Source organism: Pongo abelii, chromosome 18, assembly GCF_028885655.2.
Source record: "Pongo abelii isolate AG06213 chromosome 18, NHGRI_mPonAbe1-v2.0_pri, whole genome shotgun sequence".
In the NCBI taxonomy this organism is placed as follows: Eukaryota; Metazoa; Chordata; class Mammalia; order Primates; family Hominidae; genus Pongo; species Pongo abelii.
In genome coordinates this window covers 73,698,989-73,981,362 of record NC_072003.2, presented here as the reverse complement: position 1 = coordinate 73,981,362, position 282,374 = coordinate 73,698,989, and the positions used below count along the sequence as shown (strand labels likewise).

Here is a 282,374-nt window from a genome sequence, read left to right as displayed (position 1 = left end):
GTGGTAATTTATTTGTAAATGTTTGGTAGAAAACACTGCATGTTCTCACTCATAAGTGGGAGTTGAACAATGAGAACACATTGACGCAGGGAAGTGAACATCACACACCAGGGCCTGTTGGGTGGCGGGGGGTTAGGGAAGGGATAGCAGTAGGAGAAATACCTAATGTAGGTGGCGGTTTGATGGGTGCAGCAAACCACCATGGCACATGTATACCTATGTAACAAAACTGCACATTCTACACTGTACCCCAGGACTTAAAATATAATAAAAAATAAATAAATAAAATAAATAAAAGTCTCCAAGAAAGAAAAAAAAAATGTTTGGTAGAATTTGCTGTAAAACTATTAGGCCTGGACTTTTCTTGTTTGGAGGAGTTTTGATTATTACTTCAATTTCTTTACTTGTTGTAGTTATGTTCAGATTTTCTATCTCTCATTGAGTGAATTAGGTAAATTTTGTGTGCCTGGGAATTTGTCCATATCCTCTAGGTTACCTAATTGGTTGGCAAACAATTGTTCATAGTTTTCTCTCATAGTCCTTTTTATTTCTATAAGGTAGATAGTAAGGTCCCCACTTTCGTTTCTGATTTAAGTTATTTTCATCTTCTCTCTTTTTGTTTTAATTTAGCTAAAGATTCGTCAATTTTATTAATCTTTTCAAAGAACTAACTTTTAGTTTCATTGATTTTCTCTTTTCTGATCTTGGTAGTTTCCTCCCTTCTGCTAGTTTTGGGTTTGATTTTTTCTTCTTTTACTAGTTCCTTAAAGTGTAGAGTTGGGACAATGATTTGAGATCTTCTCTCTCTCTCTCTCTGTCTTTTTTTTTTTTTTTTTTTTTTTTTGAGATGGAGTCTCGCTATGTCACCCAGGCTGGAGTGCAGTGGCATGATCTTGGCTCACTGCAACCTCTGCCTCCTGGGTTCAAGCGATTCTCCTGCCTCAGCCTCCTGAGTAGCTGAGATTACAGGTGCCCGCCATCACGTCAGGCTGATTTTTTTTCTTTTTTTTTTTTTGTATTTTTAGTAGAGACAGGGTTTTACCACGTTGGCCAGGCTGGTCTTGAACTCCTAACCTCGTGATCCACCCGCCTCGGCCTCCCAAAGTATTGGGATTACAGGCATGAGCCACTGCACTGGGCCTCTCTCTTTTTTTCCTTTTGTAGCCATGTATAGCTATAAATTATCCTTTGAGAACTGCTTTGCTGCATCCCGTAAGTTTTGGTATGTTGTATCTTTTATTTGTCTCTAAGTATTTTCTAATTTCCCTTGTGATTTCTTCTTTGTCCCACTAGTTGTTTAAATGTATGTTGTTTAATTTCTGCATATTTGTGAATATTCCAGTTCTCTTTCTGTTATTTATTTCTAGTTTTATTCTATGTGGTCAAAGAAGATACTTTGTATGATTTTGATCTCTTTAAATTTATTGAGCAAAATATATCTTCATTTCTCTTGAGAAAATTTCCTCTTTGACTCATGAATTATTTAGAAGCATATTATTTGATATGTGATTTGCAAATATTTTCTCCCAATCTGTAATTTGTCTTTTCACCCCCTTAAAAGGGTCTTTGCAGAGCAAGTTTCAAATTTTGATCAAGTCTGATTTATCATTTTTTAATTTTAAGAATAATGGCTTTGGGGCCGGGTGCAGTGGCTCACGCCTGTAATCCCAACACTTTTGGAGGCCAAGGCAGGTAGATTACTTGAGATCAGGAGTTTGAGACCAGCCTGGCCAACATGCTAAAACCCCGTCTCTACTAAAAATACAAAAAAAAACTAGCCAAGCGTGGTGGCACATGCCTGTAGTCCCAGCTTGTTGGAAGGCTCAGGCAGGAGAATTGTTTGAGCCCTGGAGGTGGAGGTTGCAGTAAGCTGAGATCACACCACTGCACTACAGCCTGGCAACAGAGAGTGACTCCATCTCAAAAAAAAAAGAAAAGAAAAAGAAAAGAAGAAATAATAATAATGGCTTTGATGTCATGCCTAAGAATTCTTCACCTAGCCTTAGGTTCTGAAGATTTTCTTCTACATGTTCTTCTATAAGTTTTTTTTTTTTTTAATTTTTGTGATTTTTTTTTTTTTCAGATGGCAACTCCAAGATAAAGCCAAAGAAACTGGGAATTATTTTTAATATTGTACAATTTTTAGTATGAGTAGCCATTCTTATTAAATAGACTCATTTGGCCAGGCAAGGTGGCTCAAGCTTGTAATCCCAACACTTTGGGGGGGCCAAGGCCATGAGGATTGCTTGTGTTCAGAAGTTCAAGATCAGCCTGGGCAACACAGGGAGACCCCTGTCTCTGCTAAAAATAAAAACATTTTAAAGGGCTCATTTAAACTTTTTTCAAACATTTACATTTTCTCAACAGGAAATGTCCTTTCATTCTGCACAGTTCTCTCTGCTTTCTTCTAAAAGGTTCCCTGTTTTACATGTTACATTTAAATCTCTGATCCATTCAGGCAATTTTTGCATAGAATATGAGGTTTAGGTGAAGTTCATTTTTTTGTCCAGTTACTCCACCAGCATTTGAACACCACATATCTGGCAAAGGACTAATATCTAGAATATTTAAACTCTCAAAACTCAAGTTTTTAAAAAAGAATTCAACTAAAAATGGGCAAAAGACATGGACAGACATTTCACCAATGAGGCTATATAGATGGCAAACAAGCACATGAAAACATGTCCATCATCACCAGGCACTAAAGAAATGCCAATTAAAACCATGATGAGGCCGGGCGCGGTGGCTCATGCCTATAATCCCAGCACTTTGGGAGGCCAAGGTGGGTGGATCACCTGAGGTCAGGAGTTCGAGACCAGTCTGGCCAATATGGCAAAATGCTGTCTCTGCTAAAAATACAAAAAATAGACAGGTGTGGTGGTGCACACCTGTAGTCCCAGCTACTTGGGAGGCTGAGGCTGGAGAATCGCTTTAACCCAGGAGGTGGAGTTTGCAGTAAGCTGAGATGGCACCACTGCACTCCAGCCTGGGCAACAGAGTAAGACTCCATCTCAAAACAAAACAAAAAACCATGATGATATATCACTATTCATCTGTTAGAATCGCTAAAAATTCAGACAGGGACAAAACAAAATGCTGCTGAGGATGCAGAGAAACTGAATGTCTTATACGTTGATGGTGGGACAGTAAAAAAAAAAAAGAAAAAGAAAAAGAAAAAAACTTCCAAAAGGTTATACGTTGTATGATTTTGTTTATAGCAGACCAGTATACCCATCCTGTGGCTGCTATGAGTGTTGACAGCTGAAGACTCACACAGCTTCCCCCTCATCCAGAAGAACTGCCCTGGGCAGAAAGGAGGCTGCCTCTTGTTCCAGAGCTTCATGTTCCAGACCTCCCCATAGAGCCTCCACTGACTACATCCTTGTTACACTTTTTCCTCCCCTGCCCTGTCCTTCCCACCGCTCTCCTGAGAGTCTTCCTTCAATCAATCACAGGCACCTGTGTTACTTGTTGAAGGTGTCCAGGTTCTTGGCATCTTGAACAAAGAATTGGGCAAAATGCACAAACAAAGCAAGGAAAGAATGAGGCAACAAAAGCAGAGACGTATTGAAAACAAAGGTACACTCCACAGGGTGGGAGCCAGCCTGAGCATAGGGGCTCAAGAACTCCGTTACAGAATTTTCTGGGGTTTAAATACCGTCTAGAGGCTCCCATTGGTTACTTGGTGTACACCCTATGTAAATGAAGAAGATGAAGTAAAGTTGCTCAGTCACTTACTCAGTGAATGCCATATGTAAATGAAGAAAATATTTCCTGTCATAGCTGAAATGTTTCCATTTTATTTAGTTCCCTGCCTGCAGACCCTATTCTTCTGCCTCACCTGAATCTCTTCACCTAAGACAGGAAGAAAACTGATGGTGCAGGAGAGGAAGAACAATAGCAAGGCGAAGAAATGAATCAGCAAGGCCGGGTTCAAGTGACTCTCCCCTCTTAGGCTCCCGAGTAGCTGGGATTACAGGCATGCACCACCACGCCTGGCTAATTTTTGTATTTTTAGTAGAGACAGGGTTTCCCCATGTTGGCCAGCATGGTCTTGAACTCCTGACCTCAGGTGAGCCGGCCACCTCCGCCTCCCAAAGTGCTGGGATTACAGGCATGAGCCATCGCGCCCAGCCCCCAGTTCTGTTCTTTCAGAGGCAAATAGTCTGTTGAGTAAATGCATAACACTACTTAGACTTTCTAGCTGAAGATGTAGTTAATCTTAAGGAAACCTGACTCACACTATAACAGGATGTTCTGCAATGACCTTAGAAGAGGAAGTAACTTTTTTCCCACTTTGGTGTCTCTTCCCTCGTACCCTCCCCACCCCGCCAATATTATCCAGCACAGAGAAGCGAACACCAGAAGCTCCTCTCCAACTTTCAGTTTTTCTCTAAACTTCCAGTCCTTCTCATACTGTGTCCTGGTTATAATAGTTGCTGGGACCTTATTCTATTCCGAATCTCCAGCCCCTAAAGAAGGCTTGGCACTGACGTGTACAGCGTAGTTACCGAGTGGCTTTGGGGAAGGCAGGGAGAGTGTGGAAAGGACAGGAGGAGCATAGCAGGAGGAAGGAAGGGAGGGGCCCTGGCTCCGAGCTGCCTAGAAAGCAGCTCCAGGGAGCCAGGGCACCGTGAGCCTGGTGGTTGGCAGCTGGAGCCACGTCGGAGGGGGAAGTGGCATCACAGACTTGAGGCAGTGGCCTCCGGAGGGCACAGGACAGAAACAGCTGTCCAAGTGGCTGAGTGGAGGGACCCTGCTCAAGTGCAGCTGCAGTGGCCGGGGTTTCCCTCAGGTAGGGATCGGGGTGCCTTGTCGCCGCCAGCCACGTGTGGCGTCCGGTACGGCCAGCGGAGTGCAGGGCGCGGGCACCAGGGAAGGGGGCGCAGGGGAACTCCCGCGGGCCTCGCCTTTGCAGACTTCTCCCCTGGGCAGGAGGTGGTCGTGGGAAAGAAGGCGGAAGAGCGAGCTTTTTGGAACTGTGCACGGGACAGATTGGACGCACACCCCTCGGGAGGCGCGAAGGTGAGCATGGGGTCTTCCCAGGAGGTGGCGGGGCCGAGGGGCTGCAGCCGGATTCCTGGGCGGTGATGGGAAGAACCAGGGGTGAGGGTGGCCCGGTCCGAGTTCCTGGAACTCAAGACCGAGTTGGTTTCATTTCCTCGTCTCTGGTGGTGGAGCTGCCTGCTCGGATCTCGCACTACCTTCTGCCAAAGCGAGACGCCCGGTAGCAGTGGGGGCCGTGGAGGGCAGGGGCACGGGAACAAGTAACCTGATGTCTTCTCAGGTTTGCAGGCTGAAGGCGAGAGAGAGAGACAGAGTGAGAGAGAGAGAAGAGGGAAATGCCTGATAACCTTTACTTATTTTATTTTTTATTTTTTGGAGGGAAGAGGTGAATTTGCATTGTTACTACCATTTAAAGATTTTTCACTTTTAAAATTAGTAACCTGTTTTCTCATCATAACATATGAACATAATCCCCTTTTTCTTTTTATTTATTTATTTTTAGAGATGGAGTCTTCCTCTGTTGCCCAGGCTGGAGTGCAGTGGCACAATCATAGCTCACTGCAGCCTCTGAACTCCTGGGTCAAGTGATCCTCCCGCCAGATCCTCCCAAGTAGCTAGGACTACAAGGTACACATCACCACACCCGATTAAATTTTTTTTGTATTTTTTGGTAGAGCCAGGGTCTCGCTTTGTCACCCAGGCTGGTCTCAAACTCCTGGGCTCAGGTGATCCTCCTACCTCGCCCTCCCAAAGTGCTGGGATTACAGGTGTGAGCCACTGCAGCTGGCCTGAACATATTCTTAGTTGTTTGTTTTACATATTATAAATAGCACTGCAGTGAACATCTTAGTAGCCATCTACCTACACACACAAGCTTTTCTACATCATAAGTTCCTAGAAATTCAAATTGCCCAGTCTAAGTGTGTTTATATTTATATTCCCTTTCTTCCCTTATAAATCATATACTTAATAAGCCCTTAAACAATTTAAGTTATTGTAGCGTGCTTTTTTCCCAGTGTTTTGCAGTTTTTAATATATTTTAATATTATACAGGCAAGTCCCCTTTTATTTTTTAAAATCCTGATTATCCCTACTAATTTCCCATTTCAAATGAGCTTTAGGATCATTTTGATTTAATGCCAAAATATGTCAGTAGATGTTTTATTGGAACTGCATTAAATTGGATTTAAATTTGGGAAGGATTGCTGGGTTGGTCTATTTTAGTCTTCCCAGCCAGAAATACAACACTTCTTCTCTTTCCTCCTTTCTTCAAGCTTTGTTTTGTGCAATTTTCTTTCTTTTTTTTTTTTATTTGTTTTGTTTTTGAGACGGAGTTTTGCTCTGTTGCCCAGGTTGGAGCGCAGTGGCGTGATCTCGGCTCAGTGCAACCTCCACCTCCCGGGTTCAAGCAATTCTCCTGCCTCAGCCTTCCGAGTAGCTGGGATTACAGGCGCCTGCTACCATGCTTGGCTAATTGTAGTATTTTTAGTAGAGATGGAATTTTACCATGTTGGCCGGGCTAATCTCAAACTCCCGACCTCAGGTGATCCACCTGCCTCGGCCTTCCAAAGCACTGAGATTACAGGCGTGAGCTATTGCGACCGCTGCAATTTTTTTCATACCATGCCACCACTGTATAATTTATTATTTTAAATTGTTTGTCAGTTCTATGGGTGGGATATTTTCCCCATTTTCCTTTCTGATTAGTTAGTGCTGAGATATGGCTTTCTGATGAGGCTGGTAGTAAGATAACTGGAGCTTAGAGCTAGGAAGCTACAATTTGCAAGATTCCTTGAACAACATTGTCACATTTGCTTCTGTTTCTGGTGCAACAGAGAAAGTGTAAAACCTTTTGCCCTCACAATTCCCAAGAAATGGCCTTGAAGATATCTGCTTAGCATGTGGGAATAGCTGGGTAGTCTGAGATCCACTAGTGTTTTTAGGAGTGCCCTAAGAACTGTTACCTACCTTGCCCAATCACTGTAACTCTCAGGCAACAAAAACACAACTATATCGATTGCTCATTTATTTAGTTTCACTTCTGCCAGTGCCTTACTCATGTTTTAAAGCCATATTTGGGCTCCAGGCCAATTATTTTCTCCAAGCTGTTATTTAATCCATAAACTGGTGATAATACTTAACATACCTATTTCACTGAGCTGTTAAAAAAAAACAAAAAACTAACTTTGTTTTTTGTTTTCGTTGTTATTGGTGGTGGTGGTGGTGGTGGTGTTTTTGAGACACGGTCTCATTCTGTTGCCCAGGCTGGAATGGAGTCAGTGGCACAATCATGGCTCACTGCAGCCTCGACCTCCCAGCCTCAATCAATTCTCCCTCCTCAGGCTCCGGAGTAGCTGGGACTACAGGCAAGCACCACCACACCCAGCAAATTTTTGTATTTTTTTGTAGAGACAGGGTTTCACCCTGTTGCCCAGGCTGGTCTCGAACTCAGGCTCATGCGATCCCCTGGCCTCGGCCTCACAAAGTGCTGGGATTACAGGTTTGACTCATCACACCCTACCCTAACTTTATTTTAAATACTTTGAAAACTGGTTCCGTGGCCTTGTGATTATTTGAATGCAACCTCCCTGAACCGCAGCATCTTCACTTTTCACCTGTTTGTTTTTTCGAGACAGCTTCTGTCTCTGTTTCCCTGGCTGGAGTGCAGTGGTGTCATCATAGCTCACTGCAGCCTCAACCTCCCAGGCTCAAGTGATTCTCCTACCTAAGCCTCCTGAGTAGCTGGGACTACACGTCCCAGCTAATTTTTGTATTTTTAGTAGAGATGGGTCTTGCTGTGTTGCCCAGAATGGTCTGGAACTCCTGGCCTCAAGCAATCCTCCCACCTCTGCCTCCCAAAATGTTGGGATTACAGGCATGAACTACTGTGCCCAGATGGGCAGTAGTATTTTCATTCTGTTAAGTGAAAATAACCATGGAGAGCTGGGGGTTCCAAAACACTTAGGATGTAGTAGGTGAATTGAGAGATCTAGTGTCATAATTATTATCATCATTCATTGCTGAACGCAGTTGGCTTTAGTTGCAAATAAAGCAAACATGATTCAAATTGCCTTAAACAATCAGGGAGGTTATTGGTTAATGAAACCTGCAGTTAGGGGATGGGGTACACTTCAGTGTCAGTTCAAACCAGTGGCTCAATGTTGTCATCAAAGACTCAGATTCTTTCTCCCTTTCCATTCTACCATGCTCAGGTTAGTCTCATTCCAAGCTTTAGGATCAGGGCTCTGTGCTTCCTCACTCATGTTCGGAGAAGAGAGAGAGGTTAAGAGTAGGAAGCTGGCACTGCAGCCTCAACCTCCTGGAATCAAGGAATCTTCCTATCTCAACTTCCCAGGTAGCTGAGACTACAGGTGTGTGCCAACACACCAGGCTAACTTATATATATAATATATATGTAATATTATATATATGTATTACTATATATGTAATATATTACATTTTTTTGAGATGGTGCAACCTCTGCCCCCTGGGTTCAAGCAATTCTCCTGGCTCAGCCCTCCGAGTAGCTGGGATTACAGTCGTGCACCACCACACCTGGCTAATTTTTGTATTTTTAGTAGAGACGGGGTTTCACCATGTTGGCCAGGCTGGTTTCCAACTCCTGACCTCAAGTGATCTGCCCACCTCAGCCTTCCAAAGTGCTGGGATTACTGGCATGAGTCACCGCGCCCAGCCAATTTTATATTTTATTTATTTCATTTTATTTCTTTTTTTTATTTTTGTAGAGAAAAGGTCTCACTTTGCTGTCCAGACTGGTCTAGAACTCCTGGCCTCAAGCAATCCTCCTGCCTCTTCCTCTCAAAGTGCTGGGATTATCGGTGGGAGCCACCTTGCCCAGCTGCATTTTTCTTAAAGGACTGTAGGAAGAAACTGAACAATTTTTTGTAGGAAAAATGAAAGATAGTCCACATGTTTTAAGAAAAACAGAAAGAAACATATTTATCTGTGGCAGTAAAGACTAGCCCACCTCACTTCACTCATTTGAATTACCTGCCTGGCCCCTGAAACCTCTATGCTTTAGCAGGATATATTTGTAATAGACGAAACTGATGTAAACACATCAACCTGAAAATATAATGGTTTACATGCAATACAAGTTTATTCCTTGATCACTTAACAGTCCATGACAGACGTTCCAGGTCTGTGGGCAGCTCTCCTCCAAGTGATGATCCAGGGACTCAGGACCCTTCTTGGGGCTCCACCACCCCTAGGGCCGCTTCACCCCGCGCATCCAGCCAGCCAAGGGAGAGGGTGTGGAGGCGGCAAAGCTGCCCCAGTCCCAAGTAGAGCAGGTCACATGCGTTTACACCCCATTGGTGAGAACTAGTCACATGGCCACATCACGCTGCAAGGAAGGCTGGGAGATGTAGTCCCGGCTGGACCAGCTGTTCCCAGCTGCAACTCTATTATTGTGCAAGGGCAGAACAGATTTTGGTGGGCAGCAAACCATCTCTATCTTGCATGAAAATGCTGGGGAGACCTCCTCAGGCATTTAAATCACAGAACCCTTTGATTCTTTCTTAGCCAAGTAGTGAATATGCAGAAGATTTGGGGATTTCACCAAATTCCATTCGTTTCTTCCAGGCATGGAAAATTTGAAGCATATTATCACCCTTGGCCAGGTCATCCACAAACGGTGTGAAGAGATGAAATACTGCAAGAAACAGTGCCAGCGCCTGGGCCACCGCGTCCTCGGCCTGGTCGAGTCTCTGGAGATGCTCCAGGACCAAGGAAAGAGGAGCGTGCCCTCTGAGAAGTTAACCACAGCCACGAACCGCTTCAAGGCTGCCCTGGAGGAGGCTAATGGGGAGATAGAAAAGTTCAGCAATAGATCCAATATCTGCAGGTTTCTAACAGCAAGCCAGGACAAAATACTCTTCAAGGGCGTGAACAAGAAGCTGAATGATGTCTGGAAGGAGCTCTCGCTGTTACTTCAGGTTGAGCAACGCATGCCTGTTTCACGCATAAGCCAAGGAGCGTCCTGGGCACACGAAGATCAGCAGGATGCAGACGAAGACAGGCGAGCCTTCCAGATGCTAAGAAGAGGCAAGATGGGTTTTTGGTGGGGAGTGGGAGTGCAGTTGAATGCATTTTAGTCTCACTTTACCAAAGGAGCAGCAATGATGAAGTTTGAGCAGTTGTAACATACTTGTAGCTCAAAACTCCTAGCTGGGCGCGGTGGCTCTTGCCTGTAATCTCAGCACTTTGGGAGGCCGAGGCGGGCGGATCACTAGGTCAGGAGATTGAGACCATCCTGGCTAACACGGTGAAACCCCGTCTCTACTAAAAATACAAAAAATTAGCTGGGCGTGGTGGCGGGCGTCTGTAGTCCCAGCTACTCGGGAGGCTGAGGCAGGAGAATGGCGTGAACCCGGGAGGCGGAGCTTGCAGTGAGCCGAGATGGCGCCACTGCACTCCAGCCTGGGCGACAGAGGGAGACTCTGTATCAAAAACAAACAAACAAACAAACAAACAAACAAACAAACAAAACTCCTAACATCCTTTGGCCCAGATATATGGTGGGGGCTGGTGAAATTTGGGCAAGCCAGCGTTGAAGAGGAGTTTTGTTTCATTTTGTTTCATTTTTTGAGACAGGGTCTCTGTTGCATGGGCTAGAGGACAGTGGCACTATCATAGCTCACTGCAGCCTCAGGCTCAAGTGATCCTCCCACCTCAGCCTCCCGAGTGGCTGGGACTATAGGTGTGCATGCCACCATGCCCTGCTAATTTTTATTTTACTTTTTGTAGATAGAGAGTCTCACTATGTTGCCCAGGCTGGTGTAGAACTTCTGGCCTCAAGTGATCCTCTTGCCTCAGCCTCCCAAAGTGCTGAGATTACAGGCACCTAAGAGGTCGAAGCTGCAGTGAACCACGATTTCTCCACTGCACTGCAGCCTGGGCGACAGAGCGAGATTCTGCCTCCAAAAACAAAGGATGGAGGTGCGCCAGCATGAGAAGTAAATCTCCCTCCTTGACCTCAGGGGCCCCTGTTTCCCTTTCTGAGGACATGAGACCTTCAGTACTAAAACTGGGGAAGTCTGATGGAAACCATCAGACAAAATGATAATCTCATCCATTGTTGGTAGGATATTTGTGCAACCTTTATCAAAATCTGAGATACAATCACACAATCTACCAGTTTCTTGAATACCCTTCTGGAGATTTAAGTATATATATTTTATTGTTGTTGTCACACAGTCAGCATCATACCAAACACATTGTTCTATTTCTTCTTTTCTCATTAAATAATCTTAAATATCCTCACATGTAAATATCCATTGAATTATATAGCTTGTTTTCCTACTTGGCATCTACCCTACTGTTTCATTTTGTTTTATGATCATACTAGCAGCACACAAATTCAAAAACAACCCAATACATACACCCATCATTTTTTCCCATTTTTTTGTGATAAAATATACATAACATAAAATTTACCATTTCAACCATTTTTAGATGCCAATTCAGTGGCATCAAGTATATTCACATGGTTCTGAAACCATCACCACCATCTATCACCAGAACTTTTTTTTTCTTTTCTTTCTTTCTTTTTTTTTTTTTTTTTTTTGGAGACAGAGTCTTGCTGGAGTGCAGTGGCACAATCTTGGCTTACTACAACCTCTGCCTCCTGGGTTCAAGCGATTCTTGTGCCTCAGTCACCCTAGTAGTTGGGATTACAGGCATATGCCACCACACCCTGCTAATTTTTGTATTTTTAGTAGAGACAGGGTTTCACTATCTCTACTGACCAGTTTGGCCAGGCTGGTGTCAAACTCCTGACCTCAAGTGATCTGCCTGACTCGGCCTCCCAAAGTGCTAGGATTACAGGCATGAGCCACCATGCCCAGCCTATTTCAAGTTATCTTTATGAGAAATTCCCGGAAGCGGAATTGCTAGGTAAAATCACTCGGTCAAAGACTGTAGGCATTTCAAATTTTGATAGAAGTTGCACAGATATTATTTCTACCAACTATGCATGAGTTATCTGCTTCTCTATACTTTTCCCATAAGAGACTTTCCCACTTTTAGTAGTCAGGGTTTCATGCTCCCAGAACTCCTCAGTCCTGGGCAGACAGGGATGGCTGACCACTGTAAATAGTGTGTTATAAATTTTCAAACATGTTTCTGAGCATATAAATCAGGATCGATCTGATTATGCTGTGGTTTAAAAAACAACAACAACTCAGTGTTCTAAAGAAACAGTTTATTTCTCATTCAGGCAAAGTCCAGAGGACTCTCCAAGGTGAATGTCCTCCTTCCAGGATACTTTCAATAGTATAGCACTTCCATGTTGACACAAACTTTCCTCACTTCCAAAGCAGCCAGGTTGGAACCTTATGCAGAGTCAGTTAAATGCTCCCTCTGGGAAGTGACAGACATCTCTTTTCTTCATTTCTTAGCCAAAGCAAGTTACCCAGCCATGCTTTAATGCCTTTCCTATGTGCTCAGAAGTAGAAATCTGAATATTGGTGATCAGTAGTAATCCCTACCATAATGAATATGATAGGTAAAAAATGATATCTCAACAGTTTTAATTAGCATTTTAGTTTTGATTGGCATGTGAGTTTAATTTCTATTTTGAGCATTCACTGCCCTTTTTTCCTGCAGATAATGAAAAAATAGAAGCTTCATTGAGACGATTAGAAATCAGCATGAAAGAAATCAAGGAAACTTTGAAGCAGTGTAAGTTATCATGTGCCCTGCTGTTTCTGATGGCCCCCAAACTAGAAGTCATCAGTTTACTGGGAGCCCAGCCTCCCCCTACCCCTGCATTTGTCCATTTTCTGTGCTGGATGGCTGGAAGCAGCCCACAGGTTTGGGGATCCATTCATGGCTAGCCCAGGCTTCTGTCCATGGAATAACATGTGGAGAGAGCTTCTTGACCAGTAAGATATCTTCTAACAGCTGTCAAAGTACTTAAAAACCTCTATGAATAGCATCAAAGCTTCAGTTCAGTTGCTGAATTTCCAAGAAGAAATTCAAATCAAATTTAAAATGCCCACTCATTCATTCATTCAACAAAACTGTATCTGGTTTATGCCAGAGGCCATGCAAAGAGGTAACTAAGATGCAGAGAAGGACACTGCCTTCCAGGAGCTCACGGGGTGGAGGAGGAAAGAGGAAAGACAGACAGTGAACACACAACAGCAAGGTTACTGAGCTTGAACTATGTCCCTAACTACTAGATCTGAAATGACTAGGCCAGATACCAGATGCTCAAGTGCCAAGCTCTGGATAACAGGAATAGAGATCCTTCCAGGATGAGAGAGATGAGTCTGGATGAGGGTTAAGGCTGGAGGGACAGGCGGGATTTGAAGAGGAGGGAAAGGAAGTGGATGACACATTCTGTTAACTGTCCAGCTGTGTCTCTACTGGCCACTCAGAGGCACAGGAGCCACTCCCTTGGGCTGAGTCCATCAGAAGCCCCAGCCACCACCAGCTCTGGTTCATGTTGTAGAGCTTCCCACTCACACATCACAAATATGCCACCTCCCTTAGGACCCCTTCCCCTGCTCATTGACTCTTTTGTCTTCTTTCCTCTTGGGGATGAGGTCAGATTTACCACCAAAATGCATGCAGGAGATCCCGCAAGAGCAAATCGAGGAAATCAAGAAGGAGCAGCTTTCAGAATCCCCGTGGATTCTGCTAACGGAAAATAAAGTCAGCACACTTTATAAAGGAGAATACCACAGAGCTCCAGTGGCCATAAAAGTATTCAACAAAGTTCAGGCTGGCAGCATTGAGTAAGTTGTTTTGTGTGGTTCTCTTGTGTGTACCAATACTTACTCTAACTCTCCAAGGAGAGAGGGATATTGTCTCCATTTTTAGATGAGGAAGCCTGGGCCCTAAAGGGTTAAATGATGCGCTCTCCACTGTTAAGGAGCAGAGTCTTGATTTAAATACATCTTTCCACCTCAGTTCTAGGTCTTCTCTCCTTTATTCACATTTATATTTAAAAAAAAAAACAACTCCCTTCCAACCCTGTTTCCCAGTTGCTCATCCCCTCCCCAGACAGTAATTCTAGTGTGTTTTGTTTGTTTGTGTTCTTGTAAAATGTATGCATACATTTTTCATGTTCACAACTGGTAGAGTTACGTGTCTGTTGCCTCCTTTCCTCACTTTTCTCACTCAGCATCATGAAACATGTTCCATATCTGGACTCCTTAATTTCTGTCTGCCATCCATGGTGAAGATCCACATTTTGCCAATTTTTTTTTTTTTTTTTTTTTTGAGACAAGGTCTCACTCTGTTGTCCAGGCTGGAGTGCAGTCGTGAGACCATAGCTCATTGCAGCCTTAACCTCCTGGGCTCCAGCAATCCTCACACCTCAGCCTCCCAAGTAGCTGGGACTGCAGATGTGCACCACCATTCTTGTCTAATTTTTAAATTTTTTGTAGAGACAGGGTCCCACTGTGCTGCCCAGGCTTGTCTGGAACTCCTGGACTCAAGCGCCTCCTGCCTCAGCCTTCCAAAGTGTTGGGATAACAGGCGTGAGCCATATATTTTGTCTATTTTTTTTTCCAGTGATGGAACCTAGTCAACTTCCAACTTTTCCCTACCAAAAAGATGCCATACTTAGTATCCCTTTAGGGACCTGTATGAGAATTCTTTGGGATATAGCACCAGGAGAGAAAATGATGGGGCCATAGGATATGTGTATATTAAGTGACTAAGTACCACCAGGCAACTCTTCAGAATAGAGTGTCTATGCCTACACTCCCACAAGCAACCTTACCAACCCTTAGTGTTATCCAGCTTTCTGATTACTTTCATCCTTATAGTTATAAAGTGATCAATATCTTGTAGTTATTTGAACTTGCATTTCTGTTTTTGCTAATGAATTCAAGCCCTTATTTACATGTTTTAGCTATTTGGGTTTTCTCTTCCATAAATTGCCTGTTCATATCCTCTGCCCTTTTCTCCATCACAGTTGCTGCTTTTGTCTTGTCTGTTTGTAGATCTTTGTATATTGTGGAAATCAAGCACTTGACAGCTTTAGATATTGCAAGCTTTTTATTTGTGCTCTGGAGGTGTCCTGCCCCACCTCTAGATCTTAAAGTCATGCTATATTTTCTTCTCTTAACTTTACAGTTTTATTTTTTATATTTAGGTTTTAATCCTACTAGAATCCACCTTTGTATGTGATATAATGTAGGGTCAACTTTTATTTTTAGCCACATAGTAAGTCAGTTCTCTCTATACCATCTATTAAGTGGTCTGTCTTTTCCCTGTTGATTTGTGGTACCATATTTATTGTATATTAAGTTTTTATATAGACATAGATCTGACTCTGATCTCTCTAATCTTTCCCACTGATCAATTTGTCTGTTTTTGTGCCAATGACACACTGTTAACTGTTTTTTTCATATGACTTTGCAGTAAGTTTCGATATCTGGTAAAGAACTTCATCCTCTTGATTCTTCTTTTTCAGGTTGACTTAGCTGAATAAATATCAAAGAAAGTTTTATCACACTCCTCAAAATACACATCAAGATTTTGATAGAGACTGTATTTTTAACAGTTTTATTGAGATATATTTTACATACCATAAGATTTACCTATTTAAAATGTACAATTTAATGGCTTTAAATATATTTACAGGCCAGGTGCAGTGGCTCACGCCTGTAATCCCAGCACTTTGGGAGGCTAAGGCAGGCAGATCACCTGAGGTCAGGAGTTCAAGACCAGCCTGGCCAACATAGTGAAACCCTGTCTCTACTAAAAAATATAAAAATTAGCTGAGCATGGTGGCATGAGCCTATAATCCCAGCTACTTGGGAGGCTGAGGCAGGAGAATCACTTGAACCTTGGAGGCCAAGGTTGCAGTGAGCTGAGATTGTGCCACTGCACTCCAGCCTGGGTGACAGAGCAAGACTCCAACAAAAAAAGAAAAAGAAAAAAGGAAGGAAGGAAGGAAGGAAGGAGACAGAAACCCTATACCCACTAGCAGTCATTCCTCATTCACCCCCATCACCATCATCCTGAGCCCCAGGCAACACTTCTACCTTCTGTCTCTATAGATTTGCCTTTTCTGAATCTTTTATGTAAATGGAGTAATACAATATGTGGCCTGTTGAGTCTGGCTTCTTTCACTTAGCATGATATTTTCAAGGTTCATCTATATTATAGCAAGTACCATTTCTTCATTCCTTTTTATGGCTGAATGATAGTCTGTTGTATGGACATCTTATTTATCCGTTAATCAGTTGAAGGACCCTGTGTTTTTTCCACTTTTTGATTATTATGAATAATGTTTCTGTGTACATTGATGTACAGGTTTTGGGGGGTTTTTTGTTTTGTTCTGTTTGAGATGGAGTCTTGCTCTGTCACCCAGGCTGGAGTGTAATGGTGTGATATCAGCTCACTGCAACCTCCACCTCCTAGGTTCAAGCAATTCTCATGCCTCAGCCACCCGAGTAGCTGGAACTACAGGCATGCACCACCAGGCCCAGCTAATTTTTGTATTTTTAGTGGTGACAGGGTTTCACCATGTTGGCCAGGCTGGTCTGAAACTCCTACCTCAAGCGATCCACCCACCTTGGCCTCCCAAAATGCTGGGATGACAGGCTTGAGCCACTGCACCTGGCCCTCCTGTGTTTTCTTCTAAGAGTTTATAGTTTTTGGCTCTTATATTTAGGTTTCGGATGTTAGAGTTAATTTCGGTGTATTGTATAAGGTAGTCATTCAACTTCATTTTTCTGCATGTTGATATCCAGATGTCCCAGAACCATTTGTTTAAAAGACTGTGCTGGCCTGGCACTGCAGCTCACATCTGTAATCCTAGCACTTTGGGAGACCGAGGCAGGCGGATCACTTGAGGTCAGGAGTTTGAGACCAGCCCAGCCAACATGGCGAAACCCCATCTCCACTAAAAATACAAAAATTAGCCGGGCATTGGCTGGGTGCAGTGGCTCACGCCTGTAATCCTAGCACTTTCGGAGGCCAGGGCGGGCAGATCACCAGGTCAGGAGATCAAGACCATCCTGGCTAACATGATGAGACCCGTCTCTACTAAAAATACAAAAAATTAGCCAGGCGTGGTGGCGGGCACCTGTAGTCCCAGCTACTCGGGAGGCTGAGGCAGGAGAATGGCGTGAACCTGAGAGGCAGAGCTTGCAGTGACCTGAGATCGCGCCACTGCACTCCAGCCTGGGTGACAGAGCAAGACTCCATCTCAAAAAAATAAAAATAAAAAATAGCCAGGTGTGGTGGCAGGCACCTGTAGTCCCAGCTACTTGGGAGGCTGAGGCAGTAGAATCGCTTGAACCCAGAAGGCAGGTGTTGCAGAGAGCAGAAATTGCACCACTGCACTCCAGCCTGGGTGACAGAGCAAGTTCCAAAAAAAAAAAAAAAACTGTGAAAAATCAACTGGCTTTATATGTATGAGTTTATTTCCGGACTCCCAATTCTATTCCATTGATCTGTTTGTCTAGTCTTATAGCACTATAGTGTCTTCATTACTGTAGCCTTGTGATAAGTTTTGAAATTGAGAAGTATGAGTCTTCCAGCTTTGTTCTTCTTTTGCAAGACTGTCTTGGCTATCCTGAATTCCTTTCATTTCCACAAAAATTTTAGGAATATCTTGTCAATTTCAGTTTTTGTTTTTGCTTTTTTTTTTTTTTAAGCCAACTACAAATCAGGTAAGGATTGCATTGAAACTGTAGGTCAATTTGGAAAATGTTACCATCTTAACGATTACCATCTTAATGATATAAAGTCTTTCTATTCAAGAACATGGGACATCTTTCCATTTACTTAGACCTTTTAAAATTTCTTGCCGGGTGCAGTGACTCATGCCTATAATCCCAGCACTTTGGGAGGCTGAGGCAGGAGGATCACCTCAGGTCAGTAGTTCGAGACTAGTCTGGCCAACATGGTGAAACCCCCATCTCTACTATAAATACAAAAATTAGCCAGGCATGGTAGCAGGTGCCTGTAATCCCAGCTAATCGGGAGGCTGAGGCAGGAGAATCGCTTGAACCCAGGAGGTGGAGGTTGCAGTGAGCCGAGATCACGCCATTGCACTCAGCCTGGGTGACAAGAGTGAGACTCCATCTCAAAAAACAAACAAACAAACGAAACAAAACAAAATTATTTCAACAATTTAGGTACGAAATTTTCAGGGTAAGACTTGCACTTCTTTTGTAAATTTATTCCTAAGTATTTTATTCTCTTTATGCTATTGGAAATGAACATTTTTAATTTAATCTTTTGATTGTTAATTGCTAGCAGATAGAAATACAATTGATTTTTGTAGGCTCTGAACCTGCCCTGATTCTCTGACAGACCTTGGACAAGCCTCCTTTACCCTTTGAGTCTAAGACTCAGAGTGAATGAACGGATTGGATTGAGTTGGTGGTTCCAGTGATCCTCTTTAATAATTTACCTGCCCACATTTTTTAAGGCCCACGTTTTGGAAGGAATTTTGGTTATGAGATTTCACTTAATAAATATCTTTTTTTTTTTTTTTTTTTTTTTTTTTGTGGAGACGGAGTCTCCTTCTGTCACCCAGGCTGGAGTGCAATGGCACGATCTCGGCTCACTGCAAGTTCCGCCTCCCGGGTTCACGCCATTCTCCTGCCTCAGCCTCCTGAGTAGCTGGGACTACAGGCGCCCGCCACCATGCCCGGCTAATTTTTTTGTATTTTTAGTAGAGACAGGATTTCACCATGTTCGGCAGGATGGTCTCAAACTCCTGACCTTGTGATCCACCTGCCTCGGCCTCTCAAAGTGCTGGGATTACAGGCGTGAGCCACCGTGCCCGGCCTAATATCATTATTTTTATTCATCAGAGACACACACCACGGGCTGGGCACAGTGACTCACACATGAAATCCCAGCACTTTGGGAGGCGTAGGCGGACAGATCACCTGAGGCCAGGAGTTTGACACCAGCCTGGCCAACATGGTGAAATCATGTCTCTACAAAAAAAATACAAAAATTAGCCGAGCATGGTGGCACGCACCTGTAGTTCCAGCTACTCAGGTGGCTGAGGCATGAGAATCGCTTCAACCTAGGAGGTGGAGGCTGTAATGAGCCAAGATCGCATCACTGCACTCCAGCCTGGGCGACAAAGCAAGACCGTGTCTCCAAAAAAAAAAAAAAAGAGACACGCACCACAATCTGTCAGAGTATATGCTAAACAACAGGTTACAGCCTAAAAACAGTAACAAATACTTGACTTTTTAGTTTGCCTAGTAAAGCCCTGTAGGTCATAAAAATACAATTCTATCAGACTATTTGAACTACTGAAAAGATATTAGCAAGTCCCATTAATATTTCACAGACCCTGAGGGACTAATTGTGCTGCCACAGGCACCCGAGGGGTTCCACATGTTGTCATCAGTAGCTGAGCTCATCCTGGCACCAGTTCTCACCCCAGATGCTGATACCCCCACCCCCACATACACAGAGGGTCACCACACTGAATGTTCTCTAAGGAACCTTCCAGTTCTGAAATCCTGATTTCTCTCTTTAATCCTTATAGAATAGTGAGGCAGACTTTCAATAATGAGATCAAAACCATGAAGAAATTTGAATCTCCCAACATCCTGCGTATATTTGGGATTTGCATTGATGAAACAGGTAAGGAATGCTTCTGGGATTGGTCAAGCTTTGGATGGCCTAGAACGTACCTCCTGTGTTTTAATGTGTTGCATTTTTTTAAAGAACACCACAAAGGGTGGAATCTACAAAGTGTGATTATTATCAATGTTAATTTTTTTTTTTTCATCCCAAGATGCATGTTCTCATCTTCTTTCAGGAGAGCAGGGCTGAAGGCTGAGGGTTGGTTTGCACTAACATGGCCACATCTTCTCCTTTCAGCCCACTGGGAAATAAGGGGGTGCATGTTTAGATGCCAGCCTGGAAGAGAGGTGCATCTTGTTGCTCTAAAACATTATAAAGCTGCCAGGTGCAGTGGCTCACACCTGTAATCCCAGCACTTTGGTAGGCCAAGACGGGCAGGTCACTTGAGGTCAGGAGTTCAAGACCAGCCTAGCCAACATGGTGAAACCCCATCTCTACTAAAAATACAAAAATTAGCTGGGTCTGGTGGCAGGCGTCTGTAGTCCCAGCTACTCGGGAGGCTGAGGTGGGAGAATTTCGTGAACCCGGGAGGCAGAGGTTGCAGTGAGCCAATATCATGCCACTGCACTCCAGCCTGGGTGACAGAGCTAGACTCTGTCTCAAAAAAATTAAAAAATAAAAAATAAAGGCAAACGTTCAGCAACGTTTATTCTCCTTGGGGACCGCTGAGGTGCCTGGCTCAGTCACATGTCAGTTTTGCAACTCAGGCCCATGAATGGGGATGTCGACTTCTTGTCTGAGTCCTCACCCGCCCCTGCCATGTGTGCCCTACTCATTCCTCCCACACAGAAGTACGAAGCTCCTTGTGAGCACCCGTGTGAACAAGACAGACACATTTCCTGCCTTCTTGGGCTTCCAGTTGAGTGAGGAAGACATTCCCCAAATAATTGCTCAAGAAAATTTAGAATTATACCAAGAAAGGGAGATAGAAGTAAAAAAAGAAAAAGAAAAAGAAAATTTTTTTTTTTTTGAGACAGAGTCTCGCTCTGTCGCTCAGGCTGGAGTGCGGTGGTACGATCTGCTTACTGCAACCTCCACCTCCGAGGTTCAAGCAATTCTCCTGCCTCAGCCTCACTAGTAGCTGGGACTACAGGCATGTCCCACCACACCTGGCTAATTTTTGCATTTTTCGCAGAGATGAGGTTTCATCATGTTGGCCAGGCTGGTCTCGAAATCCTGGCCTCAAGTGATCCACCCGCCTCAGCCTCCCAAAGAGCCAGGATTACAGGCGTGAGTCACCACACCTGGAAGAACTTTTTTTTTTTTTTTTGAGACCTAGTCTCGCTCTGTTGCCCAGGCTGGAGTGCAGTGGTGCAATCTCTGCCACGCAGCTTCAAGCAATTCTCCTGCCTCAGCCTCCCAAGTAGATGGGATTACAGGCACCTGCCACCACACCCAGCTAATTTTTGTATTTTTAGTAGAGACAGGGTTTCACCGTGTAGGCCAGGCTGATCTCAAACTCCTGACCTCGTGATCCACCCGCCTTGGTCTCCCAAAGTGCTGGGATTACAGGCGTGAGCCAACGCACCCAGCCAATTTTTTTTTTAAGGTATAATTACAACAAGCCAAGTATTATGGAGAAGAGGATGGGAATTCTGGGCATATTCGGTCCGTTCAAGGAGGCTGGGGACCAAAACTGTGGGCTGAAAATTGGGGGAGAAATGGGACTCAGCAGAGCCAAGTCTGTATCTGTACCGAGGCTGGGAGAGGTGGGCTGCAGACAGGGGAAGCTTCGAGTAGGGCAGGTCCTCATAGTGTCTGGCTCCTTTCCACCAGTGACTCCGCCTCAATTCTCCATCGTCATGGAGTACTGTGAACTCGGGACCCTGAGGGAGCTGTTGGATAGGGAAAAAGACCTCACACTTGGCAAGCGCGTGGTCCTAGTCCTGGGGGCAGCCCGAGGCCTGTACCGGTAAGACGGGGTGAAAAGGTGCCACTAAGGGTTGGATGGGTCTGCCCACACTCCTGATACTCCCAGAGATGGTGAGAGAACAGGCCAGAAGCCCCAGACAGTCTCCCTCCCATATACTGTTTTACTATTTACTCTGATTACAGATAGGAGGGAAGAAAGAGGCTTAACCCAGGGAACACCAGCTCCCAGAACTGACGGTTGAATTTGATGTCCACACTTCACTTATAGAGTTGGATGAGCACTAATTTTGGAGTGGATAGATTTAGCATAAAAATAAACATATCCAGTTAAATTTGAATGTTAGGAAAGTAATGAATCATTTTTTAGTATAAGTGTATCCTAAATATTGCATGGTATATACTTATACTAAATATCAAAAATATCAAATTTTATTTTATTTTATGTTTTGAGACAGAGTCTCACTCTCTTGCCCAGACTGGAGTGCACTGATACGATCACAGATCACTTAACCTCCCGAGCTCAAGGGATTCTCCCACCTTAGCCTCCTGAGTAGCTGGGACTATAGGCGCACACCACTACACTCAGCCAATTTTTTTTTTTTATAGTTTTTGTAGAGACAAGGTTTTGCCATGCTGCCTAGGCTGGTCTCGAACTACTGGGCTCAAGCAATCCTCCTGCCTCAGCTTTCCAAAGTGCTGGGATTACAGGTGTGAGTCACTGCACCCAGTCTCAAATTTTGGATAAACATTTATTTTTAGTACAACTATGTCATATACAATTTGTGAGCATGCTTGTACATATATATATATGTACATGAATCTATATATTCATTGCTTATCAGAAACTCAAATTCAATGGAGTGTCTTGTGTTTTTTTCTTTTCTTTTTTTTTTTTTCTTGAGATGGAGTCTCCCTCTGTCGCCCAGGCTGGAGTGCAATGGCACAATCTCGGCTCACTGCAACCTCCGCCTCCCAGGTTCACGCCATTCTCCTGCCTCAGCCTCCTGAGTAACTGGGACTACAGGCGCCCGCCACTATGCCCAGCTAATTTTTTTGTATTTTTAGTAGAGACAGTGTTTCACCGTGTTAGCCAGGATGGTATCGATCTCCTGACCTCGTGATCCACCCGTCTCGGCCTCCCAAAGTGCTGGGATTACAGGTGTGAGCCACTGCGCCCGGCCATGTCTTGTGTTTTATTTGGCAACTCTACCTATTCTCACCTGCAGAATCTATGGATTCTTAGGCCCAAGGGTCCCCAAAGGTTAGTCACTCACAAACCATCTGCAGGGTTTTAACTATACTACTACCAGTGTTATTTACTTAACATTTTTCATTACATTGACTCACTTTTTAAAAATCTGAATAAAGGCCGGGTCCGGTGGCTCACGCCCATAATCCCAGCACTTTGAGAGGCCAAGGCAGGTGGATCACTTGAGGTCAGGAGTTCGAGACTAACCTGGCCAACATGGCGAAACCCTGTTTTTACTAAAAATACAGAAATTAGCCCAGCATGGTGCCACAGGCCTGTAATCCCAGCTACTCAGGAGGCTTGAGGCACAAGAATCACTTGAACCCAGGAGGCGGAGGTTTCAGTGAACTGATATCATACCACTGCACTCCAGGCTGGGTGACAAAGCAAGACTCTGTCTCAAAAAAAATAATAATAATTGAAATAAAGCTTTTAAAAAGGACACTTTCTTTTACTACCATAAATTGAAAACCAGTGTCACTTGCCCACAAATGAAACCAAAACAATGTAATTAAATTCTGGCTGGATGAGGCTGCCTGCCAGAAGCTCTGTGATCCAACCCACTTTCTCTTTGTACAAAGGAGATATTGGACATATTGGCAGAGTTAAGGATACCCAACACCAAGGCTTGGCGCAGTAGCTCACACCTGTAATCCCAGCACTTTGGGAGGCTGAGGCAGGCAGATCACGAGGTCAAGAGATCAAGACCATCTTGCCCAACACGGTGAAACCTCGTCTCTCCTAAAAATACAAAAATTAGCTGGCTGTGGTGGCACGCACCTGTAGTCCCAGCTACTCGTAAGGCTGAGGCAGGAGAATCGCTTGAACCTGGGAGGCAGAGGTTGCAGTGAGCCGAGATCGTGCCACTGCACTCCAGCCTGGGCGACAGAGCAAGACTCCGTCTCAAAAAAAAAAAAAAAAAAAACACCAAACCCAGACTTTCTCCTTGATGTAATCAGAAAGACTGGAGCAAATTGAAAGGAGAGTAATTTTCCCTTTATATAATCTTGCATACCACCTCATCCCATACTTTTGGAAACACTGTCTTAGCTATTAATTTGAAATTAAGTTTGTTTCTTCTCAACTCCCTAAACTAGTGAGTTTAAGAAGAAGTATTTTTGGATGTTGTACGGGACACTGTTAATATCCCCTCCAAATGACCTCTGATCCTTTTTACCAGCTCTATTTACCCATCCCCCTCTCGGCATGCTTTGCTGCTATAAGTTCACAGCTGCAATCTTCAGAGGATTGCCTGTGGGCACTGGAGCCCTTTCACCCTTATAGACAGCTGAAAGTGCCCACGAGTTTTATATCCCTCTGTCCCTGCCCTCCCCAACACAGTCCATAACCACTGACTGGCGTGAGTATAAAAGTCCAATTCCTTTGCCTCCTGTGGGACACACTCTGAGGTGTAATTGTGCCCACAGGTCTCTGCAAGACCACCTGAGCCTGGGATTTCACCTGAAATCAACCTCTTGCTTGATTTCTTCTCCTTCCCCATGCTGCTTCCTGTACTCCCTCAACCATTTCTCCTGGGAGCACCTTCTTTTTGTTTGTTTGGGGGACTTTTGGAGTTTTTTTTTTTTGAGATGGTGTCTCACTTTGCCGCCCAGGCTGCAGTGTAGTGGCATGATCTCGGTTCACTGCAACCTCCACCTCCTGGGTGCAAGCGATTCTCATGCTTCAGCATCCTGAATAGCTGGGATTACAGGTGCATGCCACCACGCCCAGCTATTTTTTTGTATTTTTATTAATAGTAGAGACGGTGTTTCACCATGTTGCCCAGGCTGGTCTCAAACTCCTGACCTCAAGTGATCCACCCACCTTAGTCTCCCAAAGTGTGGGGATTATAAGTGTGAGCCACCGTGCCTGGTCAAGGGAGCACCTTCTTGATACAAATCCCTCATACCCAAATCATGGCTCATGATCTGCTTCTGGGAGAATCTGAGCTCAGGCAGACACCATGACCACAACCCAACCTGGGACGCAGGGGCTTTGTGAAACCAAAGCCCTTGTCTGGAAGTCAGCGGGACCCCAGCTTCACATTCTGCTTTGACCTGAAGGGTCCCGGCAAGGTCCAGCCACCCAGCCATGCCTCTGAGCTCTCGGATCTGCCCAGCACTTCCCAGGCAAAGCAACACAGAGGCACCGTTGTCCTTTTCTACCTAAAGGCACCCCTGATGCCAGATTGCATGCACTTCACAAGGGCTGTCATGCCCCCTTGTGCTATGAATCTCATCTCTGCTCTATACTCACGGCTTGCGATTCTCAAACCTTGCCTCTGCATCCCAGTTTTTCTGTGTATCTGTGGACAGGCACCCATGGTACTGTCCAGCCTCATCAGCCCAGTCATGATTGTCAGTCCCCCAAAGAAAGTTTGGGCAAAGATCACTAATGCTCCCTGCCTTTGGCTGTGTCAGGCTACACCATTCAGAAGCACCTGAACTCTCTCTGCTCTATACTCACGGCTTGCGATTCTCAAACCTTGCCTCTGCATCCCAGTTTTTCTGTGTATCTGTGGACAGGCACCCATGGTACTGTCCAGCCTCATCAGCCCAGTCATGATTGTCAGTCCCCCAAAGAAAGTTTGGGCAAAGATCACTAATGCTCCCTGCCTTTGGCTGTGTCAGGCTACACCATTCAGAAGCACCTGAACTCCACAGAAAAATCAGAAGCTCAAACTTCCTGGTAACTCAAGGCTACCAAGTGAAGGTGAGTGTGACTTCCAGGGGGCGCTTTGGGTCAAACCTGCATGACTGGTGCTAGGAGAGGGACACGAGTGCTTGATTCTTGTCTTAGTTTATTTATTTATTTATTTATTTAGAGACAGAGTCTCTTTCTGTCACCCAGGCTGGAGTGCAGTGAGCGAGATCGTCCCGCTGCAACCTCTGCTTCCCAGGTTCAAGCGATTCTCCTGCCTCAGCCTCCCAAGTAGCTGGGATTACAGCCATGCACCACCACTCCCAACTAATTTTTGCATTTTTAGTAGAGACAGGGTTTCACCATGTTGGCCAGGCTGGTTTTGAACTCCTAGCCTCAAGTGATCCGCCCGCCTTGGCCTCCCAAAGTGCTGGGATTACAGGCATGAGCCACCATGTCCGGCCTTGCCTTGGTTTTAGAACTGAGTTCAATTTTAGTTTTTTAGTTTCGGAACTAAGTTCAACTTTCTGTGTGTCCACTATACAACAGTTTCCATCTATACCTCCTGTTCTGATGACTGCCTTCCCTCACTACCCATTTAGCAGGGATGGGCTAAAAGTCATTTCCCCTTAGATACCTGGACACCACTTCTATGTCCCTACAACATACAATGGAGGATCTTGTTAGGTCTAAGGACTCAGACTCACAGGACAGGTCTAGGCCACACTTGTCATTCAGTTACTTAGAAGGATGTCAGCAGCGCCAAACCTTTCCCTCCAGGGTGAGTCCTCGCAGCCATCCAGGAGATACTCTCTTTGTCAGAGCCACAGGTGCTGGAGAAAGAGGCTCCCATTAGGTGGGTGTGGGTCCTCCAGGCTTAGAAGCCCATGACCTGCAGGAGTCAGCATCTCTGGTAACAACTCTGCAGGCATGCCTTCCAGTGTTTCTGCAAGTGACATGTCAGTTGCTGTTTTAAGAGCTGCCACATCTGGGTATGGTGGCTCACGCCTGTAATCCTAACACTTAGGGAGGCTAAGGCGGGTGGATCACCTCAGGTCAGGAGTTCAAGACTAGCCTGGCCAACATAGTGAAACACCGTCTCTACTAAAAATACAAAAAAATTAGCCGGGTGTGGTGGCGCATGCCTCTAGTCCCAGCTCCTAAGGAGGCTGAGGCAGGAGAATCTCTTGAACCCGGGAGGCGGAGGTTTGCAGTGAGCCGAGATCGCGCGGTTATACTCCAGCCTGGGCAACAAGAGCAAAACTCCATCTCCAAAAAAAGAAAAAAGAAAAGAAAAGAGCTGCCACATGGCCGGGCATGGTGGCTTATGCCTGTAATCCTCGCACTTTGGAAGGGAAGGCAGCAGGATCACTTGAGCCCAGGAGTTCAAGACCAGCCTGGGCAACACAGTGAGACCTCCCCCTCTTCAAAAAATTTAAAAATCAGCCAGTCATAGTGGTGCACATCTGTAATTCCAGCTACTCAGGAGAGTGAGGCAAGAGGAGGATGGCTAGAGCCCAGGAAGTCAAGGCTACAGGGAGCTATGTTTACGCCACTGTACCCTAGCCTGGGCAACAGAATGAGACCCTGTCTCAAAAAATAAAAAAGAGGCCGGGCACGGTGGCTCACACCTGTAATCCCAGCACTTTGGGAGACCGAGGCAGGCGGATCACAAGGTCAGGAGATCGAGACCATCCTGGCTAACACAGTGAAACCCCGTCTCTACTAAAAAATACAAAAAATTAGCCAGGCGTGGTGGCGGGCCAAGCCTCCAGCTACTTGGGAGGCTGAGGCAGAAGAATGGCGTGAACCCGGGAGGCGGAGTTGCAGTGAGCCGAGACTGCACCACTGCACTCCAACCTGGGCAACAGAGTGAGACTCCATCTCAAAAAAATAAATAAAAAAAGAAAAAAAAAAGAAAAAATTGCTACAAAGCATTCCCATCAGCTGTTTACTGTTTAGTCCACTTATCCCCTTGATCCTGCCCAGAAGCAATCTAACAATCAGCAGTCATTTTTATTTTTATCGTCAGCAATGTTACTAAAGGCCATAGGTGACAGTCTACCTGTATCAGATTTCCAGGGGAACAGAGCTAAGAAGTTCACTGGAAGTCAGATTTTCATACAGAAGAGGAAAAGATTTTGTGAACTCAGTGTCTGCAATTCCCAAATGCTAAAAGAATTTTAGCAGTTTTCTTTGTCATCCATAGGTGGTTTTCTTTCTTCCAGTCCTATGAGTGTCAGAGACAGCCCTCAAATAATAGCAGACAGGCCTTTTTTGCCTTTCAGATGCCTTTCCACCTTTGCGATGGTGATATAAGTACTCCCAAAACACTGTTTCTACTACTCTCACGCTCTTCATCCAGCCTGACTATAAGATACGCTATTCTGCCTTTCATCCCTGGTATCCCATATGGCGCTAGATGTAAGAGAATGTCAGTGCTCAGGAAACATGTGAGCAAATGAATGAAAGAATGAATGAAAGGGGGATGAGCCATCTAAGTGCCTTATCCCTTTTCTCACATTGCGCCTAGATTTGGGTACCTAGCTGAGTTTGGGGCTGGCAGCCTTCAGCACACCAATGGTGTCAATGGCAGGTGTGCATGGGACAAGAACATATGCTGTCATGATTGTGCTATGGTTTATTTAAGAACACCACGTGACCATGCAGGGCCGGGGGGATGACTCACACTCATCACACCAAAGCCAAAGGATCAGGCTGACCCCCCATAAAGTCAGATAGCACAGAGGGGATGTCCCCATGCCATTTTTCCATCTGCTTCTCTGGGAAAAGGTGAGCCAGGCAGTGGCTCTCTGACCCCTCTCCACTCTCACTGAGTGGAGTTCAGTCCTCAACTGAGAAACCCCTACATTTTAACATAGTCATACTGGCAACAACTACAACTTAGCAGGTCTTACTGGTGCTTTATAACCATTATCTCAAGTAATCCCCCCTGTCATCACCCCATTTTATAGAGAAGAAATCTCTTTGTGTTTCTCTTGGTCACTGCACTGTGATAAGTTGAACCCATAATGTTAACCAACAGAGTAGCCACACAGACAGAAGTCACTACAGGAAATAAATCCCTAAAGTAAAAGACAATTCCCTGGTAATTGTGTGTAGCAACAATCCCTGCCCTTTACTCCTCTACCCAAGATCTTGCTTGTTTCTTTCTAAGTTGCCTCTCTATCTAGCTTGCAGGATTTGAGTTGAGGAAAACACAGACTTCCATCAGTTTGGAAACTACAAGAGAAAAGACAGACAGAGTCAAATCTACAGCATATATCTCACCTCAGAAACTGGAAAATATATATTATCCATATGATGTAAAGTCTGAAATATACAGGTACACTCATGTTCTGGTACAGATTCTAACTCAGATGTGCATAATAGGAAAACCCAAATCAAAGTCCTCCAAGGACCACCTAAACGCAACTCTGTTGAACGAAATTGGGTAATAATCAAAAAATTCACTGAGTTTTCTGGCAGTGGCTAGAGGGACAGGGGAAAGGGGAGACTAGTTACGGTTGTTCAGTTTCTTGCTTTTCTTTTAGCTTTGGAATCGTCCTCTGGGAAATCGCCACTGGAAAGATCCCGTTTGAAGGTGAAGAATGTGAAGACTGGCTCAGCCAGTGGTAGGGTTGGGTCCCCTTCCAATAGACCAGAAATTCCCCATCAGTGCTGCCCCTGGCAATTTGTTGTTTAACGTGGGAACTGCCTGGGCTGGTCGGTGGAATCGTTGGAAGCTCTTGTTGTTTCCATACTCAGAGTCCCTAGTTCTGATGCCAGCCATCAGCATCCAGAGAGATGTACGAGTACTGGGGCAATTTTTTGAGGCTCTCATGCTATCATTTCCAGGCTGTAATTCTGATGAGATCTACAAGCTGGTGGCTGTGAAGCAGCAGCAGGAGCCGCTGGGTGAAGACTGCCCTTCAGAGCTGCGGGAGATCATTGATGAGTGCCGGGCCCACGATCCCTCTGTGCGGCCCTCTGTGGATGGTAGGGTTCTTGCTGGTGTAAAGAGCGTGAGCCCCATCATTATTTCACACTTGTGAAAGATTTCCTTTTCACCAGCTCCAAGGCAGTAGTTTAAAACGAGGGGTGGTTTTATCCAGGGAACATTTAGCGATGTCTGAAAGCATTTTTGTTTGTCATAAGGCCAGGGAGGTAGGATGGGGTATGCTACTATCATCTAGTGAATAAAGGCCAAGGATGATGGCTGGGCGCAGTTGCTCATGCCTGTAATTCCAGCCCTTTGGGAGGCTGAGGTGGGCAGATCACTTGAGGTCAGGAGTTCAACACCAGCCTGGCCAACATGGTGAAACCCTATCTCTACTAAAAATACAAAAAATAGCTGGGCATAGTGGCACACATCTGTAATCCCAACTGCTCAGGAAGCTGAGGCAGGAGAATTGCTTGAACCCCAGAGGCAGAGGTTGCAGTGAGCCAAGATCGCGCCACTGTACTCTGGCCTGGGTGACAGAGCAAGACTCTGTCTCGAAAAAGAAAGAAAGAAAGAAAAGAAAAAGGAACTAAAGAGCCATGAGTCCAGACTTTTGAGGCAGCTTCCAAGGATGTTCTGTCTACTTACAGAAGTCTTGAGCATGAGGACTGTTCTTCAAGGCCTTCTCACAGATGGTCTGTTGGGAAAACCTCTCACACTACCTGAGAGGGCCTCATCTGTCATCTCTCCTCTCCCTTCATCCACATACCTACCTTTCAGAATGAAAAATCAAAGTCACGGCATAGTTTCTATCTGAAACTTTCCCTTCACCACCACAGAGCAGAAGTGCAGACTTAATGATGCGTCCTGAAAAATTGGTCTTTGGGGTGGATGAGAAGCCAACAGTGATTTATACAATGCTGTCCTCCGCTTCACTCTCTCCTCTGTCTTCTTTCTTCTTCTACCAAGCTCCCTTACAACCTAGGGTCCTCCTAGTATTAAGGAATCTAACACCAGAGAGTAATTCACACTAAGATGTGAGTTTACCGCCTCCTATGAGGTGTTTGTGTTTTAAAAGTTGATCAAGTAAGAGAACTTTATATCCCAAATGCGTGAGTGCTGATGGTGGTTTACGCACCAGCCAGACTGGGGGAATGCAGTTTCTAAATGACTGTGCAATGCAGAAATGTCTTTGTGTTTCTAATTTGGCTCTCAGCTGCCTACTTTGGTCTAATTTTCTGTTCACTTATCCACAGAAATCTTGAAGAAACTCTCCACCTTTTCTAAGTAATGTATCAAAATCTAAACTAAGGAGTCTCTGGACAAGAAGCTGGGAGAGGCACAAACTGGACATCTCTCTCTCTCATATCCTTTGGCATTGGGTTATTTATGGGTGCAAGGAGTGGGCACACTTCTCTGTTACAAATAGAAAACAATTCCAGTCATACAGGACACATTCCACTCCAAATGATATTTCCAAAAACATACCTCTGACAGTAACTTTGATAGATGGTTTGTCAAATGTATCTTTCTGGGTATCCACACCTCTTGGCAATGTAATTTGCAGCTCCTCCCATCCATAAATGAAGTCTCTTTCCCCACCATTTGAATCTGGGCTGGCACTGTGACTTGATTTGATCAATAGAATGTGGAAGAAGTGACTGTGTGCCAGTTCCAAGCCTAGGTTTCAAGAGGCCTTATAAATGTCTGTTGGAACCTTATCCAGCCATGAACATGTTGAGTGAGCATGCTGGAGAATGAGAGAGCACATGAAGCAGAAACATGCTTTCCTAGCTGAAGTCATACTAGACCAACCAACATGGCAGCTAACACATGAATGAGGACAATCAAGACCAGAAGAACCACTCAAGCAGAGCCCAGCCCAAATTGCCCATTCACACAATCAGGAGCTAAATAAATTACTGTTGTCTTAACACTAAGTTTTGTGGTGGTTTGTTACACAACAGAAGTAACTAGGCAGAAACTGTTTAATTCTTCCTCTTGCCCAAGGAATCAAGTACAAACTTCCTATTTGGATATCCATAGCCTTATGGATATCCCCCATACCATACTTTCCAACTGGACTTTCCAATCAGATCCCAGAATTCTCCTACCAGAGACTGCAAACTCTAACACCCATAGGGCCTAGGAAGGAAACTAAATGAATGATTTGAGCCTGGAGGGGGCTTCAGTGAACAGATGACAAAGAACAGCGTCTCCTCAACTCCAGTCTATACTTTGTCACATAGAATGGGATCCCAACATTTCCAGAGCTTTCCATTTTGTCAAAAGAGCTAGAAAGTTGGATTTTTCTGTGATGTCCTTATTTTTAAAGGTTAGTATCTCATTAAAAATTATTTTAGGCTGGGCACGTTGACTCACGCCTGAAATCCCAGCACTTTGGGAGGCCCAGGTGGGAGGATCATCTGAGGTCAGGAGTTCGAGACCAGCCTTGCCAACATGGTGAAGCCCTGTTTCTACTAAAAATACAAAAATTAGCTGGGTGTGGTGGCCACATGCCTGTAATCCCAGCTACTCGGGAGGCTGAGGCATGAGAATCGTTTGAACCTGGGAGGCGGAGGTTGCAGTGAAGCATGATTGCACCACTGCACTCCAGCCTGAGCGACAGAGTGAGACCCTGTCTCAAAAAAAAAAAATTATTTTAATGCTGATAGGACAAACAAAATATGTCCACATAGGAGCTGCCAGATTTTAATCCCTGCCAGACTCAAACCCATGTTTGTGGTGCTTTCATTCTAGATTTTTTTTTTTAAGACAGAATCTTGCTCTGTCACGCCCAGGCTGGAGTGCAGTGGCACAATCTTGGCTCACTGGAACCTCTGCCTCCTGGGTTCAAGTGATTCTCCTGCCTCAGCCTCCTAAGTAGCTGGGATTACAGGTGCTCACCATCACACCCAGCTAACTTTTTGTATTTTTTAGTAGAGATGGGGTTTCACCATGTTGGTCACGCTGGTCTCCAACTCCTGACCTCAGGTGATCCGCCCGCCTCGGCCTCCTAAAGTGCTGGGATTACAGGTGTGAGCCACTGCGCCCAGCCTAGAGTTTCACTCTTGTTGCCCAGGCTGGATTGCAATGGCACAATCTCGGCTCACTGCAACCTCTGCCTTGCAGGTTCAAGTGATTCTCCTGTCTCAGCCTCCCAAGTGTCTGGGATTACAGGTGTGTGCCACCACACCTGGCTAATTTTTGTATTTTTAGTAGAGACGGTGTTTCACCATGTTGGTCAGGCTGGTCTCGAACTCCTGACCTCAAGTGATCTGCCCACCTCGGCCTCCCAAAGTGCTGGGGTTACAGACATGAGCCACCACGCCTGGTCTCATTTTAGATCTTATACCTTTGTTCATGGTGTGTGCTTTGCCTAGGATACACTAATCCCTGCCTTTAAAGTTACATTTTTTTCAGAACTCATTCTAAATCATTCAACAGCAAATGTGCTAGCCATTGTTTCAATCACTGAGAAGACAGCAATAAAAATACATTTGGGTCTTGTATTCTAGTAATTATCTCTGGTGAAGAAAATTATGGCTGATTTCTATTACTATTATTATTATTATTATGAGACAGGGTTTCACTGTGTTGCCTAGGCTAATCTTGAACTTCTGGGCTCAAGTGATCCTCCCACCTTGGCCTCCCAAAGTGCTGGGATTACAGGCATAAGCCACCATACTCGGCCTTATGTTTTTATCTTTTACTTATCCTTGATTTTTTTAAAACCTAGAACATGGTTTTTTTCTATAAATAAAAAATGCAGAAGAATATACACTTAATATGATTATTTTGTAGAACTTACTTTCAGGTATTACTATTTTACTATTTTCCTTCCTTCCTTTTTTCTTTTTTTTTCAGAGGCAGGGTCTGCTGGTTTGGAACTCCTGACTTCGAGGGATCCTCCTACCTTGTCCTCCCAAAGTGCTGGGATTACAGGCATGAGCCACCATGCCCAGCCACTGTTTTCATCTTTAAAATCATTTGTTCTATTTACTGTAGGAGTTACAGTGAAAATTCTCCCTGGTAGATGAATTATTCATACTCTGGCAGACCCACAATTATTATAGGTGAATTTACTATAAGCCTGATAAAGCTTAATCTTCAGGGCCTTTTACTTGCACAGGATGCCTTCCAAGGCCCTGTACCTGATTTTTCCCAACACTTATGTATGAAAATTTCCAGATACACAGAAAAGTCAGTACAATTGTACTCTGAACAATCATATACCTACCACCTAAACTCTACAACTAACAATTTATTATATTTGTTTTGTCACATACCTATTTACCTACTTGTGCCTCTTTCTATCCATTAATTCATCCTGATTTTTTATGCACTTCATTCCTAAACACTTCAGCATTTATGCCATTAACTGGAGTTTATCTCTCTATGGGCTTTTTTTTTGGCGGGGGGGTGGGAAGGTAAGTTTTTGCTGTGAAAAATTTGTGTGAAATGTACAAATCTTAAAGATAGCATTTGATGAGTTTTGACAAACGGATGCATATGAGTAATCCAAACTCTATCAAGATCATGAACATTATGGCCGGGCGCGGTGGCTCACGCCTGTAATCCCAGCACTTTGGGAGGCCGAGGTGGGTGGATCACCTGAGGTCAGGAGTTCAAGACCAGCCTGGCCAACATAGTGAAACCCCACCTCTACTAAAAATACAAAAATTAGCTGGGCGTAGTGGCAAGTGCCTGTAGTCCCAGCTACTCAGGAGGCTGAGGCAGGAGAATCACTTGAACCCAGGAGGTGGAGGTTGCAGTGAGACGAGATCGTGCCATTGCACTCCAGCCTGGGCAACAGAGCGAGACCCTGTCTAAAAAAAGAAAGTTCCAGAGCTAAAAAAGATTATTCATATGGCACAAAGTGATCTCCTACTAGTCCAAAGTTCAAAAACATTTTAATAAAGTCCATTTATATATCTCTTGTTTGCTTTCCAATGGAATACTACATTTATTGAGGCAAAATCACATTATTTTTAGTTCTTGGAGTCAAAAAGCGTACACAAATGTTCTTCAACACAGTTATTAAAAATACAAGACCAAGTTGAATGTGCCAAAGAGATACCATTCAGTTGGGTTTTCTAGAGTCATCAGGAAGAATATCAGAGAAGGGATTTATGTGGTTGGTTTTCCATAGCTTGATAGACCAAACACACACACAAAAAAACTGCCACAACAACAAACAGCAAAATTTTTATCCATACAGGAATGGAGCGTCCCTTTTTTTTGTATTTTCTCACTTGACATCTGCCAAGGGAACATACTTAGGAACATATGCAGATGAAAACGACTCCTCCATCCTCAAATCACTGAGTTCTAATGGCCCGCCTGCAGCTCCTTTGATTTTTCTGTGGCAACTAGCACTAATTCTTGTTGGTGTAGCTGCTTCATAGGGGAACATTTCCTTAAGAATATCCCTTTCTACTCTTCTTTCCTGTGTTTTTTCTCCCACTTCAGCTCTTGTCAATGGTTTCTTTGGTGTTCTTCTGGGTATGTCTGAGAATTCAGTGACCGGCAGAATAGGAAATGCATGCTTGAAGTTTCTAGTCACCCTATTGACAACTAAGGATTCGCTGTTTGAAGCCATTATAGTTTCAGCTATGGGAGTCCTCGCTGAAATTACTGCTCCATCTATAGGAAAATATTCTGAAGTGTGCACCCTTTTCCTTGGAGTTCTTCTTGACCCTCTTGTAGATTCCCTAGTTAATAATGCCTGCAGAGGTCCACATTTGAAGATCCACTTGTCCATTCAGTCCCAGTTATTCCAGCTTGAGAATAGCTCTCGTGCTCAACTCTTCTTTGCTCGAGGGTTACTGGAGTCTTTACTCCGCTCTTTAGCGGTTCTCTCTTCTCAAACTTGAGCTCTATTTTAGAGTCTTCTTCATTGTCACTATATCTGTCAGAATCATTACTTCCATTCTGCCTTGTATTTTCTGCTGAAGAAAAAATTGTTGCTGAAGGAGAAGATCTTGATTCTGTTCCTTGCTCCCTCAGTTTCAAAAGCTTTTTCTCATACAGCTTCCTGGTTGTTCCCACAATAGGACCAGGATTCACTCCGTATTTCACAAGCTGATCCAAAGGATCTTCATTAGTGAGTTCTGTTACATCTAGATCGTCTTTATCATCTTGTCTGGGTTTATCAGTTTTCTTTGTGGCTTTCCTGCCGGCGGCGGGCTCGGAGCCGAGACGGCTGTGGGCTCGCGCTCCTCGTACGTAGCTGGAGAATTCCGGGGGCCCCTTGCTGTTGGCGCTGGCGGCGAGGGGCGGCCCTAACAAGTGATTTGAGACTGTTTAGTAGCTCAGATCCCTTGCAGCGGTTTGAGATTGAAGAGATTGTGTAGGCAAAGTCTTTTGCGTGAGCTCTTCAACCCCATGAGAGGATACATATGAAGTGGACTGTTCTACGCCTCTTTACAGGCTCCGAAATTCAAAATATTGAAATATTTTGAAATTATTCGATTAGCTACTATCCTTTGGATACAGATAACTCCTTCACTAAAGCGTTAGGGATAAGCAGCAGGAGTCAGTTTTAATATTTTCATCTCCATTCCAAAATGGACCGAGAAATCATATAACTTTCTCCCGCCAGAAAGTTCAAATAAAACGCGCTAAAAAAACCAAAAAAAACAAAAAAAAACAAAAAAACTCCCATTTTTTCCGGGGCGGGCGCAAGGTGACGGACGTAGATTCCTGCCAATTGTAGGAGGCTTCCTCGAGCGCGGTCCCGCCTCGTCAGTTTATGAACGACCAGCCAATGAGAGCACCGCTGCTTCAGCTAGCGGGGGACCCATTGAAGAAGAAGAGTGGGTATTGGCCACAGCCTGGGGCTTCTGTCCAATAGGAGCATGCCTGCCGGCGGCTCTGGCGGGAGCTTGAGCGGCTTCGGAAGTGGCAGTTGGCGTAGGAGCGTTCGGAGTTCGGCCTAGGTAACTACCGAGTCTTGGGCGGGCTCGCGAGCCCGGCCGCGGCCTACTGGTTTCAGGTAAGGAGGGGTCTTGCTTCTCCTCAGGTCTTGGGCCTCTAGCTTCGGGATAAACTTCCCCGAGCCTGATTCCTGGATTGGGATTCAGGAGACGCCCCACGAGGTGGGCTGCACGCGGGCTCGGAACCCGGCGGCCTGAGGGGATTCGGACCCTCGGGGCGGCGCCAATGGTCGGGGCTAAGGAGCCCGAACCCCCGCGCGTATCTGCGTTGCTGGGCGTAGGGGCTGGGCAAGCGGGAGCTCGGGGCGATCACGGAAGGAGCCGAGTTCGCCGCTGCGGGGCCTGCCCTGGCCGGGGTGGGAGGTCGCCCGGCCCTTCCCCCAAGAGCCTAGCCTCGGGCTCGTCAGCGGCGTTGCCTGCGCCCGCTCTGAGCGCCGGTTACTTCATCACTTTAAAGTTGACGGAAGAACTTCATTTTTAATTTCATCACGGAAACGGTGGCGTAAAGACTTGTATTATCCCTGTTTTACAGGAGAACAAGTTGAGCCGAGAGTTTAGGAAATCCGCCCAAAGTTTCCCCGTGTAGTAAAAGAACAGGGATTTAATATCTATCTACCTATCTATCTATCTATCTATCTATCTATCTATCTATCTAATCTATTCTATCTATATCTATCATCATCTATCTATCTAATCTTTCTTTCCCCATGTAGTAAAAGAACAGGAATTTAATTTCTTTCTTTCTTTTCTTCCTTTTTTCTCTCTCTCTTTCTCTCTCTCCCTCCCTTCCTTCTTTTTTCCTGTTAAAGAGATGAAGTCGGGCCGGGCGCGGTGGCTCACGCCTGTAATCCCAGCACTTTGGGAGGCCGAGGCAGTCGGATCACCTGAGGCCGGGAGTTCGAGTCCAGCCTGACCAACATGGAGAAACCCCATCTCCCAGCTACTCGGGAGGCTGAGGCAGGAGAATCGCTTGAACCTGGGAGGCCGAGGTTGCAGTGAGCTGTGATCACGCCATTGCACTCCAGCCTGGGCAACAAGAGTGAAACTCCATCTCAAAAAAAAAAAAAAAAAAAAAAGAAAGAAAGAAAGAAAAGAAGTCTCCCTGTTGCACCCAGGCTGGAAGAGCTCACAGCCGTCTCGAACTCCCGGGCCCCAGGGATCCTCCCACCTCAGCTTCCCGCAATAGCTGGGACCACAGGTGCGCGCCACCACGCCCGGCTCATTGTTTTTCTTTTTTCTTTCTTTTTTTGAGATAGAGTCTCGCTTTGTTGCCCCTGCTGGAGTGCAGTGGCGCGATCTCGGCTCACTGCAACCTCTGCCTCAGCCTCCCAAGTAGCTGGGATTACAGGCACGCGCCACCACACCCGGGTAATTTTTGTATTTTTAGTGGAGACGGGGTTTCACCATATTGGCCAGACCGTCTGGGACTCCGACTTCAAGTGGTCCACCCTCGGCTTCCCAAAATGCTGGGATTACAGGTGTGAGCCACCGCGCCTGACCTGTTCTATTTTTCTTTTTTGGTAGAGATGGAAATTTCACTGTGTTGCCCAAGGTGGTCTCGAACACCGGAGCGTAAGCGATCCATCCGCATGGGCATTTCAGTGTCCAGGGATCACAGGCGTGACCCTCTGCACCGGTCAGAGCAAAGATTTGAACACTTCCCCCGCCCACCTCCTCTCAACCTTTAATTGAGGGGCTTTCATCCTGCCCGTTGTGGCCACTGATTGAAACCTGAGTAACAAAGATGACAAGTCTGAGGTTAACATTTTAAGCCCCGCTCACAGCACACATAAAAAACAGCGTTTGTGTGACATGCTCAAGGTTTGGGGCTCCCAGCCCATGGTCTCTTGCTCTAGGCACCTCCGACTGGCCTAGAGTGGTTAGGAAGCTTCAGCTCCAGAACTGCACCGTTCCACAGAACTTTGTGCAACAAGAAAAATGTTTTGTATTTCTGCTGTCCAGTATGGGAGTCACCCGCCCTATGTGGGTTTCTAGCACTTGAAATGTGACCTGCGCGACAAAGGAACTTATTTTATTTCTTTCTTTTTTTTTTCTTTTTTTAGACGGAGTCTTTCTCTCTCTCCCGGGCTGGAGTGCAGTGGCGTGATCTCGGCTCACTGTAACCTCCATCCTCCGTGTTCAAGGGATTCTCCTGCCTCAGCCTCCCGAGTAGCTAGGACCACAGGTGCACACCATCACGCCCGGCTAATTTTTTGTATTTTTTGTAGAGACGGGGTTTTGCCGTGTTGCCCAGGCTGGTCTCCAACTCCTGGTCTCAAGCTACCTGCCTCAGTCTCCCAAAGTGCTGGGATTATAGGCGTGGGCCACAGCTCCTGGCTGAACTTGATTTTTATCTAATTTAAATAACTATATGGGAGTAGACAGTGCGGCCTCCTAGATTCTGCTCTTTTTGGTCCATTTCTACCCTTTGTCTTCCTGAAGGCTGAGTTGCTTAATGTCTCTTGAGTACATCTAGAAGTAGCTTGGGCCTTATGTTCTGACACACAATTCTTGGGAGACTCGTTGTGCCCTAGAAACATTAAAAGCTTTTAGTTAGCCAGCTGCAGTAGCTCACTCCTGTAATCCCAGTGCTTTAGGAGGCTGAGGCAGAAGGGTTGCTTGAGCCGAGGAGTTCAAGACCAGCCTGGGCAACGTGGGAAACCCCATCTATACAAAAAATGTTTAAAACTTGAAGTATCTCACATTGTTCAGTTTGCAGACTTTCTTTCCCACTTATTTTCACTACTGTGCCACTCTCCATCCTGAGTGTAAGCCTGTGTGGTTCAAACCTCCAGTTTTCTCCTGGATAGGGGGAGGAGGGCTTTGTTTTGTGTTTTGTTTTGGCTGGCTGGTGTTTGTTTGAGTAGGAGTCAAGCTAACTGCTTTACTGGCTTCTAACCAGCCCTTCCCTTTTAGCGCCATCTTTCAATATTGCCTTTTGTGGTACCTGGTTTTTACATTCCCTTTAATGGGAATCAGCTTGCTTCTCAATAACACACCTCACCCCAACCACTGTGCCCTTTGCAGGCATTTGAGTTTTATCTTTTGGCTCGGCTAAGTAGCCATCAATCATCAGTTTCTCCTTTATGGCCTTAAAAACTGGTTTGCATATCATAACCTGTTTGCATTTGTGTCATCCTGGTTAATTTATCCTTTCTTTAAAAAAAAGTCTCAGGTTGGGGGGAACATGTGAACATGTTCGTGGGTTTTAGGAATGACTGGAGTGGAGAGAGAAAGAAACATACATGTGCTTCGTCCACTATGTTTATTAGAATTCCTTCCATTTATTCAGCCTACTCCAATCTGGCCTCTGACCCCACCACTTCAGGGAAACTGCTTTTTTAGGTCACCTGTCATCCTCACATTGCCAAATCTAGTGGCCATTCTTCCCCCCCAGTAGCACTTGACACTCAGTTGTTCCTTCCTTGAAACATTGTTTTTCCAAGACACCACATTCCCATGTTTCCTCCTACTTAATCTTCCTTAACTGGCTTCTTTTACTCTGTTGTCCTTTTAACAGTAGTGTCTCTGACTTTAGTCTTCGGCCCTCTTCTGTCATTCTGTTCCTCAGATGGTTTAATCTGCTCTGATGATTTTAAGAAACATGACTATTGGCCGGGTGCGGTGGCTCATGCCTATAATCCCAGTACTTTGGGAGGCTGAAGCTGGCAGATCACCAGGTCAGGGGATCGAGACCATCCTGGCTAACACAGTGAAACCCCGGCTCTACTAAAAATACAAAAAATTAGCCGGGCGTGGTGGCAGGCGCCTGTAATCCCAGCTACTCGGAAGGCTGAGGCAGGAGAATGGCGTGAACCCGGGAGGTGGAGCTTGCAGTGAGCCAAGATCACGCCACTGCACTCCAGCCTGGGCAACAGAGCGAGACTCCATCTCAAAAAAAAAAAAAAAAGAAGCATGACTATTCTGAAGATTCTTAAAGCTGTCTGTTTCTTTTCATCTTCACTGCTACCACTCTTGCCTAGGTCTCTCTGACCTCTGGTCTGGACTCCCACAATAGCCTCTACACTGGTCACCTAGCTTATGCTCTTGCACCCCTACAGTGCATTCCTAACATAGAAGAAACTCCTTACCAAGGCCCATGGGCCCTTTAATGATGGTGTCCTGTTCATCAATCAAACCCATGCTCATCAGGGACCTATGCACTGATTTCCTTCTGAAACTCTTCCTTGGCTCTTTGCATAGCCAGCTGCTTTTAATCCCTCACGCCTCAGCCCAGTTTTCACTCTTTAAAAGAGTACTTCCCTCACAATTGTGTCTTAGTTGGTCCTCTTTGTCTCCTCAACACCAAACATCATAATCTATAATTTTTTCATGGATTCGTTTATTGACATCTTACTTGCTAGAATCTAAACTCTGATACATGGGGTCTTATCTGTTTTTGCCTCTAGGGTGTCTTGTCTGCATAACAGGTGCTTAATAACTATTAGTTGAACCCCCATTTCCTCATAAGTCAGAGATGAAAATAAAAGCACGTGCCTTACTTCACAAAGTAATTGAGGGGATAAGTTATACTGATGTACTTTAAAATACTAGGTGGTAGGGAGGCACAGTGGCTCAGTCCTGTTGTCCTGGTGCATGAGGAGGTAAGGCCAGGCATTCAAGACCAGTTTGGGCGACATAGGAAGCCTTCATCTATATAACAAAAAAAAAAAATTTTTTTTAAATTTAAAAACTAGGTGGTAGTTTTCAAACTGATATAATGGAATTAAAGATAGGAAACATGAAAAGAACATAGGTGCTTAATAAATATTTGTTGAATAGGCTAACATGATGGAATTAGAGATGGAAAACAAAAATAATGAAAGGGATAGGATAAAGTTTGCTCAGCCTTTTTGGAAAAATTAGGTAAGTTTCCATTTTGAGTTAGTAACACAGTTAATTTTGCAAGTGTAAAAAATGTCCTTTCTCTGTTTATCCCTTGTAACTGTTGATGCTGTGAAAGATTAATATTGCCTGCTAAAATTAGATACCGCATTATATGCATTTGATTTTGGTGAATGTCCACATTCAGCTTGAGACAGAACTGCAAAGTGTCTGAGAGATTACTTTTAGACCCAGTAGTTTAATCTCCTTGGTTTATAGATCTTTCTATTTTGGAAGATACTACTGTGATCACAGGACTTCATGTTTTCTAAGGGCAAACTGGAAAACTGGTTATAAATGCTTGTTATAGAGAAGAAAGTCCATTACCAAACACTTCTGACTTAAAATAAGTAGTTAAAATCTTCTCTTGAAGCTTCTCAGTCTTGCTAAGAATGATATTAAACATAAAATCAGAAAGATTAAATATGAATCTGTCACCTACATAGCATGTTTTATCTATTTTATTAATACTTTTTACAAATACTGTTTCTCTAGTGATGGCTCATGAAGCAATGGAATATGATCTTCAGGTGCAGTTAAATCATGCTGAAGAACAGCCAACTCCTGCTGGCATGGCCAGCAGCCAAGGGGGACCAGCCCTCCTCCAGCCTGTTCCTGCTGATGTGGTCAGCAGCCAGGGGGTACCATCCATCCTCCAGCCAGCTCCTGCTGAGGTGATCGGGAGCCAAGCGACACCACCCCTGATCCAGCCTGCTCCACAACTGTCTATTGACCTGACAGAAGTGGAGGTCTTGGGAGAAGACAATGTGGAGAACATCAATCCAAGAACTTCAGAACAACATAGGCAGGGATCTGATGCTAATCACACCATCCCAGCATCTTCGTTGCATTCAATGACCAACTTCATCAGTGGACTGCAGAGACTTCATGGCATGCTGGAATTCCTGAGACCTTCATCTTCAAACCACAGTGTAGGGCCAGTGAGAACAAGAAGGAGGGTATCTGCTTCACGGAGGGCAAGAGCCGGAGGGTCTCAGAGGACAGACAGTGCCAGGTAAATAAATATATGGATAAGTCTGTGATCATTGCTGTACTAGAAAGTATGAAACTGAGGCTCTGCCATTCAAGGGCTGACAGTGTGACTTCTGGCAAGTCAGATAACTTCTGACCCCCAGTTCCTCATAGGTGGAAATAAAAGCACTTGCCTTACTTCACAAAGTAATGAAGGGATAAGTTAAACTGTTGTGCCTTTAAAACTAGGTGGTAGTTTGTTGGCAGTCTCTGTAGAGATTGGCTGTTCTTCAGGTAGTGTCTTGTACACCAAAAATTCTTTCTTCCCTTGCAAGTCTCTACTCACCCAAATTCATTATTCACTGGCATTCCACCTAGAGGCACAATTAATTAATTTTCTTTCATAGTCTTGGTCTGAACTTGCCTCTTGAAGGGCTTAGCTGTCAAGTCTTGACAGGGTTATTATGAAGAATAACAATTGCCTATACCCTGTCTGTTTTTTGGTTTTTTGTTTTTGTTTTTGTTTTTGAGACAGCGTGTCACTCTGTCGCCCAGGCTGGAGTCCAGTGGCACAATCTCGGCTCACTGCAACCTCCATCTCCCAGATTCAAGCGATTCTCCTGCCTCAGCCTCCCGAGTAGCTGGCATTACAGGCGCGTGCCACCACACCCAACTAATTAAACCTGTCTGTTTTTTTGTTTTGTTTTGTTTTGAGATGGAGTCTCGCTCTGTCGCCCAGGCTGGAGCGCAGTGCTGCGATCTCAGCTCAGAGAGGGCTTTGTTTAGGGTCTCATAACTATAGAATAGAGGAGTTAGCACTGGTATTGGAACTTGGATCTGCCCTGTTTTCTACATAGGCAGGTGGAGGAAGCTTCGATCAAATCCCTTTGTTTTCTCTTTCTTCTTCTTTTTATTATTGTTATTTTTGAGACAGGGTCTCACTGTGCGCCCCAGGCTGGAGTGCAGTGGTGCAATCACAGCTCACTGCAGCCTCGACCTCCCCAGGCTCAGGCGATCTTCCTACCTCAGCCTCTTGGTGATTAGCTGGGACTACAGGCATATGGCACCATGCCGATGTTTTCTAACACTGTGAAAATATTGAGATGATACTAAAAAGTGGTAGCTAGGTCATCCATTACCCATGTTTTACAAATGAGGAAGCTGATGGGATAATTTGTGATTTAGTTGTGATAAGGCTGGAATTGGAATTGTGCCTTCTGAATCTGGATTCAGCATTCTTTTTCATGGATCCTGCTGATTTTAATGTTGGGGCTTGCCATGACTGTGGCTCCGGTGTCTGTAGTGCCCATCAAGGATGACAGATGCCTAGTTCTGTGTTGACAGGAGTTGCAAATGCATATTACTCTGGGTTTTTTTTTGTTTTTAAGACAAGAGTCTTGCTCTGTCACTCAGGCTGGAGTGCAATGGCGCAGTATCAGCTCACCACGACCTCTGCTCCCAGGTTCAAGCGATTCTTGTGCCTCAGCCTCCTAAGTAGCTGGGATTGCAGGCATGCACCAGCAGGCCTGGCTATAGTCTGTTATTTTAAGATGTCATTACTCACATTATAAAGGCAGGATAAGATTTCATACATTTGTGTTATAGGTGAAGGCACCTTATGGTGTAATTTGGGGACCCTGCCAAAGTAAATGGGCTAACTTTCCATGGCTGAGAGTTGTGAGTGGTGTTTCCAGGAACTGGCTGACTGTCAGGAGGCCTCTTGCAAGTCCTCAGTCTTGCTTATCCATGCACTCATTCTTGTTGGGGGACACAGAGTGGATTCCTCTTGGTCAGGCACAGTGACTTGTATTAACCAACTTAAGGGTGACACTTATAAACCAGATGCCAACTTACAAAGAAAAACAGAACCACTAGAGAACCACACAGAAGCCAAACTCTAGTGAGAAAATTGCTTGATGTGGCTGGGCATAGTGGCTCACGCCTGTAATCTCAGAACTTTGAGAGGCCAAGGCAGGCAGATCCCTTTAGGCCAGGAGTTTGAGGCCAACATGATGAAACCCCATCTCTACTAAAAATACAAAAAATTAGCCGGGTGTGGTGGCACACACCTGTGGTCCCAGCTACTTGGGAGGCTGAGGCATGAGAATTCCTTGAACCTAGGAGGCAGAGGTTGCAGTGAGCCAAGATCTTGTCACTGTAATCCAGCCTGGGTGACAAGAGTGACTCTCTGTCTCAAAAAAAAAAAAAAAAAAAAAAAAACACCAAAAAAATTGCTTATAGAATCTGCTCAGGGAATGAGTTACACAGAATTTAAATGTTGAAAGATGTCAGTCAAGCTATTTGGCAGCCATAATCTGTCTCCACAAAGGGAATAACCTAAAAGGTCAGGAAGTGTGCAGTTCAGTGGAAATAACATCAGTTCTGGAGCCAGATAAATGTGATTAAAACTTTTTTCCCTGAAGTATGACCTTTCCCAGGACTAATCACTTATAACTTCTGAATTTCTTGAGATAAATTTCTCAGTGTGGTGTTTGACATTTACTCACCTGACAGACTGTCCCCGGGCCAGGTGTTGAAAGCCTGGGCCAAGGTGAACAGCTTTTGACTCACAGTCAGCCAAGAAGCCAAAGCTATAGAAAGCTAAGTAGTGAACTTATTCTTCCCAACAGGCTTAGCTGAGGTCACAAACTCCTTTCTGATTTCTTTGAGGCGGCTTCATTCTGGCAGCGGGGGTCATCACTCATTCATCAAATATTGGTAACACTCCTCTGTGTGAGAGACTAAACATTGCCCTAGATATAGTGGTGAATAACATAGATCACAATATTGTTTTCATGGAGCATACGGAGTCTAGGACTACAGAGTAGGGAAGGAGCAAAATTCAAAGATGGTAAGTGCAGGGAAGGAGGAGAATCTCTTGGGTTCTAAATCTGTGCTCCCAAGGAGAAACCCTAGCACTGCTTCCTGTTGGTTTTCACAGTTCCCCTTTCCTGTGTTCTTGCCTGACTTTGGAAATTCTTTGCTACATAAAAGCAATATGAAAGAGTGATTTTTTTTTTTTAATCGTCTATCACTTTTTTACTGGGTTCTATGTAGAATTCTGTTGATACACGTGTCAACACCCTAACTCTAGTATGTATTTGATTAAATCCTCTTATAAAATGCTTTTCTTATGTGTTTAGTCTCATGGTAGCTATAGCTGCTGTTCACTTAGAATCTCAAGAAATGGAGTTGGTAAACTTGCTTAGCACCGTTTAAAAAGAAAACCTGGCTAGGCGCAGTGGCTTACACCTGTAATCGCAGCATTTTGGGAGGCCGAGGCAGGCGAATCACCTGAGGTCACGAGTTCGAGACCAGCCTGGCCAACATGATGAAACCCTGTCTCTACTAAAAATACAAAAATTAGCCGGGTGTGGTGGCGGGTGCCCATAATCCCAGCTACTCAGGAGACTGAGGCGGGAGAATCGCTTGAACCTGAGAGGTGGAGGTTGCAGTGAGCTGAGATTGTGCCACTACACTCCAGCCTGGGCCACAGAGCGAGACTCCGTCTCAAAAAAAAAAAAAAAAGAAAAGAAAAAGAAAACCTGGGTGATGTCAGTGAAAATGGCAGAGTAAGGACCACAAAGAATTATCTCCATGGAAGTAGTGAAATAACTGGCTGAATTTGTCAGGATCAACTTTTTCATAATTCGGGAAACTGACCAAATGCTTATAGCAATCCAGGGAGTGATTATTAAAGAAAAACAGCCAAATCTCATTGAGCTCTATGGCATTCCTTATTCTTGTCACCTTCTCCAGCTCCTTGGTAGTCGTGAAAAGCATCTGCCTGTAATCATAGTAAAAAGCAACAGCCTGGCAGGCACCAGAGGGATTGGAGCACCTTCAAAGCCTCATTCCCAGAGAATTATCTTTATATGACCTGTTTGGTGGTTCTCTGGAAAACCCCATTTGCAAGACTACTCTTGACTCAGAGCAATGCAGAGTGTGAAAGCCTAAATAATTTTCCCTGGGGCCTGCCTGAGGTAATGGATATTCAGTAGGATAAGCAATAAACTAACCAATAAGAGGGAAAGGAAAATCTAGGAATGAGATCAATTCAGTCACATCTTCTAAGTCTAGTTCTCTTGCTGTTTCTAGCACATCTGCAGTTACTTCCTTAGCTGAACTCTTGAGCCCCTCAAAAGTCATTCATAAGAGTCGACATCAACTTCTAAATTCCTGATAATGTTGATATTTTGGCCTCCTCCCATGAATCATGAATGTTCTTAGGGGCATCAAGGATGGTGGATCCCCAAGGCACAGTGGCTCATGCCTGTAATCCCAGCACTTTGCGGGGGCTGAAGCAGGCAGATTGCCTGAGCTCAGGAGTTCAAGACCAACCTGGCCAACATGTTGAAACCTTATCTTTACAAAAAATACAAAAATTAGCTGGGCATGGTGGTGCATGCCTGTAGTCCCAGCTACTTAGGATCCAATGAGCCAATATTGTGCCACTGCACTCCAGCCTTGGTGACAGAGCCAGACCCTGTCTCCAAAAAGAAAAAAAAGAATGGTGGATCCTTTCAAGGTTTTCAGTTTACTTTGTCCAGATCCATTAGAGGAATCACTGGCAGCTATCATCTTAAAAAATTAAAAAAAAAAAAAATTAAAAAAAGCTTTTCCCCACAGCTAAGAGTCACAACAAAATATTTCTTTTCTTTCCTTTTTTTTTTTTTTTTTTTGCGAGACAAGGTCTCACTCTTGTTGCCCAGGCTGGAGTACAGTGGTGTGATCGTGGCTCACTGCAGCCTCAACCTCCCCGGGCTCAGGTGATCCTCGATCCTCCTGCCTCAGCCTACAGAGTAGCTGGGACTAAAGGCACAAGCCACCACACCCAGCTAATTTTTTCTGTTTTTTGTAGAGATGTTATTTCATTAAAGTACTGAGATTACAGGTGTGAGCCACTGTGCCCGGCCTTATTTCTTAAATAATAAGTCTTGAAAGTTGGGCTGCAGAATATGTTATATTAACAGACATGAAAATAACATTAATCACCTTCAGAGCTCTTGGTTTACTGGGTGCATTGTCAATGAGCAGTAATATATTTAAAGGAATCCTTTTTTCTGAATAGTAGGTTTCAACAGTGGGCATAAATTGTAAGACATACTCTAAACAGATAAGCTGTTATCCAGGCTTTGTAGTTCCATTTAGAGAGCACAGACATAGGCCGGGTGTGGTGGCTTACACCTGTAATCCCAGCACTTCGGGAGGCCGAGGTGGGCAGATCACGAGGTCAGGAGATGGGAGACCATCCTGGCTAACACGGTGAAACCCCATCTCCACTAAAAATACAAAAAATTAGCCAGGCGCCACTGCACTGCAGCCTGGGTGACAGAGTGAGACTCCATCTCAAAAAAAAAGAGAGAGAGCATGGACAGAATAAATTTAGCATAATTTTCAAGCACCCTAGGATTTTCAAAACAGTAAAAGAGCATCGGCTTCGGCTGGGCACAGTGCCTCATGCCTGTAATCCCAGCACTTTGGGAGGCCGAGGCGGGCGGATCACGAGGTCAGGAGATCGAGACCATCCTGGCTAACACGGTGAAACCTCATCTCTACTAAAAATTCAAAAAAAAAAAAATTAGCCACGCGTGGTGGTGGGTGCCTGTAGTCCCAGCTACTCGGGAGGCTGAGGCAGGAGAATGGCGTGAACCCGGGACGCGGAGCTTGCAGTGAGCTGAGATCACGCCACTGCACTCCAGCCTGGGCAACAAAGTGAGACTTTGTCTCAAAAAAAAAAAGAGCATCGGCTTCAACTGAAGTCACCAGCAGCATTATCCCCTAACAAGAGAGTCAGCCTGTTCTTTGAGCCTTGAAGCCAGGCATTGACTTCTCTATAGCTGCGAAAGTCCTACGTGGCATCTTCCAATAGAAGGCTGTTTCATCTACATTGAGAATCTGTTTAGTGTAGATACTTTCATCAATTGTCTTAGCTAGATCTTCTGGATAACTTGGTATAGTTTCAATGTCAGCGCTTGCTGTTGCTTCATGCACTTTATGGAGACAGTATCTTTCCTTAAACCTCATGAACTAGCCTCTGCTTTCTTCCAACTTCCTGCAGCTTCCTCACTTCTCAGCTTTCACAGAATTAAAGAGAGTTGGGGACTTGCTCTGGATTAGGGATTGGTTTAAGGGAATGTTGTGGCTGGTTTGATCTTCTTTCCAGACCACTAAAACTGTCTCCATATCAGCAATAAGGCTGTCTTATCATTCATGTATTCGCTGTTGTAGCACTTAATTTTCTTCAGAAACTTTTCCTTTGCATTCACCACTTGGCTGTTTGGTGCAAAAGGTCTGGCTTCTGGCCTATCCCAGCTTTTGACATGCCTTCCTCACTAAGCTTAATCACTTTAGCTTAGTGATTTAAAGTGAGAGATGTGTGACTCTTCCCTTAATTTGAACACTTAGAGGCCATGGTAGAGTTACTAACTGGCCTAATTTCAGTATTGTTTTGTCTCAGGGAATAGGGAAGCCCAAGGAGAGGGAGGGAGGGGAATGGCTGGTCAGTGGAGGAGTCAACATACACAACATTTACTGATTAAGTTCACCATCTTACATGGGTGTGATTCTTGAACACCAAACTTGTGGAAATTACATAACACACTCCTGAATAACAGAAGAACAAACAAAACCCAACACAGGCAGACAGAAGGAAATAATAAAGATTAGCATATAAATAAATGAAATAGAGAACAGAAAAATGAGAGAAAATGAACTAATCAAAAAGTTGGTTCTTCTAAAAGATCAGCAAAATTGGCAGACTTTTAGCTAGACCAACCAAGAAATAGAGAAGACTCAAAATACTAAAATGAAGAATAAAAGAGAGGACATGACTACGAAATAGGAGGGGAAATGACTGCTTGTGGATACAGGGTCCCTTTTAGGTGTGACAAAAATGTTTTGGAACCAGATAATGGTTATGATTATGATTACATAACCTTGTGGTTATGCTAAAAAAAATACCCCACTGAATTGAACACTTTTAAGTTGTGGATTTTATAGTACATTAATTATATCTCAATTTCCAAAAAAGAGAAGCAACTTGATTGCTATTTCTCCTTTCAGTTTATTGACATTTCTTTTTTTAAAAGGTCGAAAAATCTTCTGTCAATTGAGTTGGACACTGAGTAGTGTTTGTTTGGTTCTAGTTAGCATTCGGTCAAAGCCCTAATTCATCAATAAATTGCAGCCAAACTATTAGGAATCAAAAATTTTCTGTGTAAGCAGTCCCCAGCAATGTTTCTGGGTAATAATCTATTTTATTTAATGTCATAATTATTAAAACTTACAGTAGGTCACCTGTCAGTAATACTTAGTTGCCCTTTTGTTTTAAATTTTTTTTTTAATAGAGATGGTGTCTTACTTTGTTGGCTAGTCTGGTCTCAAACTCCTGGCCTCAAGCAATCCTCCTGCCTTGACTTTCCAAAGTGCTGGGATTATAGGCGTGAGCCACCAAGCTCAGCCATTTTTTTAATTTTTATTTTTTCTTCTTTTTTTTTTTTGTTTTGAAGATGGAGTCTCACTCTTGCCACCTAGGCTGGAGTGTAGTAGCACAATCATAGCTCACTCACTGTGGCCTCAAACTCTCGGGCTCAAGTGATCCTCCTACCTCAGCCTCCCAAGTTTTTTGGGTGTCATTTTTTGTTTTTTTGTTGTTGAGACAAGTCTCACTCTGATACCCAGGCTGGAGTATGGGCACCATCATGGCTCACTGCAGCCTCAATCTCCCAGGCTCAAGCCATCCTCCCACCTTGGCCTCCCAAGTAGCTGGAACTACAGGAGCACAGCACCATGCCTGGCTATATTGTGTATTTTTTGTAGAGATGGGGTTTCACCATGTTTCTCAGGCTGGTCTCGAACTCCTAGGCACAAGCAGTTTACCCACCTGGGCCTCCCAAAGTGCTAGGATTACAGACATGAGTCACCGCAGCTGGCCTAATGTGTCTGTGTGTGTGTGTCCCTAGATCCTTCCTCAGGAACTCTTGGTTTTTAGTATAAAGTTTCATTAATTTGTCTGGGTGTGGTGGCTCATGCCTGTAATTCCAGCATTTTGGGAGGCCAAGGTGGGTGGATCATTTGAGGTCAGGAGTTGGAGACCAGCTTGACCAACATGTTAAGACCCCGTCTCTACTAAATATAAAGTTTCATTAGTTCTGTGACAAAAGTGGCCTCAGACTCCTCAGCTCAAACTGGAGTATGCTTTGTTATCCCAGGAGTTAGAGAAACTGAGGTGCAGTAGTGGTTATTTTAAACTCAGCCAGCCAAGATAGATTTGGAGTGTTAGATTTGGCCCCAGGTCTTCTCATCATTCTAAGTTGTTTTTTTGATGCCATATTATCATTTATGTTTTTTATCTTAAAACTAACATTATTTAAATTTTAAAAGAAAAATACTATCCTAAAATGAGAGATGAAGAAATTACAGAAGCCAGACCTTGTACTGTACTCCAAAATACCTTGGTCTAGGTGGCTGCAATTGCAAAATCCCATGAGGCCATATTTGGGCAACAAAGCCCTTTTTCTTCTTGCTCACCCCCCCTTTTCAGCCACCTAAACCAGCATACAGATTGCTGAGTTTGTCCTTTAAAGATACTGACAATATGGCCAGATGCCAGTAAAACAGAATTAGCTTTTAACAGAAGGATCAAGCTCCTGTGTGGGCTAATGTAGCAGTGGTTGAGTGGTAAAAAAATAATATCCCGGAGGCCAGTCTCCCCCTTATCTGCTATACCTGCTTCAGCTTTCAAAGGCAGCATTTAATGGCCTGGAGATGGGTTGAAGTGATAGGATTTACTTCAAATCACTATAGATTGTTTTTGTGATGATAGTTCATTGTACTATAATTCCGTTGTCTTTCTGTGTACATAGGTTGAGAGCACCATTGGATGCTTACTTTCAGGTGAGCAGGACCCAGCCTGACTTGCCAGCTACCACTTATGATTCAGAGACTAGGAATCCTGTATCTGAAGACTTGCAGGTGTCTAGTAGTTCTGATTCTGACAGTGACAGCTCTGCAGAGTATGGAGGGGTTGTTGACCAGGCAGAGGAATCTGGAGCTGTCATTTTAGAAGGTCAGTATTTTACCCAGGTTTGGACTCACACAGCTAACATCCACGAAGCTTAAACTTCAGAAGGCTAGAAACTAGATTTGTGCTTTGACACTTTCCCTTTTCTCCCCTAAATGTTGTGGATTCCTGTTTTATAGTATAGAGCCTTCACTGGCCATAATTATGTAGAGAGGATTTGATCTGACTTACAGCTTAATGTAATTTGTGACCCAGTGAGTTAGTCACTTTGTAATGGCATTTTATATTCTCTTACACTTTTTTAGACATCTGAGAAAGTAGATTTTTTTTTCTTTTTTTTCTTTTTCTGAGGCAAGCTCTGGCTCTGTCCCCCAGTGACAACTGGAGTGCAGCGACAACAATCTCAGCTTAGTGCAACCTCCGCTTCTTGGGCTCAAGCCATCCTCCGACCTCAGCCTCCCCACTAACTGGGACTACAGGCACACACCACCACACCTGGCTAATTTTTTAAATTTTTTGTAGAGACAGAGTTTTTCCATGTTGCCCCGGCTGGTCATAAACTCCTGAGCTCAAGAGATCCACCTACCTCAGCCTCCCAAAGTGCTGGGATTACAGACATGAGCCACTGCACCTGGCCTAGATTCTTTATTTCAAAGAAAAGTTTTGTAAATTCAGCACCCTGTCAAGGCTGACACTTTCGAGTCCTAGTATAATGTTATGTGTTATGCAAGTGAAACTTTATTTAATAGTCGTAGGCAGAGACCCCTAAAGTAGATGTCCTGCTTACGTTAAAAACTTTCTGATCCCCAGAGGGCACTCTTTCAATATATTTTACCACTGAAAGAATATTCTTGGATTATGAATTGAAATATAATAAATCAATGAAAATCTTTAAGTTCATATTTATATAATTTTCCAAAACCTCATTTATCACTATCGTAAGTTGTTAGAACCCCAACTAATTACTCCAAAAACTAGTAAATAAAGGGTCAGGAATATATTAATATTTTGCCTTTCTGTATAAACTGTATTTTGGACAATCAGATAGTTGATGAAGTGGGGTTTTTTGTTGTTTTTTATTCATTTGTTTTTTTGAGGCAGGGTTACACTCTATCCCCCAGGTTGGAGTGCAGTGGCACGATCACAGCTCACTGCAGCCTTGACCTCCCAGGCTCAAGCGATCCTCCCACCTCAGCCACCTGAGTAGCTAGGACTACATGTGCATGCCTCCACACCTGGCTAATTTTTTGTAGCTATGGGGTCTCCCTGTGTTGTCCAGGCTTGAAGGTTTTTTTAATAGAAAAATTTTAGCTAATTGCAGCAGGAACAATAGAAAAGTCATCATTTTGTGACCCCCCAGTTAAATTATATATCTAGGCAAAGATCATCAGTGGATCCTAAAACCATTAGGTTGCAGGGTTGATGGGATTCCTTTTAATACAGGGACCAGGGTGATACCACCTGAACCCATTGGTCAATCTTAGCATCTCAAAAAAAATAGGACAACAAGACCATATGTGCCTCTAATGTGCTGCAATCAGAAATACTCATGCTACTTAGGAAGTACTGTATGCACACACACACCAGCCCCCACCCCTATTGCCAAAAAAAAAAAAAGCCCTGAATCTACTCAAGATTGTTTTCTAACAACCACTTTGCATAGTTTGTAGAAACAGGGGTGGAGGAACAAGATAAATAATACCTCAGAGATGTAATCATTTAAATTAAAAATGTAGAACAGTCTACAAATGGAACATCTTTCTAGACCTAAATATATATGGAAATTTAACATATTGTGAAGGGAATATCTCAAATCAGTGGGGACAATTTTTAATGTTTTATGTAACAGTATACCAACATAGTTTATGATTCCACTTACATAAAACATCCAGAAAAGGCAAGTCTACAGAGACAATATTAGTGGTTGCCCAGGGCTGCAGATGCAAATGTGGATTGACTCTAAATGGGCATAAAGGATCTTTGTGGGCTGATAGAAATATTTTAAATTGGGTTATGGTGATGGTTGCACAATGCTCAATTTATTGTATATAAAAGTTAATTTCATGAAGAAGCAGTCAGCCAAATCCAGGATGTGTAGGACATTTCATTAGACAAATGACCTGACAAATCAATGACAAACAGGAAAAAAATGGGTGAGGGGGAATTGTAATAAAATGAAAAAGACTTAAGAGACATCACAAGCTCATTATGGAGACCTCTTTTGAATTCTGATTGCAATAAATCTGCAAAGATCAGCTTTAAAACTATTGGGAAATTTTGAATATGAACTGGATGCCTGGGTATTTAGTGGTATTGGAGGATTATTGTTAATATTGTTAGGTATAATAATTACACAATGTTTATATAAAAAAAGAATTCTTATCAGTCTTGCAGAAGTTTTTGCAAGTATAATGACATTTTAAGGTTTGTTAAGTATTCCAACCAAAAGAAAATAATGGAATGGGGGCTTAGGTGGAACAAGATTGGCAAAATACTGATTATTTTTTAAATTGAGTGATGGGTACTTGTGGCTTAACTATACTGTTCTGTGTACTTTTATGTATGTTTGAGAATATTCAAACTAAATTTTTAAAAATAAATTCACTGATGGTACCTGGGGAAATTGTCCTTTTTGCAGGAACACTGTCAGTTAGAAATGGGAAGCTGTAGTGAGTCAGGCTCTCTCCTGCTAGCTTCTCATACCTGACATATCTTATTTTGTATTTTACCTCTCCTGTCATTTCCTGGAAATGACTTGGCAGAGCAACTAGCAGGTGTCTCAGCAGAGCAAGAAGTTACATGTATCGATGGAGGCAAGACCCTCCCCAAACAGGTAATATGAACATCTTTTTTTTTTTTTTTTTAATCTATTTATTTATTTATTTATTTTTCGAGACTAGGCCTCACTCTCACCCAGGCTAGAGTGCAGTGGTGCAGTCATAACTCACTGCAGTTTCAAACTCCTGGGCTCAAAGGATCCTCCCACTTCAGCCTCCTGAATAGCTGGAACTACAGGTAATGCCACCACGCCCGGCTACATTTTTTATTTTTTGTAGACAGAGTCTCACTATATTACCCAGCTGGTTTCGAACTCCTGGGCTCAAGGGATCGTCCTGCCTCGGCCTCCCAAACCATCGAGATTGCAGTCATGAGCCACCATGCCCAACCTGAATATCTTTTTTTTTTTTTTTTTTTTTTTGAGACGGAGTCTCGCTCTGTTGCCCAGGGTGGAGTGCAGTGGTGCAGTCTCAGCTCACCACAACAACCTCTGCCTCCCGTGTTCAAGCAATTCTGCTACCTCAGCCTCCCGAGCAGCTGGGACTAGAGGCACACACCACCACGCCCAGCTAATTTTTGTCTTTTAAGTAGAGACTGGGTTTCACCATACTGGCCAGGCTGGTCTCAAACTCCTGACCTCGTGATCCACCCACCTCGGCCTCCCAAAGTGCTAGGATTACAGGTGTGAGCCACCGTTCCTGGCCTCTGAATATCCTTTTAAATAAAAGGTTTGGGTTTTTGGCTGGGCACGGTGGCTTACACCTGTAATCCCAGCACTTTGGGAGGCCAAGGCGGGTGGATCACCTGAAGTCGGGAGTTTGAGACCAGCCTGGCCAACATGGTGAAACCTCGTCTCTAACCAAAAAGTAGTGGGGCTGCAGGTTAAAATGGGAAGCTTGCAGGCTTTGTAGGCAAGAGGTCCAGGTGTGGATCCTATCGCAGTTACTCATTATTTGTGTGACTGCTGCCTGTTAGATTTAAAAATGGGGAGAGAGGAGTATTGAGGATAACCTGTCCTGTCTAGCCAACAAGATTAAGTATCAGTTGAAAAAATAGACATAAATGTGCTTTATAAATTATTAAACACATTCGCCAGGTGTGGTGGCATGCGCCTGTAGTCCTAGCTACATAGGGAGTCTGAGGCAGGATTACTTGAGCCTGGGAGGTCAAGGCTTCAGTGAGCCATGATTGCACCGCTGCACTCCATGGCAACAGAGTGAGACCCTGTCTCAATAAAAAAAATTAAAATTTAAAAAAAAATAGGCAGAATATGGTTAGTAGGTGATAATTTTTATTTTTAAAAATAATGGGCTGGGCGCAGTAGCCCATGCCTATAATTCCAGCACTGTGGGAGGCCGAGGCGGGCAGATCACCTGAGGTCAGGAGTTCGAGACCAGCCTGGCCAACATGGTGAAACCCCGTCTCTAGTAAAAATGCAAAGATTAGCTGGGTGTGTTGGCAGACGCCTATAATCCTAGCTACTCAGGAGGCTGAGATAGGAGAATCGCTTGAACCTGGGAGGCAGAGGTTGCAGTGAGCCCAGATAGCGTCACTGCACTCCAGCTAGGGAGACTGAGCACAACTTCATCTCAAAGAATAATAATAATAATGTTGGCCAGGCGCAGTGGCTCACACCTGTAATCCCAGCACTGTGGGAAGCCAAGGTGGGTGAGTCACCTGAGCACAGGAGTTTGAGACCAGCCTGGCCAACATGGTTGAAACCCCATCTCTACTAAAAATACAAAAATTATCCGGATATGGTGGCGTGTGCCTATAGTCCCAGCTTCTCGGGAAGCTGAGTCAGGAGAATCACTTGAATCCGAGAGGTGGAGGTTGTGGTGAGCCGAGATTGTGCCACTGCACTCCAGCCTGGGTAACAGAGCAAGACTCCATCTCAAAAAAAAAAAAAAACAAAAAAAAACACCTATACATCATTGTCCTCAATATGAGTTATTTACATCTGCTGTGAATTCTGCCAATCTCAAAACATCATTTATCATTTTTTGCATATTTCTGTATGCTCTTTGTGTTTTTATTTGAGTCTGGCTCATTTTTCCCAGGTTAGTACATCTTGGAGAGCTTTCTGTTATCAGTACATAAAACTGAATCTTTTTTTTTTTTTTTTTTTTTTTTGAGACGAGTGTCGCTCTGTCGCCCAGGCTGGAGTGCAGTGGCGTGATCTCGGCTCATTGCAGGCTCCGCCTCCCAGGTTCACGCCATTCTCCTGCCTCAGCCTCCCGGTAGCTGGGACTACAGGCGCCTGCCACCACACTCGGCTAATTTTTTGTTTTTTGTTTTGTTTTGTTTTGTTTTTTGTAGAGATGGGGTTTCATCGTGTTAGCCAGAATGGTCTCGATCTCCTGACCTGGTGATCCGCCCGCTTCAGCCTCCCAAAGTGCTGGGATTACAGGCGTGAGCCACCGCGCCTGGCCTCATCTTGTTCTTATTAATAGCTACATGGCATTCCATCATACAAATAAATTTTGAGTTAATTCTTTTCTTTCCGCCTCCTGAGTTCAAGCAATTCCCCTGCCTCAGCCTCCCGAGTAGCTGGAACTACAGGCACATGCCGTCACGCCTGGCTAATTTTTTGTATTTTATTAGAGACGAGGTTTCACCATGTCGGCCACGATGGTCTCGATCTGACCTCATGATCCGCCTGCCTTGGCCTCCCAAAGTGCTGGGATTATAGGCGTGAGCCACTGCGCCCAGCGAATTAATTTTTTTCTTATCATGTAAAGCATGGTTAGTGTATGGTGGCACACGCCTGTGTTGTCTCAACTACTTGGGAGGGTAATAATACTTTTCTTTATATAAATCATGCTGCACTGAACTTTTTTGAGACAGGGTCTCATTCTGTCCCTCATGCTGGAGTGCAGTGGCAAAATCATAGCTCACTGCAGCCTCAATATCCCGGGCTCAGGTGATGCTTCTACCTCAGCCTCCTGACTACTTGGGACTACAGGCATGTGCCACCACACATGGCTAATTTTTTAAATTTTTAACAGAGACAAAGTCTTGCTATGTTGTCCAGTCTGGTTTCAAACTCCTGAGCTCAAGCAATCCTCCTGCCTTGGCCTCCCAATGAGCTGGGACTATAGGTGTGATTACTACACCTGGCCTGCTTGGAACAATTTTATATAATTATCTTAGAAAATATTTGTGACTGGCTGGGCATGGTGGCTCACATCTGTAATCCCTGCACTTTGGGAGGCCAAGGTGGACGGATCGCGAGGTCAGGAGATCGAGACCATCCTAACTAACATGGTGAAACCCCGTCTCTACTAAAAATACAAAAAATCGGGCTTGGTGGCGGGCGCCTGTAGTCCCAGCTACTCGGGAGGCTGAGGCAGGAGAATGGTGTGAACCCAGGAGGCGGAGCTTGCAGTGAGCCGAGATTGTGCCACTACACTCCAGCCTGAGCGACAGAGCAAGACTCTGTCTCAAAAAAAAAGAAAATATTTGTGACTACGATCATGGGCTGCATAATAGTTCAGTCTACGACAGACCACATGTATGATGGTTGTCCCATTAGATGATAATACCAGGCCGGGCGCAGTGGCTCACACTTATAATCCCAGCACTCTGGGAGACCAAGGCGGGCGGATCACTTGAGGTCAGGAGTTTGAGACCAGCCCGGCCAACATGGTGAAACCCACCACTGTGCTACAGTTGCCTACAGTATTTGGTACAGTAACATGCTATACAGGTTTGTTGTCTAAGTATGTAATAGTTTACACCGTCTAGGTTTATTTAAGTACCTCTGGGATCATTCAATGACGAAATCGCCTAAAGACGCATTTGTCAGAATGTATTCCCATTGTCAAGCAATGCGTGACTATATATTCATGAGATATCTCTAGCAGAGAGATTGCTATGCCAAAGGAAAGATATATGTGTTTTAATTTTCATGGATAATGCCAAATGGTGCTCCAGAAATGTGTGCCACTTTACATTTAAGGAACAGTATATAAGCACGTCCATATCTCATTTACCCTCAACAGTGCTTGGTGTCATCAGACATCAATTTATACCAGTCTGATAGATGAAAAATGGTCTCTTTAATTTGCATTTCTTTAATTATAAGCAAACACTTATTGACCATTGTGTTTTCTTGTAAGCATTTGTATCCTTTGTTTTCTTTTTTTCCCCTCTGGTACACATGAGTTAAATATTTTATAGCTGCCATTCTTTATATGGATAGCTGCTTTTCTTCCTTTGAGTGAAGGAAAAAGTATCCAAGAATTTTATAAGATTTAAGAGTAGTATAGTTTTCATAGCTTATATTTTGCCACATTGCATTCTAGAAAGAATGACAAGTGATTCCTAGGTGTTACAAGTGTTCTGTAGCCCTTTTGTTTGTATCATTTTTTTGCACTTCTGTTAATTTCTTAGTTGCACATCTTCAAGATTGATTTTACATTTTCTCTAATTTGAATATATTCTGGTTTCCATCTAGCCATCTCCCCAGAAGTCTGAGCCTCTGCTACCTTCTGCTTCTATGGATGAGGAAGAAGGGGACACTTGTACAATATGTCTGGAACAGTGGACCAATGCTGGGGACCACCGGCTCTCAGCATTACGCTGTGGGCATCTCTTTGGGTATAGGTGCATTTCCACGTGGCTTAAAGGACAAGTACGAAAATGTCCCCAGGTAAGGACCATAGGTAAGGACACATTAACATGTTAAGTCAGGCAGATTCCTAGAACCACTCTAATTATGTCCTATTGGGTTCTTTAGTGCAACAAGAAAGCCAGGCAGAGTGACATTGTCGTCCTTTATGCCCGAACCCTGAGAGCTTTGGACACTAGTGAACAGGAGCGCATGAAAAGGTAGGTGGTAAGAGTATGCCTGGCTGGAATGTTCCCTTTTGGTTCATTATAGGCACATCTGAAAAAGAAGTTATGAGTCACTCGTAGTGAGGTTTTACTTGACCTGTGACTTGGGATCTCTGAGGATTGTTGGCAGTCTGTCTTACACTGTTATTTATAATTCATGTCTGATCATCTTCTTAAGGAAGTCTGCATCGTTTGCCTTATGTAGAGCATTAAACACAAGGATCTGGCACATTACTTCTGTTGCCATTTTTGCTTCTCACATCCCTGACCCCCCTCACAGCAGTTCTCCATACCGAAAACTCATAAGTGAAGCTTTGCACATGCAGTGCAATGTAAAATTACCAGGATTTCGGAAGCATATAAACAGTTGCTAGGGCCGGGCATGGTGGCTCACGCCTGTAATCCCAGCACTTTGGGAGGCCGAGGTGGGCGGATCACAAGGTCAGGAGATCGAGACCATCCTGGCTAACATGGTGAAACCCCGTCTCTACTAAAAAATACAAAAAAATTAGCCGGGCATAGTGGCGGACGCCTGTAATCCCAGCTACTGAGGAGGCTGAGGCAGGAGAATGGCGTGAATCCAGGAGGCAGAGCTTGCAGTGAGCCGAGATTGCGCCACTGCACTCCAGCCTGGGCGACAGAGCAAGACTCCGTCTCAAAAAAAAAAACAGTTGCTAGTAACACCATTCAGTATATGCTTCAAAAATATTAAAGAACATACACACCATTGAGAGAGGTACAGTGACATGGGTTCACACTTTACTAGTTTGGATGTACACAGGCAAAATCATTTTGAGACATCCTTGGAAATGTGTCTCTAAAGCCTTATATCTAGTAATAATTGTTCAGGCATTCTAAAGAAACATTGAAGGGTGTGTACAAAGATTTACTTAATGAAACTTCATTTAGCATTGTTAAAAATCTAAGGCAAGGGGATTGCTTAGTTGAGTGAACGGTGGTATATGCATGAAGAGAATACTATACAATGTTGAAATGTGCATATGTTGTCCTGTGGAAGCATGTTATTAGTATGATTGCATTTTTGTGAACTAGAAAAAAAGTAAGGCTGGTGCGGTGGCTCACTCTTGTAATCCCAGCACTTTGGGAGGCCAAGGCGATAGGATTGCTTAAGGCCAGGAGTTCAAGACCAACCTGGCCAACATAGATCCTGTCTGTATTTGAAATTTTTTTAAGAGAAAGAAAAAAAACTCTATAGGTAGTCACTGTACAGATTATTTTAGTTTTCTTCCTTGTTTTTATTCATTTGGTCCAACCAATACTCACTTGTAGCATTTTTAAATAATGGAAGATGTGTACAGAGAGGAATTTTGTTGAAAAGGCAAAATCTATAGGTGTGGCTGTAATGGGTGATTACATTTAAAAACAATTCACTGATTACAATAAGCAATTAGTATACTCTCCAGCCTCATTAGAAAAAGTGAAAAGTATACTCTCTAGCCTCAGAAAAAGTGAACAGTTTCAAAATGCCGATACAGACTAATAAAACGAACAGCCTTGTACCCAATTTTATCAGATCTTAATATTTTGCCATATAGCTTTGAGCTTTTTTGAAAATAAATAGGCTGGGTGTAGTGGCTCATGCCTGTAATCCCAGCACTTTGGAAGGCCGAGGCGGGAGGATTGCTTGAGACCAGGAGTTTGAGACCAGCATGGGCAACATTGTGAGACCTTGTTTCTAGTAAAAATGAAAAAAATTATCCATGTGTAGTGGTCCACACCTGTAGTCTCAGCTCCTCAGGAGAGAGGATTTCTTGAGCCCAGGAGGTTGTGGCTGCAGTGAGCTATGGTCATGCCACTGCACTTTAGCTTGGGTGACAGAGTAAGACCCTGTTTCAAAAAAATAAAGATAAATCTGTTGACCAGGTCAAGAAGGAAAAAAAGGAAAGAAAATTTTAAAGAAGAAGTGAATTATAGGTACAGTAGAAGGGCCAGGCACGGTGGCTCACACCTGAAATCCTAGCACTCTGGGAGGCTGAGGCAGGCAGATTGCCTGAGCTCAGGAGTTTGAGACCAGCCTGAGCAACATGGCAAAACCCCATCTTTACTAAAAATACAAAAAATTATCCGGATGTGGTGGTGTGTGCCTGTAATCCCAGCAACTCGGGTGGCTGAGGCATGAGAATCGCTTGAACCTGGGAGGCAGAGGTTACTGTGAGCTGAGATTGCACCACTGCACTCCAGCCTGGGCGACAGAGCAAGACTCTGTCTCAAAAAAAAAAAGGTACACTAGAAGGTTTCCCATGAACTAAGTTCTTAATTCCATAGAGAACTACTTTCATGAATTAGGTGTTCATCATTCCCAAGAGTTATTATGTATTTGATTAGCTATATATGTATTTGTAAATTATACATAGTATGATATAGAAAGTTTTGTTTTGGTTTTTGGTTTTTTTTATTTGAGACGGAGTTTTGCTCTTGTTGCCCAGGCTGGAGTGCAATGGTGCGATCTTGGCTCACTACAACTTCCCGCCTCCCAGGTTCAAGTAATTCTCCTGCCTCAGTCTCCCAAGTAGCCGGGATTACAGGCACCCATCACCATGCCCAGCTAATTTTTTTTGTATTTTTAGTAGAGACGGGGTTTCACCGTGTTGGCCAGGCTGGTCTGGAACTCCTGACCTCGTGATCAGCCTGCCTCGGACTCCCAAAGTGCTGAGATTACAGGCGTGAGGCACTGCACCCGGCCAGAAAGTTTTTATACTGTATGCAAATGTTATGTTACATTATAATTTTTTCTTCTGTAGCATGCTTTTCTTAATTTTATGCTTTGGGAGTATATCCTAGTTGATACATGGGACTCTAGTTTTTTTTCATTTCAATTTCTTGATGATATTCTAGTTCTCTAGTCAAAATTAATCTGTTTAGGCCAGGCGTGGTGGCTCACACCTGTAATCCCAGCACTTTGAGGGGCTGAGGTGGGCGGATCATCTGAGGTCAGGAGTTGGAGACCAGCCTGGCCAACATGGTGAAACCCCATTTCTACTAAAAATACAAAAATTAGCAGGGCATGGTGGCACACACCTGTAGTCCCAGCTACTCGGGAGACTGAGGCAGGAGGATAGCTTGAACCCAGGAGGTAGAGGTTGCGGTGAGCCGAGATCGCACCATTGCACTCCCGCTTGGGCAACAATAGCGAAACTCTCTTCAAAAAAAAAAAAAAATTATGTGTTTGTATTTTACATTGGTAGACATTTAGGTTGTCTCCACTTGTTAATATTAGCCATGCTGCAGAGAGACAGGTCTAGCAATGGAATTGCTTTATTATAGGGCACATTTAATTTCAGCTTTACCTAAATATTGTCAAATTACTCTTCTAACTTACACTTTTCTGGTTTAAAAAAAAAAAGGAGAGATTTCTCATTTTTTCATACCTTTGTGAATTTTATTTATTTATTTTGAGACAGAGTCACACTCTGTCGCCCAGGCTGGAGTACAGTGGCGCGATCTCAGCTCACTACAACCTCCGCCTCCTGGGTTTAAGTGATTCTCCTGCCTCAGCCTTACGAGTAGCTGGGACTACAGGCACCCACCACCACGCCTGGCTAATTTTTTGTATTTTTAGTAGAGATGGGGTTTCACCATCTTGGCCAGGCTGGGCTGGTCTTGAACTCCTGACCTCGTGATCCACTCACCTTGGCCTTCCAGAGTGCTGGGATTACAGGCCTGAGTCAGTGTGCCCAGCCAAAAAAAAATTTTTTAAAGACAGGGTCTTGCTCTATCACAAAGGCCAAAGTGCAGTGGCACCATCAGACTCCTAGGCTCAAGCAGTCCTCCAACCTCAGCATCCCGAGTAGCTGGGAGTACAGGCGCGTGCCACCACACCTGACTTATAATTTACTAAATAGTATATTTTTCTGTACAAATTTTCATTGCTACTTCTATCCTTAATTAAGTTTCCGGGCGGGCGCATGGGCTCACGCCTGTAATCCCAGCACTTTGGGAGGCTGAGGTGGGCGGATCACGAGGTCAGAAGTTCGAGACCAGCCTGACCAACATGATGAAACCCTGTCTCTACTAAGAGTACAAAAATTAGCTGGGCGTGGTGGCACACACCTGTAATCCCAGCTACTCAGGAGGCTGAGTCAGAAGAATCGCTTGAACTTGGGAGGAGGCGGCAGTTGCAGTGAGCCAAGATCGCGCCACTGCACTCCAGCCTGGGCAACAGAGCAAGACTGTCTCAAAAAAAAAAAAAAAATTAAGTTTCCGTGTATGAATGGGCTACAGTAGTCCCCCCTTAGCCACAAGGAATACATTTCAAGAGCCCCCAGTGAATGCCTGAAACCATAGTATGTTTTTTCTTATACATACAAACCTAAAGGTTAATTTATAAATTAGGAACAGTAAGAGATTAACAATAATAAATAATAAAATAGAGCAATTATACCAGTATACTGTAATAAGTTATGTGAGTGTGGTCTCCATCTCTCTCTCAACATATCTCAATATTTGTAGGTTGTGGTTGATCACAGATATCAGAAACCATGGAAAATGAAACTAGATAAGGAGACACTACTGTACTCTCTTGTTCCACGGTCTTTTTGTTAATTCTTTCTCCCGTATTCCAAGCTATAATTTATTGTAGCTTTAATATATGTCCCCCCATTTTCTGCAAAAGTTCTGCAAAAGTATTTTTTGCTATTTTTGGCATTGTTCTTCATATTAATTTTTAAAAATTAATTTGTTAAGTTCCATGAAAAAAAACCTTTGGGATCTTGATTGAAATTGCATTAAAAATTATTATAGGGTAACTTGAGAAGTACCATCTTTGTGATAGTCTTTCAGTCATGAACATTATGTAATATCCTTCCATTTATTCACTGTTTTCTTGTGTCTTTCACAAGTGTATTTTGCTTCATAAAGGTCCTGCCTAGCCTTTTACTTTACAGTCACGTGCTGCATAATGACCTTTGGGTCCATGACAGATTGCATATACGATGGGGGCCCCATAAGATTATAATGGAGCTGAAAATTCTGTTGCGTAAGTGATGTTGTAATCATTGAAATGGCTTAGCGCACCGGGCGTGGTAGCTCACACCTGTAATCCCAGCACTTTGGGAGGCCGAGGCAGGTGGATCACTTGAGGCCAGGAGTTTGAGATCAGCCTAGGCAACATGGTGAAACCCTGTCTCTACTAAAAATACAAAAATTAGCTGGATGTGTTGGCAGGCGCCGGTCATCTCAGCTACTTGGGAGGCTGAGGCAAGAGAATCTCTTGAACCCGGGGGGCAGAGGTAGCAGTGAGCCTGGATCATGCCACTGCTCTCCAGCCTAGGTAATGGAGCGAGACTCGGGCTAAAAAAAAAAAAGTCTTAGCTTAATGCATTACCTATTCTATGTTTAGATACATAAATACCATTATATTACAATTGCCTATAGTATTCAGTATGGTAACATACTATACAAGTTTGTAGCCTGGGAGCAACAGTATATAGCTTAGGTGTGTAGTAGGCTATACTGTATAGGTTTCTGTAAGTACATTCTGTAATGTTTACACGACGAAATCGCCTAACAACATGTTTCTGAGAACATGCCCACATCATTAAGCTGCACGTGACTGTATTTCTAGATTGCTGTTAAAATTGTTGTGAATGAATTTTTTAAATTACATTTACTAATCAGTTATCTGACGAGGACTGCTGTTGATCTAATTTTTTTGGTCTTGAGTCCAGCAGCCTTGCTAAACTGTAATCGTTTTGTGGGTTCTCTTTAAGGGCAGCTTTATCTCTTCCAGTTTTCATCTTTTTCTTGCATATCTTACTGGAGTGGAATTCTGTCTTTGCATTTCATATTTTGAGCCTGTTTTTAGGTACATATAAATGTTTGATTGTTATTCTTGGAGAATGTGTCCTTTTATGATACATTGTTCCTTGTTATGCCTATTTATGCTTTTTCCTTAATTCTAATTGGTCTTTCCTTTGTTAGTATTTGCTTGATGTCTACTTTTGCTCTTTTTAACTTCAGATTCTTTTTTGGGTTATATTATTTGAGTATCTTATGAACAACCAACAGCTTACTGTTTTCTTTTTAATCCAGTAACCTTGGCCTTTTAACATGTCAGTTTAATCTTTTATAATTTGCCATAGCTGAACACTAGATTAGCTCTGTTCTCTCGTTTTGCCTGTGGCATTTTTAGTCCCCATTTTCTAGTAATAGTCAAATTCCTGACCATCACTCCCTGCTTACCCCGAAACCTGTTTCTGGAGAGATTTTTCTCTTTTTATATTTTATTCACTATCATAACATATTTACAGCTTTTTCTCTTTTTATATTTTATTCACTATCATAACATATTTACAGCAAAGAATGTGCATCATAGCATGAACTTAACTCTGCCACCTTGATGGGAAGTCTTCTGTAGCCTTCCTAATCCCCACTTGTTGCTGGCTTTCCCCCTCTAGTTCCCTACTGAAGGAACAGATGCTAAGGAAACAGGCCGAGTTAGAATCAGCACAGTGCCGACTCCAACTGCAGGTCCTTACTGATGAGTGCACTAGGCTTCAAAGGCGTGTTCAGGTACGTTTGTCCTTTCTAATCCAAAGAACTTTTGGAATAGGAATGGAAGAGGAAGCTAATGTTACTTATGTTCATCTCAGAAACAAATAGGATTTGCCAAGTTGTTTAGGAAATGAACATGACCAACTCCTTATTTTATTTCTGATTAGGGCATCTGTTCAAAACTTACTACACACTTTATGATGAGGTCTACTATAGTCTGAATTTTATTTTTTATTTTTTTGAGACTGAGTCTCACTCTGTCACCTAGGCTGGAGTGCAGTGATGTGATCTCGGCTCACTGCAACCTCTGCCTCCTGGGTTCAAGCAGTTCTCCTGCCTCAGCCTTAGCATCTCGAAGAGCTGGGATTACAGGAGCCCACCACCATGCCCAGCTAATTTTTGTACTTTTAGTAGAGACAGGGTTTCACCATGTTGGCCGGGCTAGTCTTGAACTCCTGACTTCAGGTGATCCGCCCGCCTTGGCTTCCCAAAGTGCTGGGATTACAGGCGTGAGCACTGCACCTGGCCTTACAATCTGAATTTTAGAAAAAATTAAATAGCCAACCAAGAATTCCAAACTTGTTTAAGTAATTTTACCTTCCTAAATCTACCAGTAAAATGAGGGCTTTACCAGGAGTTTGAAGGTTACAATGAGCTGTGATCGCACTACTGCACTTCAGCCTGGATGCCATGGATGACAGAGTGAGACCCTGTCTCCTTTTTTTAAAGGACTTTAAACAAAATCACCATTAAGGACTTTCAACCCTCATATTATGATTCTGTGCTCTCCTTATTTCACTTGCTTGTTGAAATACTGTAAAAACTCAGCATTTCTGCCCAGGCGCGGTGGCTTACGCCTGTAATCCCAGCACTTTGGGAGGCTGAGGCGGGTGGATCACCTGAGGTCAGGAGTTCAAGACCAGCCTGGCCAACGTGGTGAAACCCCATCTCTACTAAAAATATTTAAAAATAAGCCGGGTGTGGTAGTGGGCGCATGTAATCCCAGCTACTCAGGAGGCTGAGGCAGAAGTGCTTGAACCCAGGAGATGGAGGCTGCAGTGAGCCAACATGGTCCCACTGCACTCCAGCCTGGGTGACAGAGTGAGACTCCGTCTCAAAAAAAAAAAAAAAAAAAACCAAAAACCTCTGCAGTTCTCTAGGATTCATGTTAACATTTTCATATAATGGATAAGAAATCTTCCTGTATAAGATCAAGGAATTGTGTTTGAGGGGAATATCAATTAAAAAGCTTTGTATTTATAAAATCTTTTTCATTTTAGGACTTGCAAAAACTTATGTCACATCAAAATCAGAATTTACAGCAACCCAGGGGCTCCCAAGCATGGGTCCTGAGCTGTTCACCCTCCAGCCAGGGCCAGCACAAGCACAAGTACCACTTCCAAAAGACCTTCACAGTATCTCAGGCAGGAAACTGCCGGATCATGGCATACTGTGATGCTCTGAGCTGCCTGGTGATATCACAGCCTTCTCCTGAGGCCTCTTTTCTTCCAGGTAAAGAGTCTAGAACCTCAGCTTTCATGTTCTTTATTAGACTCCATATATTTATTTCCTTGCCCTTTTGGAAAATTAAGACTCAAAGCTTACCAAATCACCTTTCCCTATCAGTTCCTTGTTAATGCAAGTACCCCAGGGTGCTGCAAAGATGTCTTTACTGTCTGTTGACTTCATTCTGTAAATTTATTAACCAAGAGGGTAGAAATACTTAAAGCAGATGGTGAGGTCCTTGGAAGTGTAGGTTACTGATATAGTCCAAGAAGGACTTATATGTCCTATTCAACTTACCGATTCATTTTAGACTGGAAATGTTTGACAAAACACTGCCCTAAGGGTTAATTCAAGGTGAAACAAAATTTAATATTTACTTTCAGTAGTGTTCAAGTTAACAATTTCCAAATAAGAGAATTTAGGGAGTAAATTGATTATTTTATTAATACTAGGTTAATTTACTCTCAACATATTTTGTGCTTTTTAAGCTTAATTTTAGGTATTCTAAATGTTGAAAACCAAGTCTTTTCAAATGCTCAATTAAATCATTTCTAAGTCTTGCAGATGTTTCTTTCTGCTGTCTTCAGCATAAGATTTCTGCCAACTACAAGACCCCTTTGCTTTAGCATAGTTTATAATGTTCCTTTATCCCATCTAAGTTTTTAATAAAAAGATTTATCATCAAATAAAACCAACAAATTGGAAAAATAGCTATTTCCTAATGTTCTCCAAATTGGAAATGTGTTCTGTTCTTTTTTTCTTAACGTGTCCATTCCAGTCCGCTTGATAGTGTGCTGGTGCTGATTTGTCCTTGTTCTCCTTAATGATTAACTCGGTGTGTATTTCTGTTACCTTGTTGATTTTTGTTTTTTGTTTTTTGTTTTCTTTTTGAGATGGAGTCTCACTCTGTTGCGCAGGCTGGAGTGCAGTGGCGTGATCTCAGCTCACTGCAAGCTCTGCCTCCTGGGTTCAAGAGATTCCCCTGCCTCAGCCTCTGGAGTAGTTGAGACTACAGGTGCATGCCACCATGCCTAGTTAATTTTTTTTGTTTGTTTTTTATTTATTTTTATTTTTTTGAGATGGAGTCTCGCTCTGTCGCCCAGGCTGGAGTGCAGTGGCGCTACCTCTATCTCGGCTCACTGCAAGCTCCGCCTCTCAGGTTCACGCCATTCTCCTGCCTCAGCCTCCTGAGTAGCTGGGACTACAGGCGCCCGCCACCACACCTGGCTAATTTTTTGTATTTTTAGAAGAGACGGGGTTTCACCGTGTTAGCCAGGATGGTCTCAATCTCCTGACCTCATGATCCGCCCATCTCGGCCTCCCAAAGTGCTGGGATTACAGGCGTGAGCCACCGCGCCCAGCTATGCCTAGTTAATTTTTGTATTTGAAATGGGGTTTTAACATTTTGATCAGGCTGGTCTCCAACTCCTGACCTCAGGTGATTCATCCATCTCAGCCTCCCAAAGTAGTGGGTTTACAGGCATGAGCCACCATGCCTGGCCACCTTGTTGATTTAAAGCCTATACCTGCGTCCCCCCTCCCCCCCACCCTTTTTTTTTCCTCTCTGGCTGTCTTAATTCTGCTAGAAGAAAGTACAGTAAGCCACGTACTTGGTTCCCTGGAGAAGCTGAAGCTATCTTGAATCTAGGATTTGACTTATTTTTAAAGAATTTAACTCAACTGGGCACGGTGGCTCATGCCTGTAATCCCAGCATTTTGGGAGGCCAAGGCGGGAGGATCATTTGGACCCAGGAGTATGAGACCAGTCTGGGCAACATAGTGAGACTCCATCGCTATAAAAAAAATTTTTTTTTAACTAGCTTGGTGTGGTGGTGCACCTCTCTGGTCCCAGCTACTTGGGAGGCTGAGTTGGGAGGATCACTTGAGCCTAGGAGATCGAGGCTACTGTGAGCCATGATGGTGCCACTGCACCTTAGCATGGGTGACAGAGTGAGGCCCTGTCTCAAAAAAAAAAAAAAAAAAAAAAAAAATATATATATATATATATATATAAAGTACTTAGTAAAAAATAAATGTTATCATAGCCTAGTAAGAGAACAGAGTAACAAGAAGTTTTAAAAGTTTATTGGTTTTTGTTGGTTATTTTCCCCCCACTTCAGGAATGTGGGTACTTGAAATGTTATTTGTTTCCTTTCATTTCAGACAGATGTGACATATCTTGACTGACAAATTATTTATTTTCATTCTCTATTGTTCACTATTCCTTCTGCATCTGGAGTGTGTGGTTCTGGTGAAATATTCTCTCTCTCAACAGCTTTATCGAAGTATAATTGACAGAGAGTAAACTACATATTTAAAGTATACAATTTGATGACTTTTAACATATGTAATACACCCCTGAAACCATCACTACAATCAAGATAACTTAAATTTTTTTTTTGACAGAAGATCTAGTTCTATCTCCCAGGCTGGAATGCAGGGAGGGGTGTGATCTCAGCTCATTACAACCTCCACCTCCTGGGCTCAAATCATCCTCCCACCTTAGCCTCTCGAGTAACTGGGACTACAGGCTCGCCCCACTATGCCCAGCTAATTCTCGTATTTTTTGTAACAACAGGGTTTCACCATATTGCCCAGGCTGGTCTCGAACTCATGATCTCAAGTGAGCCACCCACCTCAGCCTACCAAAGTGCTGGGATTACAGGCGTGAGCTACCATGCTTGGCCATGAACATATGTATTACCTCAAAAGTTTCCCTGTGGCCTTTTATAATCTCACCTGCCCGTCCCTCCTCTCCCATCCCCGCAGTCACTGCTTTTGGTCATTACAGATGAGTCTGCATTTTCTAGAATTTTACATAAATGGAATCATATAATGTTACCAGTTTTTGGTCTGACTTCTTTCTCGCTGCATAATTTTTTATTGTATATATTAGTAGTTAATTCCTTTTTAACGGGTGGTATTCCATCACATGTGTATACAATAGGTTTGTTTATCCATTTACCTGGACGTTTGGAATGGGTTATACTTTTTCTTTTTTTTTTTTTCTTCTCTTCATTGTCATGAAGCAAGCATGAGTTGTACTTTTTTTTCTTTTCTTTTCTTCTTTTTTGAGACGGAGTTTTGCTCTGGTTGCCCACGCTGGAGTGTAGTGGTGCGATCTTGGCTCACTACAACCTCCGCCTCCTGGGTTCAAGCAATTCTCCTGCCTTAGCCTCCCAAATAGCTGGGATTACAGGAACTTGCCACCACGCCTGGCTAATTTTTTGTGTTTTAGTAGAGACAGGGTTTCACTGTGTTGGCCAGGCTTGTCTTGAACACCTGCCTCGGCCTCCCAAAGTGCTGGGATTACAGAGGTGAGACACCATGCCCGGCCTGGGTTGTACTTTTTAAAATAAATCATAGGCTGGGTGCGGTGGCTCATGCCTGTAATCCCAGCACTTTGGGAGGCTGAGGCGAGCAGATCACCGGGAGGCAGAGGTTGTAGTGAGCTGAGATTACGCCACTGCATTCCAGCCTGGGCAACAGAGTGAGACCTGTCTCAAAAATAAATTAATAAATTATAACACTGGAGAATTTTTGTTTGACCAGCTGGTCCCCAAGGACTTACATGCCAAGAAAGGTGGACAAAGGAGCTACTTGAAAAAGTAGTTTGCATTGCCCTAGGTTCACTTTCAGTGATCTATTTCATACTATTTTGCCTTTTTCAGGCTTTGGTGTTAAGATGTTGAGTACTGCCAACATGAAGAGCAGTCAGTACATTCCGATGCATGGCAAACAGATCCGTGGACTGGCATTTAGCAGTTACCTCAGAGGCTTGCTACTCTCTGCTTCCCTAGACAACACTATTAAACTGACCAGGTGAGTGATTTGGGGAGGAAGGTGGAGATTGGGCTCTTTGGTGTTGAGTAGCATGGAATTAGTATCGGTGTTATGATGACCTTAGCTCTGTTTTTTGTTGTTGTTGTTGTTGTTGTTGTTTTGTTTTGTTTTGTTTTGTTTTTTGAGACGGAGTCTCGCTCTGTCACCCAGGCTGGAGTGCAGTGGTGGGATCTCGGCTCACTGCAAGCTCTGCCTCCCGGGTTCAGGCCATTCTCCTGCCTCGGCCTCCCGAGTAGCTAGGACTACAGGCGCCTGCAACCACGCCCAGCTAGTTTTTTGTATTTTTTTAGTAGAGACGGGGTTTCACTGTGTTAGCCAGGATGGGCTCAATCTCCTGACCTCGTGATCCGCCTGCCTCGGCCTCCCGAAGTGCTGGGATTACAGGCGTGAGCCACCGCGCCCAGCCGACCTTAGCTGTGTTTTTTTGGTCTGAGACTGTTGTCTTCTGAGATCCATTTAAAATATATTGCTTTTTAGAAGTGGGCACGGCAGGTTACAAAACTGTATGTGTTTCCTGTTTCTTTAAAACTATATATATTACAAAATATGTCTTAAGTGTATTTTAAGGAGATGAGAATAAAACTCTAAAGTTGGTGGAGACCAGGCGTGGTGGCTCACGCCTGTAATCCTAGCACTTTGTGAGGCCAAGGCAGGCTTATCAGCTGAGGTCAGGGGTTTGAGACCAGCCTGGCCAACATGGTGAAACCCCATGTTTAAAGTTTGTGGAATGACAGGATGGAGGGAGCTTTGGTACCTGACATCAGAGTCGCCATACCAGGTTGGTACTGTTTGCTCCTGGTCCTGGTCTGTTACCTGGATAATTCTGTGTAACAGAGATGTTCACCAAGCACTCACTGCCCTTGGGTACCATGATGACTTCTTTTATACCCTTAGTCACAGCGTTTTATCTGTCACATGCTCTGTGAGTACTGTGAACCAGATGTGAGTGTGCTCCATGCCTTTATAAGTATTGTTTTAAAAATAAGGTAAAAAAATGTTACATACCAGAGTGTTGGTTGGGTTATTATTTATTTATTTTTGAGAGAGAGAGAGAGAGAGAGTCTCACTCTGTCACCCAGGCTGGAGTGCAGTGGCGTGATCTCAGCTCACTGCAACTTCCGCCTCCCGGGGTTCGAGTGATTCTCCTGCCTCAGCCTCCCGAGTAGCTGGGATTACAGGTGCATGCCACCACACCTGGCTAATTTTTGTATTTTTAGTTTCGTCTTGTTGGCCAGGCTGGTCTCAAACTCCTGACCTCAAGTGATCTGTCTGCCTCAGAATCCCAAAGTGCTGGGATTACAGGCATGAGCCACCATGCCCAGCCCTTTTAATTTATTATTTTATTTCCTTAGAACTCAAGAGGAAAACCTGTGGCCCCCAAAACAAATGTTACAGAATTTAAAGGAGTTACCTGGGCAGATCCTAGAAAAAATAGGGAATCCAGATAGTTTGGGTGTATGAGTGTGTTCTCAGTAAGGATTAATGATCATTTAAATGATAATCTTTACATCTTTGTCATGTATTTGATTTTCTTAATGCAGTTGTAAAAGTCTTTTGTAACTCCACAGCCTGGAGACAAATACCGTGGTCCAGACTTATAATGCTGGACGTCCTGTCTGGAGCTGTTGCTGGTGTCTTGATGAGGCTAACTACATCTATGCTGGACTGGCCAATGGTTCAATTCTGGTATATGACGTGCGAAACACGAGCAGTCATGTGCAGGAGTTAGTAGCTCAGAAAGCCAGGTAGGGAGCCACTCACTCTTTTCCTGGTGATAGCAGCTTTCTCTTGGCTTATTACTGTGTTTATCGTCTCTTCAGTGGGTGTTCCACAGTTGGTCAGAAATCCTCACAAATTTTTTGAAGATCCACTTGATCTCACTTCAGAATCAATAACATTCTTATTAAGAAGAGTTTGTATTCATGCTATTTCATATGACGGAGAGTTCTGGTACAAGTATAGCCAGGTTCATAGTAATCATCTAACATGGCAAAATAGAGTCAGATCTATATTCAGAACCCAGCTCCACTACTTAGAAGTTGTGTGACCTTAGTTGTATTTTCTTGGCCCACTGTGAGCTTAATCTGTAAAATCTGGTCAATGTAGACTTGCTTTAATAGCCGCATGTCACTGGGCGCGGTGGCTCACACCTGTAATCCCAGCACTTTGGGAAGACGAGGCGAACAGATCAGGAGGTCAGGAATTCGAGACCAGCCTGACCAACGTGGTAAAACCCCATCTCTACTAAAAATACAAAAAAATATTAGCCATGCGTGGTGGCACACGCCTGTAATCCCAGCTACTCAGGAGGCTGAGGCAGGAGAATCTCTTGAGCCTCAGAGGTGGAGGTTGTGGTGAGCTGAGATTGCGCCGTTGCACTCCAGTCTGGGCAACAGAGTGAGACGCTGTCTCAAAAAAAAAAAAAAATAGCCACATGTCTAGCACATAGGAAGAGATCAGTTAATGGTAACCTAATCAAAAGTGATTTAAAACTTCCCTAATCCAAAGCTAAACCAACTTGTTTGAAGATACCATATTATTATTATTTATCATTTAATCCAGTTATGAGATTGAGAAGTTTATAAAGTCAGCCCAAGTTCTGAGGACGGATGGCCACCATCACCACTCTGTCTTAGAATGTGTTGAGCTGCCCTGTAGGTATAAAGTTATCAAAAGGGGAGTAGGGTCTGTGACCTGGCCAAAATGAAAAGTATCTTAACAGATAATTTATATTTCCAATTGGATATATTAAAAAGCAAGGAGAGCCAAACATAAAGATATCACTAAAGTAATAATTCTTTACTGAAACCTAGGCCCAAATAGAGTAGACAGTAAAATATGGCAAGGTTTTTTTTTTGTTGGTGGTAGTGGTTTTTTTTTTTTTTTTTTTTTTTTAAGATGGTGTCTCACTCTGTCACCCAGGCTGGAGTGCAGTGGCACAGTCTTGGCTCACTGCATCCTCCACCTCCCGAGTAGCTGGGACTATAGGCATGTGCCACCACACCTGACTAACTTTTGTATTTTTAGTAGAGATGGGGTTTCACCATATTGGCCAGGCTGGTCTCAAACTGGTGACCTCAAGTGATTCTCCCACCTCAGCTTCCCGAAGTGCTGGGATTACAGGCGTGAGCCACAATGCCCAGCCAAACACAGCAAGTTTTAAAATAGCAAGGAAAGAATATTTGTATGTATTGTTCATTTTTATTTGTGTTTACTTTGATTACCTTTATTGTGACAGGGAAAATAAAACAGGCAAAGTAGACACTTTGGCAACTTTGGCACGAACGAGTTCATAGCAGAAATGAGTTGATAGGAACACAGTCCGAAGGATGATATTTCTGAGAGAATTCTTGGCGCATAGTCCTGGTCATATGCTTGCACAAGGAAATTTAGAAAATCTAAAACAGTCCTGTTTCTGAATTAAAATGTAGCTGCTTTTAGCTGTATTTTAATTGTGGGGTCTGTCAACTACAACTTGGGATCTTTATTTTGTTGTGTATATAAGCTTTGTTTCTTTCCTGACTTTTCTTATGTGGCTAAACCCATTTCCAGAAGCTTCACATCAGTCAAGCTTCATAGTAATCGTGATCTTGTATCCCTTAAATTTCCTAGTTCTTTTTTTCCTTTTCTTTTAGAGCATCTGGTATCTCCCCTGAAATTAGTTGCAGAATATTATATGTATGTCCTTTTGCTTCTACAGAGAGGGTTGATAATTTTTATCAGATATCAGAGGATAGTGACTAAAGGCGTTTAACCTCCTCTGTAGAGGTGGGAATGTGCTTGAGGGTTCCTGGTAGTGGGGTCTGGAGCCGTCCGAGTTTTGGAATGTGAGATACAGTTTCCTTACTTTCCTTTCAGATGCCCGCTGGTCTCCCTGTCATACATGCCCAGAGCTGCCTCAGCTGCATTTCCATATGGTGGGGTGCTGGCTGGAACTTTGGAGGATGCTTCATTCTGGGAACAGAAAATGGACTTTTCTCATTGGCCTCATGTGCTGCCCTTGGAGCCAGGGGGCTGCATAGACTTTCAGACAGAGAACAGCTCCCGGCACTGTCTTGTGACCTACAGGCCTGGTGAGTAGTGCTGGGGTCTCCCATAGTTTATTTGGGAGCACAGTGGTAGAGAAGAGGGAAGGAGGGTTTGATCCTACCCTTTGGGTGGCTGTGGTACCACTCACAGGCTAACAAGATATGTTGTAGCTCTTGCTACTACAGGGAGGATGGTGGCTCCAGGCTCCCCCACAGAGCCTGCCTCCCTGCTCCTTACATGTGAGGACTGGAGCATATTCTGCCAGGTACTCCTGGAAGTGAATTAGCCACTTAGGAGCCCCTACAACTTAGAACAGTAGTGGAACAAGGGGCCAGCTCTAGGTCGTTGAGCCACCTTGAGATCACTTTTGTATCTTCTGCCTGCCTCTTACTTCCCCTGAGAGAAAGGCCCAGATTGGGGCAGCCATGTAGTGCCCCGGCTGGCATATTGAAATGGACAACAGTGGTGCGGGCCCAGCCAGCTGAACATCTCTGCCTCTGGAATCAGAGGTGGAACCCGTAACAGCAGACTGTGCTTCATTCACAGGTTCTTTCTAGGCTAAGCGGCATGAATCTAAATTCCTGGTAAACTGTACTGATGGTCAGTGTTCTAGGTTTTTTCTTTCTAATTTGGTCTTGAGGTCTCTGTCAGGAGAGTGGCTATAAACTCTAGCCCTGTCCTGCCAAACACTAGGGAGTGCGTTGTGGGTGTTCATAGTGTGCCTTTCACAGGATACTCCTTTGTCCTGGCAGATGGCCTAATGCCTGCCTGACCCATGACCAGATGTCCCTCTCGCAGGAAACTTGTTTATACTGGCAGGTACCCTTGTGGCTCTTGTCTGACCTGCGTCCAGTTCATTTCCCTTGAGATAGTGACTCTCTAGAAGAGCCCTGACTAGGAAGCAAGTTAGGTTCAGGTGTGTTGGTCAGGTGAGATGCAAAGGAGGCAGTGCACAAAACACAGGAAATAACGGAATCAGCTTACTTGACAGATCCCACAGAGAAGAGGGCAGTATGCTTCAGGGGCCAATGGGAAGAAGGGGGAGCCATCCAGGACAGGCCTGCTCCCTTAGGGGTGGGGTAGGGGTGGAGGGGAGGGACAAGTGGGCTATATTTCAAACCTCTGCTCAGGGAAGGGATGTTTTAACTAGGCCAAAGTTGACAGGGTACAATCTGGGTTTCAAATAATTTATGCTAGCCCTAAAAACAGATGCTGAGGTAACAACTGTATTAAACAAATTTGTAACAGTCAGGCAGATGTATAGTCAGAGTTAGTCATTAAATGTTCACACTTCTGCTAGTTGTAGGTGGGTCTACTCATGTTTTTAAGTTTTGTTTGAGCTGAGAAACATCTCAGTACCACTTCAGACCCTTTGGCTCTTCGTCATCCCACAGCTCTGCGGTCTCCAAGACTGTGATTTGCTGTGACTGGTGTACAAAACCTGGGGGTCCTATTTTGTTATCTCACTTTTGTTTGCCTCCCAGCAGAATTTCAGATATGTTTCCCTTTCTGTAATAGCATGCTTTCAGTTTATAAAAATGTGCAGTCCCAGGGGCTAATGAGGTTCTCACTGGGGGAAGGGAAAAACCTTTTACTGAGAATTCTTGAGAGAGAAATCCCCTCGCAGAGGTCTGGCAGGAGACTGATTTTACTAAAACATAACTCACTCTCAGAATTGTTTTTCTCTTAAGCAAAAAGCTATTGTAGATAACTTGATTCCTAGCCTACGGTTCTAAATTTCATTGATGCTGTGATATTGTTCTTTCATTTGTTTTGTAACTGTTCTTGATGGTTTAATGCATTTATGGCTTTTCCATCCAACTAGGTTGTAAGCGTGTGAGGTTTGGGTACTTGGTTAATTTTTTGTGTAGCATCCCCATGGTGCAGCACTGATCTCTCTGTCTCATAGATAAAAATCACACTACCATACGAAGTGTGCTGATGGAAATGTCCTACCGACTGGATGACACTGGAAATCCAATCTGCTCCTGCCAGCCTGTACATACATTTTTTGGAGGACCCACTTGCAAACTATTGACCAAAAATGCTATTTTCCAAAGCCCAGAGAATGATGGCAACATCCTGGTGTGTACTGGAGATGAAGCAGCAAATTCTGCCCTGGTGAGCCTGTTATTTTTTACTTTCATATAAAAAGTAGTTTTGCTTAAAATATTGGTAAGGGAAAACGTGAATATTTTTTTACAGAAGCTCATAAAGCAAAAAAGTGTAAGTTCTGCTCTGTAATCCCGCATATCCGCATATGTGTGTATGTGAGATTGCTTGGTTTCCATGAGTCGTGCTTTCCATATTGCTTTGTAGGTCTTGACTCAACTGCTGCAACCTCTACTTCTTGGGTTCAAGTGATTCTCCTGCCTCAGCCTCCTGAGTAGCTGGGATTACAGGCACCCACCACCACGCCCGACTGATTTTTGTATTTTTAGTAGAGACACGGTTTCACCGTGTTGGCCAGGCTGGTCTCGAACTCCTGACCTCAAGTGATCTGCTGGCCTTGGCCTCCCAAAGTGCTGGGATTACAGGTGTGAGCCATTGCACCCAGCTGAGATGTTCTTGAACCTGAGTTTGATTAAGGCCTAGAGTAGCACTGTCCAGTACAGTCACACTAGTCACATGAGCACTTAAAGTGTGCTTAGTGCCAAGGAAGAAGTTAATGTTTAATTTTAATCAAGGTAAATATAAACTTGTGTGACTAGAGGCCACCATATTATATAGTGCCACTCTAGAAGCTAGCACTAACTTTCATTGACTAGAGTTGCAGGGAATAGAGGAGAACAAGTTTAATGATAGCACAGAAAGCATATACACAAGTCCAGGTTGTGGGCGTTCTATAAGACAGCTGATCCAGCTTCCACAACAAGTCAATGGCAGAAGAAAAAAGGTTGGATTATAGGCGTGAGCCATCGCACCTGGCCCATCCTTTTTTTTTTTCTTGAGACGGTCTTGCTTTGTTACCCAAGCTGAAGTGCAGAGGCGCAATCTCGGCTCACTGCCACTTCCACCTCCCAGGTTCAAGCAATTCTTGTGCCTCAGCTTCCCAAGTAGCTGGGTGCACACCAACCATACCCGGCTAATTTTTGTATTTTTAGTAGAGACAGGGTTTCCCATGTTTCCCAGGCTGGTCTCAAACTCCCGGGCTCAAGCAGTCTTCTCACCTCAGCCTCACAGACTGTTAAGATTACAAGCATGAGCCACCGTGCCTGGCCCTCTCTACGTTTTTTTTGAGACAGGGTCTTGCTCTGTCGCCCAGGCTGGAGTGCAGAGGTGCAGTCTTGGCTTACTACAACCTCCACCTCCTGGGTTCAAGTGATTCTTGTGCTTCAGCCTCCCAAGTAGCTGGAACTATGGGTGTGTGCCACCATGCCCTGCTAGCTCTACTTTTTAATACTTCAAAATATTTTTCATTTCTTTTTGTTTGTTTGTTTGTTTTTAAGCGACAGTATCTTGCTCGGTCCAGGCTGGAGTACAGTAATGCAATCATGGTTCACTGTAGCCTCAAACTCCTCAGCTTAAGCAATCCTCCTTCAGCCTCTTGAGTAGCTGGGACTGCAGGCATGCACCACCACACCTGGCTAATTTTTTCTCGTAGAGATGGGAATCTTGCTATATTGCCCCAGCTGGTCTCAATCTCCTATCCTCAAGCTATCCTCCCATCTCAGACTCCCAAAGTGTTGGAATTACAGGTGTGAGACACCATGCCTGGCCAATAATAAATTTTTAGAGGCCAGACCCGGTGGCTCCCGCCTGTAATCCCAGCACTTCGGGAGGCCAAGGTGGGTGGATCACCTGAAGTCAGGAGTTCAAGACCAGCCTGGCCAACATGGTGAAACCCCGTCTCTACCAAAAATACAAGAAAATTAGCCGGGCATGGTGGCAGGCACCTGTAGTCCCAGCTACTTGGGAGGCTGAGGCACGAGAATCGCTGGAACCCAGGAGGCAGATGTTGCAGTAAGCCAAGATCGCGCCACTGCACTCCAGCCTGGGTGACAAGAGTGAGACTCCGTCTCGAAAAAAAAGAAAAAAAAAGATGAGTTCCATGAGGGCAAAGACAGAGGGACTTTATCTTATTGACCCTTCTGTCCCTAGAAGAGGCTGGCACATTGAATGAATGGAAGCTGGGCTTTATTTTCAGATCCACTTACAGGTAGACTAATTAATGATTACAGTAGGTGAGGCTGTACCTGAACTATGTCAGGTGTGCTGACTTTGAACAACCTTGCGAAGGTTAGGGACGGCCTGCTTTGCTCTCCAGGTAGTGTTCTCTCTGCAGCCTTTCAGACTTGTTGGATGATGAAGAAAGGAAGTTCCTTCGCGTACTGACTAACTCCTGACCCTTCCCTCTGTTTGCGTTCTTTAGCTGTGGGATGCTGCCAGTGGCTCCTTGCTCCAGGACCTACAGACCGATCAGCCTGTCTTGGACATCTGCCCATTTGAGGTGAACCATAACAGCTACTTGGCTACCTTAACAGAGAAGATGGTCCACATCTATAAGTGGGAGTGACTGTGGTCTTGAAACCTTGAAGGCATGCTGCTGGTTAGATGTTGTTTGCTAGCGCCTAGCAGCCTCAAGCAAGATCCCTGTTTATTGTCTGCAGCCTAGAACATTGGGAATCATGGTTTGTTTGCATTAGTATGATTCTAGGACTCTAGGTCACTGAGACACTACAGATTGTGTATCTGTTATGTCCACTAAAAGAGTAATTGATGGGTACTTTATCTACATTATCCTTTTCTTGGGTTTAAAGCCTTCATTAACCATTATTGTATGTTGGAAATTCTTTTTTTCTTTATTTTCTATGTGACTTTCTGGACCTTAGAGAGTGTCCTCTCATCATCTAGGATGTGAGTGGGCATCAAGCATTTTCTGGGGGATATGACATCCCATCTGAGTTGTCCTGTCACTTAGGTATCCTTGAAGGGACTAACCATCGTCTTGATACTGATTTGATGCAACGTAGATGTAAAAGAGTATTATTCAGTTGAACACAAGAGGGCACTGTAGAACCCTGTGTCCGGTTTATTTCTGACCTTGAAGGCTGACAATCTTTTAGTAACTTGTCTCATCTCCACACAAGTGTGTGATAGAGCACACCGGGGTGTGCTTTGTGGCAACAACACTTGTGTTCCAGGTGTGAAGTGCTGGGACATGGGCAGGCCCAGTGATGGAAGCAGCTAGTGAACAATTCCCTTTGCTAATGCCTGGTGCATTAAGTTCATTGCTTTGCGAAAGGTAAGGAAAGAGGCCAGTTGTTTGAGCGGTGGGGAAGATTTTGTTTTTTCTAGCCAGCTTAGGATCTCAGGATTGGTTTTATCCAAGCTAGTGCTTTGAAGAACACTATCTCTTGCCAGGAAAAGATGAGTGATAGGTCAAAGCTTTTCTTGAGTCTCCCCTAGTGTCAGAGATCAGGAGAAAAGACATAAGAGAATTTACAAAAGCTATTCAGACTGCTATTGAAAACATGAGAAGAACTTGTCTCCCATTTTGAGAGTTCCGATCTAAATAAAGCCAGTCCCTCAGACTGAGGGGCTGTTCTTAAGTGTTCTTTATACATTCCAGTTATCCAATTAAAGCCTTCCCCATGTGAAGCTGATGTTTGATTCCAATTTCCTCTGACTTGCCTCCCTAACCTTTTCTCGGGCTTAGTTTGTATTTCTTTGCCTTGCCTCAGACTACTTTGCCAAACCACTTCCACAACAGAATATGCTTCAAGATGTGGGCAGGTCAGTGTCCTGTTCATGGGAGAAAATGGCTAACAATCTGATTTTCTCAAATGATTATTGAAGAGTTGTTATCGTTCTTATTATAAAACACTTCTGATCTGTCAATTCAAGAGCTGTTTCTAGGATCTTTCTCTCCGGCAAGGGGTTGTTGCACTAGATTTCCCCAGAGTTCCAAGTTCTAGTTGTGCCTTTTAATGATCCTTTAATATTTTAGAACATAATTTTTTCCTTTTTTAAATTTTTTGTAGAAATAGATGTTTCACTACGTTGTCCAGGCTGGTCTTGGACTCCTGGCCTCAAGCAATCCTCCCATCTCAGCCTCCTAAAGTGCCAAGATTATAGGCGTGAGCCACTGCACCTGGCCCCTATTTGAAGACATCTTTTGTAAAAGCTAGCTTCTAGAACCTGAGAAAAGCTCTTTTCTCGGAGGAGATATTCCTTTTGATATGTTAATGATTAAGAGTGGTTGCCCAGGCCTAGTTTCAGTGGCAGAATAGGATTGGAATTAAAAAGCAGAACTCATCTGGCTTCAGCAGATTGCCACCAAGAGGATACAGGTGGTCAGGCCCTGGCTGGCTTTGTCTTTGGGCCTGGGCAGGGTTAGGATTTGACTTGCTTTGAAGTACCTGATGCTGATTGATTCCCCTAATAGTAGGAAGCAAGAGACTTAACTATGAGGGACGTTAGGTGAATCTTAAGTCTTACCAGTCCTTGCATTAGTACATTAAATTTGGATGTTTTGGAAGCAAATTCATATGATCGTGACTGATTTCTCCAAAGAAAAAAAGCCTTGTCCAGCCTGACCAACATGGTGAAACCCCATCTCTACTAAAAATACAAAAATTAACTGGGTGCAGTGGTGAGCACGCCTGTAGTCCCAGCTACTTGGGAGGCTGAGGCAGAAGAATTGCTTGAACCCTGGGAGGCAGAGGTTGCAGTGAGTCGAGATTGCGCCACTGCACTGCAGCCTGGGTGACAGAGTAAGACTCCATCTTAAAAAAAAAAAACCCTGATGCCATTCCCAATCCCTGTTGTAGGACATCACATTTATAAATCCAGGCTTTAGTCTTCTGGGCTCCACCAGTCTCTGCCCCACCATATTCCTTTGTTACTACCTCTAAGTTTTTTTCCCCACTTGAGGATTTGGAGTTAAACGAACTCAAAATATCTTGTCATTGTATGTATTCTCGCCCCTGCTTTGAAAACAGGGCAATGGGAACTCTGTTTATACCCTATGTTTTAATGTTTCTGTCTTATGTTTTAACGTTAATATGAAAATAAAGAATTTGCTATGTATAATGGCTCCTAGTGCCTTTTGTCTCTTTGACTTCTAGAGGCAAGAACATGTCTGCCTCTTGGGAGCGGGATATAATCCCAACCTGGTAGATTTCTCAGGTTTTTTTTGTTTGTTTGTTTGTTGAGACGGAATCTTGCTCTGTAGCCCTAGCTGGAGTGCAGTGGCGCCATCTCGGCTCACTGCAAACTCCGCCTCCCAGGTTCAAGAGATTCTCCTGTCTCAGCCTCCTGAGTAGCTGAGATTACAGGTGTTAGCCATCATGCTCGGCTAATTTTTGTATTTTTAGTAGAGACGGGTTTCAGCATGTTGGTCAGGCTGGTCTCAAACTTCTGACCTCATGATCTGCCTGCCTCAGCCTCCCAAAGTGCTGGGATTACAGGCGTGAGCCACCGCACCCAGCCTTTTTTTTTTTTTTTTTTTTTTTTTTTTTTTAACTGAATCTCACTCTGTTGTCCCAGGCTGGAGTGCAGTGGTTCAATCTCAGCTCACTGCAACCTCTGCCTCCCTGGTTCAAGCAATTCCCTTGCCTCATTCCTCCCGAGTACCTGGGATTACAGGCGCCTGCAACCATGCCTGGCTTATTTCTCTATTTTTAGTAGAGACGGGGTTTTAGCATGTTGGCCAGGCTGGTCTCCAACTCCTGACCTCAAGTGATTTGTCCATCTTGACAGCCTCCCAAAGTGCTGGGATTACAGGCATGAGCCACCTCACCCAGCCATAGATTTTCTCTTTTTCACACAAACGAAGTGGTTGAGGCTTTAGCTTGCAGTTCTGTTTTGCTGTTGCCAATGGAAAGCGATGTGTTTGCCTCTTAAGAACCCTGTGCCCTGGCTGTGTGGCTCATGCCTGTAATCCCAGCACTTTGGGAGGCCAAGGTGGGCGGATCACCTGAGGTCAGAAGTTCAAGGTCAGTCTGGCCAACAAGGTGAAACCTCATCTCTACTAAATGATAGAAAAATTAGCTGGTCGTAGTGGCGGACGCCTGTTATCCCAGCTACTCAGGGCTGAGGCAGGAGAATTGCTTGAACCCGGGAGGCAGAGGTTGCAGTTAGCTGAGATCGCAGCACTGTACTCCAGCCTGGGTGACAGAGTGAGACTCCATCTCAAAAAAAAAAATGTCCTGGTCTTGTGTCTATTTACTCTCAGATCTAGGGATCTACATTTCCCAGACTTGTCTGCTGGCTTCCTTCTAGTTTCTTTGAATCCAGGAGACTGTAAAGTGGGAGGAAGAGAGAGGAGAGGACTTTTGTTCCCTTTATTTCTTTTAGTCATTGGCAGCACTTCTGACCGTGGCAGCAGCAGCGGGCAAGTATGGGTTTCAGGGTTCCTGCTTAGCACAGTTCTGGCCACCTGCCTGTTTCTTTGTTCTGTTTGAGTTCAAAAATCTTCGTTGCCATAAATCGTGGTGCTCTGGAATTAGGCTGGAAAGGCTGAAAATGTTTTCCAGTTTCCAGCTGAACAGCAAATGGAGTATACTGGATTCCAGGAGAACTGAATCCATAGGTATAAGCTTACTAACTTCATGGAGCCTGGTGCTCTAAGGGAAAATGACACAGGTCCTAGGATAGAAGTGAACCCCAAATTACAAAACCCAACGCCATTGTTTTTGTTTTTCACAGTACCCTTCTTTTCGTTTTCCATGTCAGTGATTGACTATAAGTGAAATTCTGAAAAAAAAAATTAAGAAACGGGGTCTCACTGTCACCCAGGCTAGAGTGCAGTGGCACTATGCTATCTCAACTGCATCCTCAAACTTCTGGGCTCAGGTAATCCTGTCTCCTCAACCTCCTAAGTAACTGGGACTGTAGTTGTGAACCACTGTGCCCAGCCAATTTTTTTTTTTTTTTGCTTTTTTTTTTTTTTTGGTAGAGACAGGGGTCTTGCTTTGTTGCCCAGCTGGTCTCAAACTTCTAGTTCAAGCAATCTTCCCGCCTCAGCCTCCCAAAGCATTGAGATTGCAGGCATGAGCCACCATGTCTGGCCAAAATTCTAAAAATAGACATTTGTTTGTCCTTGTTCTTAGTCAACTTGTGTTTGTTGGTAACACTGTTTTATCTCTTTATAGTTTACTAATATATATTACTAATAAGTAATTCTTAATGTTATGGATTACATATTATTATTCTATCTTACAGGGGAAGAAACAGGTTAAAAATCCTAATAAAGCCTGGGTGCAGTGGCTCATGCCTGTAATCCCAGCACTTTGGGAGGCCAAGGAGGGTGGATCACCTGAGGTCAGGAGTTCAAGACCAGCATGGCTAACATGGTGAAACCCTGTCTCTACTAAAAATACAAAAATGAGCCAGGCATGGTGGCGTAAACCTGTAATCTCAGCTTCTTTTTATTTTTTTTATTTTTTTTAGACGGAGTCTCGCTCTCTCTCCCAGGCTGGAGTGCAGTGGCATGATATCAGCTCACTGCAAGCTCTGCCTCCCGGGTTCACGCCATTCTCCTGCCTCAGCCTCTTGAGTAATTGGGACTACAGGCGCCCGCCACCACACTTGGCTAATTTTTTTGTATTTTTAGTAAAGATGGGGTTTCACCGTGTTAGCCAGGATGTTCTCGATCTCCTGACCTCGTGATCTGCCCGCCTTGGCCTCCCAAAGTGCTGGGATTACAGGCGTGAGCCACCAGGCCCAGCCCCAGCTTCTTCTTGAACCTGGGAGGTGGAGGTTGCAGTGAGCCAAGATCGCGCCACTGCACTCCAGCCTGCACAACGGGAGCAAGACTTCACCTCAAAAAAAAAAAAAAATTCCTAATAAACGAAAATGACAAGTGGTATTTAATTAAATTTTATATATCCTCGTCTTCCCAGTCTATACTTTGTGTTACCAACAGCTAAGCAGGAGTTGGAGAGCCCGGGTGAAAGCTCATTTTCACTCTTCATAGCTCTGTCTCCAGAACACCCTAGGCTGAGCCCCCATAAATTATTTCTTCTGCATTGAAAATTACAACAAAGCAGACAGTCATACTCATGATGTGGCACTACAGTCTTCAAATAGTTTCCTGGGTGCTGAGGCTGGGAACCCCACTGTCAATAGAAGAAAAAACGGGTTCACAGAAGAGGCTATGACACATGGGCTAGAACTGCCCAGCAGTGGTCATCGGAGAGGTCAGCTGAAGAGAGGAGGAAGGTGGAGGAGCTGTTGGGCTTTCTCTAGAAAGCAGGGTGCAGGGCCAGCTGAATAAGGAGTCTACTGTTGAGATGTGAGGAGTGCCATGAACCCACGCTGGTCCCTGAGGAGTAATAACAGGTTTATCCAGTTACAGACACCCAGCAGAAAGGCTTCCCTAGAGGCTGAACATAGGTACCAACTTAAATATCTGGATTTGGATAAAGGGAGGGTTGAAGGCTGAGGGGGAAACAGAAAGTTCAGGACATCACTGAACAGATGCTTGGGTTAAAAAAAAAAGTGGCTGGGCACGATGGCTCACGTCTGTAATCCCAGCACTTTGAGAGGTCAAGGCAGGTGGATCACGAGGTCAGGGGTTCAAGACCAGCCTGGCCAACATGGTGAAACCTTGTCTCTACTAAAAATAAAAAAATTAGCCAGGCGTGGTGGCAGGCACCTGTAATCCCAGCTACTTGGGAGGCTGAGGCAGGAGAATTGCTTGAACCCGGGAGGCAGAGGTTGCAGTGACCCTAGATTCGCGCCACTGCACTCCAGCCTGGGCAACAGAGCAAGACTGTCTCAAAAAAAAAAAACAGAAACAAAAAACTGGCACTTTTGTTACCTAAGCTAGCTCTGTGTGAGCTGCCAACAGTTGGATAAGCTGCTGGTTAATGAAAGTTGTAAGTAGGAAGTTGGCAGGCCACTTAGTTTCCTGGAATAAAGAAGGGGATGCCTGCCCTGGATAAATGGTTATGCTCTGCCTTCAAACTCCAATGCCCGTAGACCCTCCCATTTAAGAGAAATGTCACCAGAGTTAAAAGAGTGCCTCCAGGAGGGTCCAGGGGAATTCCCAGGCTTGAGCTATGGTGGGGGTGTTGAGTGATGATGTGGCTTCCTCCTTTCTCATAAGCCTGGTACAAAAAATTGCTGGTTAGATTGTGCAGGAACAGATGGGAAAGAATGAGGGCCTAACATGAGAAAGGGTGACAGGGTAGGGGGGAAGATGGGAAATTGCCATGGAATCTAAGCTCAGTGAAGTTCTGACACCTCACTTGTACCCCAGTGGAAGCTCCAGAGTTAGCCATGACCCCAGTTCCTCTCTTGAAGATGATGTCCTGACTTGAGATAGAGAGGTGGTATTTCACTAGGCAAACAGTATGCTACCCCCTCAGCTCACAGGAGTCACTTGCCCTTGAGTCAGGGAAGTAAACGAAATATCAAATGCTAACATTTGTTTCTCTGATTGAGACTCTCTCCAAAAGACATGAAATTCCTGCAAATTGGCAAATTGCCATAAAGGAGGTAATATTCAAACTACAGTCTGGTCTCTACTGTCTACAGATCAGAATGCTGGGTGTGTTTTTCTTCTCCAGGAGTCTTAGATTCTCAGTCTAGACAGTCACTGAGGTTGCTGTGACAGACAAGTTCAGGTCTCTTAGCTGGATAATGTGGGGGTGTCTAGAAATATGTTACTTGTTACTCTTTTTTTTTTTTTTTTTTTTTAAATGGGGTCTCACTCTGTCACCCAGGCTGGAGTGCAGTGGTGCAATCTCAGCTTGCTGCAACCTCCGCCTCCCAGGTTCAAGTGATCCTTCCACCTCAGCCTCCCAAGTAGCTGTGACTACAGGTATACACCACCATGCCCAGCTAATTTTTTTATATTTTTAGTAGGGACAGGGTTTTGCCATGTTGGCCAGGGTGGTCTCAAATTCCTGGCCTCAAGTGATCCACTGCCTTGGCCTCCCAAAGTGCTGGGATTACAGGCATGAGCCACCACGCCTGGCCTGTTATTTCATTTTTAATCCCTTAAGTCTTGTCAATATGAAGTCACCGATGTCCTAGCTTAGTAGTCTAAACAGAATTTTTTTTTTTTCCCTGAGACTGAGTCTCACTTTGTCACCCAGGCTGGAGTGCAGTGGCATGATCTTGGCTCACTGCAACCTCTGCCTCCCAGGTTCAAGTGATTCTTCTGCCTCAGCCTCCCGAGTAGCTGGGATTACAGGCGCATGCCACCGCACCTGGCTAATTTTTTTTGGTTTTTTTTTTTTTTAGATGGAGTCTCACTCCTGCCAGGCTGGAGTGCAGTAGCGCGATCTTGGCTCACTGCAACCTCCGACTCCTGGGTTCAAGTGATTCTTGTACCTCAGCCTCCCAAGTAGCTGGCATTACAGGCGCATGCCACCACGCCCAGCTAATTTTTGTATTTTTAGTAGAGACGGGTTTTCACCATGTTGGCCAGGATGGTCTTGATTTCCTGACCTCATGATCTGCCCCGCTTAGCCTCCCAAAGTGCTGGAATTACAGGCATGAGCCACTGCACCCGGCTAATTTTTGTATTTTTAGTAGAGACTGGGCTTCACCATGTCAGCCAGGCCGATCTTCAACTCCTGACCTCAGGTGATCTGCTCGCCTTGGCCTCCCAAAGTGCTGGGATTACAGGCGTGAGCCACCATGCCCAGCCATGCTATGCCTTTTATATGAAAGAGATTCTCCAGTTAAAGAAGTTACTCAGATCCGGTGACCTTGAAAATGAGCCTCTCAGATCTCCAGCTGTGGGGAACATGATTGACCTCTGTTTCATCTGCTGAGCACCGAAATCTACAACTGCATTCATCCCAAGGATCCTCCTAGCCTTGACTAAGAGTGGTACGGCTACTGACGCAGGCTCATTTCTGGAAGACTGACAGGTGACTTTTGCATGAGGACTGTCCTATGGCCTTGGCCAACTTTCTTTTTTTTTTTTTTTGGAGACAAAGTTTTGGTCTTACTGCCCAGGCTGGAGTGCAATGGCGAGATCTTGGCTCACTGCAACCTCTGCCTCCTGGGTTCAAGTGATTCTCCTGCCTCAGCCTCCCAAGTAGCTGGGAATACAGGTATGCACCACCATGCCCGGATAATTTTTTGTGTGTTTTTAGTAGAGACGGGGTTTCTCCATGTTGGCCAGGCTGGTCTCGAACTCCCGACCTCAGGTGATCTGCCTGCCTCGGCCTCCCAAAGTGCTGGGATTACAGGCGTCAGCCACCATGCCAGGCCTTGGCTGACTTTCTTAGAAATGAATTTCAGTTTAAGTTGAGTCTTACATGTTTCCACTGAATCCTCCCGTCCTTCCTTCCCTCCCTCTGTGCTTCACACAGTGTTGGACCTGCATCGTGGTCACATGGCTCTCTCAGCCACCTCATTTTTCCTACAACTGTTGCCCCTAATAAATTTCTTGCATAGCTAATCCCCTTTTGTTGTCTGCTTCCTGGCAGACCTGGACTTACACAAGTAGTGCCAGGAGTGTTCCAAGAAAATAGGTGGTAAGATGGGACTGATTGGGGCCCCAGAATAATAAAGACCTGGTGGCAATGTTTAACTGCCAGAAGCCAGGAGACCACAATTACCACCATTACCAGCAAGATCAAAGGAGATGACCAAGGGCCAGATGCAGTGGCTCATACCTATAATTCTAGCACTTTGGGAGGCCAAGGCAGGAGGATCACTTGAGGTCAGGAGTTCAAGACCAGTCTGGCCAACATGGTGAAACCCTGTCTGTATTAAAAATACAAAAATTTGCCAGGTGCGGTGGCTCATGCCTATAATCCCAGCACCTTGGGAGGCCGAGGCAGGCAGATCATGAGGTCATGAGATCAAGACCATCCTGGCTAACACGGTGAAACCCTGTCTCTACTAAAAATACAAAAAAAATTAGCCGGGCGTGGTGGCACGCGCCTGTAGTCCCAGCTACGCAAGAGGCTGAGGCAGGAGAATCACTTGAAACTGGGAGGCAGAGGGTGCAGTGAGCCAAGATTGCGCCACTGCACTCCAGCCTGGGTGACAGAGCGAGACTCTGTCTCAAAAAAAAAAAATACAAAAATTAGCTGGGCATGGTGGCACACGCCTGTAATCCCAGCTACTCAGAAAACAGGCACAAGAATCACTTGAACCTGGGATGCAGAGGTTACAGTGAGCCAAGATCACTCCACTACACTCCAGTGTGGGAGACAGAGTGAGACATCATCTCAAAAAAAAAAAACAGGCCAGCTGTGGTGGCTCACGCCTGTAATCCCAGCACTTTGGGAGGCCAAGGCAGGTGGATCACTTGAGGTCAGAAGTTCAAGACTAGCCTAGCCAACATGGTAAAATCCCGTCTCTACTAAAAACACAAAAATTAGCTGGGCGTGGTGGCACACGCCTGTAGTGCCAGCTACTCGGGAGGCTGAGGCAGGAGAATCGCTTGAACCCGGGAGGCAGAGGTTGCAGTGAGCTGAGATCGTGCCACTGCACTCCAGCCTGGGTAACAGAGCAAGACTGCATCTCAAAAAATAAGAAGAAGAAAATAGCGACCAAGGAGTCTTGACCAGCGGGGAGTATAGAGATGGTTAATAAAGGATAACATCACCCAAGACCAGCAAGGGAACTATTCAACATCTATAGCCAATAAGGTCCACAAGAACGGAGGAACAGGAGGCTAAGGGTGGTCACCCCCAATAAGTCATGCTCCTTTGCCCAGTTTCTAGATCTGAGCCTTTGGTTTTTTTTGAGATGGAGTCTCACTCGGTCACCCAGGCTAGAGTGCAGAGGTGTGATCTTGGCTCACTGCAACCTCCACTTCCCAAGTTCAAGCGATTCTCCTGCCTCAGCCTCCTGAGTAGCTAGGACTACAGGCATGTGCCACCACACCTGTCTAATTTTCGTATTTTTAGTAGAGACGGGATTTCACCATGTTGGCCAGGATGGTCTTAATCTCTTGACCTCATGGTACGCCCACCTCAGCCTCCCAAAGTGCTGGGATTACAAGCGTGAACCACCTCGCCCCGCCCAATCTGAGCCAATTTTCAGATCCAGAATGCATTGATGAAAGTGGTGGCCAGGAGCCTAACACCAAAGACCCTACAACACCATGGCAGCTGTGCCATGGCACAAGGGCCCTCAGACCTTCCCCAGAGGAACTCGTGGCTACTTACTTGGGTGACTGTACATTGGCAAAAGGGAAATAACCAAACATTTTGAAGACTATTGGACACAGACTTCAAGGTGAAATCGATCATCAGAGGCCAAAAACATCATTATAGCCCCCGGCCTGTAGGGGCCAGGTAATAAATGGACTCCTACCTAAAGTGGTAAAGTATGGCTCTCAGCTCACTGGATGTGTGGACCCACCCAGAGATTTACATAGTCCCCAAATGTATAACTGGAAATGACCTGGAATAACCCTACATTGTAATTCTGGCCTGTGAGGCAGGAACTATCATGGGCAGGAAAGGCCAGATGCAAATCTGTGAAATTGCTCCCTACCGCTGGCTAAAATTGTATGTTAAAAACAATGTTCCAAGGCCAGGCTTAGTGGCTGTAATCCCAGCACTTTGGGAGGCCAAAGTGGGCGGATCACCTGAGGTCAGGAGTTCAAGACCAGCCTGGCCAACATGGTGAGACCCCCATCTCTATTAAAATTACAAAAATTAGCTGGGCGTGGTGGCAGGCCCCTGTAATCCCAGCTAGGCAGCTGAGGCAGGAGAATCGCTTGAACCCGGGTGGCAGAGGTTGCAGTGAGCCAAGATCGCGCCATTGCACTCCAGCCTGGGAAACAAGAGCAAGACTTCGTCTCAAAACAAAAAAAAAAACGTTCCAAGAGTACAAGTCTGAGATGGAGGGAGTCATGGCAGGACAGGCGTTTAGAAAGTTTCTTCCACTCGGCCGGGCGCGGTGGCTCACGCCTGTAATCCCAGCACTTTGGGAGGCCAAGGCGAGCGGATCACAAGGTCAGGATATCGAGACCATCCTGGCTAACACGTGAAACCCTGTCTCTACTAAAAATACAAAAAATTAGCCAGGCGTGGCAGCGTGCGCCTGTAGTCCCAGCTACTTGGGAGGCTGAGGCAGGAGGATGGCGTGAACCCTGGAGGTGGAGCTTGCAGTGAGCCGAGATCATGCCACTGCACTCCAGCCTGGGTAACACAGCGAGACTCTGTCTCAAAAAAAAAAAAAAAAAAAAGAAAGTTTCTTCCATTCTTTGAGCCAGTACTGGTTGAAAGGAGCACTGCTGAAACTGTAACCAAAGGAGGCATTATGCTTCCAGAAAAATCTCAAGGAAAAGTATTGCAAGCAATAGTAGTCGCTGTTGGATCGGGTTCTAAAGGAAAAGGTGGAGAGATTCAACCAGTTAGCATGAAAGTTGGAGATAAAGTTCTCCTCCCAGAATATGGAGGCACCAAAGTAATTCTAGATGACAAGGATTATTTCCTATTTAGAGATGGTGACATTCTTGGAAAGTACGTAGACTGAAATAAGACACTATTGAAAATGGCAGCAACATGAAGCTGCCCATTCCACTGAAGTTCTGAAATCTTTCTCAAAGTGCTGGGATTACAAGCGTGAGCCACCGCACCCAGCTGAGATCTTTCATCATGTAAATAATTTCCATCTCTCTCTCTCTTTTTTTTTTTTTTTGAGACGGAGTCTTGCTCTGTCTCCCAGGCTGGAATGTGGTGGCCCAATCTCGGCTCACTGCAACCTCCGCCTCCCGGGTTCACGCCATTCTCCTGCCTCAGCCTCCCAAATAGCTGGGACCACAGGTGCCTGCCACAACGCCCAGCTGATTTTTTGTATTTTTAGTAGAGATGGGGTTTCACCATGTTAGCCAGGTTGGTCTCGATCTGCTGACCTCGTGATCTGCCCACCTTGGCCTCCCAAAGTGCTGGGATTACAGGCGTGAGCCACCGCACCTGGCCTCCATCTCTCTCTTTTATAATAAACTCATGATAACTAATGACAAAAAAAAAAGTTCCATTGGGAGGATGGAGATTGGTGAAGATTAGAGCTACCATTAAAGACCTAAAGAATGCAAGTGTGGTTCTGAAAGATGGTGGAGAGTGAAAACTTTTCCAAACTGGTGGAAATGCTGGCTGTGCTCTTAGTCATTCCACTTTGTATGTAAGATGAGAATATATGCAGATTCCTGGACAAAGTCCAATGGCCTGGCCTGGAGTAGAGGCATGTGGGTGAACATAAGGGAGTGAGTACAATATATAAAGATTTTTGTATCTCTTAATAATGCCCTCCAGAAAGCCTTCACCATAGAAGAGGCACTGAGCAACCAAGTAAGCAAAATGACACAGCCAATTCACATGAGCTAGCCTCTAGCTCCTCCAGACCTGACATGCTAGGCACGTGAACGGAGCAGCCATAGCAGCAGACATGGAAGTTCCACGTGAGCTCAGTAGCATGGACTCTCACTCACCAAGGTACATCCAGCTACTGCTGCCCCTGAATGTCCAACTTGTCAGCAACAGAGAGCAACACTGAATCTTTTTTTTTTTTTTTTGGAGACAGTCTTGCTCTGTCGCCAGACTGGAGTTCCCTGGCACAATCTCGGCTCACTGCAACCTCTGCCTCCCGGGTTCAAGCGATTCTCCTGCCTCAGCCTCCTGAGTAGCTGGGATTACAGGCGCACGACACCACACCCAGCTAATTTTTGTATTTTTAGTAGAGACGGGGTTTCACCGTGTTGGCCAGGATGGTCTCGATCTCTTGACCTTGTGATCTGCCTGCCTCGGCCTCCCAAAGTGCTGGGATTACAGGCGTGAGCCACTGCGCCCAGCCTGCAACACTGAGTCTTTGATAGGCACTGTTTTTTTTTTTTAGACGGAATCTCGCTCTGTTGCCCAAGCTGGAGTGCAGTGGAGTGATCTCTGCTCAGAGCTGCAACCTCCACCTCCTGGGTTCAAGCAGTTCTCCTGCCTCAGCCTCTGAGTAGCTGGGATTACAGCCATGAGCCACTGCGCCTGACCGCCCCCCCCCCTTTTTTTTATTTTTTTATTTTTCTGAGACAGGATCTCACTCTGTCACCCAGGCTGGAGTGCAGTGGCATAATCTCAGCTCACTACAACCTCCACTTGCCGCTTTCAAGTGATCTTCCCGCATAATCCTCCTGAGTAACTGGGACTATAGGTTGCACCATCATGCCCAGCCAATTTTTGTATTTTTAGTAAAGGCCTGACCTCAGGTGATCCACCTGCCTCGGCCTCCCAAAGTGCTGGGATTACAGGTGTGAGCCACCATGCCTAGCAGGCCTTCATTTTGAATGCTTATTCCCACCTCCTTAGAATCTTGAACTAGTTATTAACGTCTGATTTTGGAACACTTTAGAGTCCTCTTTTCATGGTTGCACTTGGGAGACCGAGGCAGGCGATCACCTGAAGTCAGGAGTTCGAGACTAGCCTGGCCAACATGGTGAAATGTATCTCTACTAAAAATACAAAAACTAGCTGGGCGTGGTGGCAGGCGCCTGTAATCCTAGTTACTTGGGGAGGCTGAGGCAGGAGAATCACTTGAACCCGGGAGGCAGAGGTTGCAGAGCTGAGATCATGCCATTGCACAGCAGCCTGGGCAACAAGAGTGAAACACTCCATCTCAAAAAATAAAAATAAAAAAATAATAAAGAACAAATTCTCAACAGCCCAGGTGCAGGGCTCACACCTGTAATCCCACCACTTTGGGAGGCCGAGATGGGAGGATCACTTGAGGTTGGGAGGCTGAGGATGCAGTGAACATGATCATGCCATTATATTCTAGTCTGGGTGACAGAACAAGACCCTGTCTCAAAAACAAAAATACTAAAATTAAAAAAATAATAATAATTAGCTGGGCGTGGTGGCACACACTGGTAGTCCCAGCTACTTAGGAGGCTGAGGCGGGAAGACTGCTTGAGCCCAGGAGGTTGGGGCTGCAGTGAGCCACAATTATCATGCCACTGCACTCTATCCTGGGTGACAGAGGGAGACCCTGTCTGAAAACAAACAAGGAAAATGCTCATGGCTGGGCCCGGTGGCTTATGCCTGTAATCCCAACACTTTGGGAGGCCAAGGTAGGTGGATCCCTTGAGGTCAGCAATTCAAGATCAGCATGGCCAACATGGTGAAACCCCGTGTCTACTAAAAATACAAAAACTAGCCGGTGTGATGGTGCACGCCTGTAATCCCAGCTACTTGGGAGGCTACGGCAGGAGAATCACTTGGACCTAGGAGGCAGAGGTTGCAGTGAGCTGAGATCACAACACTGCAGTCCAGCCTGGGTGGCAGAGCAAGACTCTGTCTCAAAAAAAAAAAAAAAAAAGAAAATGTTCAATAGACACCTGCTTGATGAATAAATTAAGAAAGTGAGGATCAGGAAACAAAGGGTACAATAAAGGGTAAAAAGAACTCCCCGTTTCTTGGCCAGGCACAGTGGCTCATGCCTGTAATCCTAGCACTTTGGGAGGCCGAGGAGGATGGATCACGAGGTCAAGAGATTGAGACTATCCTGGCCAACACTGTGAAATCCCGTCTCTAAAAATACAAAAATTAGCTGGGCATGGTGGCACACACTTGTAGTCCCATCTGCTTGGGAGGCTGAGGCAAGAGAATTGCTTGAACCCGGGAGGCGGAGGTTGCAGTGAGCCGAGATCGCGCCACTGCACTTCAGCCTGGCGACAGAGTGACTCCTCTCAAAATAAGAAAAAAGAATTCCCCGTTTCTGACAGAGATAGTATATTTTATATTGAAAAGCCAATGAGGCCAGAAGACCTGAGTTAGGGCAACTATCTTTCCACGGGTTTGGGGGTTCGTGGCTTCTGTAAGGTCTATGCTTGCCTGACATAGCCCGAGCTGGCCAGGTTCCCAGATTTATCTGTTTCTTTCTTCTTGGTCACTGAGATTTCAAGATAGGCATGTGTACTCCTCCCTATCTCTGGAGGCAATCTGTGGCTGTGGTTTCCTCAGTTCAGGCTGAAAGATAAGTAACTGCTGGCTTATATAGGATTGTCAATTTCTAGTTAAACTGGCTTAAAATAGTCTCCCACTTGTCTGAACACATGCAGACTCAGCATTGAAAATTAATGGAGGCCAGGTGCGGTACCTCACACCTGTAATCCTAGCACTTTGGGAGGCCGAGGTAGGCAGATCACCTGAGGTTTGGGATTCGAGACCAGCCTGGCCAACACGGCAAAACCCCGTCGCTACTAAAAATACAAAAATTAGCTGGGTGTGGTGGCACATGCCTGTAATCCCAGCTACTCGGAGGCTGAGGCAGGAGAACTGCTTGAACCCAGGAGGTGGAGGTTGCAGCTCCGAGCAGAGATCACGCCACTGCACTCCAGCCTGGGCAACAGAGTGAGAGTCCGTCTCAAAAAAAAAAAAAAAAAAAATTAACATACACTAGTGACATCTCAAGGACTTCTGGTGATGTCTCCAGCCTGCTTGACTGAAACTTACCTATGCCATGTGTTTGCTAATAAACATGGGGCTGCCTTAGTGCTCAAGGTTAGCAGCAGCCTCATGATCATTTTATGACAGTAGCAAAGGTGACCGTTGGTGGAGATGACAACAAGCTCTCATTCCCCATGACAGAGGCCTTGGGTCAGCCACAGTGGGTAATTTGTACTCACAGAATATCTTCAGTCTCAGGGGCTCCTTTTGGGTTCCCTGAGCTCCTGACTTCTCAGGTTCTAGTTACGTCTAACTTGGTCCTGACTGCTCATTTGCGGGTCAGGACAGCAGAAGCTGTCTGTTTACTACAGTAGATGTAATTCGCATTTTTGGACACAATGACCAGTGGAGATTACACACCCCAAACTGCCCTCATTCCCCAACATGTGCATGAACAGAGTGGGATGAAAGTACGCCAGGGTGGTGGGAAGCCCCAGGGATTCTGGTGGCTAGCCTAGCTGTCTACAGGATGGCAGAGTTCCTCTTGGTCAGCTCATTTAATCCCTCCGCGCAGAACTGTTAACATCTCTGTGCCATTTTTCAGTTAAATGAGAACCTAACGCAGGCCTGATGCATGGCTCAGATTACACAGCGGATGTGAAGAGGCTTTGGGAACATATCCTCTCTCCTAAGGACAGGGAGGGGATGCTAGTGTGGGATGCCTGCGATATTGCATGCAGGTCAGTGAGAACAGTTACCGACACACAGACTTAACCCGAGTCCTGAAAGATGTGTTTTATTATTATTTTTTAATCCTTTAAACATGAATCTAAATGCTGGCTTAAAATCAGGATTCATGCACAAAGGGCTTCCCAGTTTATTAACAATAGTGGCTGTGACTTTTTGAGTTCAATGTTGTGGGCCAGGCACTTCAATTATTATTTCGAATCTTGTCAATGGTACTTTACATTTGAGCTCTTGCGTACTCTGCTAGAGCAAGGATTATAACCTTAATTTTTTTCTCACCCCAGAACCTATGCTCTTAACCCTATTCAATGCTGTCTCTCCCTTTGGCTAAGAAAGACTTCTGAGGCAGGTGGAAGGAAGGAAGGAGGGAGCGATACAAGGAGAGGCTTTCCGATTCCGTAATACACCTGGTTGTGCAAAGTTCACCTCTACATATAAAGTTTTTGTTTTCCAAGTCATTGAACCGGCGACATAGTCTACCGGCCATTTTGGTTGTGGCAACCCCAATTCCCTTGATTTTTTTTTTTTTTTTGGTGACAACAAAGGGAATTAGAGTAGGCCGCCCTGCCCGGGCTTTTTAAGAAACCCCAGCAACCCCCCCGGGTAAGGAGCGCCGCTCTCCCGCCCGCCGGTCCAGGGTGTGTGCGGTTTCCAGTACGGCCTCCTCTTTCGCCCCACTCTGGGTTCGCGGGTCGGCGCCGGCGGGGCGGAGATCGGCAGGGCCACGCTGCCACGCCCAGCGTCTCCGCCCCCTCATTTAAATACGCGGCGGCGGCGAGTGCGTCGAGCTCGCCGCGGACCCAAGATGGCGGCGTGTGGACGTGTACGGAGGATGTTCCGCTTGTCGGCGGCGCTGCATCTGCTGCTGCTAGCCGCGGCCGGGGCCGAGAAACTCCCCGGCCAGGGCGTCCACAGCCAGGGCCAGGGTCCCGGGGCCAACTTTGTGTCCTTCGTAGGGCAGGCCGGAGGCGGCGGCCCGGCGGGTCAGCAGCTGCCCCAGCTGCCTCAGTCATCGCAGCTCCAGCAGCAGCAGCAGCAGCAACAGCAGCAGCAACAGCAACAGCAGCCTCAGCCGCCGCAGCCGCCTTTCCCGGCGGGTGGGCCTCCGGCCCGGCGGGGAGGAGCGGGGGCTGGTGGGGGCTGGAAGCTGGCGGAGGAAGAGTCCTGTAGGGAGGACGTGACCCGCGTGTGCCCCAAGCACACCTGGAGCAACAACCTGGCGGTGCTCGAGTGCCTGCAGGATGTGAGGGAGGTGAGGAGGTGGGACGAAGTCGGGAGGGCCAGGCCTGGTGCGGGCCCGAGGGTGTTGCCGGCCTTGGAAGCCGCTGACGCCGGTCGGCTGCTTTCCTCGCTTCCTCTGTGCTGCACTCGCTCCTTCCCTCTTTGCTCCTCACTCCCAGGCGCATTCAGGGAAAAGGATCCCACTCCCACTCCTTCTTTCCCCCGCCCTTATTTCCCTCCCTGTTGCCGGGGTCTGGGACGAAAACCTGGGCTCCTGGCCGCAATCCGCGAGGCCCAGAGCGTGTCTGTTCGCTCCTGTCTTTTGTGTGATGCTCTATGCAGTGTCTCCTCGCCGAAGACCAGTTTAGGATTTTGCCATCAGTTTCGACTAGGACAATTTGTGGCAAGCCATTTAAACATAAAAAAATGCCTGGCGTACTTAGGCTGTAAAGAATGATCTGTTTATTAGCAGTAGATGTTTGATCTGCTGTTTACTACAGTAGATGTAATTCGCAAATCCATATTCTTGGTGCTGAAATTAATGTATGCTTTGTTTTCTTCACTTCCTGTGGTCAGTTGTTTTGAACCCCATGTTTAAGCTGTTAACTCCCAGTGACTTGGCGCCCCAAAGCTTGAAAAGTTGGGGAAGCGTTTGAAGCTGTGTTTGTGACTGGGTTATGGGATCTTGCCTTTCTGAGGTCTGAATGCGATTTTAACAGTATCTCTTAATGAAATCTAGATTTGCCGTTGCTTGGTGTGATTCAGTTAAGTGACATTGATAATTTATAATCAAGTGACATTGATAATTTATAATCTAGGTTTAATGCTGCAGACCATAATGACAATTCTCAAAGTTTGGGAGCAAATCTGACAGTAGTAACTTTTTCCAGAGGTGTAGGTATATAAAATTAGACCTAAAGGTTGACAAATAGAATGAAGCTACTACTTGATACTGTTTTTAGTTTTTTTTTTTTTTAATATCAGATTTGTTTAAGGCGTTCAAGACCACTGGCTTGTAGAAATTTGCTACTCTTGGCATTTCCCCCCGTTCTGGCATTTCCCCCCGTTCATCTCGTGCTCTAGTATTCTATACAAAAGCAATTCAGATAGAGGAAAAGACATACGTAAGCAGAAGACAGAAAGAAAGGAAGTTTCCAGAGCCCCTAGAAATGTGAGGCCTTACCTGACTTCTCATCTTCAGCTTAACGACTAGAAGGATAGTCCTCTGGTAGATACAGCTAAGATTCCTAACTCTGTCAAACTTTTTGGAATTTTCTTTTTGCTCTTTGAGGACACATAATGTCGTTTCATCAAACTAGGATCCTAATACTGGTGACCAAACAATTATTAGTAGTTTGTGGTAGAAACAGCACATTATTAGGGAAAGTGGCAAAAAGTGGCCTATTCAAGGAGTGTATATCCTTCATGTGTATTCCGGACATTTGGAAACCTCCACTTAAAGGAGGCAGTTTTATGCTCCAGAGGAGGAAAGGCGTCATGTAAATTGGAAATGGGGATTTTGGGGGGTTGGGGGGAGGTGGAGGGGCCAAATTTCCAATTTAATGTTTTTTTCCTCCAGTTTTTACATACAGAAATAATGAAGGAAGAGTACTGTGAACACCTGTGTATATTCTTCAGGAGGTGGAGTTATTTTTAAACTTCTTTTCTTTGTTTTGAGATGGAGTCTCACTCTGTCGCCAGGCTGGAGTGCAGTGGCTTGATCTTGGCTCACTGCAACCTCCACCTCCCGGCTTTAAGCAATTCTGCCTCAGCCTCCTGAGTACCTGGGACTACAGGCGCGCGCCACCACGCCCAGCTAATTTTTATATTTTTAGTAGAGACAGGGTTTCACCATGTTGGTCAGGATGGTCTCCATCTCCTGACCTTGTGATCTGCCCGCCTCGGCCTCCCAAAGTATTGAGATTACTGGTGTGAGCCACCACCCCCACCCTATTTTCTTTTTCTTTAAAGGCAGCGAAAGGAAATTTCATTCTGCTTAGTCTGGGAGTTAATTAAATCTGATCTATGTGTTTGAAAGAGCATAACTTAAAGAAGTAAACTAGTTAGGCACATTTGAAGAAACATGTATTGAATATGTTTTGTATTTGCTGTTCAGTAAGTAGAACTATTTGATAGTGAAATAGATATATGTACTTTTCTGTCCCTTTGCATGCAAATGCAGGGAACATTTTCCTATCCGTACCCATTATTGGAATTATGAAAAGGCAGAGCGTATGAGTACAGTTGTTCCTTGGTATCACTGGAGGATGGTTCCAGGCCTCCTGCAGATATTGAAATCCGAGGACGCCCAAGTACCTTATACTGTATAAAATGGTGTCGTATTTCCATATCATCTGTGCACACCCTTCCGAATTCTTGTGATCTCTAAAATACTTATGATACCTAGTACAGTGCCTACATATCACTTCATTCATGTGGATTCACTGTAGTACTTGGCATATGTCAAACTTAACTTTTGCTTTTTGGAACCTTATGGAACTTTTCTTTCTGAAAAAATTTTTTATGATGGAGACAGGGTCTTGCTCTGTCATCCAGGCTGGAGTGCAGTGGTGCAGTCATAGCTCACTGCAGCCTCAATCTTCTGGGTTCGAGAGTTCACTGAAGCCTCCACCTTCCAGGTTCAAGTGATCTTCCCAGCTGGGCTTCCCAAAGTGCTGGAATTAGAGGTGTGAGCCACTGTGCCTGGCCTTGGGATTCTTTTTTTTTTTTTTTTTTTTTTAACGCTCTCAGATGAGTCATGCTTTTAAAAAGGCCAAGTATATCATGGGTCCACTATTAAATAATAGATGTAATAGCCAGTAATGGTGTGTTAGTAGTCCTACTTGTGTGTGTATAATTATTAGTAGTTCAAGTTATTTAAATAAAAACAAAAAATTAGAAAGTATAAGGCAGAAAAGAAAAAATATTCCCTGGGCTGTTCTAGTAGGTGGAGTAATATTACCAAAGAAAGAGAAGATACTGTTGCCTAGTATGTGATAAGGAAGGCATGCTTAATGTTGTCAGTCATTTTAAAATACTTTACGTATTCTTGGTTGAAATGGCCAGTAGCACTTTTTTTTTTTTCCACTAGTGTCTTGTATTTCGAAGTTTCAGATGGAGACCTTGGTTCCTTAGAAGTTTATGGTGTTCAGCCGGGCGCGGTGGCTCACACCTGAAATCCTAGGACTTTGGGAGGCTGAGGCGGGAGGATTGCTTGAGCTAGGAGTTCAGTACCAGCCTGGCAACATAGTGAGACACCGTCTCTAATAAAAGAAGTTTGTGATGTTCATAGATTAGATTTTTTTTTTTTTTTTGAGACGGAGTCTTATTCTGTCTCCAGGCTGGAGTGCAATGGTGCGGTCTCGGCTCACTGCAACCTCCGACTCCCTGGTTCAAGCAATTCTCCTGCCTCAGCATCCCAAGTAGCTGGGATTACAGGCACGCACCACCTCGCCCAGCTAATTTTTGTATTTGTAGTACAGACAGGGTTTCACCATGTTGGCCAGGATAATCTTGATCTCCTGACCTCATGATCTGCCCACCTTGGTCTCCCAAAGTGCTGGGATTACAGTCATGAGCCACTGCGCCTAGCTGTTGTTGTTGTTGTTGTTGTTGTTTTGAGACGAAGTCTTGCTCTGTTGCTCAGGCTGGAGTGCAGTGGCACAATCTTGGCTCACTGCAACCTCTGCTTCCTGGGTTCAAGTGATTCTCCTGTCTCAGCCTCCTCATCACCTTGGCCAGGCTGGTCTTGAGCTCCTCACCTTAGGTGATCTGCCTGCCTCGGCCTCCCAAACTGCTGCATTACAGGCATGAGCCATTGTGCCTGGCCCATAGATTTTCTTACACAGAAGTAGAGAGAATAGGGTAATGAGTCCCCGGGTATACATCACCCAGCTTCAACTGTTCCCACCCTTTTTTTTTTTTGAGAGACAGAGTCTCACTCTGTCACCCAGGCTGTAGTGCAGGGGCACGATCTCGGCTCACTGCAACCTCAGCCTCCCGAGTTCAAGCGATTTTCCTGCTTCAGCCTCCCAAGTAGCTGGGACTACAGGCGTCCGCCACCACACCGGGCTAATTTTTGTAATTTTTAGTAGAGACAGGGTTTCACTGTATTGGCCAGGCTAGTCTCGAACTGCTGACCTCGTGATCTGCCCGCCTCGGCCTCCCAAAGTGCTGGGATTACAGGCGTGAGTCACGGCGCCCGGCCCCGCCCTTTTATTTTTAGGGCACAGGGTTGGGAGCCTGGCATATTTTAAAGCAAATCCCAGATACTGTCATTTCAAATACTTCAAGCATGTCTGTGATAAATACTTTTTAAAAACTAGAGGCTTTTTTTTGTTTGTTTTTGTGTTTAAGTGTATAATGAAATCTTTCTTTTGCAAGTAATTCGGGCACTAAAAAGAAAAACATAAAAAAATTCTTCCTTGCCACCTTTTCTTGATATATCAGCCTCAGATTATAAATTTGTAACCATGCTCTAAGCTTTGCACAGAGTGAATGCTTTGTAAATGTTTAAATCAACTAATTTAGGTATTGAGCAGGAATTAACATTTCAGTGTTGCAAACCATAAACCCCCTTTTAGACTCATAGGTAAATATTTTTCTTACTCTGCTTTTAACCTTTCACTTAACTGTATACTTGAGATAGTGGACTACACCATCTCTGTTGTCTCACTGTTGATAATGACTATCATTATCAATGATAATGATAATGAAGTGATAGTGCTAGTGCTAGTGTTATTCTTTTAGCAGAGAAATAGGCTCAAAGAGCTAAAGTAAGTTGTCTGATGTTATATCCTAAGTGGTAGAGCTGGTATTCAGCAAGTCCTTTTTGACTTAAAAGACCATACTCTTTCTAATCTACCATGGGTGGTTGTAGCTAAGGAAATTAGTATGTGACTGTTGAGAATGCCATAGGTTTATAAATATATGCTAAATGGGACACAAGAGCAACTGAGTTGTAACAGTGCATTGAAGTATTTGTAGGTTTCTCAGGCAAATGTGTTATCACCCAATGCTAATTTAATTGGTCTGAGTGCATCATAAACCGAATTTCTGCTTTATGAAAAGAGTTTCAAATCCCAACTCACCTTAAGCAGGTTTTGTACTAGAACACTGGAAGCATTTAGTTGTATTTCCTTGATTTTATATTGAATCCATGGAACATCACAAAAAGTGAACTGAGACTACAGCTGTCAGTGCCATTAACTAACAAATGACTGTAAGCAGTCATTTTCTCTCTCTCTGCTTCCTGATGTGTTAAATGAGTAGTTGGGGTATACTTTTTTTTTTTTTTTAATTTTAAGAGAGACGAGTTCTTGCTGGGTTGCCCAGGTTGGTCTCTAACTCCTGAGCTCAAGCAACCCACCCTCCTCCACCTCCCGGATGCTGAGGTTACAGGCAGAGCCACCACACCCTGCCCCTACAGTACGGTTTCTAAGATCTCTGCTGTCTAACCTATATGAGTCGTTTCCTGTATATATTCTCTGGGTATGTATATATTGTAAAGTTTCTAGGATTATATATGTACCAGTTCCTGATTCCATATTCATTCATGGAGGGAATCAGTGACAATGAATAATTCAAACAGCAATTAATCCAAACATTGTTTGGCTTTAGGATATATTATGATTGTTTTGTTTGAGCCAATATGGAATTTCCTTCTATGCTGTCTCTCTGGTTGGAAGCAATCTAACCACATAATCAAGTCATTATTGATCTTCTATTATACACCTATCATTGTGGAAGGACACTAGTACTTTAAGACACCACCGTTGCTTACAGTTGGTTTGATAAATGAGATTGTTGTGATCAAGAAGCGATTATGTAAGAGAGTGTTAATCACTTGATGTCATACAGATAGTAAATTGTTTTAGGGCAGTGAAATAAGCACAAAATCAGGATTTAGATTTGGGTGGAACCCAGCTCTGCTATTCTTAGCTTGAAATTTCTATCACTGTTTTTTTTGTGTGTGTGTGTGAGGTGGAATCTCTCTCAGTCGCCCAGATTGGAGTGCAGTGGCGTATTCTTGGCTCACTGCAACCTCTGCCTCCTGGGTTCAGGTGATTTTCCTGCTTCAACCTCCCGAGTAGCTGGGACTGCAGACATGCGCTACCACACCCGGCTAATTTTTGTATTTTTAGTAAAACGGGGGTTTCGCCATATTGGCCAGGCTGGTCTTGAACCTCTGACGTCAAGTGATCTGCCTGTCTTGGCCTCCGAAAGTGCTAGGATTACAGGTGCAAACCACTGCACCCGGCCTCTTTTCTTAAGCAAGGACTGTCTACTTTAGCTTTGTCCTTGTTCTTTTTTTTCTTTGAGAGTCTTGCTCTATCTCCCAGGCTGGCTGGAGTGCAGTGGCATGATCATGGCTCACTGCAACGTCAAACTCCTGGGCTCAAGCTCTCCTCCCACTTCAGCCTCCCTAGTAGCTGGGACTATAGGTACACAACACCACTTAGTCTTGTTCTAAGCGGAAATATACATGAACTCATGAATTTGATGTGGTAGGTATACTTCTCTAATATATATGAAACTAAATATATGACTATAAAATATACAGTACCAACACATACCACCTGAAATCATCTTGCATATTACCAATAGCACGTGCTTCAGAAAGTACTAACACTGGATTATCTTTCTGTTTTTTGTTTTGTTTTGTTTTGCTTTTGGTTAAGACGGAGTCTCGCACTGTCACCCAGGCTAGAGTGCAGTGGCGCGATCTCACCTCACTGCAACCTTTGCCTCCTGTATTCAAGCGATTCTCCTGCCTCCGCCTCTCTAGTAGCAGGGATTACAGGCACCAGCCATCATGCCTGGCTAATTCTTTTTTGTTTTTTTTGAGATGGAGTCTCGCTCTGTCACCCAGGCTGGAGTGCAGTGGTGCGATCTCAGCTCACTGCAAGCTCTGCCTCCCAGGTTCACGCCATTCTCCTGCCTCAGCCTCCCGAGTAGCTGGGACTATAGGCGCCCGCCACCACGCCCGGCTAATTTTTTGTATTTTTAGTAGAGACGGGGTTTCACCATGTTGGCCAGGATGGTCTCGATCTCCTGACCTCGTGATCCGCCTGCCTCAGCCTCCGAAAGTGCTGAGATGACAGGCGTGAGCCACTGTGTCTGGCCGAGGCCTGGCTAATTTTTGTATTTTTAGTAGAGACGGGTTTTCACCATGTTGGCCAGGCTGGTCTTGAACTCCGGACCTCAGGTAATCCCACCCGCCTCGGCCTCCCAAAGTGGTGGGATTACAGGCGTGAGCCACTGCTCCTGGCCTTGGATTATCTCTTAAGATTCTTCCAGCTCTGGTGCTTTGTGATTTTGTGATCTGTGGGAATACAAAACGTGTGCAAGAGAGTCATAGCACAGGTGGAAAGGGGAGATGCTTTGGGGAATTATTAAAGGGGCTGTATTGACTGAAATAGAGAACTTGAAAATGTTTTCAGTCCAGGTCATGAAGGGTCGTATATTCACCTCTAGCTGGTTCTCCAAGTAAAGTCCAGAAATGGGATGTTTTTATCCCTGCTTGAGATAAAAATATTCCAGCAGATAATTGAGAATTACCTGTAAAGTAGCATTGTCATTTATGGCAAATACTTTTAAGAAATCTCTTGATGAAAATGCTTTACAGTATATAGTTGCTTAATAATTCATTGTTCTGTAGAAGGAAATCAAATACTTGAACAGTCCAAAAGATGAAATGCTGTATTTCTCTTTTGTACATTTCTCCTAATGTGTTCAAAACAAATTTACTCAGGAACAATAACAAAAATCTCCTCTTTATATAAGTTTTATATATATATATATATATTTGTTGTTGTTGTTTTGAGGTGGAGTTTCGCTCTTGCTCAGGCTGGAGTGAAGTGGAATGATCTCGACTCACTGCAACCTCTGCCTTTCGGGTTCAAGCCATTCTCCTGCCTCAGCCTCCCAAGTAGCTGGGATTATAGGCACTCACCACCACACCCGGCTAATTTTTGTATTTTTAGTAGAGGCGAGGTTTCACCATGTTGGCCAGGCTGGTCTCAAACTCCTGACCACAGGGGATCCACCCACCTCAGTCTCCCAAAGTGTTGGGATTACAGGCGTGAGCCACCGCGCCCGGCCTTATTTGTATATTTTTAAAAGCAGCAATTAAAATGGCTTATAGGCTATCATGTAAATTAATTTTTCTTCTTTCTTTTTTTAAGAAAGGAGTCTCATTCTGTCGCCAAGCTGTAGTGCAGTGGCGCGATCTCAGCTCACTGCAACCTCCACCTCCTGGGTTCAAGTGATTCTCCTTCCTCAGCCTCCCGAGTATCTGGGACTATAGGCGCCCGCCACCATGCCCAGCTAATTTTTTGTATTTTTAGTAGAGACGGGGTTTCACCATGTTGGCCAGGATGGTCTTGATCTCTTGACCTCATGATCTGCCCGCCTTGGCCTCCGAAAGTGCTGGGATTGCAGGCGTGAGCCACCGCGCCCGGCCAATTTTTCTTCTTTCAGCAAACATTTATTGAAACCTGTGTGCAAGACACTGCTGCTCAGTGTTCAAGTATACTACTGCTACTTATAATGGTTAGCATTTACTGAGGGTTTTCTGTGTGCCCTGTCCTGAGGGGCTGGATGCTTTCTAGGCGTTATCTCATTTAATCTTATGAGAGTTGTTTTATTATTATCATTATTATTGATTCTGTTTGTTTGATTTTGCTTTCGAGACAGAGTCTTTCTGTGACACCCAGGCTGGAGTGCAGTGGTGTGATCTCAGCTAACTGTGGTCTCTGCCTCCTGGGTTCAAGTGATTCTCCTGCCTCAGCCTCCTGAGTAGCTAGGACTACAGGTACACACCACCATGTCCAGCTAATTTTTTTTTTTTTTTTTTTTTGAGACAGAATCTCACTCTGTCGCCCAGGCTGGAGTGCAGTGGCGCGATCTCAGTTCACTGCAAGCTCCACCTCCCGGGTTCACGCCATTCTCCTACCTCAGCCTCCCGAGTAGCTGGGACTACAGGCGCCTGCCACCGTGCCCAGCTAATTTTTTGTATTTTTTAGTAGAGATGAGATTTCACCGTGTTACAGGGTGGTCTCAATCTCCTGACCTCGTTATCCGCCCACCTCGGCCTCCCAAAGTATTGGGATTACAGGTGTGAGCCACCGCGCCCGGCTAATTTTTGTTTTTTTAGTAGAGGCAGGGTTTCGCCATGTTGGCCAGGCTGGTCTTGAACTCCTGACCTCAGGTGATCTGCTTGCACCACCGTCTATCACCAGACCTTTTTTTTTTTTTCTTTTTTTCTTTTTTTTTTTTTTTTTTTGAGATGGAGTCTCATGTGTCGTCCAGGCTGGAGGGCAGTGGCATGATCTTCAGCTCACTGCAACCTTCGCCTCCCGGGTTCAAGTGATTCTCCTGCCTCAGCCTCCTGAGTAACTGGGACTATAGGCGCACCCTACCACGCCCAGGTAATTTTTGTATTTTTAGTAGAGACGGAGTTTCGCCATGTTGGACATGCTGGTCTTGATCTCTTGACCTGGTGATCCTCCTGCCTCGGCCTCCCGAAGTGCTGGGATTACAGGCGTGAGCCACTGTGCCTGGTGAGTTTTTTGTTGTTGTTTTTTGAGACAAGGTCTCATTCTGTTGCCCAGGCTGCAGTGCAGTGGCATGATCATGATTCACTGCAGCCTCTGCCTCCTGAGCACAAGTGATCATCCCACCTCAGCCTCCTGAGTATCTCCTCCTTAGTAGTAACCATACTTGGTTAATTTTAAAAGTTTTTTTTTTTTGTAGAGATGAGGTCTCACTCTGTTGTCCAGGCTGGTCTCCAACTCCTGAGTTCAAGCAGTCCTCCTGCCTTGGCCTCCCAGAGTGCTGGAATTATAGGCATGTGCCACTGTACCCAGCCTATTAAATCCTATTATTTTTAGTGAGAAAACTGATTCTAAATAGCTTGCCTCAGGGCTTGTAAGTAGTGGAATCAAGATTTGAAAACAAGTCAGTCCAGCTGTGTGTAGCTCATTTACCACCCCCCCGTCCCTAAGGCATAAGTAACCTAGGACTGCACTGTCTACTGTGGTAGTCACCAGCCACGTGCAGCTAGTGAACAGTTGAAACATGGCCTGTTTGAATTGAGATGTGCTGTAAGTATAAAATACACATTTGATTTTGAAGATTTAGTACCAAAAGGATGTATAATATCACAGTAATTTTTTTTTTTTTTTTTGAGGTGGAGTCTCTTGTGGCCCAGGCTGGAGTGCAATGGCACGATCTTGGCTCACTGCAACCTCTGCCTCCCGAGTTCAAGCAATTCTCCTGCCTCAGCTTCCCGAGTAGCTGGGTTTACAGGCACACGCCACCACTTCTAGCTAATTTTTGTATTTTTAGTAGAGAAGGGGTTTGACCATGTTGGCCAGGCTTGTCTCGAGCTGCTGACCTCAGGTGATCCACCTGCCTTAGCCCCCCAAAGTGCTGGGATTACAGGCATGAGCAACCGCGCCCGGCCCACAATAAAATTTTTTTTTTTTTTTTTTTTTTTTTGAGACAGAGTCTCGCTCTGTTGCCCAGGCTGGAGTGCAGTGGCATGATCTCAAAATGTGTACACTTGGAAGGGGTAAATCCTCTGGGTAAAGGAATTAAGTTCTGCCAAATTTGGAATACTGCCTATCAAAGGAAAACTGCACTCTCACGTATAAGGGGCAACCTCTGCCTCTCAGGTTCAAGCAATTCTCCTGCCTCAGCCTCCCGAGTGGCTGGGATTATGGGCATGTGGCACCATGGCCGGCAAATTTTATATTTTTAATAGAGATGGGGTTTCACCATGTTGGCGAGGCTGATCTCGAACTCCTGACCTCAGGTGATCCACCCACCTTGGCCTCCCAAAGATTACAAGCGTGAGCCACTGCACCCGGCCCAATAATTTTTATATTGTTTATGTCTTAAAAAAATTTTCGATATATTGGGTTAAATAATAAATTATAAAATCAGTTTTACTTTTTAAAAATAAATGACTACTAGAAAACATAAAATTATGTATGTGTCTCACATACTTCTTATGAATAGCACTGATCTAGAAGAAAAAGATGTCTTTACTGAAAACCATAATACAAGTTTTAAAGTAATAAGTGTCATAAGAGAAGAATAAATTAAATGCTGTAGGCGTATAGTAGAGGAAATGGTTGGGAGAATCAGAAAAAAAAAGCCCTTCAGTGCTTTTTTTTTTGAGATAGTCTTGTTCTGTCGCCCAGGCGGGAGTGCAGTGGCACCATCTCGGCTCACTGCAAGCTCTGCCTCCTGGGTTCATGCCATTCTCCTGCCCCAGCCTCCAGAGTAGCTGGGACTACAGGCGCCCGCCACCACAACTGGCTAATTTTTTGTGTGTTTAGTAGAGACCAGGTTTCAACGTGTTAGCCAGGATGGTCTCGATCTCCTGACCTTGTGATCTGCCTGCCTCGGCCTCCCAAAGTGCTGGGATTACAGGCGTGAGCCACTGCACCCAGAGCCCTTCAGTACTTTTTAATTCTTCTTAAATTGGTGGTTCATGTTAATTAAATTCTTTTTTTTTTTTTTTGAGACGGAGTCTTGCTCTATTGCCCAGGCTGGAGTGTAGTGGCATGATCTCCGCTCACTGCAGGCTCCGCCTCCCGGGTTCATGTCCATCTCCTGCCTCAGTCTCCTGAGTAGCTGGGACTACAGGCGTCTGCCACCATGCGGAGCTAATTTTTTGTATTTTTAGTAGAGACAAGGTTTCACCATGTTAGCCAGGATGGTCTTGATCTCCTGACCTCGTGATCTGCCCGCCTCTGCCTCCCAAAGTGTTGGGATTACAGGCGTGAGCCACCGCGCCAGCCTTAAATCAACATGGTTTGATTTGATAGGCAGTATTCCAAATTTGGCAGAACTTAATTCCTTTACCCAGAGGATTTACCCCCTTCAAAGTGTACACATTTTGAGATCATGCCACTGCACTCCAGCCTGGGCAACAGAGCGAGACTCTGTCTCAAAAAAAAAAAAAAAAAAAATTTATTGTGGGCCGGGCGCGGTTGCTCATGCCTGTAATCCCAGCACTTTGGGGGGCTAAGGCAGGTGGACCTGAGGTCAGCAGTTCGAGACAAGCCTGGCCAACATGGTCAAACCATGTTGAGCTGCTTTAAAATGCCTCCTAGGCCAGAAGCAGTGGCTTAATCCTGTAATCCCAGCAATTTGGAAGCCTGAGGTGGGCGGATCCCCTGAGGTCCAGAGTTCGAAACCAGCCTGGCCAACATGGTGAAACTCCGTCTCTACTAAACATACAAAAATTACCCCGTGCGTGGTGGCGCACACCTGTAGTCCCAGCTACTACGGAGGCTGAGGCTGGAGGATAGCTTGATCCCAGGAGGCGGAGGTTTCAGTGAGCTGAGATTGGGTCACTGCACCCCAGCCTGGGCAACAGAGTGAGAGTCTGTCTCAAAAACAAAACAAAACAAAAGCCTCCTAATCTTGTTCATGAGTAGATTTCATCTTCCGAATGCCTAATTTATGAGTTTTAAGGGGTGTTTTAGCTCCTTCCACTTGAGAACAATACTCTGATAAAACTAGAGGTCAGTTAGTGACTCATCTTAATTTGGTTGCCTTAGATAGATTTGAAACTTAAGAAAGGATCCTAAGTGATGGCCCTCAGAACTGTGCCAGTACTACCCTTTGTATCTGCATTAAAATAGAGTGTGAAGGAACAAGGAGTGTGGACTAGAATCTAAAAACAATGACTTAAGAGAACCAGGCATCTGTAGTCATTCAGCTTTAATAATTTTACTGAAATCAGAAAATTTTGTTTGACTGAATGTGTGATATTTACAGGACCTGTACATTTTCCTATTAAAGGCTTGAATAACACCTATAATTCTTGATAGGGTGAATCATAGTAAAAATGGGTGCTAACTTGAATCCTGGATCTGTACACTTGTAAAATAAAACAAATTCTTAAAATATTTTTGTGTTTCTTTAAAAAATAAATGTGATAGGCTGGGCGCGATGGCTCACACCTGTAATCCTAGCACTTTGGGAGGCTGAGGTGGGCAGATCACCTGAGGTCAGGGGTTCGAGACCAGCCTAGCTAACATGTCAAAATCCCGTCTCTCCTAACAATACAAAAATTAGCCAGACATGGTGACGCATGCCTGTAATCCCAGCTACTCAGGAGGCTGAGGCAGGAGAATTGCTTGAATCTGGGAGGCGGAGGTTGCAGTGAGCCAAGATCGTGCCATTGCACTCTAGCCTGGGCAACAGTGAGACTCTGTCTCAAAAAAACAACAACAAAAAAATAAAAATGTTATACTTATTTAAAATCATAAGCATGATAAACAATGAAGTGAAATGGTAGGTGAGTAAAATTAACCAGGAGAATATGAATATAAGTTCTAAATCAATTGAAATACAAGTTTTAAACAAATGACAGCAAAAGAAATTATGTTAAAAATGCTCTGGTACCGGCCGGGTGTGGTGGCTCACACCTGTAATCCCAGCACTTTGCGAGGCCAAGGCGGGCAGATCACCTGAGGTCAGGAGTTTGAGACCAGCCTGGCCAACATGGTGAAACCCCATCTCTACTAAAAATACAAAAATTAGCTAGGCGTGGTGACACATGCCTGTAATCCCAGCTACTCAGGAGGCTGAGGCAGGAGAATCGCTTGAACCTGGAAGGTGGAGGTTGCAGTGAGCCGAGATTGCATTATTGCACTCCAGCCTGGGTGACAAGAATGAAACTCTGTCTCCAAAAACAAAACAAAACAAAACAAAAAGCTCTGGTACTTCACTTGTAATTTAAGTTTAAACTATAAAGACTGCCCTGCAAGTCATTTAACAGAACTCTCAAAATTCTTGCAGTGGCCATATCAGCTCTGTAATGTGATAAACAGCATGAAGTGGACAGTAATTTCAACGATGCAGAAAGGGGTGTAATGGAGAATTTTAATCATTAACAAATAGTATGCCATCTGTTAATTAGTGCCATTGTCTGAGTCCATTTTGTGTTGCTATAACAGAATACCCAAGACGGGGTAATTTATAAAGAAATATTTATTTGGCTCATGGTTCTGGAGGTTGGGAAGTCCAAGATTGAGAGGCCATATCTGGTGAGGGCCAGCTTGCTGCATCATCCCATGGCAGAATGTGGAGGGGCAAGAGAATGCAAGAGGAAGGGTGGGCTTGCACAAGGAATGAGCAGAACTCATCCTTTTATCAGAACCCCACTCCCAGGATAACGGAGATAAGGGCATTAATCCATTCATGAGGCCAGTGCTCTCATGACCTAGTCACCTCTTAAAGGTCCCATCTCAACACTTGTATTGGGGATTAAGTTTCCAACACATGAATTTTGGGGGACATATTCAAACGATAGCAGCCATTTACTGAGGCCACACCTATTATATATGAAATAAAATCAGAAGAGATAAGGTCCTATAGTCATGTGAAGCTTGTGATGAGAGGAAAAGCACTGTGGTAAATGGAAAAATAGAATGGGCTTTGGAGCTGCAGTCCTGGATTCAAACCCTAGCTCACTTACCAGTTATTATGACGTTGGGCAAATTAATCTCTCAGACCTTCAGTTTTCTTATTTATAAATGGTCTTCCCTTTCCCCTGTGTTGTTCTAGGTGAGATCATTCAAGATAATGCTTTTTGTTCGCTGCCTTAAGAGAAGTGTGAAATAAACTGGAATGCTTCACACCCTTTATATAATCCTTCCAGAGCTGCTTCAATAAAGCTTTGGAATAAGGTCAAGAACATTTATATAAACAGTCCGGGTGCGGTGGCTCTCAGCACTTGGGGAGGCCAAGGCGGGTGGATCACCTGAGGTCAGGAATTCAAGAACAGCCTGGGCAACATGGGGAAACCCTGTCTCTACTAAAAATACAAAAATCAGCAAGGTGTGGTGGCGTGTGCCCATAATCCCAGCTACTCAGGAGGCTGAGGCAGAAGAATTGCTTGAACCTGGGAGGCGGAGTTTGCAGTGAGCCAAGATCGCTCTATTGCACTCCAGCCTGGATGACAGAGCAAGACTCCATCTCAGTCAATCAATCAATCAGTAAATAAATTACAGAAGGCCAGGCGTGGTGGCCCACGCCCCAGCACTTTAGGAGGCCAAGGTGGCAGATCACATAAGCCAGAAGTGTGAGACCAGTTTGGCAATATGGTGAGACCCCAACTCTACATACATACATACATGCATGATATTTAAATGTGTACACTATGAAGGGGTAAATCCTCTGGATAAGAGAATTATGTTCTGCCAAATTTGGAATACTGCTTATCAAAGGAAAACTCTGCTCTCACGTATAAGGGGAAAAAGAATAGTTCAGAAGACTACTTTTTTCCCCTGTATAAAACCAGATAAATTCAAAAATTACTGAAATTTTTCTGAAAGATGGTGACTTTTCAGAGGGAAAGTAATATGTAAGGCCTTTTGCTCTCATATTGCCAAGATTGGAACATTTCTCTGCCCTGTGAAACAGTCTGTAATACTAAGATATAAATACTAAACTTAGCCATACATTAAGGACAGCGCAAATAATTTTTGGTTTGTAAGTCTTCTTTTTTATTTGAAACGGAGTCTCGCTCTGTCGCCCAGGCTGGAGTGCAGTGGTGCGATCTCGGCTCACTGCAAGCTCTGCCTCCTGGGTTCATGCCATTCTCCTGCCTCAGCCTCCCAAGTAGCTGGGACTACGGGCACTCGCCACCACGCCAAGCTAATTTTTTGTATTTTTAGTAGAGATGGGATTTCACTGTGTTAGCCAGGATGGTCTCAATCTCCTGACCTTGTGATCCACCTGCCTCAGCCTCCCAAAGTGCTGGGATTACAGGCGTGAGCCACCGTTGCCAGGCCTTTTTTTTTTTTTTTTTTGAGATGGAGTCTTACTTTGTCACCCAGGCTGGAGTGCAGTGGCACGATCTTGACTCACTGCAGCCTCTGCCTCCTGGGTTCAAGTGATTCTTCTGCCTCAGCCTCCCGAGTAGCTGGGACTACAGGCGCATGCCAACACACCCAGCTAATTTTTGTATTTTTAGTAGAGACGGAGTTTCACCGTATTGGCTAGGCTGGTCTCAAACTCCTGACCTCGTGATCTGCCCACCTTGGCCTCCCAAAGTGCTGGGATTACAGGCGTGAGCCACGGCATCCGGCCCTGTAAGTCTTCTTTCAGAAGTAACTAGGCAGCAGCGTTTTGAAATAGTTGAAAATCCACAACTTCATTTTCATATTTTTATATTTTAATTTTTTTTTTTTAACAAGAAAGGCCTTCCTTTGACACAATTTCATTTTAAAACTCTGAGTTTGGTAGGTTTATTAGAACCTGACTATTATGTGTATTGATAGCAGCTTTTATTGTGTCTGGTGGTCTGGTGGTGGTGATGCTTTTCTTCTTCTTTTTTTTTTTTTTTTGAGACAGTTTCACTCTTATTGCCCAGGCTGGAGTGCAATGGTGTGATCACGGCTCACTGCAGCCTCTGCCTCCCAGGTCTCCCAGGTTCAAGCGATTCTCCTGCCTCAGCCTCCCGAGTAGCTGGGATTACCAGCGTGTGCCACCACGCCCGGCTAATTTTTTTTTTTTTTTTTTTTTTTTTTTTTTTTGGAGACAGTCTCGCTCAGTCGCCCAGGCTGGAGTGCAGTGACGTGATCTCAGCTCACTGCAAGCTCCGCCTCCCGGATTCACGCCATTCTCCTGCCTCAGCCTCCTGAGTAGCTGGGACTACAGGCACCCTCCACTACGCCTGGCTAATTTTTTTGTATTTTTAGTAGAGACGGGGTTTCTCCATGTTGGTCAGGCTGGTCTCGAACTCCCGACATCAGGTGATCTGCCTGCCTCGGCCTTCCAAAGTGTTGGGATTACAGGCGTGAGCCACGGCACCTGGCCTGAAACTTATTATAATGGTAAAAAAAAAAAGAAAAATATCGGCTAGGCACGGTGGCTCACGCCTGTAATCCCAGTATTTTGGGAGGCCGAGGTGGGCGGATCACGAGATCAGGAGATCAAGACCATCCTGGCTAACACGGTGAAATCCTGTCTCTACTAAAAAATACAAAAAACTTAGCTGGGTGTGGTGGCGTGCGCCTGTAGTCCCAGCTACTCAGAAGGCTGAGGCAGGAGAATGGCATGAACCCTGGAGGCGGAGCTTGCAGAGATCGTGCCACTGCACTCCAACCTGGGCTACAGAGCTAGACTCCGTCTCAAAAAAAAAAAAAAAAAATGAAGTTTCAAGAATTTGTACTATTGGTATACTTTTATTATTATTTATTTATTTATGAGACAGAATCTCACTCTGTCACCTAGGCTGGAGTGCAGTGGCTGGATTTAGGCTCACTGCAACCTCTGCTTCCTGTGTTCAAGCAATTCTCCTGCCTCAGCCTCCTGAGCAGCTGGGACCACAGGCGTGTTACCACCACGCTCGGCCAAGAATTTTTACTATTGGTATACTTTCATTTTCAACTTGAGAGTATATGTGAAATAGGAGAAATTAGGGCACTGAAAGCAGAAGTCAGAAGACATTGTTGTGCTTCCCTTCCTCTTGTGGAAATTCCCATTCTTTAGCCCAGATTCTCAGCCTGCTTGCCTCTCCTTCGCACTGGCCCCATATACATCTTGCTGCCCCACACCCACAAATAAATAGTGTAGTGGTGTGGGCTTGTGGAGAGTACAGAGTTACAGCTTCAGAGTTTACAGGGCTTATATGTAAGTGTTATTTTTGGGAAAATATTTTATATTCAGTGATTTGGGAATTTGCTGCACCAAAATATTTCCCAATGCCCTTCTCTCAGCACAGCCCACTGCTTCTCTTCCCCCGCCAGCTAGGTCTGCTTTAGGCATTGTTTTCTTCCTTCATTTTTGTTAGATTGAACTATAAGAAATTACCAATATTTCATCATATTTGACTTACAAAAACATTTTCATATGGTTTAACATAATTGTTCTTTTTTTTTTTGAGACAGAGTTTCACTCTGTCACCCAGGCTGGAGTGCAGTGGCGCAATCTCGGCTCACTGCAACCTCCGCCTCCTGGGTTCAAGTGATTCTCCTGCCTCAGCCTCTCGAGTAGCTGGGATTACAGGTGCACGCCACCACGCCTGTCTAATTTTTTTTTTTTTTTGTACTTTTTGTAGAGACAGGGTTTCACCATGTTGGCCAGGCTGGTCTCGAACTCCTGACCTCAAGTTATCCACCCACCTCGGCCTCCCAAAGTGCTGGGATTACAAGTATGAGCCCCCACACCCGGCCACTCACCAAATACATTTGATTAAAAAAAAAATGGATATTGGTCTAATAACCTTTTCCCTAAATATTTAATTATTCTTAGTCAGGTTGCTATTTAGCTTTCAGTTTATAGAACACTTTTAATCTTATTTGTAGCTCTTGATAACCATGTGTGGTAGATATGACAGATATATCAGACTTATTTTACAGATAAAAAACCACAAATCAGATAGATTTTTATTTGCCCAAGTCACATAATATTAAGAACAAGCCAAGCATGGTGGCTCATGTCTGTAATCCGAGCACTTTGGGAGGCTAAGGCAGGTGGATTTCCTGAGCCTAGGAGTTTGAGATCAGCCTGGGCAACATGGCGAAACCTCATCTCTACAAAACATACAAAAATTAGCCAGTGTGGTGGTGAGAGCCTGTAGTCCTGGCTACTCGTGAGGCTGAGGTGGGAGCATCACCTGAGCCTGGGAAGTCGAGGCTGCAGTGGCAACAGAATGGGTAACCTGGACATCAGAGTGAGAACCTGGCTCAGAAAAAAAGAAAGAAAGAAACAGAGCTTAAATTCAAATCCAAGTCTTTTAAAATTCAAAGCCTCTCTTTTTCCATGTTACCACATTGCTTCCCTGTTGTTTTTCACATTTACGTAGATAACATATTTTCATGCTATTGTTTTTTTATTTTTATGCCCCTACCATTTTTATTTAAATCCATCAACAAATATTTGATCACATACTATTTGCCCACTATTTCTTCAGACAGGTTTTTTGTCCCTCTTTCTCTCCTGGGCTCTAATCTTACGTAGGTTAAATTGATTGCTATTGTCCCACAAGTGGGCTCTGTTTTTAATCCCCCCACCAACTCTCCCTCTGTTTTTTTTCTCTCTGTGTTTCATTTTGGTTAATTGCTATTGCTGTATCTTCAGGTTCACTGATGTTTTCTTCTGTAGTTTTCAGTCAGCTATTAATACCATCCAGTGAATTTTGTATTTTAAATATATTTCACCTATAGACGTTTGATTTGGGTCTTTTATTTATATATTCGATTATCCATTATGTTCATGTTTTTCTTTACACCCTTTAGTGTACTTGTAATAGCTGTTTTTTTCTTTTTTGTTTTTCTTTTTTGAAGACGGAGTCTCGCTGTGTCGCCAGGCTGGAGTGCAGTGGTGCAGTCTCGGCTCACTGCAACCTCCACCTCCCAGGTTCAAGTGATTCTCCTGCCTCAGCCTCCTGAGTAGCTGGGACTACAGGCACGTGCCACAATGCCCAGCTAATTTTTGTATCTTTAGTGGAGATGGGGTTTCATCGTGTTAGCCAGGATGGTCTTGATCTCTTGACCTCTTGACTGCCCACCTCGGCCTCCCGAAATGCTGGGATTACAAGCATGAGTCACTGTGCCCAGCCGTAATAGCTGTTTAAGGTCCTCATGTGCTAATTCCATCATCTCTGTCATTTCTTGATCTTTTTCTATTGATTAAGTTTTGTTATTAGTCATATTCCTGCTTTACAAGTGTGGTAATTTTTTATTAGATTCAAGGGGATCCCTCCGCAGATCTCCTGTGACCATTCTCAGTACAGAACTCTTTCTCTATTTTCACTCTTTCTTGGTTCCAGTATTCAAATCTTGCAAATTCTAGCTGCTTTAGATACCCTAAAGTTAAATTTCTCTCCTCCTTAGCAAGACCATCAAATTCTGTTTGGGTTCCCTCTCCCTGTGTTGCAGCCCAGAAGCCACTTCCATACAGTAAGCTAGGTAATCATCGGCTCACCTGGTTTGTTACCTTCTCTCAGGGATCATAGTTAATGCTGCCTGTTGTCCAGTGACTGAAGGTTACTTCATATATTGTGTCTCGTTTACAATGGGAGTAAGGGAGATAGTTTCCATAGTAGTTAATCCTAATGAGTGGAAGTAGAAATCATTACTTCTTGGATTTTAACTTCTGACATATTAAATGTGGGAAGGAATGGGGAGAATTTGTTAGAAAGAGAGATTAATAAGGCCAGGCGCGGTGGCTCATGCCTGTAATCTCAGCACTTTGGTAGGCTGAGGCGGACAGATCACCTGAGGTCAGGAGTTGAGACCAGGCTGACGAACATGGTGAAACCCCATCTCTACTGATAATACAAAAATTAGCGGGCATGGTGGTGGGCGGCTGTAATCCCAGCTACTTGGTAGACTGAGGCAGAATTGCTTGAACCCAGGAAGTGGAGGTTGCAGTTAGCTGAGATTGCGCCACTGCACTCTAGCCTGGGCAACAATAGCAAGACTACATTTCAAAAAAAAAGAAATTAGAATTACAAATGTGTGTGTATTTTGATCCAAAGTTCTGACTTTATTAAAACAAAAAAATTAGCCAGGCGTGGTGGCAGGCTTCTGTAGTCCCAGCTGCTCTGGAGGCTGAGGTGAGAGGATTGTTTGAGCTGAGGAGATTGAGGCTGCAGTGAGTTATGATTGTGCCACTGCACTCCAGCTTGGGTGACAGAGCGAGACCCTGTCTCAAAAAAAAAAATTATTTTTCCATTGCCCAATGGAAAAATATTTTAGCATGATATAATTTCATTGTGTGTCAAGAAGGTCAACTTGTCTTGTAACTGAGTTGAGCTAATAATAAGCCCTTTACTAGTGTACAAGATAAAAGATTTCCTTTCAGTTCATGTACTAATTAGGACAAAACTAACTTCCATAAAAAATCCAAAAATATCAGTGGTTGAACACAAGAGAAGTTGTAGGGGACTGTGATCCAGTCATTTGGTGATCCAGAGACCCAGGTTCCTTTTATCTTGTGGTTCCATTCATTTCCTAGGGCCTTGCCTTTTTTGTTTGTTTGTTTTTTTCCTTATCAGCTCTCTCTAACTCATTGAGATGAAATTCACTTGCCATAAGATTCACCCTGTTTACTGCCTGTTCTTTTTTTTTTTTTTTTTCCGAGACAGAGTCTTGCTCTGTTGTCCAGGCTAAAGTGCAGTGGTGTGATCTCGGCTCACTACAACCTTTGCCTCCTGGGTTCAAGCAGTTCTCCTGCCTCAGCCCCCCGAGTAGCTGGGATTACAGGCACCCGCCACTACACTTGGCTAATTTTTGTATTTTCAGTAGGGACAGGGTTTTATCATATTGGCCAGGCTGGTCTCGAACTCCTGACCTCAAGTGGTCTACCCACCTTGGCCTCCCAAAGTGTTGAGATTACAGGCGTGAGCCACCTCATCCGGCCAAATCTTACTTTAGATAACTAAACTTTATTTGTCATAATTTTACTTAGAGGCTTTTTTTTTTTTTAAGACGGAGTCTCAGGCTCTGTCACCCAGGCTGGAGTACAGTGGCATGATCTTGGTTCACTGCAAGCTCTGCCTCCTGGGTTCACGCCATTCTCCTGCCTCAGCCTCCCGAGTAGGCACACAGTACCACACCCGGCTAATTTTTTTTGTAGTTTTAGTACAGACGAGGTTTCACCCTGTTAGCCAGGATGGTCTCTATCTCATGACCTCATGATCCGCCCATCTCAGCTTCCCAAAGTGCTGGGATTACAGGCGTGAGCCACCATGCCTGGCCTGTTTTTTGTTTTTTTGAGACAGAGTCTCGCTCTGTTGCCCAGGCTGCAGTGCACTAGCGTAATCTCAGATCACTGCAGCCTCCACCTCCTGGATTCAAGTGATTCTCCTGCCTCAGTCTCCTGAGTAGCTGGGAGTACACTTGTGCGCCACCACACCCAGGTAATTTTTTGTATTTTTAGTAGAGATGGGATTTCACCATGTTGGCCAGACTGGTCTTGAACTCCTGAGCTCAGGTGATCTACCTGCCTTGGTCTTCCAAAGTGCTGGGATTAGTCACTGTGCCTGGTCAGTTTTACTTAGAGTTTTTTAATCTGCGATTTAAAGATAGGGTTTTAAAAATTTTTTTATTTCAATAGACTTTTGGGGAACATGTGGTGTTTGGTTACATGAATAAGTTCTTTAGTGGTGATTTCTGAGATTTTGGTGCACCCATTACTCAGGCATTGTACACTGTACCCAATGTGTAGGGATTTTTTTGTTGTTTGTTTGTTTTTACAAGTCTCACTCTGTCGCCAGGCTGGAGTGCAGTGGCACAATCTCAGCTCACTGCAACCTCCGTCTCCCAGATTCAATAGATTCTCCTGCCTCAGCCTCCCAAGTAGCTGGGACTACAGGCGCGTGCCACCACGCCCAGCTAATTTTTGTATTTTTAGTAGAGATGGGGTTTCACCATGTTGGCCAGGGTGGTCTTGATCTCTTGACCTCGTGACCACCCACTTCGGCCTCCCAAAGTGCTGGGATTACAGGTGTGAGCCACCGTGCCCAGCCCCCAATGTGTGGTTTTTTATTCCTCAACCGCTTCCTACCCTCTCCCCCAAGTCCCCAGAGTTCATTATATCATTCTTATGCCTTTGCCTCTTCATAGCTTACTTAGCTCCCTAGGATTTAAGGATAGGTTTCTAAAGTGAAACTGACTGAAACCAATTGGTAAGAGTGTTATAAATAATATTAATCATGCTTTGTAAGAAAGATACCCTAAGAGATGGTTTGTAAATGTATTGCTAACAAAACTTCGTTAATTAATGTTAGGCATTTATGATGCAATTAATAGTAACATTTCCAAGTTCATATTATTGTCTGCAAGGAGAATAAAGGAGAGTCAAAGAAAACAGTCAGTGTTTTTCAAAGCCGTACATGGCTAGTGGGAAGGGTCCTGAGCAGCTAGCATTACTGTTCTTGTCAAATCTGGCCCTCTATTGAAATGTCTGTATTAACTAGTTTTGTTTTTGGGGGAACTACAAGGTCTATAAAGATTCTTGGGTAGGAGAATGTCATGATGAAATAGTTAAGGAAATTACTCGGGGCACTATGAATTGAAGTGAGGAAAATTGAAGGTGCTGAGAAAGCTGCTGTTACAATGAGACCTCAAAATAAAGACTTGGGCCAAAGGAGACTAGTAGCAAAGGAGATAGAAGTGGGATTGATGGGGACTTCTTACCTAGGAAAAATGTACAGTGCTTTTGTTCATTCGTTTGACAAATTTTGGATAAATATTATTTACTATGTGCCAGCAGCTTAATTGTAGGTGCTGGGAATGTAGTGATGATGATACCCTCAGCTCCCCCTTCTAAAACACATTGTCGAGTGGAGGACGTAGCCATGGTGAGAGCTTTGAAAGAGAGATGCTTGGACATTGGCTAATTGGAGTCTGGAAATGGCTCCCTGAGAAGATGGTGATTGAGCTGAAGGAATGGTAGAATTTAACCAAATGAACAGAAGTCAAAGTTTAGGCTGGGCGCCGTGGCCCACTCCTGTAATCCCAGCACTTTGGGAGGCTGAGGCGGGTGGATCACCTGAGGTCAGGAGTTCAAGACCAGCCTGGCCAACATGGTGAAACCCCGCCTCTGCTAAAAATGTCATAATTAGCCAGGTGTGGTGGCGTGCCCCTGTAATCCCAGCTACTAGGGAGTTGAGGCATGAGAATTGCTCCACCTGGGAGGTGGAGGTTGCAGTGAGCCAAAATCATGCTATTGCATTCCAGCTTGGGGGACAAGAGCAAAACTCTGCCCCCAACCCCCCAAAAAAGTCAAAGTTTAACTGTTACACTACCTCCAAAAATATGTAATTTGTGCTGAATTTGAAATGACAGCTAGGCATTTCAGGCAGTTTCCAGTAAGAGGATATAAACTTGGAACTAACCCTTGAACTGAGTCTAAATTTTACAGTCATCCTGCTTATAAGGCTACAGTTGGGGCTATGAAAATGGCCAAGCCCTCTTAAAGAATGTGTAAATAGAAGAGTATGATTCCAAGGACTGAGCCCTGGGGACAGCTTGCAATGAAGGGTTGGTAAGAGTCTTGTGGAGGGAATTATAGGGAACAGGAAGAGTGGTTGGGAGTTAAAAGAAGATTTACAAGAGTTTAGTTGTGGAAGCCAAGGAAAGGGAAATTTTAGTTGTGAGAGTCAAGAAAAGAGAAATTTAAAAGGTAGTAAACCCTTGGGTAACTAGAGTAGCACAGCTAAAGTTAATGACTGAGAAAAGAGCATGGTTTCTGGTAAAAGAGATAGAATACCTTCTATAGAACCCAGATTTTTTTTTTTTTTTTTGAGAAGGAGTCTCACTCTGTCACCCAGGCTGGAGTGCAGTGGTGCGATCTCGGCTCACTGCAAGCTCCACCTCCCGGGTTCACACCATTCTCCTGCCTCAGCCTCCCAAGTAGCTGGGACTATAGGCGCCCGCCACCACGCCCGGCTAATTTTTGTATTTTTAGTAGAGACGGGGTTTCACTGTGTTAGCCAGGATGGTCTTGATCTCCTGACCTCGTGATCCGCCCGCCTTGGCCTCCCAAAGTGCTGGGATTACAGGCGTGAGCCACTGTGCCCGGCAGAATCCAGATTTTGACTATTCGAAAAGTTTGATAGTGAAGAGAAGGTGAGACTATCTAAAAGGGAGGACATTCCTGTTAACAAAGATCTTTCAAGATTAAGGAAATCTCAGCACCTTGGGATGTTGAGGCAGGCAAATCACCTGAGGTCAGGAGTTCAAGACCAGCCTGACCAACGTGATGAAACCCCATCTCTACTAAAAATACAAAATTAGCTGGGCGTGGTGGCGCATGCCTAAAATCCCAGCTACTTGGGAGGCTGAGGCAGGAGAATCGCTTGAACCTGGGAGGCAGAGGTTGCAGTGAGCTGAGATTGCCCCGTTGCACTCCACCCTGGGCAATAAGAGCAAAAGTCTGTCTCAAAAAACAAACAGATTAAGGAAATCTATTTTTTTATTTATTAAAATATTTTTCACCCCAATCTTACTATCTAGGAAAATCTGTTTTAAAGGCAAAGAAACAGGGAACCAGTAGAGAGGGTGAGAGATTGGAAATGCTGGAGAGGAAGAGGGTGCATGTAAAATGCTACGCAAGAGAGGAAGGAGGAGAGGGTTCAAGCCAATGTGGTGGTGTCACAGAACATGATTTGTAATTTGAATTTTTTTTTTTTTTTTTTTTTTTTTTGAGACGGAGTCTTACTGTCGCCTGGGCTGGAGTGCAGTGACGCTATCTCGACTCACTGCGACCTCTGCCTCCCAAGTTCAAGCAGTTGTCCTGCCTCAGCCTCCTGAGTAGCTGGGATTACAGGCGACTGCCACCAAGCCCAGCTAATTTTTTGTATTTTTAGTACAGATGGGGTTTCACCATGTTGGCCAGGCTGGTCTCGAACTCCTGACTTCAGGTGATCTGCCTGCCTCAACATCCCGAGGTGCTGGGATTTCCTTAATCTTGAAAGATCTTTGTTAACAGGAGTGTCCTCCCTTTTAGATAGTCTCAGCCTCCCAAAGTGCTGGTATTACAGGCGTGAAGCACCTCCTGGCCTTTTCTTTTTTAAAAAAATCTTAAATTGAATCTCCATAATCATTAAATAACAACTCCCCATTCCAGAGTCCCTGGCAACCACCATTCTATTTTTTATCTCTGTGAATTTGACTACTCTAGGTATTTCATGTAAGTGGAATCGTGATATTTGTTCTTTTATGTCTGGCTTATTTCACTTAGTGTAATGTCTTTAAGGTTCATCCATGTTGCGGCATGTGTATCAGAATTTCCTTCCTTTTTAAAGGTGAATAACATTCCATCATACGTATACGCCACATTTTGTTTATCTGTTCATCTGTTGATGGACACTTGAATTGCTTCTACCTTTTGGCTTTTGTGAATAATGCTGCTGTGAATGTGGGTGTACAAATATCTCTTCGAGACCCTGTCTTCAGTTTTTTTTGGTATATACCCAGTAGTGGAATTACTAGGTCATATGGCAATTCTATTTTTACGTTTTTGAGGATAGGGCATACTGTTTTTCACAGCAGCTGCATCATATTATATTCCCACCAACAGTTCAGAGAGTTCTGATTTCTTCACATCCTCACCAACACTTATTTTCTGTTTGTTTGTTTTTGAGACATAGTCTCGCTCTGTTACCCAGGCTAGAGTGCAATGGTGCACTAATTTTTTGTATTTTTAGTAGAGATGGAGTTTCACCATGTTGGTCAGGCTGGTCTCAAATTCCTGACCTCAGGCGATCCTTGCCCACTTATTAATCAGGCTGTTTGTTTTTTGTTGTTGAGTTGTAAGAGTTTATTATATATTCTGAATATTAGCCTCTTATCAGATAGATGACCTGCAAATATTTTCTTCCTTTTCATAGGTTGCCTTTTCACTCTTGATTTGGTCGTCTTCAGCTTTGATGTAGTTCACTTTATCTGTTATTTTCTTTTGTTGTCTGTGCTTTTAGTGTCGTAGCCAATGAATGATTGCAAATTCAATGTCATGAAGCTTTTCTCCTATGCTTGCTTCACAGTATTTTGTAGTTTTAGAGCTTACATTTAGGCCTTTGATCCATTTTGAGTTAATTTAAAAAAAAATTTTCTTTCTGAAATAGGGTCTGTCTCTGTTTCCTAGGCTGGAGTGTAATGGCGTGAATATGGCTAACTGCAGCCTTGACCTCCTGGGCCCAAGCACTCTTCCCATCTTGGTCTCCTGAGTAGCAGGGACGACAGGCAGATGCTACCAGGCTTGGTTTTTTTGTTTGTTTGTTTTTAGTTTTTTTTGTAGAGATGGGGGTTGTGGCATGTTGCTCAGGCTGGTCTCAAACTCCTGGGCTCAAGGAATCCTCCCACCTCAGCCTCCCAAAGTGCTGGGATTACAGGTCTAAACCACTGCACAGGCCTAAAATTTGGTTTTTTGATTTAGCATCTTTTATACCTGATAAATAGCCTTTAGGATTTAGGCGTGTGTTTTAAAAAATGGTACAACATGAGATTCAGCTCTTCTGGAAAAGTTATTGAGACGGAGTCTCACTCTGTCACCCAGGCTGGAGTGCAGTGGCAGGATCTCGGCTCACTGCAACCTCTGCCTCCCAGGTTCAAGCGATTCTCCTGCCTCAGCCTCCAGAGTAGCTGGGACTACAGGCACGTGCCACCACGCCCAGCTAATTTTTGTATTTTTAGTAGAGACGGGGTTTCACCATGTTGGCCAGGATGGTCTCTATCTCTTGACCTCATGATCCGCCTGCCTTCGCCTCCCAAAGTGCTGGAATTACAGGCGTGAGCCACTGCGCGCGGCCATGCTGAGGTCTTCTTATGAAGATCTCTTGAGGGTTTTTTGTTTTGTTTTGTTTTTTGTTTTTGAGACCGAGTCTTGCTTTCACCCAGGCTGGAGTGCAGTGGCTCAATCTCAGCTCATTGCAATCTCCGCCTCCCTGGTTCAAGCCATTCTCCTGCCTCAGCCTCCCTAATAGCTGGGACTACAGGCGCGTGCCACCACAACTGGCTAATTTTTGTATTTTTAGTAGTGACGGGGTTTTGCCATGTTGGCCAGGCTGGTCTCGAACTCCTGACCTCAGGTGGTCCACCCGCTTCGGCCTCCCAAAGTGCTGGGATTACAGACTTGAGCCACTGCGCCCAGCCAAGGGTTTTTTGTTTGTCTGTTTTGAGACAAGGTCTCATTTTGTCACCCAGCCTGGAGTGCACTGGCACAATCACGGCTCACTGTAGCCTTTACCTCCCAAGGCTCAGGTGATCCTCCTGTCTCAGCCTCCACCACCCCAGGAGCTGGGACTGCAGGCGCATGCCACTACACCTGGGTAATTTTTGTGTTTTTAGTAGAGATGGGGTCTCGCCATGTTGCCCAGGCTGTTTTTTTTGTTTGTTTGTATTTTTAAGAGACAGGGTCTTGCTCTGTCTCCCAGGCTGGAGTGCAGTGGCACGATCATAGCTCACTGCAGCCTGGAACTCCTGGGTTGAGTTTTAAAAACAACTTATGAATTTAACTTCTCAACTTGTGTACGTTATTGCAACTCAGCATTCCTAGGGCAAACCTGAACCTTGTTCAGGATTCCAACCCATTCATATGGATCAATAAGAGCTGGCTCTTAATAAATGCAGACATAAATGCAGAATTCTCAGGACACATTTACCTATTTTCATCTTGTTAAAGATTACTTAAATGCCTTGTGAGACCATGTCATTTTGGAGAAAAAGTTATTTCAAAAACCTTTTCCTAAATCTTGTTTTCACAGAATGACTTATGATATTGCAAGTTAATTGTATTGGGGAAGATTTTAAAAAACCACAGAATCAATATATCTACATCAGATAGCTTTTTTTTTGTGCATTCGGCCTTCAGAACATACTCCTATACTCTAAGGAGGCCTGTGTTCTGGCAGGCACATGGATTTAATCTCTTCCTCTCCCTTGAAACCAAGTAATGCATCTTCATAGTTTTAAGTCAGAGCACTATCAGGTTGATAATGAAGGACTACAGTCAGTCTTAGTTCTCTGCAATTTCAACTGTTTTAGCTCTTTACTCTTATTTATCTAATTTTTAAATAGAATGTGTGAGCCGTTCTCTTGATTTTAAAAAAAAAATTAGACACTATCCGTTGACTTATTACAAGCAACATTTAGTCTTCATAAAACACACTTGACAGAGTTTACTCTGAAATTGAACTTCATAAAGTAAGATATCCTACAAAGCTAGAGGATAAAATGGACTGTGCGGTGCCACAAGGAGTATTTGGACAAGGCAGTAGCTGCAGGAGATGGCATTAGTTGGCTGAGTTCTACAGAAAGCTTTTATCTACTTTAATGAGATCAATTTTCGTCCATTTCTTTCTTGTTTCAGTCTTATTCATCAGTCATGAGTCATCACATACTCAAACAGTTTTTCAAAAAGAGATCAAATGTATTGCAACTTAGGTCTAATTAAACAAAAACAAACAAAAAAATACCTCAAACAACCAAAATTGTGTCTAACTCATCATTATTTTAGTTTTAACAGAGAACAAGGAGCAAATCCAAATGATTGCTGTTAGAATGGGTTTTGTTTTTGAGAGACAAGGTCTTTCTCTATTGTCCAAGCTGATCTTGAACTCCTGGCCTCAAGTAATCCTGCTACCTTGGCCTCCCAGAGTGCTGGGATTACAGGCATGAGCCACTGCACACTTTTAATCCCAGCACTTTGGGAGACCAAGGCGGAAGGATCACTTGAGCTCAGGAATTTGAGACCAGCCCGAGCAACATACTGAAACCTCATCTCTACAAAAAATAAAAATAAAATTAGCCGGGCATGGTGGCTGGTAGTGCCTGTGGTCCCAGTTACTCAGGAGGCTGAAGCAGGATTGCTTGAGCTCAAGAGGTCAAGCTTGCAGTGAACCATGATGATGTCACTATCCTCCATCCTGGGTGACACAATGAGACAATGTCTCCAAAAAAATAAAAAGAAAAAGAATGTTTTTGTGTGAAGTCAGAATACTTCCCCCTTCCTGTTTTATAGTTTTTCATTATTATATTTGGGATTCTTTTTTTTTTTTTTGAGATGGAGTTTCACTCTTGTTTCCCAGGGTGGAGTGCAATGGTGCCATTGCTGTTCACTGCACCTTCTGCCTCCTGGGTTCAAGCGATTCTTCTGTCTCAGCCTCCCGAGTAGCTGGGATTACAGGTGCCTGCCACCACGCCCAGCTAATTATTGTATTTTTAGTAGAGACGGGGTTTCACCGTGTTGACCAGCCTGATCTCGAACTCCTGACCTTGGGTGATACACCCGCCTTGGCCTCCCAAAGTGCTGGGATTACAGGCAGGAGCCACCACACCCAGTCCTCAATGTCTATTTTTTAAAATAAGTGGGCTTACACCTGTATTTGCAGCACTTTGGGAGGCCAAGGTGGGAGGATCACTTGAGCCCAGGAGTTTGAGACCAGCCTAGGCAACATGGAGAGACTCCTGTTTCTACCAGAAAATTAAAAACAATTAGCCAGGCATGGTGGCATGCACCTATGGTCCTAGTTGCTTGGAAAGCTGAGGCAAGGGGGTTGTTTGAGCCCAAGAAGTTGAGGCTGCAGTGAGCTATGTTCATGCCACTGGGAGACTGACAGAGTGACATTCACCCTGTCTCTAAAAAAAAAAAAAAATTAGGAGTGGTTAGAATTTATATGCAGGGTACATGGTTTCATCCAAAAGGTAAAAATAAAAGTATTTCTTCAGCTACTCAATTCAGTATCTCATTCATGAGTAAAGAAAGTATACTCAAAGATTATATTTAAAATGAAAACAATAAAAATTTTTTCTTCAGCAGGCTTCATTATTTTTTTGTTGAGCAACTTTTGTACCTTAAAAAAAATTAGAATAGATTTGTTCTCTAATTTCTCCAACAACCTTATTTTATGAAGCACTCATTTATGCCCCATTTATATCTCAGACCAGATGTGGGCAAACTGTAGTCCAAGGGACAGATCCAGCCCCACAACCTGTTTTAGTATGGCTCTGGAGTTAAGAATGGTTTTTATAATTTTAAAAGGTTATTAAGGGGATGCCATAGAGACCACAAGAGATTGTATGTGTTCGGCAAAGCCTAAAATAAGTATGGTATGCCTCTTTACTGAAAAAATTTGCTGACACCTGTCTTAGACTATAATATATAATGTACGTGCAACTCACTTAAAATGGTCTATGATCCATCCAAACCATGGTGTCATTTTAAGTTAGAAAAATGTTTGGCTGTATTCTCTTTACATGTCTTGCATTTTTATAGAAATTCATGGAATTTGTCAGTCTTTATAGTTGGTGTGGAGTTTTATTAACCAGGGCCAAATGTGTATGTATGACACAACAGACTTAAAATAGTTTGGACTTTTTTTTTTTTTTAAGAAGGAGTCTCGCTCTGTCGCCCAGACTGGAGTGCAGTGGTGCTATCTCAGCTCACTGCAGCCTTCGCCTCCCGGGTTCAAGCAGTTCTGCCTCAGCCTCCCGAGTAGCTGGGATTACAGGCAACCTCTACCATGCCTCGCTAATTTTTGTATGTTTAGTAGAGACAGGGTTTTGCCACATTGGCCAGACTGGTCTCAAACTCTTGACCTCAGGTGATCTGCCACCTTGGCCTCCCAAAGTGCTGGGATTACTGGCATGAACCACCGCGCCTGGCTAGTTTGGAATTTTGAGAGAGAGAGCATGAGAGCACACTGTGCTTGTATGCTTACTATTGGTTGTATATGGTTTCGTGATACTGCTTTTTTGTTGGCGATGAATTTGAATATATTGCCACTTCTCTATGAAATCAATATTTTCTCATTGATATCTATACCTACAGCATAAAAATAAAGAGCGAGCTACTGCGGAAGCTGAGGCAGGAGAATCGCTTGAATTCAGGAGGCAGAGGTTGCAGTGATCTGAGGTTGTGCCACTGCACTCCAGCTGGGGCGACAGAGGGAGACTCCATCTCAAAAACAAACAAACAAACAAAAAAAACAGCGAGAGAGCTTTGAGGCTGTATTTTGATGTTACAGTTGGTTGTATGTTTGGTTTGGTTGAGTTCTAATATTGGTAGTTAGCTTCCAGCAAAAGTCCTCTGGTTACCTGGTCACAATATTTTGTTATTTATGATGTCTTATTGATTCTAAAACATGCTGTTAATTTTTCATTTTAACGTCTTTGAAATCAGAATGCATCTTAAATTTTATGACATCATATGATTGGTAGAACATTTCTCCCCTAGTGGTACGTAAAGTAATGGTGCATCTCAGAATCAGTGTGTGATTCAGACAGTTTACTCATTTGTATTACCTGTTAGGTGCAGTGTTTTCTTGTTCTTTTTTTTGAGATGGAGTCTCGCTGTGTGGCCTAGGCTGGAATGCAGTGGTGTGATCTCAGCTCACTACAGCCTCTGCCTCCCAGGTTCAAGTAATTCTCTGCCTCAACCTCCTGAGTAGCTGGGATTACAGGCACCCATCATCATGCCCAGCTAATTTTTGTATTTTTAATAGAGATGAGATTGCACCATCTTGGCCAGGCTGGTCTTGAACTCCTGACCTCATGATCCAGCCGCCTCGGCCTCCCAAAGTGCTAGGATTACAGGCGTGATCCACTGCACTCGGCTTCTTGTTCTTTATATGGATTCCTCCTCTCTCTCTCTCTCTCTTTTTTTTTTTTTTTTTTGAGACAGAGTCTTGCTCTCTCACCCAGGCTGGAGTGCAGTGGTGCAATCTAGGCTCACTGCAACCTCCACCTCCCAGGTTCAAGAGATTCCTGTGTCTCAGCCTTTCAAGCAACTGGGACTACAGGTGTGCACCACCATGCTCAGCTAATTTTTTGTGTTTTTAGTAGAAATGGCATTTTACCGTGTTGGCCAGGTTGGTCTCAAACTCCTGGCCTCAAATGATCCTCCCTCCTCAGCCTCCCAGAGTGCTGGGGTTACAGGCGTGAGCCGCTGTACTGACCTAGATTCCACCTCTTCTTTTTTATTTTGATTTTGTTGCCAAAATTTATTATTTTGGAAATCTTTCATCTTTCAAAGGCTTGCTTTGGGGGTTAATTCTGATATTTGCATTTTGAGTTAGATGATAAGCACCATCCTGCATAGCTAGTCAACAGAGCAGTTTAGGAAAATGAACAGTTAACATAGTCAGTTTTAAGTAATGCAATATCCCGATCTGTTACTGTTAACAGATGGCCTGCAGCCTGGTCTTTTATATTAGATAGTGTTTTGCTGACTATACCGTAGAAGAACATTAACCAGAAAACCTGTTTAGCGTTAGCTTTAGCTGAGATTTTCTTGGATGCTTGCAACTGTGAACACCCTCTGAATTTAAATAGTCATATCCTGTTGATGGGAAATAATTAGAAATTACATAGTAATTGTTTTTTCCACTTGATCTTCACCAAAGGCTGAGAAGCTTAGTGTTCTTTAGAACTTTAGGATCTTTAGGCTGAGCTGCTTTGTATTACAGAGATAATAAGTGTATGCATGTGTGTGCGCGCGCGCACGCATGTTGCTTACTTCTGTGGAGAATCATGAGTCAGTAGCTTAAAAAGAGGCAAGACAGCCTGGGCAACATGGAAAAGTCCTGTCTCTACAAAAAATTAGTGGGGTGTGGTGGTGTGCGCCTGTAATCCCAGCTACTTGGGAGGCTGAGCTGGGAGAATCACTTCAGCTTGGGAGGCAGAGGTTGCAGTTGAGCCGAGATTGCATCACTGCACTCCAGTCTGGGTGACAGAGTGAGACCCCGTTTAAAAAAAAAAAAGACGCCAGATAGGCTGGGCCAGGTGCCTCACACCTGTAATCCAAGCTCTTTGGGAAGCCAGGGTGGGAAGATCACTTGAACCCAGGAGGGCTAATTAGCCAAGCACAGTAGTGTGTGACTGTAGTCCCAGCTACTCAGGAAGCTGAGCCCAGGAGGTCGAGCCTGGGCAACAGGGTGAGACCCTGTCTCTCTTTTAAAAAAAAAAAAAAAAAAAAAAAAGGCAAGATAAATAAAAGGGGAAGGAAGATGAGGATTAATGCCAGCTTTAGATATATAGGTATAAGTTTTAAAATTTAAGTCAGTGGTTCCTAACCCTAGTTATATCTAGGGTGATTTTTAATATAGTAATACCCAGATGTTTCAGGCAAATTAAATCAGAATGTCTGAGAGTGGATACTGGCATCAAATTTTCAGAATCCTTTAAGATACGATTATTATTGTACTTAAAAAGCAATGTTTTTTTAAAAAATAGATTTACCCAGATATTTAGCACTTTCTTTTCTCCCTGTACCTTCTTGCATCTCATCTGCCTACAATACGTTCTTCAGAACTTCTTGTAGTAAAGATCTTCTGAGGGCTAACTGTCAGGGTTTTTTTTGTCTGGAAATGTCTTCATTCTACCCTATTCTTAAAAGATATTTTTGCTGGGCTTATGTGTCAATTATCTATTTCTGGGTCTGAGGATATGTGAAAAACCAAAGAGTTTTTCCTACTATCTACTCTCAATATAGTCACTCAACACTTCTGGCACCAGATGTATGGATTTTTTTACCCCCACCAACAACCAATTCTGCAGATAATTCTGCAGTGTATACCCGCTGAGTGTCCTCTAATTCAGCTCAATCCTTGACACTATATACCTAGAAATAGCATCAGATCCCACAGGTTGAGAGCTCAGTCCCATAAGACAGCCCCTCCCTTCAGATGCCAGTTTCAAACACAGGTTTGACCTGTGCTTCTGACCAACCTGCTATAAATTGGGCTTCCCACAAGCACCACCCCCTCCCACCCCTCACTATCCTTGGGTTGAGTGAATTTGCTAGAGCAGGTCACAGAGCTCAAGGGAACACTTCTATTTACAAGTATTTTAAGGAATATTATGAAGGACACAGATGAACAGCCAGTTGGAAGAGGTGCATAGGGTGAGGTATGGGAGAAGGGGCAAGGAGCTTCTGTGCCCTCTCCGGGCAGGCCACTCTCCAGGAACCTGTACCCAGTTATCTGGAAGCCCTCAGAACCCAGTCCTTTGGGGTGTGTGTTTTGTGTGTGTTTTTTTTTTTTTTTTTTTTTGAGACAGAGTCTCACTCTGTCTCCCAGGCTGGAGTGCAGTGGCGCGATCTCGGCTCACACTGCAACCTCTGCCTCCCAAGTTCAAGTGACTCTCCTGCCTCAGCCATGCAAGTAGCTGGGATTACAGGTGGGTGCCACCATGCCCAGCTAAATTTTATATCTTTGGTAGAGACGGGGTTTCACCGTGTTGGCCAGACTTGTCTTGAACTCCTGACCTCAGGTGATCCACCCATCTCAGCCTCCCCAAGTGCTGGGATTACAGGTGCGAGCCACCATGCCCAGCCCCTTTGGGGTTTTTATGGAGTCTTCATTACTTAGGCATCATTGCCCTTTGGTGATCAACTTAACCTTCAGCCCCTTTCCCCTCCCTGGAGGTTGGGGGTGGGCCTGAAAGTCCCAACCCTCCAATCATGCCTTGGTTTTTCCAGTGACCAGCCCCATCCTAAATTAGCTTTTTAAGTGCCGTGCCCCCCCACCCCCGCCCCAACACCACCATTCATTCAGTAGCATACAAAAGACACTGTTATCTCTCCTGAGTCTCCAAGGCTTTTAGTTAGATCTGTGTGTCAGGAAACAGGCACAGAGACCAAATATCTATTCCACAGTATCACATGCTGGGAACACACCACCCCCAACTTCTTTTTCATTTTATTGTTATTTACTTTCATTTTGTTTTCTAATCTTTTTAGTATTTTTATTTTTATTTTTTGAGACAGGGTCTCTGTCAGCCAGGCTTCAGTGCAGTGGTGCAGTCACACCTCGACCTTCTGGGCTTAGGCTGTCTTCCCACATCAGCCTCCCAAATAGCTGGGACCACAGGCGTGCACCAGTGTGCCCGGCTAATTTTTTTTTTTTTTTTTTGAGGTGGAGTCTCGCTCTGTTGCCCAGGCTGGAGTGCGGTGGCGCTATCTCAGCTCTCTGCAGCCTCTGCCTCCTGTGTACAAGTGATTCTCTTGCCTCAGTCTCCTGAGAGTAGCTGGTGCCTGGCCAATTTTATTATTATTTGTAAAGACAGGGTCTCTGAATGTTGCCCAGTCTGGTCTCTAGCTTCTGGGCTCAAGTGATCTTCCCACCTCAGCTGCCCAAAACACGAATTACTTGCGTGAGCCTCTGTACCCAGTCCCAAACTTAATGACTCAAGAACAACAACCACATATTTGACTCTGAATCTGTGGGTCAGATTTTTGGGCAGTACTCAATGGGATCCCTTATCTCTCTGGTATACATGGTTATGGTTGGGCTCATTCCTGTATCTGTAGTCACTTGGCAGGTCAGCTGTGGGTTGGACAGACCCAGATGGCCTCACTTACATGTCTGGTAGTTTGTCGGGTGAAAAAAGCAGCTGAGCTCCATGTCTCATCATCTAGCTCGCTATCTCACTCCTTCACATGGCTGGGTTCAAAAATCAATACGGAAAGGACAAGCTCCAGTGTACAAGCACTTTTCAGTCCGCTGTTGTCACATTTGCTAACGTTTCACTGACCAAAGCAGGTCAGGTATACATGCCCAGATTCAAAAGGTTAAAGTGCCAAGTGAGGTGTGGTTAAAAAAAAAAAGACCAAAAAGACCCCTCCCCCACAAAGAGTGAAGGAATTATAATCCATCTGTTTTTTGAGGGGCCAGCGGGTGGTAGGTGGACAGGGTCTTATGCATGCTGTCATCCAAGCTGGAATGCAGTGGCATGATTGTAGCTTGCTGTAGCCTCAAACTCCTGGGCTCAAGCCATCCTCCCACTTCAGCCTTCCAAGTAGCTGTGTCTATAGGCGTGTGCCACCACACCTGGCTGATTTTTTATAGAGACAGGGTCCCACTATGTTGACCAAGCTGGTCTCAAACTCCTGATCTCAAGTGATGCTCCTGCCCCGGCCTCCCAAAGTATTGGGATTACAGATGAGAGCCACTGTGCCTGGCCTGACTCCATCTCTTCATGGCATGAGCAACAATGTCACATTCAAAGGGCTGTGCTTTCAGAAAGGGGGGGAGGTGGGATTTGTGGCCTTGAAAAAAATCTGTCACAGTATAGAATTTTAGGTTGGAATATTTTTTCTTTCAGTGCATTTTTTTTTATTCCACTATCTTTTGGCTTTCATTTTTGCTATTGAGCAGTTTATTCCTATAGCTTCTTTTAAGATTTTCTGAGGCTGAGAAATGCTTTGCAATTATTATGTGAATTAAAAGATAAATGTAAAGAGACAAATACCTGGTAGTTTGCTGGTACCAGTAGAGAGACAAATAGCTGGCGGTTTTATGATGTTTTTGCACCAAAGTTTATTAGACAGCTGGAGAAATGGTGAAGTCAGGTGTGTGTACAAAGGCACCTAGAAGGAAATAGGTGATGTAGAAGTGAAAATATTCATTGGATTTATTATTCTGATTGATTTTTATTAATATAAAAATGAAAATATTTTGTAATTATGGAGCAAAAACCATTTCTCTTTTCAATAAAATTATGAGCCATCAAAAAATTTCAAAATTATTGTTTTTTTTTTTCTTTCCTTTTCTTTTTTTTGAGACGGGGTTTGCTGTGTTGCCCAAACTGGTCTCAAACTCCTGGGCTCAAGCGATCCACTGGCCTCGGCCTCCCAAAGTGCTGGAATTACAGGTGTGAGCCATTGTGCCCGGCCAAAACCGTTGCTTTTTTTTTTTTTGAGTTGGAGTTTCACTCTGTCGCCCAGGCTAGAGTGCAGTGGCGTGATCTTGGCTCACTGGAACCTCTGTTCCCCAGGTTCAAGTGATTCTCCTGCTTCAGCCTCCCAAGTAGCTGGAATTACAGGTGCGCCCCACCATGCCCAGGTAATTTTTTGTGTTTTTAGTAGAGATGGGGTTTCACCATGTTGGCCAGGCTGGTCTTGAGCTCCTGACCTCAGGTGATCCGCCCATCTCGGCCTCCCAAAGTGCTGGGATTACAAGTGTGAGCCACTGTGCGTGGCACTATTCCATTTCGATGATACAAATGCAAATACAAGAACTAGAAATAATGATAAGCTAGACTCTGTTAGAGATGTATTTGAAATCTGGAATCAGTATTTATGAGGTAGATGTGTTCCAGGTTTGTGAATGACAGTTGATAAGCAGCTGACATTGTTCAGTTCAGGTATATATACCTTCAAACCCAAGGAAACATAGAATAAATACTTGGGTTTACTGTGTTTAAATGTCTATTAAAATTTCTTTGCCTTTCTGCTGATTATCGTTTATGATGTCTTGTTTCAGAAAGGATTTTTATTTGCTTATGCTAGGGAATCCTGACCACTCCATTCTAAGACCATCTTACATCATTCTCACAGTTCGAGGTTTTCTGAAGTACCTACACAGTACAAATCTGTGCTCAGATCTGTAGAAAGGCTGGTTTACTTACGGTTCACCCTTGTCTTAAGGGTGTAGCCTTTTGAGATGCCAGCTTTAAGTGAGGACTATCTCATTAGATTTCCTACCTTGGGCAGGCCTTGGGCTTGGTTTCTGCCCACATGGCCCTTCAGTCATTTTGATGGGTTTAGCAAGTGCCTTCAAGGCAAAAGTGAGCTTTTGAGCTCTCCTGTTTTCTTGGGTATGTACCCCCTTTTCTTTCAGTTCTGGCTTGACAATAATTTACAGTATTTTTAGCTTTTTATTGCTTTTAAGAAGATTTTTGTTTTCCAACACTTTTAGTTGTTTATAGTTAAAGGGTTTTTCTAAATAACCACTTCCAGAAGCGGATAACTGCACTTATTTTTAAGCTTTTCTGTTACTTTGCATGTGCACCTGATTTAAGATACTATTGGTTAAGCACTTTGCAAATAGAAAATATACGTACAGGCCAGGCACAATGGCTCATGCCTGTAATCCCAGTACTTTGGGAGGCCGAGGTGGGCGGATCACCTGATATCAGTTCTAGACCAGCCTGGCCAACATGGTGAAACCCCATCTCTACTAAAAACATAAAAATTAGCCAGGCGTGGTGGTGTGCACCTGTAATCCCAGCTACTCAGGAGGCTGAGGCAGGAGAATCGCTTGAACCCAGGAGGCGGAGGTTCCAGTGAGCCGAGATCGCGCCATTGCACTCCAGCCTGGGCGACAGAGCGAGAGTCCGTCTCAAAAAAAAAAAAAAAAAAAAAGTAAAATTATTCTGATACTTCTTTCTGCTTTATCAGAGTGAGATTTAAGTAAAAAGTTCATGTTCCTTATTATATCAGTTAGGAGTTATGATTCTTTTATAGTAATAGGATAAGTCCTTTCCAAACTAGCTTCAGCTAAAAAGAGAATTTGCCTCACATAACTGTAAAGACAAGGTTTAGCACAGGCTTCAGGCTTAGATAGGTATTGATACTCGGCATCTTAGCAGGACTGATTTCTCTTACCATCTGCTTCTGGGCTGGCTTCCTTCACAGTCTCCATGTTGTGGCAAGGTGGCCAAAGTAGCTTTTATTCCTGTTCCTCCATGTGTCCCAGCATTATTGCAAATGTTGTATTGTTTGTCATTGTCTGAGTCCCTGAACCAGTTAGGAATGTTACGTGCATAGTCTTGGATTATTTGGACTCATTTGCTCTATCTCGGTCAGGAATGAGGCCCGACCTGGAGCACTCAGACTGAGATTGACAGAGTTGGGTGAATCCCCAAAAGAAAGCCAGGAGGCTAGAGAAGCAGACAATGAAAGTGCACCATATATAGTAAGGTTTCAGCACAGGAAGCAGTGATTTTTATCTTTGGGAGTTTTACTTCTGACGTGACCCAAATGAAGAATAGTCCTGTGTCCTAGGAAACCCCAATGTTTTGTATTTGCTTCTATCATTAGAATAAAGAGATACCTGTCAATTTCTCATTTCAAATTCTAAAGAGCTGGCATTACAAATTTCAGTGAAACTACTGTGAGCCAGGCCAGAGCTGAGGGACGTGTTACAACATTGGTAATTGAACTTACTCTGTTCCTGCCACCAACAAAACAAAAGAAACAGCTAACTCCTCTTTCTGTCTCTCTCTTTCTCTCTGTCTCTCTCTCCCCTCTCCCCACTCCGCCCCCACACACAACACACACACACACAATTACATGTAATCATGTAATTTTATTCAAGATTTTCTCCTATAGAAAATTCAAAAATACTAGATTTTAGGAGACCCATTAAGCAGCCTGAAAGGTTTTCTTGGATTCTTTTTCTAGGCAAAGACAATTTTCTTTTTCTTAGCTTCCTATAGTCTTGCAACATCTTAAACATTTTCTCCTCTGATATCTATATTCTTTGTATGACTATATATACTTTTCATTCACATCTTAGCAATATGTGTTAGGTTTAAAATAATTAATGTTTAAATATTTCTGTTGTTTATTTAAAGTTTCCTGCAGGGTATTATTTTCCTGGTATGGAGAATAAATTGTGGTGGAAAAAAATTTGTTGTATCTTCTACCTCCTATCAAATATTTATTATGCACTTTCTCCATTCTGAGTTCTAGGGTTGGGAATGGTCTTGTCTCTGTAATGCTACTAAAATTATACTTTTGAAAGTGTAAGAATAATAATCTGATAGCATGACTATAGGATATGAAAGGCAAATTACAACAGAATAGGCATGGAGGGGAAAAAAAGAGACCTGCTCAGAGGTTAACTCTTCTAGAGAATGAAGATGGTAGTCTGGATTAAAATCATGACAGAAGGAAAAGAGATTGACTAAATCTAAACAACATTGAAAAAAGATGACAATGGAGAGCTCTTTAAAGGATTAAAATATGGGACATACATGAGAAAAATTAAAGATAAACGAAAAGTTTCATTGGGTATGTGGGGGTTACTCCCTGTGGGAACAATGAAGCCGTGGTAGAAAGAACTGGCTTGGGGACAAAAATAAATTCTGTTAAATAAATAAGTAGAAAGAAGAGACAAATGTCCTGTAGAGAAGAATCACAAATAATTTATGTAGATACTTTCCGTGTCCAGGTGGTGGGCCTCTGCATTTCTTTCTTGATGATGGGCTGAGCTTGGTGAATTGCTTCCAAAGAGTAGCCTATGGAAAGGTGGAAAGGGAATCATTTTGCAGTGGAGAAACCTTGGCCAAGTGATCAAAGTTGACGTTATCAGTGAGGTCATGTTTGTAGCATGTATGCCTTTGATGTGATGTGTTGAGAATGGCACTTTGCCTATATGGTCTTCCTCCAAAAAGCCTATAACCCATGAGGAAAACGTCACACAAACCCAAATTGAGGGACGTTCTACAAAATACCTGACGAGGTTTCCTCAAAACAGTCAAGATCATCAGAACAAGGAGCCTAAGAAGGCATGGTGACTAAATCCTGGATGGGATCCTGAAACAGAAGGAACGTTAGAAAACACTGCTTTAAGCAAAACCAAACCTAAACCAAACTTTTTAGTTTGGTTTGTATTAGGCAGTGTTCTCCAGAGAAATGGAACCAATAAGGTGTGTTAAAAGAAAAACTTCAGACAAATTAAATTTAACAGAATTTAATTGTGCAAAGAATAATTTGAGAATCGGGCAGCCTCTCGAACCAGGAAAGGTTGAGAACTACTCTGGTGCTGGTGTATGGTTGGAGAGGATTTATGGACAGAAAAAGGAAAGTGACATACAGGAAAGGAAGTGAGGTACAGAAACTGCTGGATTGGTTACAGCTGGGTCTTTGCCTTGTCTGAACACAGTTTAAGCAGTTGGCTGTCTGGGAGTGAAGTATGGCTGCTGTGATTGGCGGAGACTGAGTTACTTGTTACAGGAGTAGGTTGCAGTTTGTTTCCTCTTCTAGTCAGGTTACAGTTCCCTATGTACTGAGAAATCTTCAGGCCCGAACTTAAAATATGTAACAAGGCAGCTTTAGGCTAAATTTAACAATTCCCCTCTTTGGTCAATCTCTTAGTTTTGTTTTGTTATTGTTGTTGTTTTTGAGATGGAGTAGCTCTGTTGCCTAGACTGGAGTGTAGTCATAAAAGCTCACTGCAGCTTCTGCCCCCCGAGTTCAAGTGATTCTCCTGTCTCAGCCTCCCAAGTGCCTGGGATTATAGGCGTGTGCTACTGCACCTGGCTAATTTTTATATTTTTAGTAGAGACAGGTTTCGCCATGTTGGTCACGCTGGTCTTGAACTCCTGACATCCAGTGGTTTGCTCATCTCAGCCTCCCAAAGTGTTGGAATTACAGGCATGAGCCACCCCACCTGGCCTCAATTTTGTATTGTTTGTCAATTTTGAGAGGTTGACAAAACTTTAGGCATCCATAAATATACTTATTTGGTCTCAAATCCAACTGGGAGGTAATAAAACTGTGGGTTTTGCAAGGTGGGGAACAAGGACTTCAGGATAGTTTTCTGTAGGGATTAGAGCAGGGGCAACCTCCTTATGCTGGGATCTCTTGTTTTTAGGAAAGGAATAAAAAATCTGTGCTGTTTGGGATCTTTCTGCTTCCTTAAAGTTTCAATTTGATTATGTTGCATTTAGCATGAGTGACTTCATTTAGGTTTGATCTGGTCTAGCCTGTTGACACCTAGTGAATAAGCTTAATCCAAAACAGTGGGCTCTCACAATTTTGTTTAACAGCTTCGCCTTTTTGGTCAGGTTCTCACTTGGGTGTGAGTGTTACCGAAGCTTAGGGCTTTAGTGCTACTCAGTTACCATCCTTTTGGGTTTCCAGTCCCAGCACTTTATTCATAGGTTTTGGTGTCCTCATGATCATGCATGTCTTTGAGTGTTTATCATTCCTGTTGAAGGGAGACCATTTGAACTTATATAGATGGCTGCATGCAAACATTTATAACTTTTGAGAGAATATAGTGCACCAGGGAGACTACTATTATGACTATTAGGAGGATAATACTAAGAGTTTGGAGTATGCTCCTTAGCCAGGGTTCGCATGAACCAAACCAACTAAAATCAAATAGATCAAAGAATGAGCAAGATAAACGATCTACTCATTTCAACCAAGCAGCCAGTTCATTAATCCCCTACAACTGAATCTCTGTAATATCCAGTATATTCATCCACGTGCAACAAGAAGTATCCGCAAGGCCTGGTATGATGGCTCACACCTGTTAATCCCAGCATTTTGGAAGGCCGAAGCGGGAGGATCCCTGAGGCCAGGAGTCCAAGACAGCGTAGGCAACATAGCAAGACCCTGTCTCTACAGAAAATACAAAAATTAGCCGGGCCTCATGGCACATGCTGGTAGTCCCACTACGCAGGAGGCTGAGGTGGGAGGATCACTTGAGCCCAGAAAGTTGAGGCTAAATGAGTCATGATTGAGCCACTGCTTTCCGGCCTGGGTGACAGAGCAAAACCCTGTCTCAAAGAAAAAAAATAAAAGTGTCAGCAACTTCACAGATACTTCCTTGATTAGCCAGTAGGCAACCTTAAGCAATTCTATTATCCAGTAGACCTTTAGCAAGATAATTTAAAGAAGTCTGTTTTGTAACCATAGCCTTTGCAGTAGAATCTGCTATAGAGCATATAATGAGGAACAAATTTTGTTTTTTTTTTTTTCTTTTTTTTTTTTTTTTTGAGACAGGGTCTTACTCTGTTGCCCAGGCTGGAGTGCAATAGTGGCATGATCTCGGCTCACTGCAACCTCCGCCTCCTGGGTTCAAGCAATTCCCCCACCTCAGCCTCGCGAATAGCTGGGACTACAGGCGCACGCCACCACGCCCCGCTAATTTTTGTGTTTTTACTAGAGGTGGAGTTCCCATTTTGACCAGGCTGGTCTTGAACTCCTGACCTCAAGTGATCCACCCCCCTCAGCCTCCCAAAGTGCTTGGATTACAGGCATGAGCCACTGCGTCCAGCCCATGAGGGACAAATTTCTAGTCACTGCATCGTTTACTCCAAACTCTGGAAAAAGCGACCTAACAATGATGACCATTTAGAATGATGAAAGCTTCCAAGCACTAGTGTTCTTTTTCACCTCTGATGTAGGTTAAAAGGAGTGGACCAGTGTTCTCTTCCTGACAGAACCATTAAAATTCCTAACCCACGTTGGACTGTCATCTTTTATCCATTAAGACATAATGCTGCCTATGGATAAGGTTGGCTGTAAAAGTTTTCACAAATAAAAGTGTGCCCCATTGGTGCACCATAAGACCACTTTTCTGTTGTTCATAGAGGCATAAACATGGAAAACAATGAGAGGTAAGAGTCGCATGATGGCAGAGAAGTTTTGATCCATGCTCTTGGGAAAGCTGTTCATGTCTAGGGTGCTATCTGCTTCTGGGGGAAAACCTTTCCTAACTGGTTAGCTTTACCTTAAGATTTCCAATGGGTGTACAATTCCAAGTCTGGAGGGGCCGTCCTGCATTGTGATATCAATTGACCCAGTGTTCGAGACCCCAGAGTTTTGCTTCATTGTGGGTAACAAGGGCAGTGTTTTCCTGATGTCAATTCCAGAAGAACCAACCTCCAGGTTCTAGATTGTGAAGGATTTGAATGTCCTCAGTGGGCGGATCATGAAAAGCTTCCTTTACTGCCATCGTGCTAGCTGATGCCTGTAATCCTTGCACTTCGGGAGGCCGAGGTGGGCGAATCACTGGAGGTCAGGTGTCTGGAACCCAGGAGTTCAAGACCAGCCCGACCAACATGGTGAAACCCCGTCTCTACTAAAAATACAAAAATTAGCTGGGTGTGATGGCGCATGCCTGTAATCCCAGCTACTTGGGAGGCTGAGGCACAAGAATTGCTTGAAGCCGGGAGGTGGAGGTTGCAGAGAGCTGAGATCACACCACTGCTCTCCAGCCTGGGCAACAGAGCAAGACTGTCTACAGAAAATAAAAAAGAAAAAAGCTTCCTTTAGCTGGTGAAAATACACTTTGGTATAATGCATTAAAGGCTTGCAGCATTTATTCATATCAGAGTTTGGGAGAGGAAGATACGTGAGGTTCTATTATTAGTGACATAGGCCTTCCAGTGACTATTTCATAATGAGTCAACTTATATTTTCTTTTTTTTTTTTTTTTTTTTGAATGAACATTCTTTTTTTTTTTTGTTTTTTGTTTTTTATTTCTTTTTTTTTTTCTTTTTTTTTCTTTTATTGTAATTATTATTATTATTATTATTATTATACTTTAGGTTTTATGGTACATGTGCCCAATGTGCAGTAAGTTACATATGTATACATGTGCCATGCTGGTGCACTGCACCCACCAACTCGTCATCTAGCATTAGGTATATCTCCCAATGTTATCCCTCCCCCCTCCCCCCAACCCACAACAGTCCCTGAAGTGTGATGTTCCCCTTCCTGTGTCCATGTGTTCTCATTGTTCAATTCCCACCTATGAGTGAGAATATGCGGTGTTTGGTTTTTTGTTCTTGCGATAGTTTACTGAGAATGATGATTTCCAATTTCATCCATGTCCCTACAAAGGACATGAACTCATCATTTCTTATGGCTGCATAGTATTCCATGGTGTAGATGTGCCACATTTTCTTAATCCAGTCTATCATTGTCGGACATTTGGGTTGGTTCCAAGTCTTTGCTATTGTGAATAATGCCGCAATAAACATACGTGTGCATGTGTCTTTATAGCAGCATGATTTATAGTCCTTTGGGTATATACCCAGTAATGGGATGGCTGGGTCGAATGGAATTTCTAGTTCTAGATCCCTGAGGAATCGCCACACTGACTTCCACAAGGGTTGAACTAGTTTACAGTCCCACCAACAGTGTAAAAGTGTTCCTATTTCTCCACATCCTCTCCAGCACCTGTTGTTTCCTGACTTTTTAATGATCGCCATTCTAACTGGTGTGAGATGGTATCTCATTGTGGTTTTGATTTGCATTTCTCTGATGGCCAGTGATGGTGAGCATTTTTTCATGTGTCTTTTGGCTGCATAAATGTCTTCTTTTGAGAAGTGTCTGTTCATGTCCTTCGCCCACTTTTTGATGGGGTTGTTTGTTTTTTTCTTGTAAATTTGTTGGAGTTCATTGTAGATTCTGGATATTAGCCCTTTGTCAGATGAGTAGGTTGCGAAAATTTTCTCCCATTTTGTAGGTTGCCTGTTCACTCTGATGGTAGTTTCCTTTGCTGTGCAGAAGCTCTTTAGTTTAATTAGATCCCATTTGTCAATTTTGGCTTTTGTTGCCATTGCTTTTGGTGTTTTAGACATGAAGTCCTTGCCCATGCCTATGTCCTGAATGGTATTGCCTAGGTTTTCTTCTAGGGTTTTTATGGTAACTTATATTTTCTACTGAAAGTAGATATGATTGTCATCAATCTGCAATACCTTTGACCAAGGCAACCAGTCAATTCAGTTAGCTTCACCTAAAGCTGTTGTGTCTGTAATACCTTACTTAACTGTTTACAACTTGTCCAGTGAAACAAGTACCTCTATCACGGGAGATTTCTCCAGGAATGCCCCGTGAGGGAAACACATTTTCTGACAACCTTTTAGCTACTGTTACAGCATCAGCCTTCTTGCATGAGAAAGCTTTTACCAGAAAATGTGTTGAAAATGACAGTTGAATGAAATTCCTCTATAAATGTTCCAGTGGCCCATCAGGTAGCTGAAGTTTTAATTATCTTCCCAGGTTATAGGTTTGATAAGCCAAACATTGGTCATAAACCATTTTTAGCAATTTAGAGCAGTCACCACACCAATGTATATGTTTTCTACTTGGATCATTTTCTGTCTTCCTTGATGAGTCATGGAGTGCAGAGCCTTTAATAATGGAAGGTGTACGGATTCAGGAAGGACCAGGTGGCTGTGCAGGATCTCTGTGAGTCCATGCTTAACATTGCATTTATAGCCTGTTAAATACCAATTTTGTATCTCCAATTCAGGTGCATAGCACTGTTCATTAAATGGGTTATCATAGGTAATTTGACTTGGAACATGGAGTTCATTCAAATTGCATATCTTAACAGTTTTAGTACTGGCTGATTTAGCATGAAAATCTGGCAGAGTATTTTTCTTAGTATTCAGTTAATTTTTGTCCTTCTTGGGTTGGCAGTTTTATAAACCAGTCTCTTTATTAAAGTTCTGGGAATTCTTACCCAGTCCAAATTAGATGAGCCTAAAGTTATCAGAAACTTGTATTCAGTAGTGCTTATTAGGGTCCTTTCCATTCTTTTCCATGAACGTTCTTGAAGAAATAATGCTCTAGGATTTTACTTGCTTGTGAAGAGCTTAAAGAAAATGCATCCGTATTAAGCAATTAACTGTGGAAACAACTTAAAATGATCATGGTTAAAGACATAATTGACAAGAAAATTTGGTTATGGTCATGAAGGGTGTGAGGGTACAGGCCTAGGTGCCAATATTGGGGGCAGGGACCTCAGCCTTCTGAGTCTGCTCACAGGCATGCTGCCCCCTGTGCCCAGCTCTGGCACCAGCAGGAGGAAGGTGCTGGCTGCTGCAGGATGCTGGCTTACTGCCTGTTGGCCCCGATCCTGCCCCATCCCTCCAGCTGGGCACCCCCAGGTGGTGCCATGCGACCAAGCAGGACTGTGCAGGACTGCATGGTGCCAGGCTGTATCTCTTCTAAAAATTCATTCAATTTGAAATAACCTTTAAATAACTTCTATTTTTTTCTTAGCAAACACATATTTTTATGCCTTTATAGCTTTCCTTACAAAAACATATCTTACTTTCTTTACATATTCTATATTCAGAATTGCTTCTCTCTTTCCTTCCTTCTTTCCCTCCCTTCCTCCCTTCTTTTTTTCTTTCGAGATGGGATTGCTGTGTTGCCCAGGCTGGTCTCAAACTCCTGGCTTCCAGAGATCCTCCTGCCTCAGCCTCCAAGTAGCTGGGGTTACAGGCCTAAGCCACCACGCCCAGCTCAAGTTTAATTTTTCTTACAATTAGTTGCTTAAGCTTTGCCTTTTATAAAGAGTTTTTAGGGCTAGGCGCGGTGGCTCATGCCTGTAATCCTAGCACTTTGGGAGGCTGAGGCAGGCAGATCACCTGAGGTCAGGAGTTCAAGACCAGCCTGGCCAACATGCTGAAATCCATCTCTACAAAAATACAAAAATTAGCTAGGCTTGATGGCAGTCAAGTTACTAGTTACTGTGGGGGCAGGGGGATTGGGGGGAGGCTGAGGTGGCAGAATCGCTTGAACCTGGGACGCGGAGGTTGCAGTGAGCTGAGATCGTGCCATTGCACTCCAGCCTGGGCGACAGAGTGAGACTCCATCTCCAAAAAAAAAAAAACAAACAACAAAAAAACTAAACAACAGACAAAAACTGAGGTCGAGTCCAAAGCAGTTAGGAGGAAATCCCCCCTTTCTTTGAGTCTGGAGTCCTGGGGGAGTTTTCAGCCTTTTTGTTCTATTCAGACCTTCAACTGATGGGTTGGGACCCACCCATGTTGGGAAGGACAGTCTGCTTTGCTAGTCTGCCTGTCCAAATGCTAATCTCATCCAAAAACAGCACTGTAGACCCACCCAGAACAATGTTTGGTGAAATGCATGTGGCCCAGTGAAATTGACACAAAAAATTAACCATCATCCTCATAAAATACCTAGTACAATCTGAATAAAATGTGTACCATTGTTGGTTCTTTAGCTGTGACAGATTGCACTATATAGAGTAAGCTGTTAACAACAGGGGAAAATGAGAAGGCATATAAGAACTCTGTGTGCTGTCTTCTCAACTTTTCCATAAGTCTAAAATTCTCCAGTGGTTTATTTTTTTAAATAATACATTCAAAATAAAATTATGTTTTAGGCTTGTTACATTTTAGGTGATAGTGGACATTCAAAGTGAATACATTAAGAAACTGAAAATACATATGTCAGAAGGCTGAAGATGAAAAGTGAAGTCTTCATCAATAGAGACATGATACGAAGATGTAATCTCTGTGGGAATGAGTAATGAAGAAAAAGCAGGCAAAGAATTAAGTTCTAAGAATGTCTAGAATTAGAAGGGAAGAAGAGATCCAAGACTATCTGCATATTTCACTATCTAAAATTAAGATGAGAGAGGTTTGAGGAGGAGAAAGCCTGGCTTAAAGAGGACAGAGGATTAAGGAAGAGTTATATTTTTATTTGATTGTATTTGTGTTGTCCCCTGCCCCCCCCCATCGCCCCTCCTCCCCCACCCCCACCCTCACCCTCACCTTTTCTAGAGACAGGATCGCTCTGTCACCCAGGCTGGAGTGCAGTGGTGTGATCATAGCTTACTGCAGCCTCAAACTGCTGGGCTCAAAGGATCCTCCTGCCCTCAGCCTCCTGAGTAGCTTGGATTACAGCTGCACACCACCATGCCCAGCTAAGTTTTTTTTTTAAACAGCAGAAGCCTAAAGATGGGGTAAAAAGGATTACTTTTGATAGTAAAAGTCATATGAAGCAGGAAATAAGGAAATGTACTCAGATACCTCATTTAAAAAATAAAAGACCAGGCCCAGTGGCTCACGCCTGTAATCCCTGCACTTTAGGAGGCTGTGGCAGGAAGACTGCTTGAAGCCAGGAGTTCATGACCAGCCTGGGCAACATAGCAAAAAAATTAAAAAAAAGAGCCACACATAGTGGGATACACCTGTAGTCCCAGCTGCTCAGGAGGCTGAGGTGGGAGGTTTGCTTGAGCCTAGTTCTGGGATGCAGTGAGCTATGTCTGTGTGACTGCATTCCAGCCTGGGTGACGGAGTGAGACCCCCTCTCTAAGAAAAAATAAAAAGTAAAAAGAAGATGTACAGTCTGTGACAAACTAGGTAATAGAATTAGGTTAAAATTTTGTTTTATTGTAACCCATAATTAACTGTTTGAAGACAGATTGAAACATTTATCTGCCCTTCTCTTTTCTTCTGACTATTCTAATCCACCATGAAACTCGTAGAGTCAAAATAGTTAATATAGGAAACTTTCCGCAACCTTTGGGGGTAAGAAATAAGTTACAAAAAAATTTTAAAGCTAAAAATAAAATTGGAGATTTCTTCACATTTTCTAAAAATGTCTTAAGGTTCTCAAGTCCTGAAATTTACAAATGTGTATCCATGGAAACATGGGTGAAAGCCATGCAGGTTAAAGTCAGACTCAAATGTTGTAAAGCAGGTGCTCAGTGAGTTAACAAATATTATAAAATCCTAAATTATACTTAACCTTTTTGGTATAATCTTCAATAATACAGTTGAAACATTTGTGCACACACTTTCATTTTATTATCCATTATTCATAATTGAGCACATGGAAGGCTGGCTTAACACCTGAAAGCAATCTGTTACATTGAGATGCTTCTTTTTGCTGATACTAACACTGGCATTTTCCCCCAAATCCAATAGCATACTCTAATAATTTCACAGAGATGCATCAATGTGGTGATACTGTCAAAAGTGAAATGTTGGTGAGCCAGTACTACCTTCACTCAGTAGCTCAAAAGTTTGTCAGCTGGTGAACACAAAATATAAAATCCACATTGAGAAGGCTCTTAGGTACATAAGTATATAATATATGAAAATCAGACTGTGAAAGTTGAAGACCATCTGTGAATAAAAATACAAATATTTAAAATTCTTAACTACCTACAGTTTCAGGGTTTTACTGCTTTCCTTATGTATGTGTCTAGCATTTAAAATTTTTCTATTTTGTTCAGCATATGTTCTTCACAAATGACTAGTATGTCTTCTATAAAAAAAGGACTCATTATCCCCTCAGCACAATCTTCAAGACAGGACACTTTCTATGGCCAGGTGTGGTGGCTCACGCCTGTAATCCCAGCACTTTGGGAGCTGAGGCAGGTGGATTACTTGAGCCCAGGAGTTGAAGACCAGCCTAGAAAGCACGGTGAAACCCCAACCCTACCAAAAAAAAAAAAAAGACACACAGGACACTTTCTACCAAGGAACCAGCTGGCTGCTTCCAGATAGCTGAACCAGACTTCTTTCAGATGCTTCTGGGATATGGTCTTCTGACCATGTTCTTTAGCCTCCTTTGCTTCCTGTTACCTGCTCGGTCTCAAAGCTCCTGACTCAGGCTTTTGGTCTGTTTTCCTGAAATCTTCTGCGTCTGGACTAGTATCTGAATTAACTATGTCTAGAGTTTTGGCCTACTAGTATCTGCAAAGCATACTCACTTCCACCTACTCACACTCTTGGGCTAAGTGGTCACCCATAAGTAAGCCGATACTCTGGTCCCTCCCCAGACCTAAAGAGAGCTTCTTGCCTATTTTGCTATCTAAAGACCTCTATGATTAAAATTTTCCTTTAGTTGAGTCTCACAGCTTTACTTCAGCACACTTACTATTACATAGTAATGGATAAGCAGGAAATAAAGATCTACAAAAGTCAAACAAATCATATGTAGTTACAGAAACATCTGTAATATTCCAGGTAAGGATTTACAAAGCTGTTGTATCAAAGGTCCTGGGTTTCTTCTAGTTTGCTTGGCTCTTTACACAATGATTGTAATAACCACAAACTTTTTGCTAACCCCACACCAATTAGGGGTGCTATTGAAACTGGTCAGATGCAAAAATATGAAGATTCTTTCTACTGCTTATCTTTAATGTATGGGGAGTAAATCTTCCTCCTGCCAAATTATAAAGTACTTCACTGTTCCTGAGCAGTGAAAATTAGAATATATTTTATTTATGAGAATGCATTTAAATAATTGCTATATTATTTAAAAGCTGTATTATCAGAGTTGTTCTTATCAGCCTACATATGGAAATAGCCTGTAAACAGACTGTTACACAGTTTCAGCTATTCTCTTACTCATTGGCTAAAGACTATTAGGTTGTAATAATAATATTATTTTATATATTTTTATTAGTAATAATATTTATTATAATACATATATTTGAGACAGAGCAAGACCCTGTCTCAAAATTATATATATATAAAATAATAAAGATAATAATAATATTATTCCAACCTGCCACCCGGGTTGGAATGCAGTGGTATAATCCTAGCTCACTGCAGCCTCTGATGGCTGGACTTAAGCATTCCTCACACCTCTGCCTCCCCAGTAACTGAGACCACAGGAATGAACCACCACGCCCAGGTGACTGTTTTATTTGTAGAGGCATTGTCTCACCAGGTTGCCCCAGAGTGTATTAGATTATTTTGTGTATAATCTGTATACTTCATACTAAAGTTGGTTTAAATAAAAGTGTTTGGGTTAGCCCCAAACAAAACCAAAAATTTTATGGAAAGAGGTCCATTTTTCCTAGTCAAAGAACTTTAAATTTTCTAGTAAAGTATTTAAAGTCATGATTTATTGTAAAATGGTAAGATAATCAGTAGCTACTTACTGTTGCTTGTTTCCAACACCTAACTGTATATCTTATTGTATAGTAATGGATTTTTCCTGTAGGACTATTTTACTTTGTTACAGTAAGAGTAAGAGGGACATTTTGTGATTTAGGAATTTGTAATTAACTGTTAACTGTAATATAAAGTAGGTGATTTATCCTTACCAGCTGGCTGGGCACAGTGGCTCATGCCTGTAATCCCAGCACTTTGAGAGGCTAAGGTGGGAGCATTGCTTGAGCCCAGGAGTTGGAGACTAGCTCAGGCAACATAGTGAGACCCTTCTCTACAAAAAAATTAAAAATTGGCCTCGTGTGATGGCATGTGCCTGTAGTCCCAGGGATTCAGGAGGCTGAGGTGGGAGGATTGCTTGAGCCCAGAAGAGTGAGGCTGCAGCGAGCCATGATCGTGCCACTACACTTCAGCCTGGGTGATACAGCGAGACCAAGACCTTGTCTCAAAGAAAAAAAAAAAAAGATGAATTATCACCAGCTATAATTGTCTTTGCGTGACTTAGTGATTTGATTTTTCCACAGAAATCTTTTAAATCTTAGGCTAATTGTTCCTGAAACCCAGCATGTTTCTTTTCTTTCTTTCCTTTTTCTTTTTTTCTTTAGAGACAGGGATCTCTCTCTCTGTTGCCCAGGCTGGAACACAATGGAGGAGTCACAGCTCACTATAGCCTTGAACTCCTGGCTTAAGTGATCCTCCTACCCCAGCCTCCCAGGCAGCTAGGACTACAGGCACACACCACCACACCTGGCCAATCTTTTAATATTTTTTTGTAGAGATGAGGTCTCTCTGTGTTGCCCAGGCTGGTCTTGAACTCCTGGGCTCAAGCAGTCATCTTGCCTCAGCCTCCCAAAATGCTGGGATTATAGGTGTGAGCCACCACACTGAGCCAGGAATCCCATTTTAAATGTACTGATGGAGTTGACAATGTCAAGGAAACTTGCGTTAATTTTTAAATTTTGTTTTTTGTATAGTGGATCCTTTCACAACATGAATAATTGCCCAATTTTATGTTTTGTCAATCTGGGACAGACCACTAGACAAAGACAAGTTATAATTTGGGGAGTTGGCTTTCTTGATCAGTTTTCAATGAAGGAAAAGTCACAGTTTGTAAACTTATTTTTAACACCACCATAGTGATCATTTGATCAGTTTGTGAGAATGGCCCATCTGGTTGGTAGTTATAACTGTTTTTTTTTTTTTTTCCCGTTTCACCACAAAGTCTTATAAAATAAACTGAAGGCAATTATGTGTTTTTATTATTTATTTATTTTAGACACGGGGTTTTGCTCAGTCGCTCGGGCTGGAGGGCAGTGGTGAGATTATAGCTCATTGCAGCCTCAAACTCCTGGGTTCTGGCAACCCTCACACCTCAGTCTCCTAAAGCATTGGGACTATAGGTGCATGCCACCACGTTTGGCTGCAGTTGCATCTTTTTATGTTAGTGTGTGATCTTTATTTGGGCATCTGCCAGTAGATCCACTGTTGAACAGAGAACTAGTTAAAGTGACAAACAATGATGTCATTTGCTTTGCAAGTTGAGGAAATGAATATTAATTAGATATATCTACCAAAATGTAATTTTGTTCATGCACTTTACCAAAGTTCCTTTCTATACAATAGTTCTTTTCTTGACTGTTCATTTTCATCATGATTTAATGAAGTCCCATCTGCTCAACTTAAGTGACCGTCTCATATTTAGCCAGAATATATTGAGAAAAGTGCTGGAATCCCTCTCATTTATTTTTTTATTTTTATTTTTTGAGATGGAGTCTTATTCTGTCACCCAGGCTAGAGTGCAGTGGTGCAGTCTGCTCACTGCAACCTCTGCTTCCTGGGATGAAGTGATTGTCCTGCCTCAGCCTCCCCAGTACCTGGGGTTACAGGTGCCCACCACCGCACCTAGCTAATTTTTGTATTTTTAGTAGAGATGGGGTTTCACTATGTTGACCAGGCTGGTCTGGATCTCCTGACCTCAAGTAGTCCGTCCTCCTCGGCCCCCCAAAGTGCTGAGATTACAGGCGTGAGTCACGGCGCCTGGCTCTCCTCCCATTTATTGAGGAAATCGTGTCTTAAATCATTTTGTAACAAAGTAGGGTTTAAATAAATAATTCTGAGGAATTGTACACATTGTTATTTTTTTTCAAGACTGATTTTGTGCTAAAGGTAATTCCCTAGTTATCTCCCATAGATGACTATATTTTGTGTTGTACCTGATTCTTAAATACTCAGTCACTGAGATTTATTTAGGACATGGTTGAGAATGTTGAATGCCTGCGCTTTGGTTGAGAATTTTAAATGATCTCATAAATCTAGATTGATGAATTGTATTTTGTATATGTGAGTTGTGCTATTGTCAGATAGCTACTTCTATTAAAGACCTGATTACCAAGTTATGGAATTTGGATATGCAGTGAAAATTCAGCTTTTAGAAGCCACAAGAAGACCAAAATGATAGCAGAATACAATAAATGAAGTTGCAACTGCTATGAAGTCTATACTATTTTAAAGAATGTTCCAGAAAATTGTCATTTATTTATCTAATATGTACTGTTAAGCTAGAATCTGTCAGAATAGTCGAATTTTGAAGAAAATCGTAGCTGAGCGTGGTGGTGTGTACCCATGATTCCGGCTCCTTGGGAGGCTAAAGCAGGAGCATCACTTGACCCCAGGAATTCAAGACCAGCATGGGCAACATAGCGAGACCCTGTCTTTAAAAACCTTTGTTTGTTTGTTTGTTCGTTTGTTTGTTTTTGAGACAGCGTTTCGCTCTTGTTGCCCAGGTGGGAGTGCAGTGGCGTGATCTCAGCTCACTGCAACCTCCGCGCCTCCCAGGTTCAAGCGATTCTTCTGCCTCAGCCACCCGAATAGCTGAGATTACAGGCACCCGCCACCATGCCTGACTGATTTTTTGTATTTTTAATAAAGACAAGGTTTCATCATGTTGGCCAGGCTGGTCTCAAACTTCTGACCTCAGGTGATCCGCCCGCCTCAGCCTCCCAAAATGCAGGGATTACAAGCGTGAGCCACTGCGCCTGGCCAAAAACAAGTTTTTTTTAAAAAAGAAGTAAAATAAGGGCTTCAATATAATTGTTTCCAAAACTAGGGAAGGCATTCGGAATCAAACCCCAGGTTAAACACTGGCTTAAGCAAAAGGACCTGCATTTTTTTTTCTGTCTATAAGTTTAATCAATGCAAAATAATCCTCTCCAATTTTACTGAGGTCACTGATCACACCCACAACCAAATCCGCCTCTAAACTGGAATTTGGTTGCTGACCCAACCCCAGTCTCGGCTTTCTCATCGGACCAGGGGACACAGCGCTCTGTCTGTGGGTGTCTTTTGGCTTCCCCTTTTGTGAGCTTTGCAGGTTGCTCACCCTCCAGACCTTTAGGCCAAAGCCTGCCAGTCTCTGGACGACTGTGGTGTAGGGTGGAAGGCACAGTCTTGCAGGGCAGATGGAGGTCATCAGAGATACTGGATACCCTCGTTGGTCAGGTACCAGTAGAAATGTCTGCAGACAAACCGTTCCTTCACGTGCCTTAAGACTTGAGAGACTGACTGCATGGCCTTCATGATGTGAAGGTTGGGCACATTCTTGCCTTCTGCCAGCTCTGGGTGCTTAGGAAGGTGGACATCCTTCTTGGCCACCATGACTCCCTCCTTAAAAAGGAGTTCATAGATGGCAATCTCGTTCTTTTTAGGCATCAGCATCTTGGTGGCTGCAGGGCCCAGGTCCGGGGTTGGAGGGACCTGCAACTTAACAGAGATCGCATCTTCCAAGTCAAGACACTTGAAGGAAGAGATGCTAATCCATCCCGTAGAAGACAATATTGTGTCTCTAGTAAATGTTGGATGTGCTTTTGATTACTCAGAAAAATTTTTATATAACCTATTTTCCACATCCCCCAAACTAGATCATAGCAGTGGGGCTTAAAGGGTATACAAACTTCAAACTTTTTAGATTAAACTTAACTCTTCAGTAGGAAAGGTGAAGGACTGGTAGGAAAAGGAAAACTAGAAAGATATTTGCCGTTTTCTTCTGTTTATAATTAACTCCCTATTCTAGACTACCTTCTGTTGTATCTACTTGGACTAACGGGGAAGATGTTTAAGGATCTGCAGGTGCAAAAAGTATCTTAAAAAAAGATACCTTCCCCACTTCCCTTCTCTTTCTTCTCCCCAATAATTCTCCTTGTACATTTGAAATGGGCTGTATGACATCATCATAGCCTTTGGTAATGACACCTAAAGGCAGGTCCCCCTCCCCCCATACACTGACACCCACACCTGTACACAAATTAGCCAACTAACACTTTAAAGTTGTATTTTCTTTTATTAAAAAAAAAAAAAGGGCTGGGCATGGTGGCTCATCCCAGCACTTCAGGAGGCCGAGGTGGACAGATTGCTTGAGCTCAGGAGTTCAAGACCAGCATGGGCAACGTGGCAAGGCCCCCGTCTCTACTAAAAATTAAAAAAAAAACAAGAAAAAGTAGCCAGACATGGTGGTGTGCGCCTGTGGTCCCAAGCTATTTAGGAAGCTGAGAGAGGAGGATTTCTTGAGCTGAGGTGGGGGTTGGGGCTAAGGTTGCAGTGAGCTGAAATCACACCACTGCACTCCACCCTGGGTGACAGAACGAGACTTTGTCTCAAAAAATAAATAAATAAAATAAAATAAGATAGAGCACTTGCTTTATATGAAGCAGTTCATAAAACCCATTATGCCAGCTCAGGACTAATGAAAAACTATTTTTATTACCTATAATTAACCTAATTTAGGAAAAAGAAGCAGACTTATGGGAAAGGCTAGCATTGAGACAAGGAAGCTCAAAAATTGCTTTCCTGAGATTAGTATTACCAGCCCCAGTATAGCATTTGAAATTGTTATTAGAATTCTTGAACCTAGTTGCTCAAATCTAGGGCTGAATTTGTAAGGGTTAAATAAGTTGTCCATTAGATTCAACATGAATATTTCCAGGGTTGCTCTAACTTCAGACATTAGATCAGCTTATTTGATAGGCTGGAGGTGTGTTATTGTGCAAAACTTGGAATGGTGGCTAGAGAGGAATAAGAGATTCCATCCCACTGATACCGCCTCTCAGCTTCTCACATCTACTGCCCTTGTTCGGCATTATCAAAACGTAGTATTCCAAAAGCTGTTTCTATATATTTCACCTTTATATTTATAGTATCACTAAAAAAAGATTTCATTTAAATCTCTAATTTTTTTTTTTCGGAAGATTGCTGCCAAGCTTGTCCCCCTCTTGACTTTTGAGTCTTTGTCTTATTTCACACACTGAGAACAGTTACCTAATTGAGTCTTAAGATTATAAAATCCAGTATAAAAACATCTTACAATTAAAAAATACTCTTTTTAATTTAAAAAATTATGTTTTAAATTTAGAGCTTATCACGTTTCATGGCCCAAAATAGCACATTGAGTTTTTGGCATCTTCTCGCCTGCCCATGCCAATGAAAGCCACACCATATGGTATGACTGCTGTTACTTTAGGAAACCCACACACAGCGGAGACATTGCCAGGCATGAAGCTGAGGCGCTGCTCTCATACGCTTATCTTTGTAAGCCAACATATTGACCAGGATATATTAGGATTCCAGTACATCATGGTCTCCTATCAATTGAGACTTCGAGCTCTTTCTCCAACAGCTTTAACATTTGGCCACATAATGAAAACACATATTCTAAACATCACGGACTCTCTTACTCAGCTTCAGGAAGAAGCTTTTGAATGACTACTGCAAGAAAGGAAAGTACAATCAATAAGTATTTTAGTGCCCCTTAAGTTCTAGCACCCCTCCACCACCGTGCCCTTTCTTTTTATATTATTTTTATTTTAGAGATCTTGCTCTGTTGCTCAGGCTGGAGTGCAATGGTGCGATCATGGCTCATTGCAGCCTCAACTTTCCCCAGCTCAAGCAGTCTTTTCCTCTGAACCTCCCAAGTAACTGGGAATACAGGTGCTCACCGCCACGCCTGGCTTTTTTTTTTTCTTTTTGGCACAGATGGGGTTTTGCTATGTTGCCCAGGCTGGTCTTGAACACCTGGGCTTGAGTGATCCCCCTGCCTTAGCCTCCTACAGTGGTGGGATTACAGGCATGAGCCAACACGCTCAGCCCCTTTTCCTGTTGTTTATTTTCCATTTTATAGAACAGTCATTTAGTTCATTGTGGACTTCATCCAAACCTTTCTTAAGGTTATAAAATTACTATTAAGGCTTTTTAATGTAAAATTAGCAAATTCTCCTGAAAATAAAAGGTGTACAGATTTTGTTCACCAGCTTTGTCTAGTCATACTTGGAACAAATACTGAACGTGCTATGCTCCTGTGCTAGGCACTATGTATAAAAAGATGGAGAAGACTGGCCAGGCGCGGCGGCTCACCCCTGTAGTCTCAGCACCTTGGGAGGCCGAGGCGGGCGGATCACGAGGTCAGGAGATCAAGACCATCCTGGCTAACACAGTGAAACCCCGTCTCTACTAAAAATACAAGAAGTTAGCCGGGCGTGGTGGCGGGCGCCTGTAGTCCCAGCTACTCTGGAGGCTGAGGCAGGAGAATGGCGTGAACCCAGGAAGCGGAGCTTACAGTGAGCTGAGATTGCATCACTGCACTCCAGTCTGGGCAACAGAGCAAGACTCCATATCAAAAAAAAAAAAAAGATGGAGAAGACAAAATTCCACCTGCAAGGAACATATAAACAGGTTATAATACAGTACATTACTTTACTAGAGAGATAGAAAGTACACTATGGTCATATCTTGAAGTGACTCATAAAATTAAACTTTCCAAAGACTCAAAAGGAAAATATTAAATTTTTGCAGAAGTGCTTATTAGTGTTATTGCCTGATCCATCAAGAAATGCTTAAAGCTCAGAGAGAAATGTATAAGATTGATTCATTGAACCAACATTGGTTCATTTGCTAATTGGCAAATGACTGAAAAATTAAGTGTCGTTTGGTATTATTATTATTTTTTTTTGGTGGTGGAGTCTCTGTCACCCAGGCTGGAGTGCAGTGAGGTGATCTCAGCTCACTGCAACCTCCACCTCCTGGGTTCAAGTGATTCTCCTGCCTCAGCCTCCTGAATAGCTGGGATTACAGGTGCCTGCCACCACGCCCAGCTAATTTTTCTATTTTTAGTAGAGACGAGGTTTCACCATATTGGCCAGGCTGGTCTTGAACTCCTGACCTCATGTGATCCACTTGTCTCAGCCCCGCAAAGTGCTGGGATTACAGGCCTGAGCTACTGTACCTGGCCCTGTTTGGTATTATTTCTAACAATTGATCCTCTAATAGTCTTATGGGAATTTTTAGAGAATTGAGATTTAAATTGAGGCTAAAAGGCCTGAAAAATTGTCCACAAAGGAAGTTGTTTGGGAGAAGCTGTTGATGTCAATTTGACCCCAGTAAGCTGTTTTTGGAAGCCTAGATGTCAGATTTCTGTCAACCAAATAACATATGGAATGCCAGTGAATGCCTAGAATTGTGTGGTAGGCCAAGCTGTGGTTACTGCCTTCAAAGAACTTTCTTAAATATAAGTGTCTGGACTGTTATCTTAAGAAGAAAACTTCTGCCAGAGACTGCAGAGGTTTTGTGATCAACCAAGGATTTTTCATTTGAATTCAGATATTTTCAGGAAGAATTTAAAGATAGCTATAATTTGGAGCCGAATTTATGCCAGCAAAATCATTTATGCCATTGCCTGCTTTGTGATGTTATGGTTGTACCAAGTAACAATTGGAACACAGGTTCAGAATACTTACTTTGTGGTGTCCTGTGGCAGATATTTTTAGAATGCAGAGCAGCTAAAGGGCTCGTTGTGAGTCAGGTTCTCACCCAGAAATAGATATTGACTATTGACTTTACAAAAAAAAATTAGCTGGGCTTGGTGGCGCACGCCTATTATCCCTGCTACTCGGGAGGCTGAGGCAGGAGAGTCGTTTGAACGCAGAGGTGGAAGTTGCAGTGAGCCGAGATTGAGCCACTCTGCTCCATTCTGGGCGACAGAGCAAGACTCCATCTCAAAACAAACAACTTTGGATTTTTTATTTCTGAATTCTTCTGTTCTGAAAATACTGTTTTAAGCCATCATCAGTGGATTAAATGAATACTTTATATCAAAAGGATACAGCTTTTGGTATCAGAGACTGTTGAAATGATCCCTCTATGGAAGTGGAAATTTTTCACAGATGTCAACGTTGTGAATTGGTGATTATGCTATCAGAGTTTGTCAGAGGGATTTGGAAAGATAGGACTCTAATTTTTATGGGAGAAAGGTTGAAAAAAATGTATTTTTTCTGTCTTCATCATAGCTCAAATTCAAAGCACTTTCATTCAAAGCATTTTCATGCAATTAATGATTGGCTTCTTCCAAAACATAGCACAAATTAATTGGTAGAACAGGAATTAGAATGAACAATTCCATAGTCTTACCCTATGAGTTATTTCCTCACTATTCCAAAAGAATGCTAAATGTGAAAAAGAATATATTTTGTCATAAATAGAAACTGAGCCTTAAGCCAATACACAGATGCAAGACACTTTTGTTGTGTCTGATCTATTTTGGAGGCAATTACTTATGTAAGCTAGATCTGCGTAATCTTAAATTCTAAAGCAAAATGTGATTAGTCATCTTTGGAAAAAGGATCTACTCTTCATTTTTTCTGTTTTTGTTTTTCTGAGCTTTAAGGACAGGATGTATAATTGTATTAAATAAGTTATTGGTGAAGTAAGGAAAAGATCGATGAGGTGATTTACATTTATAGAAATTGTTTTTGTTTGATTGAGGCACTACCTCTACATCCCCCTTGGAGGCAAGGGAACACAACAAAACCAGAAAAGTTTGGGAATTTGTTATGGCCCCAAAATGATATAATAAAAGACTGTCTTAAACCAGGCAAGTCAACTTCCTATTCTTATGCACCATTTCTTTGTTCTGGAAGCGGGGGCAGTTCTAGCAACCAGTTGAGTAAATTATTTTGCTAGGTCTAGTGTTGTGATCCTTTGCTCAGTGACAAGCCTTTGGGGAAGGAAGGCTTCTCTCTTTTCAAACTTCATTAAAATGGTGGGTCCAAATTATCACATGTTACCCACTTCTAGTCATGGATCCTTTTTTTTTTTTTTTTTTTTTGAGATGGAGTCTCACTCTGTTGCCCAGGATGGAGTACAGTGGCACGATCTCAGCTCACTGCAACCTCCGCCTCCCAGGTTCAAGTGATTCTCCTGCCTTAGCCTCCCAAGTAGCGGGGATTACAGGTGCCTGCCACCACGCCTGGCTAACTTTTGTATTTTTAGTAGAGATGGGGTTTCACTATGTTGGCCAAGCTGGTCTCGAACTCCTGACCTCAGGTGATCTGCCTGCCTTGGCCTCCCAAAGTGCTGAGATTACAGGTTGTGAGCTACCACACCCGGCCTAGTCAGGGATCCTTCTAATCATAAATTCTTATCTTTGTTTATGGCCTACACTAAAGTTTCAGAAGTCTTAAGTCAAAGCCTTGTATTTTATTTAATTAATTAATTTTTTGAGACAGAGTCTTACTTTGTGACCCAGGCTGCCGTGCTGTGGTGCGGTCTCTGCTTACTGCAATCTCTGTCTTCCGGGCTTAAGCAATCCTTCCACCTCAGCGCCCCCGCGCCAAGGAGCTGGGACTACAGGCACATGCCGCCACACCTGGCTAACTTTTATATTTTTTGTAGAGACAGGGTTTCACCATGTTGCTCAGGATGGTCTGGAATTCCTGGGCTCAAGCAGTCTGCCCGCCTTAGCCTCCCAAAGTGCTGAGATTACAGGCGTGAGCTAGAAAGCCTTGTGTTTTAGACATTAGATTTCCCAGTACTCTTCCGAAGAACAGTAATTATGATTATGAAAATTTCAAAGATACTGTGGTAAGATCCGATCGTCTTTGAAAGAATTATAGTAGTGTAGCTCAGGAGTTCCTTTTATACTGCTTTGTACTGCCTGTTCACAGGGGACTGTCAGGTGATTTCAGTAACAGACTCAGACAAATGCATGACATTTAAACTGAGTTATTGAAGTCATTGATCTTGCTTTATTAAAGTTGACCGGTTGGTAACAAACATTTACTTTTACAAAATTAATCAACATGAGTTTGATATGAGGAGAGAATTATATTGACTGGAAGTGGTAGGCATGAAACATTTCCTAAGTAAAACTTAGAAGAGATCTTAGTTGACCAGTACCCTCTTGGTTTGTTTGCATGTTAAAAGATGTCTGCGTCTGAGCAGTTGAACTTAAATATAAAGTTGAGCTTAAATACAAAGGTTCTTTAGAACTTTAAAAGACGTGGGTGAACAAAACCCAAACTAATCCTCTGATGTTTACTTAGAAACAAAAACCTAAATGAAATTCAAAATAGATATCTGAATCTAGATTTGTGTGTAAACATTAGATTGAGAGATTAGGGTCTGGAACAGACAGAAATTACACACATACTTTTCTGGGCTTGGAAAACTTGGTGGAGTGGGCCAGGCACGGTGTGGCTCATGCTGGTAATCCCAGCACTTTGGGAGGCTGAGGTGTGTGAATCCCTTGAGCCTAGGAGTTCGAGACCAGCCTGGGCAACATGGTGAAACCCCGTCTCTACAAAATACACAAAAATTAACCAGGTGTAATGGCATGTACCTGTAGTCCCAACTACTAGGGAGGCTGAGGTGAGAGGGTCACTTGAGGCTGGGAGGTTGAGGCTTCAGTGAACCAAGATTGTACCGCTGCACTCCAGCCTGGGCGACAGAGTGAGACCCTGTCTCAACAAAAACAAGAATACTTGGTGGAGTGATTTAAATACTGTTTTTCCATTAGGATTAGATCTTTCCACCAGAATTTCCTGAATTTATTCCTTTTTTCTAGTTTATCCTAATGTGATTGAACTAATTTAAACTGACGTTGCCATCCTGTAGCCAAGAATCTACATATCTACAAACTTATTCCTGAAGTTGAGGCTTTAATAGAACACTTCTTTTGTATTTTTTTCTTATTTTTGAGATTGATTTATTTTGGGATTGGGGCAATGCAGAATTAACACTCTTTTAGAAGTATACAGTAATTATTATTACAATTATAGATTATATTTATTACATACTTACTACTAGCATTGTGCTAGGTGCTTTACGTATTTTGCTCCACTTAGGCTTACAAATGTTAAATAATGGCCAGGCGCGGTGGCTCACACCTGTAATCCCTGCACTTTGGGAGGCCGAGGTGGGAGGATCACAAGGTCAAGAGATTGAGACCATCCTGGCCCAAATGGCGAAACCCTGTCCCTACTATAAAATACAAAAATTAGCTGGGTGTGGTGGCACGGCCTGTAATCGTAAGATTAAGTAAGGCAAGAGGGTCGCTTAAACCTGGGAGGCGGAGGTTGCAGTGAGCCGTGATCACGCTAATGCACTTCACCCTGGCTGACAGAGTGAGACTCCATTTCAAAAAACCAACCAACCAAACAACAACAAAAAACAAAATTAGCCAGGCGTGGTGGCGCGTGCCTGAGGCGGGAGAATTACGTGAACCCGGGAGGTGGAGGTTGTGGTGAGCTGAGATTGTGCCATTGCAGTCCAGCCTGGGCAACAAGAGTGAAACTCTGTCTCAAAACAAAACAAAACAAAACAAACACATGTTAAATAATTTTTCCAAGATCTTGCAGCTAGTACCTGGAAGAGCCCAAATTTGTTCCCAGATCTCTTTCCAAAATTTATGCTGCATAGCCAAACCTATAGATTGTATAGTAATGAATGCTTAGAAATACTTAGGAGTCTTCTTTGTTTTTCCATTAATGGAGATGAACATTCTTTATTAGGGAGGTAATACATTTTCAACCGTTGACATACTTATGAGATGTTTTAAAACAGTAATTCTAAAAGGATCTGCATCTGTTCTGCCCATCTCCTTTCACTTCTCCAAGCCATTTCTCTAACAATATTTTCCCTTCCTTGGAAAGGTAGTCATCTGTTTTTCTGGAATTATATTAGATTTGCAATCAATTGGAGTCAAGCTGTCTTGCTTTTTATCCCATCTCCCCCCTATTCTCACTGAAGCACAGGGAATTAGAATTTGTTCAGGTCGTGTAGTGATTACTGGCTCAGGTGGAGTACCATCAGCAGGATTCTCCCGGTCTTTTGTGCTTTGTATTTTGTTTTCAAAATCAGTTAATTTCATAACAGAAAATTAGCACTTTAAAAGGCACAGATGTGATTTGGAGATTATGGGTAATTCTTAGATTGCATCTTTGTTAATATTTACATTAGTTTATCAGTATTTCCCAAACTATAATATAGTTTGATATAGTGGTAATTATTGATGTATACCTTTCTTCTACCAACTGTAGAATGATGTTATCTAAGCAAGAAGAAATGTAGGGACTTTTTGAGGATTTTATCAGATTTTTATGCACATTACTAACATTTGCAAACCCAGAAGATTTCAGTTTTTTGTCTGTTTTTTTAGAGATAAGTTCTCACTGTGTTGTCCAGGCTGGAGTGCAGTAGCTATTCACAGGCTCTAACATAACACATTACTGCCTCCAACTCCTGGTCTCAAGAAAGCTGTCCACCTCAGCCTCCCAAGTAGCTGAGACTGCAGGCATGTGCCACTGAGCCTGGCCTGATTCTGTTTTTAAAATATATTAGATTTTTTTCCCAATTTAGCCCTGGTCTCTTTCTTTGAGCTACGCGTCTTTCAGAATTGTGCAGTGAAGTGTGCTGTCTTAATTCAGATGGAAGTCCACTTCCTGAATCCAAGCTGTACTCTTCAGAAGCACCAGTAATTTGCACTGGGTTATACAGAAAGAGTTCAGCACATTCTGGCAGCTCAGCCCTATTTGCTGTTGCTTAGGCCAGTTCAAGTAAACAGTGCACTCACCACGGGTCAGTATGGAAGAGTTGTGGCATGTGCAGGTACTTGGGTCTGGGGCATGAGAAATTATATTTAATTTCAGGACTTTTTTGCATCGTGTAATCTTACATCCCTCATTTGTATTTTGTTTTCAAAATTATAGAAGTAACATAGTTGGATTGGTGGTATGAGCTGCATTGACAGAATCATTCCAGATTTACTGGTTGTAAACATTAATGGTGTTCTCAGATGTCTGGAAATTTTTTCTTTTAGTCTAGTTTTTCCTTCCTTCCGTCCTTCCCTCCCTCCCTTCCTTTTTTTTTTTTTTTTTTTTTTTGACAGAGTTTTGCTCTTGTCGCCCAGGCTGGAGTGCAATGATGCAATCTCGGCTCACTGCAACTTCCGCCTTCTGGATTCAAGTGATTCTCCTGCCTCAGCCTCCCAAAGTAGCTAGGATTACAGGTACCTGCCACCATGCCCAGCTAATTTTTTTGTATTTTTAGTAGAGATGGGGTTTCACCATGTTGGCCAGGCTGGTCTTAAAACTCCTGACCTCAGGTGATCCACTCGCCTCGGCCTCCCAAAGTGCTGGGATTACAGGCATGAGCCACTGCGCCTGGCCTAGTCTAGTTTTCTCCTTTGCATTTGGCTATAATAGCTACTGATTTGACAAATTTGTACCTTTGTTCAGCTGTTCCAAATCATGTGACAGGGCAAAGAAAGAATATAAAAGGATGCCATATCAAAGTTGATAATTCTGTTCATTATTCATACAGTGCCCTTCAGATAATTTTTTCACCCTGCATTCTAAAACTCCCATGTAAAAGTTAGCTATACTATTCAAACCAGATCATCAGATGGTTAATGTGCTTTTCTTAGAGTAGAACTGTCAGTCTAGGACTCTAAGAGGGCAGATTGCTACCTGCTGTGTCCCAGAGGATGTAAATATATATTTCGTCCCTGCCACCACCCCTTTGAAATAGACAGTGGAAGGGGGAAAAAATAGGAAAATATGAACTGGGAAAGTGTATCATTAAACTCCCCTGCTTTCCCAGTCATGAACATGTATTCTAAATATTTTCTGAGGTGTCTATGTATATCCTAAACTGGAATGACCTTTTATTTTTTTTCTTTTTTTTACACATGGTATAAAAATTTTAAAGTGCAAAGAGTATGTAGTAAAAATAAGTCTTTTTAGGTATCCTTTCAGAAATAATCTATATACATACAATAAAACATGTGTGTCCTGTATTTTGAATTCTTATTCTTTGCCTGTATGAAGCATAGCCTCTTGGATAGCAGTAACGTTTTTGTTGTTTAAAATGGTTAGATTTTATACAGAGGATGAAAGGCCAGTGGTCGCATATATTTGCAAAGCCTTCTATAATATTTGAAGGCCTTCTACATAACTTTTCTCCTGATGCTTATAACAGCCCCATGAGGTGTGTAAAGCAGGATTTACCTCTTTTATCTACACAAAATTTGAAGCTTAAAGAATGTTATGCGATAAATGTGCAGTGGAACTGGAATCAAAACCCAAGTCTTTGGCTGTTATTCCAGAATTCTTGTTTCCATTTTGCCTCTCAAACATGATAGCTTGAGGGGATCCATTATCTTGTATCTTCTTTTATGAGATGTGAAAAATACCAGGAGTAGCTAATTTTAGACTTTTTTTTTTTTTTTTGAGACAGAGCCTTGCTCTGCCACCTAGGCTGGAGTGCAGTGGTGCGATCTTGGCTCACTGCATCCTCCGCCTCCCAGGTTCAAGTGATTCTTCTGCCTCAGCCTCCCGAGTAGCTGGGACTACAGGCACGCGCCACCATGCCTGGCTAATCTTTGTATTTTTAGTAGAGACAGGGTTTCACCATATTGGCCAGGCTGGTCTCGAACACCTGACCTTGTGATCTGCCTGCCTCGGCCTCCCAAAGTGCAGGGATTACAGACATGAGCCACCGCACCTGGCAGAAGAATTTTTATACTGTATTTCGGTACTAGTAGTGTGGTAGTTACAACCTCACAGTTCAGAAATATGACCTTTTTGATGTATTTCCTACAAAGCAGTTTATGAAGATTAGGGCCACTTTCATTACATGTGGACACCATAACTGACTTTATTCAGGCAACTGAGCAGTGAAAACAAGGCCTTTTATCTCTTTATAGCTGTGTGCCTGCCATGGCTAGGAGCCAAAGGGAGAAACCTGTCCAAGGTTCTTCCCCTCGATGCCAAAGTGGAATCTGAACAAGCATTTGATAGAGTGCCTGACTCTGTTTCCTTCCCCCATAATTTAGGTAAAAATGGTTAACACCAGCACCAAACTGTATTCTAGATTTCTAAGTCATCTCCTAGGGAGAAAAAATGAGTGGTGGGAGGAAAAAGTTTTCAGATAGTAGTAGACTGTCATGGGGATGATTTTTTAGTCCCAACAGACTTACAAACTCTTGTCATTGCAAAACAATCCTTACGTTTCTTAAATGTTAGGCAGTCGCAGATGGGAATTTGATGAAAAGATTGGCTGAGCTCTGTATATGAAAAGAAATATCTCTAAATGTTCCCCTGAAGGGATGGCCTATCTCCTATAGTTTATAAGCACCTTGTTTCTAATTCCTGATAGTAAAATAAATGAGAAATATAAGGAAAGAGTTTACATTTTTTTCATACACAGTAGAAAAAAATTACATGTTTTTGTAATTTACATTTTATAAAATTTACAGTTTATAGTTACAAAATTTACATTTAATACTTTATAAAATTTATGTATTTATTTTTATATTCATGGATTAATAAAGATTATAATCCAATGTAAAAGTCATTACATTTGCCATAATGTAATGATTCAGTTTTTGTTCAGTAGCTAAATTGCTATATGTATATATATAATAGATAGATATAGATATATAATATATATTTTTTTTATTTGTTTATTTTTTCACTCACAGGTCAACCATGAACTATATTCTTATTTGTTATTTTTTATTTTCTGCTCTGGGCATAGAAGATGAGAAATTATACTAATTTGAGTATTTCCATTTGGTCAGTTTAACTAGTGTTGTTAGAGTTTTCTTAAACAAAAATAAGATGTAATTTGACTTCTCAAAGTAAAGTTTGGGGCAGAGCATCTTCTCTAGAGAGATGGATCTTTCTGTCACGGAGTCAGGAGTTACTCAGTCTTTTTTGGGGGATGGAGGGAGGTCAACCATTAGGTCCAAAGCAGTGGTTTTGAGTAATTAGCAATTGCTGTGTGTTTTCATATTTTCAGAATAGGGATATAACCTCACTGAAGATGACTTAATTAGTACTTGACAAAGCTAAAAGTCCTGTCAGTATATTTATACCTATGAGTAAGTATGCTCTCTGAGTCATTCTGCTAATTCCCACTGTAAAATACATATACTCTTTTATTTTATTAGAATTAAAGGGCATTGAGGAGATTTTTCATTTTAAAGGTACAAGACAAGTTTCAACCTCAACATAGCCCACTCACTGTTCTATATTTATGTGAGACCTTTTAAGAACCAGGGATAAATGGGCTCTAATTTGTCTGTGAGGGTCTTGCCCCTGTCTGTCTTTAAAACTTAACGTGTTCCTATAGGAGTAACTATATAATATTTGACAACTGTTATCCCACCGTCCACTTGGGAAGCACACAAATAATAAAAGTAAATCAAATTATGACACTGTGTTTAGCATGACATCTTAATTTGAACTATGAGAAACCATTATTGGACCAACATTGGGATTTTTACTAAAGCCTTGTAGTTGTCCTAGCACATATTAGGAGATGCCAAATGAATAAGCCTAGGAGTGATTGTCGTGGGGTCCCTCACTTTCTCAGCCATCGGCACAGAATGTGCCTTTCCAACGCCACCCACAGCCTAGTGCTCCACCCTTCACAGGCTACCTCTCATCTGCCTCAGCCTGCACACAGCATCCTTAACCAAACCACAACCGCCTTTAAGACTTAATTCAAATGCACCCTCCATGAAACTTTCTCTGACTGACTTTATTGCCATACTCATCTCATAGGGTTAGTGGTGCTTTTTTCCTTCTTTAAAATATCAAGTCCTCCTTTCCCCTAAAAACTCCACATTCAGCCTTGTATGATGATTAGATACGCACTTGAGAGCCAGCTTCTGTATCTCATGTCTTTTTAAGAAAAAAAAAAAAAAATCTCGAAATTTCCCATTGGACCTGTACAGTAACTCCTTTTTGAAAAGGTAGTTGAATGTTAAAGACTTAAATAAAAGCAGCTACAACTCTTTAGTGAATCAGAACATTGTTGGAAGGCATAAAGCCTGTGCTGATCACTGTCCTTTTGGAAAAACAGTACTCAACCACTATTCCTGGGTACAAATAAGAAAAATAAATTCTGATAGAGCCAGAATAAGGCACTAAGAGGAAAGCAGTTCTAAACCTGAGGATTGAGATTCCATTTAGACTTGCTCAGGAGAGTTTCCCAGGCGTAAAAGATTGGGTTTATTTTGTTAGAGACCAGCTCCATTATCTTCATTGTCATTGGGGCTTTGGACCAGGTTAATAAATGAAGCGTTTGTGTGATGGGAAGTTCCTGGGTTCTTAATGAATAAACTCCCAGAAGGCTTGACTTAATACTGCAGCAGAGTGTCTCCAATCGAAAGGAGGCATTAGGTTATCGCTTGCCTTCAAATTTTTCTAAGGCTGTAAAAGCACAGATACTGTTGGCATCTTTTGTTTGTTTTCTCCTAGGGGATTCAAAAACAAAGTCTGTTGTCACTTAATTTAGTACCAGGTATCTTAGAAAAAGGACCCTATTCCTTTATGTGATCTGATGTAGTTCAACTTCAGTGGAAACTGTAGAATGTTCCATATTTTAGACAACATCCAACTCCCAAGCATTTCTGTTTCAGAAACTGGGACACCTTCCAAGATAGCTTTATGAATCCTTTCATTTCTCCTGCCAGACTCATTAACTCAGCCTGTTCACCTTGGGGAAATCATAGTTCCAGACTTTCTGTAAAAACCTTCCTCCTAAGTGAATGTGGTAGTTGATTTGAGAACATTCAGACTCAAGCTTTTCAGTAGTTTATTCTGAAACCTGTTTGTTATGACTTTGACTAGGAGAGAATAATTAAGGTGAAACAGTGGTAACCATCTTAATATACAAATTATCTACATTAAAAAAACTTGAAATTCAGTAAGTACACTTTTAAATTCCACATCTCAGATTTTATGGACTCATAAAGCTGGAAAGAACCGCAACCAATGTTTGACCAGTATTTCTTAATTTTTTCTTGTCTCGTGGATCTTTTTGAGATTGTGATAGCTGTTGTGGATATTCTTCTCAGAAAAATATACATACATATAAATCCTTGCATTCAATTTCAAGATATCTCAGACTCCCAAAGCCTGTTCATGGATTCCCATTCTAGTTCAAAGCCTGTTGTTAGGGGTTTAGAGAAGTTAAGTGATATACCTAAAGTCACACAGCTTCTATTGCTAAGTACTATAGAAAAGTGGCAGAGTTCTTTTTTGTTTTCTGTTTTTTTGTGGGGTTTTTTGTTTTGTTTTGTTTTGTTTTGTTTTTTGACCATTTCCTGATACACTCATCATGTTCTTTATTGAAGTCAAGCGGGTGTCTCCAAGTACTTGGCGTGTTTCCCTTTACTGCCTTTGTTTTGCTGTATCATTTATACAGCATTACCTAAGTTCCTTCTCTCTTTTAGTCACTGATGCATTGGGATGGGGATGAGCTAAATTCTCTTCATTTTCTTATTCTTCCGTTTATAGTAGTTTACTTATTGATACTAATATATGCAATGTCAGGAATCACTTCTCTCATATTTGGTCATTAAATTAGCTATTTATTATGCTTTTCATAACTTTTTTTCTTACAATTTTCCATAGTAAGAGGACAGTTTTATTTCCAATGAGTAAACACTTGATGTAAGAGATCCTTCTTTTTGAAGCCGAGACTTCTATCTCCAGAATAAGGAGTAGCTGATAATGTGACATAGCTCAGCTTCTAATTTGATGCCTCCACAGGCTAGGAGCCAGCACTTTGCCCCTGGTTTGAAGAATGCAGGTAGAGGTAGGAATCTTAATGACGAGAAGAAGTTTTTTTCCTCTGTCTTGATCATGTTCTTCCTGTCATTTGAAAAATTAGTAACCATCCCCCGAGTAGATACATACTCATAAAATATTAGTTACACCCATGTTATATGCATTATAAAAATACATTAAAACATAAAGGATAAGCTTTTTTAAACGGAAGCTCTGTTACTTTCTTCCTGACCCTCAAGGGATCGTGTAACTTCTTCCTTGAGGAATCACCCCACTCCTTCTTGGAGATCACTCTTCTAATTCTTTAGGCCTATCTCAAGTCCCTCCTCTTGCTTGTTTGATTTCATTATTTTAACTGTACAACTGGATTGTAAACAACTTGAGATTAGACACCAGATAGAATCTTGTCTTTGTATCCTACAGCAATGCCTAGCACAATTTTGGGTTCATCATCATTATTCAATATATACTTGTTGGCTAATGTCTTGGGATCATCTCAGAGCATTATTTCACTAATTATTACCAAAGAGGAAGAAAAAAAATCCTCAATTTTATCTTATTTTAGTAATTCTGGGTGTTATTCCTCATGCTATTCATCTTCTCGGATTAGAGACAAGTGAGCCTGTTTGCACTTAAAGTTTTGTGGAAATAGATGTACTATGTCTGATGAAGTGGTTTAATTGGGACATAATGAGAATGGTGCAGTATGAGAACCAAACCTGAATCAGCACCCGCATCTGTTTTCGTTCCTTGAGATTTCTGTTCATTGGTTCTTTATCACATGACTGAGTGCTGAAGCATAGTGTTTTCTTTTTATTTATTTATTATTTTTATTTACTTTCTCGAATTCATTTATTCTGACATTATTGATGCACCCACCATTCCCAGGGTAGTATAAAATACTCCTTTGTATTTTATATTTTGTACTCTCTGTTCTGTTCCTCTAAATCACCACTGTGTTCTTGGATTCTAAAAACCCTTCTAAATTTCTGAAATTAATTGTTCACCATTATGCTTAACACTTCTTCATAGTGATTTGGTTCCATGAATCTCAAAGACCTAACATCATAACCTTGTTCTTACGGCATTCCTATTGTGTCATCTTTTCTTTCTGCGTAGAGAAACTAAATCTAGGAAAAGGCTGGGCATTCTGGCTCATGCCTGTAGTGCCAGCACTTTGGGCAGCTGGGGCAGGAAGATCACTTGAGACCAGAAGTTGAGATCAGCCTAGGCAACATAGCAAGACCCGGTCTGTATAATAAAATTTTAAAAAATTAACCAGCTATCATGGCACATGCCTTTAGTCTCAGCTACTAGGGAGGCTGAGGCAGGAGGATCAGTTAAGCCCAAGAGATGGAGGCTGTATTGAGCCATAATGGTGCCACTGCCCTTCAGCCTGGCAACAGAACAAGACTGTATCTCAAAACTAAATGAATGAATGAATGCAAAAATAAAACCCATTTATAGTCAGTTGCAGATCAAGATAACAAAAGAGATGAAAAGCAAGCACTGGTGTCCAGATTTGCACTTTTGTGTCTCCATGGATTATGTCATTTCTTCATGAAAGGTACAGTAGTGCTCTGTGCTTTCCAGTATAATTCACTAATTTTAGATCATAGCTGTCACAGGTTCTAATTTAAAGGCTTGGATATTTTTATTTTATTTGTTTGATAGATATATTAGTCATTTTTTCTTCGTAACAGACACCCTCAAAATTTCATGGGTTAACTTGAGGCTTGTTTTTCTTGCCCATGGGTTATTCGAGATGGCTTTGCTTCAGGCTACAGGTTGAGGGTTAAGTTCAGGTCTGTTCCACATGTCTCTCTTTTCTTTGTACTACCGTGTTCTCATGGGGAATGGCAGGGGTGCAGGAATACAGGCCAAACTACCCAGGCACATTTAAATCCTCTGCTCATATTGTATCTCCTAAAACTCCATTGGCCCGAGCATGTCAGTGGCCTATATTATATTATGTTACATTAACAGTATTACTAAGCACACAGTACTGCACCTCTTAGGAAGGAATGACATCATCCATGGAGACTCAATTAACTGCAAATGTGGACTCCAGTGCTTGCTTTTCATCTCTTTTGCTATCTTGATTTGCTCAACGTCAGCGGAGCCAGGTGTATACTCAGTTTATAGCAGGAGGCGGTACAGACTCACAAAACAGAGGATCTGAATGTAAAATCCTATGCAAGTGAAAAATTGGGAGAAATAATCCAATCTCCCGCTGTAGGGAAACAAGTCATTAAAACAGTAATTAATTTGCTAATATAGTCCTGTGGACTCTAAACATGACAATACATTTCTTTGTATGGGGAGCTTACATCTTATTTGACTACATTATTTTGAAAATTCTCCAGTGCTCTAAATTTCTTTCAAGAATGCCCCTTTAATCCAAATTTGTTGTTTAGTAGAAATGAATATAAGTAGAGAAGATTGTGATATTAATTGCCTTCCATCCCTTGTTTGAGAAAGAACTAGAATTACTAATTGATTGGGAAAACTTAAAGGGTACATTTTAAAAGGATAGTGTAGAAAACTGCCTAAGAAAAAGCATTCTTGTAAATAAACTATTAAGAGATATAAGTTAAACTTCAAATTGAGGTGGTGGGAACAGAGTTAAGTTAGGTTGACTCAGCGTGGAGGCTGATTTCTGAGACTGAGAAAGGCACCTTAAAAAGGCATTAAAGTATCTGCTATTAGACAAATAGGGAGAAAGTTCAAAAGTACTGTGTTATATAATATAATCTTATGGTTACCTAGCAACCTAATTAAAATCAATTTTAATATATGTTGTAAGTATAAAAATGAGTTTGTATGTTGCTAATGCCTACTGAATTCTGCAGTGGAATTAATAATTCCATAGGGAAATCTTTTTCTTCTTGAAATAATGCTGGGTGTGGCTACTTGATGTGTTCTGTTTTCTTTATTGCCTTATCTTTATCCTTGAATAGAAAACGTCTGTTTATTTTAAAACTAGCATGTTTTGCTACCTAAATTGATAATATTTAAGTTATAGGCACACAGAATTCAATTTATATAAACAGATTAGAATACTGTGGTAACTCAAAATAAATTGTGCTTTTTTTTTTTTTTTTTTTTTTTTTTTTTTTTGAGACGGAATCTCGCTCTGTTGCCCAGGCTGGAGTGCAATGACACAATCTCAGATCACCGCAATCTCTGTTTCCTGGGTTCAAGCAATTCTTCCACTTCAGCCTCCTGAATAGGTGGGACTATAGGCGCATGCCACCACGCCTGGCTAATTTTTGTATTTTTACTAGAGACAGGGTTTCACCATGTTGGCCAGGCTAGTCTTGAACTCCTGACCTCAAGTGATCTGCCTGCCTCGGTCTCCCAAAGTGCTGGGATTACAGGTGTGAGCCACTGCACCCGCCCAGGAAATGGTGCCTTATTATGGTGTGTTTTATTGCAGTTGTGTCTCCTTTGAAGGCACGAACAAGGAAACTAAAGGAGATATGTATTGCAAAGCTATGTAATATTACGTGAAACCTAGTCCACCCTTTTTTTCTGTCATGGAATTGAAAGTTTTGTTTTGTTTTGTTTTGTTTTTTGTTTTTTGAGACGGAGTCTCGCTCTGTGGCCCAGGCTGGAGTGCGGTGGTGCAATCTGGTTCACTGCAAGCTCCGCCTCCTGGGTTCACGCCATTCTCCTGCCTCAGCCTCCAGAGTGGCTGGGACTACAGGCACCCGCCACCACACCCGGCTAATTTTTTTGTATTTTTGGTAGAGACAGTGTTTCACTGTGTTAGCCAGGTTGGTCTCGTTCTCCTGACCTTGTGATCCACCCAACTCGGCCTCCCAAAGTGCTGGGATTACAGGCGTGAGCCACCGTGCCCCGCCTGAAAGTTCATTTTATCTCTGGTATGTGTATCTGGCTTTACAAAGCAAATGTATCCATAGGAATATATTTCCAAATTTTTTTTAAAAAAACTTTTTGTTATGAATTATAGACTCACAGGAAGTTTCAAAAACAGTACCTAGAGATCTTATGTACGCATCACGTAGCTTCTCCCAGTGGCAACATTAGGCCAATTTAAAAATCATTGATGGGGGCTGGGAACGGTAACTCACGTCTGTAATCCCAGCTGTTTGGGAAGCTGAGGTGGGTGGATCACTTGAGCCGAGAGTTCGACACCAGCCTGGGCAACATGGTGAAACCGCATCTCTATAAATAATACCAAAAAAATTAGCTGGGCTTGGTGACATTGCACCTGTAGTCCCAGCTACTCGGGAGGCTGAGGCCAGGGGATCACCTGAGCCCGGGAGGTTGAGGCTGCCATGAGCCATGATTGCGCCACTGCACGGCAGCCTGGGTGACAGAGGGAGACCCTGTCTCCAAAAAAAAAATAAATAAATAAATAAAAATTGAGCGACTTTCTCTGCACTCTATAATAAATGAATTATAAAGTGTCCTGTAGGGATCCTTATGTCATTGTTGCTTTATTTATTGCTTTAGCATATTCTTCTCCGTTCTCACCATCTTCACGTTGTACCATTGATTGGGAAGGGGTTAAGTCTCATGTACCTTTCTGGTACATTTCTCCCCAACAGCCTAAAAGATATGCAAGCTCCATTTTACTGCTTATGTTGAAGAAGCATATTTGGTTGAATATTCAGATTTCTTGTTTTGAGTTTATTTTGGTGGTGTTTGAAAACTTGAAAGGTTCTATATATATATATATATATATATATATTTTTTTTTTTTTTTTACATCATCTCTTCTTTTTTTTTTTCTTCTAGCCTGAAAATGAAATTTCTTCAGACTGCAATCATGTAAGTATGGATTTTCTGTGATGCGCCATATGTGCTTTATAGATACGATGACAGATTTCGGGATGCTCTTCCTGTTGTTCTGGGAAGTGCTATGTTTTCTTACAGTCTTAATCTTAAAAGGATGACAAACTTTAAGGACCCTAGTAAAATCAACAAATAACCCTTCATTGTAAAAGCCTGCAGGTTCTCCCAAATAATATTTATGTACTTAAATTTTTCTTCAGTTACAGCTACCATGTGAAAATAATTCTCTGCTTATCAAGTTTACAACTTTAGAATTTCCTATTTTAAAGTTCTCTCATTTACATATCACACAGTCATCTTCTATTTGCCAAACACTATAGTAGCACATTAAAAGGAGACTGATGTGAAATCAACTCTGTGCAAAAAGTATTGGGTGCTTTGATAGAAGTCTATACAGAAGACATTGGAGACACAAAAATGAATTTTGTCCAGGTGAGTTGATGTCAGGAAAGGCTTAATAATGGAGATGAAGCTGGGCATGGTGGTTCACGCCTGTAATCCCACCTCTTTGGGAGGCTGAGGCAGGTGGATCACTTGAGACCAGGAGTTTGAGACCAGCCCAACCAACGTGGAGAATCCTGTCTCCACTAAAAAAAACAAAAAGCAAAAATTAGCTGGGTGTGGCGGTGCATCCCTGTAATCCCAGCTACTCTGGAGGCTGAGGCAGAAGAATCGCTTGAACCCAGGAGGCGGAGGTTTCATTGAGCCAAGATGGTGCCGCTGCACTCCAGCCTGGGCAACAGAGCAAGACTTTGTCTTAAATAAATAAATAAATAAATAAAAGAGGTGACACTTGATCTGGGTCTTAGAAGAGGTGTCTATATGTGGCAAAAGTCACTCTATCACATTATAGAAGGTAGATGGGACCGGAGGCTGTATAAGCAGAGACAGATTGGCTATTTAGGTTAACTACTTATTCTTATGAAAACTTAGATAAGTCAAGTACAAAATAAAACTAGAAGAGTACTAGAAGATTAGAGGGAAGGCTTTTCTAAATATGACACAACCCCAAAAGATGTTTTAAAAATATATATCTGCACCTATATCTGATTACATTAAAAGCTTTCTCCCCAAAAAATGTTTTGTAAAAAAGTATTTGCAATGCAGATGAAAAGGACTATATTTTTTAATAGAAATTGCTATTAATAAACATAACAGACATGAATAGAATGTTCACAGGAAAAGAAAAGATGTCCAATAAACAATAAAAAGTTTATTCTCCCTCGGAATCAAAAACATAAAAATTCAACAAAAAATGAGTGCACTGTTGTCATCCATTTGATTAGCAAATATCAAAAATTTGATAAATGGGTACGCACCTGTACTCCCAACTACTTGGGAGGCTGAGGCTGGAGGACCTCTTGAGCCAGGAGTTCGAGGTAGCAGTGACCTGTGATCACAAAACTGCACTGCAGCCTGGGTAACAAAGTGAGACCCCCATCTCTTAACAAGAAAAAAAAAAAGGATAAATACACAGTATTGATAAGGATGTGTGTATTTAAGCATTCTCTAGCCCATAGATCAAAAAACTACAACACATAGGCCAAATCCAGTCTACTACCTGTTTTTATACATAAAATTTTATTGAAACAGCCACACCATTTATTTATGTATTGCCAGTGGCTGCTTTTCACACTAGGATGGCAAAGTTGAGTAACTGCAACAGTGACTATAGGTCCCTCAGAACCGTTACTTTCTGGCCCTCTGCAGAAGTTTGCTGAACCCTGTTCAAGCCTATGTATGGGAATAAAAACAAGCTATAAAACAGTCAATCTAAAATGCATATGTTTTGACCCAGCATTTCTACTTCTATGAATTTATGGATAGTTATACTTAAAAGAATGGATAGAGATGTGTCTATAAAAGGATATTTGTTGTGGCATTATTTATAAAGCAAAGGATTAGGGGAAAACCTCAAAATCCATCAATAGACTGAATCTGACAGAAGAGAAACGCAGAAAAAAGTTGATGTGTGCCTTGGAACTCTCAAAGAGCCAGCCGGGCACGGTGGTCCACACCTGTAATCCCAGAATTTTGGAAGGCTGAGGTGGGTGGATCACCTGAGGTCGGGAGTTTGAGACCAGCCTGGCCAACATAGTGAAACCCCTCTACTAAAAATAAAAAAATTAGCCAGGCGTGGTGGCACACCCCTGTAATCCTGGCTACTCAGGAGGCTGAAACAGGAGAATCGCTTGAACCAGGGGAATAGAAGTTGCAGTGAGATCACGTCACTGCCCTCCAGCCTGGGTGACAGTGAGATTCTGTCTCAAAAAAAAAAAAACCAAAACAAAACAAAAAAAACTCTCACCCAAGGAATAGGAAGGATATCATACTGCTGAAAATGGGGGGACAAATAGTATCCAAAAAACAGGAGATTTGTTGGAAGGTCTGTGTAAGAAGCAGTCAGGACTCTTTAGAGAACAATTATATAACCCAGAAATTCTATAATATAGCATTCATAATGTACCACATGCTATCAGAAATGGCTGGATATGAGAAGCAGGAAGATATCAAGAGATAAAGTAGCCAACAGAGAGAGATCCAGAGAAGAGATAATTCATATATATTGGAGTTATTAATAGCAGACAAGGACTTCAAATAACTAATAAAATAGAGGAAAATAAAATACTTTCCTATAAATAAAATAGAGGAAAATTAAAATGGATGAAAATATGAAGTATTTCAACAGAGAATTAGTCTTTATTAAGAAAATCAATTAGACATTTTTGGACTAAATATAATTTCAGAAATTAAGAACTTATGGGTAGTTTTAAAAGACAGCTTTAGTGGACATAAAAACAGATTCATGGCCAGGTGTGGTGGTTCACGCCTGTAATCCCAGCACCTTGGGAGGCCCAGGCAGGCGGATTACTTGAGGTCAAGAGTTCGAGACCAGCCTGTTCAACATGGTAAAAAAAACCCGTATCTACTAAAATTACAAAATCAGCTGGGCGTGGTGGCAGGTACCTGTAATCCCAGCTACTCGAGAGACTGAGGTGGGAGAATTGCTTGAACCTGGGAGGTGGAGGTTGTAGTGAACCAATATCGTACCACTGCACTCCAGCCTGGGCAACAGAGCGAGATTCTGTCTCAAAAAAAAAAAAGGGGGGGGCAGACAGAATGGGATAGAAGCAGTATTTGAAGAAATAATGGCCAAGATGTTTTTCCAAATCTAATGAGAGGCATTAACCCACAAATTCAACAAACTTAGTGAACCTCAAGAGAAATGCATACTCACTGAACTTTTTTCTTTTTTTTTTTTTGGAGACAGAATCTCGCTCTGTCACTGAGGCTGAGGCTGCAGTACAATGGTGTGATCTCGGCTCACTGAAACTTCCACCTCTGGGGTTGAAGTGATTCTCCTGCCTCAGCCTCCTGAGTAGCTGGGATTACAGGTGCCCACAACCGCGCCCAGCTAACTTTTGTATTTTTAGTAGAAACAGGGTTTCACCATGTTGGTCAGGCTGGTCTTGAACTCCTGACCTCAGGTGATCCACCCACCTCGACTTGCCAAAGTGCTGGGATTATAGGTGTGAGCCACCATGCCCAGCCTAGACACATTATTAACAGTCTGCCAAAACGAAAAGATAAAAAGAAAATTCAACAAGCAGGCAGAGAAAAGGAGACATTCTCTTGAGGGAAGGAAAATGACAGGTGGCTTCTCAACAAAGCAAGCAGTAGAAACTAAGACAAATGAAACAACAAATGTGAAATGCTGAGAGAAAATGCCAACATGGAATTCTATATCCAGCAAAAAAATACCCCTTTAAAAAATGAAAATAGGCCAGGCAACGTGGCTCACCCCTGTAATCCCAGCATTTTGGGAGGTAGAGGCAGGCAGATCGCTTTAGGCTAGGAGTTGAAGACCAGCCTGGCCAACATGATGAAATCCCGTCTCTATTAAAAATACAAAAATGGCCAGGTTTGGTGGCTCACGCCTGTAATCCCAGCAGGCAGATCACTAGATCAGGAGATCGAGACCATCCTGGCTAACACGGTGAAACCCCGTCTCTACCAAAAATACAAAAAACTTAGCCAGGTGTGGTGGTGGGCGTCTGTAGTCCCAGCTGCTCAGGAGCCTGAGGCAGGAGAATGGTGTGACCCCGGGAGGCGGAGCTGGCAGTGAGCCGAGACCACACCACTGCACTTCAGCCTGGGTGACAGAGCGAGACTCCATCTCAAAAAAAAAAAAAAAAAATTAACCACCGCACCTGTAATCCCATCTACTTGGGAGGCTGAGGCACAAGAATCACTTGAACTGGAGAGGAAGAGGTTGCAGTGAGCTGAGATCCCGCCACTGCACTCACCCCTGGCCGACAGCACAAGACTCTGTCTCAAAAAAAAAGAAAATAGGTGTTATCAGACAAGCAAAAGCTGAGAATATTCATCTCCCACATTTGCACACTGTGAGAAATCCTAAATTCTTGAAGGTAAAAGGATCACAAATTGAAGCATGGAAGTAGGAGCACTAGAAGAGAAAAATAATTGATACATATGACTATTATTCTTTCATTCTTTAAGATAACCGACTTGGCCAGGGGCGGTGACTCACGCCTGTAATCCCAGCACTTTGGGAGGCCGAGATGGGTGGATCACCTCAGGTCAGGAGTTCGAGACCAGCCTGGCCAACGTGGTGAAATCCCATCTCCACTAAAAATATAAAAATTAGCTGGGTGTGGTGGTGCACACCAGTAATCCCAGCTACTCAGGAGGCTGAGGCATGAGAATCACTTGAATCTGGGAGGTAGAGGTTGCAGTGAGCCGAGATAGCGCCATTGCACTCCAGCCTGGGCAAAAAGAGCAAAACTCCATCTCAAAAAAAAAAAAAAAAAGAACTGACTTAAGCCAAAACAATAACGGTATACTTTCAGATTATAACATGTAGAATAAAATATATGACAACAGTAGCACAAAGGGTGGGTAGGAATAAAAATATAATTTTACTTTGGAATATTCTTATATTGTACATGAGGTAACATAATATCAATTCAATTTGGACCATGACCAAGTTAAGGATGTATAATCAGGATACAGATTTGTTTCACATAACGATTGTTCAGTTAATGGTATTTAGCCATCATGACTCTTACAAGTTGATAGCACTTTACCCAAAACACTGAATATGCCCTGAGACATTATTGTTTTAAGCAAATTTGTGTGTAGCGACTTACTCAGCACTAGTCAGACTATCACATGGAACAAATTTTAATTCTACCTCATAGTTAGGAGTGCTAAAGGAGTGATAGCAGGAAGTGATCAAGTAGCATCTTCTGTTCCTCTTCAGTGTGTCTTGCACATACAGTATTTCTCCATGTCAAAAAGTGGTTTTTGGTGTTGGTTTTGTTTTGCTTTTTGAGACAAGGTCTGGGTCTGTCACGCAGGCTAGAGTGTAGTTGTGTGATCACGGCTCACTCTAGCCTCAATCTCCCGGGCTCAAGTGATCCTCCCACCTCAGCCTCCTGAGTAGCTGGGACTACAGATGCACACCACCATGCCCTGCTAATTTTTGCATTTTTTATAGAGATGGGGTTTCACTTTGTTGCCCAGGCTGACCTCTAACTTCTGGGCTCAAGCGATCCAACCTTCTCGGCCTCCCAAAGTGTTAGGACTACAGGTGTAAGCTGCTATACCCGGCCCAAAGTGTATTTTTTAAATCTCAAAGATTCATTTACAGGTAATGTCATGAATCTTTCCACATCAGTTTTTTCTAAGTGCCAAAGTTCTAAGGAAAACAATTATCATAAAATATGTCTTCATACTGATACCGAATGCCTGCCTCATAGTCAATCATCTGATTTTACATTACTTTCCAGAGAATGATTCCTCATACTCTGCCTTTACCAACCATCACCAACTCTCAAGTCTTCTCTCTCTCCCTTGGAGAGTACAGTGAACTTTCATTATGTTATATTTTATGTACAAGTTATATTTTACTTTAAAATTGTTTGTTACTTATATACTATTTTCATTTTTCAATTGATAACTTCTGTCTCTGAAAATTGTTTGGGTATCTGGCCAACCTGAATAACTTCTATTTATTTATTTATTTTTGAGATGGAGTCTTGCTCTGTCTCTATTTTGTAGAGATGGGGGTCTTGCTCTTTGGCCCAGGCTGGTCTCCATCTCCTGGCCTCAAGTGATCTGCCTGCCTCAGCCTCCCAAAGTGCTGGGATGAGCCACTGCGCCTGACCAGATAACTTGAACTTCATCACAATTAAAAACTTTTGTGCATCAGACACTATCAAGAAAGTTGAATGGCAGCCTATACAATGAGAGAAAATACTTACAAATCATATACCTGATAAAAGGTCTAGTATTGAGATCATACAAAAACTCTTCCAACTCTAGAATGAAAAGCAAATTTTAAAACGGGCAATGGATTTGAATAGGCATTTCTCAGAAGAAAATATACAGATAGCCAGTTGCACATGAAGAGATGCTCATCATTGTCATTAAGGAAATGCAGGGCTGGGTGGGGTGGCTCATACCTTTAATCCCAGCAGTTTGGAAAGTTAATACTGGAGGATGGTTTGAGGCCCGGAGTTTAAGACCAACCTGGGCAACATACGGAGACCCCCTATCTCTACAAAGAAGAATTTAAAAAATGTAGCCAGGCATAGTGGTGTGATCATGCCACAGCCTGGGCAACAGAGTGAGACCCTGTCTCTTTAAAAAGCAAACAAAAAAAGGAAATGCGTATCCCAACCACAATGAGATATTACTTCACGCTCATTAGGAAGGATGGGTGTAATCAAAAAGGTGGACAATTAACAAATGTTGGTGTGAGTCTAGAGAAATTGCTGGTGGAATGTGGAATAGTGCAGCCACTGTGGAAGATGGAAGACAGATTAGCAGTTCTTCAGAGAGTTAAACAGTTACTATATGACTCATGAGTTCTACTGCTAGATGTATACCCAAGAGAGCTGACACATTTTCACACAAAAATGTGTACATAAGTGTTCATAGCAGCATTATTAGTAAAAGCTCAAAAATGGAAACGGCCCAAATGCCTATTAACTGATTAATGGATAAATAAAACATGATGTAGCGATACAGTGAAATATCACTTTGCAAAAAAATGAAGTACTAATACATGCTACAACATGGATGAACCTCAATAACTGGACTCAAAAGATCACAAAAGGGACACAAAGACAGAAAGAAGATTAGTGGTTTCCAGGAACTCAGAGAAGTGGGGAATGGGAAGTGACTGCTAATAGATACAGAGTTTCTTTTGGGGAAATATTCTGGAATTAGTGGTGATGATTGTACAACCATAACCTCTGAGTTGTACTCTGGAAGGGTAAATTTTACAATGTAAATTCCATCTCAACAGAGTAGTATAACCAGCCCCCATGGAATCACCATACAGCTTCAAATATTAATTCAGATTGATATTGTGTCATTTATATCCTTATGTACTTCCCCTCTCTTTGTATTCATTTGAAGCATAACCCAGACATCATATCATGTCATCTGTTAATATTTCAGTAAATACTCCAAAGGATAAGGACTTCAAAAAAAAAAAGACCATAGTACCGTTGTCATATCTTAAAATACCATAATTCTTTAACATCATCAAATATCAAATTAGCTTTCAAATTTCCAATTTTAGCACCCACCCTAGAAGGGAATTTATTTAATCTGATAAAATGTGGCTATAAAAAGGCCTACAGCAAGCATCATACTTCATGGTGAAATATTAACGGCTTTCTACCCAAGATTAGCAACAAGACATAGTTACTTATTATCACAGAGGTCCTAGCCAGTACAGTAAGGCAAGAAAAAAGAAAACAGGTAATAATTAAAAAGGAAAAAATTAAGCTGTCATTTTTGTTATTTGTTTATTCTTTTTTTTTGTTTTGAGATGAAGTCTCTCCTTCTGTTACCCAGGCTGGAGTGCAGTGGCTCAATCTCGGCTCACTGCAATCTCCACCTCCTGGGTTCAAGTGATTCTCCTGCCTCAGCCACCTGAGTAGCTGGGATTACAGGCTCATACCACACCCGGCTAGTTTTTGTATTTTTAGTAGAGATGGGGTTTCACCATGTTGGCCAGGCTGGTCTCAAACTCCTGAACTCAGGTTATGTCCCTGCCTCAGCCTCCCAAAGTGCTGGGATTACAGGCGTGAGCCACCGCGCCTGGCCTATTATTTTTTAAAATGCACTATCAGCAGAATCATAAATTGTCATTATTTACAAATGAGGTTATTATATAAGTAGAAAATCCAAAAGAATTTATAAATGGACTAGCAAGTACTTAATAGATGAACTTAGTAAAGTCTCATGATAGAAGGTCAGTATGTAAAATTTAATTGTACTTTTATATATTATTAACAAGCCAATTTTTAAAATATATTAAAAATTAATATTATTTTAAAGTAACATAAAGCATCAAATACTTAAGAATAAATCTAACAAAAATGTGTAAGACCGCTCTACAGATAACTGTAAAATATTATTAAGAGAAATTTGAAGGCCTAAATAAATAAATGAGCAGTTGTGCTCATGAGTTGGAAGACTTGGTGTTATAAAAAATGTGAATGTTCATTACATTGACTATAGATTCTGTGCAATCCCATATTTATTGTTAGCAAAATTGCCACGTGATTTTAAAATTTATGTGGAAACACAGAGTACCTGTAACAGCCAAAGCGATCTTGAAGAACCAAGCAGAGAGACTGTACTACCTGGTGGAAGAGTTACTGTAAAGCAACGGTAATTAAGGCCATGTGGTAGAAGCAGATTCATACATAAATGGATACTTGAATAGAGAATCTTAACCCTTACTGTATGCCATTCATGGAAAATCCATTCTGAATGCCCTGCAGATCCAAATGTGAAAAGTAAAACAGTAAAATTTCTAAATAGGAAAATATCTTCATGACTTGGCGATTGGCAAAGATTTCTTAAATGGTTGTATGCCTCTTTTAAAGTATCTCTTGTAGTCCATAAATATATACACCTACTATGTACCCCAAAATTAAAAATTTTAAAAAGTTTTCTTAATTGGGAAACAAAAAGCACTAAGTATAAAGCAAAAAGACTGATAAATTGGTTACTTAAAAATCTGTTTCATTAAAGACAGTATTGCTGGGTTCCGTGGCTCTGGCCTATAATCCCAGCACTTTGGGAGGCCAGAGTGAGAGGACTGCATGAGCCCAGAGTTTGAGACCAGCCTGAGCAACATGGTGAAACTTTGTCTCTACAGAAAATAAGAAAAATTAGCTGGGTGTGGTGATGCAGGCCTGTGGTACCAGCTACTTTGGAGACTGAGGCGAGAGGATCGCTTGAGCCCAGGAGGTTGAGGCTGCAGTGAGCCATGTTCACGCTGCTGCACTCCAGGCTGGGTGACGGAGCAAAGTCCTGTCTCAAATAAATAAATAAACAAGCATACAATATTAAGAGTATGAACAGGCAAACCATCGAAAAGTTAAAAAATTGATAATACATACATCTGACAGTGTATCCAGAATATGTAAAGAAATCACACAGAGCAATAAAGAAAAGCCAGTGGAATAAAAAAAAATATGTAAGATACTTAATCTGCCTTGTCTCAAAGATGACGTCTGAATGAACTAAAAACAATGAAAAGGTGCTTAACTTTGCTTAGTAATCAGGGACATGAAAATGAAAATCTCAGTGAGATACCAGTACCTTGACAGTGCCAATACCGAGTATCTGTGTGAATGTGGAACAATGGTGATAGTTAGCACAGCTAGTGCTTTCAAAGCTGGCTTGGCATTACTAGCTAAAGCATAGCAAATGATACAGCCATTTTACTTCTAGGTGTTTACCCTACACAAATACTTGTATATCTGCCCAAAAGGGCTAAATATTTGTAGCAGCTCACAACAGCCCTATGAGTAAAAGGTTAGCAAAGCCCTTTTCCCATTTTCATGAGTATTTGAATTCTATTAACTTCTTAATTTCCCTTTCCCTTAACCTAATGAGAGTAAAATGTCAACTAAATGCCTAGGCAGCACTGTTTATAATTAAAATGACCCTGATTAGTAAATTTTAGATGGGCTGTGAAGAGCTGTAAATGAATTATAAATGCCCAATCGGGATGCCATGCTTTCATGCTTTGCTGAATGTGGTGACTCTTAAGGCTGGATGTATCCTTTGCAGGGACCCTGGAAACTGCCCAGAGGGTTGTTACAAAGGATATTGGTTCCCATGGGGCCTGAGGCTTCTGAGCCAAGGCACCTCCTTTCCATGCCCCTGTGACTAGACAATAGTCACAACGGCCATGGGGAGAAAATGCCTCCAGATGGCTCCATGAACTGCTGCCAGGACTTACATTGAGGAGGGACAGTTGATGCTGCCCTCCTGGCAATTTGTTGTTATTGCCTTTTTTCAGCCCAGACCTTTCCATAGAACCTCAGACTTTAGCTGCCGATTCCACATTTCTACTTTGTCTAATAGTCATTTCCAGAACGAAACTCTTAATTTTTCTGCCCCTAAACCTTCTCTTCTGTAGTCTTCCCCATCTCCACTAGTGGCTCCTCTATTCTTCTGGTTGCTCAAATCAGAAACCTTGATTCTTCTCCTTTTACACTTCACATTCAATCCATTAGTAATCTTCTGGCTGCTCCTTGAAATATATCCTGAATTTGGCCATTTTCACTGCTATTGCCCTGATCCAAGTCATCATCACATCTCTCCGGGACTTCTGTGTTGGCCTCCTAAGCAGTCTCCCTCCTGCTTAGTCTATACTCCACGCTACAGCTGGAATGATCCCTCTAACATGTTAGTTCATATTACTGCTCTGTCCAAAAACCCCTAAAACTTTTTTTCTCACTGATTAAACTCCCAAATCTTTGTGCCCTGCAAGCGTGCAAATACCAACTCTCTGACCTCTTCTCCTACGATTGTTGCCCCTTGCCACCTCTACTTAAGCCACAGTGTCCTCCTTGCTATTCTTCAGATACTCAGAAAATGTTCCTGACTCGGGACTTTTGCATTTGCTATTCTTTCCACATGGAACATTCATCTTCTGTGGCTATTCATTTTCCTTCCCTTACTCTCTTATGGAAAATAGCACCCCATTCCCCTACTTTCAATTCATCTTGCCCTAGCTTATCACCTGACACATTTACTTGATTATTTATGCCTTATCTTTCTCTCTTTCATAGAATGTAAACTCCTTGAAGGCTGTTGCCCTTTTTGCTCACTGCTGCCTGTCGGTAAAATTTCACAATCCTGGGAATAAACAAAATACCTTAAAGCTTTCAGAGAGAAGAAAAACCCAGGTCAAAATCAAAGTAGTGGCAATTTGAGTAATATACTTCCCATCAGCATTCCTAGAAGCTAGAAGACAGTAGACTAGTGCTTACCGAAAATGATATCCAGTCAAAGTAATATAAAGATATTTCTGGCATGCAGTTCTTCCAAACATTTACGACTCATGCATATTTGTTGTTGTTGTTGTTGTTGTTGTTGTTTGAGATGGAGCTTCGCTCTTGTTGTCCAGGCTGGAGTGCAATGGTGCGATCTTGGCTCACGGCAACCTCCTCCCCCTGGGTTCAAGTGATTCTCCTGCCTCAGCCTCCCAAGTAGCTGGGATTACAGTCATGTGCCACCACGCCCAGCTAATTTTGTATTTTTAGTAGAGACAGGGTTTCTCCATGTTGGTCAGCTGGTCTTGAACCCCTGACCTCAGGTAATCCACCCACCTCGGCCTCCCAAAGTGCTGGGATTACAGGTGTGAGCCACCGTGCCCAGCCACGTGTTTTTGAATAAAGCCCCTGGAGGATGTGCTTAAAGAAAATGAGGGAATACACCAAGGCAGAGAAAGATAAAGAACCCAGTGACTAATGAATCAGCCTAAGAGAAAAGCAAAGGAAATTCTGAGGATGCTGGAGAAGGATGATACATGTACAGAGAAAACAGCCAGTCACTGATGGAAGCAGGAAAATGAAAAGACTACAAGAGGAATGTCTCACTGGACACACTAGAACATTTTGAGAGGAGATATACATTTCTAGTAAAGAGATTGAGGATTAATTAATAATGGGTGTATAGGAAAATAGGCCTATGAAATAAATGACTTAACTGTAGAGCAAACTAAAAGTCATATAGGAAAATAAATATAATATTCTGTGTCTCAGTATATATAACTTTACATAGTCAATAATGTGAATACTGAGTATCTAACAACATGATGATTTAACTGTATGGAGAGGAGTGGGACCAGGAAGACGGGTATGAGAATTCATTCCTCATCTTCTATAGTTTAAGTTACTACAGAATATCTAAAAGTGACAAGTCAAGAAATGACAGTTTAAGCATGTAGTTTAAAAATATGGAGGTAATTAATGTAAGCAAAAAGAATTGAAAGTGTCTGCTTCTGGGGAGTGGGTGGGACTTTGGACAGGGAATTTCTTGTTTTGATTTTTTAAACTAACTTTATAAAACTGTTTGACTAAACATAGCTTTGACTTAAAATTTTAAGGGTAAATAAAAGAGGAAGTAGATTCAACGAGCTATAGACTAATATTTTCTTTTTCTTTTTTTTTTCAAAAACCAGTAACATAGTCATTTATTATCAATATCAAGTATGTATTGCACATAATCGTATGTGCTATACTTTTTTTTAACTATTATACTTTAAGTTATGGGTTACATATGCAGAACGTACAGTTTTGTTACATAGGTATACACGTGCCATGGTGCTTTGCTGCACCCATCAACCCGTCACCTACATTAGGTATTTCTCCTAATGTTATCCCTCCCCTAGCCCCCCACCCCCAAAAGGCCCCAGTGTGTGATGTTCCCCTCCCTGTGACCATGTGTTGTCATTGTTCAACTCCCACTTACGAGTGAGACTATGTGGTGCTTGGTTTTCTGATCTTGTGATAGTTTGCTGAGAATGATGGTTTCCAGCTTCATCCATGTCCCTGTAAAGGACATGAACTCATCCTTTTTTATGGCTGCATAGTATTCCACAGTGTATATGTGCCACATTTCCTTAATCCAGTCTATCATTGATGGACATTTGGGTTGGTTCCAAGTCTTTGCTATTTTGAATAGTGCTGCAATAAATATACATGTGCATGTGTCTTTATCATATAATGATTTATAATCCTTTGGGTATATGCCTAGTAATGGGATTGCTGGGTCAAATGGTATTTCTAGTTCTAGATCCTTGAGGAATCATCACAGTGTCTTCCACAATGGTTGAACTAATTTACACTCCCACCAACGTGTAAAAGCATTGCTATTTTTCCACAACCTCTTTAGCATCTGTTGTTTCTTGACTTTTTAATGATTGCCATTCTAATTGGCATGAGATGGTATCTCATTATGGTTTTGATTTGCATTTCTCTAATGACCAGTGATGATGAGCATTTTTTCATGTGTCTGTTGGCTGCCTAAATGTCTTCTTTTGAGAAGTGTCTGTTCATATCCTTTGCCCATTTTTTGATGGGGTTGTTTGCTTTTTTCTTGTAAATTTGTTTAAGTTCTTTGTAGATTCTGGATATTAGCCCTTTGTTGATTCTGGATATTAGCCCTTTGTCACATGGATAGATAGCAAAAATGTTCTCCCATTCTGTAGGTTGCCTGTTCACTCTGATGATAGTTTCTTTTGCTGTGCAGAAGCTCTTTAGTTTAATTAGATCCCATATGTCAATTTTGGTTTTTGTTGCCATTGCTTTTTGTGTTTTAGACATGAAGTCTTTGCCCATGCCTGTATCCTGAATGGTATTAATATAGCCCACGTTTTCTTCTAGGATTTTTATGGTCCTAGGCCTTACGTTTAAGCCTTTGATCCATCTTGAGTTTATTTTTGTATAAGGTGTAAGGAAGGGGTTTTCTGCATATGGCTAGCCAGTTTTCCCAACACCATTTATTAAATAGGGAATCTTTTCCCCATTGTTTGTGTGTTGTGTGTCAGGTTTGTCAAAGATCAGATGGTGGTAGATATGTGGTGATATTTTTGAGGACTCTATTCTGTTCCATTGCCTGTATATCTGTTTTGGTACCTGTACCATGCTGTTTTGGTTACTTTAGCCTTGTAGTATAGTTTGAAGTTGGGTAGCGTGATGCTTCCAACTTTGTTCTTCTTGCCCAAAATTGTCTTGGCTGTGTGGGCTCTTTTTTGGCTCCATATGAAGTTTAAAGTCGTTTTTTCCAATTCTGTGAAGAAAGTCAGTGGTAGCTTGATGAGGATAGCATTGACTCTATAAATTACTTTGGGCAGTAAGGCCATTTTCACGATATTGATTCTTCCTATCCATGAGCATGGAATGTTTTTCCATTTGTTTGTGTCCTCTCTTATTCCTTGAGCAGTGGTTTGTAGTTCTTGAAGAGGTCCTTCACAGCCATTGTGAGTTGGATTCCTAGGTATTTTATTCTTTTTGAAGCAATTGTGAATGGGAGTTCACTCATGATTTGGCTCTCTGTTTGTCTGTTACTGATTTATAGGAATGCTTGTGATTTTTGCACATTGATTTTGTATCCTGAGACTTTGCTGAAGTTGCTTATCAGCTTAAGGAGATTTTGGGCTGAGACGACAGGCTTTTCTAAATATATAGTCATGTCATCTGCAAACAGGGACAATTTGACTTCTTCTCTTCCTATTTGAATACCCTTTATTGCTTTCTCTTGCCTGATTGCCCTGGCCTGAACTTCCAATACTGTGTTGAATAGGAGTGGTGAGAGAGGGCATCCTTGTCTTTTGCTGGTTTTCAAAGGGAATGCTTCTAGTTTTTGCCCATTCAGTATGATATTGGCTGTGGGTTTGTCATAAATAGCTCTTAGTATGTTGTGATATGTTGCATCGATACCAAGTTTATTGAGAGTTTTTAGCATGAAGGGCTGTTGAATTTTGTCAGAGGCCTTTTCTGCATCTATTGAGATAATCATGTGGTTTTTGTCATTGGTTCTGTTCATATGCTGGATTACGTTTATTGATTTGTATATGTTGAACCAGCCTTGCATCCCAGGGATGAAGCCAGCTTGATCGTGGTGGATGAGCTTTTTGATGTGCTGCTGGATTTGGTTTGCCAGTATTTTATTGAGGATTTTCGCCTAGATGTTCCTCAGGGATATTGGTCTAAAATGCTCTTTTTTTGTTGTGTGCCAAGCTTTGGTGTCAGGATGATGCTGGCCTCATAAAATGAGTTAGGGAGGATTCTCTCTTTTTCTATTGATAGGAATAGTTTCAGAAGGAATGGTACCAGCTCCTCTTTGTACCTCTGGTAGAATTCGGCCATGAATCCATCTGGTCCTGGACTTTTTTTGGTTGGTAGGCTATTAATTATTGCCTCAATTTCAGAACCTGTTATTGGTCTATTCAGAGATTCAACTTCTTCCTGGTTTAGTCTTGGGAGGGTGTATGTGTCCAGGAATTTATCCATTTCTTCTAGATTTTCTAGTTTATTTGCATAGAGGTGTTTATAGCATTCTCCGATGGTAGTTTGTATTTCTGTGGGATCAGTGGTGGTATCCCCTTTATTATTTTTTATTGTGTCTATTTGATTCTTGTCTCTTCTTTATTAGTCTTGCTAGCAGTCTATCTATTTTGTTGATCTTTTCAAAAAAACAGCTCCTGGATTCATTGGTTTTTTTTGAAGGGTTTTTTTGTGTCTCTGTCTCCTTCAGTTCTGCTCCAATCTTAGTTACTTCTTGTCTTTTGCTAGCTTTTGAAATTGTTTGCTCTTGCTTCTCTAATTCTTTTAATTGTGATGTTAGGGTGTCAATTTTAGATCTTTCCTGCTTTCTCTTGTGGGTATTTAGTGCTATAAATTTCCCTCTACACACTGCTTTGAATGTGTCCCAGAGATTCTGGTATGTTGTGTCTCTGTTCTTGTTGGTTTCAAAGAACATCCTTATTTCTGCCTTCATTTCGTTATGTACCCAGTAGTCATTCAGGAGCAGGTTGTTCAGTTTCCATGTAGTTGAGCGGTTTTGAGTGAGTTTCTTAATCCTGAGTTCTAGTTTGATTGCACTGTGGTCTGAGAGACAGTTTGTTACAATTTCTGTTCTTTTATATTTGCTGAGGAGTGCTTTACTTCCAACTGTGTGGTCAATTTTGGAATAGGTGTGGTGTGGTGCTGAAAAGAATGTATATTCTGTTGAATTGGGGTGGAGAGTTCTGTAGATGTCTATTAGGTCTGCTTGGTGCATAGCTGAGTTCAATTCCTGGATATCCTTGTTAACTTTCTGTCTCATTGATCTGTCTAATGTTGACAGTGGGGTGTTAAAGTCTCCCATTATTATTGTGTGGGAGTCTAAGTCTCTTTTAGGTCTGTAAGGACTTGCTTTATGAATCTGGGTGCTCCTGTATTGGGTGCATATGTATTTAGGATAGTTAGCTCTTCTTGTTGAATTGATCCCTTTACCATTATGTAATGGCCTTCTTTGTCTCTTTTGATCTTTGTTGGTTTAAAGTCTGTTTTATCAGAGACTAGGATTGCAACCCTTGCCTTTTTTTGTTTTCCATTTGCTTGGTAGATCTTCCTCCATCCCTTTATTTTGAGCCTATGTGTGTCTCTGCACGTGAGAGGGGTTTCCTGAATACAGCACATTGGTGGGTCTTGACTCTTTGTCCGATTTGCCAGTCTGTGTCTTTTAATTGGAGCATTTAGCCCCTTTACATTTTTTTTTATTATACTTTAAGTTTCAGGGTACATGTGCACAACGTGTAGGTTAGTTACATATGTATACATATGCCATGTTGGTGTGCTGCATCCATTAACTCGTCATTTAACATTAGGTATATCTCCTAATGCTATCCCTGCCTTCATTTCCTTATTTACCCAGTAGTCATTCAGGAGCAGGTTGTTCAGTTTCCACGTAGTTGTGCGGTTTTGAGTGAGATTTTTAATCCTGAGTTCTACTTTGATTGCACTGTGGTCTGAGAGACAGTTTGTTGTGATTTCTCCTCTTTTACATTTGCTGAGGAGTGTTTTACTTCCAATTATGTGGTAAATTTTAGAGTAAGTGCGATGTGGTGCTGAGAACAATGTATATTCTGTTGATTTGCGGTGGAGAGTTCCATAGATGTCTGTTAGGTCTGCCTGGTCCAGAGCTGAGTTCAAGTCCTGGATATCCTTGTTAATTTTCTGTCTCGTTGATCTGTCTAATATTGATGATGGGGTGTTAAAGTCTCCCATTATTATTGTGTGAGAGTCTAAGTCTCTTTGTAGGTCTCTAAGAACTTGCTTTATGAATCTGGGTGCCCCTGTATTGGGTGCATTTATATTTAGGATAGTTAGCTCTTCTTGTTGAATTGATCCCTTTACCATTATGTAATGGCTTTCTTTGTCTCTTTTGATCTTTGTTGGTTTAAAGTCTGTTTTATCAGAGACCAGGATTGCAACCACTGCGTTTTTTTTTTTCTTTTGCTTTCCATTTGCTTGGTAGATCTTCCTCCATCCCTTTATTTTGAGCCTATGTGTGTCTTTGCAGGTGAGATGGGTCTCCTGAATACAGCACACTGATGGGTCTTGACTCTATCCAATTTGCCAGTTTGTGTCTTTTAACTGGGGCATTTAGCCCATTTACATTTAAGGTTAATATTGTTATGTGTGAATTTGATCCTGTCATTATGATGCTAGCTGGTTATTTTGACTATTAATTGATGCAGTTTCTTCATAGCTTCGATGGTCTTTACAATTTGGCATGTTTTTGCAGTGGCTGGTACCAGTTGTTCCTATCCATGTTTAGTGCTTCCTTCGGGAGTTCTTGTAAGGCAGGCCTGGTGGTGACAGAATCTCTCAGCATTTGCTTGTCTGTAAAGTATTTTATTTCTCCTTCACTTATGAAGGTTAGTTTGGCTGGATATGAAATTCTGGGTTGGAAATTCTTTTCTTTAAGAATGTTGAATATTGGCCCCCACTCTCTTCTGGCTTGTAGGGTTTCTGCAAAGAGATGTGCTGTTAGTCTGATGGGCTTCCCTTTGTGGGTAACCCGACCTTTCTCTCTGGCTGCCTTTAACATTTTTGCCTTCATTTCAACCTTGGTGAATCTGACAATTATGTGTCTTGGGGTTGCTCTTCTTGAGGAGTATCTTTGTGGTGTTCTCTGTGTTTCCTGAATTTGAATGTTGGCCTGCCTTGCTAGGTTGGAGAAGTTCTCCTGGATAATATCCTGAAGATTGTTTTCTAACTTGATTCCATTCTCCCTGTCACTTTCAGGTATACCAATCAAATGTAGATTTGGTCTTTTCACATAGTCCCATATTTCTTGGAGGTTTTGTTCATTTCTTTTCACTCTTTTTTCTCTAATCTTGTCTTCTGGCTTTATTTCATTCATTTGATCTTCAATCACTGATATCATTTCTTCCGCTTGATCAAATCGGCTATTGAAGCTTATGTATGCTTCACGAAGTTCTCGTACTATGGTTTTCAGCTCCATCAAGTCATTTAAGCTCTTCTCTACACTGGTTATTCTAGTTAGCCATTCGCCTAACCTTTTTTCAAGGTTTTTAGCTTCGTTTTGATGGGTTAGAACATGCTCGTTAAGCTCAGAGAAGTTTGTTATTACCAACCTTCTGAAGCCTACTTCTGTCAACTTGTCACATTTGTTCTCCGTCCAGTTTTGTTCCCTTGCTGGTGAGTTGTTGTGTTCCTTTGGAGGAGAAGAAGCATTCTGGTTTTTGGAATTTTCAGCCTTTCTGCTCTGGTTTCTCCCCATCTTTGTGGTTTAATCTACCTTTGGTCTTTGATGTTGGTGACCTACGGATGGGGTTTTGGTGTGGATGTCCTTTTTGTTGATGTTGATGTTGATGCTATTCCTTTCTGTTTGTTAGTTTTCCTTCTAACAGACAGCCCCTCAGCTGCAGGTCTGTTGGAGTTTTGCCGGAAGTCCATTCCAGACCCTGTTTGCCTGGGTATCACCAGCGGAGGCTGCAGAACAGCAAATATTGCTGCCTGATTCTTCCTCTGGAAGCTTTGTCCCAGAGGGGCACCCGCCTGTATGAGATATCTGTCGGCCCCTACTGGGAGGTGTCTCCCAGTAGACTGACTGTATTTTCAAGGAGCTTGACTGAAGGAAACTTTTCCCTTCATCCCCTAGCCCACACCCTAATCCTGTAATTACTTTATTCTAAGTATCTCAAGTATATCCCATCTTTTTTCATTCAAATAAGTTTTTGCCTCTTGGTCTACTAACCTGCCTAAATCCTGCCCTTCTACAGTGTAATCAGATGTTATCTTTTGAGTTCTTTGGTTAAAATTATCCATTAACCTTCCATTTCCTTTAAGATAAAATTCAAAACCTTTAATATGAACTGCAGTATTCAATGTGATCTGACCCCTGCGCCCCATCTCATCTTTCATACCTTCAACTCCAGCTATTCTGAACTCTGTTTCCATAGGTTATCATTTATTCTTTGTGTCCTTTCTACCTTTGTACACTTAGAAGCGCAGTCTCCATCAGTTCATCTGACTAAATTGCTTCTTATCCCTGAGGATCAAGCCCAGGATGACTGGACTGCTACCGAGACTCCCTGTCCCTCCTCTTACCACTCACCGAAATGTGTTCTGTAAAATCTCCTGCATGCTTGTTATCACATTTATCACACTATATTTTTATTGTTTATTTTCTTTCCAACCTGACTCTTCCTTCTTTTGTCCTCCTGTGGTTGAGCTTCTTGAAGTGCTGAGACAATGGCCTTTTTTTTTTTTTCCTTCCTTCACCTTTCTCATCCCCATTACCTAGAAGGATGTTCAGATTATAGTAGTTACTCATTACACGTTTGGGATGGGTGAGCAGATAGATTCATGGATGAATATCTTAAGATTTGAGGCCAGGCGCGATGACTCACGCCTGTAATTCCAGCACTTTGGGAGGCTGAAGCCAGCAGATCACGTGGTCAGGAGATGGAGACCATCCTGGCCAACATGGTGAAACCCCGTCTCTACTAAAAATACAAAAATGTAGCTGGATGTGGTGGCGCACCCTGTAATCCCAGCTAGTAGGGAGGCTGAGGCAGGAGAATTGCTTGAACCCGGGAGGCGGAGGTTGCAGTGAGCTGAGATCGCGCTCACACCACTGTACTTCCAACCTGGGCGAAATTTTTTTTTTTTTTTTTTTTTTTTTAAGAGGGATTCTTGCTCTGTCACCCAGGCGGAGGCTTCAGTGAGTTGAGATCGCGCCACTGCACTTCAGCCTGGGTGACAGAGCAAGACCCTGTCTGAAAAAAAAAAAAAAAAGAAAGAAAAGACCAGAAAGTAGATTAATGGTTGCCAGAAGATGAGGGTAGAGAGGATAAAAGTGTGACAGAATGGGTATGGGCTTCTGTTTGGGGTGATAATGTTCTATAATTAGGCAATGGTGGTTGTTGCCCATCCTTGTGAATATAGTAAAAAACCACTGAATTGTACACTTTAGAGAGGTAAATTTTATGGTATATGAGTTATATCTTAATTTGAAATGAACAAAAAAAAGATGAGATACAGTAAAATGTTTAGCATTTGACAATACTGTCATGGTTCTTAGGGAAGAGACTTGTTCATAAGGAAATATATGCCTGTCAGAACAAGTAAGTTTTCAAATTAAAAGGTAAAGACATTCAAAAAATCTAAATGGTTATCTAAACATCTGTTGGCAGAAAATCTATTTCTAGCTCAATTGTAGGACATCTGACTTTGCATTCGATAAAATAGTAAGGAAATATTCTGCTTATAGTTTTAATTTTTCTGGCCTTTGTTACTGTTTGTCCTAAGTTTTTGAGATACCGGAAAGCTTTTCTTTTCTTTTTTTCTTTTTAAAAAAAAAAAAAAGGTTCAAATTATTCTCCTGCCTCAGCCTCCAGAGTAGCTGGGATTACAGGCATGCACCAGTACATCTGGCTAATTTTTATATTTTTAGTAGAGACCGGGTTTCACCATGTTAGCCAGACCAGTCTTGAACTCCTGACCTCAGGTTACCCACCCACCTTGGCCTCCCAAAGTGCTGGCATTACAGGCATGAGGCACCATGCCCGGCCTAAAAACTCAATTATTGATGGTAGCCGAGAGATTAGAGCTTTTACAACTATGTTTTTGTTTTTGAGGAGGGAGGAGAAGAAATCCTATCCATCCTTTGTGTTTTCTTCAGATCTTCCTCAGCACTCATACAGAATTAACTGCATGCTTCCATGTCATTCCTAATGTACTTTTTATATGCCTCTATCCTTCTAAAAAGCAGATCTGGTTGTATCACCCCCTACTTTCTCTTCTGCGACTTCCCGTTATTCTTGGGTTAAAGTTCAGTCATGGCTTACAAAGGCTTTCTGTTCTGGCCTGGCTTGAGGCTCCTGGGTCAGTCCTCCATTGGACTTCTGGTTCCCTCCACCCCTTGCTTCCATGGATGTGGTGTCATCTGCCTAAAAAAGTCTTCTGCCTACCCTTGAATCTGGCTAACTGCTGCTAGCCTTTCAGGTTTCATCTTAGCACTTTCTATGGTAAATCTTCCCTGACCAAACTCCCCATCCCTCCCCAGTTTGGAATATTCCTCACCTATACTGCTGTGGTACCCAGTGATGCCATTAGCCAATTACTTGATCATACTCCCTGCCATTGACTACGGCTGCCACTGGACAGTCTTTGTCCTTCTCCTTATGTTTTATCCACCAGTTCCTAACACTGTGTCTGGAACATAGTATGTACTCAGTAAACATTTGCTTGTTTCCTCTAATAGCCTATCTGTGAAACGCCTTGCCAAGCAGATGTTTAACTGAATCAGTGATTGATGACTGTATTTTTTTGTCTAGGAGTATATAGTAGTCAGAGAGGAATGTACCCCCCTCCAAAAATAAATACATACATATGTCTTCATGTTCTACATCATCCAAAGTCTCTGCTCTGTGTCACCAACTAAACAATTTAAGGCTCATTTTTGCTACGTTTCAGAAATTGGATCACTTATCAAAATCTTTTTATGGAAGCTTTGAAGATAAAGTAATATTTAGTCATTATCTGTAAGAATAGGCTTTAGATATTTTCTAGTGTAACATGTGTTAAAACAGTTGTATAAAGTGGACCTTATGGGCTGGGCGCAGTGGCTCACTCCTGTAATGCCAGCACTTTGGGAGGCCAAGGCGGGTGGATCACCTGAGGGCAGGAGTTCAAGACCAGCCTGAGCAACATGGAGAAACCCCGTCTCTACTAAAAATACAAAATTAGCCAGGCGTGGTGGCACATGCCTGTAATCCCAGCTACTCGGGAGGCTGAGGCAGGAGAATTGCTTGAACCCAGGAGGCAGAGGTTGTGGTGAGCTGAGATCACGCCATTGCACTCCAGCCTAGGCAATAAGAGGGAAACTGTCTCAAAAAAAAAAAAAAAAGTGGACCTTATAGTGTATGTGTCAAGTGTTTTAAGGGAATGAAGAGGCTGGGCACGCTGGCTCGCACTTGTAATCCCAGCACTTTGGGAGGCCAAAGCAGGGGAATTGCTTGAGGCCAGGAGTTCAAGACCAGCCTGGCAACACAGTGAGATCCCATCGCTACAAATTTTTTTTTTTTTTTTTTTTTTTTGAGACAGAGTCTTGCTCTGTCTCCCAGCCTGGAGTGCAGTGGCGCTATCTTGGCTCACTGCAACCTCCGCCTCTGGGGTTCACGCCGTTCTCCTGCCTCAGTCTCCCAAGTAGCTGGGACTACAGGCGTCCGCCACCACGCTGGCTAATTTTTTGTATTTTTTAGTAGAGACGGGGTTTCACCGTGTTAGCCAGGATGGTCTTGATCTCCTGACCTCGTGATCCGCCCGCCTCGGCCTCCCAAAGTGCTGGGATTACAGGCGTCAGCCACCGCGCCTGGCAATTTTTTTTTAAATGAATGAATGAATGAAGATAAATATGCCTAGAAACTAGAGCCTGGGTGACTTTCCTCCATGAAACTGATCTATGAAAGCACTGTTGATCGTGAGATCCGAGACTGAATCCACGAAATCTGAGCTTCTGGATTAGACTTCTTGGTTCAAGCAGAATTTAGCTCATATAACCTATTTATATTTTCCTTGAAAACCTTACCAAGGATCTTAATTTTTCATTTTTTCTAGACTTTTTAATGGTTTTTAATTTATAGCTCTAAAAAAATTGTCATTTAAGAATCGCTTGAACCCGAGAGGTAGAGGTTGCAGTGAGCCAAGATCACGCCATTGCACTCTAGCCTGGGCAACAAGAGTGAAACTCTGTCTCAAAAAAAAAAAAAAATTGTCCTTTAGTAAAAACGACAAAAGTATATCTGAATAGTCATCGTTTTATTTGGCTTGCATTTTTTTCCTTTTATCTAGGAATGTGATGGCATTTTATCCTACTTTGTTTGTTATCTGATGTGAATATGCTTTGTCTGACTCTGTATAATTGGCTTTTGTCATTTAACATTGATAATAAATTTCATACTGTTCTAACTGGAGTTTTTCTTTGTTTTGTTTTATTTTTCCTCTCATATCTAGTTGTTGTGGAATTATAAGCTGAACCTAACTACAGATCCCAAATTTGAATCTGTGGCCAGAGAGGTTTGCAAATCTACTATAACAGAGGTAAGTTGTGAAAGAATTTTGTAGATATCAGATGGCTTAGAGGAGAAAATTACCAGACCAGCCCTTATGAGAAGAATGACTCAGTTACATTACTTTTCTTAGAATTCACATCTGTCTTGGCTGAAAATTAGGAAGTTAGGGGGTGTAATTAGACTCTTTTTGTTAACATCCACCTACACTTACATTAGGATACTATTGATTGAGGCAGTTGGAAATCAGGTTCTATTGGCCTCAAAACAGCAAGTAAAAGTGCTGAGGTATCAGTGCTGCTCTCACACATTGGACAACATGCTGTGTCTGAAGCTTAATCAGCCTGGTTACAGGAGGTCTGTCAGCATTCCTGTTTTGGCTATGCAGCTGGATCAATTGACCCACAGAGGTATATACTTCAAATAATAGGAGTTAGTGTTAAAAAGGTTAAGATTTTAAAAATTATTTATCTTGGCCCAGTGTAAACAACAAATAATATTAGTGAAAATTGTGGTACTTTAAATTTCTTTTTTTTTTTTAACGGTTTTTTTTTTTTTTGAATCAGTAATAGAAACTCCAGAAAGCCAGAGTTTCTGCATACTGAAATACGAGAATCACAGAGAAAACAGTTGCTGTTTTTCCACCCCAGAATTAACAGTCATAGATCTCACATCATATTAATTTGTCCTCAAGCTGGCCCTATTGATGAATTAAGTCAGGGCCACATTCTTCAGAGCTCTTAAGGAAGACCCTGTCTCATCCAGATAAGCCATCAGCCTGTGTTCCTTGTGTCATTATGAGGACTCGTAGAACCTGTTTTCTCAAACTTTCTAATACTAGATCAGTTATGTTTTATTCTTTTAAAGCAGTGACCCCTCATATTTACCCTGGGGCTTCTGAGCAGAAAGGTATATCATTGAAAAATTTATCTTTAGCTCCTAGCTTTCATATTCTACATCTCAAACTCCCTTAGCTAGCTATAGGACTAAACCTCTAACTTTAAAATATCAAGGGCAAAGATGTTTGCTTAATAACAAAACTAAATACTAACAAAGAAATTATTCCCAGGCTTGAACTTTAAATGTTTGTATTTTCCCTCTATATTGTGGTACTATACAATTATAAGTAGATTTTTTTTTTTTTGACACTGAGTCTTGCTCTGTCGCCCACGCTGGAGTGCAGTGGTGCCACCTTGGCTCACTGCAACCTCTGCCTCCCGGGTTCAAGCAGTTCTCCTGCCTCAGCCTCCCAAGTAACTGGGATTACAGGCACATGCCACCAGGCCTGGCTAATTTTTGTATTTTTAGTAGAGACAGGGTTTTGCCATGTTGGCCAGGCTGGTCTCAAATCCTGACCTCAGGTGATCCACCCGCCTCAGCCTCCCAAAGTGCTGGGATTACAGGCATGAGTCACCGTGCCCGGCCATAAGTAGTTTTTTTTAAAAAACACATTGGGAGAGATACATATATACACACCCACATGTGTTTGTTTTGCCCCATTTTGTGTCCCATTAAATACATACCAGTTTGATTGGCCCAGGGAAATTTAGTTGAGTATGTACATATTCACTAGAATAATTTCACTCTTTGCATTAGGCTGGCTTCCATATAATGTGTGTGTCACGATGGTCCTCTGTGACCTTTTGGGGTGTTCTAGTTTTGTAAAAGATTAGCATTAACAAGGACACTTCTCCCTCCCACAGGAAGATTATACTGGAGTCAGGGAAATTAAATATCAGGAAGAACACAGTCTCCAGCGAAACATTTCATTCTATATTTTCAGTCTATCATCTTTCTTAATTTTGGAATCCTACTTCCGGGGAGAAAAACAACATCACAAGAATACCTGTAAACTCAAATGTCCAACAATGATAGACTGGATTAAGAAAATGTGGCACATATACACCATGGAATACTATGCAGCCATAAAAATTGATGAGTTCATGTCCTTTGTAGGGACATGGATGAAATTGGAAATCATCATTCTCAGTAAACTATCGCAAGGAGAAAAAACCAAACACCGCATGTTCTCTCTCATAGATGGGAATTGAATAATGAGAACACATGGACACAGGAAGGGGAACATCACACTCTGGGGACTGTTGTGGGGTGGGGGGAGGGGGGAGGGATAGCATTGGGAGATATACCTAATGCTAGATGACGAGTTAGTGGGTGCAGCGCACCAGCATGGCACATGTATACATATGTAACTAACCTGCACATTCCTAAATGTCTTCCCTGGATATATTTCTAAGCATTTTTCTTTTTTTTCTCCCAAGTAAAGAATTAGGAAATCAACAGGAAAATGTCAGACATTTTTCTCTTTGATAAATATTGTTTGATACAAGTATGGAACACTTTTGTAAAACAGCTACTTTATTTTGAGCAGATTAAAGAATGTGCTGATGAACCGGTTGGAAAAGGTTACATGGTTTCCTGCTTGGTGGATCACCGAGGCAACATCACTGAGTATCAGTGTCACCAGTACATTACCAAGATGACGGCCATCATTTTTAGTGATTACCGTTTAATCTGTGGCTTCATGGATGACTGCAAAAATGACATCAACATTCTGAAATGTGGCAGTATTCGGCTTGGAGAAAAGGTATCTAATACTACATTAGCTTCAACAAAGGGGTCTTAAAAATTTGGTGTATGAAAAGGTTTGTATAACTGACATGGGAAAAATTTAGGACTAGAGTGACCTTAAGTTGAAATTAAATTAGAAACTTGTCCAGACAGCCCTAAGAGCTAAGGCTGGTTGACAATGTATTTCATGTGTTTGTAGCAAAATATTTCAGTACTGTATGGGAAGCAGAGGAATTAATACCTGCAAAGAGTGGTGTTATCTTCACAATATTAGACCAGCTGCTGGTTACCTATAATGTGCCTCTGGCAAAGGAGAGACCTGAGTTCTCTAATCTTTTTTTTTGAGACAGAGTCTCCCTCTGTTTCCCATGCTGGAGTACAGTGGTGGGATTTCCGCTCATTGCAGCCTCAGCCTCCTGGGTTCAAGTGATTCTCCTGCCTCAGCCTCCCGAGTAGCTGGAACTACAGGCATGCACCACTACGCCTGGCTCATTTTTGTGTTTTTAATAGAGATGGGGTTTCGCCATGTCAGCCAGGCTGATCTTGAACTCCTGACCTCAAGTGATCCGCCTGCCTCGGCCTCCCAAAGTGCTGGGATTACAGGCATGAGCCACCTGTCCCAGCCAAGTTCAGTAATCTTTCTCTTCATATGTCCCACTGTTAGTATAAAAAAAATTACTGGCCGGGCGCGGTGGCTCATGCCTGTAATCCCAACACTTTGGGAGGCCGAGGTGGGCAGATCACGAGGTCAGGAGATCAAGACCATCCTGGCTAACATGGTGAAACCCCATCTCTACTAAAAATACAAAAAAAAAAAACAACCAAAAACAAAATTAGCCAGGAGTGGTGACAGGCGTCTGTAGTCCCAGCTACTTGGGAGGCTGAGGCAGAAGAAAGGCGTGAACCCGGGACGTGGAGCTTGCAGTGAGCCCAGATCGCGCCACTGCACTCCAGCCTGGGAGACAGAGTGAGACTCCGTCTCAAAAAAACAAACAAAAAAATTACTTAGCACACTGGCTGCTGTCCATCTATAAAATATTAGAATATTTTAAGATATGTGAAGGTACTTCTAGTTGGTTGGAAGAAGAGTCTTCTCTAAATGTGATATATTATTAATCTTCATTTCAGAAGAACGGATTTTAGTAAAGACAGGAAAGAAAATAACTGCCTAGCTAGTTTCTTCTTCCACAGTTATATCTGATCTTATTTTTTGACTTAGTCTGCTGAACAGAAGGTCACAATAGAGATCTGGCCAGGTTTATTCTGAATTTGTTTGCTCAGCAAAAATGAAAAAAAAAAACTCCTGAAAAGTAATGGATGCCAGTGGGAGAGGGAGCCTGAGACCTGTGGCATCACCTGTTAATTGCTGCTGCTCATTAATCTGCTGTTCAGGAAATATGATGGAAAATAAAACCCATTTGTCCCTTTGCCCTCTATTTGTTCATGGTTGGGAGGCATCTATCACTGACAAAGGGGACATGGTGTTAGGATCCTGGAACTGAGCACAGGGTTCAAATGAAGGGTTTCTTGCTGTGTATTGTCTGGCTGTCACCAAAGCCCTGATGCCCTTTCCTTAATATCAGCACAAGGCCTGTTCCCTTATCAGAGTGTACCACTGAGTTGGTCTTGAAAAACTCTGTGGCTTGGCATAAATCTTTCAGGCAAATAAAGAAAGGACAGCTTTAATAAAGAATGCAGTGTTTTCCTTCCCAGCAGACTCTCAAAATGGCACAAAAGCACTTAAGTCACTGATGATTCAGGAAGCTCTTCTGACTTTATTTAGGATGTTGAAAATTATATCCAATTCCAAACCTGGCTCCTTTTAAAGTCTCCACAGGGTTCCAAACATACTTTCAGGAATAAGCGATGATGCTTTTTCACCCTCATAATGAGTGCTCCATGCAGTAAAGCCAAGCATTTCAGTCCCTCTGTGGAGTAGTTCTTGCCTGGTAACCACCAAGGTAGCAGCTGATTAGCCTCCTTCTGGCTCTCCAAATTGTCACCTCCATGTATGAGTTACTAAGTCTGTAGTGACTGAAACGATTGCAGAAAATAGTACTGCTGGAGCCAAAAGGCACGACAGGATTGTTTATTCAACTTAGATAAAATAACAAAAATTGTTTCTATGGACTAAAGATAGAAATGACACTTTTGTCATTTAATCTTTCAGTATGCCTACCAGTTGGGTGAAATTTCAGTTTATACCAGGTCACTACACCAGCATCAAAGGCTTTCTTGTATTTTGGGGACAGTGAGATAGACTCACACCTGAACTTCTGAAAAAACACCTTCCTTCCTATATCATTCTCTCTGTACTACAGCCAAATTTAAAAAAGAGGGAGGCATGTTCTCAGCTCTTCTCTGCCTTTTCTAAAACCCGTAGTTTGCTTTTCTGAAGCCAGTTATTTAGATAGAAAAATTATACTGAAAATTAACAAAGCGTCTTCTGAATACAGAAAACAACAGGCTTGTCAGTTTCACATTTGCTTCCACTGAAGCTTGAAACTCTTCTATGACTGGCTTTGACCTGGCCTCCTCCAAAGGACCGAGGAGAGGAGTCATGGTTAATCTGTTTGTACCTTGCCTTTGTATGAACACATAAATGTCATGATTTCAAAACTGATTTTTTCAAATGTTAATATAAATTTTAGAACAAAGAAGATACATTAATAAAGCCTTTAGAATTTTCTATAATGATAAATGTTGTCAAAATGAAAGGGCAGATTTCCAAAAGTAAAGATATAAATGATTTACATCATCTGAAGAGAAAGACTGTGGCTGCCAACAAAGGAACTTAATTGCGGACATATGCCACAGTATTAGTACTTTTATGCTTTTCTCTCGGTAGCTGTATCATTTATTATTTATTATTTCATTTATTATTTCCTGCTTTTAACCAGTTAATTTGAGTAATTCTGATATTCCTTTTTCCTTTATCTAGTGAGGTAGATTACAGAAGACAGCAGAAGGATTGAAATAGAGAATGGTTTATAGCAGAGATAAAAACTGAGTTCTCACCTACTATTGAGAGATTAGTGTTAGCATCTGTTGGTTTTTTTTTTTTTTTTTTCCGTGGGGGCCGTTGTTGTTAAAGGACACAGAATATGGGGAAGAAAAAATACTGCCTATCAAACTTCTAAAAACAGATCAAGGCATTGGCAGTAGATTTTAGGCAGATGTTTTTCTACCATAATAAAGTTAACAAAAAATTATTGTAAGTTCATTTATAGGATAATTTATTACTCATATGCCAAGCCTGTGTATTAATAACTTTTTAAACTTAAATGAGCTTATTTTCTCATAATGTGCAGGTGTGTAGTTCACCTCACTTTAATTAATGTTTGGTAACCATGCAGTCTTCGTTGTCAAATATTTGTTTGCATTTCAGTTATAAACTCAAATGGGTTGCACTAAAAGCTCAGAGACTCTGAGGAACTCCTGAAATACCCTTATTTGAAAAAAGTATTTATCTGAAAGTTACAATGAATAGAAACATCTAGTAGAGAAGTATTGTTTTTTTTTTCTTTTGGTGGTGGTGTTGAGACGGAGTCTCACTCTGTCGCCCAGGCTGGAGTGCAGTGGCGCAATCTCGGCTCACTGCAAGTTCCACCTCCCAGGTTCACGCCATTCTCCTGCCTCAGCCTCCTGAGTGGCTGGGACTACAGGTGCTCGCCACCATGCCCGGCTAATTTTTTGTATTTTTAGTAGAGATGGGGTTTCACAGTGTTAGCCAGGATGGTCTCTATCTCCTGACCTCGTGATCCACCCACCTCGGCCTCCCAAAGTGCTGGGATTACAGGCATGAGCCACCGTGCCCGGCCAGAAGTATTGTTATGACCTAATACCAGTGTAGTTACATATAGTCACACGTTGCTTATCGATGAGGATACAATGAGAATACCAGGACACGTTCTGAGAAATGTGTTGTTAGGCAAGTTCATCACTGTGTGAGTATCATAGAGTATAGCCTACTACACACCTAGGCTATGTAGTATAGCCTATTGCTCCTAGGCTACAAACCTGTACAGCATGTGGCTATGCTGAAATACTGGAGACATTTATAACACAATTATAGTATTTGTGTATATAAGTACATATAAACATAGGAAAGGTACAGTAAAAAACACAGTGTTCCATAGCTGGGTGTGGTGGTGTGTGCTTCTGGTCCCAGCTGCTCGGGAGGCTGAGGCAGGAGGATCACTTGAGCCCAGGAGCTTGGGACTGCAGTGAGCTATGATCCCTCCACTGCACTCCAGCCTGGGCAACAGAGCAAGACCCTGTCTCTTAAAAAAATAAATAAAAATAAAAGTTAAACAACAACAACAACAAAACAAGTTTTAGGAGTTTTATAGACTCCACCCACTCACCCAGATTAACTCCACAAATAAATAATGGACTTTTAACTAGACACTTTATGTTCTACAACTCAAATGAGTTAGTTAACTCCTCTGAGCCTCTGTTCATTCATGTCCACAGTAGAGATCAGAGCTGTGTCGTTTCTTCATATGTGTGTTAGGAGATAACATGAAAGCTTTCACGGAAACACTTGGAAATTAAGGTGCTATAGACAAATCCTATTAAAATAGAAAAAAATACATTCTTTGGTTGATTTGAAATTTTGTCTGAAGTAGATGTTACCCTACTTGGTTTTAGGAATCTTTTTTTTTTTTTTTTTTTTTTTTTTTTTTCCCCCTGAGACGGAGTTCACTCTTGTTGTCTATGCTGGAGTGCAGTGGTGCTAACTCAGCTCACTGCAACCTCCGCCTCCCAGGTTCAAGCAATTCTCTTGCCTCAGCTTCCTGAGTAGCTAGGGTTATAGGTACGTGTCACCACACCCAGCTAATTTTTGAATTTTTAGTAGAGGCAGGGTTTCACCACGTTGGCCAGGCTGGTCTCGAACTCCTGATCTCAGATGATCCACCCGCCTCGGCCTCCCAAAGTGCTGGGATTACAGGCATGAGCCACCACACCTGGCCAGAATCTTTTTATTATATGCAGATTATTTCATAGATAGGTATTTTATTATAACAAGATTTTAAGTGTGTGTGTATAAATGATAGCACTATTATCTATCTATCTATCTATCTATCTATCTATATAGATATATATACATATATCTATATATATATATATATTTTTTTTTTTTTTTTGAGACGGAGCCTCGCACTGCCCCCCCAGGCTGGAGTGCAATGGTGCAATCTCTGCTCACTGCAACCTCCACCTCCTGGGTTCAAGCGATTCTCCTGCCTCAGCTTCCCGAGTAGCTGGGATTACAGGCGCACACCACCACATCCAGCTGATATTTTGTATTTTTAGTAGAGACAGGGTGTCACTGTGTTGGCCAGCCTGGTCTTGAACTCTTGACCTCGTGATCCGTCCACCTTGGCCTCCCAAAGTGCTGGGATTACAGGTGTGAGCCACCGTGCCGGGCTAATAGCACTATATTTTAAGGTGCTTTGGTTTGCTATATTAGTGGTTAATACCTTAAATTGTTGAAGCATATCTTATAAGTATAGATTAGGACTCTTGAATAGAAAATATTTAGGGGAACTATCTCATATTTTGCATGAATGAATGTTTGTGGTTGCTATGGGGATGATGAAATGTACAATTAAAGATAATTGGATGGTTTTTAAGAAAACTCTCAAAAGCATTTTGTGTAAACAGTGGTAATCTTGTTAAATCCCATTAAGATAAATCCAAAACATCAACGTGAGTATTAAACAACAGATTCTACATATTGGGATGTTTGTGGACACCACAGAGTAGGGAAAGGAGAAAGACAGTCTCTACCTTCTTAGTGAATTGTGTGGTTTGTTGGTTTTTAACTTGACTGAAAGCACTGTTATTTGGGAAATGCCTCGTTTTTAGAGACAAATGAACAGAGATTTCAGCAGTGTAATTTCAGTCTTGACATGAACTATGACCAGAACTTTGAGCTGATGTGGTTTTTTTTTTTTTTTGGTTTTTTTGTTTTGTTTTTTTTTTACGGAGTTTCTGTCTTGTCGCCCAGGCTGGAGTGCAGTGGCACGATCTCGGCTCGCTGCAGCCTCCGCCTCCCGGGTTCAAGTGATTCTCCTGCCTCAGCCTCCTGAGTAGCTGGGATTACAGGCGCACACCACCATGCCTGGCTAATTTTTTGTATTTTTAGTAGAGATGGGCTTTCACCATGTTGGCCAGGTTGGTCTTGAACTCCTGACCTCAGGTGATCCACCCGCCTCAGCCTTCCAAAGTGCTGGAATTACAGGCGTGAGCCACCATGCCTGGCCCTGTTGTGTTTCTTATGAATTTTTGACATTTTAAATTTTTAAAAATTCAGGTTCTTATTTCTAGTTCTAACTAAACTATAATACTTAAACTTTCCAGGATCTCTGTTTCCATTTGTGGCATGCAAGTATTATATTCTAACTGAAGATTATTGAGAGCATTTTCTTTAACTTCCACAGTGTGGTTGGTTCTTATTTGATTTCTCAGTAGAACATTAATAAGTCAACTCTATGATGGGGTTTTATTACTTTGTGTGTGTGTGTGTGTGTGTTTAGCCAAATGTTGTTTATTTGAAACCCATGTGGTAAAAGTTTTAAAATATTAATATCCTCGCTATTTTAGGATGCACATTCACAAGGTGAGGTGGTATCATGCTTGGAGAAAGGCCTGGTGAAGGAAGCAGAAGAAAGAGAACCCAAGATTCAAGTTTCTGAACTCTGCAAGAAAGCCATTCTCCGGGTGGCTGAGCTATCATCGGATGACTTTCACTTAGACCGGCATTTATATTTTGCTTGCCGAGATGATCGGGAGCGTTTTTGTGAAAATGTGAGTCAGCTCAGAAACTGTTCTTTTCTTCCTTTTATTTTTACACATACATAATTTTGTTTTAATTAATTTAATTTTGTTGTTTTTTGAGAGATTGAGTCTTGCTATGTTGCCCAGGCTGGTCAGGAACTTCTGACCTGAAGCAATGCTCCCAGCTCAGCCTCCCCAATTTTTGAGACAGGGTCTTGCTGTGGTGCCCAGGCTGGAGTGCAGTGGTGTGATCATGGCTCACTGCAGCCTCCACCTTCTGGGTTCAAGCGATTCTTCTGCCTCAGCCTCCCAAGTAGCTAAGACCATAGGCAAGCACCATCTTACCTGGCCAATTTTTTAAAAAATTTTTTGTAGAGATGGGGCTTTGCTATATTGCCCAGATTGGTCTTGAACCCCTGGCCTCAGATGATCCTCCTCCCTCTGTCTCTGAAAGTACTAGGATTATAGGCACAAGCCACTGTGACTTAAATATTTTTTAATACTCTATTGTAACATAAAAGAAGCCGTCAAGAAACCTCACATGTAGAAAAGCCACAGAAATGGAAGAAGAAATTGGTCCCAGTATAGCAGAAAGTGGTAACTGGATGCTCAACCTTGATGAGTGAACATTTAGTTAACAGCTGGCTTCTAATGATCTCCACTTAGTATTTTTTCTGCTTTATCTCACTTCTCAATTTCAGTTCTTGGAAGTCTGTTTTATCTATAGGAATTTTATTTTACCTAGGATCTTATTTACACCTATTCAGTGGCTAAAACTTTGACGCATTATATATTTATGTGTTTTTGGCTGAGGTGAAGAAAACAGCAGGTGGCTAATTTTTAAAACCAAATCCTTGATTACCACCTGCTGACTCTATAGAACAGCCTTCTAACACTTTAAATAGAATGGTCTCTCCATCCTTACAACAAAGTACTGAAAGTAACTTGTGTACACTTCCACTCTGCCTGCTGGTTTGCATTAACAGCTTTAACCATCAGAGCCACTGATGTAAGAGTTTCGTTAACTCTAGCATACGCTTGTAAGAAAGAAGACTCAGAGGCTGGGTGCGGCGGCTCACGCCTGTAATCCCAACACTTTGGGAGGCCGAGGCAGGCGGATCACTTGAGGTCAGGAGTTCAAGACCAGCCTGACCAATATGGTGAAACCCCATCTCTACTAAAAATAAAAAAATTAGTTGTGCAGGGTTGCGGGGGCCTGTAATCCCAGCTACTCAGGGCTCTGAGGCAGGAGAATTGCTTGAACCCAGGAGGCAGAGGTTTCACTGAGCTAAGATTGTGCCACTGCACTCCAGCCTGGCAACAGAGGAAGACTCTATCTCAAAAAAAAAGACTCAGACTCTGACACTTCTCTTGGTTCCCTAATTAACAAAATACATCTGAGAACAAATGACAAACTCCAAATATCATGGGAATATTTTTTTCATCTTTACAGCAGTCACTGTTTTTGTTAAAAGCCTATTAAATTTTATAAATGGAAGAGCTGTTGTCCAAAGGTATCTACCATTATAATCATTTAATAGAAAGTTCTATATGAGATTGTGGATAATGTTCAGCATAACTATTTAGCTAAAGTAATAATAATGTGTATGTTCCATCTTATAGACACAAGCTGGTGAGGGCAGAGTGTATAAGTGCCTCTTTAACCATAAATTTGAAGAATCCATGAGTGAAAAGGTAAGTATTATTTTGAAACTAATGAATGTTTTGTTTGTTTTTTAAAAGCTTTCTCAGCCAGGCACGGTGGCTCATACCTGTAATCCCAGCACTTTGGGAGGCTGAGGCGGGTGGATCACGAGGTCAGGAGTTCAAGACCAGCCTGGCCAAGATGGTGAAACCCCGTCTCTACTAAAAATACAAAAATTAGTCGGACGTGGTGGTGTGCGCCTGTAATCCCAGCTACTCGGGAGGCTGAAGCAGGAGAATCACTTGAACCCAGGGGGTGGAGGTTGCAGTGAGCTGAGACTGCTCACCATTGCACTCCAGCCTGGGTGACAGAGTGAGACTCTGTCTCAAAAAAAAAAAAAAGCTTTCTCAATTTCTCTCAAACAATATTCTTATAATCTTATACCGAAACGTAAATGACTGATAAAGCTCACCCCTTTCAGAGGTGAGGTACTTGGGTTTTAAGCATATTTGGCTGAAACCAAGAAAATGAAACCCTGATTGTGATATCTAGATAGTGAGAAGCCAAGTGGGGTTCTCACTGTGGTGGTTTTTTTAGGTGTTTTTGTTTTGTTTTGTTTTGTTTTTGTTTTTTTTGAGGTGGAGTCTTTCTCTGTCACCCAGGCTGGGGTGCAGTGGCGTGATCTCGGCTCACCGTAGCCTCTGCCTCCCGGGTTCAAACGCGTCTCCTGCCTCAGCCTCCCTAGTAGCTATGACTACAGGCACCTGCCAACACGCCTGGCTAATTTTTGTATTTTTAGTAGAGACAGGGTTTCACCATGTTGGCCAAGCTGCTCTCAAACTCCCGACCTCAGGTGACCCACCCACCTCTCACTGTGGTTTTATATAAAATTCTCAGATATTACTTTGTTTGGGGAGTAAAATCAGAGAATTTTATATAAAACCACACTAAGGCCAGCCCTGCCTCCTCAAGAAGTTTAGGTTAACCAAATCAATGTGCTTTCTAGGCAATTAGCTATTTAATTTTTCAGCAGCTATATCATTAAGCATCCTCTTTTAGTTCTTTGTCCGTGAATGAATGCAAGAATAGTTGATGGCTTTTGAAATAATTAATTTTGCTATCTTGCCATTTACTTTCCTGTGTAGCTGAAGAAATGTTTCTCATTTCCTTTTTCTTGCATCATTTGAACAATCTTATTCAAATCTGATTATTCAGATGATATAGAATAATTGAATAATTGTATTTTAAAGCATTGAACAGAATATCCCAAATGTTATGTTAGTTGCCAGTTTGATGCTAGTGAAATTTATGTTAGGGGTATTGTTAAAGTGGAAAAGAATGCTGTGTGTCAAGTTAACGTGTTGAGATCTATAAGATATTTACATGTTTTGGACAGCTGCTATTGCAGCAACAACTAGCAAGTGACTACACAATTTGTAGGTTCCCCACCCACTTACCCCTGTCTCATGCCACACTAGTTTAGCTCAAATGTGAAAATTTTAACCAAACTTAAAGATAGATATGTTGGTAATAACTGCAGTTGTTGACATGTACTTGGCTGAGTCACCATGCTCATCTTAGTGGTACATGTCAACAGTAAAGTTACATGAGTGGTCTCACGGCTGTTGCTGTACTCTTTCCTCAGTGTCGAGAAGCACTTACAACCCGCCAAAAGCTGATTGCCCAGGATTATAAAGTCAGTTATTCATTGGCCAAATCCTGTAAAAGTGACTTGAAGAAATACCGGTGCAATGTGGAAAACCTTCCACGATCGCGTGAAGCCAGGCTCTCCTACCTGTTAATGTGCCTGGAGTCAGCTGTACACAGAGGTAGCATTCATTTTTTTTTTTTAATTATCATTTCTGTTCCTTTTTGGATTCACACTCTAAAGCTTCATATATATATAAACGTTAGTTGCCTCCCATATTTGCTTTTTTGAGTATTTTTCTTTTTTTTTTTTTTTTTTCTTGAGACGGAGTCTCACTCTGTCCCCCAGGCTGGAGTGCAGTGGCGCAATCTTGGCTCACTGCAAGCTCTGCCTCCCGGGTTCATGCCATTCTCCTGCCTAAGCCTCCTGAGTAGCTGAGACTACAGGCGCCTGCCACCACGCCCAACTAATTTTTTTGTATTTTTAGTAGAGACGGGGTTTCACCATTTTTTGTTTGTTTGTTTGCTTGCTTGTTTTTTGTTTTTTTTGTTGTTGTTGTTGTTTTTTGAGACAGAGTCTCACTCTGTCCCCCAGGCTGGAGTGCAGTGGCGTGATCTCGGCTCACTGCAACCTCCGCCTCCCAGATTCAAGCAATTCTCCTGCCTCAGCCTCCCAAGTAGTTGGGATTACAGGCGAGCACCACTACGCCTGGCTAATTTTTGTATTTTTAGTAGAGACGGGGTTTCACCGTGTTGGTCAGGCTGGTCTCGAACTCTCAAACTTAGGTGATCTGCCCACCTCGGCCTCCCAAAGTGCTCGGATTATAGGTGTGAGCCACCGCACCTAGCAATTTTTTTTTTTTATAGAGATGAGGTTTTGCCATGTTGGCATGCCAGGTCTCAAAACTCCTGCCCTCAAGTGATCCTCCCACCTTAGCTCCCAGAGTGCTAGGATTACAGGCATGAGCCACTGTGCCCAGCTGAATAGTTTTATTTTCTTTGCTTTTTTTTTTTTTTGAGACAGAGTCTCGCTCTGTCACCAGGCTGTAGTGCAGTGGCGCAATCTCAGCTCACTGCTACCTCCGACTCCCTAGTTCAGCCTCTGGAGTAGCTGGGATTACGGGCACGCACCACTATGCCCAGCTAATATTTGTATTTTTAGTAGAGATGGGATTTCACCATGTTGGCCATGATAGTCTCAATCTCCTGACCTCGTGATCTGCCCGCCTTGGCCTCCCAAAGTGCTGGGATTACAGGCGTGAGCCACTGCGCCTGGCCTAGTTTTCATTTTTGAAATACACATTATGCAACATTTTAAGGAGACTCAGGGTAGCGTGATTTAGCACATGGGTCAGACTTGGCTTCAAATTTTGGCTTTATCACTAAACAAACTGTCTGGGTGACCAGTTTTTGTTTTGTTTTGTTTTGTTTTAATCTTTTTATTTTAAGTTTTCCCGGCCAGGCACAGTGGCTCACGCTTGTAATCCCAGCACTTTGGGAGGCCGAGGCGGGTGGATCACGAGGTCAGGAGATCAATACCACGGTGAAACCCCGTCTCTACTAAAAATACAAAAATTTAGCCGGGCGTGGTGGCGGGCACCTGTAGTCCCAGCTACTCGGAGAGGCTGAGGCAGGAGAATGGTGTGAACCTGGGAGGTGGAGCTTGCAGTGAGCCGAGATCGCACCACTGTACTCCAGCCTGGGTGACAGAGCGAGACTCCATCTTAAAAAAAAAAAAAAAAAGTTTTCCCCGTTGGCATTTACAGCTCAAAGAAGTTGGGGGAGCTTATAGTGAATATCTTAAATGTAGTCTTTTCCAAAAGCTTTAATTGTGTAGGCCAGTGGAGATTGTTCTTTGGCTTTCATTTTTACCCTAATAGTTATCTTATTGATAAGATTTCCATGGGCAAAGCATTTGCATTATTAGTGCAGTAGGATAAAACCTGTTTCATGCAGAACAGTGACAGGAGAAGCCTGAATATCTGGAGTCTAAGCCTATTTTATGCTGCTAAAGCTTTTGCTAATTCTAAGCTTTTCAGATGTTAGCATGTCTGATAGGTATATTGTATTACAGATAGAAATATGTACTTTTAATAGGTGATGATTTCTGATGCTAATACATAGCATCACCCTTCGTAATGTCATGACTTACATCCTAACTTAGGGCGACAAGTCAGCAGTGAGTGCCAGGGGGAGATGTTGGATTACCGACGCATGTTGATGGAAGACTTTTCTCTGAGCCCTGAGATCATCCTAAGCTGTCGGGGGGAGATTGAACACCACTGTTCCGGATTACATCGAAAAGGGCGGACCCTACACTGTCTGATGAAAGTAGTTCGAGGGGAGAAGGGGAACCTTGGAATGAATTGCCAGCAGGCGGTAAGGAGACATTTGCTATTGCCATTTTGAATGTCACATTTATCAGCTGAAGAGCCTCTTCCTGATGCTGTCCTACCTTGCTTTATGTGGATCATCTGTGATATCACATTGAACATTAGGTACTAATGACCTAATGACCAGAGACTGAACATTGCTTCTTCAGGCATATCTTAGTAAGAATGTGGCATTTGCTACAGAGCAAAAGTTTGAGCTCATAATCAATAAAAAGAATTGTCTTCTTAGATAGATAGAATGCATTGTTTGCTAGAGTTCCTAAAGAAAGGGCAGCTTGCTAGACTGGATTTCCTAAACTCAGAATCAAGGCAAACCAGGTTCCAATCAATGAGGACAGGCCCTCTATCAAGAGAGAATTTGCCTGTTGTAATAGGTTTGATTGAGTTGAGGCTGAAAAAGAGTTGATATGAATTGAAATTTTTTCTTAAGAGTTTCTTTCTGTTACTGATTTACAGCATGGCATGAATTCCTGGCCTGAAGGATCAAGAGAGCATGTCATTTTTTAAATCACACTATCTTTTCTTCATATAGTAGGGCAACTGTGCATGGAAGAGCCATTTTCTTTTTAATTTAATTTAATGTTAAGTTCCAGGATACATGTGCAGGTTTGTTACATGGGTAAACATGTGCCATGGTGGGAGTCCTTTTTCTATCCCTAAACCTCACAGTTAGCATACTTTGCTGGGGAAGATAAAGTTCTTCTTGATCTAGCATTTATAAACAGTTGAATAACTGTAGGTCAGGTACAAAACACAAGTTAATGTATTAGAGATTTAGTACATCCCTTTCATTTCTGTTGTCCATGTTGATTACTTTTTACTGGATAGGAGTCTTAGAGCAACTTAACATACCATGTGCACCAGTGTGCCCTGTGCAGTGAACTTTCCTCTTTCCTTTAGGGAGCACAAGAGATAGTTTCGCTTTATCTCCTAGAATAGTAGAAACTTGAGGCTCTCCTCCTTCAGTGTAACTTTAGAAAGCCACAATCAGTCTATTATTTTGTAGTTGGCATTTTTATTAAAAACTGGATATCAACTCGAATTTTATTTTCCTGATAATCATGTAAAATCAGATTTTTACAGTCTGAAACAAAACTTTGCAGTCTGAAACACAACAGTTTTATAGAATTTGGATGTGGAGTAAAATTATATCTTAGCTTTAGTTACTCACCTTGACCCAGAGCAGACACCAGTGCATGTGTGCACATGTGTCTGTGTGTGTGTGCGCAGGCATGCGTGTCTATGCATCCCATGGTGGGAAAATAGACAAATGTAACTTCTTTAAAATACCAACCTGGGTAGGAGGGAAGGCTTCTGGAATCTGCTGTTTGATTTTGCCACAGTGTTGTTGCTAAGGTGCAGTTGTTGCTGGTGACTTCCTTGGGAAACCTCTGTGCCAGTGTAGGTCCTGGGACCCAGACCAAAAATGAATCAGGAGACAGCCTATATTTGCACTTCATCCTTAAAGCAGCACAGAAAGGTTGTTGCGGCGGGGGTTAGCAATGAACCTACCTCTTTTTTTTTTTTTTTTTTTTTTTGAGACAGAGTCTCACTCTTGTTGCCCAGGCTGGAGTGCAATGGTGTAATCTCTGCTCATTGCAACATCTGCCTCCCAGGTTCAAATGATTCTCCTGCTTCAACCTCCCGAGTAGCTGGGATTACAGGCGCCCACCACCACACCCAGCTAATTTTTGTATTTTTAGTAGAGATGGGGTTTCACCATGTTGGCTAGGCTGGTCTCAAACTCTGGACCTCAGGTGATCTGCCTGCCTCAGCCTCCCAAAGTGCTGGGATTACAGGTGTAAGCCACCATGCCCAGCCTAAACCTGTCTTTTTACTGAGGCTACACTTGTTGTAGTAAGGGATACAGAAAAAAGAAAATAGACTGGTTTGACTTTATTTCGAGGCACCTAATTCATACCCAGGGCTTTTTAAAATGTAGCTTGTTGAAAGAACTAGTGACTCAACTTGAAAGATACATAAGTACTGCCCACATCACCCTTTGTGTCCAGAAGAAAAGTACTTTCCAAATCTAGATGGTGGCTTCAAGTAGTGAAACATATGGTTTTGCCCATATTAAATTTAGCCAAGTGGGGCTGGGCATGGTGGCTCACACCTATAATCCCAGAACTTTGGGAGGCCAAGGCAGGCAGATCACTTGAGGTCAGGAGTTCATGACCAGCCTGGCCAACATGGTGAAACCCCATCTCTACAAAAAATACGAAATTAGCCAGGCGTGATGGCGTGCACCTGTAGTCCCAGCTACTCGGGAGGCTGAGGCAGGAGAATCGCTTGAACCTGGGAAGCAGAGGTTGCAGTAAGCCGAGATCGCGCTACTGCACTCCAGCCTGGGCAATGGAGCAAGACTCCACCTCAAAAAATAAAAAATTAAAACATTAAAATAAAAAATAAATTTAGCCAAGTGGGAAAGAAGCGCTTTATTTTTATTTTTATGGACCCAGGGTTTTTAGCTTTTGCCCACAAAAATTGAAGGCCTAAATGATCCAAAGGGAGAAAAATGTCCTTAGTCTTCTACTACAGTATCCATCCCCAGTCAAATTGACAAATGTTTTAAAATAATTCATTTTGGGGGAGTTTATTTTTATTTCTTTTTTGGTGTTGTTTTGTTTTTTAAGTGATGGGGTCTCGCTGTGTTGCCCAGGCTGTTCTCAAACTACTGGGCTCAAGCAGTCTGCCCATTTTGGCCTCCCAAACTGCTGGGATTACAGGCATGAGCCACTGTGCCTGGCCCCTTTTTTGTTTCTTTTTCAAATTTTTCTTCCTGATACAGCAGACTTCGATACCTGTCTGTGGTTTACCATTAGTTTTCCCTGTTCTCTGCTTGGTGATTGATTTAGTGATTTCTCAACAGGTAGTAAGCTGTAAAGCATAAGGATAATTATCATCTTGTTGAGTACTTACTCTCCCAAATGCACCATAGTCATGAGCTGTGAAATTCTCTTCATTCATGGCTGAGTAAGTGTGGGGCCAGGCTCTCCTAGGCCAAAAATAACTGCCAGTCTTATTCTGTAGTCATCTCTCTGAAGCATTTTCCCAGGTTTTCCTAAGTATGCCAGGGGCTGGAATAGGTGTATAATCATGTAGCAATTCACATTTTCAGTGTTTATTTCCCATGCTACTGTCACTACATTCCACAGTGGCAATGATCCCTGGAGCTGTTAGCCCACTAGGCTCTAGAGGGCATTCATTTTCGCCTGTAAATAGTTGCAGTCTAGTGCATGTATTGTTTCTTGAAGTTTGCCTGTCAGTCATGGATATTTAACTGATACAGTTCTTGCAGAGACTTGCAGACTCCCATGTTACTTCCAACTTTTCTCAGAAAAAGATGTAAATGCTTTGGTCTTTGTCAACAAATGTCATAAGTAACATTGGTAATCATTAGTAATTTTCCTACCAGCTAACCAGAGCATTTTGTAGCTTTCCCAAATTGCCACCAAGAATTTTTGGTATAAATAACTTCTATCCTAGAATATTGGAAATCTTTCATGTTTCTCTCTTCTGGATTACCAGCTTCTTTCAGGATAATAGAAGTTTGTGGTTTTTTCCTTTATTTCCTTTTGATTATCGTTCTCTGATAAATTTGTGATCTAACCTATGATCCCACAGGTGCTCCAGTGAAGGCCCTGTGGGATCATAGGTTAGATGTATAAGGATCAGAGGACAAATCAGTGACACAACAGGGTTCCAGTTTTTTAACTTGGCAAAAGGGAACGCAAACCAGTAAGGATTATAGTTTTCAAATTTGCTTTCTATTATTAAAGATTTCTACCCCAGGTCTGGGTGTGGTGGCTTACGCCTGTAATCCCAGCACTTTGGGAGTTCGAGGCGGGCGGATCACTTGAGTTCAAGACCAGCCTGGCCAACGTGGCGAAACCTCATCCCTGCTAAAAATAAAAAAGTTAGCCAGGAGTGGTGGCACATGCCTGTAGTCCCAGCTACTTAGGAGGCTGAGGCAGGAGAATCACTTGAACCTGGGAAGTGGAGGTTGCAGTGAGCAGAGATCATGCCACTGCACTCCAGCCTGGGTGACAGAGCGAGACTCTGTCTCAGGGGGAAGAAAAAAAAAAAGATTTCTACCCCAAAACACCATCTGCTACTTATCTGTAGTAATAATCATCTTTCATGTCTGTAAAATGCTTTGCAGTTTACCTAATATTCTCCCATATATTATTATTTTTTCCAATTTTCTGCAGTTAAAGAAACTAAAACTTAGAGGTAATCAATTTGTCCATGTTCTCAAAGCTAATCTGTCAGAGCCAGAACTATTAATAGAACTCAGTTCTTTTGATTTTAATTTACAGCTTTTTCATCTACGCCCCAAGTGCCTTAAAGGCAGGAAAAAAAATGTGAAGTACCTATTTTCCTGTCTTTCCTTTGTTCCATGACAAGACGGAAAAGTAAATGATAAAGAATGTAGTCTCATTTCCAGCTGCATAATGACAAGTTTTTTCTATGTACTTACAATGAGCAAGCTCTGGTTTATCTCTTGGTTATAGAAAAATAGTTGAGGAAAATGGGAAATTATAAATACCATAATCCTGTTTTTTGTAATTGATATTTCTGCAAGTTAAATGAAATTGCACATCTGCTTTTAATAAAGCACAGCACACTTGACTTATTACCAGTGTCTTTGCAGCAAAATTCAAATTCTAGATTCTTATGACCCGATTAGGTCTCTAAGTGAAAATGTTCTTTATTTACTCTTTTCCACTTAATTCTGGCTTTGCTGGGAGCACCAGGTTTAGTAATCTGATTAACAGGTAGGCAGATAAAAGCAAAGAGGCAGCCTTCATATTCATGTTGTAAAGACCTCCAGGGATTATTGAGAACATAGATAAGTAGTCCCCATCAATGACTCAAACAGAAAAACCTGCAGTCAAGGTAGAGAAACCAGTTGGAAAAGTATTTGGCAAACACTCTTGAGCTTGGCTAGTGACAACTGTAGACAACTTTATTGGAGTACATTGTGGTAAATAGGACTGAGCAACTGGTTGTATGAAGACACTGCTCTTACCTAGCACCTAAGTGACTTTCTTTCTTCCTTCTTAATTTGTTTTAATTCAGCTTCAAACACTGATTCAGGAGACAGACCCTGGTGCAGATTACCGCATTGATCGAGCTTTGAATGAAGCTTGTGAATCTGTAATCCAGACAGCCTGCAAACACATAAGATCCGGAGACCCAATGTAAGTTATCTTCTCCATGGTATTTATCCATATTGTATTTCATTTGGCAGCACAGGGAACATTCCTTCAAGTGACTTTTGGGTGGTTTGACATCTTAACTGAAATTTTGTTGAACAAGTTGAACATATACCAACTTTTATTAAAACTAGTATTGGAATTAAAACCTAGGATCTGCCTCATCCATGATATAGAGACATCTAGACCCAATATTGTGATGGTGTTTACTGACAATGACTGAGCATATATGGACCTATATATTAGGTTACTGAACAATTTTATATCACGATCAAATAAAAATGAAAGAGAGAAACACTCAGGATAGGTGGTACATACTTTGGCACTCTGTACTTTTCATCCTAGTTGTATATTGACTCATTGTATACGTTGACTACTTGGTAATCATCAGAAAATACTTGAAACAGAAATAGAAAACAAAATGTGGTCGTTGGAGGGAGTAGTAATGGACAAAAGGAATACTAAAGTTGCAACCAAGATCTAGAAAAGCTGAATAAATGCTATATTAAAGTATTCTCATTCTTTAGTTTTATTTTTTATGATGTAAAAACAGCTCTTAAACCATGGCTGGATGCAGTAGCTCATGCCTGTAATTGTAGTGCTTTGGGAGGCCGAGGTGAGAGGATCACTTGAAGCTATGAGTTTGAAACCAGCCTGGGCAATATAGCAAGGCAACATAAAAGTTTTTAAAATCAGCTGGCGTGGTGGTGCATGCCTGTAGTCCCATCTACTTGGGAGGTTGATGTGGGAAGATTGCTTGAGCCCAGGAATTCAAGGTTACGGTGAGTTATGATCATACCACTGTACTCCAGCCCAGATGACAGAGCAATACCCTGTCTCAAAAAACCAAACCAAGCCAGGTGTGGTGGCTCACGCCTGTAATCCCAGCACCTTGGGAGGCTGAGGCTGGCGGATCACGTGAGGTCTGAAGTTCGAGACAAGCCTCTAACCAACATGGAGAAACCCCGTCTCTACTAAAAACACAATTTTTTTTTTTTTTACAGAATCTTGCTCTGTAGCCCAGGCTGGAGTGCAGTGGCGCGATCTTGCTTAGTGCTACCTCTGCCTCCTGGATCCCGGTTCAAGCAATTCTCCTGGCTCAGCCTCCCGAGTAGCTGGGATTACAGGCACATGACACCATGCCCAGCTAATTTTTGTATTTTTAGTAGAGACAGGGTTTTACCATGTTGGTTAGGCTGGTCTTGAACTCCTGACCTCGTGACCCATCCGCCTCGGCCTCCCAAAGTGTTGGGATTACAGGTGTGAGCCACCACGCCCAGCTAAAAATACAAAATTAGTGGGGTGTTGGTGGCGCATACCTGTAATCCCAGTTACTCGGGAGGCTGAGGCAGGTGGAGCCAAGATCGTGCTATTGCATTCCAGCCTGGGCAACGAGCAAAACTCTATCTCAAAAAAAAAAAAAAAAAAAAAAAAACCAGTTGCAAGTAAGAACAGCTTTCCCATTCTGCAAAAATCTTTATAGCCTGCAGTTGGCCATACCCAACAACAAAGTGAGTATAGTCCATGTTTATCTCATGATGCTATGCAATAACTCCTGCTGTTCATGCTGTGCTAGAGAATTAGAAAATCATATTCTTCCTCAAAGCTTTCTGTGTGGTTAAACTAATTAAGAATATTTACCAGTGTAAAAATAACCACATCAACCAAAGAGCGGGCAGGGGAGAGGGAAGAAGGAAGAACTGCTACAGATGAAAATACATTTAAGATACTTATCGGTTAACCTTTTCTGGATCCTGATTTGAACAAACTTGTAAAAAAAAAAAATAATTGAAAATATTTGGGCCGGGCACGGTGGCTCACGCCTGTAATCCCAGCACTTGGGGAGGCTGAGGCGGGTGGATCACGAGGTCAGGAGATCGAGACCATCCTGGCTAACACAGTGAAACCCCATCTCTACTAAAAATACAAAAAAATTAGCCGGGCGTGGTGGTGGGCGCCTGTAGTCCCAGCTACTCAGGAGGCTGAGGCAGGAGAATGGTGTGAACCTGGGAGGCGGAGCTTGCAGTGAGCCAAGATTGCGCCACTGCACTCCAGCCTAGGTGACAGAGCGAGACTCCATCTCAAAAAAAAAAAAAAAGAAAAGAAAGGAAAATATTTGAAAACTAACAGGGTATTACATGATAGTAAAGCTTTTAAAATAATTGCTTAGTGGTGTGATAATGGTATTAAGTCCTTATATTTTAAAGAAACATGCTGAAATATTTACAAATGAAATGATGGAGTATCTGGGATTTTGCTTTAAAATACCAGCAAAGAGGCCTAGAGTTAAAACAAACTTGGCCATAGATTGTTAAAGTTATGGGGAGGGAAGGTGGCTGTTACATGATTCTCTACTTCTTTGTGTGTTGGAAAGTTTTCATAACCAGTTAAAAATACAGCAGCTGCACACTGCTCTTGTGCATGCGTAGTCTTCAGTGCTGAGTGGCTCTGAAGTTGATCAAGGCATAACCACTGTCAGGTTCAGTTAATTTGAGTGATTCTCAGAAAAATAAATCTGATTGCCCTAAGAAAATAACTAAAAGCCTTCTTCTACAGACCAGGGAAATATTATATTGACATAGAATTCTGGACACTTCTCTCTTGTTACAATTTTACCCATTTTATGGCTAGGATCTTGTCATGCCTGATGGAACATTTATACACAGAGAAGATGGTAGAAGACTGTGAACATCGTCTCTTAGAGCTGCAGTATTTCATCTCCCGGGATTGGAAGTGAGTATTTTGAAGCCAAAGTAAATGTATTGCCTCAGCCTGTTCTCCTGTGTAGTCATAATTACCTGTATTTATTAAAATAATCAGTAGGGAACTCTTTTTGTTCAGTTCTGGGACAGCTAACACACTCCAATCCCCTGAAAAACTATTCTTTATCACTTTCAGAACATTATCTAAAAGCAGAGTCAGCCCACTACCAGCCTGTACCACATATCGTTGTTCACCACTACTTTGGAAGTCAGGGTCAAAATGTTTCTGATACTACAAAGATCTGTCTAGTAAGAAGTATGGCACCTGTAGGGGTGGCAAAAGCGCCTTCAGATATGTCTCTAAGAAGATAATAGTGCAGTTGTATTTTTATTGATTTGCAGTGGATATGGGAATTGGCTTTTATTTATTCGGAGTTAATGAATTAAGTCTGTCTTAAGAGATTTTTGTCAATAAGTGACAACTTGATTCTCTAATTTCCCTCTCATTCTGTTAACAAAAAGTGGCGGGGCTGGGAGGATGAACTAGGAGAAGGATCTGTATTACAGCCAGAATCACTGAGTTCATTGGCTGTCATTCCCCTCCTCTTTCCGCGTCTTGCTTTCTCTCCCCACCTGCAAAGCAGCCAGTACTGGATCCGACTGCTCCTCTAGCTTTTCAAGTTTAGTGGCTTCTCCATTAGGTTGTTAAGCCACCATGGTGTGGTACTTAACTTTTTTTGGTGATTAATATATATTTTGGCCAGGCACAGTGGCTCACACCTATAATCCCAGCAGTTTGGGAGGCCTAGGCAGGAGGATAGCTTGAGGCCAGGAGTTTAAGGCCAGCCTGGTCAACATAGCAAGACCTTGTCTCTACAAAAACTAAAAAAAAATTAGCCAGGTATGGTAGTGTGCACCTGTAGTCCTAGCTACTTGGGAGGCTGAAGTAGGAGATTGACTTGAACCGGGCGCGGTGGCTCACGCCTGTAATCCCAGCACTTTGGGAGTCCGAGGTGGGAGGATCACAAGGGCAGGAGTTCGAGACCATCCTGGCTAACACGGTGAAACCCCATCTCTACTAAAAATACAAAAAAAATTAGCCGGGCGTAGGTGGTGCATGCCTGTAGTCCCAGCTACTCGGGAGGCTGAGGCAGGAGAATGGCGTAAAACCCGGGAGGCGGAGGTTGCAGTGAGCCGAGATCGCGCCACTGCCCTCCAGCCTGGGAGACAGAGCGAGACTCCGTCTCAAAAAAAAAAAAGGAGATTCACTTGAGCCCAGGAGCTGTAGGTTACAGTGAGCTGTGATCATGCCACTGCATGCTAACAGTGAGACCCTATCTCAAAAAACGTGTGTGTGTGCATGTGTTTTGCCCACATACTTTACTAGAAAGAGATTACTTGAAGATTCAATGTATTCTTATTTCTATTCCTTCAAATTAGCTCTGGAAAGGACTACAGAAAGCTGGGCTGTAATTTCCCTTTGCTTACTCAGGCCATCTCAACCTAAATAGTCTACTGAGTCTATTGCCTTAATCAAAATCACGTTTTCTCCTCTTTAATTCCTTCCCCCATAATAATAAAAAAAATGCTGCATAGTTACTCATTAAATATTAGTTCTTAATAGTTACTCATTAAATATTAGCTTTTTTCTCCCATTAACTAGCCATCTACCAAAGTTGACAATATAATATGGACAGAATTAAGCATGCCCTGGTCTGATGTGGAGAAGAAGCAGGCTCATTGTCTAATCCACTGTCTCCAGATTCAGAGTTAAATGTCAAGTCTTATAAATTGATAAGCACACTCAAGTAACCAAAAAGATAACCACCTTACCTGGCACAGGAAGAAGAGAGAAAAATAGGAGACTATTTATCTTGCCATTTCCTGATCTTACTGAATCTAATACATTACATAGGATTGAACTTCATTCCTACTTAGAAAAAGGTATTTAGTAAAAAGTATTAAGTAAAAAGTTGTGAATTGCCTGGTGGTGGCTACAACTCTAGTTTTATGTTTTCAACCAGGGCATGTGAGTGCTAAGTCTATTAAAATGTTAGGTATCTAACAAAGCCAAGATATCTTTGAGGGAGAATTTAAATCTTCTGTAGAAGGTTAACAAACTTCTATAGAAGGTTATTCTCCTGCCTAGGCCTCCCACAGTGCTGACTACTGTGTGTTCATTAAGAACAGAATTCATGGCTGGGTGCGGTGCCTTATGCTGTAATCCCAGCACTTTGAGAGGCCAAGGCAGGCTGATTGCTTGAGCTCAGGAGTTTGAGACCTGCCTGGACAACATGGCGAGACTCTGTCTCTACCAAAAATATCAAAAAAGAGCCTGGCGTGTGCCTGTTGCCTCAACTACTTGGGAGGCTGAGGTGGGAGGATTGCCTTCAAGTCCCAGGGGACGGAGGTTCCAGTGAGCCAAGATAGCACAACTGCACTCCAGCCTGGGTGACAGATTGAGAGATCCTGTGTCAAAACAAACAAACAAACAAAAAAACAATTCAGGAATATATTTTTACATATCTTCTTTCTTCACGCCCCTGGAAGTGATTATCAATGAGTATACAAGCAAACACCTCGTAAAAACCCTGAGCCTGTGTTAGAAGGAAATGTCTATTAATTAGTGGTTGTCTTTTAACTCTTAACCTTATAGATTGGACCCTGTCCTATACCGCAAGTGCCAGGGAGACGCTTCTCGTCTTTGCCATACCCACGGTTGGAATGAGACCAGTGAATTTATGCCTCAGGGAGCTGTGTTCTCTTGTTTATACAGACACGCCTACCGCACTGAGGAACAGGGAAGGAGGGTATGCAGTGAATATCGACTTCATTTCTTCTTATTGTCATTTGTTTTTTAAATTGTTTGCTGTATATTCTTCTGATTTCGGTCATCTTAGGAAAACTTTTTAGACTATTTTGTGGGGAGAAGATTGGTGCACTTCTAGAAACTTCTTCCTTCCATGAGTGCACTTAGAGTTGCCCTACCAGCTTCTATCATCTGATTTTATGTTTTTAACAAAGTGGGTGGGGGAAGATTTCCAGATTTTTTAATTCCCAAAATCTGAATCACAAATGGACAGTTAAATTCTGCTGTCCTAACTTTATTTAGGTTTATTTAAGGATCCATTAGAAGCTTTTAGCCAGGCTACAAATGGCTTTTAGGCTTCTCCTCTTGGCAGCTGAACACATTCGCATTGTCCGCCCATGGACTGGTTGGAGCAGAAACCTCCATACCTCATTCTCTTGGTATTTGTCTGCCCCAACTGCTGCCTTTTGCTGGGATGTTTGTGTGTGCTTGGCTCTCGGCAGCATCGGCTGCTTCCCGATGCGCACTGACATGCACTTGTTCTCCACGATGGCTTTCTCTACCTTCTGAGATGCTCCATTATCAGTCCTGCCTTTGTTCCGGAGAGTTGAGATGGTATCACTTCTCATCCATCCTTAGAAATACCCCTTCTGAGCTTAATGCAAAAGCCTGGCTATCTCAAATCCAGAATGAGGGGACTCAGAAGGAAATGGCATACATCAGTTGCTGCACCCTAACCCAGTGTTTATACTGCCGTATGAGCAAACGTGGGAATTTGTTGTTGTTGTTGTTTTTCCTCTATATAATGAGCCTCTCATTCACCATGGAGGCTCCCAAATCCTGGCATCTTTCTAGTCACTATAGTGACTAGGGGTAGGAGGTTTCTTCTCTTTTAAATAAGAAAGAGTTGGAGTCTGTGGTGCTAGTTTTCTTTTCTTTTTTTTTTAAATTGAGGTGAAATTCACGTAACATAAAATTAACCTTTTTTTTTTCTTGAGACAAAGTCTCACTCTTGAATGTGTCTTACTGCACACCAGGCTGGAATGCAGTGGTGCGTTCTTGGCTTACTGTAACCTCTTCCTCCTGGCTCAAGTGATTCTCCTGCCTCAGCCTCCCGAGTAGCTGGGATTACAGGTGCCTGCCGTCATGCCTGGCTTTTTTTTTTTTTTTTAATTTTTATTTTTTTATTTTTAATAGAGACGGGGGTTTCACCATATTGGCTAGGTTGGTCTTGAACTCCTGACCTCAGGTGATCTGCCCACCTGGGCCTCCCAAAGTGCTGGGATTAGAGGTGTGAGCCACCGCGCCTGGCCAAAATAACCCTTTTTTTTTTTTTTTGAGACGGAGTTTCACTCTTGTTGGCCCAGGCTGGAGTGCAGTGGTGCGATCTCGGCTCACCACAATCTCTGCCTCCTGCCTCACCCTCCAGATTAGCTGGGATTACAGGCATGTGCCACTACGCCCGGCTAATTTTTGTATTTTTAGTAGAGATGGGGTTTCTCCATATTGGTCAGGCTGGTCTCGAACTCCAGACCTCAGGTGATCTGCCCGCCTCAGCCTCCCAAAGAGCTGGGATTACAGGTGTGAGCCACCGCTCCTGGTCTTAACCATTTTAAAGAGAAAAATTCAGTGACATTTAGTACATTTACAGTGTTGTGTGGTCATCACGTCTGTCTAGTTTGAAAACACTCCATGACTCCAAAAGGAAACCCTGTGTTCATTAAACAGTTACTTTCCATCCCTCCTGCCCCAGGTATGCTGGCTTTTTTTTCTTTTTTTGCAAGAGAGACTAACTGTATCTGTCAATAACAGCTTTGTCATGGCCCTTGGAAAAATATTAGTTTTCACCTGCTTTACCCTCTGCTAATTCTTCATAGCTCATGTAGAAGAGTCCAGTCTTGTCTTATAATGTTATATCTACATTTTCCTGCTTTTTCTGATTTAGGTCAATTTGAACTCATTTCTCCTGAGTCAAGTGTATATGCTCTCTTGAATTGGATCTGACCTTCTACATGGCGTTCATAGACTGACAGATTAGTTTTGCTAAGCAAAACAACAAACACAAAACTTTCCAACTAACCTAGTCTGAATGAAGCCAGTTCACTTTTATCAGGATAGTCTCATAAAAGAATGTTGTTTATATAGTATATTAGAAACTGCTGAATATGTATAATTGCATTTCTAAAGATATGGGCTTTTTGAAGCCTCTTGCACATTTTTTTTATTTATTTATTTTTATTTTTTATTTTTTTTGAGGCGGAGGTTCACTCTTGTTGCCCAGGCTGGAGTGCAATCTCGGCTCACCACAACATCCGCCTCCCAGGTTCAAGCGATTCTTCTGCCTCAGCCTCCCAAGTAGCTAGGATTACAGGCATGTGCCACCATGCCTGGCTACTTTTGTATTTTTAGTAGAGACGGGGTTTCTCCATGTTGGTCAGGCTGGTCTCAAACTCCCGACCTCAGGTGATCCGCCCTTCTCGACCTCCCAAAGTGCTGGGATTACATGCATGAGCCACCGCACCTGGCCGCAACATTTAATTTTTATTCTGGAAGATATTTGAGGTATAAAATTTGGGAGATAAAATACAGGGTTATTTGTTAGTTTCCTCATAGCAGGTTTATCTCATATCTTTGTGTTTTTGTTTTGTTACCTTTCAAGTATTTAGCTCATTTTTTCTCATGCAGCTCTCACGGGAGTGCCGAGCTGAAGTCCAAAGGATCCTACACCAGCGTGCCATGGATGTCAAGCTGGATCCTGCCCTCCAGGATAAGTGCCTGATTGATCTGGGAAAATGGTGCAGTGAGAAAACAGAGACTGGACAGGTAGGTGACATCGCTTTCTGTTTGTCCTACAATAATGATGATGTTAATGTTTAACATTTTATGCAGAGTACAAACACCATAAAATCCATCTCTCTTTACCTTACAGATGTGATTTGTTGTATTATTCAATATTTTCTCTGGAAGAAATTCTCAGGAAAATTTTCTCTCTGGTCTTTGTATCAGGAATAGTTGGCAGCGAGTTTGTGTTTGCATTATGGTTATTGTATTTTGTAATTGATTATTTTCCCTCTTCCTGTTGCTTATTAAAACTTCTAGAGCCGAAGGTATGGCCTGCCTCTTACAGGTATATAAGATTTCATGGTAGGCATTTTTGTAGAAAGCTTACTACTGGCTCCATTTCACATCCTCTTAATGTATTTTCCTTTCCTTTTTGTTTCTCATCTTTATTCATTTTACTCATTTTTAATTCATTTTCTCCATTAAGTCCTTTTGAGATAAGCAGGGTGTAAATCTGTGCGTATGTGAGTACTGGTCTGCATGAATAGTGGGCATGCCCTAGAACAATCCCACAAAACATGTAGAAATGGAATTTTTTCTCACCTGGTTGACAAATTGAAGCTCAGAGAAGTTAAGTGTATACATTTCCTTACCTAAAATTCAGTTCAGTTCATTATATAGCCTCTCCATCTAGGAAGCAGAGGGAAGGAGCAGCCCCCAAGAATTCCCTGAGTGCTGTGATTGACTCCTTAGGATTGTGTCCCAGTTTAAGAGAAAGAAGGAAAGATGCATGACTGCAGGTCATGTGGGAAGCTAGCTGTCTTCCATCTGAATGCAGGATACTCAGCAGTAGGAATAGCTGCGTGTTTAAAGCCACATAAATACTCAAGGAGTGAACTCAGGTTTCTTGGTTTCATTTGTACCACTACAAAACCCCCTCTGGAAGTACAGTATGAAAAAGTCACACGTACAGGAACTGGACATTTTAAAGGAGAAACGTGGTTGCCTACTCAGGTCTGTTGAGCATAGGACTATCATGTTCGGCAGTCTGTTTCCTGAGCCTGCTACAATTCTGTTGGGTATATTGTTAGAAAATGCTTATAGTTGAGCTTTCTGTTGCCTCTGTCCAATGAAACAAGGGATATGGTGATTTGGAATCCCAGAAAATAGTTTCCTTTAGAACCCCGAGTAAAGTAAACTTTAGAAAGCTGCACTACATTGCAGCCCGTCATGGAGAAGCTAAACTTAAGAATTCTTTTTTTTTTTATTTTGAGACAGTTTCGCTTTGTCACCCATGCTGGAGTGCAGTGGAACGATCTCGGCTCACTTCAACCTCTGCCTCCCGGGTTCAAGCAATTCTTATGCCCCAGACTCCTTAGTAACTGGGATTACAGGCACCTGCCACCACACCCACCTGATTTTTTGTATTTTAGCAGAGACAGGGTTTCACCATGTTGCCCAGGCTGATCTCGAACTCCTGAGCTCAGGCAATCCACCCATCTCGGCCTCCCAAAGTGCTAGGATTACAAGTGTGAGCCACTGAGACCAGCCAGGATTCTATTAATAGGATCTTTCTCTTAGCCATTTATTTTACTCCCAAAAGTTTGGGGTATTTTCCTTAGCTTTTTTATTTCTTCTTCTTCCATTTTGGCTGTTGTATAATTCCTACAACTCCTCTCTTCCCCTCACATTCTAATTCTGAAACAGAGAGATTCTTGCAGAATAGTAAGTTAAACTTGATCCTTTAACAGAGCACTTTGCTGAGAAATAGCCGTTGATATGCTTTGTGAAAGTGAGCTGATATTATACTTGAAACCTCTAAACCTGTAAACCTCTAGAAGGAATAGTAATAGACTAATGCTACAGATAGCTCCAGCTCGGTTTCCAAAGCCCAGACAAGATAGCTTTTAGGTACCCAAACCCTAGTATGTTCACTTGTTTTTCTTCAGAGGACCCTTTTGATGTATACTGGAATTAGAATCCAAGATCTGACTTGCAGGAGCTATCAGTTGTATCTTGTGTTCCAGACCCCTGGTTCCCAATTACTTTGCCAATAAAGAGTCTTGAAATAATCTGTGCTCTTCACTGTGAATCTGTCTGATGATCATTATTAAAGTGCATATTTAAAATGAGAGGTGACAAATTATCAAAGCACAGATTAAAATAGAATCAAGGCCTGATAAGGTTTTTAGACTTTGAGGACACTTGAAGATTGATTCTCCTTGCACTTGTAGATTTGGTCTTCTGAGGGATTTGCACAGCTCTTTTTTTTTTTTTTGAGACGGAGTTTCACTCTTGTTGCCCAGGCTGCAGTGCAGTGGCACGATCCTGGCTTACTGCAGCCTCCACCTCCTGGGTTCAAGCGATTCTCCTGCCTTAGCCTCCTGAGTTGCTGGGATTACAGGCACCCACCACCACACCCGGGTAATTTTTGTATTTTTAGTAGGGATAGGGTTTCGCTGTGTTGGCCAGGCTGGTCTCGAACTCCTGACCCCAGGTGATCTGCCCACCTCAGCCTCCCAAAGTGCTGGGTTCAAAGGCCTGAGCCATCGTGCCCAGCCTTTGCTTGGCTCTTGTGCCCACTTGGCCCTCATAACCAACCTGCTACATGAAGTAATTATCTTTTCAACAGTCTTAGTCTGGGGAATTAAACAAAGCTTTTGTGTCCTGTTCAGTGAGGTAGTTTTAAAAAGAAGAGAAAGGAGGACCACTGAAAAGGGAAGTGTCTTGACGCTGATATCTCTCCTTCCCTTGTTCATGTATGTGACTGATAAATGCCAGTGGCTTGCCTTTATATTTTCAGGAGCTGGAGTGCCTCCAGGACCATCTGGATGACTTGGTGGTGGAGTGTAGAGATATAGTTGGCAACCTCACTGAGTTAGAATCAGAGGTAAGTGGTATGCAGCTTACGGGAGGAGAGTGGCTGCCAGCATCCTGGCCTTTTGTGTTTGATTCTACTGTTTCTAGACTCCTGAGAGTGCAGATTCTCTGTCAATCAAAAGAAACCTGATCAAATTTTCCATATTTGCTTTATAAAGAAGTATATTGTGTTGCTTTGTGAGCCCCTTCCCTCATTTCTCTAGAACAACACTCTATACAGCCCTTTGGTTTTCTTCATAAATTAGATTTATCATAGTCATTAGACTTGCCTCTGTTTCCCCCTTAAGATAGCAGCTGTACGGCCAGGTGCGGTGGCTCATGCCTTGAATCCCAGCACTTTGAGAGGCCGAGGCGGGCAGATCACGAGGTCAGGAGTTCGAGACCAGCTTGCCGAACATAGTGAAACCCCGTCTTTACTAAAAATACAAAAATTAGCTGGGTGTGGTGAAACACGCCTGTAGTGCCATGTACTTGGGAGGCTGAGGCAGGAGAATCACTTGAACCCGGGAGGCGGAGGTTGCAGTAAGCCTAGATTGCGCCACTGTACTCCAGCCTGGGCAACAGGGGGGAGACTCTGTTTCAAAAAAAAAAAAATAGCAGCAGTACTTTACATCACAGTCACATTCAAGAGCAATCTACACATTCACATTCAAGAGCAATCTACACATTCCCATTCTCTCATCCCTCGCTCTTTTAGTTAGGTCATTTGGTAATGTTTGTGTGTTTCAGAACATAAAAGCTGAGGACTTCCAGCTAAGCATGGAAGATTGAATACGTATGTTTATCCCTGTTCCATCCTGAAACCCACTAAAATATTTAAAAAATGGGATTAGAGGCCAGGTGCAGTGGCTCACACCTGTAATCCCAGCACTTTGGGAGCCCAAGGCGGGCGGATCACAAGGTCAGGAGATAGAGACCATCCTGGCTAACATGGTGAAACCCTGTCTCTACTAAAAATACAAAAAAAAAATTAGCCAGATGTGGTGGCAGGTGCCTGTAGTCCCAGCTACTCCAGAGGCTGAGGCAGGAGAATGGCGTGAACCCGGGAGGCGGAGCTTCCAGTGAGCCAAGATCACGCCACTGCACTCCAGCCCGAGCAACAGAGCAAGACTCTGTCTCAAAAAAAAAAAAAAAAGGTCAAAACCATCCTGGCCAACATGGTAAAACCCCATCTCTATTAAAAATATTGAACCCGGGAGGCGGAGGTTGCAGTGAGCCGAGATTGTGCCATTGCACTCCCACCTGGGCCACAGAGCCAGACTCCGTCTCAATAAAAAGAAAAAAAAAAAGGGGGGATTAGAAACCCTCATAAAGCACTGGGATGTTATTTAGAAATACAGAGGAGGGCAGCTAAACATGTTAAAGTTATTTTGTGGGGCCAGAAATCAGAGAAGTGGGGAACCACCATTTTACCTTAAACCTTTTAGGACTCTATTTGAATTGTCATAATGTAAAATTACATTTCTCAGCCAGTTCTTTTTTGCTTTCTAGTTTTCAGAAGTTCATTGCCTTCTCTCATTTTGTCATCTCCTCTCACATTATCATTGTCATCATGGACTTATGAGAGCAGTCTGGGTGTATAGCCCTTTAAAGGAAGGTGTTTTTTCAGGAGCTAGTGTTGCACGGGTTTCTCTGTTTAAAGGCATTATTAGTATGTGTTCCCCAGAAACAGTGGTTTGGCATCTGCTTTGAGGGCAGTGCTCTGGCTTACGAGCTTATAAACTGAAGATGGATATCCGTTACCCTGTTTTCATTTTGAACTACTTAGCATTTTGGGAAAATCTCCAAAGGCTTTGCATTCTCTAATGTTATTGCTACGTGTGTTTTTACCTCACTTTTCTTAATTCTGCCTTCTCATTTGTTCAGGCCGAAAGGGAATATGTCTCTAAAAATTTGCCTTTCAAAATATAACGGAGGAGCAGTTCTATATTTATTCTGGGGCTAGCTACTTCAAATACTAGAATCGTTTCCTAAAGTATGTATTAGATTATTTGCCCATCAGATATTACTGATGCAGAAAGAGAAACTGCTCGTCCTCCACCCTGGGTCTTTCTAAAGCAGAAGTATTGATATATTTAATCTTCTACAGGATATTCAAATAGAAGCCTTGCTGATGAGAGCCTGTGAGCCCATAATTCAGAACTTCTGCCACGTAAGTGATGTCTGGAGGAGCAAGGGTTAAAAACAGAAATAAATTGACAGGGACTCTCCCCTGAGTATCTCAGACTCATCGCTGTCTTCAGCATGTATTACTCTTGAGTGTTAGCCAGCTTTGACAAGTTAAAATTAAAAATGTAAACAGGCCGGGTGTGGTGGCCAATACCTGTAATCCCAGCACTTTGAAGCCAAGGAGGAGCATTTGAGCCCAGGATTTCAAGACATGAAAATCTGGGCAACATGACAAAACTGTCTCTACAAAATATAGAAAAAATTAGTTGGGCGTGGTGGTACACACCTGTAGTTCCAGTTACCTAGGCGGCAGAGGTGGGAGGATCACTTGAGCTCAGGAGGTCGAGGCTACAGTGAGCCGTGATTGTGCCACTGCACTGCAGCCTAGGCAACAGAGTGAGACCCAGTCTAAAAAAGAAAAAAGAAAAAGTAAACAAGCTCGAGAGAGAGATGCTACCATCCTGGAACCTGTGTTTGATTAGCTTTTGTAGGTAAAAGCAGGTATGTGGCTAGCAGCAGTTACTGAGTTGCCTTTTTTAAGAAGAGATGGAACAGGGAAACCCCCATTAGTATGCAGGGTTGATTCCAGTACATCAGCCTAGGAATTGTTAGCATCAGCCCAGGAATTGTTAGCAGTAATAGTGGCTCCTCCTTCCAACTGTCTCCTAGTACCTCAATATTGAGTGAATTCTGATTATTTCATATTCATTTACTGAACTACTTAAATTGTGGGAGTGAAACATACCCAGGAACCTTTAGGATCTGACAGTTGGGAGGCTATGTTAGATACTATCCCAAAAGCCAGCTGTTTTTCGGAAAGTGAAAAAAAAAGCATATATTCTTGTCTCATACGGAACACAGTGCTGTGTCAGTTTTATGCCACTGAATGTATACCATTGTGATTCTTCAGGCTTATTTTGATTACAATTTATGGTGTGTCTTTTTTTTGTGAGGGCTTCTAGAATCAACCCTGCTTGCATTTGTTTCGGACTGGGCTACAAGTTTTGTTCATTAATTGTTACCAGTGAAGTGTAAATGCATGCTGTCTTCCCCAGGATGTGGCAGATAACCAGATAGACTCTGGGGACCTGATGGAGTGTCTGATACAGAACAAACACCAGAAGGACATGAACGAGAAGTGTGCCATCGGAGTCACCCACTTCCAGCTGGTCAGTGACACCTGGCTGCCGATATCCCATCATAGCTGCCTGGATGTTGACTGAATCCTTTCCTTTTTTGGAACATCAGAGCACCTCTAATGTTCTGTTAAAAGTCATTTTTTTCCAGCCAGGCATGGTGGCTCACATCTGTAATCCCAGCACTTTGGGAGGCCGAGGTGGGTGGATCACTTGAGGCCAGGAATTCAAGACCAACCTGGGCAACATGGTGAAACTCCATCTCTACTGAAAATACAAAATTAGCCGCGCATGGTGGCACACACGTGTAATCCCAGCTGTTTCAAAGGCCGAGGCAGGAGAATTGCTTGAACCTGGGAGGCGGAGGTTGTAGTGAGCTGAGATCTCCACTGCACTCCAGCCTGGGCAACAGAGGAAGATTCCATCTCAACAACAACAACAAAAAAATCATTTTTTCCAGCCGGGTGTGGTGGCTCACGCCTGTAATTCCAGCACTTTGGGAGGCTGCGGCAGGCTGATCACCTGAGGTCAGGAACTTGAGACCAGCCTGGCCAACATAGTGAAACCCTGTCTCTACAAAAAATACAAAATTAGCCAGGCGTGATGGCGGGTGCCTGTAATCCCAGCTACTTGGGAGACTGAGGCAGGAGAATCACTTGAACCCGGGAGACAGAGGTTGCAGTGAGCCGAGATCGCACAACTGCACTCCAGCCTGGATGACGAGAGAGGCTCTGTCTATTAAAAAAAAAAAAAAATTTTTTTTTTTCAAATATATGTCCTATTTTTATTTAGGATGGATGGATGGATAGATGGATGGAAGAAAGGAAGGAGGGAGGGAAGGAAGGAAGGAGGGAAGGAAGGAAGGAAAGGAAGGAAGTAGGGAGGGAAGCAAGGAAGGAAAGGAAGGAAGGAGGGAGGGAAGGATGGAAGGAAGGGAAGGAAGGAAAGGAAGGAAGGAGGGAGGGAAGGAGGGAAGGATGGAAGGAAGGGAAGGAAGGAAAGGAAGGAAGGAGGGAGGGAAGGAGGGAAGGATGGAAGGAAGGGAAGGAAGGAAAGGAAGGAAGGAGGGAGGGAAGGAAGGAAAGGAAGGAAGGAGGGAGGGAAGGAAAGAAGGAGGGAAGGATGGAAGGAAGGGAAGGAAGGAAGGAAAGGAAGGAGGGAGGGAGGGAAGGAAGAAAGGAAGCCTGCCTGTTGTAGGGGGAGTACTGGAGAGATGAGCAGGTCATGATGTCTCAGGTGTGGGGCAAGCCATGCAGGGTCTTGTAAACAGGCTTGTGAGAGCTATATGAAAAAGTGCCCCCTACCACTACTGACCACAGGTTGCCACAAAACTTCTGACTTTCCTTCTCTTCACCTTTCAGGTGCAGATGAAGGATTTTCGGTTTTCTTACAAGTTTAAAATGGCCTGCAAGGAGGACGTGTTGAAGCTTTGCCCAAACATAAAAAAGAAGTATGTAGCTTGTAGTTGTTTCATTCCACTTTCCCGAAGTCCCTCTTAGCTGAGGAATGAGTATGCGAGATGTCAGGCAGCCCTCCTGCTGCCTGGTGGGGTTAGCCCTGGAGGCCTCCCACGTCTCTCCTTTGATTAGCGTGGCAAACACTCGGACTGTCTGGACAGAGCATCTGGCGATGGTAGTTCTCACATGGAGGTCCCATAGGCTAAAGGAGCATTTTTAATTTTTCCAGGTCAGGCCATCTAACTGATGAAGTAGGGTTGGATTTTGTACTTAGAGAAGCAGGGTGCAGTGTGAGTGAAAGAGGCGAACTGACTTCCCTGCGTCATCCCGTTATGTCATCTCATCTAAGATGCAGCAGTTTTTGTATTGGGTTAGATATTTCGTGAAGAAACAGAATCTTTATTCATTTAAGAATGAAGTCTTAATGAGGAAACTGATAAGCTTTTTCAGCGTGACTGCCCAAATTCTTCCATGTTGCTCTTTGAAAGGGCCATTTCTAGAACACTTGCTCTCATATAAACCAAATTCCCAGTTTGCTCAGGTTTCTCTACCTTTCAGGAGTGAGTTTCACAGTAGGTCAAAGGTACAGCCCTAGAGTTAAGAGCAGTATTCCTCTGTGGTCACATGTTTTTAACACAGATGTTGAACTGTCCTTGCACACATATGCCCTGTCTGGCTTCCCTTTCCATCAGGAATGTAGTCAGCATTCGTGCTGCTGCCTGCCTTTCATGACACCCACAGTCAAATTGCAGCTTTTAGCACCCTGAAAAAAAAACCGGTGAGCCTTACAGGAAAGATATTCCCCAAAAAGGCATCTTGAATTCTTAATGGTGTGACCGCCCCCAGCCCGGCTGTCAGGCCATCTGCCCTTGTGTGCCCCCAGCCAGCCTCAAGCTTCTCCTTTCATCTGCAGGGTGGACGTGGTGATCTGCCTGAGCACGACCGTGCGCAACGACACTCTGCAGGAAGCCAAGGAGCACAGGGTGTCCCTGAAGTGCCGCAGGCAGCTCCGCGTGGAGGAGCTGGAGATGGTAATGCCTCCCAGCTTTTGCTCCCCGAAACCACAGTGGGCCAGGGCTTGGAAAGCTGGGGAGAGGCCAGGGCAAGGGGGAGGCATTTTATCCACTACTGTGATGGTTAAGACTTGAAGTCCTGTGCAAAAGTTTTACCATACGACCATTAGCTTCCTGTGTCATTCTTTTGATTTTGAATGATAAAACCTTTCTTCCCACATATAACTGGAAGTCCAGCTGTAAGACAGGCTCTAACTAAGCATGTGATCCAATCACTGTATCAGTAATGTCCTCAGGGGCCGGATGCGGTGGCTCATGCTGGTAATCCCAGCACTTTGGGAGGTCGAGGCAGGTGGATCGCCTGAGGTCGGGAGTTCAAAACCAGCCTGGCCAGCGAGATGAAACCCTGCCTGTACTAAAAGAGACTTAGGCCAGCGAGGTGGCTCATGCCTGTAATTCCAGCACTTTGGGAGGCCAATGCGGTCAAATCACTTGAGGTCTGGAATTCAAGACCAGCCTGGCCAACATGGCGACACCCCATCTCTACTAAAAATACAAAACTTAGCCAGCTGTGGTGGCACATACCTGTAATCCCAGCTACTTTAGAGACTGAGGCAGGAGAATCACTTGAACCAGGACATGGAGGTTGCAGTGAGCTGAGATGGTGCCACTGTACTTCAGCCTGGGTGACAGAGTGAGACTCTGTCTCAAAAAAAAAAAAAAAAAAAAAAGAGAGACTTATTTCAAGCTGGAAGATTTGGTTCCCTAACTTTGAGCCTAGCTCTTTCATTAAAGTAATAATAAAAGTAGAACTCTACATTTATATAATGGTTTTGACTTTCCAAAGTGATTTTCACATCTCAGCAGTCCTGTGAAAGACTAAATAAGGTGTTTCAAGGTAGACTTGGCATTCTGTTTTGCAAAGAAGGTCCAAGGCCATGCAGCTAGTTGGTGACAGAATTGAAAGTAAAGCCTGATTCTCTTGCTGCAAGGCCACTTTGCTATGTAGAAGCCAGGGTCACTAGACAAGATGCAGTCAACAAATAAGTCTATAGAACACATGACATCTCCAGTCTAAACCAAGCTCATCTTTCCACACTGGCTCCTTCGTGCAGACGGAGGACATACGCCTGGAGCCAGATCTGTATGAAGCCTGCAAGAGTGACATCAAAAACTACTGTTCCACTGTGCAATATGGCAACGCTCAGGTAACTTTTTGCTTTTCTAATTGTAAAAGTAATGTGAAGGTAATATTTAATATTTTTTCAAAAGCTGGTGCCCATAAGAAGGTAACATTTTAGTCATGAATTCTTTGGTGGTGAGACAGGACCCATCTCATCCCTTCCAACCTAATCATCCCCTCTTAAGCTACATCAGGCTGCGTTTCCCTGAGTTCTTCACCTGCACTCCTCTCTAATTCATTTTCTTCCCTCTTTCAGGTTACCTCATCCTTCCCTACCTTGTCTGCCTAGTAAACTCCTAATGATCCTTCAGATGCCGCCTCCTCTGTAGCATTCTCAATGCTCTGCACCTCCAAAATTAACCATTACTTCACTGTGTTCCCATTGCACAGAAGTTCTTAACTAGACGTCACATCAGAATCACCTAGGACACTTTTTTTTAATACACAGAAACAGGACCGTATCCAGAATTGCCAGGAGTGAAGTACAAACAAGTGATTTTTAAAAAAATGTTCTCTTACTACTCGGCTACCTCTTCTAGTTAAGGGCATTGCCATGGGGCTTCAACCTTTGAGATAATTACTTCATTGTCCTCTTGTATCAGACTGTTGCTGATGCAAAGTCTGATGTCAATCTAAGTCTCATTGCTTTGTAGTTTATCTGTTTCTGATAGGTTTTAGAGTCTTCTCTTTGTCTGTAATGATCTGTAATTTCAGTGTGATGTGGTTAGGTATGGTTTTTGTTTTGTGTGTGTTTCCGCTTGGCTCTTTCAATCTCACAATCTATGTCTTCCTTCAGTTCTGGGACATTCTCAGTCCTTGCTCTTTCACATACTGCTTTCCCTTTCCTTCCTTCTGGAACTCCTGTTAGACAATTGGAGCATCTGAGTCCGTCTTCCATGTCTCTTTAACTTTTTCTTTGGTACTTTTCATTTCTTTGTACTACATTTTAGGTAACTCCTCAGTTCTCTTTCCCAGCATATAATTTATTCTTCAGCTTTGTCCATTCTGCTCTGGGAGACCACCAATCAAGTTTTGTTTTTCATTTCCTAGCTTTCTCATTGCTTCTTTTCATAACTACCTATTCTTGATTCTTATTTACTGTTGTCTTCTGTGTTGTTCTGAGGATTTTAAATATATTTTAAAATTCTGTTTTGATTGCTCTATTACCCCTTTCCCTCAGTTTTTGACTCCTTGGTTCATTTTATTTATCATCTTTCTTATGATATTAGTGTTCCTCAACTAGTTAGTGATTCTTGGCCATGCCTTGAGGATTTCCCGGAAGTCTTATGGCTTCCTGCGATAGCCCCAGCTGCTGCACCTTCCCATCTGCTTTCCTTCTTTCTTTTCATGATATCTAAAGGTTTAGGGAAGGGAAGATTTCAGGATATACTTAATTCACTACCTTAAAATTCATCTTATGACACTTTATGCTTTGTATTTTGAGTGATAACTCATCTTTTTTTAATCATAGTTACTTGTTTACATAAGTTTGCCATGTGTAGCTGTGAATTTATCAGGCTGAGAATTGGGTCTGATTCATATCTAGCATCCAGTAGTCTTTCTCAGGTGGTAAATAGTGGGTTGAATTGAACCTCCTGGTTTGTGCCCACTGTCTAGTTGGAGCTGTTGCTCTGGGAAAATGCAGAGAGCCTATTGTGTGCTCCAAAACGAATGTGGACAAGGAGCAGCTCTGGAAGGCAGAAGAAACCAGAAATCCTGGGTGTGTTTCTTTTCCTTAGACTCCAGCACAGCCTGCCAGTCATCCTGAGTTTTTATCTAGTTGGGTTTGCTGTCAGCTGTAAGGTTGTAAATCCTTATCTTTGGTAAGGAAGTCCTGATTCCTATTGCCTGGGAATGAGAAATGGATAAAGAAATGGGAGGCACAGTGGAGCTGAATGCTTCAATCAGAACACATGGATGAGCAGTCTCTGACATCTCTCAACTTGACTATAACTCTTTTGCCATAGATTATTGAATGTCTGAAAGAAAACAAGAAGCAGCTAAGCACCCGCTGCCACCAGAAAGTATTTAAGCTGCAGGAGACAGAGATGATGGACCCAGAGCTAGACTACACCCTCATGAGGGTCTGCAAGCAGATGATAAAGGTGAGGAGCCGACACCAATTGGGCTGAGCACGGATGAACAACAAAACAACAAAGCACAAATAATGGCAGCGACTTCCTCAGGCTCAGCTTTCTCAAAGTGTGGTCCCTAGACGAGCAGCAGCAGCAGCTCCCCCTGGGAGTCTGCGGGTTCCTGGACCCCCCTCCAGATCTGCTGAATCAGAAACTCTGGGAGTAGAGCACGAAGACTGCCTTTACGGCCTCCCTAGGGGGTTCTGATGCAGGCTCAAGTTTGGAAACCACAGAGCTGGGATAACTGACCTCGCTTTGACCTGAGGCACAAGTAAATGGATGTGCAATAAATAAATGATTGGGTTTGAGGATGATTAATGGTAGCTATACTGAAAAAGTCACCATCTAGTGTCCTGATCGTCCATCTGGCACATTCAGAAGATTTTTCTGTTCCACAGGTTGTTTTGCTTCATTCCCTCCTCCAGCAGATATTCCCTGCAGCAGGGCTGACCTGAGTACGTAGGTGTCGATTCCTTGATCTCGCCACACATACATTAAACTCAAGGTTCGGCCGGGTGCGGTGGCTCACGCCTGTAATCCCAGCACTTTCAGAGGCCAAGGCGGAGGATCACCTGAGGTCAGGAGTTCGAGACCAGCCTGGCCAACACGGTGAAACCCCGTCTCTACTAAAAATACAAAAATTAGCTGGGTGTGGTGGCATATGCCTGTAGTCCCAGCTACTCAGGAGGCTGAGGCAGGAGAATCGCTCCCGGGAGGCGCAGGCTGCAGTGAGCTGAGATCATGCCACTGCACTCCAGCCTGAGTGACAGAGCAAGACTCTGTCTCAAAAAAGAAAAAAAAAATTTTTTTTTAAACTTAAAGGTTCTAGCTCTTTTATTTCAGCTTTCCTTTAAAGTAAAATGCTACTTTTTACACTATCAAATTCCAGAGAGAATTTTGAAAGTTACAGTGTAAGTCTTTTTCACTGGCCTAATGAAATTGAGTCATATGTAAAAATGGAAATGTCAGGCTCTGATGTGAGAGAGCTTTGGAAAATTTTCTAAAAGTCAGCGAGCATTCCATGTCTCCATAACAAGATGTCAGCAGATTACAATCACACGCTTTAGAGAACTAGAAACAGAATTAGGAAGAGAGGCTTAATGCTCAAGTGTCTCAACCAGAGTTTATCAGACACTGTGACACTTGAAGACTTGAGGATTAGCAGAACAGATATGGAGTTTATTACTAGTCCACAACTGATCCCTGACTTAAAGGACAGCAATAGGTGTACAGGACCCTAGCCCTTTACTGCTTGGTAGGATTATAGCCCTTTAGTTAAGACGAACCAAATGGGTCCTTACCCCACATCCTTGTTCACATTGGTTAGTGGAGAATTCCTAGGTTTTCCCACTAGAGTTGGGTAGGTAGGGCTTGAGGGCTGTACAGCCACCTGGTACAGTGTTACATTCATGCTTAAACAATAAGTAAGTTCCTGAGATGCCATCAGACTTAACATCACCCTCTAGATAGGGAACCAATCCTGTAGAAGAACCAGTGAGGCAGTAGAAAGAAAGGTGAGAAATAGTAGAGAATAAGTAAGAAAGGGGAAGTTGGGGTGGGGTATTGGTTCAGGCCTACCTGCTCCTCTTGTACCACGTGATGCCTTCAGGCTGCTGCTTTCATCAGCTTTCGGATGGATGTTAAGGGTGATCACAGGCTGGTCCAAGTGCAGTGCTGTTTACAACTAATTGATCACAGCTACTTACAGATTTATTTGTTCTACATTCCTGTTGCTTCACTTGACTAGCCTTTAAAAAAAAAAAAAAACGGTGGCCAGGCGTGGTGGCTCATGCTTGCAATCCCAGCACTTTGGGAAGCCGAAGCGGGTGGATCACCTGATACCAGGAGTTCAAGACCAGCCTGGCCAACACGGTGAAACCTCGTCTCTACTAAAAAAAAAAAAAACACACAAAAATGAGCGGGGCATGGTGACACATGCCTGTAATCCCCCCTACTCAGGAGGCTGACTCGGGAGGCTGAGGCAGGAGAATCGCTTGAACTTGGGAGGCGGAGGTTGCAGTAAGCCGAGATCGTGCCACTGCACTTCAGCGTGGGTGACACAGCGAGTCTCCGTCTCCAGAAAAATAAAAGTGGTCGCAGATAGAGTTAATCGCCATATTTAGATAGCTGTTTTTATAAAACTGTTTCTTTGCAGAGGTTCTGTCCAGAAGCAGATTCTAAAACCATGTTGCAGTGCTTGAAGCAAAATAAAAACAGTGAATTGATGGATCCCAAATGCAAACAGATGATAACCAAGCGCCAGATCACCCAGAACACAGGTAAGATCTTGGCTTGGCTCTCCTGGCCCTGTGGGGTATCTGAAAAGGAATTCAGTGGCTGTAGAGTGACCTACTCAGACTCCCAGGGCTTTGTTTGCCTGGGAATTTAAGGGAGGAGTCTGAGTGTGAGCAGGAGGACTTCCTCCTTTGAGGAGCATCCAGAAAAAAGGAGGGAGAGGCAGGGGACAGAGGAGGCCACAAGAACCAGAAACTGCCCTTAAAGAACATTCAGAAGGAATCAGGGCCGGCAATCCTTGGAAAGAAAAATCTAGAAATTCAATAAAACTTCATGAGTGTTCCAGGAGAATGTACGGGTAATCTGGTTCAGAACAGAAACATTTCACCTCTGGGTTGGAAGACCTCTTAAGTTAATGGTCACAGTGAGTTGGATATTGTATTTCTTTTTCAGTGTTCTCAAAAGTATCTGTTATGGGGAAGGTTGCTGATGTCCCCTTGATTTTTCTGAGGACTCCTTAGAGTATTGGAGTCCCCACAAAACCCCACAGGGTAGAAAGATTCCTGAGGACCTCCAGAAGTACTCGTTAACTAAGTCATATTGCTGATTAAAAAGTGTAGTGAGAGCAGCTCAGTAAGTGTTTATTGAATAGATAAATCCATGGTTGTAGTCATGGTCATTGACATAATATGCTCCCTTTAGGAAGGTGGATATCTAAAAATGTGTGAATCAGGTGGAATGTTTTGTCACATGCTCACTGCTTTCTACTGTAGATTACCGCTTAAACCCCATGCTAAGAAAAGCCTGTAAAGCTGACATTCCTAAATTCTGTCACGGTATCCTGACTAAGGCCAAGGATGATTCAGAATTAGAAGGACAAGTCATCTCTTGCCTCAAGCTGAGATATGCTGACCAGGTAAACTGGCCTGGGCTGTCCACAAAGGTGTATTTATGGAGCCTCTGTCCCTGGGAATTTTCTCTTTTGAAATCCCTAGCTTGCTCCCGTTTTCCCAAGACCTTTTTCATATCTTCCCAAACCTGGGGGGCTAAGGGGCCAGATCAAAAACAGACGTTTTGTTTTTTCTTGTTCTTTTTGTTGTTGTTTTTTGGTTTTTTTCATGTCCTGCTTTTGTATAAAAGCTTCGTTTTCTGATCAGCCCATGTATCCTCCCTTTGTCACATGCAGCGCCTGTCTTCAGACTGCGAAGACCAGATCCGAATCATTATCCAGGAGTCCGCCCTGGACTACCGCCTGGATCCTCAGCTCCAGCTGCACTGCTCAGACGAGGTGGGATTTGCATGCAAAAGTGGTTACGCACAGAGCTGCTCAGAGAAGTTTCCATTGGAGAAAAGTTGTTTACTTTCTCTCCTTTCAGCCGTGAATGATCTGGTGAATTGAAGGCCATCTTCTAGGGCTCTCCATGGTCTGCATTCCTGTTCTCTGTAACACTGAATTCAACTTGGCGTTAGTCCTGACACTCTAAAGCGTTGTTCCATATTTCTCTGTTGAACAAGGGTGTTCTTTCATTATAGCTCTCTGTAAATTTGTTCTTCCTTCTCGTTATTCTGGATGGTAAACCCAAGACTTGCCAGAAAGATAAAAGTACTTCCAGCTGGGCACGGTGGCTCAGGCCTGTAATCCCAGCACTTTGAGAGGCCAAGGAGGTGGATCACCTGAGGTCAGGAGTTTGAAACCAGCCTGGCTAACATGGAGAAATCTGTCTCTACTAAAAATACAAAAAATTAGCCAGGCGTGGTGGCGCGCACCAGTAATCCCAGCTACTCAGGAGGCTGAGGCAGGAGAATCGCTTGAACCTGGGAGGCGGAGGTTGCATTGAGCTGAGATCCCGGGAGGCGGAGGTTGCAGTGAGCTGAGATCATGCCACTGCACCCCAGCCTGGGCAACAGAGGAAGACTCTGTCTCAAAAAAAAAGGCCGGGCGTGGTGGCTCACCCCTGTAATCTCATCACTTAGGGAGGCTGAGGTGGGTGGATCATGAGGTCAGGAGATCGAGACCATCCTGGCTAACACGGTGAAACCCCGTCTCTACTGAAAAAAAAAAAAAACATTAGCCCTGCCTGGTGGCGTGCGCCTGTAGTCCCAGCTACCCGGGAGGCTGAGGCAGGAGAATGGCATGAACCCAGGAGGCAGAGCTTGCAGTGAGCCGAGATCGTACCACTGCACTCCAGCCTGGGCGACAGAGCGAGATTCCGTCTCAACAAAAGAAAAAAAAAAAAGTAGTTCTGTAATGGCTCTAAGGAAGTGCCCATCTTTGGAAATTATTGTACTTCTTAGCTAGAAAAGGCTTTGTGGAGAGCCGTGTTCAACATGTGTTAATTTCAGGAGCGCATAACAAAAGCCGTTACAAAAAAGCTCACTCATAAAACTGTCCAAAGAAAGTTAATGTTTTTGTCTTTGCTGTGGGCTATGTTTCTCAACTCCTGTGTATCTGTGCGTGTATGTGCAGGTACGCACGTGTGCACACTTTGAAGTTGTGAGTCTGGTTTGACCCTGAACCTATGTGAATGTCAAGTGTTTGCTTTTCGTATTTTATCTGGTTATATATAACCTTGCTCCTGTGGAATCAAGTAGCAGCCGCCTTTTTGACAAGTCCTGAGATCTGACTCAAGTTTCAGTGTTGACAGCGTAAAGATATGACATTTATTGATTTTCCACTGTGTGTGCCAGTCCTTGTGAAGAATGAAGCCTGGCATCCAATACAGGAGGAGGAGCATAAAACCCACCAGGAAACTGTTTGAGATGAGCCCTGGCACAGATGTGGGAGGATCATCAAACTGACATGTTTAGAGACCAAGGGTTCTGGTGATAGCAGTGCTACTGCCCATGGCTTGTAAAACAGCAGTAGGCCAGTGAAGAGGGGTCACAGATCCTGCGGGGTCCAGAGCTGATTGGAATCACTGGACTCAACTGCTTTTGAAACTGTCAGTTCGGGCCGGGTGTAGTGGCTCACACCTATAATCCCAGCAGTTTGGGAGGCCAAGGTAGGAGGATCACCTGAGGCCAAGGTAGTTCGAGACCAGCCTGGCTAACATGGCGAAACCCCATCTCTACTAAAAATACAAAAATCAGGTCAGTTGCGGTGGCTCATGCCCTGTAATCCCAGCCCTTTGGGAAGCCAAGGTGGGCGATCACCTGAGATCAGGAGTTTGAGACCAGCCTGACCAACATGGAGAAACTCTGTCTCTACTAAAAGTACAAAATTAGCTGGGCGTGGTGGCACATACCTGTAATTCCAGCTACTCAGGAGGCTGAGGCAGGAGAAGCATTTGAACACGAGAGGCGGAGGTTGCGGTGAGCCGAGATCGTGCCATTGTACTTTAGCCTGGGCAACAAGAGCAAGACTCTGTCTAAAAAAAAAGAAAAAAAAAATCAGCCAGGCATGGTAGCATGCGCCTGTAGTCCCAGCTGCTCATTAGGCTGAGGCAGGAGGATCACTTGAACCTGGGAGGCAGAGGTTGCAGTGAGCCAAGATCACACCACTGCACTCCAGCCTGGGCGACAGAGCTTGGCTCTGTTTCAAAAAACAAAACAAAACAAAAAAGAAATTCAGTTCATTTCTGTGCTCAGTGGGGTGGCTTTGTTTTTTGTATCTCCTGAACAGATCTCCAGTCTATGTGCTGAAGAAGCAGCAGCCCAAGAGCAGACAGGTCAGGTGGAGGAGTGCCTCAAGGTCAATCTGCTCAAGATCAAAACAGAATTGTGTAAAAAGGTAACCACCGTCACCTCATTTTCCTCACTTCATTTTCTAATTTTTTTTTTCCTCTTCTTCCTTTTAATGCTGTAGTCTGCCTACCTTGGTAATAAAACCAAAAATCTAAACCTTCTGCCCAGCACTCTTTTCTTGCTGTTCCTTCTTACCAAACTTTCATTTGGTCTTGACTGCTTATCTCCTATAATGTGAATATTCTTTTCTTTTCTTTTTTTTTTTTGAGACGAAGTCTCACTCTGTCACCCAGCCTGGAGTGCAGTGGCGTGATCTCACTGCAAGCTCCGCCTCCCGGGTTCACACCATTCTCCTGCCTCAGCCTCCCAAGTAGCTGGGACTACAGGCTCCCACCACCACGCCCGGCTAATTTTTTGTATTTTTAGTAGAGACGGGGTTTCACCGTGTTAGCCAGGATGGTCTCGATCTCCTGACCTGGTGATCTGCCCACCCTGGCCTCCCAAAGTGCTAGAATTACAGGTGTGAGCCACTGCGCCCAGCCAACGCCTGGCTAATTTTTGTATTTTTAGTGGAGATGGGGTTTCACCGTGTTAGCCAGGATGATCTCGATCTCCTGACCTCGTGATCCACCCGCCTCAACCTCCCAAAGTGCTGGGATTACAGGTGTGAGCCGCTGCGCCCAGCCAACGCCTGGCTAATTTTTGTATTTTTAGTGGAGATGGGGTTTCATCGTGTTAGCCAGGATGATCTCGATCTCCTGACCTCGTGATCCGCCTGCCTCAACCTCCCAAAGTGCTGGGATTACAGGCGTGAGCCACCGCGCCCGGCCGTGAATATTCTTTTCACATGTACTAATTACATGAGTATGTCTCATCGCCATGACTAGATCATTGTTTAAAGACATTGTGAGTGTAATGCCAAAGCAAAATGCCAGTAGCAATATATCAGTAAGTGTTCCACATTCATAGAAATCAATGAAACTAAAACTAGTTCATTTCAGAAATGTTATATAAAAACATTTGTCAGCCAGGTCGGTGGCTCATGCCTATGATCCCAGCACTTTGGGAGGCCAAGGTGGCCGGATCACGAGGTCAAGAGATCGAGACCATCCTGGCCAACATGGTGAAACCCTGTCTTTACTAAAAATACGAAAATTAGCTGGGCGTGGTGGCGCATGCCTGTAGTCCCAGCTACTCGGGAGGCTGAAGCAGAAGAATCGCTTGAACCCAGGAGGCAGAGGTTACAGTGAGCTGAGATCGTACCACTGCACTCCAGCCTGGCAACAGTGAGACTCCATCTCAAAAAAAAAATTTTTTTTGTCAAAATATGATCATTAAGCATACATTATCTTGCAAAATTGAAAATGAAATAATATACTTGATCTTTTTTTTTTTTTGAGATGGAGTCTTTCTCTATTGCCCAGGCTGGAGTGCAATGGCGCCATCTCGGCTCACTGCAAGCTGCGCCTCCCGGGTTCATGCCATTCTCCTGCCTCAGCCTCCCAAGTAGCTGGTACTATAGGCGCCCGCCACCATGCCTGACTAATTTTCTGTATTTTTAGTAGAGACAGGGTTTCACCGTGTTAGCCAGGATGGTCTCGATCTCCTGACCTCGTGATCCGCCCGCCTCGGCCTTCCAAAGTGCTGGGATTACAGGTGTGAGCCACCGCACCCAGCCAAAATTAACCTTTTAAAAAAGAATTTCATTGATATCATTATGAAATAATTGAGAATATTGTGTGCAAATTTTTTCGTCTGTTAAAAATGTTGAAAGCTAGATCTGTATATTTTCCTTTGCCTCCTTTATCATCACATGATCCCATATAACTTTGGGGAGGATTTTAGAATACTATTTGGCCTTTGGTTTTTGGTTTTGATTTCTCTTACTGTTGTTTATAGGGACTAGAGTCTTGTCTGGAGCATGCTGACTTTTATTTATGGAAACATTTCTGGCCTATCTTTACCTCCCATAGTTCCTTTATGTATAAATGGAGAATCTGCAGAGTTGATTTCAGTTGCGTCATGTTGCTATTCCTCTCATTCAGGACATCTGTAAACACAAATAAGAACTGCTCTTGTAGTAGATGTTATGCCCTGTCCATTCTGTTTTTCTTTCTGAGGACAACAGAGGTAAAGTAGAACATTTTGTAAACAAATGTGCCTTTATCTAATTGGGATTTTTTTGTTTTTGTTTTTGTTTGAGATAGGGTCTCACTCTGTCTCCCAGGATAGAGTGCAGTGGTGCAGTCATAGCTCACTGGACCTCAAACTGGGCTCAAGCGATCCTCCCACCTCAACCTCCCTGTGGCTAGGACCACAGGGCACACGATTATGCCCAGCTAATTTTTTTTTTAATAATTTTCTGTAGAGGTGGGGATCTTGCTATGTTACCCACATGGGTCTCAGACTCCTACCTCGGCCTCCCAAAGTGCTGGGATTACAGGCATGAGCCACCACCCCCAGTCCTGATTGAGAATTTTAATGTAGCATATTACTCTGATTTTAAGACTTCACATGTTTTCATATTTCTTAAAGTAACACAGTAATTGTATCACACCAATAAAAATATTAACATTTAGGTATTTTAAAATGATATGACATGACATATGGGAATGCCAAAAAGCCAAATCTGATCTTATAGTCATAGTCACTTACAGTCCCCTGCTTTTTTTAAACACACAGTTTTGTATCCCTAAAAGGTAGTTACTCAATTAAATTCTGCATTCTATACATCATCACCACCTTGCAACCTGTCCCAAAGTGGTCTCTGTTGTTAGCCCTCAAATTTCCACCCTTTTTTATTTGTATATGAAGTATTTACAGACAACAGATCTGATGCATTTCTCCTTCAAAAGCTCTGTCCGCAATGACCCTCCCTTTCCAGGAAGTGTTAAACATGCTGAAGGAAAGCAAAGCAGACATCTTTGTTGACCCGGTACTTCATACTGCTTGTGCCCTGGACATTAAACACCACTGCGCAGCCATCACCCCCGGCCGCGGACGTCGTAAGTCTCTATGTTCACTCTGATCCTGTCTGAACTCTCTTGGGAAGAGCGAAGACTCCCTCTTAGACATCAGTTGCAGCTACTGTGGTCTGTATGGTCTGTAGTTGTAGCCCAGTCATAGACAACATTCCCTGGGGACCTGGGTGATGCCAAAACTAGGCCTTTATGGCATCATGAATTTAGGAATAAGCCTGCAAGTTTGAACTCACCTCGTCATGACCGGAGCTAAAGATTTGATGAACAGGGAGAGTTGAGGTATTTGTTAGGGAAGCAGAAGTTAAAGTCATCATCATGGTCCTTTTCCTGATGCCCAAACTAGAAGCCAGCTTCATACATTTCCCCGGTGGCCACAGTGGACTTAGCAGACAGGTTCTGTGTGAGGAGGGAGCCAAGGCAAGTGTGAGAGTTCCTTTTAAGCCACGTGTGCCCAATAAAACTAATAGAAGTTGTTTGTTTTTATTTTTATTTATTTTTTTGAGACAGAGTCTCACTCTGTCGCCCAGGCTGGAGTGTGGTGGCATAGATCTCAGCTCACTGCAACCTCCGCCTCCTGGGTTCAAGTGATTTTCCCACCGTAACGTCCTGAGTAACTGAGACTACAGGCGCCCACCACCATGCCTGGCTCATTTTTGTATTTTTTGAGTAGAGACAGGGTTTTGCCATGTTGGCCAGGCTAGTCTCAAACTCCTGACTTCAAGTGATCCACCCACCTCGGCCTCCCAAAGTGCTGGGATTACAGGCATGAGCCACTATGCCCAGCCTGTTTTCGTCTTAATTTTTTGAAACAAGGTCTTACTATATTGTAGTCTCAAACTCCTGGGCTCAAGGGATCCTCCTGCCTCAGCTTTCCAAGTATCTGGGATTACAGGTGTTTGCCACCACACCTGGCTCTAAAAATAAGGAGGTTTTAAGAGAGGCTTTGGACGCCAACCCTGGAGGTTACATATCATTTCTCTCCATTGTTGGATCCTGGCTCAAGTTTCCTAGTATATATTTAACTTTGTTGAGCCTACAGATCTGAATTCTCTGGTGGTTGTGTACCCTTTTCCCCATCTGTACCGAAATTTCTCTATTCTGTACAGTTTCAGGTTCTTCTTATTATTCGTTTCCTCCCACAGAAATGTCCTGTCTCATGGAAGCACTGGAGGATAAGCGGGTGAGGTTACAGCCTGAATGCAAAAAGCGCCTTAATGACCGGATTGAGATGTGGAGTTACGCAGCAAAGGTAATGACCAAGAGAATCTCCTTTTTTAAAAAAATTTAAAAAAATGGAACACTTCACCAATTTGCATGTCATCCTTGAGCAAAGGCCATACCACTATCCTCGCTGTGGCTGTCCAGCCTCTTTTAGATATTGCACTGGTCTTGGCCTTATTGTGAGACTAGCAATAAGTGTGTTTGAAAACGTGGTCAGGGCCGGGCGCGGTGGCTCGCGCCTGTAATCTCAGCATTTTGGGAGGCCGAGGTGGGCAGATCATGAGGTCAGGAGATCGAGACCAACCTGGCTAACACTGTGAAATCCCGTCTCTACTAAAAAATAGTAAACGTGGTCAGTGTGCTTTTAGAATTCCTTGGCTGTCCATGAGCCTGAAGCCGTCTCCCTGTACATCGGGCTGTCTGCAAGGCTTTGCCAGGGCCACTCCTTTCTCATTTCTCCCACTGTTCACCGCTGAAAAGTGAGTCACCCAAAGACAAAAGAGATGTCACACCCATGGCAAAAGAAAGAAATCCAGCCTCGCCTATGTTGAAGCTTGCTTTTATCATTTTACAGTCTTTAGGAGAAAAATACATGTGTGAGGCCAGTACTCATCTGGTCTGGAACATGGAGAAGAAGGGGATGAAGAAAGACTGTAGGACACTCATGAATGTGTATGATACCCAGGTAGACTTGGGCTAGGGGAAATTTTTCCTACAGAGGTTCAGCCTCAGTGAGAAGAATAACAGTTCTTCTCATGTATACATTGCTTTGTAGTTTACATAACACTTTGGTGGATGTATTGCCTGATTTGAACCTTGAAACCCTGTGAGGTAAGTAGAATGACTGTTTCCTCACTTTACAGTGGAGGAAACTGACTTCAGAGGTCATGACTTGCCCAGAGTCCCTCTGGTTTTTAGATCCATGCTTTTGTATCGACTCATATTGGGATAGACATTTGCAGTGGCCTAAGATCAAGAGAGAAATCCCAGGACCGCCCCTCCTTCCTGGCCAATTTTATCACCCACGTACTTCCAAGTCAAGGGTAACAAGGCAAGAGGAACCATCAGAGAAAGTCTTCATAGCTCGACAGCAGGGAGGTACAAGGGAGGGCTCCTGTCTGTCACAGTAGTCAACACTCTCCTCATCCTTCTCCCAAGGGAAGAAAGTTGCCTTTAAAGCCAGTGGCTCAGAGAAGCGGCAGCAGGAAATGCTGCGTTACTTCATTCTGCCTCATTGTGTCCACTCCTTTGAGCTGTGTATTATTGCTTCAGAGTGGCTCAGAGTAACTCACGGCTTGTTTTGTGTTGGCAACTATTGGAGCTCAAATCTCATTCATCTCACGCCTCCCTACTCTGTTCTGTGTACATGATATGAGCATAGAAACAGCCCAGATGCCTCTGGGCCACACCACCTCAGCAGCCAGGCTGGGATGCAAAAGAATGGGGACATGTGCACCTGGGGACCCTTTCAGTCCTGATTCTGCCATAGCAGGCTACCATCAAGGTCCGTTAGGGAAAGCAGTGGAAAACTGAGGATGAAAACTAGCTGAGGTTAAATTATAAATGTCCGCAAGTGGAGGGCGGTTAAATATATTCTGTCAATATAAGTCTTGTTTGCGGTGCAGTGGTGCAAACATGGCTCACTGCAGCCTCAAACTCCTGGGCTCAAGTGATCCTCCTTGAGTAGCTGGGACCACAGGTGCACGCCACCACACCCAGCTAATTTTATAATTTTTTGTGGAGACAAGGTCTCAGCTATGTTGTCCAGGCTGGTCTCTGCCTGCACATTGTTTTTGATGTGGGAGATGCTTATGATATAATGGTGAATGAAAAAAGTCAAAATACAGGCTGGGTGCAGTGGCTCACACCTATAATCCCAGCACCTTGGGAGACCGAGGCAGGAGGATCACTTGAGCCCAGGAGTTCGAGACCAGCTTGGGCAACATAGGGAGACCCCATCTCTAACAAAAAAAAAAAAATTTTTTTTTTTTTTTTTTTTGAGACGGATTCTCGTCCTATTGCCCAGTCTGGAGTCTAGTAGTGCAGTCTTGGCTCACTGCAACCTCCGCCTCCCGGGTTCAAGCGATTCTCCTGCCTCAGCCTCCCCCGTAGCTGGGATTGCAGGCGAGCGCCACCACGCCCAGCTAATTTTTGTATTTTTAGTAGAGACAGGGCTTCACCATGTTGGCCAGGCTGGTCTCGAACTCCTGACTTCATGGTCCACCATCTCGGCCTCCCAAAGTGCTGGGATCACAGGCGTGAGCCACCATGCCTGGCCAAAAAAAATTTTTTAATTAGCCAGGCATGGTGGTGCACTTGTAGTCTCAGCTACTCAGGAGGCTGAGGTAGGAGGATCCTTTGAGCCCAGGAGTTGGAGGTTGTAGTGAGCTTTGATCACACCACTGTACACCAACCTGGGCAACAGAGTGAGACCCCAACTCAATGAAAAAAAGCCAAAATATAGAATTTACAAATAATATAGAATTTACAAGGCTGGGCGTGGTGGCTCATGCCTGTAATCCCAGCACTTTGGGAGGCCGAGGCAGGTGGATCACGGGGTCAGGAGTTCGAGACCAGCCTGCCCAACATAGTGAAACCCCGTCTCTGCTAAAAATACCAAAAAAATTAGCTGTGCATGGTGGCGTGCACCTGTACTCCCAGCTACTCGTGTGGGTGAGGGAGGAGAATCGCTTAAACCTGGGAAGTGGAGGTTGTGGTGAGCTGACATCATGCCACTGCACAATGCCTGGGTAACAGACTTCGTCTCAAAAAAAAAAAAATATATAGAATTTACAAAATATAGGATATATAAAACAATCTCAACTTTTATCTTTGTTTTTTAAAGAAAGGCAGCAAACGCAGTTAAAGAGCCTAAATCAAAAGATAGAAGAACCCATGGCCTTATAGAAGTCATTTAACCATGCTCACGCCCGGGCACTGACTCTCCATCCAGAGTATGGGAGTGGTGAAATCTGCCTGCTAGGCTTGGTGTGAGTGCTAAATGAGCGAGGGCAGGGGGAGCCCTTCGTCCAGGGCCTGACACATCTTCAGTGTCATGATGTTAGTGGTGATCACTGTGATGGAATTGTGGGTGACTGCACCACTTTGTCTCTTTCTGTATTTCTAATTTTGTGCAGTAGACGTGTGTATAGTTTTATGATCAGGAAAAAGAGTTGTAGCTCTGTGTTGATTTTTCTTATCTCCTGCCCTCCCTCTCCAAAAGAAAAGACATAAATTAAACTAGGAACTGAGAAGGATAAGTTAGACCTAGCACTGCCACCAGCCCAGTGCTCTCTCAGAGAATCACATTGCCCTGTGTCATTCTAGGTGGCCCCAGCAGATGGCTTCTCTGATCTTGCCATGCAAGTAATGACATCTCCATCTAAGAACTACATTCTCTCTGTGATCAGTGGGAGCATCTGTATATTGTTCCTGATTGGCCTGATGTGTGGACGGATCACCAAGCGAGTGACACGAGAGCTCAAGGACAGGTAGAGCCACCTTGACCACCAAAGGAACTACCTATCCAGTGCCCAGTTTGTACAGCCCTCTTGTATAGCATCCCCACTCACCTCGCTCTTCTCAGAGGTGATACCAACCCTGTGTTAGAGCATCAGCAGCTGTCCACTGCGTTGTCCCGTCCAGCCTCCACTCATGTCCATGGTGTCCTCCTCCTCCTCACCGTGCAGCAGCAGCAGCTGGCCGCTGGGGTTACCGCCTTTGTTTGGCAAACTTGGGTTTACCTGCCTGTAGACAAGTCTCTCATACCAACAGAACTTCCGGTACTTCCAGAACCAACTCACCTGACCTGCAACTCAAAGGCTTTTTTTAAGAAAACCACCAAAAAAAAAAAAATTTTTTTAAAGAAAAAAATGTATATAGTAACGCATCTCCTCCAGGCTTGATTTGGGCAATGGGGTTATTTCTTTCATATGACTGTGTAAAACAAAGACAGGACTTGGAGGGGAAGCACACCACCCAGTGTGCCATGACTGAGGTGTCTCGTTCATCTCTCAGAAGCACCTTGGGGCCTCGCCAGGGCCATGGTCTTCACCGAGGAGTGGGTGGGCAGCCGTTCCCCAGGCTGTGTGGGGTCCTGCTTTCTTCTGCTGAGACAGTGACGCTTTCCAGTTTCCACCCTAATCAGCCACTGCTGGTCACAGCCCCATGGCCATGGGTATTTCTGTGGTCTCCTCACTTCATTGAAGCAAAGCATGAGCCTCCCTAGACAAGGGCAGCTGGGGAGGGGAAGGGACCGGAAGTTTGTGAAGTTGAACAGTCCATCTGCACTGAGAGGCTGGATCCCGAGTCCCGGGGCAGCAGGATCCCAGGAACCTTCCTCCTCCAGGGCAGCACAGGACTCAGCCGTGTCTGGACTGGCCCTGCTGAGGCTACAGTCACTCCGGAAGCTCTGCGCTTCATCAGGAGGCGGGACTGTGGTGGGAGAGGTCCTTGAAGATGGGTGTGGGGAGCAGCAGGGCAGGAAGTGGGAGCCAGAGGTTTGACTCACTTTGCTTTATTTTTCAGGCTACAATACAGGTCAGAGACAATGGCTTATAAAGGTTTAGTGTGGTCTCAGGATGTGACAGGCAGTCCAGCCTGACCTTTCTGCACACTCCAGACAAACTTCCCAGACAAGCTCCTTTGTGCCTCTACGTGGAGAGGGTGTGGAAAGTTATCACATTAAAAGATGGAGGATTTGCTCTGTTTTTTTTCTTTCTGTCCGTTTGCTGCGTGTACCCACTCTAGTAGGCATTGGCTAAATGTTGTATTTTGGCGATTCATCAACCTTTGCAGAATATGGGCTTCATAGAAGCAATATTCTTGGCCATCCCGCCTCATTCCTCCAGTGTGGAGATGCCGAGTCTGGGGTGTGAGAGGGAGGGGTCCAGGCATCATGGTTCAGCCTGGCATTCCTTTGGTTGAGTTTGGGGCATGAGATCACAGTGGCTGCACAAGAGAGCAGTGTGTACAGTAGGAGATACATTTATATAATATATATTTTATTAACCTGTTAGATGTCCACAAAGTATTATAAATCACGTGCCTAAAACTGTCCATGTAGACCAAGGCCCGCCCTCGGCGCACCCCACTCCTGCCTCTGCTCTGCACGGTCCACACGCATTGCAGGACCGGAGCGACATGTGTCTTCCCTGAAGGGTGTTCAGTACAAGGCATGTCAGTTTGTGGATCAGTTGATCCAAGTTACTCCTTGTCTAACCTGACTGACATATATTTGAATACTGTGGTTTTCTTTCTTTTTTTCTATTTTGCTGCCCTTCCTGGAGGCAGTGGGTTCCAGAAGCCAACTGATTGTCCCCCTGCCAAGTCACCAAGGGAAGCTGCTAAGCTGCTTAGTCCCCTGGGTCCTGCTTGTAGGGTCTTCCTGATTGTCAACAGCTGTCTGGGATGCTTCAGTCTCCTAAAACTGGAAACGCAGGGTGCGAGCAGCACACACTGCCTCCCGCCACTGCCAGCCGGACTGAGCTGCCTGAGAGTCTCTGCAGGTTCCCCTGGGGGCTGGGGGCCGCTGAGGCTTAATATCAAGAGCCAGGAATGTCATGTACATGCAGGTGCCTACGGACGTGTCTGGTGTGGTTTGCAGGTAGGATGGATGTTCACTGTTTGACCGGGTGGGGTATCCTTCCTCTCTGCAGTCTCCTTCCCAGTATGCGTAAACACCCTTACAGTTCTAATTGTCTCTATATTTCTTTTCTTTCTGAATTGAGAGAAAATCCCATTCTTTGTCTGCCGACTTGGAAGTTTGATGAGGAATTTGGTTCTTGAAACATCTGTCATTTTTTTTGAGACAGAGTATCACTCTGTTGCCCAGGCTGCAGTGCAGTGGCGCGATCTCAGCTCACTGCAACCTCCACCTCCTGGATTCAAGCAGTTCTCTGCCTCAGCCTCCTGAGTAGCTGGGATTCCAGACACCCGCCACCACACCTGGCTTATTTTTGTATTTTTAGTAGAGACGGGGTTTCACCATCTTGGCCAGGCTGGTCTTGAACTCCTGATCTCATGATCCTCCCGCCTCAGCCTCCCAAAGTGCTGGGATTACAGGTGTGAGCCACCATGCCTGGCCAAAACATTTGTCATCTTTATAAATGGTCAGAATAGAAAAGTTAGCTCTGCCAGTATCTTCAATTACTTATTACAGGAATGTCTTTCATCATCTTACTTGGAGCATTTTCCAATGACTGGCTCTTGAGAGCCCCAGGCAGGGCCCTGAGCAAGTTTTTCTAAGGCCAGCAAAGTCTGAACTGGCCGCACTCATTAAGTCCCTCATTTGGCAAAACAACACAGGGCCTGGGGCACCCCTGGTTCTTGGCCTCATGGGTCAGTCAACTGGCTGAGAAATGGTCAAGAAGAGTAACAGTGACCCTTCTGTGGATGTGAGCGGATGATGGACTCTGGCCTGTGTCTACTCTCCTGATGTGTAGCCCACCAACAGTAATAGAAGTAGAGGGTAGGGGTTTTGCCAAGGCTAAGGCTTCAGGTACTTGCTAACAGTTATAGCAGCTGGGTCGCTGTCATCTGGACTTACCAGTTCATGCCAGTGTCCCTGTGACTCTTATGCATAGTGTGCCCCACAGCCCTCTAGAGGCACCTGGAGCCCGGGCTGCCAGGCTAGAGGCTCTGGGGTACTGAAGGTGAGCTGTCTGGGCAAACTATTAAGAACAAGACGAACTGTTCACAATGGAGCTTCTCCCACAGATGGGGAGCTCTGTGAGGGCTTCACCTGGGTGCATGTTGGACTTCCACTGCTGTTGCTGCTGTCCCTAGACAAGCCTGTTAGCAAGAAGCGCCGGCAGGGGAGCCATGCACTCCATAGGCTTGGGATCACCCCTGGGAAAGCGATCTTCCCCGGGCAACCACCCCCAGCCGCAGTTCTGAGTTAGTGCATCCTTCGAAGCTAGGAGAATTCTAGGGTGGCCAGTGAGCTAATGTGGAGTGAGCAGGTATTGACTTGAACGCACTGCAGGCCTTTGGCTGTCTCATGCTGTCCTTACTCTTCTTGGGAACAGTGAGTCACTCAGCTGGCCAGGGTAGGGATGCATCCTGGTGAAGAGACAGCTTTCCCTGAAGATGCTACAGAAAGTTACTGTCAGATTTCATTTGTTTCTGTTTCCTGAGATCAACTAACAGAAGAATCCAATGGTGAGGGTGTCTTCGTTCATGTTTTACGTTTTATCAAGGCACATTGGAAAGGGAATTATGTGGCTGACTTCCCTTGGCCTTCCCAAGAGAAGATTCTCTTCTTATGTCAGTGTGGCTTCTGGAAGTGTCTCCTATCCTCTCATCCTCCAGGCCTGTGGTGTGACTTCTGCCCGGAAGTTCCTACTACAGTGAGTCATCTGGGGAGAGGCCACTGAAAAGAGGCCTTCCCTTCCCATTTCCTCCCCTGCCTCCTTAGAACATACTCTAAGTCAGAACTTAATCTAAGGAGAAGGAAGCTGGACCAGGAACCTTGGAAGTCAGCCAGCGCTAGAACAGTCAGCCTAAATTTTGGCCATAATGGCTTTTTTTGTTTTTGTTTTGTTTTGTTTTGTTTTTTGAGATGGAGTCTCACTCCGTTGCCAGGCTGGAGTGCTGTGGCGCTATCTGAGCTTACTGAATCCTCCGACTCCCTGGTTCAAGTGATTCTCCTGCCTCAGCCTCCCGAGCAGCTGGGATTACAGGTATACACCACCACACCCAGCTAATTTTTGTATTTTTAGTAGAGATGGGGATTCATCATGTTGTCCAGGATGGTCTTGATCTCCTGACCTCATGATCCGCCCACTTCGGCCTTCCAAAGTGCTGGCATTACAGGTGTGAGCCACCATGCCCGGCCTGGCTTCTTTTTTTTTTTTTTTTTTTTTTTTGAGACACAGTTTCACTCGTTGCCCAGGCTGGAGTGCAGTGGCGCAATCTCGGCTCACTGCAACTTCTGCCTCCTAGGTTTAAGCAGTTCTCCTGCCTCAGCCTCCCAAGTAGTTGGGATTACGGGCATGCACCACCGTGCCTGGATAATTTTTTCTTATTTTTAGTAGAGACAGGATTTCATCTTGTTGGCCACGCTGGTTTCAAACTCCTGACCACATGTGGTCCACCCACCTTGGCCTCAATTATGTGCATTTTGGTATATTTACTTGTATTTCAACATCTTGTGAGTTTGAAAAACGTGAAAGATCAGAATGCTTCCTTTTATTTCTCACCATTTGGGCAGCACCTAAGTGGTTTTGTAAAAAGCAGCATCTGGTGCTGTGGGTCTCCCTCAGGCCTTGAGGGACACTTCCTTCCTCCCCACTCACCTCCTCTCCACTAGACTTTGGTTCCTAGAGGGCCCGGGGCCGGGTCTGAGGTTCTTGCCTGCCTTCCCTCCCATTGGTCTTTGGTTGCTCATCCCTCTAACTGCACCCCTTCTTGGTCCTTCCTCCGCAGACTTCAGATAATAGATAAGTCATTAGCAAACCAGACTGAATCTTTAGGGTGAAGAGCTCCCCAAAGCCATTTGGTGAGGTCATTGTGGGGACCAGGGACTATTTATCACCTGGATCACAAAGATGGGACTGTCTGCTCAGGCTGGTGGTGACAGGATCCTGACCCGTGGTCCTCTCCCACTCCCTCTGCTCTACCATGACACATGTGTAGGACACCGTGTTGTGTGTAGTGGAGACATCTCCCTGGGCCAGGAGAAAGTTCAGACAGTGCCTCTAGATTGTGTTTTGCCTCCTCCAATGTAGAGTTGACATCTGGACCCCAGAGCCCAGCAGGGCTTTCTGTCAGACATGCTAGGGTGGTGGAAACGGGCCCTCCAGGTCCCCCTGCAGTGCACTGGGCGGAGACCTCCGGAAAGCCGGCAGCAGGAGCACTTCCTGGGCAGCTTCCCCCAGCACAGTGTTCCCAAGCCAGTCCAGCTGGAAAACAGTCTGTACAGCAAATGCTGTGTGAGATCTTAGGCTTTTCACTTTTTTTGTTTTGTTTTGTTTTTGAAAGAAAGAAAAAAATACCATTAACAAGCGTCTTTTGTAAATGGGTTTCCTTTCTATGTATAAAATCCTGGTGGTCCCTTGTTTTTACATGTTCATGCTGTGTAATTTTGAGATGTTACTGAGATATGTTTTGAACATAATGTGCATTTTTTTCTGTACAGATGAAATGGGAGAATTTAATAAAGAGTTTGCAGGTTTTTACTTGTTAAATCTTCTCTGTGGTGACTGGGAGGAACCTCAACCACCTCTCTGCTAGTGGGAACAGTGGCCTTGAACTTGCCAACCAATGCTCACAAACCTTGCTGATCAGGTGTTTAGTTCTTGACCAGTTAGGTCCAGCAGAATAGGACTCAAGGACTTTTAGAGGACTAGGGACCTTGATCCCCTTGGTTTCTGTATGCGAGTGGCAGAGCTGGAAGTCACATCTGGGGTTTTCTGACTCTTGAGCCAATGTGTCCAGAATTATTCATTCTACTGATAAGTTTAAGCCCACGTCATGAGGCTCTGTCCCGGGGAGAGCAGAACCTGGCAGCTGTATGTACAGATCTGACACGTGGATGGCTGGTCCTGAGAGGCGCCTGGTCTTCAGTGGCCACCCTTCCCTATCACCCCCTTGTCAGTCCTCTCCCTCACATTCCAGTAGCCCAGTCCCTGGGTCAGTAGCCTTTACCAGACCTCCACCCTGAGCCTTCTGCTGCTTCTGCTCTCGGCGAAGTTAATTTGCGTCTGCATGTTAAAAATGAATGCTTCAGGAATTTGCATGGTAGCAGGAGTTTCTTGAAGTGGTAATATCCATACTACAATTTGAGGAATGAGATGTGCTGCGAGAGCAGGCAGTTACTTGGGACCCAGGGTTTGTTCTCGGAACTCACGCCCATCATAGGCAGTTGTCACCTAGGAGGCTGTGGGCCCGGACATAGAGGAGAGACTGGGAGAAGGTGAAAAGTAGAGGAGGAAGAAGAAGGAGGGACTTGGGATCCTTGTGAGTCGTCACTGCAGATCTTGCTCTGTCTAGGGAGCCCAAGGCAGCCATCAGTCTCTGCATGTGGGGAGCCTGCCCGTGAGTGTCTTGGAGAGGTTGCCTGCTTTGATCTAAGCTTAGGAAGGTGGGGTCCACGGTTCAGGCTCCTTCTCACCAGTGCACCCTACAAGGGAGATTTTGGTTCACCTACCCCAGCTCTACTCTGCCCCATAAGTGGACGCCACAGCCCCAAAGGCCCTGGCGGTGATGGAGACAGCTGCCTAGCTGAAGCCTTAGTAGTCTGAATGTATCACCCCCACCCTCACATTTTATGTGTGAAGATGTTTCTGGTAAAAAATTCTTGGCCAACGTAATCCTCAGAGGCATTTGGCATTTGTCCTCAAAAGGGGCTAGGAATTAAAGAGTTTTAGCCAAAATGAGGAGAACCTTAGACATCCAGCTCTCACGTGATGAAAAAGTGAGGTGCAGAGAGGGGAGGCCCTTCTCAGACAGCTGATCAGCAGTGCCCAGGAATGCCTGCCCCACCAGGGACTGTCCCTCTCACTGGCCAGATTAGCTTGGGGACCTGAATGACCAAACTAAAACCCCAGCTTCCATCAGGTTGCAGGAGAAGATAGGAACATCCCCAACGCAGGATGCTGCAGACTCCCCAGACAGGCCTTCCCTGGGAGCTCTTGGCCTCGGCCCTAAATCCCTACCTCACTTGCCCACAACAACCCACAGCACAACGGTGTCTTCTCAAACACTCTACTTGGGGAGACACTTGGACGATGTGGAAGAGAAAAGCCAGGAGGAGAGGGGCAACGGGGGCAGCAGACCAGGAGGAAGCTGGCTGAAACGAGGAGGTAGAGGCTGGAGCACAGGCAGCTCTTCTGAGGACTAGGCAGTTGCTAGGGCTTGGCTGTCATACTCCAGGGCCCTGGCAGGAGTATGCCTTTCTCCTGCCTGGGTCTTGGAGCCAGGGACTGCTCCTTGACCCATTTGGCTGGGAGACCCCTTAGGGTGGGCCGAATAGCAGGAATTTCTCCAGAGAGCAACCAGGATCAGGCCATAGAACTGAGCTGCACCCAAGAGCCCCAGGTAGCAGTAGGTGACAGCAGTGAAGGTCTGTTCAGGTTTCACTGCAGGGCACACAGGCCCAGGTGAAAGGTTGGGTTGACCTCTGACATTGTGTTTCCATGGGCTTTTCCTGTCTGCCACTGCCACCTCCCAATTCTCTGGCTCACTTATTCTCCGGGAGGTTGTAGTATCCCCATTTTATAGATGGAAAAGTTAGGCTTAAGTTCTGTAAGGACAGCAGTGGTTTTCTTTTCTGTTCACTCTGTAGCCTCAGAACTGGGTATAATAGGTAGGCGGGTGGATCTGAGGCCCAGAGAAGGTAAAAGACTCACCCAAGGGGGCCCAGAGAGTTGGGGACAGAACCAGAGACTGGGTCTAATACTTTCCCAGATGTTTTTCTTTTTTTCTTTTTTTTTTTTTTTTGAGACAGAGTCTCGCTCTGTCACCCAGGCTGGAATACAATGGTGCAATCTCAGCTCATTGCAACCTCCGCCTCCCAGGCTCAAGCGATTCTCCTCCTTCAGCCTTCTGAGCTGGGATTACAGGCACATGCCACCATGCCCGGCTAATTTTTGTATTTTTAGTAGAGATGGGGTTTCTCCATGTTGGCCAGGTTGGTCTTGAACTCCTAACCTCAAGTGATCCACCCGCCTTGGCCTCCAAAAGTGCTGGAATTACTGGTTTCTTTTTGAGACAGGGTTTCACTCTGCCGCCCAGGCTGAAGTGCAGTGATGCGATCTCAGCTCACTGCAACCTCCGCCTCCTGGCTTCTAGCAATTCTCGTGCCTCAGCCTCTTGAGTAGCTGGGATTACAGGCACCCGCCACCATTCCTGGGTAATTTTTATATTTTTAGTAGAGATGGGGTTTTGCCATGTTGGCCAGGCTGATCTTGAACTCCTGGCCTCAGGTGATCCTCCCTCCTCGGCCTCCCAAAGTGCTGAGATTACAGGCGTGAGCCACCTTGCCCGGCCTGTGAAGTTCTTAAGATGGAGATTTACAAAGGAAAATGAAAGCCAGAGGTGAGGTTTTGGTTTAAGTGAGTTGCAGAGACAACAGTAACTAAAGGGTCAGGATTGTAGAGGAGAGCTGACAGCCTGCAGCCACTTGAATTTGCCAACTCTGGCCAGAGGCTGAGGATCCAGGTTTTTTATGTTTTTTATAGTCTCACCAGCTGGAGTGACAAAATTTGGAGGCTTGAATGGCCTCAAATAGATGGTTAGGTCTCAAGCCATCTGGTGAAATCTGAATGTACAAGATGCGAACCTGAAACACTAAGCCTAGCCCTCTCTAAAGCAGAGCGGAATTTTGCAGAGTCACAGTGCTGGGTAAAAAAATTACCCAGGAATGGTGGCAGGTGCCTGTAATCCCAGCTACTCGAGAGGCTGAGGCACAAGAATCGCTAGAACCCAGGAGGCAGAGGTTGAAGTGAGCTGAGATCGCGTCACTGCACTCCAGCCTGGGTGGCAGAGTGAAACCCTGTCTCAAAAAAAAAAAAAAAAGAAACCAGTAATTCCAGCACTTTGGGAAGCCAAGGCGGGTGGATCACTTGAGGTTAGGAGTTCAAGACCAACCTGGCCAACATGGAGAAACCCCATCTCTATTAAAAATACAAAAATTAGCTGGGCATGGTGGCATGTGCCTGTAATCCCAGCTCAGGAGGCTGAAGAAGGAGATTCGCTTGAGCCTAGGATGTGGAGGTTGCAATGAGCTGAGTAGACAGTTTTCAAGATCTCTCAAAAGGAGGGAACCTGGGGAATACTACGGGATTTCAGTTGAAAGACTTGGAGAGCTAGGCCCTGGGAACAGAGGCAAGTGAAATAGACAGAACCTTGTCAACACTGCATCCCATAGACCTCGAACTAATAAACACAGAAGGAATTACAGAATTAGAAAATCACCATTTGATAACCACCATAGTAAAATCGTCTCAAGCAAGTCACGTCAGTGGATAATAAAACTAGTGAGGCTGGGTGTGGTGGCTCATGCCTCTAATCCCAGCACTTTGGGAGGCCAAGGCAGGCAGATCACCTGAGGTCAGGAGTTCAAGACCAGCCTGACCAACATGGTGAAACCCCATCTCTACTAAAAATACAAAAATTAGCCGGGTGTCGTGCTGCGCACCTATAATCCCAGCTACTCAGGAGGCTGAGGCAGGAGAGTCGCTTGAACCCAGGAGGCGGAAGTTGCAGTGAGCTGAGATCATGCCACTGCACTCCAGCCTGGGCGACAGTGAGACCCTGTTTCAATTAAAAAAATAATAAAGATATCAGTTGATGTAGCTATACTATGTCAGACAAAGTAGACTTTAAGACCAGAAAACATTAATAAAGATGTACACTTAATAATATAAAGGAGTCAATCCATCAGAAAGACATAGACCAAACCATGTCAACAATTGTACTGTAAATGGTCTAAACGCCTTTATATGGTTTGGCTCTGTATCGCCACTCAAATCTCATGTTGAATTGTATTCCCCATTATTGGAGGAGGGGCCGGGGGAGGTGATTGGATCATGAGGGCGGACTTCCCCCCTGCTCTCCTCGTGATAGTGAGTTCTCACAAAATGTGGTTGTTTAAAAGCATGTAACTCTTCTGCCTTCTCTATCTCCTGCTCTGCCATGGAAAATTTCCCTGCTTCCCTTTCACCTTCCCCCATGATAGTAAATTTCCTGAGGCTTCCCCAGCCACGCTTCCTGTACAGCCTGCAGAACTGTGAGTCAATTAAACCTCTTTTCTTCATAAATTACCCAGTTTCAGGTAGTTCCTTATAGCAATGCAAGAACAGACTAATACCTCAAATAAAAGTCAGATTGGATTTTTTAAAATGAAACACCAGCCTGGGCAACATAGCAAGACCCGCCCCCCAATCTCTACAAAAAAAAACTTTTTAAATTGGGCGTGGTGGTTTGTGCCTGTAGTCCCAGCTACTCAGGAAGCTGAGGTGGGAGGATCGCTGGAGCCCTGAATGTTGAGGCTACAGTGTTCCGTGATCGCACTGCCCTCCAGCCTAGGTGACAGTGAAAGCTTGTCTTAGTCAATCAATAATTTAAAAAAAAACTCCACAGCCTGGGCAATATGGTGAAACCTCATCTCTACCAAAAATACAAAAATTAGCCAGGTGTGGTGGTGCATCCCTATAGTCCAAGCTACTTGGGAGACTCAGGTAAGAGGATCACCTCACCTGAGCCTGGGGTGATCTGTGATCATGCTACTGCACTCCAGTCCTCTGGAGTTTTAGACATAGTGAGGCCCTGTCTAAAACAAACAACAACAACAACAACAAGAACCACTTGAGAAAAGCTTTAAAAAAAAATTTTTTTTTTGGCTGGGCGTGGCGGCTCATGCCTGTAATCTTTGCACTTCGGGAGGCCTAGGCAGGCAGATTGCTTGAGCCCAGGAGTTCAGCATCAGCCTGGGCAACATGGTGAAACTGTCTGTACCAAAAAAGATACGAAAATTAGCCAGGTTTGGTGGCATACTCCTGTAGTCCCCACTACTCAGGAGGTTGAGGCAGGAGGATCGCTTGAGCCCAGGAGGTGGAGGTTGTGGTGAGCAGAGATCTGACACTGCACTCCAGCCTGAGCGACAAAATGAGACCTGTCTCAAAAAACAAACCAAAGCGTAGATTGGAAAGGAAGAAATAAAACTTTTATTATTTCCAGACAACTTGATGGAATATACAGTAAATTTTTATATGTATAAACCATTAGAATTAATAAGTTAGTTTGGCAAGGTCACTGAGTATCAGGTGAACACAGAAAAATAAACTGTATTTATACCTAACAGCTACAAATAGAAAATGAAATTGCCAAAACAATATAATTTATGATAGCATCAAAAAGCATCAAATACTTAGAAATAAGTCTAACAAAATGTAACTAAATGGAGGGATATACTATGTATATGCATTGAAAGACTCAGTATTATAAAGTTGTCAGTTCTTCCCAAACTGATGTGTGGTGTCAAAGTCATCTCAACCAAATCCCAGCATGAATTTTGTGGGTGGAAAAATGGCAAGCTGTTTCTAAAATGTTATATGGAAATGTAAAGGACCTAGAATATCCAAGGTGATCTTGAAGAACAACAAACCTCCGACTTATCCTACCAGGAACCAAGACTAAAAAGTTACTGTAATGTGAAGACAGTGAGGTATTGGTACAAGGATGGACAGATGGACTAGTGGAACAGAATACAGAATACAGACAACAACAGAAACAAAAACACCGCGCTTCTGGCCATTATGAATGTCACTGTCAAGAAGATGGAGCAAGGTGCAGAGCATTAGATTCATGTCAAAAAATCAGGGAACCGAAAGTTATTCCTTACAAAGTCCTCCAGGTCTCACCGTGTCCAGCAGCATTCCTTCGCTTTCACTCCACCTTGGAGAAGAAGGAAAACTGTAAAACAGTTTGTAGGCGGATCCCAACTTTGGTTTGAACTTCAGAGAGCCTCCATCAGTGACAGGTATGAAGGCTCTGCACAAAAATCCTGGGCACCTGCCATACCAAAAATGATCCCGGATGCTCACAGAACAGGGTCGTTGCCTGCCACCATGGGGTCAGAAACCTGGCATCTAACTTTTTTACAAAACAGCTTTATTGAGATATAACACATTTCATTCAATTCAGCCATTTAAAGTGTACCCCCTGGCCGGGTGTGGTGGCTCACGCCTGTAATTGCAGCACTTTGGGAGGCCGAGGCAGGCTGATCACTTGAGGTCAGGAGTTCGAGACCATGCTGGCCAATATAGCGAAACCCTGTCCCTAATAAAGATACAAAAATTAGCTGGGTGTGGTGGTGCACACCTATAATCGCAGCTACGTAGGAGGCTGAGGCAGAAGAATCACTTGACCCAGGAGGTGAAAGTTGCAGTGAGCCAAGATTGCACCACTGCACTCCAGCCTGGACAACAGAGTGAGACTCCAGCTCAAAAAAATTAAAATGTACCCCCCATTCACCCCAACTCCTTTTGTACCCATGAAACTTTCTGTCTTTATGGATTTGTCTATTCTGGACACTTTCAATAAATGGAATCACATAATATGTCACCTTTTGTGGCTGGATTCTTTCACATAATGTTTTCAAGGTTCATTCAGGTTGTAGCATGTATCAGAAATGTATTCCTTTTCAGTGTAGAGTAATAGTCCCTTGTGTGGATGTCCTTTTTTTTTTATCCATTCATTAGTTGATAGATGTTTGCATTGTTTCAGGCCAGGTGCAGTGGCTCACACCTGTAGTCTCAGCACTTTGGGAGGCTGAGGTGGGTGGATCACCTGAGGTCAGGAGTTTGAGTCCAGCCTGGCCAACATGGTGAAACTGTCTACTAAAAATACAAAAATTAGCTGGGCGTGGTGGCGGGTGCCTGTAGTCCGAGCTACTTGGGAGGCTGAGGCAGGAGAATTGCTTGAACCCAGGAGGTGGAGGTTGCAGTGAGCTGAGATCGCGCCACTGCACTCCAGCCTGGGCGACAGAGCAAGACCTTGTCTCAAAAAAAAAAAAAAAAAAAAAGATGTTTGCATTGTTTCCACCTTGACTCTTAAGAGTAATGCTGCTGTGAACATTCTTGTACATGTTCTTGGCACCTAATTTTTAAAACACATTACAGCAGCCCAGCCCCCTAACGGGGGCCACTGATGTAATCACTGTTCTTGTAAAGGAAAGTGGGAAGTCCTGGACAGCACTGAAGCGAAGCGCTTCCTTAAGAGGCCAACATGGTGCAGCACTCACTGGACACAAGTGTATGGGTCACTCCTCCAAGCGGCAGAGAACACTGAGAGGGGTCCGCTAACAGCTAACAGTGGAGAGTTTTCTGTTGCTCTCTGCCGCAGAGAAGGAAACTGTAAAATAATTTGTAGGTGGATCCTAACCTTTTTTTTTTTTTGAGACAGAGTCACCCGGGGTGGAGTGCAGTGACACAATCTCAGCTCACTGCAACCTCCGCCTCCCGGGTTCAAGCAATTCTCCTGCCTTGGCCTCCCAAATAGCTGGGATTACAGGCATGCACCACCATGCCCAGCTAATTTTTGTGTTTTTAGTAGAGACAGAGTTGACCATGTTGGCCAGGCTGGTCTCAAACTCCTAACCTCAAATGAGTCACCGTGCCCAGCCAAGTGGATCCCAACTTTGGTTGAACTTCAAAGAGCCTCCATCAGTAACTTTCCAGAACTTGCTGGTTACAGGTTGCCAAGATGTCTGTCTGTTTGGCCCTCTCTAATCAGGTGCTTCCTGGGGAGGATTCCATTGTCATTGCTTTCATTTGGTTACAGTTTATTTCACTCAGCTATAATTGCAACTCGCAGGGAAAAAAAAGAGGCTGAGGTGGGAGGATGACTTGAGGCTAGGAGTTTGAGACCAGCCTGGGCAACATAGTGAGACCCCATCTCTTAAAAAAATTTATCTGGATGTGGTGGTGCACGCCTGTAGTCCCAGCTACTCAGGAGGCTGAGGTGGGGAGATCTCTTGAGCCTGCAGGTCAAGACTGCAGTGACCGTGATTGCACCACTGCACTCAGCTTGGGTGACTGAGTGAGACTTTGTCTCAAAAAAACAAACAAGCATACATAAGTCTCCTAACTGAAGAACAAGTCCCTAAGCATAAATTGACCAATGGGCAGACTGACGTGAGAGTCAGTAGCATGAGAGGTCAACTCGAGGATCTGCTATGCCGTAATGACGGGGTAGGGTAAGAGAGGGGAAAGCATTCGAGTCTTCCTGAGAAGGTTAAGTCTAGTCACTTGGCAATGCCTGGTAGGAAACGCAGGAAACAATTAAAAACACTCCCACAACCCTGAGGTTGGAGCTTCTCGATGTGGAGTATCAGACCTTCTGGTGAGCACAGGCAACTTCAAAATAAAGGCAAAGCAAAGTTTGCTCAATTACATATCAGTGTAACTGTCAGTGTCCAAAAGTGTGGACAAGAGCAGCAGTAAAAGGATTTAATTACATGTTGATAGGAAAAGAATATTCTGAGAAGTGACCACTGTCAGATATGAAACAGGAAACCCACAGCCTATAGGGCTGTTAGAACTGATCAACCAGCAGATAAAGCCAGAGTGGTTTTACATGAGCATTGTGATCATAGGCTATCATCAGAGAGCCTAAACCAAACCCCAAGGGGAAGGAGAGGAAGAAAAGCAAGAATTTTCTTTCTTTTTTTTTTTTTTTTTTGAGATAAAGTCTAGCTCTGCCGCCCAGGCTGGAGTGCAGTGGCTCGATGTTGGCTCACTGCAGCCTCCACTTCCCGGGTTCAAAAGATTCTTCTGCCTCAGCCTCCTGGGTAGTTGGGACTACAGGCGTGCGCCACCATGCCCGGCTAATTTTTTGTATTTTTCTTAGTAGAGACGGGGTTTCACTATGTTGACCAGGCTAGTCTCCAACTCCTGACCTCGTGATCCACCCCCGCCCCGCCCGCCCCCAGCCTCCCAAAGTGCTGGGATTACAGGCATAAGAATTTTCCATTTTTAGTTAGGTGGACTTTAAGAGAAGTATTGCTTTGTGGAGCAAAGCACACATATGCATCACTATGTTCCCAAAAAATCACATAAAAAGAGAAATGGTTCACTTGTGCTTTTCATTATAAGTACATTTTACCAAAAAACAAAGCTATAAATAAGACTGATCTCTAGGCTGGGTGTAGTGGCTCATGCCTGTAATCCCAGCACTTTGGGAAGCCAAGGCCAGAGGATCACTTGCAGCGAGTTTGAGACCAGCCTGGCCAACATGGTGAAATCCCATCTCTACTAAAAATACAAAAATTAGGCAGGCATGGTGGCACACGCTTGTAAAATCCTAGCTACTTGGGAGGCTGAGGCAGGAGAATCACTTGAAGCCGGGAGGCGGAGGTTGTAGTGAGCCGAGATGCACTTTAGCCTCCAAGCCTTGATCTCAAAAAAAAAAAAAGGATTGATGATATAAAAGGTGAAGTATTTAGGAGATGGGTTATCACTTCCATTTTAGAGGAGAAAGCTCCTAACAAGCCATCTTCTTTCAAATAATTATATGCTCTGGATAGTATTGAGAAAACAACTACTCAAGAGCTCTGGAAACTGAAAAAAAGCAGGCAGTTTTTAGAGGGGAGTCAAAACTTGGAGCAAACAATCTAGCACCTGGGAGCTAAAACACCAATAGTGGCCGGGCTTGGTGGCTCACACCTGTAATCCCGGCACTTTGGGAGGCCAAGGCTGGGTGGATCACAAGGTCAGGAGTTCAAGACCAGCCTGGCCAACATGGTGAAAACCCATCTCTACTAAAAATACAAAAATTAGCCAGGTGTGGTGGGGCGTACCTGTAATCCCAACTACTTGGGAGGCTGAGGCAGGAGAATCACTTGAACCCAGGAGGCAGAGGTTGCAGTGAGCCGAGATCGCGCCACTGCACTCCAGCCTGGCAACAGAGCGAGACTCTGTCTCAAAAAAAAAAAAAAAAAAAAAAAACCACCAATAGTGAAGCTCACCATGTTTCTGGAAACAAAGGAAGTTGCGTCAGTAATTTGGGCTGAGAGTGAGCCGGGAGAGAGCCAAAGAGTGGGGAACTCCCAATTCCACGTGTAAACTCACTCAAGCCTCTGGAAAATATGCATATGTGGGACAAACTAGAAGCAGTTTAGAAACAAGTCAGAAACAGTAACTACTATCTCGCCCAGCCAACAGTAACTATTATTTAAAGAACCGAATTGTGGCCAGGCATGGTGGCTCATGCCTGTAATCTCAGCACTTTGGGAGGCCGAGGCGGGCGGATCACTTAAGGTAATGAGTTCAAGACCAGCCTGGCCAATATGGTGAACCCCTGTCTCTATTAAAAATACAAAAATTAACCGGGCATGGTGGTGGGCACCTGTAGTCCCAGCTACTCTGTAGGCTGAGGCAGGAGAATCACTTGAACCCAGGAGGCAGAGGTTGCAGTGAGCTGAGATTGCGCCACTGCACTCTAGCCTGGGTGACAGAGTGAGACTCTGTCCTCAAAAAATAAAAAAAAATAAAAAAAAAAGAATTGTAATCAGTCACTGCAGATGCAAGCGTGATCACATTCTGCAACTTGAATGTAACTTCATTGCCAACTAAAACCAAAACATCAGCATTCTTCAGAGCAGTATAACAGAATTTAGAAGTTACACAATATAGCATTCACAATGTCCAGTGTACAATCTGTAATGTTTCAACAGATGAAGAGCCAGGACAATATGACCCACTCTCAAGGGAAAAGACAGTAACAGATGCCAACCCTAAGATGACCCAAATACTGGAATTATCAGACAAGGACTTTAGAGTAGCTCTTCTATGTTCTGTGATATAAAGGGCAATATGCTTTTAATGAATAAAAAAGGCTAGGAAATTTCAGCAGAGAAATAGAAAAGAAGACTAACAAGATAGTATCTGGGCCTGGTGCGGTGGCTCATGCCTGTAATCCCAGCACTTTGGGAGGCTGAGGTGGGTGGATCACCTTAGGTCAGGAGTTCAAGACCAGCCTGATCAACATGGTGAAACCCTGTCTCAACTAAAAATACAAAAAAAAATTAGCTGGGTGCCTGTAATCCCAGCTACTTCAGGAGGCTGAGACAGGAGAATCACTTGAACCCAGGAGGCAGAGGTTGCAGTGAGCTGAGATAGCGCCACTGCACTCCAGCCTGGGTGACAAGAGCGAAACTCTGTCTCAAAAAAAAAAAAGCTGGGCACAGTACCTTATGCCTGTAATCCGGGCACTTTGGGAGGCTGAGGCAGGTGGATCACGAGGTCAAGAGATCAAGACCATCCTGGCCAACATGGTGAAACCCCTTCTTTAGTGAAAACAATTAGCTGGGTGTGGTGGCGGGCACCTGTAGTCCCAGCTACTCGGGAGGCTGAGGCAGGAGAATCACTTGAACCCAAGAGGCGGAGGTTGCAGTGAGCTGAGATCGTGCCACTGCACCCTAGCCTGGGCAACAAGAGTGAGACTCTGTCTCCAAAAAAAAAGTAATCGCTAGACGGGTGTCTTATTCTATTTGAGCTGCTATAACAAAATAACTGAAATTGGGTAATGCATAAATAATAGAAATTTATTTCTCACAGTTCTGAAGACTGGGAAGTCCAAGATCAAGGCAGGTTTGGTGTCTGCTAGGGGCTGCTCTCTGTTTCTGAGATGGTGTCTTTTTGCTGTATCCTCCAGAAGGAATGAATGCTGTGTCCTCACGTGGTGGAAGAGCAGAAGAGAATGAGCCCACTCCTGCAAGATCTTTTATTAAGGACCCTAACCCCATCCATGAGGGCTCCAACCTTATGACTTAATTGCCTACTAAAGGCCCCAATTCTTAATACCATCACGTTGGCCATTAAGTATCAATGCATGAATTTTGGGGGACACATTAAAACCACAGCAATGAGCTTACTAGTAAAATAGAATTGAAAAAGAAAAGTCAGTGAAAAAAGAAAAAAACAAAAAAAATTTTTTTTAAAAACCAACAAAAGAGTGAGTGAAGATGAAGTTGGATAATAGAAATAATGAAATCTGAAGGACAGAAAAAACTGATAGGAAAGAGAACATGGAAGAAAAATATTTAAAGAAATAATAACTGAAAACATCCCAACTTTAGTAAATAAGTTTACAGATTAAAGCTCAATAAGGTCAGGCGCAGTGGCTCACGCCTGTAATCCCAGGACTTTGAGAGGCTGAGGCAGGCAGGTCACTTGAGGTCAGGAGTTCAAGACCAGCCTGGTCAACATGGTGAAACCCCATCTCTACTAAGAACACAAAAATTAGCCACAAAAAAATGGTGGTGCATGCCTGTAGTCCCAGCTACTTGGGAGGCCAAGGCATGAGAATCACTTGAACCCAGGAGGCGGAGGTTGCAAGTGAGCCGAGATCATGCCACTGTACTCCAGCCTGGGTGACAGAGTGAGACTCCATCTCATAAATAAATAAATATACTCAATAAGCCCCAAACAAAATAAATTTGAAGAGAACTATGCCTAAGCACCTCATGATCAAACTATTAAAAATGCAAAATAGTCTGGGCGCAGTGGCTCACACCTGTAATCCCAGCACTTTGGGAGACTGAGGCTGGTGGATCACCTGAGGTCAGGAGTTCAAAACCATCCTAGCCAAGATGGTGAAACCCTGTCTCTACTAAAAATACAAAAATTAGCCAGGCGTGGTGGCAGGTGCCTGTAATCCTAGCTACTAGGGAGGCTGAGGCCAGAGAATTGCTTGAGCCTGGGAGGCAGAGGTTGCAGTGAGCCAGGATCGCACCACTGCATTCCAGCCTGGGCAACAGAGGAAGACTCTGTCTCGAAAAAAAAAAAAAAGCAAAATGAGAAAATCTTGAAAACAGAGAAAACAACAAATTTAAGGCAGACAAGGATTTGAATGACTTGGACTTCTCATCAGAAATCATAGAGGCCAGAAGAACATCATTAGGGGTTGAAAGAAAAGAACTGTCAACTCAAAATTCTATATCCACCAAATATATCATTCAAGAATGAAGGTGAAATTCAGACATTTTCAGTTAAAGGAAAACTAACAGAAATGTAATTATAGTATGTGGTATGCCTCAAGTAGTGATACTTGCATAATTAAAACAATGTAAACAATGAATATTAATTTAACCCCAGAAGGGAAAAAGAATCAAAGGATGGTTGGCAAGAGGGGCGATGAGTGTATGTGTGGTCTGAAAGCAAAATTATCCTCCTAGTCAGTAGAGAATATCTGAAACCTGAAAACCAATAAACAGTATGAGCATGAATTAATAGTTAATTACCATAAGAAAGAGCTCTAAGAGTTGAGAGTTATTACTCCTGAGGATTGAGAATTGCAAGGGTGTGGTGAGTCAGGGAGCTGCTGTTCATTATAAGCTCTGTAGTATTACTTGACTTCAAACTAGTATCTATATATCTGATAAAAATTAAATTCTAGCGGCCAGGCACAGTGGCTCACGCCTGTAATCCCAGCACTTTGGGAGGCTGAGGCAGGGGGATCACGAAGTCAGGAGATAGAGACCATCCTGGCTAACACGGTGAAACCCCATCTCTATTAAAACTACAAAAAATTAGCCGGGCATGGTGGCATGTGCCTGTAATCCCAGCTACTCATGAAGCTGAGGCAGAAGAATTGCTTGAACCTGGGAGGCAGAGGTTGTGGTGAGCCGAGATCACGCCACTGCACTCCAGCCTGGGCAACAGAGTGAGACTCCGTCTCAAAAAAATAATAATAAAAATAAATTCTAAAAATTAGTCACAAAAAGTAGTGCCTTTAAGAAAAATACTAAGCTGGTCCTATGTGAGTCAGCAGCCATGTTGGGTTGGATGGTCAGATGGGAAAACTAAGTTGCCCGAGGCTGGGCTGCTTCTCTGGAGAGCCCGTGTCATGGTTTCTCTCTGTGTCCCCATCCAAATCTCATCTCTAATTGTAATCCCCAGGTGTCGAAGGAGGGACCTGTAAGGAAGGGAAGGGAAATCATTGGATCATGGGAGCGGTTTCCCCTATGCTATTCTTGTGATATGAGTGAGTTCTCACAAGATCTGATGGTTTTATAAAGCAGTTTTCCCTGCTCTTGCTCTTACCGTCTTTTGCCTGCCACCATGTAAGATGTGCCTGCTTCCCCTTCCACCATGATTGTAAGTTTCCTGAGGCCTTCCCAGCCACGTGGAACTGTGAGTCAATTAAATCTCTTTCATTTATAACCTGGTGCTGAGGGGTTCTGGGGCTGGAGGTTGCAGAAGGCTGCAGGCTGCACCCTGTCTGCCTCTCTTGTTCTCTTGGCTCCTGACTGGATGAGTAGCTGCAGCTGGAGATCTGGAAGCCTGCCTGGAGGAGGAAAGCATGGCCTGGCTAGGCAAAGAGGATTTAACATCTGGGATGAGGTGTTGTACCAGGTTGTATGAAGAGAGTCTGTGCCTTATTTTATTACCTGAAGAATAGTGTTAACCCTTACTTCAAAGAGGATGGGGACCAGGCATTTATAAAGCATTTTGAGAAGAAAAAGTGGAGCCTGGAGCAAGCAGTGTGTTGTGAGGCCCAGAGCTCTGGCACTAAGTGGACCTGGAGAGGAGAGCCAGGTCTCCTTTTCCTTGCCCAAGTCCTCCTCGCTTACTGACACTAGAATTTCTCCCTCCCATGATTCCACTAAGGTTTGGCTTAAAAGCTGCCAGGTAGTGGCTGGATGCAGTGGCTCATACCTATAATCCTAGCACTTTGGGAGGATGGCTTGAAGTCAGGAGTTCAAGACCAGCCTGAGCAACATAGTGAGACCTTGTCTCTACAAAAAATGAAAAGGAGCCACGCATGGTGGCTCACACCTGTAATCCCAGCACTTTGGGAGGCCGAGGCTGGTGGATCACCTGAGGTCAAGAGTTCGAGACCAGCCTGGCCAACATGGTGAAACCCTGTCTCTACTAAAAATACGAAAATTAGCTAGGTGTGGTGGTGCATGCCTGTAATCCCAGCTATTCGGGGGGCTGAAGCAGGAGAATCACATGAACCCTGGAGGCAGAGGTTGCAGTGAGCCAAGATTGCACCACTGCACTCCAGCCTGGGCAAAAGAGCGAGACTGTCTTAAAAAAAAGAAAAGAAATTAGCCAGGTGTGGTGTTGCATACCTGTAGTGTCAGCTACTCAAGAGGCCGGGGTGGGAGTGAGGCAGGATAGGTAGTTAAGGAAATGACCATGTCCTGGGAACGCAGCAAGCGTGGTGACTATACTATCAACACAATAAGCCTCAGCATTCTCATTGTAATCAAGCTCATTCAAGCAAAGCTGTCTTTAGTAGGCGATTGCCCCTGTAGAGAGCATGCATATTTTGATTTTACCTGTCCTCAAACCGACACATTGCTCATTTTAATAGTAAAAAATACACCCCTGGGTGGACATTTAAGATGCTAAAGATGCCAGGCGTGGTGGCTCACACCTGTAATCCCAGCACTTTGGGAGGCCGAGGAGGGCAGGCCACTTGAGGTTGGAGTTCGAGACCAGCCTGGCCAATATGGTGAAACCCTGTCTCTGCTAAAAGTACAAAAATTAACCAGGGGTAGTGGCACGTGCTTGTAATCCCAGCTACTCGGGAAGCTGAGGCAGGAGAATTGCTTGAACTTGGGAAGTGGAGGTTGCAGTGAGCTGAGATCGCACTACTGCACTCCAGCCTGGGCGACAGAGTGAGACTCCATCTCAAAAAAAAAGAAGATGCTAAAGACACATGCGATGTATAAACAAGCATGTACAACTATTGCACATGTGCACCAAGAAGACCACCCAGACCATGCCTACTAGTAACGCCTCTTCCCACCTCCTTACGAATAATCATGAAAGACTTCCAGAAAGGGAGCCTCCCTAGCGCCAGTCTTTGCTGTCACATCCTTACGAATGCTGTCTCTCAGGGCACTGTCTATTCTGTACTTAACTTTTTTTTTTTTTTTTGAGATGTAGTCTCACTCTGTTGGCCAGGCTGGAGTGCAGTGGCATGATCTCGGCTGACTGCAACCTCCGCCTCCTGTGTTCAAGCGATACTCCTGCCTCAGCCTCCCAAGTAGCTGGGACTACAGGCGCTTGCCACCATGCCCAGCTAATTTTTGTATTTTTAGTAGAGACGGCATTTCACCATATTGGCCAGGCTGGTCTCGAACTCCTGACCTTGTGATCTGCCCGCCTCGGCCTCCCAAAGTGCTGGGATTACAGGCGTGAGCCACCATGCCCAGCCTGTACTTAACTTTCAAAATACTCTTTTTTCTTTACAATAAATGACTCTATGCTGCACTTCTCTTGCTGTGTGTCTCTTGTTTAAATTCTTTTAAACCAAGAAGACAAGAACTGAGGCCTCAAAATAGCTGTCAACAGGAGGGTCGCTCCAGCCCAGGGGTTGAGGCTGCAGTGAGCTGTGATTGTGTCACTGCACTCCAGCCTGGGAGATAGAGTGAGACCCTGTTTAAAAAAAAAAAAAAAAAAAAAAGCTGCCTGGTAAAGGAGAATGTGGAATGGGTCACAAGTATGGGCTCTCCTCTCTGGTTGAGACTCTAGCCAGCCTTCCCCATGTCTGCACCCTTTTCCGTGGCCAACCGTCCTGGCCACCTTTGCTCTGCAAGGGTGGCAGCAGTTGGTCCCTGTGCAGATGGGCTAGGGAAGACTGGGCACAAAGCTTTCCTGTGAGGCTGCTGAAAGGTTCTAACCCAGACGATAGGTGCAGAGGTTGGGTCTTCAAACTGGTCACACAGTGGAGAGGTTCTGGAGCACAGCAGCAGAGTGGGCCAGCCAGTCTGAGGAGGAAATGAAGCACAAACTTCGAGCTACATTCAGGGCCCAGAAGATGCTGGAAAGCATAGGGCCCCTGCTAGCCAATATCCCCAGGGGCCAGGAGGAGAGCTGCTCACATAGGATATGCACACAGGGGCATGTCCTGGGCATGCAAAGATAGCTCCCTGCAATCAGACCTTTGCACCAACTCCCAGGCTGCATCCTAGAGGAAGTCTACACTAAGCCCACATAATTAGTAAACAGACACAAGGAGCTTGGTTAGAAGACGTCAGTGCCAATGGCACTTGTGGACTCCAGCCCAGCGTTCATCACAAGCAACTGACCAACACACCTGGGCCTGGGTTATTTGCTTCTCGAGCTGAATGTTTCTGGGCCTCCTTGGGTCATTTCATTTTGCTCATCTCCAGTCATCTGCCACAACCTGGAAATCCAAGGGGCTAGGCCATGCAGTTCATCTTGCAAGAGTAATTTAAAAAGTAGGCTGGGCGCAGTGGCTCACACCTGTAATCCCAGCACTTTGGGAGGCCAAGATGGGTGGATCACCTGAGATTGGGAGTTCAAGATCAGCCTGGCCAACATAGTGAAACTCCGTCTGTACTAAAAATTAAAAAAATCAGCCAGGCGTGGTGGCAGGCACCTGTAATCCCAGCTACTCAGGAGGCTGAGGCAGGAGTACCGCTTCAACCCAGGAGGCGTAGGTTACAATAAGCTGAGATCACACCATTGCACTCCAGCCTGGGCGACAAGAGGGAGACTTCATCTCAAAAAAAAAAAAAAAAAAGGAAAAAAGCAGTTGTCATGTATGGGAAGATTTTTACAACAGGCCACGTATTTTATGTGCATTAATTGAGTCTCAAAAAAAGGTGTGTCACTGCCCATTTTACAAGCAAGTAAGTGGATGCTGTGCTGGCTAATTTTATGTGTCAACTTCGCTAGGCTTTGGTGCCCAGATGTTTGGCAAACATCAGCCTAGATATTATTGTGAAGATACTTTTTGGATGTGATTAACATTTAAGTCAGTAGACTTTGAGTAAAGCAGTAAAGCCCTCCATAATATGGGTGGGCCTCACCCAATCAGTTGAAGACCTTAAGAGAAAAGACTAAAGTTCCTCCAGGGAGAAGGATTTTGGCTTCCAGACTGCCTTCAACTCAAGACCAACAGCAACATCAACTCTTCCCTGAGTTTCCAGTCTGCCCTGCAAATTTCAGACTTGCCGGCCTGCACAATCACGTGAGTCAATTCCTTATATAATTCCTCTCTATAGAGAGAGAGACTAATTACATCTACTAATTACATCCACATTTTACATCTATTGGTTCTGTTTCTCAGGAGGACCTAATAGGCCTAGGAAAGGTAACCTCCCAAGGTCATACACTAAGAAGAGGCAATGAAGGAAAAGGGCACGTCGCTCTTCTCGAGGCTCAAAGGAGCCTCAATCTCTGTCCGTCCCCCTGTGCCACTGGGGCCACGCTAGGTGATCAGCCTTGGGAGGTAGACTTGCGTAGCCTTACTCGGTTGTTAATGGGTCCCAGCACACGACTCTCCGCAAGAGGGGCTGTGTGAACCCAGGAGGCTCAAATCATGCGCCACAGCGCCGCCTACTGGCGGAGGAGTGTGGACCAAGGCAGTAAAGGAATCGCATGATATGGGAGTAACTACATCGTCCCATTGTAAAGTTGGCAAACAATCATTTAAATTTTTTTTTTTTTTTTGAGATGGAGTCAAGCGATTCTCCTGCCTCAGCCTCCTGAGCAGCTGAGATTACAGACGCCCACCACCATGCCCGACTAATTTTTGTATTTTTAGTAGAGACCATATTGGCCAGGCTGGTCTCGAACTCCTGATCTCAGGTGATCTACCTGCCTTGGCGTCCCAAAGTGCTGGGCTTACAGGCGTGAGCCACTACACCCAGCCTAAACATTTCAAGACATTAAAAATTCTTACTTTTTTTTTTTTTTTGAGATGGAGTCTCACTGTGTTGCCCAGTCTGGAGTGCAGTGGCATGTGTGATCTTGGCTCACTGCAATCTCTGCCTCCTGAGCTTAAGTGATTCTCCTGCCTCAGCCTCCCGAGTAGCTGGGTCTATAGGCATGTACCACCACACCTGGCTAATTTTTGTATTTCTAGTAGAGAAGGGGTTTTGTCATGTAGGCCAGGCTGGTCTCAAACTCCTGACCTCAGGTGATCCACCGGCCTCGGCCTCCCAAAGGGTTGGGATTACAGGTGTAAGCCACAGTTCCTGGCCTAAAATCTTTAAATTTTAAAGGACATTTTAAAGATTTTGCTCTCCACTTTTCCCCATTCATTTAATCATCTGTTAAACGCCAGGCACAATGCGAGGTGTTGGAGTTTCAAGTCCTTTTCAGAGGGATTTATAGAACTAGCAGGGCAGAGAACCGAATAAAGACATATCAGAAACGGGCATGTAGGGACCCCAGAAGGGGCCATTCTTTTGGAAAGAAAGGCTCCGCTGTGGTATGGTGGTGGTCTTGGGCTGGGCTTTTGAAAGACAGGAGGGCTCTGTCAGGACAACTTCGGGGAGTGGGGGTTCATGTGATCCTCAATTCGAGACTTTCCACAAGCACCGGGGATGGCTGCCGGGAGGCATTTTAGTGAGCAAAAGATGGGAGTGGGAAACCTCTCAGTGTGTCTAGAGAGCAGGATGTGAGGTGAGATCTAGCTGTGGATGGGGAGCACACACCCGGCTGCAGGCCCTGCATCACACGCAGCGTGGGCCAGAGCCCTGGGGCAGTGTGGCCCACCACACCCTGGAGACCCTGGCTGGCCAGGCTAAGGACTTGGAGCTTTGTCTCATGACAAAGGGGAGTCCCTTGAGGGTTTCAAGGCAGTGAGTAAAGTGACCTCCCGTGTTTTACAAAGACAGCCCTGCAGAGGGAGGACAGGATGACATGAGAAACAGGAAAATCAATAAGAGATTGTTCTCAGGCCGGGCACAGTGGCTCACGCCTGTAATCCCAGCACTTTGGGAGGCTGAGGCGGGTGGATCACAAGGTTTGGAGTTCAAGACCAGCCTGACCAATATGGTGAAACTCCGTCTCTACTAAACATACAAAAATTAGCCAGGCGTGGTGGTACATGCCTGTAATCCCAGCTACTCAGGAGGCTGAGGCAGGAGAATCACTTCAACCCGGGAGGCGGAGGTTGCAGTGAGCCAAGATCGCACCACTGCACTCCAGCCTGGGCGACAGACCAAGACTCCATCTCAAAAAAAAAAAAAGATTGTTCTCGAAGTCAGGGCTGACAACCCTCTCAACCACAGCAGCGGTGGTGGGGACAGAGAGGTCCGAACAGAGGAGAGGCACTGAGGAGACAGACCCTTTGAGGCTGGGTGATGAGCGGCAGGTGGAAGGAGAGGCAAGTGGGGAGACCAGGTGAGTCCCAGGTTTCTGGTGTGGTTGACCATTCCTGGAACTGGAAATAGAAGGGGCTGATTTAGAAGACAGGACGAAGACACGGTTGTAGACGTGAGCCTACAGGATTCCCAGATGTAGCTGCTCCAGAATTAGTTGGATAAGCAGAATAACACCATTGACTTGCAAGACTGCAGTGAGTGAAGATTTCCTTAAGAAGGTCTAGGCCCTGATTTCACCATTCTTATATAATTGCACTATCAGAGAGCCTTTATTTGAGCTGCAAAAAAGGCTACCTAGTAAACCAGCCCAAACCCAGTGCCTTACAACAAAGCATTCAGTGCCATGCTCATGAGACTGCAGGTGACTATGGTCTGGCTGGACAGCTGTGTTTCAAACTGAGGGTCAGCAGGCTTGGACAGCTTTGTTTCAGGCTGAGGGTCAGCAGGCTTGGACAGCTGTGTTTCAGGCTGAGGGTCAGCAGGCTTGGCTTCAGGCTGAGTTCAGGTCTGTTTCAAGTGCCTTTCACCTTCCATGATCCAACAGCTACTCAGGGCATAAACTTGTGACGAGGGCTGATGACATGCTCAACATCTCTTAAGGCCAATCTCCAGATCTGCACACTATGGCTTCTACCCACCTTAAAAAATAAGTTTGGTTGGCCAGGTGCGATGGCTCACACCTGTAATCTCAGCACATTGGGAGGCCGAGGCGGGCGGATCACAAGGTCGAGAGATTGACGCCATCCTGGCCAACATGGTGAAACCCTGTCTCAACTAAAAAAAATTTATATATACAAACATTAGCTGGGTGTGGTGGTGTGCTCCTGTAATACCAGCTAATCGGGAGGCTGAGGCAGAAGAATTGCTTGAACCCAGGAGGCAGAGGTTGCAGTGAGCCGAGATCGCGCCACTGCACTACAGCCTAGCGACAGAGCAAGACTCCATCTCAAAATAATAATAATAATAAGTTTGATTGAAGCCAACCAACATCAGCGGGACAGGAATCCTACTCCCCCCATTTCGTGCACTGCAAGGCCACATGGCAATAGGGAATGAGGAATTGAAAACAACATCCCATCTACCATAGCTAGCTGTGTTCCTTCCTGTTACACTGCCTGCTCTTTTCTGTCTCTGTATCCAGCCCTTACATCACCCAGTCTCAGATGCCCTCCTGGCCACCTGTCCTATGGCATAGTGCAAAGATCATTGGATTCAGATATTCAACATGGGAAGAGCTCCATTTCTGGTCCTTCCTCCTAGGCGTGTGATCTTGGAAAAGTCATGTTAACATCTGTGTCTACTCTATCTGCTAAAATTTACTTCATGAGATTGCCAGAAAGATTATGTGAGCTGATACAGAAGGAAAAATTTTGTCCTATGTATTTTCATTAAAACCCAGTGCAAGTCTTCCCTCTTAAAAAAGCTTTAAATGACTACCATTTCTCCCCAGGACTCTTAGTTAACATCCGGTGGCTTCTAGATACAAGAGAAGTTCCTGGGCCAGACGCCGTGGCTCACGCCTGTAATCCCAGCACTTTGGGAGGCCGAGGCAGGCGGATCACAAGGTCAGGAGATCGAGACATCCTGGCTAAGACGGTGAAACCCCATCTCTACCAAAAATACAAAAAAATTAGCCGGGCGTAGTGGTGGGCGCCTGTAGTCCCAGCTACTCAGGAGGCTGAGGCAGGAGAATGGCGTGAACCCGGGAGACGGAGCTTGCAGTGAGCCGAGATGGTGCCACTGCACTCCAGCCTGGGCGACTGAGTGAGACTCCGTCTCAAAAAAAACAAAGAGAAGTTCCAGGCCGGGCATGGTGGCTCACGCCTGTAATCCCAACACTCTGGGAGGCCGAGGCGAGCGGATCACGAGGTCAGGAGATCGAGACCATCCTGGCCAACATAGTGAAACCCCATCTCTACTAAAAATACAAAATTTAGCTGGGTGTGGTGGCACATGCCTGTAATCCCAGCTACTCAGGAGGCAGAGGCAGGAGAATCCCTTGAACCAGGGAGTTGGAGGTTGCAGTGAGCCGAGATCGTGCCACAGCAGTCTAGCCTGGTGACACAGTGAGACTCCGTCTCAAAAAAAAAAAAAAAAGAGAAGTTCCTGGCTGGGCATGGCGGATCAAGAGATCGAGACCATCCTGGCCAACATGGTGAAACCCCTTCTCTACTAAAAATACAAAAATTAGCTGGGCATGGTGGCATGCGCCTGTAGTCCCAGCTGCTCGGGAGGCTGAGGCAGGAGAATCGCTTGAACCCAGGAGGCAGAGGTTGCAGTGAGCCAAGATCACACCACTGCACTCCAGCTTGGGCAACAGAGTGAGACTTCCTCTCAAAAAAAAAAAAAAAAAGAAATTCCTGCATAATTCTTTTTTGAAAACTTAAATTTGGCCACGTACAGTGGCTCACACCTGTAATCCCAGTATTTTGGGAGGCTGAAGTGGGTGGATCACAGAGGCCAGGAGTTTGAGACCAGCCTAGCCAACATGGCAAAGCCCCATCTCTACTAAAATACAAAAATTAGCTGGGCTAGGTGGCACACACCTGTACTCCCGCTATTTGGAAGGCTGAGATATGAGAATTGCTTGAGCCTGGGAGGTGCAAGTTGCAGTGGGCAAAGATCGTGCCACTGCACTCCAGCCTGGGCGACAGAGCAAGACCCTGTCTCAAAAAATATATATATATTTTTAGAGACAGGGTCTTGCTCTTTTACCCAGGCTGGAGCACAGTGGTGTAATCATAGCTCACTGTAACTTCTAATTACTAGGTTCAAGTAATCCTCCTGCCTCAGCCTCCTGAGTAGCTGGGACTACAGATGTGCACCACTATACTGACTTCTTCTTTTTTTTTTTTTTTTTTTTTTTTGACATGGAGTCTCGCTCTGTCTCCCAGGCTGGAGTGCAGCGGAGTGATCTCGGCTCACTGCAAGCTCCACCTCCCGGGTTCACGCCATTTTCCTGCCTCAGCCTCCCAAGTAGCTGGGATTACAGGCGCCCGACACCACACCCGGCTAATTTTTTGTATTTCTAGTAGAGATGGGGTTTCACCGTGTTAGCCAGGATGGTCTCGATCTCCTGACCTCATGATCCTCCCGCCTCAGCCTCCCAAAGTGCTGGGATTACAGGCCTGAGCCACCGCGCCCAGCTCTATTATTTTTTTATTTTGTAGACATGGGGTCATACTATGTTGCCCAGGCTGGTCTCAAACTCTTGGCTTCAGGTTATCCTCTCGCCTCAGCCTCCCAAAGTGCTGGGATTACAGGTATGAGTCATCACACCCAGCCCTGGGGAAAATTCTTTAGAAATACTGAGTCTGTCCTCCAGCCCTGTTGCTCTCAATTTACTCAGTGGGTGTTGTTTCAGATTTCCCCAGTGATCCTAATGTACCGGTCTCTACATTACTTTGCTCTTACTTGAATAGGTCACTATTTCATGCATTAAAGACTTGGATGGGAGTCCTAATTTTTATTTTCTGCAACTGGAGAATGTACTTTTCTAAGCCTCACTTTCCTCATTGGTGAAGCGGGCATTTTCTCGTGTCCAGTTTCAGGGACGTTTCAATGAGATAACGCAGTTGGGGCATTTGGCACAGTGCCTGGCAAGGCAGCTGGTTTTACTATTACTCTGTCTTATGTGGATTCTATGAAATAGCTCCAGCACAGGACTGAGTCCATCACAGCTGATTTACTGCAGAAATGCACTGTGACTTCTGGATGGAAGTTGGTGTCATAAAAGTACTGATTGTGGCCGGGCGCGGTGGCTCACACCTGTAATCCCAGCACTCTGGGAGGCCGAGGCAGGAGGATCACGAAGTCAGGAGATTGAGACCATCCTGGCTAACACGGTGAAACCCCATCTCTACTAAAAATACAAAAAATTAGCCGGGCATGTTGGCGGGCGCCTGTAGTCCCAGCTACTCAGGAGGCTGAGGCAGGAGAATGGCGTGAACCAGGGAGGCAGAGATTGCAGTGAGCCGAGATCGCGCCACTGCACTCCAGCCTGGGCGACAAAGCAAGACTCCGACTCACAAACAAACAAAAAAAAAGGTACTGATTGCTACTCGCAACATTCTTCTCTTCCCGTGGTGTGAATGAGAACATCCCTGCTTTCCACACAAACACAGGCTCTCAAGCACACGAGAAGCACACCAGGTGTCAGGTTCTTTCTGTGAAGTCGGTTGTAGGCAGATGTCCAGTCTACTGACGGCGACAAGAACTTCAGAGGGAGGAGGGAGGCCTTCCCCACAGCCATGCCGGTGCTGCAGGGAGGTAAGATAAACGCCTGCATCTTAGCGACCTCAGATCCAAATTCATTCTTATACTGTGGTAACATAGGTATGTCAAATGTTTGTCTGTACACTGTTTATCCTGTGTGGTAGCAAATACATTTACCAAGTCACTGTAGATGAAGATTTCACAAGAGGACTTGACAAGCGTAATTAAAACGTCTGTTTAGGGCAGGACGTGGTGGCTCATGCCTCTAATCCCAGCACATTGGGAGGCCAAGGCAGGTGGATCTCTTGAGGCCAGGAGTTTAATGCCAGCCTCAGCAACATAGCAAAACCCCACCTCTACCAAAAAATACAAAAGTTAGCTGGGGATGGTGGCACACGCCTGAGGTCTCAGCTATTCGGGAGGCTGAGGTGGGAGAATCGCTAGAGCCCAGGAAGTTAAGACTGCAGTGAGCCGTGATTGCACCATTGCACTCCAGCCTGGGTGACAGAGTGAGAACTGATCTCAAAAAATAAAAATAGGCTGGACACGGTGGCTCACGCCTGTAATTCCAGCACTTTGGGAGGCCTAGGCGGCAGATCACGAGGTCAGGAGTTTGAGACCAGCCTGGCCAACATAGTGAAACCCTGTCTCTAATAAAAATACAAAAATTAGCCCAGCGTGGTGGCACATGCCTGTAGTCCCAGCTACTGGGGAGGCTGAGGTAGGAGAATCGCCTGAACCTGGGAGGCGGAGGTTGCAGTGAACCGAGACCATGCCATTGCACTCCAGCCTGGGCGACAGAGTGAGACTCCATCTAAAAAATAATAATAAAAGCACTCAATCCCCTAGAAAAAATAGTGCATCAGTGGTTATAAGAACCTACTAAGGACAAGACCCATCATTGACAATGAAAGGGGCCTTAGGACTTATTTCCTTTTTTTTTTTTTCTTGAGACAGTCTCACTCTGTCGTCTAGGCTAGAGTGCAGTGACACAATCTTGGCTCACTGCAACCTCCGCCTCCTGGGTTCAAGCAATTCTCCTGTCTCAGCCTCCCAAGTAGCTGGGATTACAGGTGTGTGCCACCGCGCCCAGCTAATTTTTGTATTTTTAGTAGAGATGGGGTTTCACCATATTGATCAGGCTGGTCTCGAACTTCTGACCTCAGGTGATCCAACTGCCTTGGCCTCCCAAAGTGCTGGCATTACAGGCGTGAGCTACCGCACCCAGCCAGACTTAGCATTTTGGAGTGGAGGCCGATCATGGTGACGGAGAAGGAAATCAGGGACAGATCTATACCATTTGTTTGCTATTTACTGCATGTAAACAAAATGAAATCAACCATTAAGTATTTCACTTCATTTCATCCACCATCTCCTGCAGACAACCAGGTTTCTCCCAAATTCATGTGCCTGGAAATGGCTTGAACCAAATGGTTCATGAGGAAAACCTATGATATTTTTCATGAAATTGCCACATCTGGGCATCAGGAAAGCCTTCCCAGAGAATGTCTCAAATCGGTCAGCCGTTTTCTCTTTTTTTAGACAGGTAGGTGTCCCCAAGCATTCAATCCTAGCTAAAATATGGAAGTATTTATCTAGCACAAGAGCCTATGGCATAGTTTCAGTCCGCTGTCTGGCAGACCTCATCTGGGCTGTCTGTGTGTGAGTTGACTGGCCAGTAAATGGGGTATAAACTATGTAGGCTGTGGCCTGGCCTTGTGACAGAGGGGTCCCTGGAACTTGACTGCCACTCCCTAAGAGCAGAAACCGCCTCTTTCTTGTACACTGCTGGATCCCATCATCCTGCACAGTGCCTGGCTACAGGTGGCCAGCAATAAAACACAAGATTAGGGCAGGCACAGTGGCTCACGCCTGTAATCCCAGGACCTTGGGAGGCTGAGTTGGAAGGATCACTTGAGGCCAGGAGTTCAGACCCAGCCTGGGCAACATAGTCTATCTCTACAAAAAAAAAAAAAAAATTTTTTTTAATTAATAAAACACAAGATTGGTTTGTGTGGTGAGACAGTATTGAATCCAACAAATGGGAACTGGATAGTGTGGCCCAAGATGCAATGGTGGCTGCACCATGAGACCCTTATCCATGTAATATTTAGTGGATGAGGTG

At 43.5% G+C, this 282,374-nt stretch overlaps 3 protein-coding genes and 1 pseudogene across 11 annotated transcripts; 3 read left to right on the top strand and 1 right to left on the bottom strand.

The window, feature by feature from the left end:
- Window positions 1–4,508: 4,508 nt before the first annotated feature.
- MLKL (mixed lineage kinase domain like pseudokinase) lies at window positions 4,509–31,261 on the top strand. 7 transcript variants are annotated; one of them, XM_063717770.1, is made up of 14 exons: window positions 4,509–4,795; window positions 4,936–5,025; window positions 5,296–5,392; window positions 5,510–5,634; window positions 9,613–10,074; window positions 12,637–12,711; window positions 13,586–13,772; window positions 19,517–19,614; window positions 21,394–21,529; window positions 25,369–25,450; window positions 28,573–28,724; window positions 28,933–28,982; window positions 29,237–29,377; window positions 30,578–31,261. In XM_063717770.1, exons 5-14 carry the CDS (start codon window positions 9,615–9,617, stop codon window positions 30,610–30,612), a joined length of 1,416 nt encoding a protein of 471 aa, XP_063573840.1. In that variant the 5' UTR covers window positions 4,509–4,795; window positions 4,936–5,025; window positions 5,296–5,392; window positions 5,510–5,634; window positions 9,613–9,614; the 3' UTR covers window positions 30,613–31,261. The 7 variants fall into 7 exon arrangements, with proteins under 7 accessions (XP_063573840.1, XP_063573839.1, XP_063573841.1 ...); XM_063717769.1 differs by lacking the exon at window positions 5,296–5,392; XM_063717771.1 differs by lacking the exon at window positions 5,296–5,392 and having other exon boundaries at window positions 4,919–5,025.
- Window positions 31,262–34,259: 2,998 nt separating this feature from the next.
- On the bottom strand, window positions 34,260–40,402 carry LOC100461938 (lamina-associated polypeptide 2, isoforms beta/gamma-like; annotated as a pseudogene).
- On the top strand, window positions 36,176–81,680 carry RFWD3 (ring finger and WD repeat domain 3). 2 transcript variants are annotated; one of them, XM_002826637.6, is made up of 14 exons: window positions 36,177–36,318; window positions 38,323–38,444; window positions 41,639–42,158; window positions 50,983–51,185; window positions 53,903–53,973; window positions 58,378–58,572; window positions 58,660–58,751; window positions 65,174–65,288; window positions 66,551–66,782; window positions 70,448–70,598; window positions 72,188–72,364; window positions 74,478–74,692; window positions 76,558–76,769; window positions 79,021–81,680. In XM_002826637.6, the coding sequence occupies exons 3-14, from the start codon at window positions 41,641–41,643 to the stop codon at window positions 79,162–79,164; spliced, it is 2,325 nt and encodes a 774-aa protein (XP_002826683.2). In that variant the 5' UTR covers window positions 36,177–36,318; window positions 38,323–38,444; window positions 41,639–41,640; the 3' UTR covers window positions 79,165–81,680. The 2 variants fall into 2 exon arrangements, with proteins under 2 accessions (XP_002826684.2, XP_002826683.2); XM_002826638.6 differs by lacking the exon at window positions 38,323–38,444 and having other exon boundaries at window positions 36,176–36,318.
- Window positions 81,681–96,461: 14,781 nt separating this feature from the next.
- GLG1 (golgi glycoprotein 1) lies at window positions 96,462–251,135 on the top strand. Of its 2 annotated transcripts, XM_054534126.2 has the most exons (27): window positions 96,462–96,956; window positions 172,274–172,306; window positions 195,712–195,798; window positions 198,157–198,372; window positions 204,966–205,169; window positions 206,763–206,834; window positions 208,430–208,613; window positions 210,596–210,810; window positions 215,910–216,031; window positions 218,678–218,779; window positions 221,405–221,558; window positions 224,243–224,380; window positions 227,142–227,228; window positions 229,308–229,370; window positions 230,443–230,556; window positions 231,885–231,973; window positions 232,894–233,011; window positions 234,109–234,201; window positions 236,144–236,281; window positions 238,467–238,590; window positions 239,320–239,462; window positions 239,733–239,834; window positions 242,169–242,276; window positions 245,115–245,235; window positions 246,354–246,460; window positions 249,760–249,923; window positions 250,960–251,135. In XM_054534126.2, exons 1-27 carry the CDS (start codon window positions 96,510–96,512, stop codon window positions 251,033–251,035), a joined length of 3,621 nt encoding a protein of 1,206 aa, XP_054390101.1. In that variant the 5' UTR covers window positions 96,462–96,509; the 3' UTR covers window positions 251,036–251,135. The 2 variants fall into 2 exon arrangements, with proteins under 2 accessions (XP_054390101.1, XP_054390102.1); XM_054534127.2 differs by lacking the exon at window positions 172,274–172,306 and having other exon boundaries at window positions 96,487–96,956.
- The last annotated feature ends 31,239 nt before the right edge of the window (window positions 251,136–282,374 follow it).

Excerpts from the sequence above, each read along its gene's own strand:
- MLKL (XM_054534128.2), top strand. The coding sequence starts at position 9,615 with ATGGAAAATTTGAAGCATATTATCACCCTTGGCCAGGTCATCCACAAA. Across the intron at positions 21,530-25,368 it reads GCAGCCCGAGGCCTGTACCG|GCTACACCATTCAGAAGCAC; the intron begins GTAAGACGGGGT and ends TGGCTGTGTCAG. Across the intron at positions 29,378-30,577 it reads TGTGCGGCCCTCTGTGGATG|AAATCTTGAAGAAACTCTCC; the intron begins GTAGGGTTCTTG and ends ACTTATCCACAG.
- GLG1 (XM_054534126.2), top strand. The coding sequence starts at position 96,510 with ATGGCGGCGTGTGGACGTGTACGGAGGATGTTCCGCTTGTCGGCGGCG. Across the intron at positions 208,614-210,595 it reads GGAGTCAGCTGTACACAGAG|GGCGACAAGTCAGCAGTGAG; the intron begins GTAGCATTCATT and ends ATCCTAACTTAG. Across the intron at positions 218,780-221,404 it reads TTCATCTCCCGGGATTGGAA|ATTGGACCCTGTCCTATACC; the intron begins GTGAGTATTTTG and ends TTAACCTTATAG.
- RFWD3 (XM_002826638.6), top strand. The coding sequence starts at position 41,641 with ATGGCTCATGAAGCAATGGAATATGATCTTCAGGTGCAGTTAAATCAT. Across the intron at positions 51,186-53,902 it reads TGGAGCTGTCATTTTAGAAG|AGCAACTAGCAGGTGTCTCA; the intron begins GTCAGTATTTTA and ends ATGACTTGGCAG. Across the intron at positions 76,770-79,020 it reads AAGCAGCAAATTCTGCCCTG|CTGTGGGATGCTGCCAGTGG; the intron begins GTGAGCCTGTTA and ends TGCGTTCTTTAG.